The sequence below is a fragment of the Cydia fagiglandana genome, chromosome Z (genome assembly GCF_963556715.1).
Source record: "Cydia fagiglandana chromosome Z, ilCydFagi1.1, whole genome shotgun sequence".
In the NCBI taxonomy this organism is placed as follows: Eukaryota; Metazoa; Arthropoda; class Insecta; order Lepidoptera; family Tortricidae; genus Cydia; species Cydia fagiglandana.
In genome coordinates this window covers 39,503,144-39,750,129 of record NC_085959.1, presented here as the reverse complement: position 1 = coordinate 39,750,129, position 246,986 = coordinate 39,503,144, and the positions used below count along the sequence as shown (strand labels likewise).

The following is a 246,986-nucleotide window of genomic DNA, read 5'->3' as shown; positions in this document are numbered from 1 at the left end:
TTTGTTATGGAAATTGACAATAACAGCGACGCGTTCAGTACTAGGAGTGCAGCTGCGGTTAGAAATGGAATGTTATATTTATAAGGCCATAAGGCACCCGGTGTAGGTAATAAAACCATACATAATTTTAGAAGTTTATTTCCAAAATTCAAAAAAAATAATATAATCGAAGTAGGATGAAAATGTCTACATAAATATTAAACAATTAATAAATTCGAGTCGTCCATAACAGTAAATACATACAGAACAGTTAGTCGCCCGCTTTGCAGACTAATGTGTTAGTTGCGAAAAGTTTCCAAAAAGTTTAAGGAAATATCAGGAAATATTGATAAGAAAAAATAAAATATCTATTTTCAATGGTATATTTCGTTGCCCACACAAAATAATATATTATAGCGGAAGCAGTTATAAAGTTGATCCAAAAAATTTTTATTAAGCTATGAGCTTCATCACATATGTTCCTTGAGTAATTCTAAGCATTTCAAGCCTGGGAGGCAATAAGAAATGTGTGTCTACTCGGATTTGTAATGGATTCAAACTTTCAACCCCTTTTTAACCCTGTTAGGGGATGAATTTTACAAAACGCTGAAATTACTTTTCCTGTCTTTTAATAATATCCCCAAATAGAAAGATTCAAGTCTCGCGTTCGAAATTTTTTTTGATATCCATACAAACTTTCAACTCCTTTTTCACCACCTTAGGGGATGAATTTTCAAAAACGCTGAAATTAGTTTTCTTGTATTTTAATAATATATCGTTTTACGAAGTTTCAAATTCCTAGCTTAAAATAAAACTTGAACCCCATACAAACTTTCATCCCCTTTTTAACCCCCTTAGGGGTTGAATTTCTCAAAATCGCTTTTTATCTCTGGTACACTTTATAAATGTAATCTAGTGTGCAAATTTCAACTTTCTATCTTTTGTAGTTTCGGCTCCGCGTAGCAAAAATCTCCAACCAAATTTTTCACCTTTTTACGTTTTTCTTGTAAATTTACTATGAAATTTAAAAAAACAAATATCAGCAATGAATTCTACGTCTTTGGTTTATACGAAAATGATACCAAACTTGCCCTAGTACCCACCAGGATCAGAGTAGATTTTTTTAAAAGATGACGGGTGGCGGCCTTCTTTGTACCCCACCGTCCCCCCCACTTCAGGCTAGAAATGCTTAGAATTACTCAAATATCAGATGTGATGAAGCTCATAGCTTAATAAAAATTTTTTGGGTCATGTATGGCAGCGTTACATAACTGACTCCAGTATTATGGAAGTTTCTGAAATAAGGTCATGTAGAAATCATACAATTTTGTAAACTTTTCGATGCACAACAGTATTGTAGACAGAGCTATGATTCATCAAAATTTGACTACATAAGCTAATTATTCGATGGGCTAAAATGTGGAAAATTACAATTTTTTAATGTTATTTTAATGGATAAATGTGCCAAAATTGCAGCAAAGCTCGATTGGTAGTTTACAAATATTGTCTAAGTTGCAGAAAGTTTCAATAAATGTGGAAATTTTTTCAGAAATTCCAAGAATATTTCGTGATTTAAGGAAACTTTCATTTTAGAAATGAACAATACTATCCCTAACGAGGAGTTTCCGAAATTTACAATGTGGAAATTACGTAATTTTGAAAACTTTCTGACAGCAAGTCTAAGACTACTAGGGTACATTTTGTAATGTCTGACCGTACTCTGACTTTGAGAGGTATGTGCAGGTGCAGGCCATACTACTTAAACAACTTTAGGACTATCCCCGAAAATACGACAATTATTTATTTAGCTCTTTCATACAATATCAGTGAATCGTTTTTTAGCGTTTCGGAGTTGAACCCATTGTGACCTACATATTCACCCGTCAAGGGGTCATGCCCCTGTTTTGCCATGCTGTCTAATTGTCGCCTGACATTGACAATTCGTTGTACATTGCTGGTCCAACCAAAATTATGTCATACGAGTAGTATCGTTGTTACTGACCCAGAAAGGTACAGGAAGTTGTCAGTGTCAAGTGACAATTGTCAACTTTGTGAAATAGGCGCCATAGGAAATAAAACACCTGTACCTATAAGTACTGTCATTTTATTACTTGTTCCATATTTGGAACATGTTCAATTGAAAGGATCTATAAATTGATTTAAAGTACATATTTTGTATACATATATTGTAAGTAGTTTGAACACCACAAAGCGTGTAACGTTTTAGAGGCACTAGATGGCGCATGTGGTGGTTATTATTTTAAGTAATATTTTCTGGGTTAAAACCAATCAGTTTGCTTTACGTATAATTTATTAATTATTTTAAGAATTAAGTGAGTCAATTTTGTAATAGAAATTAATGAACTAATCGTTTACAAGCTTCATATTGAATTAATTATTGTGAAAATCAATCCAGTATTTACAAAGATTCAAAATATTAAATCATCATTCGCTTGTCCTTATTCCATTTAAAATGTTAAATTATACTTTATTTATTTATTTAGCCGCAGGGACGGGCTGCACACGAAACAACCATTTTTGAAATAAGGGAAAAATGCATGTAAAATAATGAAGGGCGGGATGGAACAAATCGTTGCAATCGAGTATGCAAGGTAACTTATACTCTGGGAAACCAACTTTGTCAATAGAAAAAGGGACATAAAAAAATCAAAACTTTGTATGAGAGACCGAGTCTTCGTGCCTGGTTCTCGCCTCCTTTTCCTACAGACTAAGTCGGTTTATCAGGTTTGCCCGTCGCGGTGCGGTTATATTTAACCGAATTCTATAGCCTTTTTTGCAGACAGATCAGGCGGTGAACACATCACCCGCGGCCGGCTAAAAATACATTAAGCTTACCTAAATGAGCTTCCTCCGATTTCAAAATGGGGTTTTTATTAGGACGGATGGCAGCTATAAATTTTATGTGCAGGTGAGCTTAAAGTGTTACTAATATGCTGCCAATATAATAATTAATAAGCCTAACTATTAATAACACAATGTTCCCAGTATGTATAGAAAGCGACCACTAATGCCATCTAGCGAGTTTCATCAAAAACAACAGTCAACAGCGAGTTGAAATACATTTATCTAAAACACAGACTTTGACACTGACAATTATGACAACATTCTATGAAAATATATTTCTATAGCGTTTGATAGACCGATTTAAAAGTAATCCGAAATTAAAAAAATAATCATTAAAATAAATTGAAATTGTGGAAATGTGGACAATAGTTATCCTTGCGGATCCAACAGGTCCCATATAACCATTCCAGTCGCAGAATCATCAAAGTGGTAACTAAATGTCAGATGTGTCGTAACAGAGTCCACACAATGTGTCTAGAATTGTTTCGAAACAAAGTGTCGTCGCCGTGTCTACACTTTTCCGTAACAAGGTGTCGACACATTTGTGTGCACTTTGCGTGCGGTTTGCGACTAAATCTGACAGCAAATTTGTGACAGCAAATGTCAATATAAAATACCTCTTGAAAACCAAGGTTTGTCAAACTACTATTAGTGTCTCGTGTGCTCGTAATTCTAGTAAGTCATCATGGGCGATGCGAATGATAAAAATCGACCAAAACCATATAAACACCCAACACCCGTCAACCTTTTACAGAAAAGTTTTTAAAGAAATGCAATACGCTACTAGGTCAGGCAACGAATGCTCAATAAAGTTGAAGAGGGAAATGCTCAGAACACAATTTTTGGCTCCTTAACTTGGTTTGGACAAGTTAGGAGGTGAACATATCAAAAATCCTCGGCCGTAGCCTTTGAGCGGGGGGGAGAGAGGGGGCTTTGAAGGTCCCATTTTCCGGTTTTTCGATTATATCTCGGAAACTATGCATCGTAGCGACATGGCCACTTATAGAAAATGAAAGTTAATTTAATTTGTTACAAGTTTATTTAGTCATTTTTTTCCATATATTGAATAGTTTTTGAGATATCCGCTCTTGAAACTTTATTTAGGGCTCTCAATTTTATCTTGATCTCTACATCAGTGAAGGTGCTAGGCCGTGTTCCTCAAAATTTAAAAACAATTTTTTTAGGGTTCCGTACCTCAAAAGGAAAAAATTGAACCCTTATAGGATCACTCGTGCGTCTGTATGTCTGTCCGTCTGTCACAGCCTATTTTCTCGGAAACTACTGGACCAATTAAGTTGAAATTTGGTACATATATGTAAATTAGAGACCCAAAGACGGACATATAACGTAAACAAATTGATGTTATACCCAAAAAATTACCATTGCCCCCCCCCCCTTTATCTCCGAAACTACTAGGTCATAAATTTTGAAAAAAATACACAAAATAGTCCTTTACCTATCACGATTATTAAGGAAAAGGAAAACCTATTAGAAATGTGCAGCCAAGCGCGAGGCGGACTTAATGTACGGAACCCTTAATACGCGAGTCCGGCTCGCACTTGGCCGGTATTTTTTAAACTCCTCTTGACGCTTAACCGCTGAACCGATTTCGTTGAAATTTGGTATAGAAATAGTTTGCGTCCCGGAACAGGACATAGGATAGATCTTATAACCAAAATCATCTTTTGAAGGTGTGAAAAGTGGCGTGAAAATTTGTACGGACAATCAATAACCGCTGAACCGATTTATATGAAATTTGGGATGGTCTACAATTCTACATCTTTGATTTAGTTGAAAATGATAAAAAACATGACTTCAAACCTAAACTTAAACAGTAAGTATTAACTTCAAGAATTCAATTCTGAATTCCGCCCTGCACCACATTTCACACCTTTAAAGGATGATTTTTGACATAACTTATCATGTCCTGTCTCGGGACTCAAAATATATGTGTACCTTTAAATTAAAACTGTTCAGCAGTTTAAGCGTGAAGAGGAGTTTAAAAGAAAGTATTTTAATAAGTTTATATGTTTATACTTCGGAATGGTGTCAATGTGATACCATAACTAAATTTGGTACTGTGAATTTATACGAAAACGATACCAAACATGGCCTCGTAGCTTTACTGATGTAGAAGTCAAGATAAAATTGAGAGCCCTAAATTCTTATTACTTGGCCTAACTTGTGTAGAAGGAAAAGGAAAAATAAAAGTCTTCGGCAGGAATATAAGACACAAATATAATTTTTAGAGTTACTATTTCAACCATCAAACATAAACATACCTTGATTATATTATTCTAGTGAGATACGCATATATAAACAAAAACATTAAAAAAATTACAAGGTCGAAATGTCACGGAGCTTGTGTGAGTTATATGTGAAAAATAAAAACTTTTATGACAAGAAAATCTGGACACAATTTAAGAATCATCCAATTGCGTCAAGGAATCATCAGTATTTTTGCTTGTTTCATTACCTCCTTGCTTCTTTTTTTGTCCTTTGTATTCTGTAGCAATTGGTTAGATCTGAAAATAAAGATAACTTGCGTCGTCACGGATGTCGATTTATAGGTTTTAGGGAGTGCAGAATTCGAAAATGATGACCATTTTATAATCCAAGATGGCGGCTACGCATGTTGTCATAAAAGTCGTCATGAATATTGTTTTATAGGTCCAACAATAGGGTATATTACTGCAATGTTCTGCCGCCAGAGTGCAGCACTACCGACTCAGTAAATTCATAGACTAACTTATACATACTGTGCCTTAAACTGTTTTTTGTCAAGTTTTCAAAGACAATAAAATATGACATTGATGCATCAAGGCGGTTTGTTAACAAGTGCCTACCGGTAAACGCGAAAGTCGAAATTTAGTTATCCACCTCTTTATCGCTCGAATATGCGAGAGTGATAGAGAGGCAGAAAGGTTTCACGATAGGCGATATGTGAGTGACGTAGTGACGCATGTTTGTTTACTGTATGTGTACTACTAGTGCCACCTACGCAGAGCTTTGCCTAATATTCCCTATTGTCTACATCACTGTAATTGAAGTCACAGGCCTCCATGGGCTACGGTAAACGCTTACCATCAGACGGGCGGTGTGGTTGTTTGACACCAACAAGTTAATTAAAAAAAAACTCCACCATATCGCCAGTTAATAAGTACTTATTTTGCGAAGCTAATGACATTTGTCACAAGAAATACGACAATTGTCACGAAATTCCGACACAGAACTCAAGAATTACCGAAAGTTCTTTGAAATCTTGTGACAATTTCCATCATTATCATCATAAACATCGCAAAAGAAATACATGTTTTTGCCGATATAATAAAGTTTTTAAAAATAATACAATGATGGTGACAAACAGGAATACGGCCCGCCCGATGGTAAGCGATAACCGTAGCCCATGGATGCCTGTGACGTCAGCAACAATGAGACTTGTCGAAATGTCGCACCTGTCACGTTACGTCACATTGTCACGCCAGGGACAATGTGACGTAACGTGAATGTGTTCCCATTTGTCCCCATACCGATAAGGTGGGAAAAAATGGGAAATATTTACATGCAAATCTTATTCCATCTGTTCCCTGCGAGGATAAATGATAAATGGGATTACATCCGAAAATTGTGTGTTCCCATTTGTCCCCACTCCGATAAGGGGGGGAAAAATGGGAAATATTTACATGCAAATACTATTCCATCTGTTCCCTGCGGGGATAAATGGGATTACATCTGAAAATTGTGTGTTCCCATTTGTCCCCACCCCGATAAGGTGGGAAAAAATGGGAAATATTTACATGCAAATACTATTCCATCTGTTCCCTGCGGGGATAAATGGGATTACATCTGAAAATTGTGTGTTCCCATTTGTCCCCACCCCGATAAGGTGGGAAAAAATGGGAAATATTTACATGCAAATACTATTCCATCTGTTCCCTGCGGGGATAAATGGGATTACATCTGAAAATTGTGTGTTCCCATTTGTCCCCACCCCGAAAAGGTGGGAAAATTGGGAAATATTTACATGCAAAGCCTATTCCATCTGTTCCCTGCGGGGATAAATGGGATTACATCTGAAAATTGTGTGTTCCCATTTGTCCCCACCCCAAAAAGGTGGGAAAATTGGGAAATATTTACATGCAAAGCCTATTCCATCTGTTCCCTACGGGGATAAATGGGAATACATCCGAAAATTGTGTGTTCCCATTTGTCCCCACCCCGATAAGGTGGAAAAAATGGGAAATATTTACATGCAAATCCTATTCCATCTGTTCCCTACGGAGATAAATGGGAATACATCCGAAAATTGTGTGTTCCCATTTGTCCCCACCCTGATAAGGTGGAAAAAATGGGAAATATTTACATGCAAATCCTATTCCATCTGTTCCCTGCGAGGATAAATGGGATTACGTCCGAAAATTGTGTGTTCCCATTTGTCCCCACCCCGATAAGGTGGGAAAAAATGGGAAATATTTACATGCAAATACTATTCCATTTGTTCCCTGTGTGGATAAATGGGATTACATCTGAAAATTGTATGTTCCCATTTGTCCCCACCCCGAAAAGGTGGGAAAATTGGGAAATATTTACATGCAAATCCTATCCCATCTGTTCCCTACGGGGATAAATGGGAATACATCTGAAAATTGTGTGTTCCCATTTGTCCCCACCCCGATAAGGTGGAATAAATGGGAAATATTTACATGCAAATCTTATTCCATCTGTTTCCTGCGAGGATAAATGATAAATGGGATTACATCCGAAAATTGTGTGTTCCCATTTGTCCCCAGCCCGATAAGGGGGGAAAAAATGGGAAATATTTACTTTCAAATCCTATTCCATCTGTTCCCTGCGGGAATAAATGGGAATACATCCAAAAATTGTGTGTTCCCATTTGTCCCCGCCCCGAAAAGGTGGGAAATATTTACATGCAAATTCTATTCCATTTACGTACAAATATGTCCCCCTGTCAACTTTCAATCGAGATTTAATCGATAATTTATTCGATTAATATTCAGATTAATGCAATTTCAATCTATGTTAGGTCGACTAAATTAATCGCGATTAAAATATGAGGATTAACTTTTTTTTATTCCACGGCATGGCTCTTACACTTTGAGAATATCTGAAAACGAATGAACACAAGGAGCCATTTTGCAAATCCAGTAACTTTGTTATTACTTTTGACAGCGCGTGTCATGTGTCAACACAGAGTCGACACAAAGTCGAAACATTTGCGACTACTTTGTGACTGCAATATTTCTCAGCCTTAAACCATATTTATACATCATAATTAACAAGTTTCGTAGTATGTAAAGCGTTATTTCTGTTATTTAAGTATAGTATACGCATCGAAGTACTAAAAATGCATCAAATAATATAGTTATGAACACAGGCACTGAGAAGTAAACAATTTCATTTCCGGCTAAACTAAAACAATGTGGTGGCGCGTTGATTATATTACACTTAGTTTATCAAATCACTCGAGCAGTTTAATTCCCCATAATAATTTAAGTCCTATTGTAATATAAATGCAAACAATATATAATTACGTCTTGTAATCCGTTTTAGAGATGGCGTATTAATGTCACTTATTTTTATTTAAGCATTTTTCCATCTGACAGTTTCCATTTGACAGGAACGAAATGAACGAATGAACGAATGATTTTGGCATAAAGTAGTCGCAAACCCGAAACAATGTGTGCACACGGCGACCACACTTTATGTCACTTTGTGTCATGTGTCGACCCTTCCCCATTTCTGGTAACTGTGTCGACACGGCGACGACTCTGCGACTGGAATTGTGACCGAAACAGACGGTGTCGACACAAGATGTGTCAACACCGCGTCGTAACGGCGACTAGAAATGGTTGTATGGGGTATACATGGACTCTACGTATCCTGTCGATACTTACTGAACCATGACAGGACATAGTCAGTGTCGGATGTCAATTGTCAAGTTGATGAAATATGTGCCTAGTGAAATTGGAGCATTTTGTCAACATGACAATTATTACGTGAAAATGACAATTGGTCATATTTTTGACGGTGCTCGCTAAGTACCTTAAACTATGAAATGTACACACACAACTGATGAAATTGTTAATATGTAGTGAAACGAGAATAAATATAACGCAGGGTACGCCACAGTTAAAGCTAGATCACAACCCAATTGTCAAATGGAGCTATAAGTTTCGGATTAGCAATAAATAGGTTTGTAGTAATATTCTGATAAAATACTAGATGCCACTTCTTTTGTCTGTCTGGAGAAATCCATTAAACCAGGACCGCTGCTCTATAACTTCAATTGAAAAGAAAATTTCCTGATAACTTGTCTATGTATCTACCGTAAAACCATCCATCCACAGTCCAGTACTACAGCTTTGGTTCACAAGTTTAATACGTAATCAAAATCAAGTATCAATGCCAATCTTCTCTTTGGTGTTGTCTGAGTTTATCTACTATTTATGAACATATATATTATTTTGTCTTACGATTGAGAAATTTAAATATTAGTCATAGCTGAACAAAGATATGGACTTAATTTTGGACTATGGGAGCTTTCATAATGTAGTTGGGTGGTTTTAAGGTACCGATTTGTATCTTTCATATTTGCCAGCAGACTGACCTTTAAGCACGGGAAATATCACATTCATATCACATTCAACAAGTACTGACTTTAGTTATCACATTTATCAGCAACCACGGCAGAAAAATATCTTTTCTACATTGGGAACAAAAACTGTGGCATCTAACTGTTACTGGTTTCAATACAACATTCAAATGACAATAACATTGATATATTGCGAGTTACATATATGCTTAAATTCAACCACGATGGTACTAAGACAATAAGTCACACTTTGCCTGAAGAAAAATCGCTGTAGGTGTATTGTATGCTTCGAATTAACACGATTCCAAATACATTTAACTTGTGTTACAAAGCTGGTTGTCTATGTAATTAAAATTTTACCTACCATATTTTTTCTATTAAACAATTACTTTCGAACCTGAGTTTAGTTTAAAATTAATAAGCAGAATGATAACGATTAAAATGGACGTATTAAAATACAACATAGTGTGCGATTCGCGGCTTATTTAAATATACTAGATGAACAAATATCACTGACAAATATACATTTAACATATACCTCCGGTAAAATTGGTGTATTATTGTGTTCTACTGTTTTTACAATAGGTACCACGAATTGCACACGACAACAATTGTGTTGGTGATAATGGTACAATAAAACGATTAAACAAGTATGTTATTAGGTAAACAATGGGTGATATATAGGTAACATTATGCTTAAAAATTGGTGTTTTAGCGACATTTTTAAGTACTTCTTCATACGAACTCCTTAAATAACTGAGGTATACATATTTAAAAGACAGAAAAGATGATGTGCATACTTGGTGCAGGTACTCAACATAGCTTTACGCAGTAAATATTCGTTTTCTATTCTTTTCAGATTTCAGACTGTTTAATGTTTATGTTTAGTAATGATTTAAACATGTTCAAGCTAAAACACCATTTCACAAAAACTTCTTAGTGATTAGGAAACAGCAAAGGTCAATACTTAGAGCGTAAATTTTAAAATAGATAAAACACTTAGATAATAGTAGGTACATCTATAATATCTATATCAAGCAATAATAAAAAATAGCGTTAAAATTCTAAATACATTTAACTATGTACAGTTGAGAAACATTAAACCGTACTTTTTGACATATTTACATCTACAAATAGCCCAAATAATCTATAAATTTATGTTACATAAGTCAGTGATCCTATTTTAACCACAATAACGAGGAAGTTACATATAATCACAACTACTTTTTTATTCGTAACTACATATGTACGTAGTCCACTATGGTTGTGGTTTTTGGTTTAGGTAAGTTGTTGCATATGACATATGTTATTCAAATAAAATACAGAAGAATAACTTCCTAATATAGTACAAACAGCTTATTTTCAAGTAATATTTTTACTTGTATTTCAACGAACATTTTAATAATATGTAATAATTTACACTTATCTACATAAACACAATAATCTTATTAAGTTATTAGTTATAAATATTTACAAACGATTAAGGTTCCTGTAGTTATAGCACGATTCTCCTGCAATGCCATTTGTTCCACATTCAGTACATACACAGCAACATATAATTTATACATACATACATATGTAACTTTATCTGTAACCGAATGTCTACTGCATTTTAGAACTTTAAGTAGATGAATTCTGATGACTAACAACACGCTGGGGGTGATTGATTTCAATAGTTAATCTCAATGTAGATAAAATAGAGGATCACTGACTAACATTAGATTCTATCTAAGATATGAGTTAGGTAGACGGGTCCCATGCGTCTCTATTTGGCATGTCATCTGGCAACAGTATCCTTAATACCTCTTAGCCTTTACAATCTCCGTAGAATTATTCTACTCACCATACAATTAAACAAGCTTGTGTTGAGCGGTATAATTGTTAATAGCCACATAATTGTTCTATATATGGAAACTTTACAGTTGTTACATGAAACTGATGTTTGTGTCTGAATATTATATTTCTTAAGGCCCTCAGCACACGAGGCGTAGGTGTGAGCGTTGCATCATCGTGGCCTTTTTAGAGAGGCGTAGTGTTTAGGGCACCAGCGTCACGTAAGCGTGATCGTTCTGTTTGCATTCAAACTCTTGTCGTCATGACGCTATACCACGACTACGCTTCGTGTGCGGACTTGTTTGATAGATGCTTCTTTAAGTTGAGTTAATTGATAGTTACCAATCAATTTACACTACACTTAAATTTAGACAATAAGGCAGAGAATCGGTAAATTAAACACGACCTCAACTTATGTATATAGCATGCTCGATTAATCGAAAAACTTGGATTTAACGATTTTTCACTGTACGCTTGTATTATACCAACATGACAATTGTTATATGACAATGACAACTTGTGCTACATTCATATGAATAATCATATTACCTAATAATTTAGTTATTTCTACCGGACTCACTTTAAAGGCATTTTTCCATGTTAATGACTAGTGAAGATGACAATGCAATGTGAGACAGCAAAAAATGTAACTATTTCTCGCTGATTTTCTCGCCTGTGTTAAATTCATGAAGTGATGATGTTTTATTTCACTCCCAGGTACAGCATAACCGCATTGAAAATCACTTTTGACATATAATGTTCAATGTCAACACTAAATCTATAACATGAACACTTTTTATAAACCATACTAGTAGTTTTGCATAATTACGTTCATATTTGGCTAACGGAGCCTAGGGACTGTCGTCTTCTAGTGACTTGTTTCCAAAACCTTTTCTCGAATTGCTTCTCCTGTAATAATATTACGTAAAAACTGTAAAATCAGTGATAGTCAAAGAGTATATTATCCATCAAAAGTAATTTGTAATTATGCATTTTATGGTATATAACTTACCATTATTTATATTCGTTCTTTTCTCGTATATGACTGTATAGCAATAATTTACTTAATTCGTATCTATAGGTATATAAAAAAATTAAGCTTTGAAATATTTTATTTTATTCTAAAGCAGAATTAAATTAGTTCCCACCATTTCTGGTTTGTTATAGGTATAATTTGTAATACCTAAGTAAATATCTGTAAAATTATTGCAATTTTTTTAAACATATGATTATTATACATCTTAAACTTCTACCCATCGACAGTATACAGTGATCATAAGCAACGTAGAAATCAAAAAGACGAAATATGCGGTCTATAATCTGTCTTGTCAAGGACTCAGTGCGAAAGTTGCGTGGCAGCAGCTGCGTTTGGACATTTGGACAAGGATCTCATTAAAAAACTAACCCATCCATAAAATACACTAAAGAGCATGACTGATGTTTCTAAACCACAGATATAGGTAGCCAACATTCGCCTGTGAATCTGAAAACTGACGACAAGTCATAAAATGGCTGTGCTCTAAAAATCATGTAAAAAGAAAGAAATATGCGGTATCACATATACGCGGATTTTGACCGGTCAAAAACATTCATAACAAACTTGAAGAGTGTTCTCCACTATTTTGTATTCGTCAGTTTAAAAAGATCCTTCTCCTTGCAAAAAGCGAAGTGCGATTGATTTTTTTAAGGCTATAGAGTTAGCCCAAGCTAAGTTGGCAGCAATTTTGATAACCCAGACCGTACAAGTGTTATTTTAAACGTTAAACTTCTATGAAAATATGACGTTTAAATAACATTTGCACTGTCTGGGGCTATCAAAATCGCTGCCAACTTAGCTTGGTCTAACTGACAAAACTGATGCCAGCACTGCGCCAAATTTTCAGCTTTTTTAACAACAATATCTGCCAACTCATGAAAATAAGCACGTCTAGCGATAAGCGACAATGAAAATACTCTGACAATAAGGCACTGAGTGCTTGATATATGAAATGTCTACTTAATATAAAATTATCGCACGTCGCGTTTGTTAAAAGGCTGGCGCCTATTATATCAACATGACAATAGTCAACTGACAATGCAGTATATTTGTGGGTACAATGAGCTAAAAATTTCGCCAATCATTGTCAGATGACAACTATCAAGTTAATGAAATACTGATACCGGTTGGTGGTTTCAAATTGTGTTCGTCTTAAACAAATTCAACTGTGTTGTGCAGTGATAGCGCCAAGGTGCTGTGTTATGCCGCTATAGAGCTTTTGCCAAGCTATTGCATATAAGTAGAAGTATGTATATATGTCGTGACAAATGGTCATGGCAATTTAATTAGAATTGCCAAAAACTAAATAATGTTTTTAAAACTTTTATACGTAAGTTAGGTCAGGTGGTGGTACTAGTGCTCGACATGCGACTATGCCCAATAGATGACACCCAACTGTCAATTCTATTGACAATGACTTAAGTTTCAAGATGACATGTACTGGGACCGCGTCGAGCACCAGTACCACCACCTCACTGTCTTGCTGAACTGAACTGAACGAACATTCTCTTCGCATCTAACAGAGCCACTGTCTTGCTAAATTTACATTACTATTTACTTTTTTAATTTATTATTATATTTAATATATTATATTATATATTATATTTTAATTTACTAGTAATGTAAATTTAGCAAGACAGTATTTTTTACATTCGTTTTAATGCCATAGTAAACGCAAAGAAGGAAGCAAGGTGTACTCAAAGAATGAAAAGCTTAATGATTTCAATATAAATATATTTTTCGATCCTTTGAAGTAAAATGGACAGATTTCAATAAACAACAAAATGAAGCTGGAATAAAATTTAGCTTAAGCAAGAACAATTGACATGAGCGTTCACGGACCCATAGACGAACAATTTTACAGCGCAATATCAAACATCTCACTATTTATCTGACAAAAAGTAGTAATTAGTTGTTACATGAAATATTTGATCCGTCTGTCGCGAAACGTCAAGTTTAACAATTGACTAATTAACCAATGCTTAAATTCGAGATTTTAATTTTTAATTATGATTTATACGCCAGTAGGATAACGGATTAAGACTAAAGTTTTAAAGCATGCTTTCAAAAACGTCTACATCATAATTCTAATGCCAATATTGACTTGTTTCAAACAAGAAACGTTTGACCACGTCGAGTATTGATAATGCTAATCCATTATTTATCGCTTGAATAATGTTTCTATTAAATATTTAAAAATCAGGCTACGGTGTATGATGACACATTGGTTTTATTGGCAGTTGTTTATTGAGCCAAATACAACTTGTGTTGTTATCCGATGAAAGCTTATTTGTATGGAATTTCTATTGATGAATTATTGGTACAATATTTAAATTGAGCTTCAATAACCGACGTAGTCAAGCGTCGTAGCAAATATCATTAGCTAACCAACAATTATTCCAAACATTTACTTACAGTAAATTTATTTAATGAAAACAACCCCATGGTTTAACAATTTAAAATTTATCTAAGATAATGTTCAGTTGGCCGAAACGGTTACCGACGATTCGCATTCGATTCCCGTTATTTCAAGGCAGTATGGCGTTAAAGAAGATGTAACGAAGACTAATGTATATATTAATTACAATAAAATTTATATTTTTACTTGACTAGTCAAATCCGGAAACCTTTACAGGCAAAATTTAAGCTAGAAACTTTATTTATTTTAAATCGTATCTAATCTTTTGGTGTGATGGGGCAAGCACCAAAACATTTACTTCAATTAACGTTAACGTTAAATACGATACGTAAAGTCCTATATTTTACCGGACAGTATATATTTTTAACAACCCATGTCACAATCAAGCAATTTTTAAATTCAGTTTATAGATTTAATTTAAATATTCATATAAGTATAACATTATGTTTTTTGTGTATTTAATATGAATAGTGAAAATGTATTGATTCTAATAACACGTTTAAGTCGATGTAAATGAAGGAAATATAGACAATAACCTTACTTAAATATTGATGAATATTTGAGCTTAATAAAGTGTAATAAATCACTCAAAATGTTATTACAAAACATCCTGACAAGCGTTTTCTGAAAAGCAAACCTAGTAAAAGTACCTAATGATAATTCACAAAAAGTGACAATGATAATTCTGACAATCTGTAATGGTCAACCCAATTAAACAGTCGAACTTTATAGTTTGAATTAAGGATATGCTTGTTTTGTACTTAATATATGAAATACGTGAGATTATTGTCTATTTCATAATAGGTACAGTTAACAAAAGGATAGCATAACGCCAATAAAAATAACTAGCTTATGATAGTTCTCAGAAAGGGACAAAGCTAAGCCAGCGCCTGGACAGGAGACCACACATCATGAAAACAATTATTGAATTTCATTCCCTTTCTTAGTAGAGTGCAAGAACATCGTGTCATCGTGAACAACAGACTTTTCAGTGACCATCTTGAGACCCAACGATATTAATAAGAGATTTGAAAATGGTCACTGTTTTCGTTTGTGCAACTAACGGTACGTGTAAATCACAAATGGTGTCAACTACTTGTACAGGGAAAATAAATATTAAAATCATATTAAGAATTCATAATCAACAATTTTCTTAATTTTTAATATAACAGAAAAAAATTGGTGTTAATTCAAACCCCAGTGTGTAGTCTCCAAACAGTCATGAACGGCAAACAGGCTGGTTTCTAATTATATTTTCCTTTTTCTGACAGTTATGGTAGATAGGCTATAGATAGGCGTAGAGTGGCCATGAATTTGTACCCGGTCTTAAAAGCTTAAATCCCAGTAATATTCAGAAAAAGGAACTTTTTTAGTTTTCCTGTCCGAATATGACTCGTAATGTCCTCCCATACAGGCACAAGCTTGAGGCGTGCAGGGAATCGCAAAGCTCTTAAAATATCGTCAGTTTCGCACGTCTATTATGCCAGCTATCTTTATTTTAATCAAAGCGTGATTGGTTTACCATTAAGAAACTCGAGGTCTTGGCTTTATATTTGTTATGGTACAAGCGCAACACCGAAGAGCTATTTAAGACGGTTGCTATTTGTCTACATACCTATACATAGACCAGGGACCGTTACCGGTATTCTGACTACAGGTTATTATTGAGGTATAACCGGTGTAATTTGAATTTGGGTATTTATATCACTTAAGCTCCGAATAGAGGTATTCGAATACCGGTATTCAATAGTGTTATCGGTTTAGCCAATTGACAACAAATACCACTATTTGATAGTTTACTCCTAAAGCTATTACCGGTAATAAGTAAGTGCCAATACCGGTTGTAGTAGTACCACGATTCGTTCCTTCGCTACTCGTCAAGGACGTTGTCCGGCCCGCTTGTAAAGTTGTAAATACTTATGATTCGGATCTTAGAATGCCCGTTTTCATGTTGCTGGTGAAATTAGCTGTTAGGTGATGATTTTGACGAATACATTTTTAATAGCGTTCATTTGATTCTTTTCATTGTTTTTTAATTGTTGATTTAATTGTATTTTATTATGTATGTAGTTTATAATCTCAAAGATATGAGCGCTGATTAGACGTGCGCGCCGCCGCCATAAGGAGTACGCGCGCCGCCGCCGCCGCCGGTAGTTTAAAATTCGCGCCGAATATTTTTTTATAAGACAGTATTATGCAGCGTTAAAATATGTAATAGGTTATAGTCCGATAAGAAATAGTTGAAAATTATTGCGGGCGCCACTTCCTACGTAACTCTCACATTTTTGACGTAAAATACTTACTTAAAAATGGCAATAATTACGTACTTACGGAATTTTTCTGGTTATATAATTGAATTTCTACTATTTTATGTCGCACCAACACCATACTAAGTCATTATTTGTCTTATTACAACGTAATGAACCAAATAGATAAAAAAATATTATTACGGATTTTTTTTCCTGTGCGTTCATCAAGACATCAAGAGACAGACCCGATTTCATTTAAGAAAGTTCTTACGAAAATATTGATAAAAGTACATGCATTATTGTATACCATTGTTCAGATGTTGCTGCATCCTACGATACCCCGCTAAGTTTGATTTAATGTTAATAAAATGACGCCAATGAATGGTAAAATTTTACCACCTACGAGCTATAAACTTTTTGGAAAAATATAAAAATAGTAGGTTTTACTTTAGTTCATAACATAAGTTGACATTATCAGTAAGTGTATTTGTAATTAAAAGCAATTATTCTATATTAATTTAAAAAAAAAAACATGATATTGACAAAAAAAAAACCTTATGCATATAAAGTACTGTATATTCGGCAACGTCCAAAATACTAGACGTCTTTTCATTATGCAGCGTATCTTTTTATTTACACCGAACCTGGCAACATCCAACATATTTGTCATACCTATGTTTTTTTCGAAACTATTATAAATAGATTTTTTTCATGATTTTTCTACAATAAACAACCACATACCTAATAAGATAATAACACCGAAAAACTGATACTAACACAGTTTTTTAAGATTTTTTTCCCTTGTCGATTTAAGGGTTAAGCATGACTTCATTATACGTCTTAATATTGAAAAGTTGAAAAATTCCACGCCGCCGCCGTGGATTTTTTGGTGGCGCGCCGTTGCCCAATTATTTTCGACCGGCGCGCACGTCTAGCGCCGCCCGATAGGCATTTAGCCGGCGACGGTTCGCCGGTCAAAATTGGTTGGCGGTGGCGGCGAATCGGCGGCGTAGCCTTGAAAACTTGGTTTATGCGAAGAGAATTCAAACCTTTTAATTTCAAGGATTATTTATTGAATTATGGTAGGAAAAAAGTTTTTCATGCCATGAACTGTAGATAAGCAGCACAATGATCATCTTTATATTGTGAGGTTACTGTTAATTGAATTTATCACTAATTCACTACACCTTATAAAACAAAGTCTCCCGCCGCGTCTGTCTGTAACTATATGAATGTATGTTCACGATGAACTCAAAACCTACTCAACTGATTTTCATGCGGATTTCAGCTATCAATAGAAAGATTTTTGAGGAAGCTTTAGTTTAGGTGTACAATTTGTTAAGGTTTTGTGTTATCCGTGCGAAGTCAGTGCGGGTAGCTATAGTCAAATATAATAGTTATTATATGTACGTATCGCCAGGAGAGGTGAATGATTACACACACTGCTCGCACAGAGTACCTACTAATCGCAAAAATAGTATGAATGAATCAATGAGTGAATGCGACTTAAACGTACGATATTAAAAGCCTATAAAAAAAACCTTCAAGAAACTTTTTTACAGTTGATATCAACTTGATATTGGTACGAAATACGGAAGCCTAAAAAGAATATTAATTTCAAAATCTCACTGTCATTACATGATTTTGTTGTTGTGTGCGTGACTTCAACTATCGTGCTCATACCTTTACATTCAATTGTTGAGGATATGTTCTGGAATAGACGTATTAGGTTAGACTCCATATCACCTATTTCTTATTCATTGACATTGCCTGGCCACCGAATCGCTAATTACTGCCACATGTTTAGCTTAAGCATAGACAAGAGAAAGCATGCAGTCTAATATATATTAGCCAAAAAAGTTATATATCCGAACTTAATATAAGGTGCTAACAAATTAGCTACCAATATTTTTACAGCTGATAATACTCGACTCCTGGAGTATATTTAAGTATGAAACATTTAGGTTTTATGATGTTCTTTGAGAAAATTGGAAAACAAATTTGCTACGTAAAAACACCCTGTTAATGAGATAATTAAATGAGACCTCTTTTTAACTGGCCACTTCACGTTGATAAATGAAATGACACGTTGATGATAATGACATTTAACACAAACAATTGTTGGCAAAACAGAAAGTGTTAAACATCTTGTCAGTTAAATCATAGACAAATATAGTAAGCATAGAGTGCTCACTCCATACATCAGTTTTGGTACCAAAAAGACTATTATTTTCGTAATTGACATTTAGCATCGAGTAGCGGAATTATCAGTACCGCTACTTGATACTAGATGTCTCAAATGTCGCGACTCACGAAAATTGTATTGAACAACTATTTACAACTAATATTAAAGAAAATAAGTTCCAGTTAATCCTTGTTTAATATTCGCTGAAAGTTGTTGAGCATTAGACTTTTCGGTCGGTGCAACATCTATTGTCAAGTAGCAGTACTGATAATTCCGTTACTCGATACTAATGTTGACTACGAAAAGAATAGTATTTTTGGTACCAAAACTGATGTATGGAGTGAGCATGAGCACTCTATGTATTTTTTCTTTATGTGGTTAAATGCACGTAATGATTATTTTTAATTAATTTTATTAATATAATTTTAATTTATTTTTTGTTCGGTAAATAAAACAAAAATATGATATGAAAAGTTTTCTTGATTTCTATTTAAAGTTAACTGTTTTTATATAAAGTACCATCTCTTAAAATATCGATACCTACAGCTTGGCAAAAAAGAGTAGAAATTAAAAAGTGGCAACATTGTAGTGTCGTCCCTTTCAAACCAATTTATATAAGAAAACGGGACGACACTACAGTGTTGCCACTTTTTAATTTCTACTCTTTTTTGCCAAGCTGTAATTTGTTAGCACCTTATATAAAAGCAATAAATTCGCGATCAAACTAATCTGCATAGCATTTGCAACGACAACGTGTGTAAATATCATCGTTAATGTCAAATTTCTATGAAAATATGACGTTTATATTATAATAACACTCCCTCACTTTGTTCTGTTCAAATCGGTGCAAAGTTAGCTTAGACAGACTCTAGTATCTAACAAGGTCACGCCGATGCCACGGCGATAGCGCAGTGTCGGCAGCGGCGACGCGAAAATTTTGGCGGCGGCGGCGGCGCGAAAATTTTGATGGCGGCGGCGGCGCGCCGGCGCGGCGCTCATATTTCATATGGAAATGTTTTTTGGGGTTAATTCTTTTCATTAATTCATTCATTAACCTCGTGCTTTGAAACGGTCGCAATTTCGAACCACTTGCTACGCTCGTGGTTAAATTATGAAATATTTCGCTTGTACTGCGATCAATATTAGCATGAGGACTTAACAACAACTTTAACCTCTTGTCGCAAAGTTTTTGGTTACTCTTTGATCAAGTGCAATGAATACCGGTATTAAATACGATAACCATTACCGGTATACTGAATACCTGTTATTATTGAGGTATTAATGAATACCGGTATTTCATTATGTCAATTAGTGTAGTTTAGCGATAAAGACAAAAACGGAATGACAGCAATACCTCTAATTCGAATATAGGTATAACATTTTAACCGGTATTCGTTTGACAGTTTATATACAGGTATTTAATAAAACCGGTTATACGGTCCCTGACATAGACCTGTAACTAAGTGTACTTTCGTAAATATCCCAAGGCGGATACACGTGGAACAATCAGACAAACTTTTTCTAATAGTGTCATGCCAACTACCCCAGCTTCCTATTTCATCAATCTGACAGGAATATTTTTAATTTAGACCCATTATTATACCATCTTGACAATTGTCGCCTGACACTGACGATTTGTCACACAATTTTGCCTCAGCCAGTCAAAATGGAACTTAATAATAGTGCCCAATATTGACAAACTGCGTAGATCTAGAAAACTAACATGTTAGTGTTAAGTGACAATTATCAGACGCCTATTATACCAACTTGACAATTGGCACCTGACACTGACATTTTTCCGCACATTTCTGGGTCGATATGTAACGAAGATACATAGCGTCAATGTTTACTTATTGGACCAGCAATGTACGGTGAATTGTCAATCAATCTCGGGTGAAAATTGTTAGCGTGGTGAAACAGGGGCCAGGTTGGTATTATTTGGGGTTAAACTAACCACCACAATTTTACTACAGGTGCCGAGAACTTTTCCCATAACTGCTCTAAAAGAAGTATTTGAACCAATAGAGACAATTGTAGAAATATTACGCACTTTATTCTCATACTAATAAGGATCAAAAAACTTGTGATTCTTAGTGACAACATTATTTAAAAGTAATCCCCCTGAATTAAAAAGTGGGAAAGGTGTTATGACCGTGAAACTGCTTCTCCTAAACACACAATGTGCCCTTCCACTGGGAGTAAAAAATAATACACAAATATCTCCCCCCTTATTTCTACTCTGAACACGTTTATACTGATTATGTTCTTACACGGGCTATTTATCTTACACTCTGTATGTATACTTCTTCTTCTGTAAGAAAAATGGCAAATTTACGACGACTTCGCCAATGTCAAAAGTGTGCTCGTAAAATTTAATCTTCTGTCGAAAGATGGCAGTAAATTTTCTGTGGCTACATAATTTACTTTGACAATCCGCCTCTATTTCTAATTCTCTTTGATTCTGAAGCTACGGTGGATTACCGGGTGTTAACTAAAGAACGGCTAAACGCGTTTTTAGATTAATTCGTACTCATCGTAGCCGGACGTGCGACACTGACGTATCGTCCTGTCCCATTCACACATTGCCGTTGACAAAGCAAATCTTATAATAGCCATCATGGTTGCTCACTGTAGATCGTCGGGGGGAGAAGGGGCGAGTACCGAGCAGCAGGGGCTCCCGACGAGGGCTATCGGAGGAGGCTCGGCGGCGGAGGAAACCCAATCTGGAATCAGATTTAAGATGTATAAACCAATGACATTTTTGTAAATTCTGTATTTTCTACCTAGGGTCAGAATCAGGGGCTAGGGTCAGTGTACACATCGATTTATATTTATATATACCGTGTAAATCCAACTTTGAACAGATAAAATGAGCGGATCTCGGGTGAAAATAAGTGACGCCGCGACGCGATAGATTTTTCTAAGGGCACATACGGAATGCGGAATGCCGCGCGTGCAAGCAAATTTGTTCGAGATTTTGAATTTCGAACGAGCATTCTCTACCGGTTTAAAATGCACTCAATATCATTGTATTTTCCATTATATGGCCGTTAAATTTACACTAATGCTACGTTTGTATAACACTAGTAACACTACAAACATTTTACTACGTCGATATATTTTTTGTGTTCTGTTACGTAAATACAATGCATGCACGTCTTTTAAATATATTATTCAACACTATAATATATTTTTCCTTACCTATAACAATGTGTCAAAATTAAACCCATATTTTAATTTATTACTTCTGACTGGCGTTATGTACCCAATCAATCTAATATCATGTTTAGAAACTTTTTTACTAACTGAAAATGGCTAATACGGTTTTTACTGGTTATTACCAAAATGTGAGGGGATTACGAACAAAAGCTAGTGAGTTTTTCTCTAAAGTGGCTCAGTCAGACTATGAATTTATTTGTTTGACGGAAACCTGGCTAACTCCAGATTTTTTTGATGGAGAATTTTTTGATTCGAGTTTTAACGTATTTCGATGCGACCGGTCAGCGGAGGAAAGTGGCGCGATGCGCGGCGGTGGCTCAGCGGTGGCGGTGCGCGCGCGCTGCCAGCCGGTGCACCGCGATTGGCCCGTGCCGCCGCGAGCCTATTGTGATTGTGTATGGGTGTCTGTCCCGCTCGACCCATGTAAACGAAGCGCTCACAATACACAACAACAATCCTTTTTTCATATAGCCTGTATTTATATCCCTCAAGGTACTGGACATAGGGACACACTAAAGTCATTTTTTGAAATAGCTAGTCACATTATTGTTGAAAGGCCGAATGATTTATTTTAGATTACCGGAGACTTTAATATACCGGAGGCCGAGTGGCTGGCTCATTCGTCCCCGGGAATGCTTTTAATGACGGGACACACTTACACAACAAGAATAATGCACGATTTTCTGTCATTCACTGAATTAAAACAATTTAATTGTGTACATAACGTTAACAATCGCATTCTCGACCTTATTTTTTGCAGTACAGATTGTACAGTCGCTGCTTGCGACCAGCCACTCACGCTTGAAGATAATCACCACAAAGCGTTAACTATAGATGTAATTTTAAGATTTGAACCCACTCTTAAGCCGATTCCTAGTTTTATTTATAATTTTAATTGTGGTGATTATAGCAAGATTAACTTGGAGTTATCTAAAATAAATTGGTACTCACTCTTTGAAAATAGTGATTTGACTGGCTGTGTTACTAAATTCTACGATATTTTAAATAAACTTATTAGTATTCACATCCCTAGGCGTAGGATTAATATGTCATCGTCTGTCCCGGTGTGGTACACCAAACCTTTAAGAAAGTTGCTTAGTGAAAAGCGTAAGTTTCATAGGTTATGGAAAAAATACCGTAATCCTTTGGACTACGAGACATTTAAAATATTACGTAAACGCGCAGAAAAAATGGAATTACAGTGCTACAACGGTTATATATCATACGCGGAAAACAAAATTAAATCACACCCGAATTATTTCTGGTCGTATATTAAGTCGATTAATACTAAAAATAAAATACCAAAGACTATGAAATATAAAGACTGCACGTCCTCAGACGGTGCAGAAATTTGTAACTTATTTAATGATCACTTCCACTCCGTTTTTGAAAAGTCAGATACTCATTTTCGAGTTGATACTCTGGTGCCACCAACTGAACCCTTAATTGACGCAAGTAACATATATATTAACCGTGCCATTGTCCATAGACTATTGAATAAAATCAATACCAACAAAGGTGCAGGCCCTGATGGTATTCATCCAATTTTTATAAAAAAAATGCTCAGCGAACTTATCATCCCCACTCACTATTCTTTTCCAAAAATCAATTAAAACTGGTTGTGTTCCTGAAATTTGGAAAAAAGCTTTCGTAACTCCTATCCCCAAGGGTCAAGTTAGCCAAAATATTGAACAGTATAGGCCGATTTCAAAATTATGCCAATTTAACAAAATTTTCGAAAAGATAGTCACAAATGAACTGTCCCAAGTAGTCAAAAATCATATTAGCCTTAATCAACACGGTTTCTACAAAGGTCGTTCGGTAGACACTAACCTATTGACTTTCACTAGTGATATCTTAGTAGCGATGGATGGAGGCGCAAGTGTAGAGGCCGTGTATACAGACTTTGCCAAGGCTTTTGACAAAATATGTCACAATACACTTTTACTCAAGCTTTGGCACCTTGGAATACACGGAGACCTATTCCGCTGGATTAAATCATATATAGAGAATCGGAGCCAATGTGTTGTTCTAGCAGGCTACGCCTCTCAATGGAAGTCCATTGGTTCCGGGGTACCACAGGGATCTCATTTAGGCCCTTTACTGTTTACGCTTTTTATTAATGACATAGATAAATATATTAAAAATTCGAAAGTGCTGCTCTACGCAGACGATACAAAAATTTATAAGATAATTCATTCTATTGAAGATTATTATTTGCTCCAAGATGACTTAAAAAATCTAGAGACATTTTGTACCCAAAATAAGTTATTTTTAAACTTGAATAAATGTTATGTTATAAGTTTTTCTAAGAAAAAAAATAATCTTAATTATAATTTCACATTAGGCAACAATCGTCTGAGTAGAGTAACACAAATTCGCGATCTTGGAGTTATTATGGACTCAAAACTATCTTTTATACCTCATCTAGACTCGGTTATAAAAAAGGCGTACAAACAACTAGGTTTCATTTTACGATTAGGAAAGCCATTTAAAAATAGTGTCACTTACAAAATCCTTTTTAACAGTTTTGTCCGCAGCCACCTCGAATTTGCCTGCGCAGTTTGGAAACCCTACCATAATGTTCATAGTGATAGAGTGGAGCGAGTACAAAAGAAGTTTGTTAGAACCCTCGATTTTAGAACTGGTCATACTCACCTTAACTATAATGAATCTCTGACACATCATAAACTCCAAACTCTTGCTAGTCGACGAGACTGTGTAGACTCTGTCCTACTTTTCAAAATATTGAATAATGTGTTAGATGTCCCCTCACTACTACATCAAATACATTTGAGAGTTCCTCATAGACGTCAGCGCCAATGCCAGAAGAAAAAAATGTTTTCCATTCCCTATAGTAGAACATGCTATGTAAAAAATGTATTTATGAGACGTGTTTGTAAACTTTTTAACGAAAATGAAAAACTTTATAGTTTAGATTTGTTTAACTGTTCCATAAATTCACTAAAACGTGCTTTTCGGTAATTAATTAAGTATGTAATTTTTCATTACTTATGTCTCTTTCCGGTAATTTAATCAATACCCATTAATTTCACTCCGACTCTCGTGAGTATACCTATATGTTCAAACTAATCTAGTACCTTATGTTTATGTTACTTTATTTTACAGACTGCAATTTTTATATATAATAAGGAAACTCCAGGTCTTAATTTAAGAAATATTTTTGTAAACCTATTTGTAAACGACTGTTTGTTTCTTCTTAAATAAATAAATAAAAATAAATAAATAGGGTACTATACTGTTTTTAAAATAAATTATTTTACACCATGCATGAAATAAAGCACCAGATAATTATTAGGAAAACACAGATGGGAGTTATTTTTAAAAACAAGTTATATTTAATAAATCGGATAGAAATATAAAAAGTAGGTGAGTTGACCGTGACGTCACGATGTAATGTTTCATATAAATTGCATATTAGCAAATCGTTTTGACAGCTCTAAAAAAGTAACTGATTTGACTAGTAGGAAAATACCCTATTGTTCCAAGTTGGACTATTACCTCATCTAAAAGACAAGTTCCTTAATACTGTGCTAGGGCTGTAATGTATATTTACGGAGAAGGGATAACTGTCAGTGATACGTGTCTGATATATTCAGTCATGTGGACCTTTTTTTAAAGTAATAAATGTACTTAAGAACTACGTTTATATACTTACATCTTCCCGTTCTGGCATAGAGAGCGCGTCCGCGAACGCATCGTCTGAGCTTCCACTCGCGCCAGTTGCTCCATCTCCGAAAGTTTCTCGCTTTCTGGAACTGTCACGTGAAACATTAAATTATCAGCAAATTAACTTAATGTATTGTTAGAAATATAAGATAATTTATATCATTATTATTGGCAAAACGCTTTTAGCCATCAAACTGTTTCTATTTTGATACCAGTTGTTAATGTTAAATAAAAATACGGTCATTGATTAGCCTTTTACCACAGTATTGCATTGCGGCATCCGGTGTAATATGTCCTGTATTGTTATAATACTAATTAACCTAATAAATAATTGAATGTAAGATAAACATATACCATAACTAATTAAATAATAAGAAAATAATTTACAAATGTTTAAAAGTGGTAATAAATGTAATCTTTGTTTAAATAGACGAATGTTGAGACAAATGATTGTCTTTGGCGGGCAATAATGGCGTCGTGAGTGTATGGGACTTTTAGACGCACGGCCGGTTTCCATCCTTACTTGGTAGATATTCCACCAATTCGCACGAAGCGCTTTGCTTCTACTTTCCTTATGCGCACTGCCAAGGAATGGAATTCCTTGCCGGCGTCTATATTTCCGTGTTCTTATAACCCGGCAACCTTCAAATCAAGAGTGAACAGGCACCTTCTGGGCGAGCTCGCTCCATCGTAGGCCACGTCTACGCCTCGGCTAGTCTGTGGCCATGAGTAAGCCCATTCATAATAAAAAAAAAAAAAAAAAATTACGGCTGTGTTGTTTTGGTTAAAAATATATTATTGTACTAAGCAGTGAATACTGGTTTAATTTTATTATCATACACAAAGAAAAACTACCTATAGATGGTCCTATCCAGTCCAGAGGCGTAGCGTTAGCTAATCAAGGCGTGGGCGAAGTCGCATCTGCACGGCCCTTTTCTTTCATTGTGTATTCCCATGGTGATAAAGAGGGTTGGCTTCCGCGAGGCCCTAATTAAGTGCGGAGTAGTGCCATACAAGGTCAATGCGGTAAGCGACATTCTCGTGGAATGCCTCACTAGTGAATGCGATGCGGTGCGGCGTTAATCGCACACCGTTAATGTTAGACCAGAGTCAGCACAACCAGCATGGTCATCCACCGCGATGTGGTGCAGCGAGATGTCTCGTACACCGTAAATGTTAGACAGAGACAGCACGATCATTAAACTCATTCACCTTTCCAGGCATATACAGAATTGCGCGAAGTAGTATGCGGCGCGGTGCGGCGGGTTTGAGCGCGGCAGAGCGTCACAGCGTCCGCGCTCGCCACCCGACGTAGCAGCGACCGCTGACATGCCGCGCGAAACGACCAGGGGTCTGACCCGCCAGCCTGTGGACAGGGGAACAGAGGATAACAACATCATTTATATCAACGTCTAAGAAATCTCCCTTCCTCTCTATTTAGTCCCGATCTATCATTTATGTTGGTCAGAAAAAGACAGAACAACCCATACAACCATTTCCAGTCGCCGTTACGACGCGGTGTAGACACATCTTGTGTCGACACCGTCTGTTTCGGTCACAATTCCAGTCGCAGAGTCGTCGCCGTGTCGACACAGTTACCAGAAATGGGGAAGGGTCGACACATGACACAAAGTGACATAAAGTGTGGTCGCCGTGTGCACACATTGTTTCGGGTTTGCGACTACTTTATGCCAAAATCATTCGTTCATTCGTTCATTTTGTTCCTGTCAAATGGAAACTGTCAGATGGAAAAATAGTTAAATAAAAATAAGTGACATTAATACGCCATCTCTAAAACGGATTACAAGACGTAATTATATATTGTTTGCATTTATATTACAATAGGACTTAAATTATTATGGGGAATTAAACTGCTCGAGTGATTTGATAAACTAAGTGTAATATAATCAACGCGCCACCACATTGTTTTAGTTTAGCCGGAAATGAAATTGTTTACTTCTCAGTGCTTGTGTTCATAAATATATTATTTGATGCATTTTTAGTACTTCGATGCGTATACTATACTTAAATAACAGAAATAACGCTTTACATACTACGAAATTTGTTAATTATGATGTATAAATATGGTTTAAGGCTGAGAAATATTGCAGTCACAAAGTAGTCGCAAATGTTTCGACTTTGTGTCGACTCTGTGTAGACACATGACACGCGCTGTCAAAAGTAATAACAAAGTTACTGGATTTGCAAAATGGCTCCTTGTGTTCATTTGTTTTCAGATATTCTCAAAGTGTAAAAATGACGTGGTCAGAGATGGGACTTAATAGATTAACTGTTTATTCGACTAATTAATGGAATAAAAAAAGTTAATCCTCAAATTTTAATCACGATTAGTTTAGTCGACCTAACATAGATTGAAATTGAATTAATCTGAACATTAATCGAATAAATTATCGATTAAATCTCGGTTGGCCATTTTTGTACGTAAAAATAATAGAAATGTCTTGCATGCAGATGGTAGCCAAACACTTTGTCATAAAAGTCGAGATGGGTGTCGATTTATAGCTTTTAGGGAGTGCCGATTTCGAAAATGATGACCATTTTGGAATCCAAAATGGCGGCCATGCACTGTGTCAAAAAAGTCGTCATGGATGTCGTTTTATACGTTTTAGGGGGCCCCAATTTTGAAAATGATGACCATTTTGGAATCCAAAATGGCGGCCATGCACTATGCCATAAAAGTCGTCAGGGGTGTCGTTTTATAGGTTTTAGGAGGCGCAGATTTCAAAAATGATGACCATTTTGGATTCCAAGATGGCGGCCATGCACTATGTCATAAAAGTCGTCATGGATGTCGTTTTATAGGTTTTAGGGGGCCCCGATTTAGAAAATGATGACCATTTTGAAATCCAAAATGGCGGCCATGCACTATGTAATAAAAGTCGTCATGGGTGTCGTTTTATAGGTTTTGGGGGGCGCAGATTTAGAAAATGATGACCATTTTGGATTCCAAAATGGTGGCCATGCACTATGTCATAAAAGTCGTCATGGGTGTCGTTTTATAGGTTTTAAGGGGCGCAGATTTCGAAAACGATGACCAATTTGGATTCCAAGATGGCGGCCATGCACTATGTCATAAAAGTCGTCATGGATGTCGTGTTATAGGTTTTAGGGGGCCCCGCTTTCGAAAATGATGATCATTTTGGAATCCAAAATGGCGGCCATGCACTATGTCATAAAAGTCGTCATGGGTGTCGTTTTATAGGTTTTGGGGGGCGCAGATTTCGAAAACGATAACCATTTTCGATTCCAAAATGGCGGCCATGCACTATGTCATAAAAGTCGTCATGGATGTCGTTTTATGGGTTTTATGGGGCCCCGATTTAGAAAATGATGACCATTTTGAAATCAAAAATGGCGGCCATGCACTATGTCATAAAAGTCGTCATGGGTGTCGTTTTATAGGTTTTGGGGGGCGCAGATTTCGAAAACGATAACCATTTTCGATTCCAAAATGGCGGCCATGCACTATGTCATAAAAGTCGTCATGGATGTCGTTTTATAGGTTTTGGGGGGCGCAGATTTAGAAAATGATGACCATTTTGGATTCCAAAATGGTGGCCATGCACTATGTCATAAAAGTCGTCATGGGTGTCGTTTTATAGGTTTTAGGGGGCGCAGATTTCGAAAACGATGACCATTTTGGATTCCAAAATGGCGGCCATGCACTATGTTATAAAAGTCGTCATGGATGTCGTTTTATAGGTTTTAGGGGGCCCCGCTTTCGAAAATGATGACCATTTTGGAATCCAGAATGGCGGCCATGCACTATGTCATGAAAGTTGTCATGGGTGCCGTTTTATAGGTTTTGGGGGAGATTTCGAAAACGATAACCATTTTCGATTGCAAAATGGCGGCCATGCACTATGTCATAAAAGTCGTCATGGATGTCGTTTTATAGGTTTTAGGGGGCCCCGATTTAGAAAATGATGACCATTTTGAAATCCAAAATGGCGGCCATGCACTGTCATAAAAGTTGTCATGGGTGTCGTTTTATAAGTTTTGGGGGGCGCAGATTTAGACAATGATGACCATTTTGGATTCCAAAATGGTGGCCATGCACTATGTCATAAAAGTCGTCATGGGTGTCGTTTTATAGGTTTTAGGGGGCACAGATTTCGAAAATGATGGCCATTTTGGAATCCAAAATGGCGGCCACGCACTATGTCATAAAAGTTGTCATGGGTGTCGTTTTATAGGTTTTAGGGGGCCCTGATTTCGAAAATGATGACCATTTTGGAATCCAAAATGGCGGTCATGCAGTATGTCATTAAAGTCGTCATGGCTGTCGTTTTATAGGTTTTAGGGAGCGCAGATTTCGAAAATAATAACTATTTTGGAATCGAAGATGGCGGCCATGCACTATGTTAAAAGTCGACATGGATGTCGTTTTGTTGGTCATGGTCATCATTTTCGAAATCTGCTCTTCCTAACACCTATAAATCAACATCTATGACGGCTTATATGACAAAGTGCACGGCAGACCTCTTGGAATCCAAAATGGTCATCATTTTCGAATTCTGCACTCCCTAAAACCTATAAAACGATATCCATGACGACTTTTATGACAAAATACGTAGCGGCCATCTTTTATAACATAGTGCATGGCCGCCATTTTGGAATCCAAAATGGTCATCGTTTTCGAATTCTGCACTCCCTAAAACCTATAAATCGACATCCGTGACGACGCAAGTTATCTTTATTTTCAGATCTAACAAATTGCTACAGAATACAAAGGACAAAAAAAGAAGCGAGGAGGTAATGAAACAAGCAAAAATGCAGATGATTCCTCGACGCAATTGGATGCTTCTTAAATTGTGTCCAGATTTTTTTGTCATAAAAGTTTTTATTTTTCACGTATTACTCTCACAAGTTCCGTGACATTTCGACCTTGTAATTTTTTAAGTAAATGTTTTTGTTTATCTGTGAGGATCTCACTAGAATAATATAATCAAGGTATGTTTATATTTGATAATTGAAATAGTAACGCAAAAAAAATTATATTTGTGTCTTATATTCCTGCCGAAGACTTTTATTTTTCCTTTTCCTTCTACACAAGTTTGGTCAAGTAATAAGAATTTAGGGCTCTCAATTTTATTTTGACTTCTACAACAGTAAAGCTACGAGGCCATGTTTGGTATCGTTTTCGTATAAATTCGCAGTACCAAATTTAGTTATGGTATCACATTGACACCATTCCAAAGTAAAAACATATAAACTTACTTTCTTTTAAACTCCTCTTCACGCTTAAACTGCTGAACAGTTTTAATTTAAATTTAGTACACATATATTTTGAGTCCCGAGACAGGACATAATAAGTTATCTCAAAAATCATCCTTCAAAGGTGTGAAATGAGGTGTAGGGGGGAATTCAGAATTGACTTCTTGAAGTTAATACTGTTTAAGTTTAGGTTTGAAGTCATGTTTTTTTTTTATCATTTTTAACTAAATCAAAGATGTAGACCATCCCAAATTTATATAAATCGGTTCAGCGGTTATTGATTTCCCGTACAAATTTCCACGCCACTTTTCACACCTTCAAAAGATGATTTTGGTTATAAGATCTATCCTATGTCCTGTTCCGGGACGCAAACTATTTCTATACCAAATTTCAACGAAATCGGTTCAGCGGTTAAGCGTCAAGAGGAGTTTAAAAAAAACCGACCAAGTGCGAGTTGGACTCGCGTATTAAGGGTTCCGTACATTAAGTCCGACTCGCGCTTGACTGCACATTTCTAATAGGTTTTCCTGTCATCTATAGGTAAAGAACTATTTGGTGTATTCAGACAGACAGACATACAGACGCACGAGTGATCCTATAAGGATTCCGTTTTTTGCTTTTGAGGTACGGAACCCTAAAAAGATTTTTTTAATTTTGTGGAATGGTTTCAATGTGATACCTTAAATGGATTCAGCAACCCAGATTTATACGAAAACGATACCATACACGGCCTAGCACCTTCACTGATGTAGATATATCAAGATAAAATTGAGAGCCCTAAATAAACTTTCAAGAGCGGATAACTCAAAAACTATTCAACATATCGAAAAAATTGACTAAATAAACTTGTAACAAATTAAATTAACTTTCATTTTGTATAAGTGGCCATGTCGCTAAGATGCATAGTTTCCGAGATATAATCGAAAAACCGGAAAATGGGACATTCAAAGCCCCCTCGCTTCCCCCCGCTCAAGGGCTACGGCCGGGGACTTTTGATATGTTCACCTCCTAACTTGTCCAAACCAAGTTACAGAGTCAAAAATTGTGTTCCGAGCATTTCCCTCTACAACTTTTTTGAGCATTCGTTGGCTGACCTAAGTAGCTTATTGCATTTCTTTAAAAACTTTTCTGTAAAAGGTTGACGGATGTTGGGTGTTTATATGGTTTTGGTCGATTATTATCATTTGCATCGCCCATGATGACTTACTAGAATTACTTACGAGCACACGAGACACTAATAGTAGTTTGACAAACCTTGGTTTTCAAGAGGTATTTTATATTGACATTTGCTGTCACAAATTTGCTGTCAGATTTAGTCGCAAACCGCACGCAAAGTGCACACAAATGTGTCGACACCTTGTTACGGAAAAGTGTACACACGGCGACGACACTTTGTTTCGAAACAATTCTAGACACATTGTGTGGACTCTGTTACGACACTTACGACACATCTGACATTTAGTTACCACTTTGATGATTCTGCGACTGGAATGGTTATATGGGAAACACATAGCGGTCAAACTTCTCACACACGTTTTTGCGTTGGGGGAAATAAGGTATTTGAATAAGAAAGCTTGCCTGTAGATAGTTTTTATGAAAGGTACACACTCGGAAATACTGCACATAGATCTGGAATCTAGACTTAGGTTCTGAATGACTGTATCTGAATAAAGAGCAAATGCGGGTAGCTCTTAAGCCAAAGTGATGTTTTGAAAGCTCTTGTTCTTGAGTAGATAAAAGGTTCCCGATGGGTCGAAATGTATCCGCTAGGGGCTCCGAATAATAAGATGTTTTTAAACATATCTCACCTGTTTTCTCGCCTCTTGCTGCGCCAGCACATCCGTCCCCTGGTCCAAAGCGAGCCGCATCTCTGCGCGGGGGCTGAGTCGCTCCTCCGGTTGAGGGTCCGGCGCACGCTCCGATACTGCGAAAAAGTTGTTTTATAAAATACTACTGCCGGCCTAGCGAAGGTTACAATCGCTATAGCTTCGACAACGAAAAGCATTGTCTCTCTATCACTCTTCCATATTAGTGTGACAGTGACAAATGCGTTTGGATCGCTACGAAGCGTAAGCGATTGGCATCTTGGCTACGCGGCTTGAGCTGTCGTTGAACACCACTCACATATGCTTCTGCCAACCATAGAGCTTGGTATACAATATGAATTGTAAGAAGAGCGTGATTGCTTAGATCGCGTCGAATACAACTCGCATACACTTGTATTACTGTTGGGATAACCTGTACTTTGGTGAGGAATATTGTGGATCTGCTGTTGTTTATGCCACTATTATTACCTCGAGATCGATTGAGGGTGGTGACCAGTGTCATAACAGTTCATGAACCACTTTACAAGCATAATTTTTATTCATGAGATACAGACAGACCCGAGAGGTTGCATGGAGACTTTAAGACACAGTCTCTCATGTGGTGCTGGAATGCAGCAGAGTGGCTCCGCTCCGTACAGGGCAAAACATCTCGGATCTATGCGGAACTCCCCAAGATCCTACTTAAATCACAGAGTGTGATAGGATTCCTTGAGGAATTGGGCTGGTTGAACTAATCTACCCCCCACCCCCTTCATGCAAAATAGGCGTCAGTTGTCGAGTTGCGAAAATCTGCGGTGATATACAGTCATATAATACAATTTACCTGGAGATTGGTGCGGTATATTGTGGATGGCGGTGCGCTCGAGAGTGGAGGGCGTGCTTGCTGAGCTGGCTGAGCCCCGGCGTCCAGCAGCGGCACGCTCCGCATACTCTCTTGAAGCTGGAACATTGAATCATTGATATGGGATCTTGGCACCCTTTCCACAGTCTCCAGGATTTTAAATATCTTTCTTACCAGATTGTAAGAGCGGTAAGGGCGCCTCGTTGGTGGGCGTCCGATCTGGGCTCAGATCGGCCGCGCCGGCACCTCGGCCCCCGCCAGCCCGCGCGCCACACCCGCCCCCTGCTTCTGTTGAAAAATCTACCTTAAGTGCTCTCACTTGGAGTAGGCATAGCTTTTGTCTTTTTCCTCCATACCTCTCGGTCGTTCGTCATTTCATCACTCACTCAATCACTCAAAATTTAATTAGGGGTTTGTGTAATTATCATGTATTAATGACTAGCATTCGAGTCTGCTAGCTTCGTAAGGCCCACCATACTTCTCCTACTCTTAACTCGAACCTTGTTGTAACATAAGTAAACTGAGATTAAATGCGTTTAAAAAGCAATGAAACATAAGAAATGCTACTTTATTTGATTCAGGTAAGGTTCTTATTAGTTTGCAACGAAAACGTACAATTACCACACGGGATTGTTATGTCATTTAGAGTTCTTGCTAAATTGGAAATTCTATAGGGTAAATATTGAACAACCAATTTAGCTAGGACCCTAAATGGAGCCACAATCGCGGAGCGTGATGGTACTTATGTATTTTTAAGTACATTGAGCCTTATGAAGCCAAAGCTTGAAGACTTGACTAATCCATATTATAAATATTATTTAAAAAAATATGATTTTTCAAATTCAAATTTCAAATTTTTCTGTTCCGAAAGTGTTTTTTCAAAGTGATAATCGCCCAGTGGGTTATCTATATAATTTTCTAACATATCAAGTCCGTTCTCTTTGTGTTTCTATTCGGTGTATCGTGTAGTGTTGTGCAACTATAGTCCATGCCTGTTTAATGACTACGGATAAGGTAGTGCGTTTTTACATTGTCTTGACCAATCACTTGCTCGATAGTATGTGAACTATATTGCTTGGGTAATAATTATAATAAAAGTGACATTTGGTAATAAAAGCAAGTGAGTGGCAGGTGAATTTTGGATAGGGAGTATTGCAGACCTTACTTTAAAAATCGCGAGGATTAACTGTGATGAAAATTTTTGAAAGGAAAAGGCCACACCAATCGATCATCGATTAAGTAATTATGTATTTTCGAGTAATTGGCTCGATAATTTATGTTGACACATCGAATTATGTGTTATTTATCCTCATTGATAATAAGTTATGCTTTGAATACATGTATATGAAACCCCTTTCAGGTACTTTAGTTGGTTTTCATAAGGCTCAAAAATATGTATGTACTTATAATAAAATTTGTATATTGTAGAATAAAAAAACAAATCAAAATAACATCTTAACTACCGAATTTACAGTACAGGGGTTCCCAACTTTTTTTTACTAACCCTGTCCCTCTGTGATGTAATTTATTTTTCGTAAGCCTTATTTTTTTAAAGATGAAAATGAATAAGTATTCTCTGGCCTTATTTTTGAGTTACGGGGCACGCCCCACAGCTTGGAAACTCCTGTAATATTTATATTTGACATATGACATGCACTGTGCTGTCGAAGTGTCTCACCTCTCTGTCAAGATGTCCATTTTGCTGCCAACATGTATGTCAATGTTAATATGTAGGTATGTGTTTACACCACCAAGTGTTTTCAATTATTAATAAAAATTTTGATGTAATAAATTTTAAGTCTACTTTATTTATGCAGTAGACTAAAATGACATTTTATAGTATGAACATAAAAGAACATTTCATACTATGAAATGTCATTTTAGTCTACCGAATAAAAAAATAGTGCTACCCATATTTATGGACAAAGAATTATTAAATTAAGACGCTTATAGGAAATGTAAAATAGTATAGCCATAGTTTTGACAGCTAAAGTAGATGGTATCAATTGGTGTCGCAGGAGAGTTGAAGTGAATCAATATCAGCTACTAATGTGCCGTCGGAAATTTTCTAAATTTGCGAAATTTTCACATGGTAAAAGTTCGGAAACTTTTTATATTTTTATGGGAATCCAAATTTTCCATTTTTGAAATGAAAGTTTCCTTTGTTTCCTATGAAAGATTCCTGAAACTTTCGGGAACTTTTTGGAAACTTTCTAGCACATCTTGTATACCTACTAATTGCAAGAAAGATAGTGAATTATCGAACGAGTGATGTGATTATGTGCACGATATTTATTTAATTACAATAATTACCTGGATGAAACTTTTTGGTTATACTCGTGTATGGCTCTTGGACTTGCTACGGGTACGAAAAATACTAATTTCAGTATCCCGCTGTCATCACATGACGTGTTATTGTTGTTGTTGTGATATGACTTTAGTGCCAATGGATATACTGCCCAACGATAAAACGACAAACGATAAAGTTTGACAAACCAGAAGGGCTAAGATGGCCGGCTCTTTATCATTTGTCACCATGTCAGTCACGTTCTAACAAGTATGTAAGTGCAAAAGTGACGCATGACATTACAGGTGAAAAAAACGCGACCATGATACCGCTGCAGAAGGGCTAAGATGGCCGACTCTTTATCATTTGTCACCATGTCTGTCACGCTCTAACCAGTATGTGAGTGCGAAAGTGACGCATTACATAATAAAAACGCGACCATGATATCTATGCGTTAATTATTAAAGTAAGAACGCTAAGCATGAAAAATTTCGTTCCTATGTACATTGATGCGCCTAGTTCATAATCTCTATCGCGCATAATTATACTGCTATCCCACCCATGATGCGCTGGGTCGATGACACTGTGCGGGCGAGACACCAATGTAATTATGCGCGTGCAATAGAGATAGGAACAGGTGGGTGAATGTACGGATTTCTTCGTGCATAGCGACCTTACTTTACAGTGAACGCATATATTTAGTATGGAAACCGCCTTTAGGAACATTACCGTTCAAATTCTCGGGCCAAATTAGCACACATACAAAATTACGCCTACATTTAAATAAGACGACGCGTTTACAGAGCCTGTAATCAAAGCTGGTAAACAAAATAATAGTCATCTTTATTACACTAATGGTACATAGCTAAGTGTAGATGAAATGCATATAATGTCAATAACTACCAATCAGCGACATTAATCCGCTAATAACCTTCTTGCTGTACGTACTGGCCGCTGAGAGTTTGCGGTTCATATTTGATTAGAATATGACTTGGACAGGGATTGGTTTATGCCATACATTGAAGAACCAGTCAAATAATTCACGTATAATAATTTAATGCAGATTAAAAGATAACTAGTTAAAATGTTGTTATGAAATGACAGACTAACTCAACATAAGTAAATATATCATTGTTGTATAAATGTATTCCGCTATAATAAGTATTTTGTATATTTTATTATAAATTTGTATGGCAGTGCGAAGTCACGTTCAGGTATAGTCTGTCCGTTTTTCTAAGATCAAGTACGCCATTGTAAATGTATGGTAAACTTGATCTTAGAAGTCGGACTGGCTATGCAGCCTGCAAAATTGGGTCAAAAATGGCTTGAGAGAGAACCGACATATATGTGATGGTAGAGGGTGGATTCGAATGATCAATATTTTCAGATAATGTGTGTATTTGTTAAATTAATTCAGTGGAAGTGTATCTACATATAGGAGACCGGGTATGATTATCTCACGAGTTATATCTCATGAATAGAACAATTCTAGATATCTTTCCAGGCATCCACTTAATTTCATGTCTCTCTAATTGGACAGCTTTTTTCCATAGTTCTCTGCGAATAGCATCTTGTGGGAGTTGTGGGAATCTGAATGGAAGGTAATTTAAAATGATAATATCAAATTTTATTATGAATTTGAAAGAATGAGGTAGTTTTTTTACAGCTCCGTCTCATGAAATAAAAAAGGAAAATACAAATCTGTAAGAAAGAATTCATTACCTACTACATTTATAATTATGTATATAGAAAATACCTAAACCAAGCACAAGTTAATAAAATAGTCTACTTCATTTGGCATAACACCATCCCTATTATCCTTGCAATTTAAAAAGTCGTATGTTGTTATGAAAGTCGTATGCAGTTGTTACGTTTTAGCTTAGCACGGTAGTATTGAAAACAAATCGTCATGTTTATTCCAAATTTTACTGAAGTTATCTGTTTACTACAAGTGAAAAGTGATTCCACTATCCTTGGTATGAACTAAAATAACTTCTGCACCACTTCACGACACATGAAGACATTTTTAATTACAAAAAAACGTTGTTTTATAAATCAATTTAGCCATCCGTCACTGACTGTCATCTCGGACGAACTGAAGTTGCGAATCGAATAGTTTGTAAGCACCGCCTACAATCGAATAGTTTACGTTGGGTCATAACTGAGCGGACAGAATACTTCCATGTATATCAGTTCGCTGTTACTTTACCATAAAACGTGTGGCGCCGTAGAGCGCTACCAAACAACTTTGGTACAACTATGGCTACAATATTGTGCACTTCTTCACGCGTCTTAATATATCTTTGGCGAAATACGATATATGTACTTACAGATGTAGTGCATAAGAGTTTTTTATCGTATTTTCTCGGAAACGTTCGTATTTGTCATGCTACTTTAATTAACCTCAGTACTTTTTGTACCGAGACTGACTGAAATAGGAAGACACGTTCGTAGGTTCACGAGTTCGTACGTTTCCGTGAAAATACGATGGAAAATAATTATGCATTACATCTGTTAGGTATATATTATCATAAGTGATTTAAACGTTTGTGGTGATGTAACTTGTGTATTGTGTTTAACATTATTTGTAATAAAAATATGGACTTGGAAATTAAAATATCAAATTGTATAAACATAATTTTTCAAAGGGTTCACAGGGTAAAATATAATGTTTTATTTAAATCTAAATGGAGCTCTTTTTTATTTTTTTGTTTTTATTTCCTTAATATTGAACACAATAAGTAGTATACTCGTATTAAGCAAAGTATGTATGTATATGTTATTTTTACCTAAATACTTTTAATTGGCTACATGAATTAGTGTTATATATACAGATATTGTATGATTATGAACTTATGTGTCAATGTAAAATACAAAAACTATATTCAATTACTGATTGTGCATATAAAATACACTTGAAACCATTGAAAACGATAACATTTATATACATCTTTGTAGGGTAGGGCGAGATTAAGGAAACGCAAGCAATAATGCCCTTAAAACTCTTAGGCTGCGTTTCCACCAGAGATGTGTGAGAATGCGTAGCGAAGGATGTGTTTATTAGGAAACAACAGAATATACCAACTAGAGCTGCGCTGAGCGAGGATAGGTAAATGTTTCTATTAGTTCTTAACAAACATCACTCGCTACGCATCTTCGCACATCTCTGGTGGAAACGCAGCCTTACTCCTAGGCCAAAAACCTGCCCTAACCTACTTAATACGACATCAAAAGTCTACTTTCTGTAATATATGTATACTGGGAATCTACATTACCATTTTAAAGGGATACTTAGGGTATGAACAATTGAACATAAACTAAAATCTATTATTTGTGTCCACATTTGCTGTTAATATACATATTTGTGACTTTCCAATAGAGAAGGGTCCTTATGCTCCATGTTTATAAGGACCCTTTTGTGATGGAGAGGCCCTAGTGCACGTGAAGAATAAGGTCCCTTCTTATGGAAAGACACATTGGACCGAAAGCAAAAGTCTTTGTTTCAAGAAATTATAGACCTTGGTTACCTAGTTTTAAAGCTTAAATGCCAGTACAACTAAACTCAAAATTAGTAGATAAGTTTCGGAATAAGAATAATGCTTTCGGAGAAGACTTTTTGTGAAAATTGTGTAGAGTAGGACCAAGCTAAATATGCATGGCTTATAATGACATTTCCTCACTTTGTTCTGTTCATGTTGGTGCAAAGTTAGCTTAGCCAGACTCTACGCGGTTATCACACTGATACAAATCCACACACCGCTTCACGTGTGAGCTAGACAGCACTATACATGTGTGACAGGGAGTCACTTCTGTACGGATCGAACGAAGACCCCACTTAATTCGCCCAGCTCAACGGTAGCTAATGGACCTCTGTCATTGGCTTTCGCAAACCCCGACACCGTATAGTGTCATTCTATGGAACTTGCTAACTATGTAAACAAAAGTCACTAGTAAATTCATCATTCAGAGACAATTTCAATATGGCGGTTTGTTTACGTAGTTAGCAAGTTCCATAGAAGGACACTATAGCGATATCCCGGTTGTGCTGAGCGGTGTGCGGTCGCCATGTGAAGACCGCCACAGTAATAAAGGAACAGTAAACTCACCTGACTCTAAAGCAGAGGGCGGCCGGCGCGCGTCGGAGCAGCCGTCAGCAGCGAGCCCACGCGCGCTGCCCTGCGGCAATGGCCGCGTCAGCGGAACATTCACAATGTGAGACATCGCCTAGCTACCCACTAGCCAATTAGATGGATTGGGACCCTTGCACGCTGATATACTGTGCTCATTAGGACCGGCGTTAGATGCGAGATTTTAGTTAGGGCTTGGTGCCTTAGATAATGTAGCGGAGCGGACCGGTGTTAGATGCTGGGGTTTTGGTCTCAAATTATCAGGGTGTGAATTAGATGCAAGATTTTTGGCCTCAAATTATATATTATAGCCTATTGAGCTCTTCAAATAAGGGGTAGTTGCTTGCATTAATAAGGATCGGCTGGTTTTTTGTACGAAAAAGTTTGTTACCTTGAGAGTCGTAGTGATAAACTTAATAAAGTATGAAATTTTCGGATCTTTTTTAGATATTGAGAATTTTTTCCTTATATATATTACTACGATACGGAATAAGAATTTTTCAAACCTTGTCAAGACACTACCCTAATTGTTGTTATCAGAAAGTTTATGGTCTAAAGTGGAAATATTATTTATTAATCTGGTATTCGGCTTACTTCTGTTTTTAAATATAATGTATTTAATTACATCTAACACCGGTTTTGCCGAAAAGAAATTACGAAATATAAAAGGTCGGTTAGATAAGAGAGACCAAATTTAATTAGTTTAAATACTCGTGATAATTAAAGGACTCGACACGGGACTTAAAAAGACCCGGAAGGTTTTCTTCACTCGCGAGTTGAGTTCTTGAAGTTTAGGCTCATAAGACTCGAGTTCCTACAAACACTAACTGTCCTTCTTATCCGACCTTACTAAACTGATAGTCCGGCACTCTGCCCCAATTTGATCAGTTGCTAGCTAACCCCTCAACTATACATGTATAAGGTAATCTAGTAATTTGAACAGCAATGGAACATGCACAACGCATGCACCATTCCAGTCATGCTATTTATGGGGCATGTAACAATACGTGTATGTACTAAATTACCATGTTTCAAAATGATTTACTCTCAAAGCAAGTACTTAATGCGTATATTGAGATGTGTGCGCTCGCGAGGGACAAAAAGTAAGCAATGCGACGAAATTAAAAAGACGATTATAATTCCTTCAATATACCAAAAAGAACGTTACGTAATTTAGTCGGGTTCACTCTTGCCCACCAAGCATTGGTGTACGTCTACCGTTTTGATGGCACTTTTTAGAAGTAGGCAGAAATGAGACTACGACATATATTAACAGCGTATTCTCTGCTACTCCTACTGCTTTCAGTAGTCCATAAGATCATCTCGTTTGGTCAAATCACCCCTCCCCCGTTTCACCTCCGTAATATTGTTTTTCTGAGATTTTAAATAGATAATATTAAATACAAGCCCGGATCGCACCGTTCAAAATTGACTTCTTGGCAGAGAATTCCATAAAATATACTGTGTTTAGACTAATTTGTTCTTCTACATGTAGTAGGCGACAGATATAAAACCAACCAAATTAATATAAAAAATGATTTTCGCTCTTAGCTACTGGGGGCCGATTTTTGAATTTCGACCACTCGATTTCGTGTATTTCGTTAAATAATATCTCCACTACTAGACATTTAAATTCTATTAATAGAATTGAAATCCAGTGGTCAATACCAATAGATTCCAAATTTCTATCGCTCGTATTTCAAAAATTAGCATATAGCCGTTTTCCACCGATATTCGAGTGATGAAATCGAGCGATAAAAATTCAAAAATCAGTCTCCTGATAAAACAACATTTTCGATGGATTTTTATTTCTGTACATAGAACATCATCATACCTACATCTTTACACATTACGCGCGTCCTTGACCCCTATTCGACAAGCGACGTTTGACGTATCGTGTTGATCTCCCGTTGATGTGGGAAAAATCATAAGTTCTCGAATACGTACAATGTCAAAATTTGACATTAACAATCCACAGTTAGGGTGACAAGCAAACCAAACCGAACCACCCTTAGTTTAGAGTTGGAGTTTTGGTTGTACCAAATGATATTATCCACCGTTGATGGAATCAACACTCAGTATGCATTAAAGTCAACTGTTGATTTGACGTGGATGCGAAATCTGACAGTTGTACATGTCGAATTTGGCCCCTTATCATCCGTCCATCCTTCAATTCTTTTCATTTTGAAACATGGTCTAGGTTCATCAATTAATATTATTAATAAATAGAGGTACTTAAGGTATACGGGGAATTTCTCGGGCTTGTTACGAGCTTAATATAGAGTTCAGCAGACGATTAGATTTTTAATCTTACTGTTTTAGTTTATTAATTCAGCGAGGCTCTAGGGAGTCTAGGGTACAAGTCCATAACAATTTTAGGTACTTATTTTCACCTGGGCTGCGATAGACTTGTACCCCTTTCCACTAGAGCCACACAACTTTTGTTTGAGAATCTTTGTATGACCCGATATTTAAGTGTTTAACTACTCGAAATTAAACTTTCGTGAGACATATTTTAAACGGTACTCACTTGTATTTTGAGTCGCTATTGGCGACATGTTTCGGGCCCGTCGAGAGTCCTTCCTCGGGCTCGAGTGAGTGCGGTCAGAGCGCAGCCGCCGCGAGCACGAGCGCCTGAGGAAGGACCCCCGACGGGCCCAAAACATATCGCCATTAGCGACTAAAAATACAAGTGTGTCTTAACTACTAAGATATTCACCTGGTCTTCCGAATTGGTGGGCGTCTGTTTGTTGTCTTCGCTGCCACTGTCCGAGCATTCCTCTTCCATCAGGGGTTCCAGTCTTCTCCTAAAAATATCCCTAAGTTACGTTTCAAGGTTAGTATCTTGTGTAAAATTTTGTTCATCTGCCAATCGGGAGTGAGTATTAAAGTAGGTACCTAAAGCAACATTAATGGGTCTTCCAGTACTACGAGTTGTTTAATACCCATAAATATACATTTTCTCTGTACTTTATATTTTTTAATACACCGCCTTTTTTTATAAAACGTTTTTAAAGCTGTCGCCGCTGTCGGTCTATCGCTTCCACACTATTGCATTGGATACCAGAAGGTGACAAAAGTTCCTTAAGTATAACTGATATAACTATTGTCACTTTCTGGTGTTCAATACTTAATTAGATTAACTTTTCAGGAAAAAAAAAAGGACAGTAGCAGTACTGTAAGACTTATCTCTTAATGGATATGCTAATTAAACACAAAAGTGGGCATGCAGCTATAGTGTTTCAAAAAGCGTGATTTAAGGTGGGGACAAGAATACGGACAAAGGTAAAAATTTATACAAGTTCACGCCTAGCGAATAATAGTTTTCATCGTCATCACCTTATTACATAAAATAACTATAACTAAATCTAACTAAAAAAATAAAAATCCCTAAAACATACTTTCTAAGCCTTGGCCTCTCTGACTCTTTGTCTATGTCATGGCAAATCAGATTGTGATAATTTAATGAAATGTCATTTTAGAATTTATCACTATGATATTGTTAGACTTTTTAATGACATGATCAAGCCACCTTTTTATTAAAATGATTTCCACATCATGAAATTATCATTTCTAATAGTTTCCAATAGCTAGCGCGGGTGCCATATTGTAGGTAAAATCCTTCACACGCGTCCGCGCCAGTTAACTCCCAGTTAACGTTGCTCATCACTTCATCACTATAGCTCACCCAATCCGTGCAACTGCGCTAGCTAGCGGACGCTCTCAGATCTGGTCAAGACATCTATACAGTATGTGTCTGACCATGGGGCTTTAATTCCAGGGCTTGATTTTACTCTCTAAACTGAGCTACTTTTATTATGGCACCAACCCTGAAATCCCGAATTTTTTTTTTACTTTTTCATACAATAATAAAAGTAGCTCAGTTTAGCGAGTAGAATCGAGCCCTGAATTTAAAGCCCCATGGTCAGTAACGCCCTGTATGTATTAAGAATGAAGAAAAGTTATATATTTACCTAGGTAACAGTGGCCTCAGCGTCGTGGGTCCAGTGATGGTGGGCGCCATGAGGAGCTCGTCCATCATCAGCTCCGTGTCGTCGTCACCGGCGTACGATGATGAGGACTTCGTGGGCGACTGTGAAAGTGAAGGGCTTTCTGTTCAAAAGGCTTATGTGCCACTGTTAGAGAAGTGGAAGGTTATTATACAGTCTACCGTCGTTTTTGTTTAGAAAAGTAGTAGAGTTAGACTAAGAAAAGTTTGCAACGATTTTGATAGCACGCGCAGTGCAAGTGTTATTTATACGTCATAATTTCATAGAAGTTTGACGTAAAAATAGCAGTTGCACTGCGTGTGCTATCAAAGTCGTTGGTCTAAATCTAAACTGTTGCACAAGTATAGGTAGGTAAATACACTAGGTACGTGGCAATCGAGGGCCAGGGCCCACTTACAGAGAGCGTGCCGTGCTCGGAGTCCGGCAGATTATCCGACAGGTTGCCCCGTGAGGGTGTCCCTCACGCCTCCTTCCCGTTCGCCCCACTGTCGTCCCTCACTTACAGAGAGCGTGCCGTGCTCGGAGTCCGGCAGATTATCCGACAGGTTGCCCGGTGAGGGTGTCCCTCACGCCTCCTCCCCGTTCGCCCCACTGTCGTCCCCCACTTACAGAGAGCGTGCCGTGCTCGGAGTCCGGCAGATTATCCGACAGGTTGCCCGGTGAGGGTGTCCTTCACGCCTCCTCCCCGTTCGCCCCACTGTCGTCCCCCACTTACAGAGAGCGTGCCGTGCTCGGAGTCCGGCAGATTATCCGACAGGTTGCCCGGTGAGGGTGTCCCCCACGCCTCCTCCCCGCTCGCCCCACAGTCGTCCTCCACTTACAGAGAGTGTGCCGTGCTCGGAGTCCGGCAGGTCGTCCGACAAGGGTGTCTCCCACGCCTCCTCCCTGCTCGCCCCCCTGTCGTCCCCCACTTACAGAGAGTGTGCCGTGCTCGGAGTCCGGCAGATTATCCGACAGGTCGCCCGACGAGGGTGTCCCCCACGCCTCCTCCCCGCTCGCCCCGCTGCCGTCACCCGTCTCCGCCGTGCCGTCCTCCACCGCTGTTTTCCACTCGCTGACGCCCAAGCATCTGCGGTTTGAGGTCTTTTAGTTCTTGATTTGACTGAAATGTTGATCTAGACTAGATGCAAGAAGAACTGTATTTATTATTATAGTTACGTTTTATATCCAAATGAAGAATTAGTGCAAACTTTGCAATATTTCTTCTGTTGCGGCATGATTGCGGCTAAGTATTAAAATCGTGTATTATAACGTGTATACATCGAAGAAAATATGCCGTTAAAGTAAAAATCATTTTAAAATTTGTAGATTTTATTAACAATTTTAATTACATATTTAATTATATATTCATAAAAAAATCACATGACTACTTGAAACAAATATCTACAAATTGTAATTTATTAAGTCTCAAATTTTTAAAACTATAAATTGATACTTGACAAAGACTAGCAAAATATATTTTCTACAATTATTCCTGGCTGGCCGTCATAAATATGTATATTCTCTACAAAATAGCTACATTAGAAAACGGTATCACTAAAAAACGTTTTGTTAAAATATTTTCTCTACAATTATTCCTGGCTGGTCGTCCTAAATATCTCGTCTACAAAATAGCTACATCGGAAAACGGTATGAATAAAAAAAAGTTTAGTTAAAATATAGTATTTTCTCTACATTTATTGCTGGCTGGCCGTCATAAATATCTTGTCTACAAAATAGCTACATTAGAAAACGGTTTCACTAAAAATAACGTTTAGTTAACATATTATAAAATATTTTCTCTACAATTGATCTTCATCATAAATATCTTCTCTACATAATAGCTACAAGAGAAAACGGTATCACTCAAAAAACGTTTAGTTTTACACATACTCATCGTTTCTGCTTCTCCGTCATTCCACCTAGTTGTTAAAGGAAAAAGAAGGTTAGTAAGGGAAGTATATGTATATATATATAAACGGGGAACATACAGCGCTGACATACAGAACATATAGGTACTTGTGATTGCTCCAAGATTTCGCTGTGAAAATATAATTTAGATGAAAGTATATAAAATATAAAAGTAATAGATTCAGGTCACGATTTGGCAGACCCTCCAACACGCACGGTCTCTTTAGGCGTGGCGTTAAACCTGTGTGTAAATCCTCATACTAACGAGCACTTTCTCAACGCGCGTTAATAAAGCGCTTGAATCTGTCCGCACGCTAAATTCGATTTAACGACCAACGCTTGAAATCGAAAATCCACGCTTGATAAAAAGCGCCACCTCCATTCAAACATTTTTACGCGCGTTGAAACAGCTCTCGTAAGAATGAGGCCTAAAGGATCGCTCATACCTTTCAAGGAAAGATGGCTGCTTGTGCGCAAGCGCTGTGCTGGGGACGCTCTCCGTGTAGCTGAAGATGTTCATCTTCTCCACCACGAAGGAGCCTGCTCTGGCCGTCCAGCCCATTATGCCTCCTGCCGCGCCTGACACTGAAACAGGATCTTCAGGCAGCTGCAGAATTAACTGACCCTCCCTGTCCACCTGACTCCAGAGGGGGTCAACTGTCTCAGCTGGAGGTCCAATTTGTTATGCTTTCTAACTTGAAATGAGCTATGTTCAAGGTCGTATCAAAATGATATCAAAACCGTAATAAATGGTTATGTCTGAATCGGGCTCCGCGAGTCCTGGTAGATCTTGATGGCATTTACTAATCGAAAATATAAATAAATAAATCGGTTCAACGGTTTAAGCGTGAAGACGTAATAGATAGACAGACAGTACTTTCTCGTTTATAATATTATCTTGCTAATGCAAATATAGGCATTATCAATAGTTGTTCTTTTTAGACTCCAACTACTTCCAATAGTCTACAGACACCCTCGCGAGTGCTGCCTCTGCGTGCATCCCCATGACACGGGCAAGGACACTCGATGTATCCCTTACATCTCATTAAACTTTCCAAAGCTTTACGTGTTAACGTGATGTGCAAAGACACCAATAATATATTGGTAAGGTTGTGGTACTAGTACTCGACATGCTAATGCCCAATAGATGACACCCTGCTGTCACCTCTATTGACATTGACGTAAGGTTCAAGATGACATGTACTGGGACCGCGTCGAGCTCTAGTACCACCACCTTAATAGGGTTAAGTATGACTTCCTACCCGTGTTATACGCCTTCGTCGGCTCCGGCTCCGTTCTCACGTTTCCGTCATCCGTTTCGTCGGACGGCAGCCGTTCCAGACTCGACATCGTGCCATACCTGAAATCAATGTTGCCGGATCTAAATCAAACGTAGGTTAGTTGTGTGGGGAAACAGTGGTCGCCATTACGCACGGTTTTAGCTATTTAGATGAGGTGCACTGAGGTTAAACACTATCATAGGTAGCAATACGTATGGCCGCGGACTGGCGATATTACAGATTAAAGAGACGTCTTCACAGATTGTGTTCTCTGTATAATTAGGATCACGCTAAAACGGTTCTGGTCCGGGCCGAGGCGTCCGACACTTCGATTTCTATGATGGCTGATCACGTGATGTTCTCTATAGAAAACGTAGTGACAGACCTCTCGGACTAGACAAGCGGACCTAGAGCAGCGTCCTAATCTGCGATGAACTCTGAATTTTTAACCTCATTTTGACAAACTGGTGTTATGGGTGGTGTGGAGTAGGCGATGTGGAGTGAATAGCAAGTGACATTAGGCTTGCAGATGGTAACGATTGTTTTATTCTGGATTAAGTAATGAGCAATTTCAATAGTCTGTTTTTTTATGACTAATTAGGACTCAATTATAGTTCGTAGTCAGAATAGGCCGTTTTAACGAGTTTTAATATGATTTATATTTAGGTTTATTCTTATTTATTTTTGTAAGCCGGGTTTTAGTTTATTACTCCAGAAATTTTCTTCATAAATGACGCTAGACCACCAAACTATAAGAAGAACAACTTACGGTCAATAACTTCAAAGTGCTTATTCTCGATGGTGTTTTTTTCTTCTATCTATGATAATAACTTGCCTTCAAAATACAACATTCAAGTAATCACACCTGAATGAAGATATTCCAGTTATTTATGAAACATACTTAAGCGTTTGGACTATAGCTGGTGGTTTTACTACAAGATTCTTTAACAACTTTGTTACAAGCAAGGTTCTACATGGTTCCTCATGACTAAGGATCGGGCAGTGCGTAATGGCTTCCAATATGGATACAACAGACCTCTTGAGTGACACGTACGGCAGGTCTTCCGGCGCGTCCGGCGATTCGGGAGATTCATCTATTAGGGTATCCTGGAAATTATTTAAATATCTATAGTAGGCACAGTGCTACGAGAAATTCTAGATATTAATTGAAATGAACTAAAGGCGAAAAATTGTGGAAACTCCAATTGACTTGTCACAACAATTCACGTTTTTGTGACCTTTTCGTAAACATGATTTATAATTTTAAAATGTTTCTGTCATAAACCATTTTTTAATTTTTTTTATAAAAACGTGTTTATTGACCGGCATCGAAATGAATAAAACAAAACGTAGTTAAGTAAGCTCGGAAAACAACATAAAACGTGTATTGAAGGCGGTGGGCCAAAATTTAAGTTAGAGGATTGTGTCTGACCCATTAATGCGTAAAGAATAAAAATAATCTTCTCAAAGTCTGCTTCTTGATCAACTTACAGTCTTATCAACAGTATTGTAGTCCGGCGTCGGCGGCACCACCGAAATATTGACCGGGGATTCACATTTTATGGACCCCAGACTTTCCGGTCTCGAGTTAGCGTTTAAGCTGGCCACAGACGCCTTTTTAAAAGGCTCAACTCGCATGAGATGCGCCGCTGGATTGATCGCAGACAGCCCCATCAACATGAGAGGGCCCAACTCCAAATCATCATCATCATCATTACACGTATTGGCGTTAACATCCTCAGTCTTTTTATTTATATCACCGTTCATTTTAGTAACCGCTGATATACCCATCCTAGGAGACCGCCTTAATCCCCTTTCAATTTTAAAATCATCATCTTCATGCACTGAATCGTCATCTAAAAACACCGATGACGTTTTAAGACATGTTCCAACGTTTTCTCTCTTAGTTATAATGTTCATACCTAATACTTTATTAAGCACATTTTCAGCCTTTTGTCTTGTTATTTGTTCTTTTCTTATACTTGCCGGGGATGGATAGTTTGCGTTGTTGTTTTTTGTCTTTGACAATGTTACACTTTCAACGCATTTTACTTCGTTAAGGTATCTCTCTTGAGCTATAACGCATTGGACTTGGTTAGAAATGTTAGAATTAGACATTCTTAAATCATTAGAGCTAGAATTGAACACCATCGAGCTACAAGTAGTATGGCTAGTGGATAAAGGGCTATTATTTCTAGAGCCAGAGGAAGGACTAGGGGATCTAATAGAAGTATTGTTCCTCAACTCTAGTTGGCTCTTGTTTGTTGAGTGAATACTTCTGCTAAGTAGGGGGGATTCAGTTTTTAGGTCATAGGACGTAGATTTGAGCATTCTTTGACTTTGCTCTATGGAGTCTATGACTCTCATGGCTGCTTTAGGAGCATCTTCTGGACGTATCTTGATAGCACCTTTACGCTCTAAGTGCATGGAGAAGGTTTTCGGCTTCCTGAAATCAGAATTTAAGGTAAATGTTAAGTTAAAACTATGAGAGAAAGAAAAGTCAGTATACAAAATATAAATGAGCAATTTGTCAAAAAAAGAATGTATTATTTACCTGTTACCACAGTTGGCACTGCACGTAGGGCTTTTACTCGACGAGTTTTGCGGGGAAGGTGCCTCCTTCGGCTTCGGAGGCTCCTTCTGCGATATGAGGGGGCTGTTCGGCTTCGAGAGGCACTTCTTGTGGCACTGACGGCAGACCGGAATCGTGTCTACGACCACTGGACTTGTGCGGACTGTAATCTGAAGTAGAATGGAAGGCGTCAGTTGAAAATACTTAGGGCGTCCAGTTTTTATGCCATAGCCCAGTATTTAGTCCATCGTTTTTACCTAATAACCTAGTTATAAGATTCTCTTTAGAGTGTCTACCCCATACATAGCCTCTACTTGTCCCATATATGTCTTAGGCCTTACGCTGGCCCAATGCGGGTTGGAGACTTTGCATACACCTTTGAATTTCTTCGCGGATATGTGCAGGTTTCCTCACAATGTTTTCCTTCACCGAAAGCCACAGCAGAAGCTTTAACAGCCAAGCAAGCATGGTTGAACTTTAATAAAATAATACTTACTTGACTCCCAGAGTTACTGCTCTTGGAGGGACTGTGGTCCGTCTCCTTCTTCTCGCTCGGCGAACTCTTATCTCCGTTCATCGTGATCACCTCGGCTACTTCTAGAAGGTTCAGTTCTTTTGACCGCTTCCTCAGTTCTTCTACACTCCACATCTGGATAATAGATTGATGTCTCATTGAACAGGAACAGGATCCAAAATTGTTTTGTTATTGTATTTGTAAACATTAATTATTTAATAGAGTCGGACGAAAAAAAGTATGCAGCGGATTTGATAGCCCACGCAGTGCAAGTGTCATTTATACGTCACAGTTTCATAGAAATTTGACGTTTAAAAAAACACTTGCACTGCGTGGGCTATCAAATCCGCTGCAGACTATTCTTGGTCTGACTTTAAAGCAACTAACGTATGCATCCAAATATTCGCCTGTTCAAATGGATAGCATTGTATGGTCAATCAGCCTCTGGTAGTTGTGTCGTCCACTACTGGAGGTGCAGCATCAAACTCTGATGGCGAGAGCTATCTGCATGTCTGAAGACTTTATTTACCTCCATGTCAGGCTCAGGTGGGTCCAAGTCTTCGGCCTCTGGTAGCTGCGTCATCTACTTCTGGAGGTGCAGCATCGAACTGATTGCGAGAGCCATCTGTATGACTGAAGACTTTTGCATAAGTGTCTCAATTTACCTCCATGTCAGGCTCAGGTGGGTCCAACTCTTCGGCCTCTGGTAGTTGCGTCATCCACTTCTGGAGATGCAGCATCGAACCCTGATTGCGACAGCCATCTGTATGACTGAAGACTTTTGCATAAGTGTCTTAATTTACCTCCATGTCAGGCTCAGGTGGGTCCAACTCTTCGGCCTCTGGTAGCTGCGTCATCCACTTCTGGAGGTGCACACTGAACCCCGATTGCGAGAGCCATCTGTATGACTGAAGACTTTTGCATAAATGTCTCAATTACCTCCATGTCAGGCTCAGGGGGGTCCAACTCTTCGGCCTCTGGTAGCTGCGTCATCCACTTCTGGAGGTGCAACGTGGAGCCCCGACTGCGGGAGCTGCGGGCGCCTTCGGTGGCGCTCGCGGCGCCGGTATGCGTCTCCGCTGAACTGCGGCGAGTCTATACAAGTAGCCAGACGGATTTAGTCAAGGCTCAAGCTTTTGCAGTCGTTTAAAAACGTTTATCAAAAGATGCAAGATATTTAATAGGACATATAATTCTTCGTAACAAATTGATTACCTATTTTCATACGTTACTTAGTCGAAGGTGGTCGAAGTCGGGCAACAACGGCGAAGTTATAGTTCGTTTTCTTTAGCATTAGAAAGAACTCCGCAGAAGCAAGCGTGCAGTTTTTATCAGGGTCGTTAATTGTTAATAATTATTGAATTATCTAATGTAGCATGGTCAATACATATAATTTACTTCAAATTGTTACCGCTAAAAGGGCCAGATTTAGAACCACAAGCGAACTTCTGCGAAGTTCTTTCTAATGCTAAAAAAAACGGACTATAGGTACCATAATTAGAGATAGAAAGTCTAGCCCACCATGATTTTCAATCGATTACAATATTGGTAACGGGGTTTAATAATTAATTAATTATACCTATAGCCTCCTGAATCCCCCTTGTCCCCTTGTCCCCTTGCACTGTCCTTGGTCCCTTGGCCCTATGGCTTTTGGAAGATCTAACCCTTTGGGAGTGACCTCCTATTTGGATGTACCACTTTTGGATGTTGCGTTGTTACCTCGGAGCACCTAGGGTGGTGTCGCACCATTCTAGTTGGGAAGCCGTCTTCTCCACTTAAGTTAAGGACTCGAGGTGAAGTGGTTATCCGATAAAACTGGGAGTTAATAATTTATATTTACATTAGTGACGGTGTTCCTTTGCTGGAAAGTATAAACAATTTTTAAGTCAGAACTTTTTTTTTAAAGTGAACGTTCTACATGGTAAATTCTATTATTAATAGGAAACCTGTAATTCCTATGTTGCATATTGTGTGTATTACAGGCCCGAGTTTGCCTGAGATGTACTTAGATTAAATTTAGTTAGTAATAGTTACGGTATGTAATTTAAATTTTGAAGTGTCGAGGCCGTAGCAGGTCCTATTGTGGTGCAAAGGGAATAAAAGTGTTTAGTAAATAAATTTGTATTTTCATTTGGATATGTCATACGTTTGATGAGGATAGTATCCTGGCGTCCTATTTTAAATATCTGGATATCTATTCTCGCTCCATAGTGGCAGGAACCACGACCCTATCTATGCTCGTAGTTAGCCGCAAGCATTTTTGAATTCTTAAGTAGATAGATTTTGGGGGTTCTGGACCACTCCATGGAAACGCGTTTCCGTTTTTTTTTTTATTATGAATGGACTTACTCATGGCCACAGACTAGCCGAGGCGTAGACGTGGCCTTTGCGGAAACAGTCTTAAAAATATAAAATATAATCTTCTCTATATCCAGAGCTCACCCTCACCTATTACAGGGACATTGCAGTTTTGAATTTAGAGCCTTCTTGTATTCCATTTTTATTCAAAATTCGATTTGGAATAAATTATTTGTAAGGGCCTCAGGGACCCAGGAGAATATTTACAAGACCATACTGGTCGTATGGCCGACCGTAATAATGTACACCCACACTCGCTGAGCGGTCATTGTGATCAACCGCGAAAATCGGAGACTCTAAGTTGCCTGTAATTGCCTGCCTTTTCCTGTTCCTCTGATTACCTTCGCCTTCACTGGAGTAAGAGAAAGATGCCGGCAATTTGCGAATTTTGGTTTTTGCGGTGGGCCCTCTGACCCGTGACCGCGTACAGTTGTTCTGAAGTAAGTATTTATAAACTAAGTATAGTTGAAATTTACTGAGATGATATTTTCGACTCTGGTACTAATCTGTTAAAAAAGCCTTTTCTTTTATGCAGAGCCGTTTGCGACACGTGCCAAAGCAACAATGTCGTTTAAAAAAACACATAGTATTAAGGTTCAATGTAACAGCTCTATCATAATAAACCCATCTAACTTGTGAAAAGGAAATTTGGTACCCCCAAATTATACCGATATCTTGACTGGCCCATGACTTCTCATTTCATGGTTCTCATTAGAAGAACAATAAGCCCGGGCATGCAGGTAATTATTTTGGAGATATAAAAACGTGTTATGCATACCATATAAATTGGATGGAAAATTGGTATTTAATTTAAACGGGCACTTATAACAAAGTCGTCGTAGTCAAAGCAGTAGCAGTCGTAACGTAACCACTGCATAAAAGTAACAATACCTTTTGTTCAACACATTCAGGGTTCACGGGACATAAATACGGTAGAAAAGTGTTTCACGAAGTTTGGTTCTGTTTAGAATTATGTAATTCCTTCTCATTGGTTACTATAGCTACTGTAAGTGTAAAACCATATAACGACTAAGCATGTTCCAAAAGTTCAATACCTACATTAAGTATAATGTAAGTACATAGTATGTAGTATGTTTTCTAAGATTTATCTTCCATGCGACATTGATAATAATCATACCTGAAACTTTAAAGTGTACTTTTGTTTGTACAAAAATTATTATGACGAAATACTTATGGAAAAGAAGCAGGAAATGTTAAATTATATTGATAAATTGTGTAACGAAATATCAAAACAAACCATTTTCACTGCCTATTTGACTGGTTTTACCTTTAAAAAGATTTCTAAATGGACTTCAATACCGGGTTTCCGGTATTGATGGCCAATATCGGCAATATCGTGTGAAAGGTGGGACAATCTTCCGTACGTCCGTTAAGGTCCCAGTTATAAGTGGGGTACGCCCGTCTTTTTACCCGCGATTAAGTGAAACGCACACGCGCCTAAATTATGACAATAATAATATGGCACCCTACACAGACCTGAGCCTGACACTTGGACCGCATTCAGAACCGCCAGTGCTACACAGAAAAATGGTAAGTCGGTACAAATAGTTCGTTAGCTTCGCAAAATGGGTGTCAAAGAAATAAAATTATCTCTCGCCATTGACAAACGTCTTTATTCATGACATCCGGTGTTAACACAAAGATACATCTGCGCAAACTACAGGGGACCCAGTCAAAAACTTTTTTTCTCAAAATTACTTGCATTTTTCTTTTATAATTATTAAAAATTTACACACAGCCGAAAACACCGAAATAATTCTAGCTAGGATTCTTTTTGTAAAAAATTCTCTTTAGCTTAAGACATAACAGGACCGGGGTAAAGGAGGTTATGTGAACATTTTGCTTTTGCGATGCCAGCGATATTTCGGGTATGGAGGAACTCAAAATACTTTTATTATAATACAATTAGCTACTAACAAAAAAACTATAACTATATTTGTACAATCGACTACCATTTTTCGTTGTAAACACATTTATTCTACGTATAAAGGCGCCAGTACTTTACATTAACATCTACAGTTTTATTTGGGTTTCGTTTTAATCGTAGTTCAAATTCAATCGTTACTGTACAAACTGTCAGTTCTGTTACAAGTTACAAGAAACGTCTCATCGAGTCGTTCGAAGCGACCGTTGAACATACAATCAGTTATATAACATTAGTTAAAAGTCCAAAAGGCAAAAGTCAAAATTTGAAGCTCATTTTATCTTATTCATAAGTCATAAGACATCAGAAAGCAACGATTACTTGAACTAAGAGTTAAAACGTTTACTAATCCAAATAAAACAGTTAAAACAAAAAGCTTTCGAAACAAAAATGCTAACGAAATATAAGGTTAGTGAAGTTAGTGTCGCGACGCAAATCGCTAAATATCCACATGACCTGTACAATGACTGTAAGGCTATGTACAGATAAGTTACACATTACAAATACCTATAATTTCTGCACAATATATCTTTCTAATATTAACAACACGATAAATTTGGGGCTATTACGTAAACATTCATTAAAACATCCCATAAGTCACAAAATCGAGGGACTGTCGAATCTAACAACGTCGAAATACGTCATAAGAAAAGGACGGAAGACTTACGAAGCCAAATGAAACTCCTGAAAACCCCTAGGTATGAGTTCGTATATAAATATTTGCTACTGTTGGTACCCTATTGTTACATCTTTGACACTTAGGCTACCCGGTAAAATATATTGGCATATCTAGACACCTTTCAACATCTCTTAAGCATTGTACAAGGGTTTATCAGTTCTGTAAAATTTTACTACCAGATTGTCACACCCTAGAAGATAGAGATCGGACACCGAACTAAAATAGGTCAGACTTATAGTATTGATGAAAATACTAAATCACTTCAATACTGCTAATCGAAAATATGTCTCTCAAAAATGTACCACAACCTTATTCTCAACTATAAGCAAATTTTATAACAATCCAACAAACGCTCGGGTCTACACGACGAAAGCCTTCTACACCATCCAACGCCATCTATCGGGACCGACGCCGAAACAAAGCTACCCCCAGTCGCTATCACACTTCCAAGGCAAGCAGCTGTCCAAGGCCTTCGCCTCCGTATCGGAGTCGGGGGATCAGAGCTCCAGGTACGCTGGGGGAGTAGGCCGCTCCGGCAGCATCATACACGGGAAAAGCGGGTCGTCGGGTAGGAATATACGCTCTTCAACAGCGTGCTTATAAGACGGGTCCACGTCCAAATCCGCCATGGCTAGATCGGCTTCGAAAGACTCCCATCTACAGGGTGACAAATCAGAATAATTTTCACCGGCATCCGGTGTCAATTGAGCGCTCGGAGAAGTGGCTTCGCCATTCTTCTCCATGGAAGAAGTAGACACGAAATGGGATGAGAAGGTTTGTGAATCAGCTGGGGAGAGATTGGCCGATGGGGTTTCTGGCGTGGGTGCCGTTCGCCAGACTGAGCTTAATGGTCCTCTAGCTGGTTGGGGAACAGGCGACATGGAATTGGTCCGGACATCGAAGCTAACCCTGACTTCTTTCTCGGGGCGCTCCTCGACAAGCATATTGAGGTGAGATCGGTAGCTGCTGGCGGGCAGGAGCGCTAGGCTGGAGACCCGCTGGAAGCTGGATGCGGATACCTGGCGCTGCTGTGAGTCCAGCGTGGCCAGGGAGAACGTGAGTTGTGGGTCCGGCGAGTCCAGCGGTGACCCGAGAGGAGTGCCGGACATCGTGTTTGCTCGGTATCTGAAAGGAATAAATCAATCTTGTTTTATAAGTGAGTGAGTCAGTATTCTAGGTTTTTACACATTTTTGAATAATGTTATGATACTAAAATTAATTTAAAGTATAATGAAATTCCCTGTCAGTGTAGTAGCTTAGGCATTAAAAGTTTTTAAGTATAGGTAAATTCCTACTGGATACATTCAAATATGGCTCTAATATGGCTTTCTTTTATAGTCCATCATAAACATCCTATACCACAACTATCGAAATCCTCGTGATCACTACACAGATAAGATAAAAGATAAGATAAAAAATAGTTTATTCAAGTAGGCATATTACAATGCGCTTATGAACGTCAAATAAACCTTTACCGGCTCCAACCGTACACCTCTGCCCCGAGAAGATTTAAATCCCCCCTCAATTGGAGGAGGGTATCCCAATATGGGACCGGCAACAAACTCGGCGGGACACATCTTTTCAAAACATTATTACATCTTATAATTAACATGCATTACGAGTAATTAATACAATTTAAATTACTATAGAATTCATGCAATTATACTCAGTGAGTACATAACTTTATAGAATTTGATATAAAAAATAAACATATATGCACATGAAATCACAAATACGTAGCTCTTTCAGAAAACAAATCAAATCTTACAAAAGGAAAAGAAAATAAAATCAATAAAAGAAATGAGAATACATATTATATGAATCTAACTGATTGTTATGAGATGTTTTCATACAATTTGATGTGCTTTCTTACCTGAGCTGAGTCACCTTTAACTCTACACATAATACAATGTCCATGTACAGATGTCTTAATTAGTTAACTTTGGTATCATTTGAAAAAAAAAATCTTTCGTTTTCTATTATATTTAAGGAGTTAAGTAGGTACTCACATCTGACGTTGAAGAAGACTCTGCCACACCGCCTTGAGGTCTATCGAAGGAGCCCGTAGCACCACTGTCCTGGTTCGGCCAGGAGTGCGAGGAGCGCAGGAGACGAGAGGGCTTTCTCCCCCTGTTCTTCCGAGGATCAGCCTGAATTCTGTCGCTGTAACAAAGATATAGGTCAGAAAATAAAAGTAATAGTAATTCGAGTGATGTATTTGCCCTAAGGCTCAGTAGGCCCGGCCTAAGGCGCCCAGATATTAAGGTTGGCAGTCTATATGATGGACGCCTAGAAGTTACTACAGGGCCTGGAGCCTAGGGTGACCAAAACTTCAAATCCGCCACGTATCGGGCAAACATTGAAGTGTAGTTTTTCGGTGGACTTTTAGTTAAGCATGTTCGACTCATTAGCTCGATACTTTAATTAAAAAAATGCATAAATCCAGCTTTCCAATTAGTAGTTTTAAATACGCAATATGTGTAGTTGCAGAAGTCTCCCAAACAGCTGATAAAGTTCTTGGAATGTTCAGTATTTTGGAAGGAATTTTGAGGTTTTTGCTACTTAGGAGACTTTCCGTTAGCCATCATTATCAATAAGGCTAAGCACTAATAGGTACATCTCGTCAATATCACGGCGCGTGATAGATAACCTTTAAATAATCTCTAATAACAGTTACAAAAAGACAATCGTCGCGCGTGAATTTATCGCGGTGCACTCGTGCAAAGTCGAAGAAGTTTGATAAGTTTCCAATACTACAGGTAAATACCTTTTTTCCTAAGATTGAACTGAGCATCAGACACAGTAGCCAGCAGCACCGGCTCCTCCGTGACGAAGAGCACCCGGTCCCTGGAGACAGTGGCGAAGAGTAGAAGGTCGCTGAACAGCAGGGCCCAGTACGGACGGACGGCGCGTCCTTCCACCCTGGACAACTCGCCGCCGAAGATCCATTGCCGGCCGGTTGTGCTTAGAATGAAGGGCTGGAAGGAAAACGACAAGTCAAGCTATTGTCTTCGGCCACTGGTCTCATACGGAAGGTGAAGACGTAGTAGAGAAGGTCGGAAAGTGAAACAACATTAAGAGAATCGATAGGTACCCTCATACAAAAATGATTAATGAAGAAGGTTTTTAAGATCGTAGCAAATAAACATACCCGCTATTTGTGAACTTCTGAGGAAAACAGATCTGATTACGTACGTGTGAATGTGATTTGTGCCATATAAGTAGCAGAGAGAAGAGTTTAAAACTGTGCATTGAGAAAGTCTCATAAAACATGTAAAATGAAAGCTTTGACTGACATGTCCGATTTATTAACGTGCAGGTTTTACTGCAAAATAAAAACCATCATTCACTAGATTTTCTCATATACTCTTAGCAGTCTTTATCTTACCTTACACCTAGTGAAGACAAGTCTACTCTCAAGGTCGGCAACGGAGAGCAGCGGCTTGCCGTCGCCAGCCAAACCCATGAGTCCCGAGCCCGCTGTTACGTCTTGGTATGCGCTCTGTGGAAATACAAGACAGAAGCATTTACAAAGACCGTGAGGTTAATACATGGGCGTTATGTTTCTAATAAAATAGAATCGCACACCATTTTATTAAACCACTACTTACAGCCCATAACTACCCCTAGCACTAAGTATAAATGGTTGTCGATATATTTATAATGTACTTAGTTTGGATTAAAGGATCATTCAGGTTAGACCGGGCCGTGTCCGGGCCGGAGCTTCCGGCGCTTCGTTTTCTATGGAAGCATCACGTGATCACAGTCATCTGTCATAGAAAATAAGCTCCGGATTCTTTGCCCCGGAAACGGCCCGGTTGAACCTGAGTCATTCTTAAGGTGACAGTCCATTTCCAACGACAGCTGCATTACTTTTCATTTTACAATGGAAATTGATAATGACAGCGACGCGTTCAGTACTAATAGTGCAGCTGCAGTCAGAAATGGAATGTTACCATTAAACTAAATATGGGAGAGCCGGTCTATAGTGACCGCGATTAGTCTTAAATACTCGTAGATGACCGCACATCAACATGCTCGTAATTATGATGCGCTTTGATTTGTATCGGATTCACAAGTACAAATAAAAGCCAAAAGATCACACCTGCAACTGGTCCACAATAACTTGCAGCTGTTTTTTCTCAAGCTGGTCATACGGCCCCGCTCCCGCCGAGGCCGCAGCGGCCCTCATCAGCCTCAGAAGCTCCCGGAACTGCTCTAGCGGCTTGTGGACCAGGGAGGTGATGTCGGGCCTCCGGCGTGGGATCGGAGGGCTGGTGCAGAAGCGCGAGAACGCGCCGCTGGGGTCTTTTGATTTTTTTACCTGAGGAAAACAAAATAATCGAATTTATCTTTACGGTTTTATTTACGTATTCTTGGTTCTATTACCTACGTGATACCAAGAGCCTAGTTCTCCATTGAGTCCACGGAAATGCTACCAACTCGAACCGGTGTCAGAATTTTTTCAGTGCTAAAAGGAAATCTACGCTCTGCGATGCTCAAGTTGTGGCAATTCTTTTATGGATGGATTGCGACATCCGATAGGCAAAGGATGATGTTCCGCTCCCATACAAGTTTGGCCCAACACTCGCTAAACATGGATGGTATATTGTTAGGCTCCAAATATGACATGAAAGTCCCGATAGTTATTCAAATCGTAGGCCAAATTCGGCATGATCCTTACTGTCCTTGCTTAATTTATGGGGTGAATAGAGCAGAAATTGGATAAAAACGGCATCGACTAAACGCTTAAGATAGAATGTAATCGTATTCGTTAACACCAAGAAAATATATAGAGAGAGCCATTTAAATGCTCGAAAACCATCCTGGCTATCCAGGATCAGACAAAGCCAATTTATGATTCCGGATATTTTAGTTTTAGGATGTTTTCTCTTAAAAGCCGAAATCACTTACTAGTACACAGTCCGCCCTCTTCAACCCGAGGCAGTACTTCTTGTACAGGCTGAGGAACACAGGCGCCTTCTGCAGGTAGACCGCCACCACCGTCGACGTTTGGATCTCCCCGTCATCCTGCACCACTTGGTCTAGGATGTCCTCGGATAGCCTTAGAATCTGGAAGAGAGGTAGGTAGTTTTATTTTATTAGCACCTTGACCGCCATTGCTTTTGCAGCGCTAATATCAGCCGATCCCAGCGTTTTCCCAATTTGTAGAGGAAATCAACCAAGGGAATCCGCCAAGCGGGTTTCCGGCACGCAATGTGTTATCCATTCTTGTTTCCATTCCATTCCATTCTTGAGGCAGCGTAATTTTTTTTCTCATTTTCTACTTCTTTTCGGTCTATTCTTGTCATTATTTTTTGAAAAGGGTACTTAACATACTATAAACTTCCACGTAAGTATGTACCTACACTTTGTACGAATTTCCAAGTTCTTTGCACGTTAATAGAAAGTGATACAACTAGACTTGCTGTCGGAATGTTGGTGAAATAATTCGGAAACTTCTCTTATAGTTTTGGGGTTGAAAATTTCATTAACAAAATGAAAGTTTTCTGAAATTCCCGAGAACTTTTGCAACTTTTTCAAAATTTCCCAGCTTGCACATCTGTAAGTAGATACTAAGAAGGTGTGCCACGAGTGTTCTAAGACAGAATAATAAATGTTGACTCACCCATGCATGGATGCTTTCGTTCATTACCTCTTCTAAGTTTTGAAATAACAGCTGATTGTCGTTTGGTGCTATGAGGTTGAGGTCCGCTCACTCAGCCAAGGGTAACACGAGCCGAATTGAAGATATGTGGCATAATGTTGTTCACGGTCAACTAAGTTTAAGTAAGACGAGTTCTAAGTAGGCAGGCACTTTCATCCATAGTTGGACAATGGGAATAAGATATGAAACTCCGCTGAGTCTAATTACCTCTTCTAAGTTCTGAAATAGCAGCTGATGGTCGTTAGGCGCGATGAGGTCCGCTCTCTCAGCCAATGGTGAGACGAAGCGGACCAAGCCGAATTGGAGACATGTGGCATAATGTTGTTCACGGGCCACCACGGCCAGGAGGGCGCGTTTTCTGCTGTCCGCTGTGGGGGCCTGGGGGTAGAGAGCCTGCTGTCATTATAGGCTGCCCTTAAAATCCCTCAATAAGATAAGAGACATAAATGAATAAAAATTATAGGACAATTTTACACAGATCAATCTAGTCCCACGGTAAGCTCAATAAGGTTTGGGTTGTAGGTACTAGACGACGATATTTATAATATGTAATTATATATAAAGAAACAGACTGTTTGGTATGTATGTATGGTTCGTTTGCCAAATTAAAATGGCAGTTTGGTGGCATTTGCTATCTTCTAATGCCTAGAAAAAAAATTGTCTACGATTTATTTTTTCACCTCTACGCATGTTTTTCGTAAATTAAATACAAGTTGTTACGAAGCAATTTTTTTTGGTCATGAAAAGATAGCATATGAGTGAATTGCAAAAAAAATGTACATAGTTGAGCACCTGTAATTAGTCTAAAGTTAATTGATTCTAATCTGTTACCACAGTTAAGCCATTTCTATTTAAGTTAGATGCATATAGACGTACATGTGTACGAATTAAGTAAGTACAATAAATACAATACATACGAATCATACAATACAATTTATATACATAGTTAATTTTCGTAACACAAATGAATCAATTAAGTTAAGACTAATCAGTCTAATCACAGCTTCTTAACTGCCGTTAATTACGTAAAACATTTTTGCAATTCACTCATATGACTCAAGCCATTTTAATTTTGCTAACGTTGGCGTTGTACCAAACACCCTGTTAAGATAAGTCCTGTTAGTACCATGGCCCACTGTTAACTGTACATCGGTGGACCTTATGCCTTTTGGAATAAAGTCTACCAATGTACAGTGCGATGTGCAGTGTGTGTGTGTGTGTAGCAGTGATGTGCAGTGCTTTTGTGTGATGTGTTGCTGTTTGTACAGCCGCATTATTGAATTTTCTTTGAGTAGTGTTGGTGTAAAAATGTCACTATTTTGACTGACATTGATATACCTACCTACCTAATTATATTTTAGTTACCTAACCCTATTTTTAGGTGATAAAAGATTTGGCTTTTGTGATTTTATTAACATAAGAAATGATGTTAGGTACTGTACAAGTAGTTTAGTTCTACTACTCGTCACCGGATGCCGCTTCATGAACCTATGTCTGTTTTATAAGTCGTTTTTCTATGCACCACTAGATGGCAGTAGTAGGTGTCTGAGCTGTATAATGATAATTGTTAAGTAATTTATAAACTTTAACCATAGATAAATAAGTAAGCATAGAGTGTCAACTCACATTTCTCTATTTTTCAACATAGTTTTTTTTTGTTGACCGTACTTTTCTTTAACATAGCGTCAAAGAGAAAAGATAGTATAGAGGGGTCATGTCATAGTTAATTTTGTAGTCACTGAAATTTACTGCCATCTATCGACACACGACTAAAACTCAAAATTAACAAGTATAAAATTATCAAAAAAAATTATATATATCGATAAATGATTTTATTATTTTTATATTGTTTTGTACGTTCAATCACTGATATATTTATATGAGTTAAAATTGTTAAATATGAAACGTTGTCGTCACGCCATCTAGCCGAGCATAGGCCAAAGGTGTGTGCGCCATTTATCCGAGAATGACTTTTTCTTGATTTCCGAGGCACTTTTTTTTTCTTAGACTTTATTCATCTTATGCGAAGTTACATGTCTTCGGCTGTATAATGATAATTGTTAGGTAATTTATAAACTTAAACCATAGAGAAATAAGTAAGCATAGAGTGTTCACTCACATTTCTCTATTTTTTTTGTTGACCGTACTTTTCTTTAACATAGCGTCAATCAGGAGCCCTATGGCTTCTGTTGACTGTACGCCGACGCTCGCGAGACGACGCTGGTGTGGGGTGGTTCTAATTTGTTCTACATACCTATAGCCTCGTAAGTCCCCGTGTACTTGTACAAGTACTGACTAAATTCGAGTTTTGGACTCATATAGATATAAAAGAAAGGTCCAAATTCAAGCGCCAAAAATGCCCTGGGTCTTACGAGGACAGGGACATAGGTATCTGTTTTTGTTTAGCTTAAAAATAGTAGATAGTCTTGACGCGTCTTAACTACTCTTAACTGTTATATAACTTATATGGGTGTAAAAATGGATGAGGTGTAAAAAATAAGAACTTAAATAAAAGCAATAAATTTATTTCCACTAACACAAAGAAACATAAATCAGAAACAAAATAAAATTAACAGGAACCAAATTCTTTAAATACACAAGTAAAATAAATTAAATTAAAAAATGTTCACTACGTAATGTACACAGGAGAAGATGATAAAAAAATGCTTTATTTATGCGAAGTTATTATAAGAGAATCTTCGAGAACCCAGAAAAAATATTAGGCAGGTTTTTAGATATTTTGGCCAGGTTATTATATTGCTGTCGAATTTTTTCCCTTACAATTGGATAAAATTTGGCCGATTGAATAGCTGCTTATTCTAGGCGGTATAAATACGAAATCAAAATTTCTTGAAAAAAAAAATACTTGTGTAATTTTCCTTTGAGTTACTAAAATACCATACTTTTCCGTTGCTCAGAGGATATTGTTTAATTTATACGGTGAAATAGTACATATATTATACAGAATAAGGAACTCTATCGATCCATCAAATATTATCGACCTCTGTCGAAAAAGTAAATTTCAATAACAAAATAAACCTACCTACTATGTAGGTACCTAATCGGCCCATTTCTGACAATGAACTTTCGTCTTAAACAACAGTGTTTAACCTGTATCATTTACGGGCAAAAGGCAACACGTTGTTAGTTGTTTCTAAAGTTGTTCAACTTGCAAATAATACACGTAGGTGTCTACCTAAGCAGATTCTCGAAAAATTCTCGGCAGTGCAACGCATAACGAAATGCCTGTACATAACCAAGACACAAGTAAAAATGTCCCGAGTATTTATTGTAACACACATAAAAGTATCTATAGTATTATCTATAGTTTCAATACAAAAATAACACACAAATCATAGAATGCAGAAAAAAAACAAATAAATAACAAAAAAGGTGCTTAAGGCGTAAACGTAACGATTCCCCATTTTAATAACTTAAAAACTAATAATAATTTAATCTATACTTTGTCATTATTTCATATAAACACACGTTTGCTACGAACAAAAATATACATCAAATATCCGTAATACTAGGATATTAAAAACAGAAGAAAAAAAACAACTAAAAAAGAATACACCGAAAGCTGTTTTGTTTGCAAGAAATAATGACAAGACATAAGCATACTAATCTAACTAAAATACCTATACAAAACACACCCTTAAAATCTACAAGATTACTATTGTATAATGGAATGTATGAAGTTTACATCTAATTTATACAAATAAATTATAGTTAGAAAACTACTGTACAAAAGTAACATAAAGAAATAAATTACAAAAAAAACACAATGCACACAAAATGAAACTACACTAGCACCTTCCATTAAAATTACAATATTAAAAAAAATATTTGTCATCATTATTAAAAAAAAATCATTCCAAAATTACGCCTATAAATTCGTTCAGAAATTTTACTAACATTTGACTAGTTTGCCACAAAATCAAATTAAATTTATCACGTTTTAGAATAATCTAGAGCGAAAACAACATCATGGAATGGAATGGTCGAATTTGTGAGTACAGAAGTAGTTAGTAGTGTCTCTATTAACTAACTAATTATATAAAAACTATGTACACCTTCAAACTAAGAATTAAATCGCGATTGAGAAATATTGTACTTATGTTAATTTTGAATAAGCACAGGATTCAATTATCTACTTAGAATTACTTTTATAACTGCTGTAGAGTGCGTAGTATTCATTATTAGTAAATAATACGAATACCGACGTGTATTTTCTATGAGAAACTAAAAAGGACATATTTTTTGCTGCGAGGCTATGTAGTTTAAGCCATGCTAAATTGTTTTAAAATCGCGCAGTACAGTGGTGCCACCTGCTGTCAAAAAGGTGCGACCAGAATGTTGTGCAATGACTCTTTTTTATACATAATATATGTCTACACTGCATATTATGTCAGTTCTATATTCAAACCTTTCAAACAATGATCCCACTACCAACCTCTTTCGAGAACGTCACTTGGGGCAGTTGCAGTTTGCGTCGGTCGAGACTCTGACTGGTAGACGAGCAGGCGGTCGGTGGTCGAGCGACGGGCGCGGGCGACGCGGGGGCGACGCGGGGGGAGCGCGGCGCGGGCGGGGGCGTGGACTCCGGGAACGGATTGGTCACTTGTGCTAAGCGAGGACGCGCCCCTACGCCGTTCTGAGGAACTCTTCGGAAGGTTTCCAGCTGGAGAGTTTGACCGGCGGATCTGGATGACAGAAACGTTAAATAATGAGAACAGTGGAAAAATCAACTGGCTAAAAGCCTACTTAAAGGGGCCCACTGATTAACAGTCCGCCGGATGGTATCGGCCTATCAATTAAGAACAAAATGTTGACAGTTCCGAACAACTGACAGGCCGATACCGTCCGGCGGACTGTTAATCATCGGGCCCCTTATGTTCGTTCAAATAACGGCGAAGCTGAGCATAATGATGAATTTTATTTCGTTTGGTGCACCTACATTAAATAGTTACTATTTTCGTTAGTTAGTTACTGGTACAGCGTAAAGCATGGCTGAAAGCAGACATTAATGATATCCATAACGTCTCCATTTCATTGATACCTATATACATATTTTTGGAGGCGCTGCAAGTCTATGATATCCAGAATTTTTGTCATTATGGAACTTCCCTCGTGTTTGCTATACTCACTTGACCAACCCTCGGACTTCATCCTCACTCGACGTGACAACGTTCTTGTTTCCGACGAACACGATGTAGTCCCCCGCTCGCAGACCGGCGCGTTCGGCCGAACCGCCAGCGGCGACGCGTTCGACGCGCGGCGGGCGCGTCCACACCACGGTGAAGCCGAAACCGCCGTTCGTGGCGCGGGTCAGTCTGAGGAAGGAGTTTCAAGTTAAACTGTTTTGAGACATACTAACATTGAATAATTTTACGGTTTGGACTCACTTGTTTTTAGTCACTCGCTCCCTAGACCTAGGCACTCCGAAACATGTCGTGCGATTGACTAAAAAACAAGTGAGTCTATGCCGTGAAATTATTCAAAGGAGTTTGATTATTTAAGACTGGATAAACTACGTTTACGATCTTGCTTTTGATAAGTAGGTAAGTAAGCAGTTAATCGTCGTTTAAAGCTCAACCAGAAATATATGATCATTGTCAAGAGGGCGCTGTTATTTTCATGTATGTGGTGACGGTTCAGTTAAGTATGAAAAGTTTAGTTCCAATGTAATTTCGCAATATGGCGCGTGAGAAAACGGCCATTATGAAGGAAAAATAAACAATTATACGAGAAGGACCATCATTATAAAGTTTTGACAAATGCTTGTTTGGTAGGTAGGTATGGTCAGGACCAAGACAGTCAGTCAATCAAGAGTAAGTACAGGTACTTACTTCCTCGAGGTGGTGAAAGGAGTCCTGCCGTTCCTCTGGGCCCTTCTCGGCGCGGCAGCATCCTCAGGAGGGTCCAGCTCCAAGTATCTGAGGAACAGGTGCTCGTCTGCCTCGCGCTGGAGGGCGGCCGCCACCGCCGTCTGCCCGGACGGGCCGTTAAGGGCTCCTGTACAAAATGAAGCTGTTCAAATAATTGGAAATATGACAGATGTCAGTCGCTGTGCGTTGTACGAAAGACACGCGAACATTTAGCGATCCTTTCGCGAATGGCGCACTAGCGTTCGCATTCGCTAGATCTGGACGCATCGCACCTTTAAAATTACCATCAGTAATGTTGGATGTTTGTGACTTTCCATCAGCGAAGGGTCCACCCTTAAGGCGTGGAACACCACATTTCAACAGTTTTGTTTTAAATATTTTACTTATTATATGCAGGTTCATGGACAGCACATTATTTTTTGTAATAAGGTGCCTCCATATCGCAGTTAACTAATGTGGGGCAATACTGTGCAAGAGTAAGAAACTAGATATAACTAGGTAAGTTACCTAATGCTATCGTATTGCACAGTGTCGCTTCACAAAAGTAAACTGCAGCGTCACTTCCAATTCTAGTAATCAAGAAATACAAAAACTGCAATGCACATCAGCTATAGAATATGAATAAATTCGCTGTAGCATGAGCCAGCCAAGCTCTAGCAGTAGGAATACAGTAAAAAATGCGAGGCATTTGAAAACACAGATTCGGAAAAATAATTGGCAAAATGCACATAAAACATTGTCGGGCATGTTGTCTTGCCAGATTGGTCAAAATATTGTACTATATGTATTGCTGATAAATACCTATATAAAATATTTAAGAGCAAACTTTTAAAAGTCGGCACTTTAATATATTATGACCAATCACAGCGCAAAAACGAGAAACCAAGTTTGATATGAGCATCACTTAATTCACACCGAAGCGTTACATTTTAGAAAACATTAAGGTGCGTCCAGATCTGGCAAACACACCGCTAGCAACACTATTCGCAAACCGCTCACGCACTTCACGCTCACTCTATTATTTATTTATTTATTAAAAACTTACACATAAGTTAACAGTACGTATAGAACCAAAGCACTTACGCGGTATATACATTTAAGATTCAAAATTGGAAGAACAAACATTGCAACATTAACATCTAATACTATAACTCTATAAAACTAGGGGTATCGTCTTGGGTCGTCCCATTCGTTTTTCGTCAAGTTCTTAAATTAGTCCTATTCTGCTTTCGTCACTCATGCTACATTCGTCACAATCGTCGGTGGCTTTCAATGTAGAATGAGTGACGAAAGCAGAATGGGACTAATTTAAGAACTTGACGAAAAACGAATGGGACGACCCAAGACGATACCAAACTAGGATATGCACGTTAGCGATCATTACTGTTTGGTTGCACCATGACATACTGATGGATACATCGTCCTCACCTTTATCATTGCAATTCTCCTTCTCTTCTGTGCTAGTATCAATGTTGTCGGTCGCCATTTTGCTCAGTTCTCTAGCGCATGGAGGCGCGGGCGCAGGCCGCTGCAGGTAGAAGGACCCGGACACGTCGGCCTTAACAGCATCTTTTAGCGGGAACGAGACACATCCTAGGAACTCGCTCCGGCTGGAACAAGACAGAAAATTTCAGGTTATAACGTGTTCAGGTCTCTTGTACCTAAGAATTCCAAGAGTGTTAAGGTCAGAGCAAGCCGGATGCGTGTCCATAGGATCGTGCACGCACACTTCACGCAAGCGATGTCCCGTCTCTCATGAGGATCTGTATTACAACGTTCACATGCACGTCTACACATTCGCATCCGGTGTGCACAGGCCTTCAATCTCCAGGTGTAGACATTTGAGGTTAGATCGTGAACAGATCTCAAGAATTTTACTGCAGATTTTGAGGTGTATATAGAATATTTGCCTGGTGTGGACACATCCAGGCCGATAAACGGTTCCCTATACTATTTACAAAGAGGACCAGTGAGGCAGTGGCTATCATATTTGTAGGAACGACGTACTCAGACGTAGTCAGAAGTAGGTATCATCGTCCACACTCTTAACTGTCCATCGTGGACCTTATGCCTTTTGTAATAAGGTCCACCGATGGACCGTTAAGGTTGCTGTTTGTACCGTAAAACCACCGAACTATAGTTCAAAAGCTCCCAATCATGGTCCAAAACTAACTCGAATGTTTTCGTTCAGGTATGGATTATTCGTCGTTATGTCTCATTTCCAAAGCACGTTATTGTCATGGAAGAAAATACTCAAACAACACCAAGATGAACATTGGTGAAGCTTTATTGAAAATGTAAGTTACCATATGCTTGATATTAGCTTTTTATTGAAATAAAATCGTTATTTGATCTATTCCTGCCATTTAATAAGACAGGAATAAGGAAGGAATCGATAGCCATCAATATACCTACAGTTAGTTACTTTGATAGTCTGTACTTTAATGTTCAAAGTTGGATTAATTTCTATTCAATCTGATATCGATCTCAATCTCAGAATATAATGTCTTAGAGACCGATTTGATTTTGAACTTTAACATAACTAGCTTAAAGTTTGATTTCGAATATTAATAGTTAATATTGTAAGGAAGAACATACTTCAAGGTGTAGATTCCTAGCTCTTACTTCAGTTCCATCCTGGTTCTAATACCTATAGCAGTAAGGTACAAATTACGTTGGTCAGTTTTATAGTAGGTGTAGTTCGGAAATGAGGGAGGGAAGTGAACTTTGGGTAGCATAAATAATAAAAAGGTACCCGATTGTGTACTGTTTCAATATGCTGGGTCTCTACCTGGTCCTTCGTAGTATTGTTGATTCTACCTTTAGCTTTAGTTTATTTTACAAGTTATACAATTTCACAAGTCCCTTTAAAGTAGCTTGAATATTTAACGTCGGTGTACAACCAAAATTCGGTATAAAATATAATCATTAGTTTTAGAAACCTAGTATATCATACTGATAAGCTACTGAGTTCCTCTGCTTGCAGTGGTAATTTTAAAATAATGTTTCTTTTAACGCACAAATGTTACGGTAATTGACACATGGGAGTGATTTGATCATTTTTTGGATTTCACAAAGTTGTACATGAATTCATTAGGGTGACAATTGATAAACTCTATTTACTTTAATATAAGTCATTTTATTTAACGGAGGGGATTACTTAATCTTACAACCTAAGTAGATTAAATTGAAAACCAAATCTCACTAGAAAATCTGTAAGTTTTCTTAGAAATCGAAGACACAAGCTTTATTTTAGGATGTTACTTGTTTTCACAGTGAGTTTTAGTTAACCTCTAGCCGCCCAGAGACCTATAAAAAGGTCTCCTGTTCCATTCTAATGTGAACTTTGTGTTGACAAAATCAAAATTTCATTTTGCTTGGCAAGGTTTGGCGTATGGGCGGCTAGAGGTTAAAAACTATGATTATCTCGTATCAATCATAAACATAAATACCTTATTTCATAATAACATATTAAAACATACAATAAAAGGCTCAAATAAAAGTAGGCAACGAAGAAATTACAATGGTGCTTTGGGTTGTCGTTTATACTATGCACTAGCTTATTATATATACATACAGGTTTATATCTATAAGTGTTCGGGTGTCACAACTAAACATCGAGATTTTTGTGATTTAAGCTTGGTTGATACATTGCGTTATTGGATATAGGTAAGTTATAATATAGACCTGAGTCTAAAAATCGGAGAAATAGGACACAAGCTGCCTAAATTCAGGCATTAAGAATAGAGATATCTGCATTAAGTATTCTTCTATTCTCACAGTCCACAGATAAAATTGCAGCAAAATAGGAATATTTCTTTCTTCTAGCTAGCTTATAAAGCCTAAAAGAAAACAACTAGTCAAGATGTTAGTTGATGATAGTTAAATGTAAGGAACTCAGTCACCGAAATGCATTGGACGCCATTCAATGTCAACGCCATGTCATTATGTCTGTAAGATTTTTAGAGCAAATTGTATTTAGGAGACCGAGTGTATTTTATTTGTTATTGCCTTTTTACAAGCGTTAGGTATAACAATGGTAGTTATCGGAGTAAGTAGTTTCAAAATCATAGTGAGTAAAGGGTTCTCATTTCTACGATCTTAAGACTCAACAGTCCATGACTTGAACCTTCATTAGAAGCACATGTACAAATACGTTAATTACCAAATTAATTACTTCTGGCCGGGTTTGGTCTTCCTTTGACGCCGTACACTGCGTAAAGCGTCCCGTGTCCTTTAGCGCCGAAATCAAAACTTGCCAAGACAAATTCAATCTTCATTTGTCAATATTAAGATTTAAAGTAGAATGGAATGAGAGGCCTTTTACAGGACTTTGGGCGGTTAAAGGATATATGTGACGATGTATGCAGCGTATCATGTGATGATGATGATGATGATGATGGTATCCTGTTATCCCTCATCAGGGACATAGGGCTCTCAGAAGGGTTCTCCAGCGTATCATATAGTAGGTCAACATGGAAATAGGTACCTACAGTGTCTACCACTGTTTTCTCTCTGTACTTTTCGAAGTACTTTTGAAATATCATGAATATCACATTAATATTATAAGTATTAGTTGACACTCCATGAAGGTTCACGTCCACATAACATTGGATTCTAAAGGCCAATCAGTGGTAAGCCAAAATAAGGCAATACACATTTTAAAAGGTATATCATAGGTACGTCATCATCATAATTGCGATGTTCCTCAAAAATCTTCATAATGGTGATAAGGCAATACACATTTTAAAAGGTATATCATAGGTACGTCATCATTATAATCGCGATGTTCCTCAATAATCTTCATAATGGTGATAAGGCAATACACATTTTAAAAGGTATATCATAGGTACGTCATCATTATAATCGCGATGTTCCTCAATAATCTTCATAATGGTGATAAGGCAATACACATTTTAAAAGGTATATCATAGGTACGTCATCATCATAATCGCGATGTTCCTCAAAAATCTTCATAATGGTGATAAGGCAATACACATTTTAAAAGGTATATCATAGGTACGTCATCATTATAATCGCGATGTTCCTCAAAAATCTTCATAATGGTGAGTCGTGTGATAATCCAGGTAATTAGTCCTTGTTTAACGTTTTTTCCATACTGTATCTTCAAGTACATATTCACCATTCTATCCTCCATATTTCTCAAGGAAACTGTAGTAGCAACAGTTATTTAATGGGTTCCGACTTTGCTTCTTTTGACTGATAAATAAGACGCATGGTCCAGTCAGCCATTATTCTCATTAATATTCTGCATGGAAAAGGTCCATATCCAAAAATCTCGTGTTTTCTTTTGTTACGTGTATCTTGCAAAAGTGCATAGTCACTTTATGAATAGATTCCTTTCATATTCTATCCGTGCAATTTTGTAGCTCGCTGTACTTACAGCTCGAGAGTATTATCAAGTCAAATCATGGGGTCAAGGTAGGTTTATTCAGTCACCTTCAGTTTATTTTAGTACTGATATGTCTAAGACAACCCTGCCGTGAGTTTTACCTGTATGCTAAGCGAAGTCACGCAAGCACATATGCGATTACCAAAGGCAGGGCCGTAATATCTTTAAGTGATGTTTATAAATAGAACAAGAAGTTTTCCACAACTTTATAATCCAGGACTTGATGTTTGTTTGTTTCCAATAGCCATGGAACTAAATATAACTATAGAAGTCTGATTAGTGCTCAGAGGGCCTACCGCGAACCATGTTCGACGTGTTGCTTCCCTGTCACTTACGTACGAATTTACAAGTGCGACAGGGAGTATTGTATATTGGGTAATGTTCAATGCTGCGGGCGGGGTATGTTTAAGAAGGGATAACTTTTATTGATATAAAAGTCTCAGTGATGTGGACCGTTTTTCGTTCGTCGCTACTAATCGCATATCCGATTGAGAAATATAAACTTCCCTTTAACGTTTATTTCTTGGATTTTAAAGAATTTTTATTTATTAGCAAATCGATGATCATTAAGAATAATTGTAGCAGCATTTAGAAAATGTCGATATGTCTGTGGGCAACTTTGCGGTGGCTTTCCTTATAAGAGTGGCCTACTGAGTGAGATCTAACGCAATCGACATAATTAAGATCATATACTTTTAGCACGCGTTCGTTTCTCGGACTTTATCTACTGGGGACTTTACTTGGATGTTTTTGGATTTTGGAGTATATATAAATAAGGCTTCATCTTTGTCCCAGGAGTGTCAGAGTGTGACGGTTTTTGACGTAAAGTACGTTAAATGAATTTAACGTTAATGTTAATGACAGTTGAGGTTCATAAAATTCGACGAAATGTACTTGCTTATTGGTTTTTCTAAATTTCTCGTTTTTTCATACACCTTCTTCAAACTTCACTCATTCTATTGTTTTGATTCTTCCCAATTCAATTTCCAAAGCATCATTTGGAGATATAGTTGCCTTTCTTTATGTTTGGAAATAATTAAAAATACCAGGGTTATGTCTCTTTTCGTATGACGTTGCTCTCAATTTCCATCTTCCATCTGTCCTTATCACATCCCTAATAACAATTATATACAAAACACAAAACTAGGAAACGTGCAGGTCTCCTAAGCTAACATGCAAGACCGTATCAAGATCTCTTCAAGTGCGGGGCCATGCCAGAGGGTACACCAACATCACTTACGGCGGCGACTGTCACTGGTCTTCAGCCACCGTATCCAGGATATTAGTGGGTAGGCTGTTCTTTCTGGCGCGGGTGGGGGGGGTCCCATTCGGGTAGGCTATTTTTCCTGGACAGCTGTAACTTGGCCTGGGGACAGTATTGGCGGGGGGGTGCGGGGGGCTCTTCCCGCCTTGGTTTACTTAGTCCGGCGACAGTTTGGGACACGAATGACATTCCTTTTGGATGGCTGAAAAAGATGCTTCGGGGTTTAATAGGATTGTGCTTTTACAACTATATTAACTCTTGCTAATAGGTTTTTAGTTTTTTTTCTTATTTCTACAATTGCCATTTGAATTTTGATGTCATCGTACTAGTCAGATAAAGCATAACTACAATTTTGCCTAATACCACAGAGCTATTAGTATCAAATATTTTATCTTATATTCCTAAAAAGCCCTTCCGGTCTCTTCCTCGCTCCTTTGCTCTTTTCTACTGACGGAAAGGGCTTGACAGACTTTATTTTATGCCTAAACTGAATATTATCACAAACTTCTGCTACCTCTAAATGAACATTTAACACGGAAACGTTGGTTTTGCGCTTACTGCATGTTTATCCTTTAGTCGCCCATACATCAAACCTTGCCAAGCAAAATGAAATTTTATTCTGTCAACACAAAGTTCAAATTAGAATGGAACAAGGAACCTTTTTATAGGTCTCTGGACGGCTAGAGGTTATATCAACAGCGGCAACAGAAAGGAGAATGTTCGTTGGCGCTTGTCAGTTCAACTTCATGACAGCTTAAAGCGCAGCAAACTTGTTCTGTGCCGAATTTTTTTTACCGAAATTTATAAAAGTACCATACGTTCTCAAAACGCAGAGCAAGATTTTTAAAGATTTTTATACATACGTATGTATGTATATACAGTAAATTGCGCTTATATTGTACAGACCTGACCTTATTTTTCTGTCTAGTCTAGCCACCAAGGTTAAATAAAAATAAATACTAAGAAAATTTAAATACGTATGTATGTATGATTGATTATTTGTTTAAACCATTAACAACCTACTTAAAAAGTAGGTGAAAATGTTAAAGTCGTTGCAGTGTTTTACCTAGATAATTGGTTCAGGCATTTAAAATATACCTACTTTCAAATGCTAAACCACACGCTAGAGCAAATGGGTTAAAATATTAAACTACACCACCGTTTTCAACTTGTTAAGCATGTTATAAGTTTTATAAATTGTCTTGACACATCATTAACTTTAGTCAATTTTCTCTAGATGTATGCACGACAAGCACGAGAAACGCAAATAGTTTCGCCATAAATTCAAAACTCATTTCAATTTACATAAACGAAAACAGTTAGACGACCCACAACGGTCTGCATTAGCGCGGGCAAACACGAGTATCAGAGAAAAACCAACTGACTTGTCATCGTGCCAACATTACGATTTGCAATTCAAATTTTGATCCCTGGCAACATCGACCCCGCAGCGTTTTGAAATACGAACGATATTCCTAATAGACCAGCGCTTTCTTCAAATGAACCTATTTTACAGTACAGATGTACTGCATAATTATTTTCCTTCGTATTTTCTCGGAAACCCTCGCATTTGTCATGCTACTTAAGTCAACGTCAGTACTTTTTGTACCGAGACTATGTACTGAAATAACAAGACCCGTTTGTACTTTCCCGTGAAAATACGAAGGAAAATCATTATGCAACTTCGAAACTAACACCGCCCTGAAGTCCATACAAGGAAGAAAAAAACCTCGACACCATGGACGCCTAATATCACATGTATTGTGATATTAGGCGTCCATGGTGTCGAGGTCTTTTTTTTCTTCCTTGTATGGACTTCAGGGCGGTGTTAGTTTCGAAGTTGGAAATCCGTCTAAGCTAACTCTGCACCGACATTGACAGAACAAATTGCAGTGTCATTATAAACATCGTTTTATAAAAAAATACTATTTCATAAACATTGACACTTCCATAAACTGAAATAAATGTGATATACGAAAAATTGTGACCAAGCTAGGCCTCTAGTGCCCAGGGTTGGAATCAAACCAGCGTCCTCTGCACTCGCGGCAGATGCCTTAACCATTCGGCCATCTGAATTATGGCGGTATAGGTCGAATTTTCTCGAGTATATGCAATCTCTTAAAGACTGAGGTACGGTTCCTTCGTACCTCCTATTCGAATCATCTGAGGTGATTATTGAGGGGATAGCGAGAGCGATGGCGTTTAAAATAATTTGATTTGTTTCCTATTCCATACTTAGATGTTGCAAAGCGCTAATACCTAGCTAGCTAGCAGAGTGTTTGGATTATTAAAATGGTTTGTTATACGAAAGCTCTCAAAGCTATATGAGCTGCCGGTCGAGAGTCGAGACTTACTGTTCCAATTTCAAAAAGCGAACGTACGCCGGCAGCCGATCGTCCGTACGACTTTTTCAAAATCGAAGCCAGATGGCGTTCGAAATTTAAATTGGAGGCGTTGGCTCGACGCGTTCGTTTTTGTTCCGCCTGATTGAAACAGTTTTGTTCGTTATTTTTATTTCTGTTGTTGTTGTTATTGTTGTTTTATTTCTAGTCAATTTTCTTCCACCCGCTAATTAACGTTTTTGCAGTAGTTTTAACAAACTTATAAAAATACCTCCTCTCAATTCGTCGTTTTATTGTTCATCTGAGACGCAAGCGAGGGCGATATTAAGGTCGAGGCTAGAATGTGTTTATGACCATGCGGCGTAGCACGGTCGCGTTTTTATCCCTTGTCACCATATCTGTCACGTTCTAACAAGTATGTAAGTGCGAAAGGGACGCGCATAGTGATAGTCGATAAAAATGGAACCGTGCTGCGCCCGCAAGTCACTAGATTAGTAGTCGAGTCGCCATCAGATATATTATATCGGAGCGACCAAGGTGCCCAAAAATAACTGAAAATGTAATTTAACAGCTTTATTCAGTTGTTTGTAAACACCTTGGCCGCTGCGATAGATCTGACGACTGTAACAATAATTTACGTAGTTCATAATATCTACCGCTTTTCACGAATCTATTTGAAACTTAATTGACATATAAAACTATGTTTTATAAATGAATTAATGAAATCTGTGGAAACCTGTTGTTTGCCAACTAATAATACCTAATCCTAATTAATATAACCCGTCCATATTTAATTGCATTCATTTTAAATTAAATCTAAATGTGTTCGATATTTGCATCGAAAATATACCGTTAGTTTTAGTGAACTAATGCAGATTTCATATTGATTATTGATACCGTTCCTACTAACTAGAACTATATTTAAAGTCAACAGACGAATGAGATAAAAATATGTGAAAGTTAAGGAAAGTTGGAAGAGTTCTCGGAATTTCAGGAAAATTTTACAGAAATCAAAGAAAACTTTCATTTTGGAAATGGACAATTTTGGTTTTCATAGAAAAATATGAGGAGACTCCGTATGTCCTAAAAAAGGTTATAGCAAGTTACGATAACCTCCCTAGAAGGTAAAGCAAAGTGCTCCACACACGTCTTCAAATCAAATGAAGAGTGATCGATAGTTATTTGAAGTCAGCGCTTGTTTCTCACGGGCCTGATATAATATTAAAGAATTAATCGACTAAGTGGCCTGCAATTTTAGATTACTGCGCATAGATACAGACAACGCACTTTCCCCCCGACCGTCTACGTGGAATTAGTAACACTGCCGTATTCGAACTTCTAGATATTCACAAGAGACGACACGTATTAGATCCATTCTAGATACGTTATAGTTGAGATATCAGCTAGTTCTCTTTTGCAGCGCAATTCGGGCAACCAATGTCACTTTTACGTTAGATAGAGTAAGATATCTATGAGATGGGAATTGGATCTCTAATTCATATCCTGTGGAAATCGTTCAAGAGTATCTCCAGAATCGCGCAAATGTCAAATTTGACAGGTTAGATATCGTTATCGTATCTTGGTGATGTCTAAAACATATCTAATAGATGTTTATGTCAAAATCCGAATCGGGCCCACAGCTATGAACAGCAGTAAGTACTAGGTAACTACGCGGTAAACGCAGTGGTAATAAGCGCATTGTCATTTTTCCTACATTCCGTTGACGCATGCGTTCAAGTTGCTTTTCGCGCTTGAGTATTATTAATAAATACTTATTTAATTTATAAGATATTGTGTATATTTCATTCCGAGCTGCTAGCGGGGTATGTATTTCATTCTGAGCTGCTAGCGGGGTATGTATTTCATTCTGAGCTGCTAGCGGGGTATGTATTTCATTCTGAGCTGCTAGCGGGGTATGTATTTCATTCTGAGCTGCTAGCGGGGTATGTATTTCATTCCGAGCTGCTAGCGGGGTATGTATTTCATTCCGAGCTGCTAGCGGGTATGTATTTCATTCTGAGCTGCTAGCGGGGTATGTATTTCATTCTGAGCTGCTAGCGGGGTATGTATTTCATTCTGAGCTGCTAGCGGGGTATGTATTTCATTCCGAGCTGCTAGCGGGTATGTATTTCATTCTGAGCTGCTAGCGGGGTATGTATTTCATTCTGATCTGCTAGCGGGGTATGTATTTCATTCTGAGCTGCTAGCGGGGTATGTATTTCATTCTGAGCTGCTAGCGGGGTATATTTAGGGATAACAGAACTGTCAGTGATACGTGTCAAATGCGACAGTTATATGTATAATTTTTTTTTAAGTTAAAATGTACTATATGAGGGTTTTGGCTATATTAGGTACCCGTATTTCGTGGCTCGTATCGAATTTTCCCTCTCTGTAGCTAACAGAGCCTATGAGCAGAGAACCCACCTAGCGGGTCGCTGGCAGCTGGCAGTGAATGCGTTATTCAGTAGAACAACGGACTTAGTTACGTGCTGAACTAAAATCTTGAATATGAATCAGATTTCGATCGAACTTCCTCCGTCTTGAATTCAAATTTAGAAAAGCTCTAAGAATAACCGTATCTAACTATGAAAAGCAAGTTAAGAGGAAAGTGGACGGTCGATTTTCCATACCAAGATATTTCCCATTTTCCTCTTTGATTACATTGAAACAAATTGCAGTAAGTATCTTTTTTAAATACATCTAAAACATAAAATAAGACATTTAACTTTGAACGCGCAGTGTTATTTCAGTGTGCCAAACTTAGGTACTCAAAATGTGCTCTTATGTTTACATTCAGTTCCAAATCGAGTTCCAGTTCCATATTTTCAACGCAACGGAACACGGGACCAATGAATACATACACACCGAAATGTGCCAATTAGCAGTCAATTAATTAACCTTTCACAGACGTCGCTCACTACTTAAATACGTTCACAGTGACCGAACAAAATAGGAATATACGGCGAAATCACAACTTGAGTCCCCCTTGTCATTATTGCACTTTTGAAATTGGAACCTTCTTGTATTCCATTTTAATTCAAAATTAGATTTGGATTAAAGCCTGTATAAAGGCCTCAGGGACTCAGGAGGTTAATATTTATCGCATGTCTCTTAAGATCCACGATGAAGATTTGAGAAATAGGAACAATGGAACAACATTTCAATGATTATCAATGAAATGGAAAACTGTATTATATGTCTCCGACGATAGAATCCGAAGATAAAAATGTGAACTAAGTAATTTTATTTCTGAAATTTACCAAGTATTTGATATCATTAAGTGAACTCTACACTCTACTCTATGGAACACTGACTAATTAATATGTACATGAATACCGAAACGTTTGGGCCAGTTAGCTATCAATTAAGCTTCGACAGACGCCACTCAGCACTTTCAACTATGTCACAGTGACCGATCACAGTATTCAATTAAGGGGAAAACAGGAATTATATAATTTATGATAATATAACATCCTCTTAGTATCCACGACGAACTGTTTTGAAGTATAATAGTGCAATGGAAAATTATTAAGATGATTAAATAAAAACTGTTTTATGGAACCTGCCTAGCCAAGGTTACAAGCGCTATCGCTTCGACAACGAAAAGCATTATGTCTCTTTATCACTCTTCCATATTAGTGTGACAGTGACAGTGGCATTTCAATCGCTACGGAGCGTAAGCGATTGGCATCTTGGCTACGCGGCCTGTGTCCCCAAAGAAAAGAAAATTGCATCTCTCGTTATTATCTTACATATTTTTTTTTTCTCTAAAATAATAGTGACCGAGAGGTTAATATCATTCAGTGAAGTGGTATAGATTCACGTTCCATGAATTCTATGCCATGGAACACGGGATGGTTACTAATTAGTACATTACAGGCGTGCATGTAACGTGTGGTAATCAGCAGTTAATTAACATTTGATGAACGCCGGATCAATACATCAAACAATGACACTGTATTTTAGTTTTAATTTCAATATCTTTTTACAGTAGGTATGTCCGTTTGATCCTGACAATGACAATGTCAAAAACTATTAAAATTAAAAATAATTTTCCAACAGCAAATCGAGAGATTTCGCAATAAAAACAAATATGTTACGGAACTGTATCTAATTATTGACATGTAAGTAATTAAAAATAATATTTATTGAGAAATTTTTGGCCCTAGTTACAGCGCGACATAAAAGTATAGAAATGAAATAAAATGGAACTAAACAAATTGTTGCCATACGTCAAATTTTACGACAGTTACGAAGAAAGTGGCGCCCTCATTTATTTTAAACAATTTTATGTCTCACTGCGGGTACATTGAATATGGATTTTATCTCAGTAAACCAAAAAATACAACTGCAATCTTACCAAAATACAGCTACATTTCAATGTTAGAAGTCTGACGTTTAACCTAATTTTGAGCGCTCAATTACCGTTCTAACATGCGCTTTAATGCCAAAGGACAAGGTTGACAATCGAATGACCGCGGCACAAACGGGTGCCCGTGTAGCCACTAGCCAGTGCTAGCTCAATTAACTCCGCAACTAACCAATTTCAAACTCTATTACCATAACATAAGGTCCACTTCAGGCCAGTATTGTACTTAGTGCAAACGTTTTCCACGGAGCAATTTTAGGCTTTGTCGCTTATTGAGAATTTGCTTCGATTATTAAAACGGGCTGGTGTACGTTGCCAAAATTGGGATGTTTAATGTGTTTATAATATATTATTTCACACCATGCACGAAATAAAGCGCTAGAAAATTATTAGAAAAACGTAGACAGCCTTTATTTTTTGACACAATTTCTATTTAATCGATCGTACCGAACTTAAATAGTTTTTGTACAACAAGAGATCAAAGTTCGATATTTCTTCGAGTGCTTATTTTGAGTCCCGTGCAAGCGAAAGATTCTATAATAGATTCACGAGCGTAGCGAGTGAATCTAATTTAGAATCTTGAGCGTAGTAAGGGATTCAAAAGCGCACGAGATGTAAATAACTTTGATCTCGTGTAGTACACAAAATTTTTCACCCTAAGCAGTGAGAACATACCTAGAGGGACAGAGATAATAGAACCCAAGTATATAGAACTTGTATTAGACCCCGCATGTTGAAATGTCACTTGAATGACATTTTGTCTCACTCAGTGATCAAAATGCGATTTTGCTCACTTATTTTGTCTCACTCAGTGAGCAAAATGCGACTTTGCTCACTGAGTGAGACAAAATGAATCAGTGAGCAAAATCGCATTTTGCTCACTGTTTTTAAGAAGCAAAGTACCCTTGTTCGAGCTGCTGAGGTGAAAAAGTATTTTACTTGACTTGACGGTGACAACACTTGTTCTCTTTATATAAATCCCATAGTGGCTACTTAATATTTTGTAACATCTCTAATCCCGATATATTTTCTTTTCGCCTGGGTGTTTGTCGAGGTATTGTCACCTTGGCTAGACCCCCTGATTTGCGTACCTACTACTATGTAAGCTAAGTTTGATGTAGTTATATAAGCATGTCGTTTTAATGAGAGAGTAACTTCAATTGTATGGGAGCGGCTTTTTGGCAGTGGGTTCTTGTGTAAGTGGCATATACCAGCATTGAATATTAACGTTTTTAATTTCGTTATATAATCTACTTCTACAAATGAAAAATGATCGCGTAACACGGCTTTCAAGCTAGAAGTTTCCAGAACTTTTCACGAGAACGAATCGATGTGCAAACAAAAAAACCATATAAAAAGAAACCTCAAAGCTGGGAGTTTATTAAATAACTAGAAAGCCACTCGGTATATAAAATGTTATAATAGACTAAAAATAGCTAAGTGGCATATACCAGGATTGAATATTAATGTATTTAATTTCGTTATGAAATATACCTACGTCTGAATGAAAAATGCTCGCGTAACACGGCTTTTGAACTAGAGCTTTCCAGAACTTTTCACGAGAACAAACGACGTGCAAACAAATAAGAGAAAAACCATATAAAGGGAAACCTCAAAGCTGGGAGTTTATTAAATAACTAGAAAATAACTCGGTACTTATATAAAATGTTATATAATAGACTAAAAATACCTACTTTGAGGGCAATTCTAATTGTACATGTTATGGTACCTTAGCCAATTATCCATTCTCCTCTTCGTAAAATGCAGATTTTAGAATTCTTGGCCATTATTTTCATTTTCCGTTTTGTGGTGGAGAAAGAGGTTTATAGGCTATCAATTCCAATAGTTTGTTAAAAAATAAATTATCACTGTAAATATTCTTAAATCACAGCAGGTAACTCAGTGGTCCTTGATTGTCTCCCGATTAGTATGAAAAAAGGCGCTTACCACTGCGTTACCCTATGTCTTTTCTCGGTTTTCAACCAAGTTCATCAATATCGGTATAGTGGCTTGCTTAAAGAGGTAATAACAGAGACAAATATCGTTAGTTTCTTTCTCATTTATCATATTACATAGGGATAGTAGGGATATTACGAGTATAATAAAAGCTTGTATAACAATAATACATTAGAAACACAACAACAGACAAGGAAATACAGTGTTTACGGACACAAAGTAGGTCAAATGTGTATGTACCACTATTTGTATAATTTAGGAGGTAGAAGGGAACGCCCTGTGTGGAACTTAGGCAATAACGGAGTGCGGGGGGTAGATGGCGTTGTTTTTAACCTAGTACACAGTACTCGGCAATATTTCACATAGGTCTTGGGAAAGCAATTGGCTGTTTCCGACGAAAACAACAGTGTTACAGCTGAGTTTTTTTTTATAAAGATAGAAAGATACATGAAAGCTTCCCCTAGTGTAAATTTCATTCGATAGCCTGACGAGCATTCGCGTTTGCGTTATGTTTATTATGTTGGTACAGGATTTTGGACAACGCGCCAAGCGAGACGTTTTGGAAACTCTAAATCCCATACAAAATGACACTTAACGAAAACGCGTACGTCACGTCACGTTATCAAATGAAATCTACACAAACTACTACATACATGATAATTTAGACATGTGTGTTAAATAATACTTATATACAATTTGCAATACTATCTTAACATCTATTTTAAGAGGATAAGCTGATAAGACTGTTTAAAGTCGAATGCATTTACTGAAAATATGCAATGATAATGATAAGACTTCATGACGTCAACCTAATCTCACTTATTACTACAATAAGTTCAGCGCAGAATAAACCTTACTACTAACAAGACAACGTTGAATTTTGATTGTCTTTTTACAATTAGTAGGTTAACGCCTGACAATAATAAATATAGTGTCGCGAGAAGATTTGCAGTAATTCGTTACCAGCACTCCGTTTAATATTAACGCAATGAGTTACACCGGCAAAGTGGCCATCGTGACTGGTGCCGCCTCCGGGATAGGAGCAGCCACAGCCAAAGCATTAGCCAGAGAAGGCGCCAAGTTGGTCCTGGTGGATAAAGACGAGGCAAGACTACAAGAAGTCGCCAAGCAATGCTCACAGCATCTCACGATCACTGCAGATATCACTAAAGACGAAGACGTTAGAACGATACTGAAAAATACTATCAAGAAATTTGGTCAGATAGACGTGCTGGTCAATAATGCAGGAACTATGAGGGCATCATCCATTTTAGAAGAAAATCTTATGGAACATTTCGATCTACTTATGAACACGAATCTACGCTCCATGGTTTATTTGACACACCTCGCTGCTCCATACCTGATCAAGACCAAAGGTAATATCGTGAATCTTGCGAGCATTTTTGGTCAACAACGCGTCTTATTAGAGAACTATATGGCGTATTCAGTTTCTAAGGCATGTGTTAGTCATTTCACACGCCGCGTTGCCTTGGATCTGGCTCCACATGGAGTGAGAGTGAACGCCGTTGCTCCTGGAGGTGTCAAGACGAATTTAGTAGAAAATGCAGGGATTCCAAACGGCGATGAGATATTTGAGACGTGGAGGAAAGACCATACTGCGTTGAAAAAGTTATCGCAGCCTGAAGAGATAGCAGATATAATACTGTTCCTTGCGAGTGATAAAGCTAAGAGCGTTACTGGATCGTTATACATTTGTGACAACGGGTCACTATTGATGTAATAACGTTCTGCAATTTTTACAAGCTTTTATTTAGTTTCATCTGACCGTTGTGCTGTCTGTCTGTAATCAAATCTTGCAAGTTAAATTTGATCCACGTCCCTGTTTCCGATTGAGCTGAAATTTTGCATACATACGTAAGTCGGGTGACAATGCAATATTATGGTGTCATCGAGCTGATCTGATGATGGAGACCGGAGGTGGCCATAGGAACTCTGTGATAAAACAACGAAACCTAATTGTGTTTGGGGTTTTTAGAATTGTCTCGATGAGTATTAGTTGCCTGTGGAAAAAAGTACAGTCGGCGATAAAAGCTTGTACCAAAAATTAAATTTTTGCCAAAAACTTATTTAATTTTCTTCTTGTTTTTTCCTTTTTTGCCTATTGAAACAAAAGTACAGTCAGTCAAACCAAATAGTACCCGTCAAACCGGGGATTGTACCTATAGTTTCAAGACTTTATTTACAGTTCCAAGGCTAAAAGCCCCCGTAGAAGTCAAATACCCACTAACATGAGTTTACTAGGTACTTACCTATGACAACAGTCTGATACGTTTACCTACAGTAGACGCAAACCAAACTCACGACCGGGGTCATACCACTATCTCTCTTACTCTAACTACGACCACGCGAGTAAGAATGAGAAGTTTTACGACCATGGTCGTCCGTTTGGTTTGCGTCTACTAATAGTGGTCACCAGCAAATAAGGGGGAGACGTGCTAAGCGATATTGTACCTTATCAATATACGTATAAGACCTAATTGTCCGTAACGAAATTCGGCAGTAACTTTTATGACAGAACAATAAACTACTAGTTGTAAAAGTAAGTGTTTGTCGGGTGAAGGCGGAAATTTTTGGATTGTGTGTTTTATTTGGTTTTAATTATTTTATTACGGTGCTCCCTCATTGACAATTGTGACCGAGATGACATGATAGTATTGACGGTGTTATATTATTTATCCCTGTCACACGCTGTTATATAACGTTATATAACTGCTAGTGTAGCGTATCGGAGCATGATTATAATAAGTGATAATATGTGATAAGCTACAAAGAATGTTTCGGCATAGAGATAAAACAATATTTATGTAGGTATATTGACGAAGGAAAAATTATCCAAATATGTACCTACTTTTTTTTTATGTAATAGTCAGCAAACGAGCAGACGAGCCGCCTGATGGGAAGCGGTCATCGTCGCCCATGGACATAAGCAACACCACAGGAGCCACTTAAGCGTTGTCGACCCTACTAAACCCATTTTAATTTTTTACAGAATTTCTGCTGTTTCTTAAAAAAGTCAATATATGTATGCACACACTCATACACATAAGTATGAGTGTGTGTGCATTGTTTGCCAATATTAACTATAGCATCTATCCAGAATAAATAATTTAATATGAATAAATACGTAGTTTCAAATATATTGTAGAGTCTAATGCGTTGAGTTAGAGATTTTTTAGCAGTTGGCATGAAATGAGGCACGAACATGGAGAAATGCCAATTTTTATCAGCTTTTCCATTAATTTACTGGAGGAAAATCCACAGTTTTTGATAGTAAAAAAACTTAAAGAGTCCTCGTTTAACGCATTCACTGCCAGGGGGCGTGGCCTAGGAACAAACTTGTATGACGGTGAACGCACATGTGCGTTGGGGGCAGTGAATGTGTTAAGAGATGAAACTTTCAAAACTGACGTCAATTTCAAAGAGGAACATTAAAAAAGTGTATAAAACACTACATAAACTAGGGCACTCCTTAAGTTTTTGGACTGTAATGTGTTAATAAAAAGCACAGCTGTAATAAAACGAAAAATCACATGAATCGGCGACAATTAAATTGTATGTGAAATTAAATTGTATGAAGTTAAAGGAAACATTATGCAGCAGCTATTCCGTGGAAAATAGAAAAGATAAAAGTCTTTAACAAATCGCATGGCAGCTAAAGTAAAATATTCGCGTAGCTTAAAATGGTAAATATAATTTATGATAACATCCAGCCATAAATACTAATGTATATAAGGTATGTATAAACGTATTAGTGCTCAATAGTGATAATGCGCAATACAGATGTAGTTCATAATTGTTTTCCCTCGTATTTTCTCGGAAACGTTCGTATTAGTCATGCTACTTCAGTCAACCTCAGTACTTTTTGTACTTAGACCGACTGAAATAGCAAGACACGTTCGTCCGTTTCCGTGAAAATACAATGAAAAATTACTATGCACTACAATGTAGATGGTACCCTGATGTCACCTTTATTGACAATAACTTAAGTTAAAGATAACATGTACTCGAAAGTCCAAATACTTTAGGTATGTTCCAATTTTATAATAGAGGCTTAATAATTAATTTAAAATTTAAGTTTAATTTATTTATTATTTATGGCTGAATGATAAAATCCTATGAAGCTGAACGGAAAGTTCATTATTTAACATCAAGAGAGATTTCTATCTCTTCGATACATGTGCCTAATACTTATGTGAGACTAAGCCGTACTAAGCAGTAAGAACAAGTTAGTTCTTAAACTTTGTTCGTCTATTGTTACAATACAACCTAAAGTTTTAACTAAAAGCAGACAGTAATCCGATCTGATCCGATCTGATCTGATCTGATCCGATCTCAAGGTGTGATTCTTAGAACTCATTATAATTAAGTGGGGGCTTACGCAAAAATATAGTTTTCATAATGATTTTTTAACGTTTTAATAAAGGGCTACTTGTACTCATAATATCCTAGCTTTAACCTCCTCTTATGCCTCGTTCTTTAGCATTAGAAATAGAGTAAGCAATGTTGACCAATCTTTTAATCGAAAACACTTAAATTTTTTCAACTATTACTGATAAAACTAAAAGAATATAAATATATCCTCCTTCTCCTTCCTCGCGTTATCCCGGCATTTCGCCACGGCTCATAAGAGCCTGGGGTCCGCTTGGCAACTAATCCCATGATTTGACGTAGGCACTAGTTTTTACGAAAGCGACTGCCATCTGACCTTCCAACCCAGAGGGTAAACTAGGCCTTATTGGGATTAGTCCGGTTTCCTCACGATGTTTTCCTTCACCGAAAAGCGACTGGTAAATATCAAATGATATTTCGTACATAAGTTCCGAAAAACTCTTTGGTACGAGCCGGGGTTTGAACCCGCGACCTCCAGATTGCAAGTCGCACGCTCTCACCGCTAGGCCACCAGCGCTTTTTCAAAAGAATATAAATATATATCCTTACTAAATTGTTACATATTTGCTGCGACTTATTTCTCAAGTATTTTTCAATAAATAGACAGGACAATAATATTTAATTGTTTATCCTGTATCTAATGCTAAAAAACGAGGCATAGGGTAACTATTTCCAGTGGTCCATTGATTCTCCATTCGTTCCTGCGTCTTTCTCCCATGATGTTAAACAATTTCAAGGATCAAATAAACATTTTGAGCATGAAGATATGATATTTCATTGTATTGGCAGTTCAACTACATACTTAGTCTGTATCGTATCAATAACTGTGGAGATGTAAATAATATAGTGGACGGCAGCCAAAAATACCAGTCAATCAATATACCCACTCCTTTAAAAGCGAACTGGTGTGTTATGAGGCTTCTTGTAGACGTCTACTCATAATGAAAAGAATATTATTTATTTTATGGATATTTTCTTACATAAAAAAGGTGAAAGGTGACTAAGTAAAGGGCATTCAGAATCACATCTGTAACTAACTTATTTTTTACAGGTTATTACAGGTTACACAAAAGCTTAACAAATAACGATATTCACCTTTCAAGTAAGGGATTCTCGAGGAAGGTTTAGGTGTAGGTATAATCTGTAAAGGTTTTGTGTAAAAGTTGAACTACCCGTGTGAAGTCAGGTCGCTACTCGCTAGTTCAATACTAAAGCCATGAAATGTCTAATATAAAAATCATGGCTTTAAACTTTAAGTTCGAGAAAGGACAAGTCACATTTTTCTTTTATTTTAAACCATCGCGATTTCCATGAAACTTTAATTGTTCTTTAATGGATCGTTAAGAATAGACCGAAGCTCGTCGCAGCGTTTCCAAGAAGATAATTCCTACGTTCATTTGTTCTTCTTTGTGGTATCATTTGCTCATTTTAAATAGAGTAATTAAAACAGTAGTTCAAAACTTCGAATACCTTCGTTCAGATGTAATACATTTTAATGACACATTTAATTACGCAACAAAACAAAACAAAATATAAACATTAGTATTATGAAAGTCAAAAACATTATATATACTTTGACTTTTAACAAGTATTTTACTTAGAACCGAATACTTGAATAGTAAACTGTGAGATAATTAAAAAAAAACTATAAATCCCGTGGGAGTAAAATGGACTTTAGCTCCCGCTGTACATGCGTGAAATAGCACGCTTTATTAAGTGTTATACAAAAATGTATTCACCTTATTTTATTGATTCTGTTGTTTTTAAAATAATCCAAAGCGCTTTTGAACTTAGTTTATCAATGTAGGTACAGTCAACGGTAAAAATATGGGTGTAGACAACTTACTCAAAAATATGTCCCATAGTTCTTAATTCACTGACATAAGAGTTATGGGACATATTTTTGAAATGATTTGTACACCCATATTTTTACCGTTGACTGAACCATCTCGCTCCGCGATTGTTGCACCATTTTGGGGGTCCTAGCTAAATTGGTTGTTCAATACTTTCGCTATAAAATTTCCAATTTAGGAAGAACCCTAAATGGCATAACAATTCCGTGTGGTGACTGTACTTAATTTGTTTTCATAGCCGCAGTGAAACAATTTAATTTGTATAGAAAACAACCCTCATTTTATACGTGAGAAGTATTGCACAACGCAATTTTGATACAAATTCAACCGATACGGCACGGCAGGTTTTTCTTAAGCATTCTAGAAAGCAGGACTGAAGAAACGAGAAGCGGAGGAAAGCCTTATATATAAATACGGCCTGATTCGAACTTTAAGATACGATACATGTCGGAATTCAGCGAAGTGAAAATGCGCTGTAAGAGCAGATCAGAAGACTGGCCCATGAAAGCAAGGATTGGCCACCAACAGAGCTCTTAAGTTATGATGAGATTGTTTATCTTATTTTACCCCATTAAAATAACGAAATGATCTCATGACGACGCAATGTGTTAATTACACTATACGCGATGTAATCGTGATGATACCGATGATATAAATTGAACGAACGACGAAGCCTGCGTTATGGATAATATGGATATCCTAACTAAAAATTTGATCATATTAGAAACTACTTAAACATATATCATAAAATAAAATGAATAATACACATCATTTTGTATCTTTTTACTGAGGTGTGCCAATAAAGAGTATTCTATCTATCTATCTATATATCTATAAATATGTAATAGGACAATTATATACACAAATCGACCTAGCCTCACAGTAAGCCCAATAAGGCTAGTTGTGAAGAATGATTGTCAGTGATTGCCCGTCCTGAGAAACTCTAAATTTCACAAAAAAAAGTATAAAGGTGGACTTAGTGCCAAGAGGCACTCTCTTACCGTTTAAGGCTAAGAAGAGACGGTAAAGAAAAGATAATTATTGTAGGTGGTGGTCGTATATCGGATTTGGTTAAAAGCTTAATATCGGAAAATAGAAAAAAATATGTATATCGGATTTGGTTAAAAGCTTCATATCGGAAAATAGAAAAAAATATGTATATCGGATTTGGTTAAAAGCTTAATATCGGAAAATAGAAAAAATATGGCGTCAATATCAATAAAAATTCGTCATAATTTAGTACTGCAAAATAACGTTAAGTAGCACTCACTTCCAGTTTTATTCTCATTTCTAGAATGAGCCCGCCTGGAGGGTTCTCTGAACCGTACAATTATTACACGATACGCCTATAAAGCTTTCAGATGCGGGACGGCATTTGAGTGTATACATGTTTATGCTCTTGGTGGCTAGGTTTGTAAATCTGGTTATTATTTTTTATGTAATTAAGAATTAACAGATACTTATAACTAACATACGAGCTACTACGAGGTATTAAGTTTTTTGTATAGGTAACTCAATATTATGTCATTTAGATTTGCTCTTATTTTAGATTACTCGAAGCTTCTTAACTTCGTCTTTAACTAAACCATTAACAGATTTTCATTACTTAGATTTTATAATAACAATTATAATTAATTATATTTAATTATAATTTATGTTATTTTCACAGAGGGAGTGTAGTGACCTACAATTTTTTTTTAATTATATACACAAACCAAAATATAATCCCAAGGATATAAGAAACGCACGTGAGTAGACCACATCATAAGCTCAATAAAAAGGTATATTTTGTCTATGATCACCAAAAAGTAGGTTACAACGTACATTGATCACTGGCCACATAAAAAAAATGTCTTCAGCAACGGAAAAAAAGAGAAAAATTCCTTCTGTAAGTAGTATACCTACTCAAAATCAGTTTAATGAAATTAACATTCCAATTTTAAATTGTCGAGAAACGCTCGCGGTGTTCCAAATACCGGACATGTGAGGTTATTTCATTTATTCCAATATTCAGTAAAATATTACTGAAAAGTGAAATTCATTTACACAACGGTTGTAGGACAAATTTTACTTTCCATTAAATAGGTCACAACGTTCAGGGCTAATAATTTAAAGTAGCAGTTTTACACTGCAATAAATAGTAGGTAATTAGTTTAAAAAATTCGTGAAACATTTAATTGACACAGAAAAAAATTTAAACACACAATGCTTAAAATATAACCTTACCGTTCGATTTGGTCTGACACTGGCACTAAAGAATCGAAATCAATGCGTATTTTTACTTTAAAATTTTTTTACGCACAGACGCTTGCCACGGGAGCAACGGTGCCACACTGCCTGGGCTTGCGGTGAATCGATCCGTTTGCGCATGTGCAATAGGCGCGTCGGTACCGATATCTTATGTATGAGCATGCTTAGCCAGCTTCTCTTTTTCCTAAAATCCCCAAGAGAACAAAAATTCAGCACAATAAACCCCATTTTTGACGGGCCGACGTTATAATCGCTCGGTTAAAATTTTCTGCGGGCTTTTTACTTTTTCTTTTTGAATTTGATGGGATGTTGAAAAATGGCGTTCTATTGTTTACTTGCATAATGCATCTGTATTGTTAGCCTGCTCGTCATCTACGATATTGTGCTCTCCGGCACCCACAATAGGTTTAATTACTTGGCCATTCTGAACCTGGAATGACACTTTGATATTTCTATTTCCCCGCATTTCCCAGATTTTCAATAGCTTATTAATTTATTACTCTTACTTATGATCATTACATAACCGCAGTATTATCCCTCAAAGTTATAAAGCAAGCTTTTTTGAAGTCTACACACACAATACATATACATACTGAATATTCTCGTAATGTTTTATTTCATGTTATTATACTTCTTAAGTACTTCAACATGTTATACCTCATCTCGTGTAACATGTCAAATTGTAAATTGAAATCGAATTTTCCGTTCTTAAACTCTCTCTCTCTTTCAGATGCATCCAAAGGATTTATTATGACAAATAAATGTACGATACCGAAACTGAAAAATTGTTATAAAAGCGACTTGCATATTTATTTCTAAGCATGTCAAAACATGTCCGTTAAACCTAAAAGTGTACGGGGACCGACAAGAAACAGGATGCCTAATTGTTAAAATAAGCAACTCATCGATATTTCTTGTCCCAATGCCACACGGAGACGTAGTATCTGCTGGTTGTCGTAGACAGAGGGAGGGGCAGTTTCAAGTGCTACTGGAATATCTGTGCATCCTAAAAGCGTACCCATAAGAATCAGGATGCCAGAGTGTTAAAAAAAACTCACCGATATTTCTTGTCTCTATGCCAGACGGAGACGTGTAGCATCTGGTTGTCGTAAACAGAGGAAGGAAGAGGCAGTTTCAAGTGCCTCTGGAATTCAGGCTCCCTTTTTCCATAGAGCACAGACGTTCGTTGGAAAATTGACCTCTGCGATGGGACGGATTGGCTCTCTGAGGCTCCCCCGATGACCACCTATACAAAAGTGAGAGTAATGTGTAGTTATCCTAAAAAAGTGAAGCTAAAAAGAAATAAGGGTAAGTAAATATTTAGCTGTAAATAACGAAATGTACGATCATAAACTAACTAACTTTATTTACAATAACGAACGCAAGTGCTGATGCTGCTTTAAACATCTGACACAGATGATAAAGGCCTATTATTGTTATAAACTAGAGGTCATCATGATTATGATGCGGTGCATTGGGGTAACTTTAGGGGTAAGTTTGAAAATTGCTAATATCTATTATAAAACCACAAGCACTTCGTACTTTAGCACCACTTACGCTATTGCAATGCTTACCAAGCTATCTTGCTACAGAATAAAGTGCTTCTAGTTCAGTATATATTGGCCATTTTCAACATTTTCCCCTGTTTTGAATGTTATTTCAATGCAGAGTGCAATAACACAGAAAACAGGGGAACACCTGATGGAAAATTTACACAGAAAACATTAGTGCGAAATTGTCTCAGCAAAATGGAATTCAACACCGAGTTATTTATAATTGAATTAAGATCCGTGAGGTACTTACATTCAAATGATTCGGGAATTACTGTATCTATGAAATTGCCGGTTACGAAATGATATTAGTGGTGTCGAAATGACCTGATGATATTAGTGGTGAATTATTGATATTGTTTGTGTATTAAGGCATTTATTTGTAAACTATTTAGCTTCGGACTTTGACTGCGTAGAATTAGTATTTCGATATGCCACGTACACAGTAAATTCCACCGAATGTGAAATTAGAAATATTAAAATCGTTGATTAACGTTATCACGTCTTTATAAAATACGAAACCGAGCCTAAAGGGGCCCACAGATTACCAGTTAGTTGGCCTGTTAGTTGTTCTTAGTGTTCTGACAGGCCGATATCGTCGGCGGCGGCGGACTGGTAATCAGTGGGCCTCTTAATAAATTAATAAATAAGCATCGATCATCCCAGTAATAAAAAATTGGAGCCTAATTTTAGTTTTAACAGCTTGGATTACAAAATCACAGTACTCTTCTGTTTTAATTAAAATGAAATGCTTACCTTTGCGTATGCATTTATGTTTTCCGTGCTCCCGCACGCTCTGCGGAGGTCTCGACAACGAATAACTGAAAATAAAGCATAATTATTAAAATCAAATCTGTATAGTTTTTCTCTTTTATAGCATCCAAATTCAAATTCTAAATAAAGAATTTTGCTTATTCCTGTCCAATGCTTTTTGCACAATACATTGTAACGGAGGTTCATTTTAGCGGTTTTATTTGAGTTCTCTTTTGTAATATTTTCTGTTTATTTAACGGGGCTCTAATTATTGAAAATATATAATCCCTCTGAACCCCTTGCCGTCCCCTTGCGTCATCGAAATGCACAAAGGCTCACGGCCAAAAGGTTAATGGTATTAATTAAAATTTTATTGTACATACATTTCTTGTAAAGTACTTAAATATAATTTTAAGAGAATATCCATCTGAATTGTTAAATAAAAAAAATTGAGTTTTGATAGTCACCACTCACCGTGGACGTCAATAACGTCATCTTTTGTAATGATTTCCAAATCAATCGTCCCTTTAGGCGCGTTCAGTCTCTGACTACTACTGTCCATAGGATTGCTGGCCACACTTCTTCTCTTCTCTTCACTGCTGTTTATACTGCCCTCTTCAGGAGAATACGTTAAACATCTCCTAGAAGACTTGTGTTCTATGACTGGAGTGAACGCGTCAAGAGGCTCTTCTAGTTTACTAGTTTTATGGGCTCTTTCTTCGCTTAAAACATTACTTGGCCGCTTTAAATTATGTACTGGAGTGATTGGACTTGGGATCCCGTTTTCAAGTGTAAGTCCGAACATCTCTTGTGATCTTCTAGGCTCAACTGTAGATTTTAGACTACTGTGCGATACGTTGGACCTTATTGATTTATTCGGTTCAAAGTCTAATCTAAAGGATTCAGTAGATACGCTGTGAAGATCTAACGCTGGACTAGGTATATCTAAATGCGTTAACACTGATCTAGAATCCTTTAGTTTCCATTGGCTGTCGTTGCTGACTGTTGATTTTTTTCTACGGATGCACCTTTGCCTTTTTAATCTCAGCTTCGAACTTTCTCTGGATATATCTGGCGTTGATTCAGAATTTGTTCGATGTAATTTTGCAGTATCTAGTGATGCTGCGTTCATGGACTGTGACCTGCATAGCGTTCTGCTAAAATTCTCACTTGTCCGTATTCTTGACTTAGATTCTATAGCATTATCTGGTGTACATACTTCTCTTTCATTATAACCATCACCGTCATCAAGAATGAAGCACCCAATAGGAAGGTTTTTGAGTAGTTTCTCGTTTACCCTATGTACGGGCATTATTTTCTTAGTGGGTGTACTTTTTGGTGACACTGAGTTTTCCCGTGACAGATTCACGTATCGCGCCTCTTTTATTAAATTTGCCTTGTTCTCAGCTTGAGGATTCACAAATAGGTCTTTAACACACTCTAATGGCGGAATCTCTTCTTCTATAGATACTTGTATATCTTTATTCAATACTCTTCTCTTAGATTTAATAATTTTAGTACTCTTTATAATATCTTCAATCATTCTTTCTAGAGTCACGTCTCCCATTTGTGTTGTAGATACAGTTGACTCTGTGTTATTTGTTATAGAATCTTTGCCTAATAAAAATTTGTATTCCATTTCAGTTGCGCTCTCTTCGTCTTTTAGCGCAATAGGGAATGGATTTTCCACTTTAGGAAAATACTCCGTATCGTCATTTGTAAAAGGAAGCCTTTTTGACTTGCTATGGGTACTTAAAGCGCTAAACTTTAAAGCGGCTAACTTCATTGACAAAGGAGTAACCGACACAGGTGAGCATGCATCCCTTACGAGTGTATGCGTGTCTCTTTTATCCACACATGGCGATTTGAAGGAGCTTTCGAATTCATTTGATTTCTTTCTCGTGCGTTTCAAAGGTATAATATTACTAAAGCCGTTATCGTTTTTGTTGAAATATAGAGGATTATCTGTGAATATGTGATGACCGAAAATAGGCAGCGTTGTTTTTTCTATAACCTTATTTTCGATAGGTTTTTCTACACAGTTGAGAACTAAATCTTCATCATATACTATTTCAACTATACCTTCACTCGCAGATTTTGTTGTGCTGATAGGTCCATTATTCTTCGGTAGCTTATTGGCCGCAAAGGAAAACCTACTGCTTGTCAAACTAAGTCTATCAGAAAGTTCGTTAAGAGAAGGCTCCGAGGAGCTCTGGGACAAACCTGAACTTAATATGCTTTTGTCAATAGGTCTGATCCTTCTTTCTGATTTGTACACGCTACTATCTCTTCTGAAGTTTTCTTGGGACATCTCTAGTTTCCTCTTTTTCGCTTCTCTTACTCTCCTACTATACGTAGGAGGAGTCGGAGGTAAATTAGGTGGGATGTCATCTTTAGAGCCGTTCACATAGTAACGTCTTCTTTCGAAATTTTTGACAGGTGTTCCATTGGTCGGGGTTATGTTGCTGACGTCTTTGAGAGCAAGTATTTCTGTTTTCTTGACGAAGCCTTCTTTAAAATAGTTGGGAGTGTTTCCTATGTAGTTTAGGTTTTCTTTGTCGACAGTTTTGATGTTTTTCCTAACTGCGGAAGGTCCCAGTGATCGCCTCTGGTAACGGCTGGGCTTTTTGCTTTTCTTGATGGCTTGGGCGTCGAGAGAACGTCTGGCTGTTGTGTTGTAAGGTCCATCGTAATCTTTTTCTTCTGATTCAGCGTCGCTTTTCACTTCTTGATTCTTTTTGTACACCGCCCATTTAAGCATTTTTGGTCTGCAACAAATAATTTAACTGTTAACAACATATATTGCAATTGCTCTGTGTTACGGAGTAAAACCAATATTGTGGACAGACAACCTTATTGAGAATCACATCAAATTACCATCACAAAATATCGCAGTAAATCAATATTTGTCATTTTAATTAATATCGTCAACAACATCCGTAGGCAAATTTCCATTGACAGATAGTAGAATAATAGGTTTATAGGTTAGTATTTTAACAATGCATTTAACATGCATGTAGCTAATTATCAGTTTACTCTTACCAATTCTATGTAAATAGCAGTACCCCTGTAAATTTCATTCGACGTGTCGTACGCATTTGCGTTAAGTGTCATTTTGTATGGGATTTTGAGTTTTCAAAACGTCCCGCTTGGAGCGCTCTTCAAAATCCCAGTCATAAATAGATTTAACGCAAACGCGAACTCTCGTCTTGCTACCGAAAGGGATTCAGTGTAACACTGTCACGATTTGAATTGTCATAACCAAGTACTCCTAACACAATAAGCCACCATCTCCAATGCCGTACATTATGACTGGCCATTTTATGGAAAATCGGGTATGTAGGCTGCCAACGGTAGATAGCTTGTAGCCAAACGGTCAAGTTTCACACAAGTTAAAATGGAACGCGTTTCTAATGATGACTGCGCTTTATGAGTTTGAGTATTCACATTAATATTTCACGGCCCGGTATTTTAGCTAGAGCTTGTGTTTGAAATAAAGGTTGACCGACTATCAGTTCATAGTGAATACTGTTAAGAGCGCTGCCTAGTGATAAGAACGAGGGACTTTCAATCCGGAGGTTGCAGGTTCAAAGCCGTGGAAATGAATGTGGATTGAACGGGAACTTTCAATAAGTTATACTTACATACCTCAATTTGTAAAACAATTAAGTAAATTGTGACACATACTTTTGGCTCGTTGTTCTATGCTACACTATTGATGCTGACCGTACCAATGTAACGCTGCGCATATTTGACCCACTAATTCCTAACCAAGTAGGCTATTCTTTTCACAAATCCATCTCAAATGGTCGATAGCCACTTGCAATCCACTTGTAACGGTAGCTGAGTAGAGAAACGTGTCGATTTGATTCTTGACACGCCTGTCGAAAGCCTATGACACGGTGCTATATATGCCGTTACCATCCACAATGTTACTTGACCAGTCTTGAACCTTATACCAACGATATAAGATACACAAATGGTTAGGTACCAATGTTGCTGCATTAAGGTGAAATTTGGAGTACCGCAAGGAGCTGAAATGGGGCACGATTTCTACATCATTGAACGAAATTAACAAAAAATGAGATTGTTGATTTTGTAATATGCATTGTTCAGTAAATCTTAAGGGAAATTTGAAGAGTCCCACAAAATTTAAGTAAAATTGTCCCATTTAAACTCCAAAAAATAACATCTTCTCTCTCTTCAGGTATCACAAGTGTACTGTTTACATTTATTATTTATTTAGGTTTAATAAAGTTGAAAACTTCGTGAAATTTCGTCAAAAGTTTGAAGCGAGATATTGTGGTGTAGCCCCAAAGGGGCGGTTACGGTAAGAAGGTGAAATTATCCGACTGCCACAGAAAAGAGGGTAGTTTTCCATTGTTTGTATTTTCTCTTGGAATTTTCAAACTCTAGATAAGATCTGAGGCCTTTATTAGATCAGAATCTGATTATGGAGTCCTTTAGGAATCGAAGGAAGTAAGTCTTTGGCTACTAGTATTACAGGCACACCATTATATCCTCTAGCAGCCCAGAGACCTATAAAAAGGTCTCCTGTTCCATTCTAATTTTGAACCTTATTTTTGAGAAATCAAAATTGCATTTTCTTTGACAAGTTTTGACGTCTGGACAGCTAGAGGCTATAGGAGCCTGTTTTGTTAACACTTCTGACGCTAAGCTACAGACCCGATGTTTTGGCATGATTATGTTTGATATCCTATCCATCTAAAATTAGCTTTTACCGGTCATAAATATGGCCAAGTGTGTTAAATGTCAATAAAGGCTCATAATTATGGCCAAGCCGTGGTAACAGGCGCCAAACAAACAGCTAAAAGAAACTAAATAATTCATGAAGCCACCTGCCTTATTACGAATTCGATTGTACATTTCCCTATTTCTAGCCCTGTTTTGGGGAAATGGGTGATGGGTGTGGTATAAGGGTCATACACACACTCGTTCGCATCTTTCGTGTAGACATCGCAAAGTTATGGGAATCTTCAGCAAAATTTTGCGCTGCTCAGATCGGAATATTTTTTTTAGTAAATCAATTAAGAAAAACACGATATAGGTACTTTTATATGTGACAGAGTCGTTATCTTTTATTGTATTATCCACATAAGTGATATTTTCCTAAAATGTATTTGACTATACTCTGTACCTTTAGGTATTTAAAAGTAAACAAAATCTACCCTCAAATGGCTCCCTAAGGCAGTTTACTTTTATTTAAATACCTAAAGATACAGACTAAATATAATAAGACGGAAAGCGAAAGTTACTAACTAGACGTAGTCAATACTATAACATACTAATTGCATAATTAGTGCGTTTAAAATACGCAGCTGCGTAAAACGACATATCGACTCCATTTACATTTCCACGTTTGAAAAACGACTTTATCACTATAATGTTAAGGTTGGAATTAAGTTACGTTTTGAGCAAAGGTGGTGAGGGTAGGTGTGTTGTGTTTATATGCGTTTTATTATCATTTAACACTTTGTTAGTGTTTTATTGGTGGAATAACAGTTTTGAATGATTCACGGTTAGTTTCCCTAGATTTATATCGACCGGGACATGAACCGTGATTACCTTTTGTATTGTTTGGGAGCTCGAGTACAATACAAAAGTTAATCATTATTCATATCCCGGTCGATATGAAGTCTATGGTAGAATATTTAGTACCTTAGTTAAACTGTTTTAAGCTGCACGTTTTGTCCTATTAGGATCTATATAGGAAAAATAACATTAAAATAAAAAAAAAGTGGTAGAGCTATCGCATTTGTCTACTTATTTCACTCAGACACTGTTAGCATGGAAGATATTCGCTTTGTCTGGCCCTACCGACCTCGCACACGGGCATTTTCACTTAAAAGTAAACCATTTACTTTTTTTCAAAATCCTACAACTTTTTCAAATATCAACTTAAATGTACGTAACAAGGTAACAGTCTTTATTAATTTTGAGCCTGTAAAAAATAAAAATTCATTGTAATTTGTACCTTATCAGCTAAATAGTAAGATTGATATCAGAATATATTATCCCCTGAAAAAATCTTCGTCAACTTGAGTATGCAAAAAACAAAAACGGTCGTCACAATTTGAATCCTCCACCCTCATAAATAAGGTTGTTTTTTGATTAAACCAAATTCCCTAACACGGTGCGACGATGCTTTATCGCGTGCTACACCACAGTCATTCGAATCCATTTAGTACACATAATCTTTATGGCAATTTCTAAAGAGCAAAGCACTAACAATAAGAACTGGAACTCAGGTCCCCTAGACCAGTTCACGACAATAAAAAAACGTTGATGTCTGAGATTTGCTCGCAATGAAATTGTGGAGCTTTTAAAGGACCCTCGGAAGAGGTTAGTTTTTGGGGTTCCGTGTTTGAACTTTCAGCGCCTCAGGTCTTTAACCTTTTAACCCATAGTCTGATATATAAGACATACAATATCTAGCTCATTTTGCCGGAGATATAAATAAGACAAAACTTCGTCTAACTTCGTACCGGCGGCGGTCTTCGTCATACAATTAAACCACGATTAAACAAATGAATATTAATATGGATTGTAAAACTTACGTCACGACAGAATAACGCCAATGACAAACGCCACATTGCTGGTTAGCATGCACTGGGCCCAGGACTATAGGGAGTGCACCCGGTACTGGTTTTCTATAGAAATACAGTATCGGAACCGGGATGTCCCGGTTCTCGCCATACATACTCAGTACCGGGAGCATTCCCTACCAAGGACAGAGCGGCTTCGAGATAACAGGTGAAGAGAGCCCCCAATCGTAACGTTCCTCAGCCATGAGGTTACATAAGGAAGCAGAGTAAATTATAAAAATGTGTACGGTACCTTCGTAGCGAGCCCTACTCGCACTTGACCGTATTATTAAGAAGCCTGCACCCCATCTCAAATTGAATAGAAAATGGCGACGTATACGCGATTTCTGCATATTGTATTAAACATTGGTTAAGCACAGCATGCGTCTTTCAATGCGCTCATACGTATAATCATACAGTCAATTTGGCTCGGCGAAATTTCGTGTTAAACCGAGCAACCAGAGTGAAATCGGGCATTATGTTTATTATAATAATATGAGATTGGCGTATAATGAGTTTTAGAAATTTTGGTCTATGGATGATTGGTTCGCAATTTGTTATGCTAATTGATTTGTTTGGAAATTGGAGTGTTTGTGAATTTAATTGGGATTAAAAGGGTGTAATTATGATTTTAAAGCTTACATGACATTAAAGCTCTCCAAGGGGCCTCTACGTGTTGGATCTATATCCCCACGCAAGCCTATCAAAAGACCGGGATTTGTAGGCCCGTGCATTCCAAAATGGAGAAACAAATTTTAATATTTATCAGAATAATGTTCGTTCTTATATCTCGACATAATTTTATTTGGCCTTATTGGAATTTCACTTTTCCAGTGGCTCTACTAGCTCATTTATGTTACTAGCCTCTTGACATGAGACATTGAAAAGTCAACGAATGACTAATAGTACCAAAAAAGATTGTCAAATATGCAAGATTATTTTTATACAATAAACCATTTACATCAATGAGGTAAAGGATTAGGTATGTAGCTTTCCAATAAACAATGTTTTCATGCTGGCGCAGCATGGTTCTATTTTTATCGCCTATGCCCGTCACTTTCACATTTACATACTTGTTAGAACGTGACAGGCATGGTGACAAGCGATAAAAATGCGACCGTGCTAACGCCGCTGTATTGACATTTTATTTCATTATACATGACATACAGATGTAGTGCATAATTGTTTTCCATCGTATTTCCTCGGAAACGTTCGTGCCACTTCAGTCAACCTTAGTAGGTTTTAGATTCACTCGCTACGCTCGTGGTTCAATTTTGGAATCTTTCGCTTGCTCGCGATCAATATTAGCACGAGCGGTTAAACAACAACTTTGCCCCCTTGTAAAACAAATAACTATTATACAACGTCACGTTTTAAAACTTGCTTATTTAGTCGTAAAAGGTTCAGATGTTATTACCAATTTGTTAGTTGGGAAGGAAACACATCTGTACGCACATTATTGCCATATTATGTAAGCTAATCGTAGCGACACTATTCAGGGTGAAATAGATTCCTGAGAAGCTTTACAAATACTTTCGTACTTTGATAAAATATTCTTCATTATCATGAAAAGACCCGAAATCCGTCCCTTTAGCTCAAAGCTGTTAGATATTTCTATAGCCCTCATCGAAGCGGTATCATTCGTCATTCCGATCGCTTGGCTCTTGGGGGGGGGGGGGGGGGTGTTGATGCTTCGCTGTCCAGTTCAATCATTCCATTCATTCATCACTACGCCAACGCTACGTTTCGCCACTAACTCATAGTACCTACGCCAAGAAATCAGGGCTATAGCCGCGAAAATCGAATTTCGCAAATTGCGGGGACTTTTCTTTTCTCAGTCACTCTAATTACGCCTTCATTGGAGTAAAAGAGAAAGATCCCCGCAATTTGCGAATTTCGGTTTTCGCGGTAGCCGCTCAGGGACCCCCAGTGTGAATTTCATTCGATAGCGTGACGTAATGTACCCGTTTGCGTTAAGTCTCATTTTGTTTTGTTTGTTTGTAACTTATTATTGTTAATAATAATTTTATTTGTATGAATTAAATATCACGTAAAATGTATTTATTTTAACAATAAAAATCTGAATAGCTGTACCTATACTATTTAACCCTTTACCAGGCTAGGGGATATATATTTCCCACATACTTACGGCCTTCAAACATGTGTTCTATTTTTGTGGAGTCAGTCGACTGACTCGATTGTCACTTTTGAAATGTCAGCCTGTACAGCTACCACCAGTTTTGACACTGTCCTATTCACACACGTCTAAGTAACATACTTTCTATGCATCTCGCTCGTACTGGCATATTAGTGCAAGCGAGATGTAGTGGTGGCAGCGGTACTGGTAAAGAGTTACTAATTGGGTGTTTACTTTGAAGTTAAGCCACATTTCATGTTTCACCTAAAACGGATGTTCGCCAAGCGATAGCAACACAGTTGTTAGAGACACTAGTTATAACTAGTTTGAACCGCTTTTCCACGTTTACCCCCCACTTCGAATTAACCCCCCCAATGGCTAACTTTTAAGTGGCAAGTCCTTGCAAACTGTAAACAGGGTGCAGGTTTGCATATTGCAATTTCCTGTGCAAATACACTTGAGATAAATGAAAACGGGACACTTTATGAGGATATTTCGATACAGTCAGGTCAAAAGTAGTGCAAACAAATGGTACCGAAATTAAATCCTATGACTGTACAAACGTCTCAATGTAGAAAACCGAAGGTTGAACTACAAAATACCCTACTGGGAGTTTTTGAGCCGACCCACACTAGCGTCTTGAGCGTCGGCGTCCAGTCAGCGCTATGGAAAATGGCGTCGCTGCGCAGTTGCTTTTTGCAGCGGCCGTAGGGTTGACGCCTGGGCACAGAATGAATAATAGTACTAGGTATAGAAGAATAGGTATAGAAGACTCACTCTCTAACAAAACGCGTCTGTTACGAACAGGACAGATATGGCCGCTAGGTGGCGCAAATGTCACATGCGGCTTATGGATAGCAACAGCAAAGCGACGAAATCGCGGAGTGAGCCACGCCTGGCCCGGGAGACCCTAGTGCGGGGTTTAACCCCATTGTTTACAAAGGTGGGCCCAGTAAGCTCACGGCGGCTGGCCGCGCGGCATTCGGCTAATTAGGACATGTAGCATAAAATTAATGAGCGATACACGCTAATGAACGTGGGAAACGTTGTTTGACATTATTGTTTTTTTAGCAAACGTGCGGTTAGTCTAGGTTTCCCCTTATAGACCAAACAAATTAAGTAGATGTTTTCGAAGAATTCATTCACGCGAGGTTCGATAGGGGGAGGCTGTTTCACGAAAATATCACGACAGATCACGTTGGGGGAGGGGGGGTTGTATAAGGAGACCTCACGTAAATGTGGGTAAAGACAGACAGACAGAGTTAGGTACTATCGCATTTATAATATTAAATGTAGTAGGGATTGAATCGAAAATACGAAATTCAACGGGCAGAACGAATTAGAAAAAAAAGGTTTGTGACTTGCTTGTGCTTATTTACTTACTATATTTTTAGTAAACATGCATTTACATACCTCTCCCAGACAGTTTGTGTTATTTTCACATGGTTTCACAACTAAATTACTTTTCATAGAAATCTTTATTTTAAACGATATTATATGTACCTACATCATATCCATAGGTGAACCTTGTGTGTCGAATTATTCGAAATAAGATTAACGTAAGTATTTTCATTTCAAACAGCCAGTGCCAGTATTAGGTCCCTGGTTATTTAAGAATTATGCACAGAAATTCAGTGAAGTAAAGCCGTTTTTTTTTATAGTAAAACTGAGTTAAGGTCGCCGGAAGACGCTGGATGCGGGTCGCTTCCAAGCGGCACGTATGGAGATCCAACGGGGGAGGCCTATGTTCAGTGGATGTCTTATGGCTGAGATAATGATGATGATGATGAAAACTGAGTTAATTTTATTTAAGGTCTTATTCCAAGCGTTTAACTAATTTGCTATGTAGGTGTATGTGTGTTTGTACGATTCAAATCTTGCAAGTTAAATTCGACCAACTTCCCGGTTTCCGATGAAGCTGAATATTTGCATACATATGTTAATGGGATGACAATGCAATATTATTATGACTTGGAGCTGATCTAACGATGGAGCTGGAAAGTGGCCATAGCAACTGTATGCTAAAATATTCTGATTGTGTACCTCATTTTGTTAGAATTGATGTTTATTAGAATTGTCTCGATGAGTATTAGTTGACTGTTGAAAGAAAAGTAATACAGTCGGCGATTACCTAGAGCTAGTACCAAAAACGGAATATTTGATAAAAATAATTTTTAAGAAAAAAAAACCGACTTCCATGGGGGCCGGTGAAAGATTATTGTAGATGGTACACTACGTAGAAAAGGAGGTAAAATCACCCACTTTTCTACTAGCATTTCGCTTCTGTAATGGCTCCTCTACAGGATGGGCCAACGCCGGCCACTCCAAGGGACGCAGCCATGCGGTAGAATGAGATAGCAATATCACTTGCTCCCTCTAACGCATAAATGCGTCCCTTGGAGTGGCCGGCGTTGGCCCATCGTGTAGTGGAGCCATAAGGGTCGTAGTTCTAGCCTAACCTAACCCACTTCTCAGATAGCAGTTCGGTTCTGTGAGGATCGCAGTTCAAACCTAACCTAACCCACTTAATGGCGCATGCGGTGCGGTGTACGGGGGTTGAAGCGGGAAGGGCTAGTATGATTGGCATCATCATACTTTATACCTACATTTTAAGATAGGTAATCATAGTGATTTATTTAGTTAAGGTATCATAGTGGTTTTCCGGGTCAAGGTCCGGGTGCGAGTCCGGGTCCGAGTCCGGGTCCGAGTCCGGGTCTGAGTCCGGGTCCGAGTCCGGGTCCGTGTCCGGGTCCGAGACCGGGTCCGAGTCCGGATCCGAGTCCGGGTCAGAGTCCGGGTTCAAATCCGGATCCGACTCTAGGTCCGGGTCCGGGTCCGAACCGGATCCGGGTATGAGCCCGAGTCCAGGTCCCAGTCCAAGTCAAAACCGAAATTCGTAATCACCAAACGTGTACCATGCGTCGTTGAAGAGTTCTGTTCTGGTCATCATCAGCAGTTCCACTTCATCAAATGCGACAGTTTTTAATGTAAATGCTTGTTTTTATGATGAAAATACAAAAAAATCTATACGTATGCCATTAATATTTGAGGAGTTCCCTCGATTCCTTATGGATCCCATCATCAGAACTCGAGCTTGACAAAAATGTGGTTAAAAACTTAACTTGCTTAACGAACACAACGAAGAGGAAAAATCGCCAAACGTAAACCATGCGTCGTTGAAGAGTTCTGTTCTGATCATCATCAGCAGTTCCACTTCATCAAATGCGACAGTTTTCAATGAAAATGCTTGATTTTCTGATGTAAATACAAAAATCTTTATACGCATGCCTTTAATATATGAGGAGTTCCCTCGATTCCTTATGGATCCCATCATCAGAACTCGAGCTTGACAAAAATGTGGCTTAAAAACTTAACTTGTTTAACAAACATAACGAAAAGGAAAAATCGACAAACGTGAACTATGCGTCGTTGAAGAGTTCTGTTCTGAAGTTCTGATCATCATCAGCAGTTCCACTTCATCAAATGCAACAGTTTTTAATGAAAATGCTTGATTTTCTGATGTAAATGCAAAAATCTCTATACGCATGCCTTTAAGATTTGAGGAGTTCCCTTGATTCCTCATGGATCCCATCATCAGAACTCGAGCTTGACAAAAATGTGGCTTAAAAACTTAACTTGCTTAACAAACGTAACGAAGAGGACAAATCGCCAACCGTGAACTATGCGTCGTTGAAGAGTTCCGTTCTGATCATCATCAGCAGTTCCACTTCATCAAATGTCACTTTTTTGGATGTATATGCTTGATTTGTTGATAAAAACCCAAAAATCACTATATGTATGCCTTTAAGATTTGAGGAGTTCCCTCGATTCCTCATGGATCCCATCATCAGAACTGGGTTTTGATAAAAACGGGACCAATCTGTATGCATATACATTCAATCAAAAAAAGAATTTTCAAAATCGGTCTAGTAATGACGGAGATATGGAGTAACAAACATAAAAAAAAATAAAAATAAAAAAAATAAAAAAAAACATACAACCGAATTGATAACCTCCTTCTTTGAGATTTGGAAGTCGGTTAAAAATTAGAAGGTACTTTATAGTTCCCTACTTTCCAATAGGGGGAGCGTCTCTCTTTATCTACGGTATAATCTATGACATATGGTCGCGGTAACCATGTATCGTCGTTGGCAGCTTGCCACCGTGTTGTGTTTTCGGTTTTTAAACTAAAAAAGGTCAATAAACTATGTTTTAATAGAATTTATCGAAAATCGAAACTTTAAGCATAAAGGTCCAAGAAGTGAGCCAATGACAAAGTAAGGCAATGTAAAAATTTGACGTTTAATAATAATAATGACACTCTCTCATTCGAGTTGCTGCAAAGTTAGATAAGTTGACCCTAATAGGTTTTTTAATGTAGACCAGGTATGGATGATTCGCGCTGGGCAAGACGACAGTTCTCGAAGTTTTAGCGATGCCATATTGAAAACTGGGGGTTTGAACATTCCCAAATTTATTTCCCTAATAATAATATCGGTTAATAATAATGGAAGCTGATTTATTTTTAAATTCTCCAGCAAAAACCGGCAGATGTCAAAGATACAGCACCCTCTTTAAATTAAGCCATTGTTGAGACGATCGCGCTAGCATCAGAATTGGAGTAGGCCGAACAATTGTTGTACAAGTCGAAGACGGTTTATTGTTAACCTAACCTTATAATTCACGATAAGGAAGTGTGCGAAATTGTCCCTTAGTAAAACTACAAGCTAAAATATACCCTGCCACAAACGCGCAGAGTTGGATTTTGAACGAGCGCGCGCGAATATTCCTGATCTATTTTTTTTAATGCCTTGTATGACTTGATTTATATTTACGTGGGAAACTGAGACTAAGGGGTGGCTGATTACTTATTGATATTTATAAGTTCGGCCCGATGGGGCTCGGGTGTCTTGGCTGTTTGAGCGATTTCCGATCGTGGTCTTGCAATAATTTAAAAAGCTAAGCGGCTTTTTTACAGTCCACTGGTCGTGGGCGCGCTGACCTTTCGGCCAGGTATGTTGAAGACTGGACTTTGTAGAATATAAATTATAACATTTGTAGTTCAGTTTGCTGTGTACTGCACTTACATATAACTTATATAACGACATAGTCATTTTATGGTAAATAAAAAAAATTATTTATATAATGTAAAAATGGCGCCGCATAAAGTTGTCGTAAATTTACCGCAACGATGGTTATTGGGCAAACCCTTGTTTGATGTGAAAGAGTAATAAGCTCATTAAACGAAACGTTCACATTTTGTGAAAGAATATTTGGTAATAGGTACTCGTAACGATAATATCTAAGTACTTACCTATAGAAAATGGTGCTCATAGCAAAACCAACTTACCGCACATTTTACAAAAAAAAACCGGGTAAGTGCGAGTCGGACTCGCACACGAAGGGTTCCGTACCATAATGCAAAAAAAAACCGAAAAAAAAAGAAAAAAAAAACGGTCACCCATCCAAGTAATGACCACGCACGACGTTGCTTAACTTTGCCCCATTTAAATCTTTATTTTATTCTGTTTTTAGTACAGTGAAACCTGGTTAATTGGCACCTGGATAAATGGAAAACCTCAATAATTGCAACCAAAAGTCCGGTCCCGGTCCCTTGAGACCAAAAGGCCTCTATAATTGAAATTTTGGAACCTCTATAATTGCAATTTAGATTTTTAGTGCTTTTCGTAATTTTGCCTCTGTAATTGACCACATCGCAACTTAAGACCTCTATAATTGACACTGTGCTAAAAAAATCCGTTATTTTTGCTCTTGTTTTTACCTCTATTATTGAAACGAGTCTTACTTATTACCTCTGTAATTGAAATAATGTAGTTGTAGACAGCAGAAACAATATTTTAATAGCAATGATCATTTTATTTATATCTCCATCCAGAATTCAATTTATTTATTGGGTATCTATCAAAGCCTGTAGTAGGTGAAATAGTTTTGATCAATAAAAAACAAAGTATGCTTTTTACGTTCTAATAAAACTTTCTTCTACAATTCAAGGGATTTTTTTAAATCCAAATGATAAGAAAATAAAGTGGTAATTAATGTAAGTAGTGTAAAAGTGCAAGTATAGACAGAAGCAATATACATATATACCAGAAACCCAGAACGTAAGCGTGTAATTCTACTTTAAAGGGTTATTTGCACTGCACCTCCATAAAAGAAATTTGTCAGAACGCAACCTCTATTAATGAAAATCTATAATTGACACAACGATTTTTCAGACCTCGTTAATTGACACGACCTGCTTAAATGAAAAACCTGGTTAATTGACAAAAACTGGCCGGTCCCTTGAGATTGCAATTATCCAGGTTCCACTGTATTTGTTATTATAGCGGCAACAGAAATACATCTGTGAAAATTTCAACTGTCTAGCTATCACGGTTCGTAAGATACAGCCTGGTGACAGACGGACGGACGGACGGACGGACAGCGAAGTCTTAGTAATAGGGTCCCGTTTTACCCTTTGGGTACGGAACCCTAATTACCCTTTGGGTACGGAACCCTAAAAACGGTGATTAAAATGGTGGAAAATCTTTAGGTACCTAAGCCACGCGTAGGTAATAAAATAAAAATACTTAAATGTAATAAAAGTCATTAAACCTCAACATTTAGAGATATTTAAAGATGTTATAATTTTATTATTGTTATAACGCCATAAAATTTTATGACTTCATGTTGCCAAAAGCGAACTGAGTTACAGTAACTCAATAATATAACAGTAAAATATTTTAACAACCGTCTTTTAGTTCACAACCGCGATCGAAACGCAATGTTTTTTTTCCGAAACTCCCCTTAATTGTTGGCTGTATGCCCCTGTTCCTTAAGTCATTTATTACGCAAAAGAAAAAGTTTGTCTATTGTCGTTTTTGAAATAAGAACTTGTTCCGGCGTGGTGCGATTTTTCAACTTTTTTTTCTGAAAAAGGGTTGACCGGTATTTGTTATTGTGTTGAAAATAGGAATTGTTATTTCACAAATATTGACTGCGCGAATGGGAGAGCGTGAACTGGTTCAAAACAATCCGGATTGGTGTGTTAGTGCTTTTCCAGGTTTTGTTTGCGCGTTTGCGGGGCAAAGGCAAAGGTAATTCATGTAGGCTGTTTGAATTTCGAATGTCCTGGAAACCTTTTTATGGCTACTAGGAAGGGAAAGAATAAGCAATCAGACATTTCTTGAGCTTGTTTGGCAAGGAAAATTGTATTATCGAGTCATGGAAGAACATTGATACATATATGTATAATAAGTATACTTACTTGGGTCATGGCCGTCATGGGTGATATTGGTTATTACTCTTATAACTTATATTGGCTACATGATGTACATAGTTTATGAAATATGGGAGCTACATTCCTATATTGCATATATCTACAAAGTTGATGTAAATTGATCATAATTTTCCCTTGAGGTACTTAACGTATTTTGATATTTTCTAGGAATCGTAAGCACATTCGTGCTCTTTTGTATTTCGCTTCAAGTTTACCTAAATCAATTATACACGATTATCACTGAACTGTAAGAAATTATATCACATTTCCAACCGTAAGTCCCCCGGAGACTTAATCCAAAACAAATAACTCTGGGAACCAGGGCCCCACGAGCTTACGGTCAGAGGTTAAGGGGACCGTATACCTAATACAGTCCCCATCAGATATATCTGCTCGGCCAAGGTGCTTACAAATATCTAAACACGCCTCTATTATCAAGACACTAAAGGGCAGGTTTAGATATTTTGAGCACCTCGGCCGCTTCGATATATCTGATGGCGACTGTACAAATAGCTGACCAAACATGAGTCTTGTTACAACGACTTAAGGTCGAGCGATGGGTAGTTAAAGTGGCGATACAATGACCATGGTACTGACACCTGGGCTTGTTATATAGCTTGTATGGCTGGACTGAGGTATGGGCGAAAAGTGACAGTAGAAGAAATATGGTGAAATTTATTCAAATTACACTTTACTTTTACCGCTATACTAAGTCTAATGAAAAATGGTAACGGAATGGAAATAAAAATCTTGGAACACTTTTTTATCCTAAAAGGAGTAAAACCGCTCGTGATTCTGAGTAGAAAATGTAGAAATAACACAAAATCCAAATGTAAAGAAAAGTGTGTACCTAATACAATGTAATTAATTTCGTAGTGCATTTGGGCGAATTCTTTAAAAATATATGTCTATGTATTTTAAATAGGATTAAAAATTTGCATTTAAAAAGTTCTAACTTTAGCTCTTTCCATCCTGACTTCATATATGAAAGATCGCGTTTATTTTAACGTTTGTTCCGAAGACAATTTAGTTTTTTGCGCGCCAACCCCCAAGTAAATCTTCTAATCAAAAGCGCGTTCCTTTTTTGAATATTAAACAAATAAATTACAAGTCTACAACATTATCTGTGCGTGTGGCGAAATATGCAACTAGCTTCATTCCATAACAATTTTAAAGATTTTGGAAGATGCAGCGCCTTTCTAGCCGCATTTGTTAATTTGTCTTGACTATTTAAACTTTTATTCTTGACAAATTGACGTTTGCGGTTCGAAAAGGCGCTTTATCTGCGACCACGTTGAAATTGTTATGGGATAGAGTTCGTTCCATATTCTGCCACTGGCATGAATAACTTTGTAGTATTAAGTATTAAAAGAAATAAAATTTCAATGACAATGAGATTTTACGATTTGCTTGACGCAAGGAAGTGTCGTGAAGTGATGTTCTTGTTTTGGATGCGGAACGATTTGTTTTTATTTTTTTATGGAGTGACAGTTTATTTGTAGGGAGTGTATGTGCCTGAGTTTCTTTCAATTTTAATTTGCGGTTTCGTGTGCTCATTTTGTCTGTTGAAATCTTGAAATTATAAATTTATTAACACTATGTCAAATTAAATAAAATGAATAAAAGTAAATAAAAAACGATATACTTATAGTTTTTTGCTGATTTTGTGCTAATGCTATCCCTAAAAATATAATGCTAAAATACACAAGTGAAAAAAATATTTGACAGTTAGTCATATGTTATATTACGATCCTATATCGATATTAAATTATTATTTTGGACCTTATGCGGACCATATAAAGCTAGCATCCGCATAGAAAACATCCTATGCGAAATTGCTAAACGCGACTATAAAAAACCTAATGAGTCTCAGACCCACTAGACTGTAAAGCAGAATTCTCACAATAAAAAACCTACTTTCAAAACTGTGCAAAAAATCAACACGGTTCGTTGACTGCAAAGGGTGCCTTATTAAAATCCATCGCGGTCCTTTTCCCGCTCGCGGGTTTTGCGCATTTCCCGTCTCTTTCCCACTAATTAAGGGCCCCAGTGACCCGTGAAGGTAAGAACTCGTGAGAAGGCATGATCCTTTGTTTTACTTTTTAAGTGCTTTATAGGGCTCTTATAATGGTTGCGGTTGATAGCTTGACTTTAGCGATGTGTTTTGTATGATCGGTTTAACAATGACCCTTGTGCGTCTTTTGTTTTGCGGATCTATAACTGCAATATTTGATTTAAAAAAAAACAACCCTTGTAATGTACACTATCACATACATATATGCGCATGTGTGTGTACCTACTTATTTTATTGGTTATAAACTATAGGCTGCTCTGACATTGGATCAATATTTCTTCAGTGCAATTTTTGGTTTTCAAGTTTTAAGGGGCCCACTGATTAACAGCCCGCCGGACGGTATCGGCCTGTCAGTTGTTCGGAACTGTCAAATTTTTTTTCCAACTGACAGGACAATACCGTCCGGTGGACTGAATCATTGGCCTCTTTAGATTTTTTGATAAATGTAGGTGTAGGTGTCGTTTTTAGATTGTATTTTTGGTATTTATTGTACCATTAATAAAATTGTGTGTCGCGAGCAATAAAGTACAGCCAAAGAATTTAATTTTAATACAGTATTCGTATTGAAATCAACTACCTTGACCGTGCTTATTAATTTTTTTCATCATAATATGACAAAAAAAAATAACAATAATTACGTAGCTCCAAAGTTACGAACTTTCATTTAAAATCTATCATTAAAAAAAAAACAAAATCATGCAAAAAATAATCGCTGAGCAAAATCGCTATGCTGCTGTTGGTAAAAAAATCGCTTTGCTTGTCAAAGGTTGACTTTTTATATTTACTTATTTAAATAAAACAGTCGAAAGGTATAAAGGCATAATTAATTATAGTTAAATATATTGACATTTACAAATTATGTTGCCATTCTAGGTTTGCCAGTATGACAAGTAAGACAACTGTCATTTTCCTACTTCAATACGGTGTATCAATTCTTCCATTTGTATTTTTTTACATCTTGCTATGAAATTAAAATAAATAAATATATTTTGACAACACCTAAGTTTGGATTTGCCTGACCGCCTGACCGCTGTCACAGGAACAAAATTATAATAAAACCATAAATAATTATAAAAAATATAGTAAAAGTCTGAGTTGGTAAAATAGATGGCGCTGTACTTAAAATTCCATACTTCGTTAATTTTGGACACTTGCGTCTAAATGTCAACGGTTTGTTAGATTTATGCGAATTTCCGGTTGAACTTTAAAATGGCGAAGGCGTCTCCAGAGTATTAATTTTTGGTGTTTTGCTCATTAATGTTGTATAAAGTACTTATAATGTTGATAGCTTAAGTTATTGTACAGTAACCTTTTTCTTCCTCGCGTTATCCCGGCATTTTGCCAAGGCTCATAGGAGCCTGGAGTCCGCTTGACAACTAATCCCATGATTTGACGTAGTTTTTAAGAAAGCGACTGTCAGCTGACCTTCCAACCCAGAGGGGAAACTAGGCCTTATTGGGATTAGTCCGGTTTCCTCACGATGTGTTCCTTCACCGAAAAGCAACTGGTAAATATCAAATGATATTTCGTACATAAGTACAGTAAACTATTTAATAACTATATTAATATAAGTATAACTAATGTATTTTCGATAATCCATTCCATCGCGGCTATTTGTAAAGCCCCGCTGTCACTTTACTAAAAGCACAGAAAAAACATCCTCCAGACTGAGCATAGTCGCGCATACCCCCTCTGCCACGCGTACGGTAAATTTACTCCATGTTCGAGTCGAAAGTGTCTTTGTGTGACGTCTGTGTCTTTGAACGGACCAATCACGGCACGGGACTTCGCTCACCTCGTCCCGCGCACTCTCGCATTTTTGGCATCATCGGTTTCATGAAATAATTGCTCTAAACTCGGTCTAGAGGTTTCCTAGTCTATGACTAAAAGTAACCACTGTACAACGTTGTACAACCTAATGCTTTAGTTGCTTTACGAAAGTGATACAACTTACGACTAGTACAATTTCACCAATACGAGTGGACACTGCTGATATTAGCGTAATTATTGTGTAGGTAGGTATACATTTTATCTCCCAATGTTGACACTGGCGAAATTGGCTCGCTGGACAGATATATACCATAATTAAAAAAAAACGAAACCTTTTTGAATAAAACGTCATCATAACTGGAGATTAATAGAACGCACCTTACCCTACAAGGGGCCTTAAAGAGCCTTACTTTACCTTAGGTTATATTTTTGTTACAAGCGGTTAGAAAAAAACTCTATTTGATTATATATTTAATATTATATAATAATGTGTAGCAAGTTTGGCCTGGCCAGTCACACACGAGCTCACGCGAGAGGGAAAACCCTTAATTGCTGAGGTCGCCATTTTCGAATTCGATGTGAAGGACTAATACATATATATTATATACAAGTCTGCCCGATGTATTTGCTAGAAATATATCGCTACACCGTCTACGCCTTATAAAAAAAGTCCCCCGCCGCGTCTGTCTGTGTGTGTGTTTATAGTAACAGCACCAGTCATGGGACATTTAAGAGGAAATTTGGAGCATTTATGATATTTCCCTTATACATGTAAATAGTCTACCGCTTAGCGTGTTAAAAGATGAAAGTCCTATCCGTCTTTCATATTTTAGGCGGGTTGTATCAAAGATACTGCAATTAGTTTCCACATATTTAACAAATTAAAACTATGCTTTTTTTCTCCAGTCATGGACACCAAAGTTCCAGTAATGGGCCCCCTATAATGGACATTGCTCTATCAGTATAAAATATTGAAATGGGGAATAAATTACGGCAAAATAAAACAATTTTTGGTATAAGCTTTTATCGCTGAATGTATTTTTCTTTCCACAGCCAATTATTATTGTATTAGATCCATCGAGACAATTCTAACACAATTAGTTAGGGTTTAATGCGATAAAGTTCCCATGGCCACCTCCTGTCTCCATCATCAGATCAGGTCCATGTTATCATAATATTGCATTATCATCCGATTTGCATACTTAATTATGTACTTACACAAAATTTCAACTGAATCGGAAATCGAAAAGTGGCTCAAATTCAGCTACCAAGATTGGACCCACACTAACTAACAGGGCAAGTTAAATAAAAGTTTGGAAAAACGATATTAATTTATCCGAAGTCCGAGAATACCTCCTGATTGACATATATCTTAACTACATTTTATTTCTGTATTGTTTAAACATGAAGTTATGGCATAGCAAGCATCATTCTGTCATTTGTCCCATCATAGGAGGTACGCAGTTTTACAGCTCCTATAATGGGATTGGGCCAAATACCACTATTTTTTTACATCTGTGGAGTCACAACATAGTGTGTTGTGTACCTTATCTCATGGTAAATGCAATTAACAAAACACATTCTAGTTTTCATCAAGTATTAATTAAATAAATTTAAATAAATTAACTCACCTCTCTTAGCGAAATTGTTAAGAATTCGTAGTGGTATTTTTTTTCAGTGACACGACAACTTTTAGGTTGACGCCAATTTCTTAAAAAACAACCAAATTTAATAAAACTTCAAACTGAAACAGCTCTAGGACTCTTATTTATGATAATATACAGCCAGTGTTTATAAACTACTTTTAGATACTTATTTTAGAGGAATTATGTTTTTTTGTCCCATTACTGGTTCCACGTCCATTATAGGGTCCACTACTATATATGTTCGCGATAAGTAACCTCAAAAACTCGAATGGATTTTCATGCAGTTTTCACCTATCAGAGTGATTCTTGAGCACCATTGCACCATTCTTGGCACTAAAATTTTCCATTTAGCATCTGGCATATTTTTTAGCATAATTTAGTCTAAGCCAATTTTGCACCAACTTGGCAGCAACAATATACGCCATCGCTTTATGTGGTTCATATTTTCATATGAATTTTGACTTTTGTGGACGGATGGACGTCGACGGTCTATATAAAGTTGGTCAAGCAGATCTTGTCAGTAGAAAAAGGCGGCAAATTTGAAAAATGTATGTGTTTGAAGTGTCTATAATTTCAAGTGACATTTTAACATAAATATTTCAAAAATCTTTGGATTAATTTTGGAATAATCTAGACATTAGTCTAGCATTTTTTTATAATCTGAGTTGGCAACACTGTTCTTGAGAAAGATTTAGGTGTATAATTTGTTAAGGTTTTGTGGAACCAGTGCGAAGCCGGGGCGCGTCGCTAGTTACAATATTATTATGGTCTTATCTTATACCAATATTCAATGAATATTATGAACATTTAAAGGCAAAGTCTGGACTCCGATGGTCCGATAAGGAAACATATGCTTATGACAAACATTTTTTTTAATAGCGCACGCGCACAAGTGATATGTATACCTACTTATACCGACTTTTTTTAAGTTGACTTATAATTTATCCTTAAAAAATACTTGTGACATCTGCCATAAAAATTTAAGTAGGTAAGTAGGACGACTAGTACAGTCACCTGCAATAAGATGTTACTCTTCAAAGGCCGGAAAAAGGTGTGACATGCTCTTATAGCTCAACAAACTAAGATCGTGTCAGATATTTTTGCGACCTTCGTTGTGTAAGATATAATTGTATGTGACTGTACAGAATATGTTGCTATAATCATCTCTTTCAGATTTTTGCCGTCGTAGGATAAATTGTGTAAAATTATAGGAGTTATATTCATAATAATCTGTTTATTATAAGTACCTATTAATTCGAAATGAGCCAACGGTCCTCAAACTTTTCGGAGTTTTCGGTGATTAGGCGACAAATATTCTTTCGCGTTAATCGGTTGAAGCAATTTAAAAATGTGTAGGTATATCTCTACTTGATGCACCTAGGATTTTTTAAATAATAATATTATTATTGATTACCCTCCACACATTACAATATAAAAAGAACACGAGAAATGCTGATCCTTTGTAGGTTATGCCAAATAAAAAAATGCCAACAGTATTACTTAATTATTGAATCCCAAATGTTGGAATACCGTCAATATGAACTGAACACGTGGTAAACTTAGTATAATCTTATAAAGCCATACACGAAATCCCCCTCTAGTACAATTCAAAAAATTAATTTATAACATTATTATGCGTCAATTTTACATTAGAATGCTTTAAGATGATTTAAGATTCAATTTAATGTCATGCGACGATTAAAGCAATGGCTTCCTATTATAAACACAAATTTTAATTGTAATTTAAATCAAGTGACTTACTTACCTACACTTTTACTTTTTTATGTGTACCTACGAGAATAAATAACCTAATAAGTGTAAGTAATAAGAAAATTTTCTACGCTAAATAAAACATTAAACTTAACGACAACGTCTGTCTTTTTATAATCACTTCACACATAAAGGTTTTTCGGCCCGCCAAAGTGCAAGACAACCGCCGACTATTCAAAAGCCGCTTTATAAAAAAACACAGTATTCACTAAAATGAAACTTACCAAAAACTCGCACTTTCCACAATAACAATCCTTATATAAACACACACGCAACATTCGATATTCGAAAATTCGAAACTGGCCGCACGTTGAAATTAAAAAAGTATCAATTAAAAAGTTATCCGCGCATGCGTACCGTGCTTACGCGCGCAATGCCCGCGCTCGAATAATTCAAATACAGAACAGAACTTACCTGGCCGCGTGTTGATATTGCTTATTATACGCAAGTGAGTCGAACGCTATAAAGACCAGTGATCGAGTGGACTTTAGATGCTTGACAAGTCTTCGAGGTAATAGCACGTATTTTTGTACTGGTTACTTTGTATTCGACTCAGTATACGATTGGAACCATAACTGGGGATGTGACATGCCACATGTTCTCTTATCCCACTTATGCTTTTGTATCTTGTATAGGTGTGAGGGAGAATGAAATAGGTATTGTGAAGGTGGAACGGTCACGATGTTTTTTTTTTGTCTCTTGTGCGGATTTTTGATATGAGATAGGTACTATTGAAACGATAAGTAAGGGTAGATCGTAAAAGTCTAGAGACACATGCTTAGGAACTTCTATGTCTATAAAATATGTTTAAAGTAAGTAATGTAATATTATTTATTGACATTAAAAAGTGGAAATGTCAAAAACTTGTCACAAGATTACTATACTGGGTCAAGCAGATCTTGTCAGTAGAAAAAGGAGGCAAGTTTGAAAAATATAGGCGCGAAAGGATATCGTCCCATAGAAAAATTGAATTTCGCGCCTTTTTCTACTGACAAGATTTGCTTGACCATCCTAATGAATAGCAAAAAAAATATCTTGGACGGTCCTCTTTATTGCGTATATCACCCCATTACACAAATAATGGTTTTTTTTCAAAATTCGCGTAAATCAGAATTAATTGAATTGAACGAATGGTACACACAAACCATGACGAACGAATGAACAGTAAATTAAAAATATACAGTAGTTTATTTTATTTATTTTGGTGTGCATTTCTGAGGTTCTTTGTTAAAAAGCTTAACATTGGTTACGGTCAGAATTCTTAGTTTTGTTCACGTATAAGAAAAAAATATTTTTTTGGGATTTTTCTTATTCAATCTTGCCTAGAACAATATGTACCTATAGCCCCTTATTTATGAATTATTTTTTAGTTTTCATAGGCACTACATAGAATGTATGATGATTCGAATAAAGGAATTGATTTGACAGGTCAGTCAAACGTCCTATTGCGAAAGTTGGTACTTATCTCATGACTGGCGATTTGACAGAATAATCATGCTATAGTCTGTAAAACAACTTAGTCATTAGGAAAAGGCGCGACATTTAAATTTTCTATGGGAAGATAACCCATCGCGCCTTTATTTATAAATTGGCCGCCTTTTTCTACTGAAGGAAATGGCTTGATAGACTATAATGACCTTTACTGAAGTCATCGATACAGTGCAATTTGAGATACATTGCGGCACTTGATCGATCGATTGACTTCGTTACTCTTGCTTGCCCGGCAATTATACAGAGTGGCCAAAAATAAGTGCATTCCCGTTGCCAGGGGGGTTTTGGGATTGTACTTACTGAACAACATTTACTATGGCACCAACACCGAAATCGCGAAAAAGAAAATTGGCCACTTCATACATTTTGGCTGGTCCATTTTCTATGAGAGGGTAATTTTATTCGGGATTTTAGGGTTGGTCCCAAAGTTGCTCAGTATAATCCCAAAACCTCCCTGGCAAAACGGGAATGCACTTATTCTTTAGCCACCGTGTATAAAATCGCATGCCCTTTGTTGCAACGTCTGTAGAAGCCTTAAGCTGACAGTAGCGTTAGGTAAGGGACACACTATTACTTTTTTATTTTGTTTAATTTAAATATAAACACGTTGTTTTCACATGTTTTTAATCGGCCACATGTCTTGGAAGGCGTGCCCGGGCCGATGTTAGTCGAAAAAGGAAAACACTCGAAATGGTCCGGATATCGGCGTGTGCGCACGTTACGCACCTGCCTTTAATAACATTACGGTTCTCAAACTTGACGCGCCTTATCTAACTTACTTAAGGTGCGAGTCCTGCCTAGCCAAAGACTACTGCCTGATTCGAACTTTGAGATACGTCAATTAATAGATCTAGAAACGATATGGATCAGATATTATTATGTCAGTGCCACTGTGACGTTTCTTCAAACAAAAACGTCACTTTAGACACTGGCACATCTAATCCACAATAATATCGTTTTTAGATCTATCGATTGACGTATCTTAAAGTTCGAATTGGGCCGTCATTAATTGCACTACTAGATGAGTAAAATCTAAGACAATTTCGTGTTTTGAATTTGATTGCCACACACCAGATGGCGCTGTACGGCTGAGCACATATTAAAAAAAATACTTAGAAATTGATAAATCGAAATAACGTTGCGTTCTCCATTGCAAAGGCAGAATACATGCAAATTATGTTTTGTGAGGAGATGTTATGCGTGAAGCTTTCTGTCTTGTACCTATTAGTTTTTCTTTCTTACATTTTCTTCTGTTTGTCCTTTTTAGACTGTATCATGTACATATCTAGTTTGTATAAATACTGTCTATTATTAATTTCCCAATGTATTAGTTCGCTGTAATGCTGTGTAATTAAATTTTAACCATTAAAAAAAACTTTGAGAACCGATGTCGCCGGTAACTAATGTACGTCAGCTCAATCCTAATTATACAGGGCCGACAGGTGAAATGGTTCTGTCATACAAGTTTTTTGCACTTTTAATTGTTCTCAGAAAAAAACTTTTTTTAGTTCCTTGTTCTGACAATCTGATTAAAACACAGACTACACAGATACCGCATTATGATGCGTTTACTAGATTTAGACTAAGAAAAGTCTGCAGCGATTTTGATAGCATACGCAGTGCAAGTCATAATTTCATAGAAGTTCGACGATTAAAATAACACTTGCACTAGCTGCGTGTGCAGACTTTTCTTGGTCTAACTCTAAGAGCTGCAATCTTCACACTGCTTCTCTAGGTACGTGATACTGCCGTATTCGAACTTCAAGATATTCACAAGAGACGACACGTAAGTACTAAATACTAGATCCATTCTAGATACGTTATAGTTTAGATATCAACTAGTTCTCTTTTGCAACGCAATTCGGGCAACCAATGTCACTTTTACGTTAGATAGAGTAAGATATCTATTAGATGTGAATTGGATCTCTTAGTCATATCCTGTGGAAATCGTTCCAGAGTATCTCCAGAATCGAGCAAATGTCAAATTTGACAGGTTAGATCTTAAATATATCGTTATCGTATCTTGGTGATGTCTAAAAGATATCTAATAGATGTCTATTTCAAAATCCAAATCGGGCCCATAAGCGCTGTCTCGCTCACACACAGTAATGGGTGCCGGATCCGCATCAGCGTATCCGGGTTAAACAATTTGACCGTTTCGTTTCGGTGGTAGATCAACCCTTCACCAAGATCGAGATAAGGCATACATATTATACGCACCTGTTGGACTATATGGCGGTTAATATAATTAATATGATAATTAATGAATATAATAATTTCCCAGATAAATATAATACCTACTTGCTTAACAAATATGTATCATAGAATGTTTGCGTGCAGTAAGTAAAAAAAAAATACTTTCAATGTGTCTGGGTAAGCGTTGTTCATAAACTATTCCAAATTTCAAATCGATAGCTTAAGTGGTTCTCGAGATATTTAGCGATGTGACAGACAGACAGACGGACAGAGCGTTATGGTGACAGTCCATTTCCAACGACAGCTGCACTACCTACTGTTCATTTTACTATGGAAATTGACTATAACGCCGACGCGTTCAGTACCAGGGCTATAACCGCGAAAAACGAAGTTCGCAAATTGCGGGCATTTTTCTCTGTCACTTTTTCAAAGATCCCCGCAATTTGCGAAAAGCGGTTTTCGCGGTGCAGCTGCAGTCAGATATGGAATGTTACCATTACTGATAATTCCTCTACTCAATGCTAGATGTTGACTAAGTACGAAAATAAAAGACGTGTTGGTTCTAAAACTGATGTATGGGTTGAGCACTCTATTTTCTTTCTCTATGCCTTTAGACACATCGATCGCTTTGTGAGTGTATTTCTGTCACTATTAAGGTGGCCACTGACGAGCCTTCCAACAGTCCAAATAGCGTGGCTGCAGTCCAAAATCGGTCCGTGAATGTCAAAAACGTACAATATTTAATATTAGGATGCCGTCCATTTGGATGAATCCATTGTAATGGCATCCATTTGGAAGGCTCGTCACTGGCCTGCTTAAAACTGATGTATGGAGTGAGCACTCTATTTTCTTTCTCTATGCCTTTAGACACACCGATCGCTTTGTGTCTCTCTATCACTCTTCCATATTAGTGTGACAGTGACAGTTGCGTTTCGTTCGCTACAGAGCGTTAGCGACTGGCGTGTTGTCTACGGGGGCCAGGGCTATAACCGCGAAAATCGAAATTCGCAAATTGCGGGATCTTTCTCTTTTACTCCAATGACGGCGTAATTAGAGTGACAGAGAAAAATCCCCGCAATTTGCGAATTTCGATTTTCGAGGTTATAGCCCAGCACGGATTGATTGACTCATCAGTAAAAACAACACTTATTTGACAGTAAATATACCTTAGCCCTTGGTAATAAGGCTTAAGAAAGATTTAACTATTTTTTTTTTATGAAACAACAGTTGGTGGAGTTACACATCTGTTGCTAATCCAATTTGAAGAAACGGCTTTAAGCCTATAAAAATAAATAATATTACGCCCATTATACATACCTATTTGTCTGTTATAGAATTGAGAGTTAATGTTATTGGGGTCCCATGATGGGCAGTCTAAAATTTCGTGTTAAGGTAACGTGCTACTATTTTCCAAAATCATCACAACTATCACTAGTCTATTTGTATACAGTCAGTAGCAGAAACTCAATTATTAACAGATGCTTAGCTTTAACAGATAGGTTTACAAAACAGATATATAATTTGACTAACTGGAGGCACTTTTTTCTTACGTCAAGTTAATAATTCTTAAAAGTAAATGAGTGGCGACCTAGCGCTATTCATAAACCATTTTCATAATGTTTACAGACACTTTACAGACTCTACGTATATAGTGTGGAAAGATAAGTCGGGCCCTGGAGGAAAACTACCTTAAATCCTTAAGCTGGCTCATTTTACTTAAATGAGACATTCCTTTATTTTTAAAAAGAAACAAATCTGCATTTAAAGACTTTTCTTCTTTTTTCTTCAATTTCGCTCGTCTAAAAAGGTACTGTACTGTAAAAAGTAAGTACCTGAGTACTAAATATTCGATTTTATGGATATTTTGTACGACAGACGAGTGTAAGACCTAATGTTTCTTGGAGAAATGTTAACATTAATATTGACTGTATCAACTAGTAGAAAAAAAATTGCGAGTGCTTATTTTTTGGAAGCTTTACTCGGTTCGATTCCCAGTTGAGACAAGCGAATTTTTAAAAATCTTTAAATGAAGTTTTGTTTCTTTTTAAAAATAAAGGAATGTCTCCTTTAAGTAAAATGAGCCAGATTAAGGATTTAAGGTAGTTTCCCTCCAGGGCCCGACTTATCTTTCCACACGGTAAGTAGGTATATATTTGAAATGTTGGTATAGCTGTGTACTCTGTGAGGAGTAGCTCCAAACAAAAAACAAAATAAAATGTATAAATCCTATACCGAATGTCACCGTCACGCTACGTGCGCGCACGCAGGTGAATAATTCGATTAATTACCGGCCACGTGAGAAATCGTCCAATTTACAGTTTTAACACGACATCTGTTGTTCTAATGTGATCGTTATAGGGCCAAATACCTTTTAGTAACACCGTAGTACGGAAATCGTTTTATACAATTACATATCATATTGATGCGGATCCAGACAGTGTCACAGAATAAATAATAGTACTAGGTACAGAAGACTCACTCCCTAACAAAACGCGTCTGTTACGATCAGCACAGATATGGCCGCTAGGTGGCGACAGCGCCACGCGCGGCTTATGACAAACCTCAAAATTGGGGCCGATATACTTTTAGCTACCTGTAGCAAAGCGACGAAATCGCGGAGTGAGCCACGCCTGACATTTTTTAAGTGTGAATGGAACATGGCTATAAATATGCAGTCATCACACGGGATTGTTTTGCCATTTTGGGTTCTATTCTTGTTTATTGTAAATTCTATAGCGTAAGTATTGGACAACCAACTTAGTTGGGACCGCGGATCGTGATGGTACTGTAAAGGGGACGGCCTATGGGAGGACGCTGTGGGCATGGAAATGCTGAATATCACTTTATATATTTATTTTCAGCTAGTTTACAAATAAATATCTGCACTCGATGGCTGCCTCTAATCGAATGCCAATGCCGCACCGCGTTCTATTTGACAGCGGGCTGATATTCTAAATTTAAATATCATGACTAACCAGTCACAGATTAGAAAAGGCTGTAAAGGTTGCAAACCTTTACAGTACCTAGGGGCGCGGCGTTGTAACATGACGAACCTGAGGACTTACCACGAACCACGTTTGACGTGTTGCCTCCCTGTCACACTTTATGCACGAATTTACAGGTGCGTACTGCATAGTGCAGCCACCGCGCGCACTGGCCGCTAAAAAAAATCTACAGCTTTCCGCTCGTCTTTTGTTTTTTCTCATAATTTTTCTCTCGGAGTGACTGCAAAAATGAGGTCGTTATAATCAACTTTTATCACCTCATTAATTTTTGCAGATTTCAATACAAATACAGGGTGCTTCCTGTAACAGGAGCAATAAATTAAACTAAAGGCTGTACTCCTCAAACTTACCAACATTTGTTCAGCAACTTTTAAAATTATGAATCCTTTAGACTTCCTCTTTTTCATACAAAATAAACATTGCCTTCAATGTACGTTGACATCAGTGTGTTTGACGTTGCTTGTCACGTTGTAAACATGACAAAATTTGCAATACATTGCGTCTTAGAATAAACTTTAAAGTGTAATAAAAATCCAACCATGAGTTATTTTCAAAAGTTGCTGAACAAATGTTGGTCTGTTTGAGGCGTACAGCCTACAGATTAATTTATTGCTCCTGTTACAGAAAACACACTGTGTACTAATATGTAGTAGGTACCTAACGCTCTTAACTGCGGGCCTACCGCAAATACCAAAGTTCGCAAACAGCGGTCATCTTTTTCTGTCAGTCTAATTATAAAACAATGTCGCTACAATCATGCTATCCCTGTCATACAATGTTATACCTAAGTATGTGTAACATTTTATACTTAACAGCCATGTAGGAGCAAAGAAAAAGAGTCGACTATTTTTTTTAAACTACGACCTAGTCTTTCAGTTTCAACGCTTGATTATTCGTTCCACAAAATGAAGTTTCCTCTTCATTGTCCCAATGAATTCCTTTTTAAAATTCAACCATGTTTAATTTTAATTCATTTCAGGAACTGCGAGCCGTGTGTGTACGGTCAACAAAACATATTTTCCGTGACCTAACCAGCTTTAAATGATATTGGGCCTGTTGGTTACTGCGCTTGCTTGCGGGTCGAATATACTTGGCTGTGTTGCATACGTTTAGCGGAAATACAGAAAGTTTGTTTCATATATACAGATTATATATATATAAACATCGCATAATCCATTATATGGATTATACATGTAGAGAAATGAGCTGGAATAAAATTATTGGGAACGCTACGGCAAAAAATATGTGCCGAATTTTCGGCACTTTAAGCGAATGCGGACATTGGAGAATCGAATACCGAATATTCCGCCTCATCTCCAGAAGTAATATTTGAGTACTTACTAACTCCATACAGGCATACATCGCTACCTTTTAAGTAATACTAGGTACCTACATATGGTAAAACATATTAATTTTTCAAAAAGCGATTGTCCACTATACTCTTAAGCTGTCAACACACTATCCTCATTATCCTCAACCATTAAGGCTACGTGACAATTAACAAAATGACGTTTTCATCAAAAATCCCCACAATAGCGGGCATATGTTACCAACACAATAGTTTCATTTCCATTCAATCAGAAATCATTAAATGATTAACACTGCCCCTTAATGAACATGCGCACAATCCTCTTTTATGTACCATACAAATTTCAACTTTAAATCAAGCCTAGTACAGTTGAAAATAGAAAAAAAACTTTTTTTAGTTGCAACACATGAAGTATCAAAATTTCGACCTTAATGTAGTTTTGAAATAGGTGAAAATTGTATGGATTTTTTTTGTGTATTTATTTGCATTAACCCTTTTGTCCGGTCGGGGGTGGAATGCCCACTGTGCGCAGCGGGGGTTTGCACAGTGGTGCGCGTGGGCATGAAGTGAAACGTAATGAGGATGGGGGTTTGGTAGATCTATACTGATACCTACTCGATAAGTAGTTTTCAACAAATTATGATTTATATTCAAACAAACTAAAAGACGTTTTTATAAGATTTATTTTGCTAGTAAGATTTTTAAACACCTTTACCTAAGATAGCAAGTTCTATTTACTAAGTAAATAAGGTAATGTGGGGAAAGACTATCTCCGGGATAAGACTGGCACTTGTATGGAATTCTCATACTGTTTGTCTTGCCCCGAGTAAAATAAACTATGTTAGACTTACCCCACCTACCTTAATAAAATTAATTTATTAATTATTTTGTTGCTTACTTGGGAATAATTATGTTTAGTAAGTAAAATTTGTTATTTTTCGTTGCACAGCTTGTTATAGGTATTATACCACGAAGAGGGGCCACACACACACACACACAATTGTTCGTCATCCATTCTATTCCATGCCGCTATGCGATAACATACCGTTTTCTAACATACAGACAGGCAGAAACATGAGTGATCCTATAAGGGTTCCGTTTTTTCCTTTTGAGGTATGGAACGGAACCCTAAAAACATAAATATAGCAAATCATATGTATAAAAAACGCATGTCTAAAAAAAAGACTTTTTATAAATATGTATTTAGTCCTAAAAACAACGCCTCTACCTTTGCGACTGGTCGCTAGTCTCAATTTTGACCACGTATACGCGTGCATCAGCCAGCGACGGCGACGGGACGCCACGTTTGATGCTTTAGGCTATTTTCCCTACACCAAACATTAAGTCATTTTATACTGATATTAGTGTTTACATCTGTAGGGCTCGTTGTTTTGTCGCTGCAGGCTTTTTTTAGTTATTTATGCTTTTGGATATTCAAATCGCATGCCATATTGACTGCGTTTAAAGGCTGTCTCACGTTAGACAGGGCCGTGTCCGGGCCGGAGCTTCCGGGGCTTACTTTTCTATGACATGACAGGCGGGCCGGTCTAACGTGAGTCATTCTTAAGGCCCCGTGGGTTAGTTCTTTTCTTACTTTTACTGAGCGTAAGCGTGAGCGAGACTGCGGTGCGTGCTCGGGATCTAGTAACTTTCGTAAGTTTTAACAAAAAAGAAAAATAATTACCTAGTGTACCTACCTAATCGATGAATTAGATCAGGGGTCTCCATACTTTTTTTCCTGAGGGCCATATTGCGCCTCAGAATTTTCGCGCGGGCCACCGTCGGCGCCCAAGGGGGATGGGGTGTATCTGGTTGCTGCTGTTAGGGCTGAACACCTGGAGCCTGGTTCCCGCGGGCCGGATTGGAACGCTTAGCGGGCCAGATTTGGCCCGCGGGCCGGGGTTTGGAGAGCCCTGAATTAGATCAAAAATAAAACTGCGCATTTTTGAAGCAATTTTCATAATATTAGCTTAATTGTGCAAAAAAGTTACAAATTTTACTTACGCTTTGACCTACATTCGTGTTTTCTTTTCCTATCAAGCTAAAGTAACGAAATAGATGAAGTTACTAGAGATAATATATTATACTCTCCTTTTTGAAAGTCGGTTAAAAATTAATACATAATACCTTCATCAGCTATTAACCTTTTCTAATTATGAATCTTCATAGACCTAATTAAAGGTCTTGCAGTAGAACTAATCTAAACTGAACCTTAACGTCATAATAATAAGAGCTATCAATTGATAATAGAAAAAACCTGCGCTCGCGCAAAAGGTCAGAATCGTTACATTCGATTGGTGACAAAAAGGCAGTAAACGACATTAGACCTGGTAAGGCCCACAGTACCACCCGTAGTACTAATACTTCAATGAGATTTGAATCATTTTACATTGGAACAGAGTTCAAATTCCAATGCCACCTTTTTTGAATTCTGGGAGGATGCCTGAGGAATACCACTATATCGTGAACTCTTATTACACACATCTATAACGAATTTAGAGATTTTTACATTGGTTTTACAATGTAAAGGTGTTTTGAACGTTGAAATGTTTAGCGCATTCCATAGGTACATGTTTTTGTATAACCTTATGATGGTAGTGTCGTTTGTCACGCATGTGGAATATCTAACGGGCGCGATCCAGCAACTTTTCTTGGACGCCAATCTAGCAATGTAAGTACATATTAAGTTATTTTTAATATCCGAACATTAATACCGTAAAGTCGGGTTACTTTAGCCCTGGAGGGAGTGGAGGGTAACTTTGGCCATTGAGATTTACTCGGTTCAGGTTATATTATTGCACTATAATTATGAAAATATGCCATGAGGTTGGTTTTAGCTAACCTTTGACGTTTTTTTTTATCAGACCCTTTTAAATGAGGGTTTCATGCGGATTAAAGTTACCCTCTATTGCGTCAAAGTAAACAGAGTTTACGGTACTTTGCGAAAGACTACCTTATTCATAAACCCGTTACAAACCTCAATTAGCTAATAATCGTTTGTCTTTATCTGTCATTTTGACTTATTTTATTAGTAATAAATTATTAGGGATAAATAAATAATGGTTACAATTTGTTAGCAATATTTCTTCAACAATATTCGTACACGATACACTTACAAAGCTTACAAAGCCCTACAATAAAATAAAAAACCGGACAAGTGCGAGTCGGACTCGCCCACCGAGGATGCCGTACTTCTTAGTGTTTGTTATCGTAAAATACGTCACCTGTGAAAATTTCAACTGTAGCTTTCACGGTTCATGAGAAACAGCTTGGTGACAGACAGACGGACAGTAGAGTTTAAGTAATAGGGTCCCGTTTTTACCCTTTAGGTACGGAACCCTAAAAAACAAAATAAATCACAAACTCGTTTTCAAACTATAAACAAGAAATTCTGCGAAGCGAATTCTTTTTTCATCTGCGCGTCTTCGTCTTACCCACGTTTTTTTTATTAAAAAAAATAAAGTAGGGGTGAGTTTTTTAAATGAATTAATATGACAGTTGGATGTATTAGGAGCAGAGATCTTTTGTTAAGTTTTAAATCTGGGAGAACGCCCTGACGATAAAATTTGAATCGATAACAACATTAAAAAAAAGTTTTCTAACAATCTCCCATACAAAATTCATCCTTATTGCAATGCAATAACTTTTACTACTCTAAAATATAACTTATTGACGTTTTCTACTAAGGCTCATTGATATGGTAAGTTGAACTACATACATTATGTGCATAATTATGTAGTAATTAGTTTGCTAGTCGTAAATTTTATTGTACTGATTTCGTAAATTTTGTTGTATACTGATTTTACTTGTGCAGGTACTTACTTAATAAACCGCCGTGTAATCGAAGTCATTGCGATAATTTATTTAAATCTGTACATAAATTTGGAGTGACTGGTAAAATATTTATTTTGTATAGAGACGGCCGCTATATGTCGGCACCGCTATCCTATTAAAACACGAGCAGAATGTGAGACACAAATACAAATTGGACAGGTGGAATACCACTCTAATAAACTAGATTTTGTTATAAAATTCAACATGTGTCATCATATATTTGCCGTTAGTCTACGAGTAATTGCAAATTGCGACTATTTCTAAAATGCCAACCACAAGGTGCTATACATCCGTTGCTTGGCAGATGCGAGCTATATTTGCGGAGACGCGTGCCGCCTCTGACCTTTCAGTTAAAAAAATAGCTATTAATTAAAGTATTAAACGTACAGGCAAAGTTCAACGGTTGATAAATACCTGTTCGATGGTGGTTACTATACAGATGTAGTGCATAATTGTTTTCCATCGTTCTTTCTCGGATACGTTCGTACTCGTATTTGTCGTGCTACTTCAGTCAGCCTCAGTACTTTTTGTATCGAGACTGACTGAAATAGCAAGACACGTTCGTACGCTTCCGTGAAAATACGATGGAAAATGATTAACGCCATTCGACACCACTACCCTCTCTACGCTGCGCTGGCCCATCTTACGAAGAAAGCCTACCAATTACAGTTGGGTACTTTTCCTTTTTAGTGGGCCAGTATGATGGCCCATCGTCTAGAGTAGCCATAATAAAGGCGTGAGTGACAAAGCCTACAATTTCAGCCGAATTGAGTAAATGATTAATCACATAATCCTAGTACTATTATTATCTAAAGTTTTTCTTGTGGATATAAATACTTCCGCAGTAATTCAGAAGGTATACATAGTTCATAATAATGAACAAGGTAGATCTCAGGCGACAATAGGTAGGTATGTCTTGTCTAGTTACTCGTAAAAGATTCAAGCAAACACACACCACACATCTTATGCTTTTTGTCCTGTTGAAATATTTAAGGCATAATTTCAACTGGCCTGTGAAATGTGGTGATTTCTTTTTCAGAATTGTCTTTTTATTAGTCTTGAAATATAAAAGTCTACTTATGTCGTCATAATCAAATTAAAAATATGTATTGGGTTAACTTCAGAACGGAGGTATTTCGATAATCGATTGAGCTGTTTCGAGAAAAAAAAGTGTCCCAGAATTTCCATTAATTCCGTTACAGTCAAACAAATTCTATGAAAAATGGTAACGGGATGGAAGCAAAAATCTAGGGGCCTTATTTTCTCCTATTAGGATAGAAATTGCTCGTGATTATGAATCGAAAAATAAATTGAATCCCAAATCGACGAAAAAAAGTTAACTTTAAATAAATTAGTAAATAAAAAGTGATATATTTTGCTTCTGGCAATATACTGAATCTTTTTCTACGTGTCCAGTTATTAGGGATAGGCTCATCATCAGTCGTTCCCTCAATGCTGAGGATCATGACATCATGTCCTAATGTTGCTGACCAGTCTCTTCCATAGGCTTCTGTCACCCGCCATATGTACGGCTTCCTGCAGATGTAGATGCAGCGGTGTAGTGACTTGTGCGCTCCATCTAGCGGGTGGTCTGCCGCGAGTCCTCTGGCCCTCAACTTTGCCCGTCATAGTCGTCATTTCTAGGCTATCAGGAGAACGTCGTGAGAGGTGGCCAAAATATGCAAGGATGCGGTCTTGACATATGGTCGACAGCCGGCGGTTTATGCGTAGCTCTTCTAGAATGGACTGGTTCGTACGCTTTGCAGTCCAAGGTATTCGCAGAAGTCGACGCCAACACCACATTTCGAAGGCATCGATGCGACTTTTCATTTTGGCTCGGATAGTCCAGGTCTCTGAGCTATACATAAAGATCGAGAATACTAGGGATCGCACTAGTCTGATCTTTGTGCTCCTCTGGATGGCACGATCCCTCCAAATCTTGTCTAACCGGCTCATCGCTCCCTTAGCCATCTGGATCCTCCGGACGATATCCTTGTCGCAGCTCCCATCACTCGTTATGAGTGAGCCCAGGTAGGTGAAACTATCGACGCACTCTAGGTCCTGAAGTTCGAGAGTACGGAGGGGTGAGTTATCCCTGTGGACAAACATCAGCTTTGTTTTGGCCAGGTTGACGTGCAGTCCCAGCTTTCTGCTCTCTGCTTCTATTCGTCGGAACAACAGGTTCATCTCACTCTCGTCAGAAGCCAAAAGTGTAGTGTCGTCGGCATATCGTAGGTTGGAGATCTTCCTACCGCCAATCGAAATGCCTCCGGTCCAGTTATCTGTGGCCTTGCGCAGGATATATTCACCGTAGATGTTAAAGAGCTTTGGTGACAATATGCAGCCCTGTCTCACACCTCTCTCCGGTTTAAACTGACTCGATGTAGCACTCTCGATGCGAACCCTTGCAGTACTCTCTGCGTATAGGTTTAGGGATAGGCTAGTAGTCGCCAATTATTATTTTATTTATTTCAACCAGCTTGCAATAATTTTTATTATTCCTAGCAATGCGTGACGTCAAACTAAATCGTGGTTTTGACACGCATACAAAATCAAGATCCCGTTACCGGTACAAACTAGTTTCCATTATCAAAAGCGGTTTCATGGACTAAAACCAACCTTACTTTAACCTATGACCTCCTACGGTTGGGGTATCTTCCCCATATTTAACATTTACAACGTTATCTTTACAGTTGATTGGGGCACCACTGTAGTTCTATATTTAACTTTTAATGCGCAAATGGCCTTAGTTCGTCATTTCTCCGCCTGCATTTTTAAATTTGTCATCGAATTAAATACAAACTTATAAATGTTACCACACAATCACACGTTACACTTTGCTGTGGTAGTTTACAAATTTTACCATGAGCAAATAAAAATTTGTATTATTGTAACGACTTGGGTATGACTAGGTAGTTTTATTAATTCATATAAATCTATTTTAAATGCATTATCAAGTGTGTTTAGTTGTAGTTAATGATTTATAGAGACTAGCCGTAGTGTGTAATGAAATTGGGCAGGTTTTACGATTTGAAATGTCTGTAACAGGTAATAATTTGGGGCCCGGCCCGGCCAGTACTTTCTCTATAATTTCTTGTAATTTATTAGGATTTTTTGTAAGGTACCTATTTGTAGAGAACGATTGGGTCTCTATTTAAGCAACGGTAAATTTATCAATACCTATTCGTTATAAAAAAAAAATATGTTTAATAAATCAGTAAAGTCAGTTTTAACATGTCATGTACTTATGGAAATTGCATACTTATACTTGGAAAATTCAACCCATGCCGCTGTGACTGGAGTGACCGAGGGGCTTAGGTACCTGCCGCGATAGCAGAGGACGCTGGTTCAATTCCAGCTCTAAACACTTTAGGCTTTGGTCACTTTTTCGGTTCAAATATATTTTTATAATATGTATGCTAGTTTTAAGGTATTTATGTATGGGCCACTAGTTGCCTGAAATAAAGATTTTCATTCATTCATTCAAACATATGTACAGGGGCTAACGCGTATAAAAGGAATACCGCATATAATATATATATTGTTTAAATCTGTTTTTGACTTTCGAGACCTTTATTCGTGACACAAAATCAATCTTTCAAAAAGCTGCCTAAAATACTCCAACGCAAATAGGTGCTCATCTATGTAAATTAATACCACAAACGCATGCAATAAATCTAAAATGCCAAACCAGATTTCAGTTTCCTACGACTTTTCACGTAAAACCGTCCAAAATCCATTCAATATATCATGAAACTGATTTTTCATTTATTTTTATCATTCCTGGGAAAACGAGGCCGAAATGTTTTTCAATGAATAGTAATAAATATGAAAGCCGTAGTACTGGCAAATAGTACAAAAAGATAAAGATAAAGATAAAATTTATTTCATTGAAAAATATCCAAAAATAAAACAATCATAATTACGCTTAAATAGTTACTTAAATATTATAAATGTACAATCACAGTGTTTAGAAAAGTAAACATAAAATAAAAGATGTAGAAAAGTCAAAACATTATTGCAAAATTCATTTATGCAACGAGAATTCCCGAGTTGGGAGAACAAAATAGGACATACTATACTTATAACTTATAAGAGCAGAGCATTGTGCGGCAGCAGCTGATCTGAGCTTCGCGTGGAACCTTGCCTGTGGATTTTGCCTCTTTTCAAAAATCTCGAAGAAAATTCCACAAATGCATGCAATAAATCTAAAATGCCAAACCAGATTTCAGTTTCCTACGACTTTTCACGTAAAACCGTCCAAAATCCATTCAATATATCATGAAACTGATTTTTCATTTATTTTTATCATTCCTGGGAAAACGAGGCCGAAATGTTTTTCAATGAATAGTAATAAATATGAAAGCCGTAGGTAGGCAAATAGTACACAAGTCAAAACATTATTGCAAAATTCATTTGTGCAACGAGAATTCCCGAGTTGGAAGAACAGAATAGGACGTACTATACTTATATTTTTTTCTACAGAATATTATTATAGGTACAGTTATCAGATCAGAAGTTGCTAAGCGAGTGAGGTGTTCAAAATTACCTTGACGCGCTCTTAATCTCTTAACGATAAAGTCGCGTCAAGATCATTTTGCACGCCTCCCCCGCTTAGCAAAGTATTGCTGTTGACCGTACATACCCCTAACCCCTACCCCTATATACCCCCTACTATATATATACCCCACTACTATGTATAACTATGTATACATAGTTATACATAGTTAGTGTAAGTGTAGTGTATGTATGTGTGTGTGTGTATGTAGTACTATGTGTACTATGTATGTGTGTGTACTACTATGTATATTAACCCCCTACTGCATATAATAAAAAATGTTTGTTGAAACTTGAACTTTAATAGCTGTCAATAGAGTTAAATATCATACCGCCATATATGGCTTCGTATGCGGTAAGGGGTAAGGGGTTATGTAGGTAGGTACCTCCATTTCACAGAAGAATGCAGTGAGGTCTAAAACTGTTCTAATATGACTCTTAACTATGCGTATTTCAAGGGGACATCATTTAAAACCTAATTTTCTTACTGCACCCCTATACTTGTAGCCATTTTCACATTGTCGGAACCATTAAGAGCGGATCCTACCACAAAGAAGTAAAAATTAAAAAAAAAAACGCCTTATTGTTTAAATATTTATTGCTCCCATAAACCGCTCATTATCATCTGACCTCCGATATCGGATCGGACAATATGAAAACGCTGAGATGGTCAATGCATTTTCGACATCGTTGGAGTTAGTTTGAACACTGAGAGAAAAATCATTACTAAACTAAACCAGGAATTAAAAAAACAGTTCTGTATCTGTACTGGAGGCAAAAATGAAGTGTAGTAATAATTATAGACGTTTCACTTTTTCTGTAAAGTTTATTTATTTATACAAACAGCTCAGTAATCCTAAATCTAATTTCAACAAACAGATAATAGAAATTGCAAGAACTAATAGAAATTGCAAAAGTCAATTTGTTCCTATTAGTTAACTCTCCTTGTCCACGGATTAAGTTTATTTTTGTAATTCTAAGTGTATTTTTGTTATCCTTTTCTCTCAGTGCATGTTCAACCATTGGCTGTACGCTTGTCGTCAAAGTCAACATTATTATTCTGTTTGTACAATTAAAAAAACTTAGTCTTATTCTAATTTAAATAGTATTTCTAAAGCTAACAGAGATTAGTATTTCAAAAGCCATACAAACAATTCCTGTTCCTGGCCAATTCTAATTTCCACTTCATTTGAGAGCATTGTAGTCCAAGCTGTAAGAACCTGGTTTTAAAACACCAAAATTTCACATCAAGCTAAAATCATCTTTAATTTATAGCCACGAAGGTTTAAGGTTTATAATACGCAAAATAAAAGATCAGATTCAAAATGGCGCATTGCAGTGTCCACAGACTGCTGTTCTCCAAGACGCTCAAGTGTTCAAGTTCTCATGGCTATTGTTGACGAAAATAAATCGAGATTTACATAAAAAAAACTGGTTTGCTAGCAAAGGGAAGCATTGTCTGTTTCGCATACGGAAGTGCAAGTTTTTGTAACAATTGGGTATGACAATGGGTAAGGTATGGGTAAGGTATATGACAATGGAGTTCGAACGAGAGCAGAGCATTGTGCGGCAGCAGCTGATCTGAGCTTCGCGTGGAACCTTGCCTGTGGATTTTGCCTCTTTTCAAAAATCTCGAAGAAAACTTTTTTTTTATTTTAAAATCTGTTTTTGGTGTCAATGTTTACTTCACTAGTGTGAAATCTTGAAAAATCATATAGCTTGTCTTTGGAAAAGTCTGTCTACCAAAAAACGCGTCGATTTTTAGTGTAAGTACTGCACAAAACTTTGTTCGCGGTACACTTCGGTCTTGAAAATAAGTAAAATTTGTTTTAAGCTTAGACCGATACCTAAATAATGCTCAAGAGTCGCGAGTTCGAGTCTAGCCCGAGACAATGAATTTTTCCACTTTTCATTTATGTATTTCTATTATTTCTAAGCTTTGTGGTATCGTTTGCACTGTTGCAGACGGTTCTGCTTAATACAAAATTAGTTACCTACCAATTTTTTTTAATCGATTTTTACTTGTCACGGTAGCTAATAGAATATAGATTATTATCCTTTTTGAATTCGTTTTTTACTTTTTGTTAAGTATTTTTTAGTTTTTAACCTATGGAAATAAATAACTTAAGTATGTAGGTACATCGTATCGTTCATCCTCGATCAGCCTCACCTTAAGTTCGTGCAATGCTCATTTATACAAATATATTAACAGTGCTAATGTAATATTTTGTATGCACATATTGCACATGCGAGGAATCACATTGGACCCCTGACCTCCAGCCCTATCATTTAAATCAACTCAAAATTAGTTACTAAATGAATATAATTTGATTTCACCCCAATTTTGGGGTCAACAGATTTCATCATTCCCATTTTAAAGTGTTAGTGAACTAAAAACCCCTGACGCACCTATGTCAAATGTAACCGTTTCGTGGGCGTTCTTTACAAATTTAATCTTGCGGTTACTAAAAGCGCTAGTGTCGCGAGCTTTTAAATAGCTAGTATGACGAAACATTACTTCTAATTTTTTCCACTTCCTGAATAATATGGCGTGCTATTCAAATTTACAAACTTATCTTTACCGTTGCAAGAGGCATTTTTCCGCGCCTCAGTGAACGATTTGTTTGAAAGTTCGTAAGTAAGTTTGTTTTTTAACGGCGTGTTAAGTTTGTCGGTGCATTATGCGACTCTGACACTTTGATTGACTCGAATTAGCATAAGGCCGTTGGGCAGCCGTGCGTATACACATGTCACGCGAGCTATGCGATAATCTATTGTTATGATTTTGATTTGAACTGATTTGAACAATTTCCAAAACGTTTTTCAATAAACTTTTTTTAAGGCCAACAATGGGCATAGGTTTTCCAAGATTCTTGAGCGTTGTGAACGTTTCACGAGAATATCTTTTATATATTTAATTTGCTTCAAAAGCCGGTTTCTATTCTGTTGTCGAATTTTTGGCAGGTTTTGATATTTAGATGATAGATAGAGTTCCCTACTGTGTACAATATAAACGCAATTTGACAGTATAATGTTCTATAAAATCTTCTTGAGTTACGAAAACGTGTGTTATTTTCGTACCTAATTCATTAAAAAATTGCATAAGTACATTTTTCGCCGCAAAATGAGATTTCGTATTTATCCCGCCCAGAATGAAAAGCTTTTCAAACCAACCAAATTTTCCGTTATGTAAAACAAATAATACTCTGGGTACAAAAAATTAAAAAAATTAAAAATAAACTTGCACACGCCATTTTGTTTCCCATTTGACAGGTACACCGTAAGGGTGGGACTGTCATCGCACGTCACCGGCTTCAAAAAGTCCAAAATCGTACATAATGGGTATAATGACGTTGTCATGTCATTCAACTCCGCATGACCGCGCAGAAATCTATGGCTGTTTATCGCATTACGTTTGCTTTGAGAGTGCGACAGATTAAAAAAATTAAATGCAAATTCTTGATTATTGTATCTTTGAAATGATTATTTCACTACAGTCCACAGCAGCTTGCATTGGCTCGTTATATTTTTCAAAAACTGATGCGTAAGTTGCATTTAAACCACAAGAGTGGCAGCTCAGTGGAAGATTTTTTACGACTAGGACATACGGGGAAATTGCCCTTACTATGTACAGAATAGGACCAAAAAGTAAGTAAGTAGTCCACCAAATTTTTTCGATATCTGACGAAAAAAAATCGGCAGCTAAATAAAAATTGGCTTGGCAGCTAAATAAAAAACTCGATGCAAGTATAGAAGACAATGTTCAATTATTTATAGGTACCTACTTACTTACTATATAATTTGGGTACTTTAATATATACCTTGATTGATTTGTAGGTAATATCTACAAATCATTCTTCTCAAATTTCTTCTTTCTACAGATTTCTTCTCAAATACGATACTTACATATTATATTTTAAATGTTTTTTCTTGCTACGGCCGCTGTTTAATATTTAGGTATTAAGTGGCTGTTTTTATTTTTAATTACAGTATTGTATAGCCATATTATTGAAAAATGCGCAACTCATTCACAAAATTGGACAGTGGTTCAACACAAAGGCTATTCGGACAAAAACGTTTTCTAAACCTAGTTCAAACTCCCGTTTTTGACACCACTAATTAAATAACGGAATTAGCTGTCAAATACTAGTAAACTTTGAACCTTTCATTAAGTTTTTTCACTCGCCTAAGACATTTACACTATTTTTAATTTTACAAAAGGTACTTACCCCTGTAATAAGACTCCTTGAGGAAGTAAAGTCAAGTAATTTGAGTACTAAGTGAGTTTGAATGAATTTAAAACACGCGTATAGATTAGCTAAGTTATTATTGTCACTAAACTAAAAATAATCGACTTTAATGGTAAAGAAATAAGGTACACAATAAAATTAAAAACTATTTCACCGGCGTAGCACTATAACAAACCATTCATTACAGTAGCGAAAGCAAACTATGATCTTTATATTTATAGTAATAGCGTTCAAAATAGAACTACCAGTGTTATTTTAGATGCAAATGATAGATTGGTATATTGTACAAAAAATCAGCTGCCTTCTTAGTCTTATTGTTTGAAATGAAATAAAATATTTCTTGTATATACGTTTTGAAGGAATTCGCGAGAAGAAATGCGGTTGAATACATTAAAATAGTGAGGATCTGCTGCGTCGATACTCGATAACCGTAAAATTATCGATGATTATAAATAGGTACCTATTTAGTTCTTGTGTTAAGGTGGTTCGCTTTTCATACAAAATTCAATCAAAGCTCATTAAGTAACTACACACTATTAGTACACAAATATTTCCGCATTTATCTTCTTTCGAATATTCGTTTGCGCGAAATTAACAGGAAAACAATGTTTCATACAGAAATCATGCAAAAATCATAGTTAACTTTTCATCAATTTTACGTATGTGTGTGTCACAAATGTCGTGTACAGATACATCTGCGACGTTGCCATACCATTTCCGACGTTGCCGGGCTGACCACGGCTCGAATTTGGAGTGCCGTCATGTTTAGTACAATTTTGTTGACACTGATATTTGACAGGTAGTTAATTGACCTAAGCGAGAAGTTCGTCAGCTTAGCTAAGAACTATCATGGCGTGTTATGCAAACAGTCGCTTTTTTGCTTGCAAACGGAAGATTCCCGGTTCGATCCCCAGTCATTGTATGCTGGAACATAGTGTTTTGTATTTTTGTTACACCTAAATTTCGTATTGTTTTTTTATTTTTATTTAATTTTTCTTATTATCATAAATCGATTATTAAGTATGGGCTACACGTATTCTTTTATTTTTACAAAGATAATTAGAAATGTTACTCTACCTAATCTCTCTGATTTTTACAATCAGGACATCCTCACTGCAATAAAAACCGGGCAAGTGCGGTTCGGACTCGCGCACGAAGGGTTCCGTGCCATAATGCAAAAAAAAAAACATAAAAAAGCAAAAAAAAACGGTCACCCATCCAAGTACTGACCACTCCCGACGTTGCTTAACTTTGGTCAAAAATCACGTTTGTTGTATGGGAGCCCCATTCAAATCTTTATTTTATTCTGTTTTTAGTATTTGTAGTTATAGCGGCAACAGAAATACATCATCTGTGAAAATTTCAACTGTCTAGCTATTACGGTTCGTGAGATACAGCCTGTGGCCCATTTTACAAAGCTACAAGTTACAATTTACAAGCGGAAGTCTCTTTCCAACCCTATCTTTTAGAACGAGACTTCTGCTTGTAAATTGTAACTTGTAGCTTTATAAAATAGGCCACTGGTGACAGACGGACGGACGGACGGACGGACGGACGGACAGCGAAGTCTTAGTAATAGGGTCCCGTTTTACCCTTTGGGTACGGAACCCTAAAAAAAAGTGTATAAAATTTCCTGTGGTTAAAAATAATGGATTTTGTCTATGAATGAAAAACACAATTATTACTATAGTTTGTTTTTTTTAGCATTAGAAATAAGGTAAACAATCTTGACGTGTCTTTTAATTGAAAAACACATTTTAAAAATAAGTTAGGGCAAATATATAACAATTATGAATCTAATACGATCATTTATATTCTTCTGCTTTCATAAGCAATCGTTTTTGATTTTTAAAAAACCTGATAACACTGAGTATGTGGGGGAAGCGCTGCTGGCCTAGCGGAAAGCAATTCGGAGGTCGCGGGTTCTAACCCCGGCTCGTACCAATGATTTTTCGAACTTTTGTACGAAATAGCATTTGATACCTACCTATTTATACACCGATACCTATTTTTCGGTGAAAGAAAACAATGTGAGGAAACCGGACTAATCCAAATAAGTTTACTGTCTGGGTTGGAAGGTCAGGGCAGTCGCTTTCATAAAAACTAGTGCGCATGCCAATTCTGGGATTAGTTGCCAAGCGGAGATTGAATATCTGGGAGACCGACCAAAGCTTACAAAACATAAAAACTCAAAAATGCGCGTTTTCTCATAGACCTAGCTAAGAGATCAAACCCCTTATAGCAAATTTCACCGAAATCGTTAGAGCCGTTTCTGATACCATCCAAATATATAAATAAATAATTATATATCTAATAATTGCTCGTTTAAAGGTAAGATAACACAAAGGAGAAACAAAAAGAAATTACCTACTCGCACCAGTCTTGAACCCCAATCCTCTTGCACGTATTTCCACGAACATACCGTTACGCTATTGCAACATACTTACGTTGTGTGAAATTGTCTACTACAAGGATCACGAAAACACTGTTTGCATGTGTGAGTAATATGTAGTAGGAAAAAGCGTGACAGCAACACTCCGTCGAATTAAAAAGGTGGTTTTTGCACAATGAAGTATTCAATGTTTATTTTAATAGTTCAATATTTACTTAAAGAGTGCGCGAAACATACTTTTAAGTATACAAATACCAAGACCATTTCACAAAAAAATAAAATCTGAAATTTTGCAAAAGTGGTGCCATCTAGCGAGAGTTAAGTTTTGAGTAACCTAGGCGAACCACCATTTTGTATTTATAGTATGTCTGATGTTTTATATTTGATGTCGATTGTATGGTCTTCCCTACACGTTCTATATTACTTTGTCAGACTGAATTCTACCGGTACAAAATTATAAATACGATAGAAACTCCATACCGTGATTACAGCTTACAAATGACCCATTTTTCGGCTGCAGGCTGCACTCCTCATACTGATCAACATTTATTCAGCGGCTTTTCCAATTTTGTTATGTTTAAGGCGTGACAAGCAACGTCAATCACAATGATAGGGCGTGGCGATGGCGTCCATTGAAGATAATATTTATTTTGTATGAAAAATAGGGAGTCTAAATACTTCATAATTTTTAAAAGTTGTTGAACAAAAGTGTCACCGTTTGAGGAGTACAATCCATGTTTTAATTATTTGCTCGTGTTAAAGGAAACACCCGGTATACAAATCTTGTTCTTTATATACAATATCATATATCATTCTGTACTTAGAATCCAACGTCGACCGAAGACCAAGGCCTGAATGTTTTGGCCATAGTTTACCGATATCGATAAAGTGGCAACGGTAACGTCACTAGCCTCCAGCTGCAGCGCGTGCGGCAGTCGGACATCGCCTTTGTCGTCGCCGACAGATGAAAAAAAAACAGACTATAAAAAACTTCCTTTTTAATATCGCGAATGCTGGTGTATGTTCCTTATTGTGATAGCTGAAATAAATTGCATTATATGTATATGCGTTTTGCCGAGTGGATTAGGCATAGGTACTTACGACTTTCTAACTATGAGGTCGCGGGTTCGACTCCTTGGTTACATATATAAAAAGTCTGTTCGTCAGTTCTTCATTGCGATTTTTGGAATTTGACTTATTAATACGAACATCAGCGTTAGCGTAGGTGCTTTTCTTAACCTTATGTACCTACTTACAATAAAGATAATAATAAACTAATTCACTTATCATCTTAACTGTGTATTTTTTTTACTTTATGGTGCACAATAACGAATATTTACTTACTTTTCGGGCCACACTGTATTTAACGGTACAGTGGTACGTATCAATACCTAATTTTTCAGAGCAAAATCATTTTGCGACGGGTCCACTACTTTGTCAAAAGTTACAGAATATTCGGCAAGATGCCAATTTCACGCAATTTGTCCACATTTCTCGAACGGTATTCGACCAGTTGGACGATTTATCATTTTTTTCATATTCCTTGCATTCACTACGCTGTCAACATGTAGGTCTAAGCATGTATCACTCTTTAAAAAATCTTTAGTCGTGTCATTGTAAGTTTAACTCTATTATCTTCCGCGTAAAGTTCACAGTAAGTTTGTTACTGACAACGGTTCTTCATTTTTACATTCGATTCTTAAACTTTGCAATACAATTTCGAATGCCATCTTGAGTTAATACAAAAACAATACAATTAAATTGAATTTAAACCTTATGGAAGATAAATTAAAGGTCAAAATAGCTTGTCTTTTAAGTAGTATTAAGAAAAAAAGGTGCGGGTGTTATTTCTTAGACAGAATTAAGTTTACAATGGAAATTGGAGCATTTATATGGCACGTGGCGCAGCTGCAATTTTTTTTTTAGTTTTTAGAAAATAATGGTAAAAAAAATTACTTACCTAACGGTTTGCATTGCTCAAGAAGTTATGATATGACGATGGCGAAAAAATATTTTGTCTGGATTATTGCTAGTGAATGTACCACTTTGTACTGCCCTCATGTTAGTGTTATTATTTATTATTTCAGACGGTCTGATAGAAAATTGCAGTATTTATTTAAGCTATGTTATGGATTACGGCATGGCTTAGGTATATGCACAGTCACCTGCAGTAATATTTATTGACACACTCTTAATGATCTACAAATAAGATCGTGTTAGATATTTGCGGCCTTCGAAGAGTATTTAACATATTATTGCAGGTGACTGTACAATATAGTAGGTATCAATACCAGAATGAGGGTCACTCTTACAACATGTTCCGTCCAAACCCAATGCGTCATAATTGCAAATCAATGTTACAATTCATTGAAAATCAGGGTTGGCATTAAAACTGCGTATGCGTGCCCTAAGTTCGCCTTATGTAACAAAAATCATAATTCCATAATAATTAGGATTTGGAATGAGTCTTATCATCATAAAAAAATTTAAAGGCGAACTTGGGTCCTAATTTTTAGGCACCTCTTTTTATTCGTCTTGGTAAAATTAATATTTTACTTGGGCGAAATTGGGCACAAACGGTGAAGTTATGGTTCTTTTCGGTAGATACTTTTACTGTTCCTCGTGTAGGCACCTAGGCACTTATAGGGTCGGCAACACACGCGTGTCCTCATCAAACTTCCTCATAAAGCTAACAGTGTTATTTTACCAAACAGGTGGGCCGTATGCTTCTTTACCACTATTGCTGTGTTAGGTACTTACTTAAAAAAATATTTCCTCATTCCCGTAAAGGAAAACACTATCGTTATTTCAACGAAACAAGGATAAGCGTATCCCATTAAATTATAAAGACATGTGGAACGAAAAAAAACTTCGAAACCCATACAAATTGCTGAATTAAACAAAAATGCCGACCGTTTAAAGTTTAACTTATAAAATACCTTTTTCGATATGCACTTGTTACTGTTAACACTTGTTTACAAAGTTATAATACTGCTGTTTTAAATCAATTTCAACCTTAATTGTATTACGTTAAGGGTTACAATGAATGCAAATTGTTACTTTTTTTTCTATTGGAACATCTGCTGAAGTGGAAACCGTCCATTGGGATTATTTAAATTAGGAAAATATAAATTCCAACCTTAACTTGTAGGTAATAAGGTTGTTATTTACGTGTATGGTTGAAAGGTTTTATTCAGCCATTAAAATAAAAGTGTGAATTATAGTGTGTTCCTAATTAATGTAATGATAAAAATCTGTTACAGTGTGTATTAGTTTTAGTTTTATTGTATTGTAAAGTTAACGGGGCAAGTCACAAGTGTATTTTATCAAGATTATTATCAAAAGTATAACGATTAAAGATATTTAAAAAAAAGTCAATCATACACAGTGTCAAGCTAAGTTAGGTAGGTGCAGTAAGCTGAGTTAAGTGACCCCCCCTGCATAGAGATTTGTATGCACCCCCCCCCCCCCCCGGTCACCTTACTTTAGTTTATGAAAAGTTTTACTATCTATATGGTCCTAGGATCCCGATGGCATTTATTTGTGTGATGAGTACGTACATCGTACAGGTATTTGTACTCAAGTCGCGAGTGTTTTCTATTTAAGTATTAAAGTATGTATTTGTACATATATTATACCGGGTAACATGAGCAAAAAATTAAACTGTAGACTGTACTCCTCATACTGACCAACATTTGTTCAGCGACTTTTAAAAATAACTTGTGGATTGATTTTTAATACACTTTAAAGTTTATTCGAAGACGCAATGTAAGTATTGTGAATTTTGTTATGTTTAAGGCGTGACAAGCAACGTCAATCATAATGATATGGCCTGGCGATGGCGTCCATTGCAGGTAATATTTATTTTGTATGATAAATAGGGAATCTAAATACTTCATAATTTTTAAAAGTTGTTGAACAAAAGTGTCACTGTTTGAGGAGTACAATCTATGTTTTAATTCTTTGCTCGTGTTACAGGCCACACCCGGTATATATCATAGTCTGAGTACTAACAACACAAGCCTTCTTGAGGTTCGGTACTGTAAGGCTTAGTATTTTTTTCTATGAATGTCCTATGTCATTTATTTATTTACAGCACATCTGGCGCTGATGCATTACGACACCCTGTGCTATATAAACACATTACGTAACTACGTCGAATATTTAAAGGGCCATATGTACTGTAAAACGTTGTACGATACACTTTGCGATGTAATTCGCAACTCGTGTCGAATTAAAACACTCCCTTCAATTGTTTTTCAAAATTCTCCTCTCGTTGCGAGTTTCGCATTTTTGGCACTTGTATCGTAAATTGTAGCGGTCACGAGGTCGGTCACCTACGCGCTGGACAGACCTGATAAAATCTACGACACAAACCACCATAGTCCAATGTTCCCGTAACGCCGAAGACCGTGGCAAATGGAGGCGCATTGCGAGGGCTGCGTTATCCACGATAGATACCTACGTCTCATCATACAACCACGACCACTCTGTCAAGAGTGAACGACTGAGGAGGAGGATCGTAAATTACTATTACTTAATATTAGACTCATATTATGTGCTTTTAGGAGCTAACACTAAAATAATGAACCAAACAGCACAATAAAAACAGATAACTATATTAACACTATAAAATGATCTGCGGGCTAACTAAAATGACCATTAAAAAAAGGTGAAAACAACCCCTATACGATGAAATGACACAACATCTATTATTATTTATTGACTGTAACTCATCAACACTTTACTGACTATACTTGAACCTTATACACATAAGCATAAGGTCCACATATGGGTTTTAAGAGTGTAATTATAGGGGCGGCAGATGTTCTAAGCGATGAGTAAAAATGGTGTAAGTGACGTTAGAATAGAACAGTAGAGAGTAATGTTTATTATTTACTAGCGACCCGCCCCGGCTTCGCACGGGTTACACAAAACCACACCTAAAAACCTTCCTCAAGAATCACTTTATTGATAGGTGAAAACTGTATGAAAATCGGTTCAGTAGTTTTCGAGTTTATCTCAAACAAACCTACAAACACACAAACAGACCTTGTTTTATAAGGTGTTGTGAAAAGTACCTATGTGTGTAAAAATTATAGGGACACAATGACATCTCAGTGCTCAGTACTATTTTGCGATATTTTGCGTTTTCAGTTTATAAATGAAGTCCTGAGCGGAGATGACATGTACGTGTTTTCGTAGGTACCCCATGCTATTTGAAAATAACTAGAATACAAGATCTTTACTTTGTCAATATTATCATATTGGCTAAGCTGGCTGAAAAAATGTCGCTCTTCAAGGCTAAATATGAATATTTTTAAATAGAAATAGAATCAATTAAATCAACTACGCATTTCTCTAATCCTAAAATAATTTGTGACGGATATTTAGAAATCTATTATTAAATAAAGTTCTTCCGTTGTAAAGCCATAACATAATTTATTTATTATTTTATTTATTTATTAGGATGGAGGGGTACCATCGCGAAAGGTCGCGAAATCCACGACAGCGCATGGTTCCAAGACCTTGTCCGAAAACGCGCAAAGAGGCGCAATCCACCTGATGATGCCGACATGACTCCCTGCTTCCTGGTCCCGCATTGGCTTATACAGCCACGAGAGACGTTGTTCCTCGCTTACAGACGCTGCATAAATCATCTATCAAGATGCTAAAGGCCTGAATGATTTATTATAATATCACAAGAACGGTTACAGACGTTACAGTATACCAATTACACTTGCTACTACTTATGCAATTATATCAAAAGAATTTAAAAAATTTAAGCACATCATAACATCATTAAAAATTATATAATCATAACAATAAAATCTCACATTACAAGTATTCCATTCATCGTCTAGATTCTATTTTATCACGTGTCCATTCACTCTCACAATAAGCGAGGCATCTGGACATTAGTTCCACTTATCCATAAAAAATGTTATTTAATATAAAAAGGTTTATTTTCTAAACGATTGTACAGTCGCGTTCAGATATATCGGAGCGGCCGAGTTGCGCAAAATTGTCTCATCACGCACTCTAACGCCTTGACAATAGAGGCGTGTTCAGATATTTGCGAGCACCTTGGCCGCTTCGATATATCTGATGGCGACTGTACAGTGGAAATAAAGTATTATGTTTTCATTTTATACCTTATCACAACGGAGTAAAGTGCAAAATTGTAAACATGTATTACGTCGACTGTACGAGTATCCTTTATTCAATGCCCTATTAATTTGAATTGAATGTTAGGGTGGTCGAACACTTGCGATTATGCCATTCGAGCGATCATCGCGTCAAGCAGCGCGATTCGGGAAATGAATACCATTTACCGGCGTTAATAATAGCGTAAGCGCCAGCCGTCACGAGGTACCTTTTGCCGTGGAACGTATCGTTACTATTTCATATCTAGTGTGTCTCTAATTCATTCCCCGAATCGCGCCGAAGGAAACCAGATACAGATGTAGTGCATAATTATTTTCAATCCTATTTTCACGGAAACGTACGGACGTGTCTTGCTATTTCCGTCAGTGTCAGTACAAAAAGTACCGAGGTTGACTGAAATAGCATGACAAATACGATGGAAAACAATTATGCACTACAGATTTTTACAGATGTAAATGTTACGTCCCACGAGTAAAGGTGCCTTATGGCGGTTGGCGCTTACGCTATTATCAACGTTGCTCCAATATTATTGCGGCGCTATGCGACGTAAGCGCCAGCCACCATAAGGTACCTACTTTTTGTCGTGGAACGTCACAAATAGTCTTTTTAAACAGAATGGGCACGGTGGCGGATGTCATTTTAGTACTATTTTTCGAGATTTTGGTTTTTGAGGTTATAAATTGTACGGAGATGACATATGTCACCGTACCCAATACCCATGTTGTTTAAAATATACTTCAACATAAGTGAAAGAGTATAATATATTTTCGTAATACTATACTACGTATTGTGTGGTATTATAAAGCCAATTTATTATATAAGTACTTATTTATACTCACCAGTCAATACTGTCAATTTAATTGATTCAATTTCCATTACCAGAAATACGATTCTATTTTAGCAATTTTTTCTGGTTTTGAAATGGTTTTGATACTAGTTTCACGTCCGTCTCGGTGATTGGCGTGCATCCCACTCGCGACAGTCACGACTTTCACTTTATTTCGCGTGCACCAGTAAGCCTGAGCGATTTTCAAAGTTTTATCAAAATATGATCAGAACCATAACAGATTTTAAGCCAGAACCGGGCAACAATTCATAATAGTATTACGTTAAAACTCTGAAATCAGGACATTTGTAATGGCATTATTATAAGTAACTGAAATCCTATTAACTTTTACCATTTGACGCCGAAAGGCAGCTACAGATGTAGCACATAATTATTTTGCTCCGTATTTTCTCGGAAACGTTCGTCTTTGTCATGATACGTCAGTCAAACTTAGTACTTTTTGTATCGGGACTGACTGAAATAGCACGACACGTTCGTACGTTTCAGTGAAAATACGATGGAAAATAATTATGCACTACATCTGTACAATGTCGTAATCCTCGTATCGTCGTCGTATGATAAATAATTGAATAATTCCATTTACAAATGTATTCAGAAATATATAAAAAAATGTCATGGAAATGTATATTTGTAACGGATAGTATCAATTTCCAAGGCCAATATTTGACAAGATTCCGAGACCTTCATTTGTTTAAATTTCGCAATTTCGGAAACTTTCTAACGTCACATCCGTACCGAACACAGTATACATGGCTGCCTCGACATGATGTCGTAGTCGCTCGCCCTCGGCCGCCCTAAGCCCGCACCTGCCCTCCACGCATCATTAGTCATGTCATTTGTTTAGGCTTCCACGGGTGTGGGCATAAATAATTTAATTATTCCACCTACACACATACACACAACATAACACAGTACAAACAATAAGTTTAGAAATGACCGATATCAGAAACTCGCATGTATGCTTTGATGTATTTATGCAAATACGTTTCCATGTCTTTTTTATATAAAGCATATGGAAACTAGAGATGCCCCGAATAGTAGTTTGGCTGAATAGGTCCCGAATATTCGGCCCCTCTCTCGGCCGAAGCGCCGAATATTCAACAACCGAATATGCGAGAGTTTCTTATAGAAGCGTTTTTTCAGGTTCGAGTATGAAATACGGGCGACCTTTTAAAAGTCACTTTCTTAAAAGTTAAACAATGGAATTTATGAATGACCATAAACACCTAATTTTTGAGATTTTTTTTTAAATTGTTTTGATTATTAATTAATTTTAATTTTTTACAAGCTGAAACGTATGCGTACGATGCTATTAAGCTTAGAATAAATTTAAAAGTGGAAAAATTACTGTGTTGGGTGAGACTTGAACGCCAGAGGCCGGGTAGGCAGTAATTTTTCCACTCTTAAATTTATTACTTTATATGTCACTTATGTACTTAATTAAACAATCTTTACCTACCTTACTTCATAGTGGAAGAAATATTGGTTTCCTCCTTAGGAAACCAATATTTGACGCAATACACGACATAAGTTAATATGGACGTCACAGAAGTATCTGGAATTCCTTTCCACGCCCAAGAATTCAGGATATAAATGGGTCACGCAATAGAGAGGAATCACGAAATATCTAAAATACTCGTATTCGGGTGAATAACATATTTAGTAAGTATTATGATGAAAGTTACCTTCAGATGGCGATGGATGGCGATAAGAACTTTTGTAAGTATGTAAAACTTCCACTTGTGTTTTTTTGTATGATCATTTCTACCAAAGAAAACTAGTACCAGACATAGATATGTATAGCTTAGCTTCGCATCTTAGAAGATGACTACATATGTTAATCAAAATAAAATGTTCGTGTTATATCAGAATTTCATTATAAAATAAGTGCCATACTTTGATTGCGCAAAGAAAACGTAGTTCTAAGTATATGTAAAACTTACTCTCGCTCTAATTTCTTTGTATAAAAGCCTAATTATCTTACTGGATACATCATTACACTGATTGACCAGCGGGATGCTCGGAGCAAGCCGAGTGTAACCGAGCGCGTCCAAACGTTCGAGTGACACCCTCGAGCGCATCAAGTGTGACAAACACAATCTTTAACCCTTAAGAAAACAAACCCCTTATACGTATTAGCTTCATTTTCCATGCTTGGACAACTACCCTCGCTTTTATATTAATACTATCCCTATAAAGGCACGATTTTACCTTAATGACCTTCAACACGCATTAAAAAAATGACCGGTTACTATTCCAGAGGCATTCCAGTCCAGAGGGCCTACCGCGAACCACATTCGACGTGTTGCCTCCCTGTCACACTTGCGTACGAATTCACAAGTGCGACAGAGAGGCAACACGTCGAACATGGTTCGCGGTAAGCCCTCAGTGACCGAATGCGGGTGGCGCAAGACCGGTCATTGTGGCACTCTTCGGGGGAGGCCTATGTCCAGCAGAGGACGTCCTCTGGCTGATATGATGATGATCGAATCCAGCACTGAACTAGATCGAATCGTTTACATTAAGACATTCGACAACGAAATTCCCATAACCTATCGCCGCCTATAAAATGCCTATAAAATGGTCTCCTATTTCTATGAATTCTTCGACGCTAACGGCGTTTTGGTCACGTGATACAGGTTGCTATTGCGACAATTTCATTGTTTGGTAAAGCTTTTCTAGAGTAATAATAACTATATATGGCTACTACTGTGGTACAGTAGATGACATATTGTGATGACATATGTACATTTAATTTTGTGTACCAATAATGGGATGCAGCAGCACTCATCTCGAACATTGCTGCTTGGATATGGGACGGCGCCAGGGTATGCAGGTACTGATGTATTGCATAATTGTTTTTCATCGTATTTTCTCGGAAACGTTCGTATTTATCATGCTACTTCAGTTAACGTCAGTACTTTAAGTAGCGAGACTGACTGAAATAGCAAGACACGATCGTACATTTCCGTGAAAATACGATGGAAAATAATTATGCACCACCTCTGTAGCTTTATTTATTACGTTAGCCCTTAATTACCTATTCATTTTTAATTGGCACCCATTAAATAGCACATTGTTTATTTATTATTGTCAATGACAGAGTGCGAAAATCAATCGACACCTAGCAGCATTCATGGTCTAGTGCTTGACAAAATTATTTAATTATAGACATCGACACCAAATGGCTATAATATAATTATAATATACACTGGTAAGATTTTATGTGCCCTTCGCTATGTTGCGGATTTTCTGTTTATGCATTTTGAATTTACATATATTTTCATTAAGCCCTCGTATGCCGGAGCGCGTACGAGGAAAATTTTAGAGAAAAATAATCACGGCACACGAGAGCTTAATATATTTTTTAATACAGTTGCTCAAAAAGTGCTACTTTACGTAGCTGTTTAGCGTGCGGAAAGTTGGTTATCTCGAACTAGTGCTTTTTACTTTTCCAATTTTTTTAAATTTATACTTGTTCCAATTCACGACTACTTATTGATGAGTGTTAATATTAGTTTCCTTTAAACGTCGTAATCAGCATAAAAACCTACCGTTAATGTAAGAATACGAAAAATATTACATATTTCATATTTAATTACTTACCTCTTCATTATTATAACACGTTTATTTTTTAATATTCAATAACTCGTCCCGAGTCTTGCCACTCGCCTGCGGCTCGTGGCAAGATATCTCGGTACTCGTGAAGTAATGACATACCTTCCGCACTAGCATCGAAATGTACTATTTCACCTCAGCAGCTCGAACAAGGGTACTTTGCTTCTTAAAAACAGTGAGCAAAATGCGATTTTGCTCACTGAGTCATTTTGCTCACTGAGTGAGACAAAATGACATTCAAGTGACCTTTATAGTCAAATGTCATTTCAACATGCGGGGTCTAATACAAGTTCGATATACTTGGGTTCTATTATCTCTGTCCCTCTAGGTATGTTCTCACTGCTGGGGGTGAAAAATTTTGTGTACCACACGAGATCAAATTTATTTACATCTCGTGCGCTTTTGAATCCCTTACTACGCTCAAGATTCTAAATTATAGAATCTTTCGCTTGCACGGGACTCAAAATAAGCACTCGAATAAATATCAAACTTTGATCTCTTGTTGTACAAATAAATATATCTAATGATAAAGAGTTCCACTAATAAATGTTTTTTTTAATAACACCTAAGATGGTGAAACCGGGTTTTAAAATTTCAACAACATCCACACGTTATACTATAACGACATTATTAGGGTGTTACCACACCAATCGATCGATAATCGATCGATGGTAGAATGGAAGCGACTCAATCGATAGTATAACATAGAGCAATCGATCGACGTCGACTGTTGCATTCTAGTTAGGACATTTAAAGAAAATAATATGTTTTATAAGAAAATAATGGTGTAGGCTGCCTTCTCACTAAGGCGAAGATAGGCAGAAATCTCTTGACGTGGGATACAATCAAATCTCCGCTCATTTGTCATCCAGTATCCACATACATAATATGAAGGTAACTAGGTAATAGAAATGCTTAAAGATTAGATTATATATACTATTTTTCTAACTGTAACGGTACGCTGATAGATGTAATTTTTTAGGTTATAAATTGTATGGAGATGACACGTGTCACCGTACTCTTGCAGTGTTAGTGCTGCTCATGTCTCATGAATCAACCTGTATATAATAGTCACTTTTCGACTATCGATACTCTAAGTTGCTCGATGTTAAAATATATCGTCAAGCACTATCTTGTGTTTAAAAAAATTCTTGCATCGGTAATTAATAATTTTCTTTCAAACAATTAGTCAAGTGAACAGACATGTGAAAGAATAAATTCAGTTCTGCGACGGAAATTGCAAAAATCGATGTCACTTTCATTTAATTTAAACAAAACAACAAATAGGTGTTCCCATAGAAATAAGGAAGTGGTGCGAAATAATTATGTGGTATTTTGGCTATTTGATGCACACTTTGATAAAATAAAATTTAAATATATTTATTGGAAAGTAACGGTAGAAACAGCAACACATTTAACTGCCCATTGGTGGACCTTATGCCTTTTGTAATAAGGTTTACCCTCGGACAGTTAACAGTGTGGGCGATGGTATGAACAACTAGAATTTAAACTCGTTCAAAAATAACAGAAATGGCTCCACCGCGAGTGTTTCGCTCTTTGAAGAGATGGTTTGACGACAGGTCAGATATTTGTGTTTCTTATATTTCAAAATGTATTTCCGTCTACTTTAAAGGTCATGGCTCACAGATTACCAGTTCGCCGGACGATATCAGCCTGTCAGTTAGTCGCAAAAGGTGACAGTTCCGAATTGACAGGCATATCGTCCGGCGGACTGGTAATCTGTGAGCCTTTAAGCTCGAGACACACTTATCCCACGTACGCAACGTAGGTATGCAATGCAGTATGACATCTGAACCCTGAAATTTGTACGCTTAGGGCCACTTGCACCATCCCAGTAACCCGGGGTTAACCGGTTACACCTTTAGCCCAGTATCAAATTGTACTGGTAACCATGGTAACTCCACGTTTTGCCGGTTAACCCCGGGTTAGTGGGATGATGCAAGTGGCCCTTAGAAACATACTTGTCATACCCAACGCATGAGCATACAAATTTCAGGGTTCAGATGTGATAATGCATTGCATAACGTTGCGTACGTGGGATAAGTGTGTCCCTGCCTTTAATATATGTATAGATAGAGCCTCTATCAATCTTCTCTTCTTCCCTTCTGCCACTTCAAAGCAGCCATGTTTATATAATTTTGTTTTCAGCGACGCCAAATATCCGCTGGAGTTCAACTATGTCCGCCAACTGATCTTCTTGCTAAGCTCCGTAGGGTCCTGGCCTCACAATCAATTTGGACGAGACCGACTACACTTCGTCATGTCAATATACAACTTGATTCTGATCGGGGTGGCCATAACCATATCCAGTGCGGCTTCGGCATATATCTGGATTAATAGGGAGACTATATCTTTCTCTTTTATGGGACATGTCATTTTGTGCATTTTGCTGGAGACTTTGTATTTGGTAAGTGATGACGTTGGATTACTTCTTACTTGCTTACTTGGCTGGCGCGATGACCCAAAAGTCAGGCCTCCGACACAAGAGCACGCAACTTTGCTCTGTCCACTGTCCAGAGCGGTATCACGCCAGCTTTCGCCGACGCCGAGCTCACGGGGATCTGCTTCCACTCTATCCACTCTGACGCAATGCTTCTAAAAAAGACAAAAGATTAAGACGCTACTAAGATTTTTTATCCTGAATTCGTATTGATATTTCTATCTATCTACTTCCACTAGCTTTTGAAACGTCCGTATTCGTACATAGACCACATTTCCATTTTCGGCGCTTGTCGATCTATCTTAGGACAAGAGACACAATATGAGGACTCCCTTCAAGTTTTTCTCTTGGCCCAATGTTTCTCTTACTCCAATCTAAACTTACCATCTGCATCAGTTTTCTCCAGCTTGGTAACTGACTTGGTAATTTTTAAGTAGACAGATGTGAGCAAACTAAAACTAAAATGAGACTAAATAAATTGGCATTTTTGATAATATCCAAATCATTTATCATATTTTCATAACAAACCTTACGAATCTATTGCTTAAAGAATTAAGAATGTTACTGAATTTTTAATTTCAGCAAAGAATAATAACGAGTCGAACGAAACAGTATGGTGAGATAGTAAAGGATCTGCTGGACGAATTTCACCTCTTTTATTTCCAGAATCGGTCGCAATACGCTGCCAAGGTTTGTTTCCACAAGATTGCTTTAATAATAAATTGATTTTATCTTCGAGTTTTTGGAGTCCTCATTTTGGAACTTTAACTCCTGAAATGCTAAGTGAAATCCTAAAATTAGCTTCAAGCAATACCTTGTCATACGCTCGCCTAGCGACGGTTTATTATGTAGTTTTTACTAATTTTATTACTTGTTTTAACACTTTAAGTACTTAAAGCTTAGTTTTAATACTTTAAGTACATTAAAGCTCTTAAAAATTTTCCAGATGTACAAACAGATCCAGGTCATCTCAAAGATATTCACGATCTATGTTAGTTGTCACATATTGTGTGGAATCAGCTTGTTCGCATTCATGCCCTGGTACAACAACTATAAAAGCGGAATGTTCAGCGCTGACCCCCCGGCGAACAAAACCTTTGAACACGCTTTATATTTCTACTGCTTCACTGACAAGTTCTATACAAACGTTAACTTCTATTGGATACTGTTCTTCTTCAACATCCCCACCTCCTTCCACACCAGCAGCGGCATCCTCACCTTCGATCTTCTACTCAGCCTCACGGTGTTCCAAATTTTGGGACATCTTAAGATTATGAAACACGATTTGTCATGTATACCTTCGACTGCTGATATTTACTCGCCAGAGGAGAACGTGCGAATCAGAGAGACTTTGAAAGGGATCATCGATCACCACAACATAATTATAAAGTAAGTTGTTACATACATATATGTGCCACATATCCGTTTACATATAACTCAGTATAATAATTACCAATACTGTTTGTTTTATATTGGGTTATTTCTTCTATTTATACAAATATTTTGACATACAACTTCGATTTACAAATAATAGAACCTGAACGAAGTAATACGAAATAATTTTAGACCAAGTTTCGGAGCTATTTAGACTATAGGTAGTTATCCTGGTTTTACCATTCTTCTAAGTTACAAACGCCTGGAGAGCGTTGGTGAAAAGTGTCCACATTCGTCACGTCCCTCAGCCATGAGGATACGACAAGGAAGAAGAAGTTACAAACTAAGTAATGTCTAGTAATCTTCTTTTCATCACGTCTATACTTTATTTATATTTCGATTGGCATTTTCATTTCGATTGTCACAGGTTTGTAGACAAGTGCTCGGAAGCGTTCAGCACGTATCTCTTCATGTTCTACATGCTGATGCAACTCCTCACCATCGTGGTGACGTTGGAGGTGACTGCTTTCACTGCGGACGCTTTGGCCAAATACGGGCCGCTGACGGTCGCTATATACCAACCGTTGATTCAGATATCGATACTTTTTGAGATGATAAGCACGCAAGTAAGTGTCACTTTAAGAGTGACATTCCATTTCCAACTGCAGCTGCAATACTGTTCATTTTACTATGGAAATTGACAATGACAGCGACGCGTTTCCATAGTAAATTGAACAGTATTGCAGCTGCAGTTGGAAATGGAATGTCACTTTAAGTGTCGTTTAAATCGGTTACCTCGTCATTCCTAAATTAAAGGAATTAGTAAAATGTTGTTGTATTGATTGTTGTCAGAGCGAGAAACTTATTGACGCCATATACGACATTCCGTGGGAGTGCATGGACACGAGTAACCGCAGGTAAGGTCTCATTACAACATGACGAAAACCTGATGAATCCATGTTGAGATATTTATGAGTACCTGTTTACCTAGACCGCTCCGATATTACATATATTATATGTGACCTGACCTGCTAGGACGAGTTGCATTTCGCGCGCAACAAGTATGGATTCGCGCGCGAGATCTCATCTCAAGCCAGACCGCCTGTATTCTCGCAAGCGAGTGAATACCTAATGTCATATATGGAGTGGCGCGTGAGTACGCAACTCATGCTAGCAGGTCTCTCATACTCATCAGTACCTAACGGCACCAGTACATGTATCTACTTGACAATCGATAGGTATTACCTATTGTATTTCCTTCTTGTGAATGCTTGTGCTCTCAGTGCTTGTCTTCTCAGGACGGTGATGTTCTTTCTGCTCCGTGCGCAAGAGCCGGTCACGCTGAAGGCCGCCAAGATGGTGCCCGTCGGCGTGATGACTATGACCGCGGTAAGATTTATCCACAGATTGCTATAGTAGACCCAAACCAAACTGGTTCTATTTTGGATCTACTATAGTCATTGCCAAGCCTCAAAAGCGCGACCAAAGATAATTCAGTGAAGAGGCGGATTGTCAAAGTAATATTTGTGGCCACAGTACACTTATCTTTCGTCCTTGTTCTTCTTACCTTTCCTTTCTTTAACATGTGGACTTATTTTTCAGGTCCTGAAGACGACATTCTCCTATTACATGTTATTGAACGCCATAGCTGAATCTGCTGAACAGTAGTCAATAGTTGAGTCTACGGTTAAACCCTACTAGATAGTCATAGACTAGGAATCCTCTAGACCGAGTTTAGAGCAATTATTTCATGCAACCGATGATGCCAGAAATGCGGGGGTACGCGGGATGAGGTGAGCGAAGTTCCGTGCCGTGATTGGTCCGTTCAAAGACACGGACGTCACACAAAGACACTTTCGACTCGAACATGGAGTAAAATTACCAGAGTGGCAGAGGGGGTAGCGCGACTATGCTAAGTGTGGAGGATGTTTTGTCTGTGCTAGATAGTGCATGTAAAAGTAGTCACAAGACGATCAAGCTCTCTTATCTAACAGATCTATCTATCGTATCATTTATCAAAAATCAGTCTTCTGAGAGGTAAAAAACATGAAAATCCTTTCAGTAATTTTTGAGTTTATCGCGAACATACCTTCATACATACAAACAGACAGACGCGGAGGATGACTTTGTTTTTGAATGTTAATTCCGTAGACACCTATTCCCATGCACCAAACAATGTATGTAACAGCAATTATAATTTTCTTTTTATATTTTTCTGTGTAATAAATTAATTTCTATATTTATGTTATCTGTATTATTTACATACAATATATATGTATGATGTTTAATCGTGTCTACGTGCCTATATGTATTAATTACCATACCAAGATAAATATTTTTCAACCACATCAGCTTGTAAAGGTTAATAAATAAAGGTTGTCTTTATTCGCCAAAAACTTGCATTTTATGATTCTGAATGATCAATATTTAATATTACCTATTGATTTGGATAAGATTTGTCTTACTACCCTATTCGAACTTTAAGATACGTCAATTAATAGATTTAAATAGGAACGTTTCTAGATATATGTATATTAATTGACGTATTATCTTAAAGTTCGGGCCGTTAATCTTGAAATCCGTAGGTATATCCGAAAATCCAAACACCTTCCTCTGATACGATTCTTGCATTGCCCCCTAACATTTTGTAATGAATTTAAACGCCCCCCTTAATGACGGCAATTTGTCCACTATTATCTGAGCTCCTCAAGCCAGTAATGTCTTTAAGGGGACACGTTTTGTTTAATTTCTTACAGATCCGTATAGGTACCTCACACATCGATGTAGGTCCCAAACGGACGGACCGATTTTAGTGCGGTTGATCTCGTATTTTGGTCGGGTTTTAAAATGAGTACATACATATTACATTTATTTCTAAAATGATAAAAAAGGGTTCATAAGCGAGACTATTGGAATGTGCTTCCTACCGTTACAATAAATATTCAATAAACTCCATATTAACTGTAACATGCTGTCACATGTCCGTACTCAATCGAGCGGTGCACTGACAAACCACGAAACCAATATGGCATTCGAACGACAATTTCATATGCAAATTTATCGTATCTTAAGTGCTATCGCGTATGCGTTACCGTTTCGCGGTTGACAGTCGGCAACACAAGTGTTTGGTGGACTGTGAGTCCGTCTACGCTTAAGGGGCCCACAGATTACCAGTTCGCCGGACGATATCAGCCTGTCAGTTGTTAAGAGCTGTCAAATTTTGCGTTTAACTGACAGGCTGATAATATCTCATCACTTTAGGGCCATCCCACACTAGCGCCTCTCAAGCGTCGGTGTCTAGTCAATTCTATGGCAACTGGCCAGCAACGCCATTTTCCATAGCGCCGACTAGACGCCGACGCTTGAAAGACGCTAGATTGGGGTGTCTGAGAACATTAGGGTCGGTGTGAGATATTCTTTCTATAGTTCGTTTTTGACACTGACAGATCATGTATCATATCCAAAACAGATCGAATAACTCAAACTCGTATTGGCCTACTCGTACGACTCTGAGAGCAGTCTTTTGTCGCACCATCCTTATGTGCTAGTCATATCTTCGTCATTTTGTGGACTGTCAAGCCGTCTGTCACCTAAAGCGTCCGCATTTGCATAGGAAGTAGGAAGATTACCCAAAAGCATAATCTAAAATTAACTAAATTAATAGTTAACAGTAAAATTTAGAATACATTGTCTAATTCTATCATCCATCTAACCACTACTGTGTCCACCAGTACCCCGAACATATGCCATTCCAAATTTGAATAAAAGGGGTCCGGCCATGTGCGCGAGAGTTGCGCTCCAGCGCACGCCCGAATTTACAGCGCAGATAATAGTACTACGTAATCTACATAGAGGGCTTTCCGCGAAACTCGAAATTTTAATTTCTGACTCGTTCCAATATTCAAGAGCGATACCTATATATAGTCTACATTGTGATTTCCAACATTTCTGAGATCATGATTTCTATGTATGAGCATGATCTTATTTTAGCAGAGTTCAGTAAGTTGGGTAATGCGACGTATTTTTCCAGTAAAGAGTAGTCACGCACACAGCAATACTTTGTATGTACCAAGACATAAAACTGTTCGAAACAAATCGTTGATCATTCGCTCCATTCGCATTTTCTTAACTCGTACTTACTTAAGTATAGTCAGACCAAGAAAAATCTGCAACGATTTTAGTAGCACACGCGCGGTGCAAGTGTTATTTTAAAAGTCAAAGTATTAAATTATGACGAATAAATAACTTACCCTGCGTGTGCTTGACTTATCTTAGTATAACTCTATAAACTTTGAATTTATGGAAAAACCATTATGGAATAGTCGACGTCAATAATATTGATATGTTTCATATGTTCACATTTTTCGCTGTATTACATACAAAGGGCTGGAGCAAAAGTGTATAGATATCTTTGACGTCGACTGAACAAAGGGGTATTTTCCAAGTCTTCGAATATAATAACCGCTATAAGTGTTTTACCGGCCTATTATCCCTATCGCTGGATCTAAATCTAATTAATCATAACCATATGCCATGCGCAGGCGACGCCGCTTGACCGCCTTCAAAGTGCGTTACTTATGACATGACTCTTATAAGGATTGTGACTGACTCGAGACGATTTTATGACAAAAGAAGTAAGAAATAGTACCAAGCTAATTTTTTATTACATATAAGGTTAGACAGGCAAGGGGGAGGCCTATGTTCAGCAGTGGACGTCTTATGGCTGAGATGATGATGATGAAGGTCAAAGACAAATCTGCAACGATACTTATCAGTATTTGCTATCGCATACGTAGTTAATTTACAGGGTTATTTTAATGTTTAAAATAACCCTTGCACTGTGTTTGCTATGGAAATCGTTGCAGACTTGTCTTGGTCTAACTTTAAGTACCTATTTACTTTGTAAAGAAAACAAAATACAGGCTTAAATGTCATTAAGTCTTCGCGAATCCCGAGGCTTTAAGGGCTGGTGCAGACAGACTGCAACCCGACTGCAACTTGTATGGGAACTGCACATCGAAGTTGCAATTTGCGTGCAGTTCCCATACAAATTGCAGTTGTGTTGCAGTCCGTCTGTATCGGCCCTAAGACTCGAACTTAAGCTCTAACTCACAACACTAATTTTAAAGGAATCATACTTTGATATTGCGAGACTCGGACGATTTGACTTAGGTTTAATTATACAGGGTGCTTCCTGTAACAGGAGCAATAAATTAAACTAAAGGCTCTCCTCAAACTGACCAACATTTGCTCAGCAACTTTTAAAAATTATGAATCCTCTAGACTTCCTCTTTTTCATACAAAATAGATATTGCATTCAATGCACGCTGACATCAGTGTGTTTGACGTTACTTGTCACGCTTTTAATATTTAACAAAATTTGCAATACATTGCGTCTTAGAATAAACTTTAAAGTGTGATAAAAATCAAAACATGACTTATTTTCAAAAGTTGCTGAACAAATCTTGGTCAGTTTGAGGAGTACAGTTTCATTTATTGCTCCTGTTACAGACAACACACTGTATTAATATATAACATACGATATTATTTATCGTTTATTTTCAAATTAATACAAGCTATCCAAATATTAGATCATTTATTAGCCACATTTTGTAGTTTACTTCAACCGAAACGCTACCTAATAATCGTCACTCTGCCCATGCGGGTTGGATACCTGCAGGCACGCGAACAATTACCCGTAATACATCAAAACAATATTTATTTTAACACAAACTGGCCATTATTCAATGACAATCGGACTACCCTATACTTTTATGCATCAATTACCAATTTTGACAAATATATTCGTGCGGTTAAAAAGCACGTGCGTTACGAAAATTCTGATCGTGCTGTCCGAAACAGGACCTTAACCGTACGCAACAAGGTCGTTTATTCAAACGTATAGTTTTTAAACCGAATGATACATATGGACCATCGGTAATATTATGTTTGTTATATTGATTAAGGGTGTTATATTGATATGGATTACTTACCCAATATATGCGAGCCGAACGCTCATGAAACCATTATAAGTTGCATTTTTACGTAGTTTCACCTGAGTTACCTCCTGTTTTACGTGAGTTTCTCGACCTAATATCAGTAGTCTTACCACGAGTTTGACACTGACTTACCTATTGGCTAACGTCTGCGTAACTTACTTTCTATACATCTCGTTCACACTGTATAGGTATGCCAGTACCAGCGAGATGCATAGAAAGAAAGTTTAGAGTTTTAACTTTGACGGATTCTACTTAATTCTGTGGTTACAATGAATTCGACTCCACTGCACAATTTATAAAACTAGATAGCCAGATGTTTGAATCAATATGCCCACATATCTAGTGAAGTGTGGATATGTGCCGTAACACATTGTGGGGGAAAGGTGGTTTGACAATTGTAAAATCGTTTGAGTATATCGAGTAAGTGCTTGTGAAATTGTGTTGGTGCGAACAATTGATATAAACACACTCCACTTCATAATTCTCAGTTAAATAGGGTCTCTTCTTTGCTATTACTAACTTTTGGGTGCTAGTACAGTACTAGTACAGTACTAGGCTAGTAACTAGCGTACATATGTAATGCATAATTGTTTTCCTTCGTATTTTCTCAGAAACGTTCGTATTTATTAGTCAATGTCAGTACTTTTTGTACCTAGACTGACTGAAATAGGAAGACACGTTAGTACGTTTCCGTGAAAATACGATGGACAATAATTATGCACTACATCTGTGATTAGTGTAATACTTTTGGTTGCTGGTGTAATTATTGGTTTGCTAGTTAAGTGTGGGTCAAATCTTGGAAGCTAAAGACCAACTTCCCGATTTCCGATAGAGCTGAAAAATTGCACTCATATGTAATTCGATTGACAATGTAATACTATGGTACCAATGGTACCATCGAGCTGATCTGATGATGGAGACAGGAGCTAGGCACTATGATGTAACAATGCAACCTAATTGTGTTTGGTGTTTTTAGAATTGTCTCGATTAGTATTAGTTACCTGTGGTAAGAAAAATACAGTCAGCGAGAAGAATTTGTACCAAAAAAAAATTTTTAAACGTTATTTTTAATAGCGTAAATAAAGAGGGTCACTACCAACACGTAAACATCGGAAGTGTATCGTGGGATTTGTAACTGCTCTGAGGTCTCGTAATTGCTGGGGCCCGATTTCTGGCAAGGACATCCTTGAGACGTTTCGGCTCAGGGTTGTCACCGATAAAAAAGTACATTATGCATTAAGGGCAGTATGCAAGAAAGTCAAGAACTTACGAACGAGTGTGAATTGAAGCCCGAATCCTAAGGCGAGGGCTTTATTAACACGAGTTCGTAACTCCTGTACCACACATTTAATTAGCATCTACAATGTTTTTAATCATTTTAGTGAGAAAAAAAAAACTTAATTTTCTGCCTAATTGAAGTAATTACATACGTAGGTAGATTACAGCCCTATAGGTCTACATTTGGAATTGACCGCATCGCCTACGTATAGAACTAGGTATACGACATTCGTATCACCACCAGCCACCAGGTACCAGTACCAGTAAGTACCAGGTTTCAGTTTATTTTTAAATCGATTTTGAAAACTAAATTTAAACCAAACTAGTTTAAAACGAAGGCTCAATTTAGTTTTCGTTAGCTATTGCTTTAATAGCATCACTTACAATTTCATAATGATTTTATAAATATATATAAGCTTACCTAGCTATTTCCATTTTCATTTTGAGCAAAATAAAGACCCCAGTCAATTGAAGTACCTATAGACAATATTGCATTGTGCTTTAAATATTAAAATACTCACGTCTAAAATTACTCATTTTGTATTCCTATCTTTGTCTGCATTTTGCTACAGCCCACTTGGATAGCTTGAGGTCCGCTGGGCAACCTAATATCAAGAATTGGCAAAACCATCTCACCTTCCTACAAAATGGGGAAAGTATCACGTGGTTCAAAAAAAAGTTACTGAAATCGTCAAGCATTCATATATGGCTCAATAGAGATGCATGAATATGACTTATTTAATACCTTTAAAAGAGCCATTCTTATTTATTTATATGTACATATATTTATTTATTTCGGGGATCTCGGAAACTGCTCTAACGATTTCGATGAAATTTGCGATAAGGGGGTTTTCGGAGGCGATAAATCAATCTAGCTAGGTCTTATCTATAATGTTTTCCGAGCAAAGCTCGGTGTCCCAGATATTTCTGTGTTATTAGTTAACAAACTAATAAGTTTGTTACGAGAGTTGAGTGTCAACCCTAGCATGAGCGCGATCATAGACCCGTGACAGGGCCAACTATCATTCGACTAGCCACTAGCCAGCAATTAACTTATGGACCGAATTTACCTTCTAAATTGGTATCTACTATCTATTAGTAACTTTTTCCCGCGGATGTGAACTTTGTATTTTAAAACATAAGTGACCTACAATTTAACCCCCTTTTAGAGGTAGTTAATGTATGGTTTTTCCATTTCTTTTAAGTACATAAGTTAAAATGACAGATTAAGACAAATATAGCTAATTGAAGCTTGTGGCGTGGTTATGAATAACACTATTAAAATGTATAAGTTAATAAAGTTTAATTTTTATTTCATTTTCATAATTCGTAAGGGTTAAGCTTTTCTTTGGGATTCCAAGATTTTTACCATAAATAATATTATAGCAGAGAAATTTCACTTCAATATGCAACTTGCAGTTTGCCGATGACATGTCCATTTGCAAAGGAGACCACGGCAATGCCTACGGTCAACAAGCCAAGTCAAATCGAGCCCTTACAAAACAAGCCACACGAGTGTTTTAATGACTCCCATTTTAACAATTTAACCAACAATGCGAGAAAGCAAATGGCAGATGCACGTGAGTCGATAATTTATGGACGCCAACAATCGCCATTGTTGGTTAAACGCGTGCGCATAAATTGCTGGCTAATTATGTTTTAAGCAAGCCGGCTGCCCACAGAAATTTGGACGTAATAAGCACCAAGGTTTGGGTGTGAAAATGTTTTACACTAGCCAAAATATAGGTGAAAACTGTAAAAACTACACCATCACTATTTTAACATGTCTAAGCACGTCTGGACCTTACTAGTTACGTATCATTAAATCATTCATAGCTATACAATAAACAAACTTAAGTTATAAATACAATAAAAAAATATTTCTTTTTATCAACCTACCTGTAGATGGAGCATTCCACGGGCTGTCCCGTACAAACGCATTTTATTTCCTGTGTTGCGACTTTTTCTCGGCATTTAATACAGGCGATTATTTTTCTGTGCATATTTTTGACCAATTGTCATAGAAAAGGACCTCTTATACCTGTAAATCTTCAGAAAATTCGCGTTTGTATGGGACAAACGGTAGACAATTTCATGGAATGCTCCAGATAAAACAAATTGCCTTACAAATAAAACAACTTTTAATGATCTAAACTAGAATGCGAATGCTGTTCAGTACTTTACCTGGCGAATTAACCCCTCGTCTGTGTTCTGTGTGTGATAAGACTTATAAGGAACCTAACAGAATTTTAGACATATATTGTTGCATGTCGTGAACGATTTTTTCTGCTCTATGAAGCCTGAGCAAAGTTTAAGCTCACGTTTTTTGACCACCAATAGGTACATACGAAAACTTAAACAAATTGAAACAAATAATGACTTGTATGGCGGCCGTATTTGAAACTAGCGTCCAATCGGCGCACGCGCCGCCATTGTCAATGCTGACCAGAAATATGAAATACTATTGTTGTGCGCCAGAAGGGTTAACTTTTGACGGGCTGTTGCTAATTTATTTAATTACAGACGCCATAATGGGATAACGATCATGTTAAGGGAACTGAGAGAAAGGTCCTGCGTAGGATACCAAGACAATATGTGGACGAACTATCATTGAGTTTATATTACTATAGAGAAGCCATACCAAACAATGAAATTGTCGGAATCGCAACCAATCAATCAAAGCATTTATTTTCAGGCTACTAAGGCCCATAGATACATACCTTACAAACTAACATATACCTATATATACAATAATAAAAATCTTAAATACTAAAAAAACATTTTCGCGACGCAGTTTTCTATTGCGGCGTCACTTGCTCTGGTGTAGGATTCGGTAGATTCCCACGGAACCGCCGAAATATCACACCCTTCGGCCAGAAGTCCGTGTTCGCGATGGCTTCCAGCAGCGGCCGCGGCACGCGCACCACAAAAAAGCTGAAACGCAACGTACCACGGCGACCAAAATATTGTAAACGCCTTCATAAAATCATAGCGCTTACGCGTGTAGAGTGCAAGATTCATGCTCCGCTTCTATGGTTTGTTGCCAAAACAAAAACTCATGGCGCAAAATACTGGTAGTCTGTGCCGGTTCTATATGTATATTTACGTTTAACGCGGACAAAATAGGCAAAAATCAAACAAAAATAGATGCATTTCTCAATAATAATTTTGAGAACTAACCCTCTTACTTATTCATCTCACACGTACCGTCACTAATTTTGTATCAATAATTGCCATAATTATACTTTACTATTTTAACTATTCTAATAAAAAATAATGGCCGACCAAGCATCTTTTAAAAGGGCCTAAGGGCCTAGCAAAGACTGACAAGTTAAGCCCTATTGTGTAAGTTTAGTATCAAAGGATTGAAAGAGAAATAATTATAGGGGCTGTTTGTGGTTTGACCAGTGTTAGATAAAGAGAGTTATGCTTTATGCTAATTGGACATGAGACTTGAGTGGCCGGTGATGGTATAGTCAAACAAATGGTTCAATAAACAAGCAAAATAGCTTTGTTTAGAACGGTAATGACGTCTAAGTCTAGTCGGTAGTGACCCTGCTTACGAAGCAGGTGGTCCTGGGTTCAAAACCTAGTGAGGGCGTTTATCACAAGTATTTGTTTCTGTGTTATGGATGTTTTCTATATAGGTATACCTATACTTACATAGAAAACATCCATATGTATTTTTGGTATAAAATGAACTTATTTTTGGCATAATGCGTGGGTTTTTGTTTTTTTTAAGTAAGTAATCGTTATTATACCTACTCCCTTATTAGGGCACTATTGGTATGTTTTAACATTGGTTAAAAATTAAAAGTCAATGTTCTTGAACAGCCATAATTTTATACACAAAACAAAGAAGTAATAGAAGTGAAACGTACGTCTATAGCGTGTGGCAAGATTAAGGTTAGCTGCATTCACTTTCAGCACCGACTATTGACAGTTCAGTATGGCGCTTTTGACATGTCAGATGTGAAAACGATTCCAGTAAAAATTATAAATAATTACGAATATGCCGTGCTGCTCCATTTTGGAGTGTAAAAATAATAGCCGAATAAAAAATATTAGATATGGAGGCATTTCATATCATCGGTAAGTATTATTTCAAGTAATATTTCAATATTTTTTGAATTTTCGGTTTCCGCAAGGATTTTTAGATTGTTTAGTACAAAAATCAAATTTATGTAAATGAGATAAGGTTGATATTTACTTAGCGTAAAAGTCATGTACGGGTGCGCTATTCGGCCAAGTGCGAGGACCGTATCAAAAAAGTTATCGATGTCGATGTTCGTATAATATAAACACACAGCTCGGTTTGTTTATGTTCATACAATAATGTCCTTAATAATTTGTTTTTGTTTTGCCTCTGGATGATTATATTAAAAAAGTCGTCGCTTATGCACATTTTATATTAGGTAGGTACAAAATATGTTCTTACTTATTTATTCCTATTCAATGGATTATTTGATTTAAAGTTTTTCTTATAGTATTGTATCCATATTTGTCAATTTTCTCTATTAAATACGAGTAGGTAAGGTGTCAGTTTTGCCGGGTATTTGCTGGCCAGTCTAAAGCTCGCTCCACACTCTTGCACAAATCTTAAAGCGTTCTTCAAATTGGATGCGAGTATATATTATACGCACCAATGGTCCGGTAAAAACGTGCATAGTGCTATCTCGTTCATTAGAGCGGCATTTCTATCCGCATTATATTATTGTGATATTTGTGATAACCGTCTAAGTGCATTGTTTTTAATTAGAGTTTTTTAAAATTTTTGCATAAGAGCTTATATCGGAGATTCATATTGATGGATGACACAAGATTATTGCTTTGTTATGCCTTCACATAATAACGTGCTAGTTAATAAGTATTGTGAACACTTATTAACTACACTTACACTTACTTGCGTATTTTTACGCACGCATCTATAAGAATATTAATTGCAGGTAAAAAATACGCAACTTGCGTATTTTTCACGCACGCATACACGCATCGCGGTGGGAGGATAAGAAATTTGATTTAATAAAAAATCTATAAGTATATATATTATAGTACTTATTATATATTAACTATAAATATATTAGTATAGTTTATATAATATATATATTATCGTTGTCTGAGTGCCCACAACACAAGCCTTCTTGAGCTTACTGTGGGGCTTGGTTAATCTGTGTAAGAATGTCCCATAATATTTATTTATTTATAAGTACACAAGGGGTTAGCACTAATTGGCTAGCAGGTTATTATTTCGCGCCATTACAAAGCAATATTGTTGTGGGGTGTGCTAAAGAGTAACAGTTTTTATTATATACCTACTCGCTTTAAATACGAGATTTTATTATTAAAAAGTAAGTACCTAGGTACCTAATCGTCGAAAATATAGTAATACATATGTATAAATAAACTGAATAGTTTACGTGTACATTGATCATTAATAAGCGTTTATCGATATCACACCGAATCATGCACATCCCTATCGCATGTGTCAACCTCATAGTCGAATATTTTATCCTATCGCATTCACTCTTGGAAAAGCCATGCAAGTGTAAAAGGGATAGAGCATAAATGACAATTTGTCAATGATTTGTATATTTTTACAAAAAATAAATATCGTAGTGCAATTTCGACATAATTTTCTTGACTCTAAAGTTCAAATTACTGTGATGGGCAAGGGCTCATAATCCCTTTCGAAATAAGAAAATATGGCCAATTTTAGTGACAGCGTTTTGGCGACATAGGTTCTCATACTAATCCAGGCACATGCCGTTTCCCGTCAGAGCGCGGCGCGCTCATTCTTTCTTCCGTGATTTTATATCACCATAATGAAGGTTAAAAGTGTAGGTATATTCATCAAATATTTGTTTTTACTTTTTGGTTGTAGATACGTTGTCAATATCTTAAGTACCTAACTGAATTAAACTCATAAAATCCCTCCTCGGTAAAAAATGACCAGAACCACAATTTTTAACGAAAACACCGTTTTTTCGTTAAAAAAATACCTCGCATCTGCCCCGCATCCCTCGTTGACAACCGTGTACAATGTCCGTACTGTACAATAACTACAATACAAATACAATGTAATGAACTCGGGGGCTCTGGCTAATACAGTGTACAGAATTAGATACTTGACAGCGGCAAAAATAATGATTTAGGTATAATATTAAGTCTATGTCTATTCAGAGTCCTGCCAGCGTATTATGGATCGCTTTATCCACATTTATCCACGTGATAAAACAACTATCACTTTGTAACTCTGCGGGATAGAAAGAGACGGACACCGTTTTATCACGCTGTCACGTAGACAAGAATGACCATCATATCCGTACTGATCATATCACCAAATATTAAATTTGTTTAAATATATGTCCTTTTAGACTATCTCCAATTGGCGAGATAAAGCTTTCATTATCATCTTATCAGCCTTTTATCGCCCACTGCTAAGCATACGCCTCTCTTCGAGTACGCCACTTATCCCGATCCTGAGCCAATCTCACCCAGAAGTGAACCGTCCGTACTGCACGGCATTTCCAATGACAAGGTGGCTATTTCATCATTAATGTCAAATTTCAATGAAAATATTACTTTAATAAAGACACTCCTCACTTTCTTATGTTCAAATTGGGACAAAATTAGCTTAGACTGACTGTAGCAAAATCACAAAATTTTACATTTTAGAACAAAAGAAATGGGTCACTGGCAAATCAAGTTATAAAAACTATTGTCAAATGTAACAATCAATTTAACTAAAGGGTTTTAAAACAGCGCTTTGACAAGTTAACCGACGCCTAGTGTCCCATTTCTATTGTAATACGAGACAAAATGATCAAAAATGCGAAAAACCGGTTGTAACGATTGAACTTGACAAACTATTTTATTGGTTAACAATAAATTATGATCGCAATGCTTAGTATGCTTGCATTTTTGCAATCACAGAGAAATTGTACTAAATATATAATTATTAGGATTTCCAAATTTCGCTGGTGACCCTATAAAATATATCAGTAGGTATAATATAAATTAGTGCCGGAATTACGTCTGTAGTGTAGCGTAAAGCGCCAATTTGTGCGATACCGTCGCACGCGCCGTCATATGGACTCTAATAATGACTATAGTGAACGTGGGACAAGTTACAAGCAGTGGCGGATTTGGCCTAAGGCCCAGTAGGCCCGGGTCTAGGGCAGCAAGATATTTAGGGGCGGCAAATTGTGAAAAAAAATTCGCTGATGATAACAAGAAATAACTCAAAATATAGTCAATATGATGGGTGCTGAGAAAGTAGCGGCTACGAGTCTGGGGCCTAGGGCGGCAAAGACTGAAAATCTGCCACTGGTTGCAAGCTTATATGTAAATAAATAATAAACATAGTAACCTAATTTTGCCGTATTCCAGTGTAAACTGTTAATCTACAAAAGCTAACTGGATGAAAAAAAATGTATTACTTATTCTTTTTTTGCATTCACAGAATGGCCCGAGAATACTTGTATTTTTTTCTTCAGGAGTGTTATTCTTTTATATGTATAATGCCGTTAAAATTAAAAATATAATCATTTAATTTAAAAAAAAAATAATCTTAAAAATATTCTCCTTTTAGTTGATACACAGATGTAAACAGTTATAATTTAAAATTATCAGCAATATACCACAGTAAAATAATTTAACAAAGGGAATTTTAATTCGCATAGCTAATTATAACTTTTTATTGGCCTTTTGATGATTACTTTTTTAGACATTTTTTGTCCATTGCTCACAGAAACAGAAACTCCTATAAATAGGAAAATGCAAATCTTCGGAAAATTCATGTTTGTACTGGACAACGGTAAGCAACTTCAAAATGGCTCCGCTCATGCCACCCGCTCGTCTCTCATGTCTCACACCCACATACAACACAGTACTGATGCGTTTATAAACGTATACACATGTAATGTCAATTATTTCATTAGTTACAATTCGGCAGATGGCGCTGTGACAGTTTCATCTGTAAACCAATTGCCGGCACGTGATGGTTGTACAATTATAAATAATTATAAAGGGGGATGTTGGACGTTAAAAATGTAAACAAACAAATTGATCTTATGCGGACAGTGTCAGAAATAATGTTAATATATGATAATGCCTTAATGCCATATCAATTTATATACTATCTCACATTTATAGACGGGTCTATCGCGAATTTATTTTATTACCGAACTTTCCGACGTTGTAATGTGAGTTAATAATTATGTGATCAAAACGCGAAAGTTTTATAAATACATATTATAATTTTAATATTAATCAATTCCCTTCCAGTCACTTAAATTTTTCAGTAAAGGTTAAAATCTTTGCCAAAAACCCTTTCAAGTAAGTAGGTAAAAAGTATTAGTGCAGTCAGCAGTAGAAGTTGCTAATCGGGTGTTCCACAAACGTTATATTATCGCTTTAAAATCTTATCAGCATGACAAACATAACGATATCAATTTCTCCACAAATTATTTTGTACAAAAAAAATGTCAACAACACCTTTCTCCACATACTTTGGAAATAAAACATCTAAACTGCTCTTCTAAATAAATGGACTTACGCCCAAATGTTTCTGATATTTATTTATTGGTTTTGCGAAAACACGACAAAAAATGGCAATTACGCGCGTGTGTAAAACTCGTGGGAGATTAGATAGATAAGAGCGGCTACCGACATGCTAACATAATGGTTCCGTACCGATACTTTAGTAGTCATATTACCGATATTAAAGTAAAATGAAAAAATATAATACGTTAGTCACGTAAAATTGTAATAAAATTTCAAGTAAGTACCGTCAAGTATTTAATCTTCCAATAAAAAATAATTGGCCAGTCAAGACTCTGGTGTTAAGTGCTCCGTGCGATCGTTAAGCGGTATTCACATTGGATGTTTATCCGCACTCCGCTCCGGTGTGCGAGCAGGACATCGCTATATATGTGTATAGTGAATGTAATAATAGAATAGAATAGATATAATTTATTTTTAAACACAAACACAGAAGTGAAAATTATTTAATACAGAAAAACATAGGAAGGAGAAAGTGCCCTAAAATTTTAACTTATTTCGGAACTCTTCTGAACCTATTTAACCACCTACTTCACCCCAAACTATTGTACTTACATACCAACCTGCTAAAATTATTAATATACTAAGGACCCCTACAAAATAATGAACAAAATCAGAAATTGTTAGCTTATTGCAAACCGATCTACGTACATCCGCCGATATAATAGAGTGTAACTACATATTTCTTTTTGGAAATAATGTGAAATTGCACGGGAAAAGCTACCTTATGGCGACTGGCGCTTACGTCGCGTAGCACCGTATTAGTATTGGAGCGTCGTTAATAATAGCGTAAGTGACAACCGCCATCCATAAGGTACCTTTACCGGTGAAACGTCGCATATTTCGCGTAATTACCTTGTAAGTGCAAACGGAATATTCTATGATTGGAGTTGACCTGTGTTAATAATGTAGGTATCTGTAGTAATAACAAGCAAATAGGTTTCGTCTAAACTAACTTTGCACTGATTTGAACAGAACCAAGTGAGAGAGTGTCATTACAAAGTCGTATTTTCACTGCAAATGTCATAAAGAGGTAGCTTGGCCCAACTCGATAATATAGTAAAACTGAATATTTTTGATCCATTAGGTAATTTTCCCGATATTAACAAAAAAAAGATTAAGTAGTTAGGGCAGCTATATTCGATTCGACCTATATTATACCTAGACATTTTATTGCAATTAACTATTTACGTATTGATTGAGATATATGCAAAGTCATTTGGTTTTAGGGAGTCACGTTTCATAAATGTGTGCCTACAAATTTGGCATGTCATTAGTCATTATACCACTTGATATTGATTTTACGGTTTAAACCCACCCTTAGACAACATTCATAACTTAATGCACTAAAATTTAAAATCAGGAAGTTTAAATATGTGTCATTATTAAGTATAAAAAGATACCTTAGGTGCATTGGCATTTACGCTCATTTTTAACGCGCTTCAATATTAACTCGATGTAACGTAAGGGCCATTTTGGCGTAAGCGACAATCGCCCTAAGTTACCCGTTTTTAAAAGGTCGCATTTTAATACCTTTTGTGATAATATATCATTGGCTTAGCCTCTGGCAAAACGGTCTCATTGTCAAGTGATTATCTCTATAAATATTGTATTTAAAGGGTTAGCATTATGGGTGATATTATAATAGAAATGCACCCGCGAATTTAAAATCATGAGGTTGGTATTAACCAAAGTATTTTTGAAAATGAAAATTCTTTTTTTTAACTTGTGGTAACAATTTGTATTTTTGTATTATAATATAACAATATAAACAAGAACAGGAATATAAAACTAAAATTAACTACAATAAAAATAAATAAAACTAAAAATTAAAAATACCCATCAAAACCTATAAGTAAGTATCTATTTTATTATTGTATTTATATACGACCACATAGTGGTCCAGACCCAGATTAAAAATCTGGGTATGAATTTTAATAAGCATAAATGGGATAGATTAGAAAATAGACATATTATTATTCATACAAATAACGCGTACCTAATGACTATTTTTTTACGTACCTACCTACTTTACTCACCTTTGAAATTCTCATAACAAAACGTAGGTACTAGAAATAATTTCAGCCGCTTAAGTGTGAAATAAGAACAAAATTGATAGACTTTTGCGTGAATAATACCAGTATGGATTATTCATACCCTCTTAAATCCTTTAAACAAAAAGCCGTATGATAGTCAATTTGACGAGCTAACTAAACAATTCGATGCTACTTATCTCCCATATTTGCCGTAGCATGACTCCAAATAGCTGGCTTAACATAATCCAAAATATTTCAATACAACGCACTAACTATTACAAAACGAAACAAACGGTATTATTATAATTATACAAATATAAACCTTACTGTGAATGAATTTACGGGTTATTATTTTAGTGTACATATATAAGAGCATTTTTAAATGCCCTTACATCATAATAGAAAGGGCTAACATAATAGGAAGGAAATCTTTGTTTACTGACCATGGTGGAAACAATAACTTTACTAAGGACGTAATAAGCTACGGATACAATAATTTGTTGTTTTTTGACATAAATAGGGCTATTGGCGCTTACGTCAACGATCGTCACATTTCTAGTGTTGAAAGTTCCTACGTAAAAATATCCACTCAAAATGCAACTCTGTTCATAAACGAAGTGGATACAAAACCCAGTTACGTGCATATTTACGGTTAACTTAAAAATGTCGTAAACGCCAGCATAAGTAACGACTATTTTCGCCGAAATTATATGGACTTACGCCGTTTTAGAATGAGGGTCGTGCGAGGTAATAGACAATGTATTTTTAATCGTGACTACGCATGAAGGGGGATCTAATGGTGTTTATCTTTACACAAAGTGACGTCACTGGGGTTCCATATTATATTAGAAAGTTATTTTTAGTAAAAAATACATTTTTGATACATACAAGCTTTTTTCGTCGTATTTTTTTATTTATCAGTCCTTTACTCGACTACAAACGATTGTTACAAACCTAAGCTCAAGCAATGAGGTTTTTTATCATCTGTTTCTATGGCTATCTTCGGTCTCCATCATCAGGTCGATGTCATCATTATCCGAATATTGCAGTATCACGGGTCTTTTATAAGTGTGGGTCCAATTTTAATTCCAATATAGTAAAAACCCCTATGATGGACCTGGCACCAGTAATGCGATGGTATACCTAGATAAATTCTGTAAAATAAGTATTTATCATCAGTTTTTAAACACTGGCAACATTTAACATTACCAATGAACCATTAAAGACATTTTAATGGTTCATTTGTTTTTGTTTGTTTTAAAATTAATGACTGTTAATAATATCAAACCAATTGCAGTAAGTATCATAATATAATATACTCAAAAACTATTCACTGAATGGATTTTCAACCGGTTTTCACCTAGCAATAGAGTGATTCTTGAGGAAGGTTTACGTGTATAATTTGTTAAGATTTTGTGTAACCCGTGCGAAGCCGGGGCGGGTCGCTAGTTTTAATTATGACAACCCTTTTTTTCTCATTTATATACAACGAAACGAGGGCTATTTATGGTCACCGTAAATGGTTTTTAAGCTGCTTACAATGACTTTACAGAACGAAAAAATATAAATAAACTGTTATCATATCGGTGATAAATCGCAATCGTATGACTTGCATTCCTTTTGTACGGAAGTATGTAGCGTTCAACGCCATTGGACTATTATTACATTTATTACTACGTATAGAATCGGCACAGAGAACCAGTATTTTGCGCCATGAGTTGTTTTAACAACAAACTATAGAAGCGGAGCGTGTGAGTCTCGCGACCTAACCGCGTAAGCGCCATGAATTTTTACATGAATGTTAAAATCCTGGCAACTCTCTCATTCTTTTAACATGGAACTGTTGAATCTGTTTAGTAACGTCGCACATGACCACAAGCGTAGCGAGTGGTTAAAAAAGTGGAATCTTGAGTGTTGCAAGGGTTTCAAGGCACTTTTCTGCCCAGGGGACCGATTTTTGAAATTCGACCACTCGATTTCGTGTATTTCGTTAAATGATATCTCCACTACTAGGCGTTTAAATTCTACTAATAGAATTGAAATCGAGTGGTCAATACCACTAGATTCCAAATTTCGATCGCACGTATTTCAAAAATTAGCATTTCGCCCTTTTCCGCTGATTTTCGAGTGACGAAATCGGCCGATCGAAATTCAAAAATCGGGCCCCTGGTGAAACAGAAACGAGACGTTTTCATCACACTAACGAGAGGCATTATACTACATAGCTGTAAAACATTACAAATTAATGCTTTAAAAGTTGGCTGTTAAAAACCATCATCCATGCCTACATCCTACCGGTTAATATGAGCAGACAACTAGAAATCTGCACTATAGATAGAGGATTGATTTCAAAGAATAGAGAGAGTCTTTTCAGCTCGGAAATTCCGAGTAATACTTTTTAATTCAGACTAGGTATTCACTACTCAGAGTACCTTTTATCACAAAGTATTTGTAAAATACAAATACTTTGTGATATTTTGAAAATACCTATTTCGTATTTTGTATTTAAACACAAATTCAAAAACTATTTTGTATTTTGCATTTAAAATAGTATTATCAAGGAAGTATTTAAATACTTTTTATAAAGTATTTTTTACATCTCTGTAGGTAATAAGCTAGAAGAGAGAAAACACGGGCATATACTTGTTCCAACTGTTACTAGTAGTGCCACCTGTTAGCGAGTAAGCTGTACTAAAGTTACGCCATCTTGTAGCGAGTAGCATCACTAAGTTACGCCATTGTTTGAGAAGCTTACAATTAAACGGGTCCTCAGGAAAAAAACTCGAAATTTCATTGTAGGTTGTATATTTTCTCAAAGCCAATCAAATTAGTGCAGTGTGTTACTTTCTCCCGACTTTGTTTTACGCCTCTATCAAATTAGAAAAAAAATAGGGTTTTGAGGAATTAATTCCCAGCATAGAGTAATATAAGTAAAGAAAGAGTGGTAACTCCATACATCAGTTTTTTTACCAAGACGCGCGTTATTTCGTAGTCGACATCTAGCGCCGTGTAGCGGAACTATCAGTACCACTATTCGACACCAGATGTCACACGTGTAGCTACTGACGAAAAATGTACTATTAAAACAGTTTACAACTAATATTATAAGCAGAAGGGGTTGAAAATAGACTGCCAGTTAATCCGGTTATAATATTAGCTGAAAATTATTGAGCATTAGAGTTTTCGATCGCCGAGACATCTATTGTCAACTAGAAGTACTGATAAATTCGCCACATGACGCTAGATGTCGACTACGAAATAACGCGCGTTTTGGTAAGAAAACTGATGTATGGAGTTACCACTCTTTCTTTACTTATTATACTCTATGATTCCCAGCAAGCTGGTTTTAATTGGTACCAAAACGACTATTATTTTCGTAGTCGACATCTAGCATCGAGTGGCGTAATTATCAGTACCGCTACTCGATACTAGATGTCTCTCGTGTGGCGACTCACGAAAATTGCATTGATTAACAATTTACAACTAATATAATAGTAAGTTTTTTTTAGCATTAGAAAGAACTCCACAGAAGCAAGCGTGCAGTTTTTATCAGGCTCGTTAATTGTTAATAATTATTGAATTATCTAATGTAGCATGGTCAATATAGGTACATATAATTTACTTCAAATTATTACCGCTAAAAGTGCCGGATTTGGAACCACAAGCTTGCTAATGCTAAAAAAACGGACTATAGAAGCAGAAAAGTTGAAAATAGAGTTCCGGTTAATCCGGTTATAGGTAGTCTTAGCTGAACATTGTTGAGCTAGACTTGTGTGTTGTTGTGTTGTATATAGACTTTCAATCCGGACGACGCGGGTTCAATCAAATCCTGGCTCGTATCAATGAGTTTTTCGGAACTTATGTACGAAATATTATTTGATATTTACCACTAACTTTTCGGTGAAGGAAAATATCGCGAGGAAACCTGCTAACATCTGCGAAGAAATTCAAAGGTGTATGTGAAGTCCCCAATCCGCATTGGGCTAGCGTGAGGACTAGAGGTATAGCCCAAGCCCTCTCACGCATGAGAGGAGGTCTGTGCTCAGCAGTGGGACGTAGATAGGCTGAAATTATTATTATTCTCTTTATTCATCATCCTTCTTAGGCTAGGGTTTTTAAAATATGAATATAAAAGTAAAATATAAAAACACATTGAAAACAATAATAAAATACATATAAAAAGGCCACAAGAACTATAATAGAACAGAGTAGAACAGAATAGAATAGAATACAACAGCATATAAATATTTTTATCCGTGTGTTCTAGCGTTGGTCCATCTGTCGTTCCTTAGCTACGGCGTTCAACGCCATGTAATAGGATGCTGAAGTCTTCAGGACCTGTAAGATAAGTAGATATAGTCAGACCGTAAAAAGTCTGCAGCGATTTTGATAGCCGCACGCAGTGCAAGTGTCATTTTAAACGTCAAACTTGTATGAAAATATGACGTATACATAACACTTACACTGCGTGGGCTATCAAATAGGCTGCAGACTTTTATTGGTGCGACTATAACCTACAGATTCACATGTTTATTCAGAATTTCGGCCTATGCCTATACTCTGCATCTTTAGGTATTTAAATAAAACTAACTAAACAAATAATTTGTACATTTGCGGGTAGTTATAATTATAACATTTATAGATTAACCAACCAAATACAAAACCACCTGGATCTGTCACTGAATGACCTGACTTTAACCTACATTATTTGATCATGTAATGTTTTCAACTATTACCCTCAACGGGCTTAAAAAGTCATTTGAGGGTAGATTTTGTTTACCCTTTTTTAAATAGGTACCTAAAGATACAGACTATAATGATGTACCTAAATTGTATTGAACAACAATTTACAACTGATATTAAAAGCAGAAGGAGTTGAAAATAGAGTTTCGATTAGTTAATCCGGTTTAGCTGATAATTGTTGAGCATTAAACTTTTCGGTCGTTGCAACATCTCTTGTCAAGTAGGAGTACTGATAATTCCGCTATTCGACTATACAATATTAGTTTTTTTGGTATCAAAACTGAAAAGTAAGGACAAATCGCTTAGCGTGGTACGGGGTACGGGTATGTGATGCGGAGGGATGAAAGTCATGTGACGAGAAAGGTATTACGAATGAATGTGGAGGGAAGAACGAGGAAAGGAAAACCGAGGAAAAGGTGGATGGACTGTGTGAGAGATGATATGAAACGAGCGCATGTGAATGATGAAATGACGGGCGACAGAGAGGTGTGGAAGAGAAAGACATGCTGCGCCGACCCCAAGTGAATGGGTCAAGGGCAAGGGAATGATGGTATCAAAACTGATGTATGGAGTGAGCACTCTATGTATTTTTTCTCTATGTTGCTATAGCAATAGTTATTTATACAATGGAGCTTACCGCTGACATAGTTGTGACTCCGACGGGCACCATCTTAGCAGCCTTCAGTGTGACCGGCGTCTGCGCACGCATCAGTAACACCATCGCCGTCCTGCGATAACGAAAATATTTTTTCATCACACTCGCTCAGTAAATGTGGAATTGCACGCAGGTTTAGCGGGAGTTATAGAAAAAGCGTTCTCCCTAGGGAGTCATGAAGTTTCCAGTGCCATAATTAACAGTTTTTTGTCTTTATACTTAATTTTTGTATCGCAAGTATGATGAAAAACATTGTGTGTAACTCGGGGCATGTTAATATTACAGACTCGAGTCTATAAATCGCTCCGGCAAGCCGTCGCGATTTAACTTACTATCGTTTGCAATATTCAACTTACGCCCCATGTTGCACAATGTACTATTAAAGGACTACAGAATTGAGAGAGCACTCTATGTTTACTTATGTCTCTATGGTATGGTGGTAAAATCTATCAGGGTATGTGTCATTTTGTATAAACTTGTAGAATATGGGGCATTATCTACAAAAAGGGACCTTATTGTCGATGGCGCTTACGCCGCTCAGCGTCGCGCGGCACTGTATTTACATCGGAGCATCGTTAATAATGGCGTAAGCGCCATCGACAATAAGGTCCCTTTTCATAGATACACGTTACATATAAGTAAAAATCAAAAAGGAACTTTACCTGCGGTTTCTTGTGTCCATACATTCCCACGGTATATCGTATATGGCGTCGATCAATTCCGTGCTCTGACGACAATTATAATCAGAATATTGTGTAAGTATGGAGTTAACGTTAACGTTAAAAGAAAGTGTTGTAACTCCATACAACACTGATGTATGGAGTTACAACTCTGCCTTTACATATGTATATTTCTCTATGGTCGATGTATGTACGATTGTCATCTTGGCTAGGCCCTTAGGTCTACCGCTTATCTCATGCGGTTTGTAAAGAAGTTGGGTGGTGATTTTCTATTAAAAGGGAAGTAGGTACTAGTTGACTTTATCCAAAAGATGTCCAAATCCAAAACTAACTCTAATATCTACACAGGTGTGAATATTATTATCACCACAGCAGCTTACACAAGGATACTTTGCTACTTAAAAACAGTGAGCAAAATCGCATTTTGCTCACTTAGTGAGACAAAAGGATATTCAAGTGACCTTCATATACATATGTCATTTCAACAAGCGGGGCCTAATACGAGTTCGATATACTTGGAGTCTCTCTGTTTCACGTCGTTAGCAAAAAGAAAGAGACAAAGAGCTCTAACGACATTCAACGGTGTATTGCCGGTTCACAATAGACCCCCGAAAAACGTCAGAACGCATCGTTCCAAATCGCGTACGAGTATGAATTCTTAATAACTAAATTAGACATAAAGCAGGCCACTGACGAGCCTTCCAAATGGATGCTGTTACAACGGATTCATCCAAATGGACGGCATCCTAATATTAAACATTGTACGTTTTTGACATTCACGGACCGATTTTGGATTGCAGCCACGCTATTTGGGCTGTTGGAAGGCTCGTCAGTGGCCACCTTAAAAATTTTCTGTTTTTTGACGTAACTTTTTATAGTCCCAACAAAAATTTAGTAAGGATCTAAGGAGTCTGTTCCTCCGGGCTATCCTTCCCAATATTTTACTTAATATTCTTTTTCAACGCCATAAAAAGTTATTATCAAAAAAAAACACAGAAAACTCATGTCCAATTAAAGGTGGCCACTGACGAGCCTTCCAACAGTCCAAATAGCGTGGCTGTAATCCAAAATCAGTCCGTTAATGTCAAAAACGTACAATCTTTAATATTAGGATGCCGTCCATTTGGATGAATCCATTGTAACGGCATCCATTTGATTTGGAAGGCTCGTCAGTGGCCTGCTTTAGTATGGCGTTCCACAGTTGCATCGTTTTGACAGCAAACTTACCCTGGAACTAATCATTTCGAAAAGTATCGAGACTAGGATCAGCTGTTGATGTAACGCGTAAGTTAACGGCCCGTATTTTGCCAGGGCCTCTGGGGTGAATGCGGCCACCTCCAACAATGATATAATGCTAAGGATCTGCATGAGCGAGTAGAATGCGAACAGATATTCGCTGTATGTGTCTGAGCATTTATTCACGAACCTGTAACAATATTATTCGTCATGGCTCCTCTACACGATGGGCCAACGCCGACCACCCCATGGGACGCAGCCATGAGATAGCAATATCACTTGCTCCCTCTAACGCATAAATGCGTCCCTTGGAATAGCCGGCGTTGGCCCATCGTGTAGAGGAGCCGTCAGACGCTAAAATCTTCCTATTTTTAGGTTTTTCCTGACTTGGCAGTAAAGAATTTTACTTATGTCACAAAATAAGTAATAGTACTACCGTACAGAAGGGAAACTTCCTACAAAACCGAAGTTATACAGCTGTTCAGGGTCGAATCATGCTGTCCCTTTCTAATATATGGCACTATCTCTTTCGGTTATTTAGGGTTGTCAAAATTCAAGCCATTATCTTATGTGTGGTCGTGCACGCAAAGTGACTTCAAGTTGTGTCAATAATAGCTCCTCCCTCCCTTATAATTGCTCGGAGCAATGCTGAGGTGATCGGAGCCGAGTTTGGCTGAAGGGAGGAGTTTCCTACTCCTGGCGAAGTCAGGCGTGGCAGTAAAGAATCTTACTTATGTGGTATTTGCGTTAATCAACGAGTAGAAGACCGGCATATAACATTTTTTGTTTAGGGCCCCCCCACATCTGGCGTCTTTCGAGCGTCGGCGTCTACAATTCTATGGCCGACGTCGACGCAACGTCGACGCAGCGTCGACGCAACTGTGCAGCGACGTCATTTTCTATAGCGCTGGACCGACGCCGACAGACGCCGACGCTCGAAAGACGCCAGATGTGGGGGGGCCCTTAGGGAGGCCGTAATGGGGCAAGAAGTTTCGTATTTGTATACGTGCTGCGGACTCGCGTTTTATGTGCAATCGATGTGGTAAGAATTGCCGCCCTTCTATAGGACTATATAGCCATCAACGGCGATGGGGACCCCATAAACCCTAAACCCACAAGCGCCAATGATGATGGCAAAACCGATGTTTCTCTATTATTGTTACCTCTCCTTCAGAATCTGCCTTTTCGGCAGTTGCCCAATATCATGTTAAATGCTTTCTTGGTACTTACTTAATAATTATGTTGTGGTGTACGACGATATCTTTCAAACTTTCTCGCACTCGCATGTTCTCCTCTGCCGAGTACATGTCAGCTTTTCGAGTGATATTTGACAAACTATGCTTCATAATTTTAAGATGCCCCATAATTTGGAGGACAATCAGACAAAGAAGAAGGTCAAAGGCCAACAAACCACAGGTGGTATGGATAGAGATGGGGATGTTGAATATGAAGAGTATCCAGTAGGCGTTCAAGGTTGTATAGACGTCTTCAGTGAAGCAATGGAAGTACACAGCGTGTTGAAAAGTTGTGTTAGGCGGGCGGTCGGGGCCGAACATTCCGCTCCTGTAGTTGGCGTACCATGGCGTGAAATTGAAAAGGGTGACGCCGGATAATATGATACATGGAACGATGATGGTGAATATCCTTGATACAATCTGCATTTGCTTGTAAATCTAAAAAATAAAGGGAAAAATATGAGGCTGGTCCTCAGAGGGCTGGTCAATAAAACTTAATGAATATTAAACCTCTTGCGTCGAATGATGGTTCCTATGAAGTTACTTTCAATCTCTTTTACTTGGGCTTTTTAAAAAAAAAAATTGTAGTAATATGTATTGACGTGAGACGTAACCTAACCTAAGACCTAAGGTCCTTAAAGCCCACTTGTACCATCCCCTAACCCGGGGTTAACCGGTTAAACCGTTAAGCTAGTGTCAAATTGTACTGGTAACCATGGTGACACTCCAGGTTTTACCTGTTAACCCCGGGTTAGTGAATGGTGCAAGTGGCCCAAAGAACTTTAAAAACCCGTAGAGAGGGTTTGATCAAAAACCAGATGTACTCGTAACGAAAAGTGTTATGTCGCGGTCTCAGCTCAGTATTACGAGATTACGAGCTTTCAAAACTTTAATGTTTATTTGACCGTTATTCGTTAGTAGTCGTCTTGAAATATTGCTCAAAAGAACTTAAATCCTGTTTCATGTAGGTATATTACGAGCTACCAGTACCTAAAGTTAGATGTAGCAATATTACCTATTATCATGATGCCAAAATTGTACAGTGAATTTTAAGGTCACACGTCTTGAATGTGGTTGGAAATAATTTTAGTTCTTCTCTGAGACTCTACAGAAGAGTCAAGTTTCACACAATAACTAGTCCTAAGTATGTGCGAAGGTGTTGAAGCGATCTCGTGGAAACTTACCTTAGTAGCGTATGGCGATCGATTCTTGAAGTAAAATAGGTGAAATTCGAGTAAGTAAGATTTTATTATCTGCTGATATTTGTCCGTCCGAGCAGTGAATAATCTTTGCTGAAATTAAGAATTATGATACGAAAATTTTATCTTGTAAGGATGGTAGGTACCATAGAGAAGTATAAGTACTTAAAGAAAGAGTGGTAGCTCCATACATCAGATTTCTTACTAAATGCGAGTTATTTCATAGGTGACATCTAGCGACAAGCTGCCTTTTATAACATTCAACTTCTATTTCAAATTTATTTCGTAACTGGTGGTTATTTTCTCTAAACAAATAAAAAAAACCGGACAAGTGCGAGTCGGACTCGCCCATCGAGGGTTCCGTACTTGTTAGTATAGCGGTAACAGAAATACATCATCTGTGAAAATTTTAATTGTCTAGCTATCACGGTTCATGAGATACAGCCTGGTGACAGACAGACGGACAGTGAAATCTTAGTAATAGGGTTTTTGCCCTGCAAAATTTCGGATAAAAAGCCATTTGAATTGTTCTCACCAAAAATAAAAATTCCAAGAACATACATAAAAGCACGAGTCCCATTTCGAAAAAGGAGATGGTCTCTCTTTTTAACCGACTTCCAAATCCCAAAGGAGAAGGTTATCAATTCGGTTGTATGTTTTTTTTTATTTTTTTTTTATTTTTTTTATTTTTTATGTTTGTTACTCCATATCTCCGTCATTACTGGACCGATTTTGAAAATTCTTTTTTTGATTGAATGTATATGCATACAGATTGGTCCCGTTTCTGTCAAAACCTAGTTCTGATGATGGGTTCCATGAGGAATCGAGGGAACTCCTCAAATCTTAAAGGCATACATATAGTGATTTTTGGGTTTTTATCATCAAATCAAGCATATACATCCAAAAAAGTGACATTTGATGAAGTGGAACTGCTGATGATGATCAGAACGGAACTCCTCAACAACGCATAGTTCACGGTTGGCGATTTGTCCTCTTCGTTATGTTTGTTAAGCAAGTTCAGTTTTTAAGCTACATTTTTGTCAAGCTCGAGTTCTGATCATGGGATCCATGAGGAATCGAGAGAACTCCTCAAATCTTAAAGGCATGCGTATAGAGATTTTTGTAATTACATCAAAAAATCAAGCATTTTCATTAAAAACTGTCGCATTTGATGAAGTGGAACTGCTGATGATGATCAGAACAGAACTCTTCAACGACGCATAGTTCACGTTTCGCGATTTTTCCTCTTCGTTATGTTTGTTAAGCAAGTTAAGTTTTTAATGCACATTTTTGTCAAGCTCGAGTTCTGATGATGGGATCCATAAGGAATCGAGGGAACTCCTCAAATATTAAAGGCATGCGTATAGAGATTTGTGTATTTACATCAGAAAATTAAGCATTTTCATTAAAAACTGTCACATTTGATGAAGTGGAACTGCTGATGATGATCAGAACAGAACTCTTCAACGACGCATAGTTCACGTTTGGCGATTTTTCCTCTTCGTTATGTTTGTTAAGCAAGTTAAGTTTTTAAGCCACATTTTTGTCAAGCTCGAGTTCTGATGATGGGATCCATAAGGAATCGAGGGAACTCCTCAAATATTAAAGGCATACGCATAGATTTTTTTGTATTTTCGTCATAAAATCAAGCATTTACATTAAAAACTGTCGCATTTGATGAAATGGAACTGCTGATGATGACCAGAATAGAACTCTTCAACAACGCATAGTACACATTTGGTGATTATGAATTTCGATTTTGGCTTGGACTGGGACCCGGACTCGGACCCAGAACCGGACTCATACCCGGATCCGGTTCGGACCCGGACCCGGACCTGGACTCGGACCCGGGCTCGGACCCGGACTCGGACCCGGACTCAGACCCGGACTCGGCCCCGGACCTTGACCCGGAAAACCACTACGATACCTTAACTAAATAAACCACTATGATTATACCTACCATAAAATGTGTAAGTATATAAGTATGATAATGCCAATCTTACTAGCCCCTCCCGCTTAAACCCCCGTACACCGCACCGCATGCGCCGTTAAGTGGGTTAAGTTAGGTTTGAACTGCGATCCTCACAGAACCGAACTGCTATCAGAGAAGTGGGTTAGGTTAGGCTAGAACTACGACCCTTACAGAAGCGAAATGCCAGTAGAAAAGTGGGTGGTTTTACCTCCTTTTCTACATAGTATACCATCTACAATAATCTTTCACCGGCCCCCATAGAAGTCGGTTTTTTTTCTTAAAAATTATGTACCATATGTAGGCCCCGCCCAAACTGGGTAGAGATACAGCGACGACTATCAGGAGAAGATTGTACACGGACAGGATGAGGCCCAAACGAGGCCGCCCGAATTGCTTGTGAGGCCAGGAGCCTACGAAGCTTAGCAAGAAACGCGTGTTTTGAACATAGATGAAATCGAGCGGCGATTCTGCATCACTGTAAACAAAATCAAACCACATTGCAAAATCTTGACTTGAGTTTTTCGACCGCCTTAGCAGTGTCAAAACATATTCAGTACCGTCTGCGTAACGTAGGTACTTTCTATGGGGTGCCTTTGATTCACAAAAAGTTTTAAGTTATAATGTATGGTTTTTTTGAGAGTTAAGAGTTATTTACGAAAAACTAAAAAAAGGGACCTTTAATGTCAAATATCTCACTTCCGGTCATGATTTCGATCGAGCAACCGGCAAATTCGGATTCAGCGGGGTCTAATTAGGTTAAAAAACCCGGTTGCCAAAAAGTAATATGATTTGCCAGTCGAATCAAGAAGGAGAGCGATTTTGAATTTTTATGTCTAGTCTATATTACCATTAGTCCTATAACTGAAACCGTTAACTTTTCAGGATTTTCGTAAGGTTATCCTATAGATAGGTTGGGTTATGTTAGGTTTGTTTTAGGACAATCCTGTAAAGTTACGCGTTTCTGAACCAAATAAATTATGAGTACCTTACGAAAATGTGGACTAACAATACATTATGACTTAAAACTTTTTTGGAAATACGCCCATTTTCTAGACATCTCGCTCGCACTAATATGCGAGTATATATGAGCGAAATGCATAGAAAGTAAGTTACGCACACGCTAGCGAATATGTCAGTGACAAACTGGTGGTAGAGACAACAGTTGAGTAGTTTTACGGTGTTACAACGTTAGAAGTCAGACCGTAAAAAGTCTGCAGCGGTTTTGATAGTCCACGCAGTGCAAGTGTCATTTTAAACGTCAAACTTCTATGAAATTATGACGTATAAATAACACTTACGCTGCGTGGGCTATCAAATCCGCTGCAGACTTTTATTGGTGCGACTATAAGTACAAGTATTTTATTTTGTAATTATAAGCACAAGATAAGTAGGTAACTTACCCGTCATCAAACCGACTCTTCAGAGAACGAAACACTTGTGTCTCGAGCACGGCCCTAAAAATGTGATTCTTGGTCATAGAGAAATCAGTAGGTACTTAAGCATAGAGTGCTCACCCCATACATCGGTTTCCTTACCAAAACGCTGATCATTTTCGTAGGTAGTCGACGATTGCGTCAAATAGCGGATTTAACAGTACTGCTACGTGACACTAGATATCACGAGTGTGGACACTGACGAAAAGTGAATTGTTCAACAATTTACAAATAATATTACAAGCAGAAGGAGTTGAAAATAGAGTTCCGGTTATATTATTAGCTGAAAATTGTTAAACATTAAACTTTTCGTTCGTTAGCATTATTGATAAATCCACAATTTGACGCTAGATGTCGTCTACGAAAATTATAAGCGTTTTGGTTAGAAAAGCGACAGTATTTTGATTTGCAATATATTTTAAGCCTAATTCCATATTTTTAAAAATATAGGCGAAGTTGGAGAAGGGTGAAGTCAGGTTTATAGGTTAGGTTTAGGGTTAGGTTTGGGCTGTAGTAACCGATACCGCAATTTTTTTTAATATTCTTAGTAAATCCGTATTATTTTCATTTTTATCTGTTAGGAATACCCTGTTATTGGCTTCATGATTGTATCCTAATTATTTGTAAACTATAGGTAACTAACTACCCTAACTGTTTATTAAAGCTGTTGGTCTTGTAATAAAATAAAATATAAGTAAATAAATAAATATTTAGCTTTCCCGAGTACCCCTGATTATCAGATTGAACCCAATATTTTATAATTATTCAGACATTTTTTGAATCGGATCCCTTTGTTTGACATAATTATTGAAAGTCATAATGTAATGATTGTCAGATTATCATTAGTCATAACTCTGAAACCGTTAACTTTCAGGATTTACGCAAGATTATCGTATGGATAGGTTAGGTTAGGTTTGTTTTATGGCGATCCTGAAAAGCTAGGCGTTTCTGAGAAAAACCAAATTATGACTAAGGAAAATTCGGACAAACAATACATTATGACTTAAAACTTTAGGAGAAACTATAGAGACCCTTTGTGAATACATATTCGAAACTTACCGACATAATTTAAGAAATAAATTCATTGATCCCTCTCTGTGCGTGCGTAGATCTAATGTCTTATTTTGATACTTAAGTAGTGTTATTGTTTGAAGTAACTGAAAGGTAATGTGAACAAATTGTTCGATATTCATGAAAACGTACACATTGTTTCCTTCGCATGATTATTGTACGGTAAATTCATGAAATAACATAATTATGTATTAGCGAAGCATCGCGAGTAGTGCTTTATAGAATTATATTTATAACATCGATAAAGCTTCAGGCCGATTTATTTTTTCGACTAATTTCTATTAGTTTTGGTGGATACGTAGAGTTACCTATTCTGTGCAATATAAGCGTAATTTCACTGTGTGCCCTACAAAATCTTAAATTATTCATATTAAATTACTGTATTAAAGGTCTGAACTAAGGATAAGGTGCGCACCAATTGCACCCCATGGTCCGCACCAATGCCGAGCGCCTTCGGCACTCTCATACTTAAGAGTCCGCAGCAAGTTCGGCCGAATTTCACTTTCCCATACAAACGAAGTTTCGTTCTCATTTTAAAACTACGTGTTGGATTGTAATGAAACTTTGCACTTCTCTCCATTCTTCTCCACAACCACATCTCAAAAGCCTCTAATTACAGGAATAGATATACCTTATCCTATTGTAAGGTAAATGTACTAGTGCTCGACTTGCTAATGCCCAATAGACTGTCTTGCTGTCACCTCTATCAATTGACAATGACTTAAGTTTGAAGATTACATGTAGTGGGACTGCGTCGAGCACTACGTTTACCTTACAAGGTTTCTGAGCAATCTAGCTAGTCGTTTTAACACGTTGATTGCCAAGCCAAAAATGGCGAACATACCGAGATGGCCAACGAATGTCGAATAGGTAAATCCCTTCTCCAGTAGCCAAAATTAATGCCATAAGCCATTACGCTACGGCCACTATTTTGCAGCGCGAACTAAATTGTGGCTTTATCACGCGACATCGCGTCATCGGCCACGGGGTAATGGACTGCATCACGCGACGTCGCGTGATGTGGCAATCAACGTGTTAAAATCAGAGCGCTACTACGTTTGTATGGAGAACCGAGCTTGCTTGCTAAATAGGTAGTGTCTTATTTCTTAAAAAGAAAGGATTTTTAATACAGTCTTGGGAAATCTTCTTATTGTATATATCGATGAAAAAATAATATTGGTAACCACTACTCCATGCACTACACTACTATAGGTATGCCTAGTGATTATACTTGCTCTGTCATTGTTCCACATCAAAGAAATACCTATTAGTACCTAAGCTATAATAGGCACATAAGCGTCTGCGTCAAAATTATCTGCCAATTATAATTAAACAGAAATAATTATGTGTTCATATGTTGACGACGCCGTTTGTAAACGGCGGAAGGCGAATTGTAAAAAGTTCGCATTTTGTAAAATACATTTACAGTACATAAATGTTGCTACTTTACCACCCTAGGGCGGGATTAAGGAAAATTTTAATGGTCCATATGTACTGTAAAACGTTGTACCTACAATACACTTTTATCATAATGTAATACTTGGTAATACTATATGACATTAGCAGCGCTCTTTGGAACTTGGAACAAGGCGTTACTAACATTTTTTTAATTAAATAAATTACAGGCAATTTAAATCTCCTAAGTTGGCAATCCTGTACGTTTATGTTTACGGGGAATCCTTAGAGTTTATTGGTACAACTCTCTATGGCGTAGTTCACCCTATCTACTAGCGCCATCTGTGGACGAGTAGCAAGACTAATGTACTTACGCCATCTATTGGGATATTAGAGAAGTTTCTAAAGGATCATAGCACATTGTCGAGTTTTGTTTAATAGGTAATTATACTAATTATGTTTTATTCTGGAATTGGTTGAAGAGTATCAGCACGATCACCACTATCAGCTCTTTTCCAAAATGTTTTTTTAATATAGTGGATACATAGGTACTTACCATCTGTTTCACGTTTCACCATTGATACCTACCTACAACCAACGTAGGTGGCGCCTAGAACAAATAAACCATAACTCACAAAATTCCTCACTGAACATTATAAAATACTTCGAAATTTCACTGAGACAAAGTCCCATCTTCCTGTAACTTGTATTGAGATGCACCCGTGTCCAATTAAGGCGGAGATCAAACGCCGACATTACGCGGGGTAATTTAGGTAATGATCGTAGATCATAATTTGTTCCGTGTGAGGTTGCTCTAGTGAATATAGCATTTGATGCTACCACAGAAATCGTTTGTTAAAGTTTTTGAAATAAGCTTGTATCGCCGACTGCACTTTTCTCTCAAACCATTAGCGAACGTAAGGAAACTTGCTACTCTTGGTTGCTACTCTTGTAGATAAAATACACCTGTCACATCAGTTTTTTCGACTTTTTTGTATCGGCGTAACTTTAACCGTAGTTGGTTTAAAAAAATATATACAAAAAAAATGAAAAAAAAAATGAATAGAAATATAAAAAATAAAAATGATTTAATTAAGACTAAAATCCATATCTTTTTAGTACTTAGTACTTAACCTAGGAGAACTATAAACTAAATGGTAGTTTAATTGCAACAGTCCTTCTATTATGAATTTACCTACAATAAAATTAAAACTAAAATTAAAAGCTTCGTGTTTTGCGAAAAGTTTTAAGAGAGTTAACTTTGCGAACATGTAAGATTTTAGAAAACAAGATTTAATAAGTATTAAACGAGTTTAAACTTATTAATAATACGTTTTAACATACCTTCCATACATTAAGTAAGGAAACTTGATGTATGGAGCGAGCAGGCCACCCCACATTAGCGTCTTTTGAGCGTCGGCGTTTAGTCAACTCTATGGCTGGTGCTCGACGCAGCGTTGACGCAACTGCGTTGCTTTTTCCGTAGCGCTGACTAGATGCCGACGCTCAAGAGACGCTAGTGTGGAGTGGCCCTTATATCTCTATGATTATGACGTTTTCACAAGCCGATTGTGGATTTAAGGCGTGAAAAAATTACTTAAACGCATTTCAAATTCATTTAATGTGCCTTTTTATGGACTAAACTATTAATGCCATTTCCACAAGTACCGTAAAATGTACATTTTATGGTTAATTCTCACTATCATTTCCTGTAAAAAAGGCGGTCCATGTTATTTAGTTATTTATTCTTTAGGTCTTTATTTTTTTGTGGATGTTCCCTTATGTCTTCTAAGTTAGAAGCCATAAGGGAAAGGACACAAGGGGAAGGAGTTAGTTAGAAGTTCTAACTAAGGTCAAACCAATTTGTCAGTCAATAAGAACCAGGAAAACTATACTCATTGTTTTCTTTTGGGTGCTAGTACTAGTGTAAGACAAAGATAGTATCTATGATTCTCTCCTTTGATTAAAATGAGACAGTTCTTTGACAAACAATATTTGCATTACCACAGAATAAATAATAGTACTAGGTACACAAGACTCACTCTCTAACAAAACGCGTCTGTCACGATAAGCACAGATATGGCCGCTAGACGGCAACAGCGCCATGCGCGGCATATGGCAAAAATTGGGGTGGAATGGATGTACTTTTAGCTACCTGTAGCAAATCGACGAAATCGCGGAGTGAGCCTCGCCTGTCATTACGATATCATAGGTATACTCAATAGCGCAAGACGGGCAGTTTAGAAGTTAACAAACTGAAGAAAGTTTATTAGAAGTTTCAAGAAAACAAGCTTTAGTCTGGTCCACATCATTTCTTGTGGGTTCTGTCCTCCCTCTATCCTCTTAACGCTCAGTCATACAACGAAAAATCTAGAATTTGTCACTGAAATTTGAACCTTAGTGTAGGGCTGCAGGGAATAGAGTTGATTTTGGTGTTGTTTGAAATTTTAACGAAACAAAACAAATGCGACTCTGTACCAATTGAATATGATTTAAATTTCATCGAACTGAATAAGTACTATAAGTAGGACGTTGGGCCTTAGGAGGCTATTGCAGTGGCCAGCTCCTGGCCGAGCCCACACGCCTCCAGCCGGATCAACACGGGGCTCGGCATCGCCCCCGAGCCCTCCTACACAACAACACAGAAGAGGAAGAAGAAGACACGCACACACCACACCGGAAATCGCCTACATAGGCACGACGGACACGCCAACCTAAGCTACCGGTCGCCTTTTCTGCGTCCCCGATGCCTGGCCCCGCTCAAACGGTATCACCAGGCTAGGGGTCGCGGGGTTGGATAAACTGCCGGTGGCGAAAAAGCTGGCCCACAATAGACACACAGCCGTCCACAAAACAACGTGCCCCACAAGGTGCAAACAGCCTCCGCAGCCGGTAGGCGGAAGAGGCCTCTCACACCCCCTCAAAAGGGTGTCGAAGGATAACTCAGTCACTCAGTCACACGCCTCCGCAGAGCATCTTTCCTGGGAATAATATCATGTACAGTCACCACACGGGATTGTTATGACATTAAGGGTTCCAGCTAAATTGGAAATTCTATAGCGTAAGAATTGACAACCAATTTAGCTAGGACCCTAAATGGCGCAACAATCGCAGAGCGTGATGGTACAAGACGACGATTGATCAATCATCATCATCATTCAATGCAAAACGAAATACTTACAAAATCGTAAAAATAAATATTTCGAGATATTTGAGTATTGTAAACTATACTATTATAATGACGAAAATTAGGCAAGTAATAGGCGGAAAACGAAATTGCATCGACACAACAAAATTAAATTTCCCATCTTTAAAACGTCAATATAAGTAAAGCTCGGTACTAAAGCCTGTTTCATAACCGCAAAAAATAACTTTGTAAAGCCCTAGATTGATGTTTAAATGCACTTCTAAAGCATAATACATATCTGCTATCACATCTCTACCGTGGGAATGGATACAAAGAAAATAAATATTATCAACATCAAAAGTACTTGTAACTTAAAGGCTTTTTACGACCTTTCGTTTCTGTGTCCAGCCAACCAACAATTAATTTTAAGCTCTATATAAATTGTAATAAAGTCCACTTTTAATGTGGAAATTCAAGCGGTTCGCTTAAAAAGGTTTCAACTCCCTAACGGACTTACGTTACATTTTCGTTTAAAGCGGCATTGTGTTGCTATAGCCATCTCGTTTTCACCTAAGAGTTGGTACAACATGCCATCCTCGTCTCTCCAAATTCGTGACTGCGATCCTGAGAGCGTTCGTAATTTAAAATTTGTTGTTTTTGACAGACAAATGAAGGTTCAGTTTCGTAATCGGCCATTACGTGCGTTATCATCTAAATAACAAAATGTGGCATTTTTGAACCGCATGTACAGTCGGACCAAGCTAACCCTGCTTGGAATTTGCAATGACAAACTGTGGAAATGTCATACCTAATTAATGTCAAATTTCCATGGAAATACAATGACGTTTATTTTATTTTAATGTGGAACCATAAGTAATTCGTTTCTATATGACCATTTAAAGGTATTAGATTAGATAGATATAAAACCGCCTCTTGGCCTATACGGTACACCGTACACCACAAAGAACCCTTTATTTGACAGGGTCAAAATTCAACATTGGGAAATCCCACTTTTATAGAGACCTTCAAATATAACAAAACAAATAATTTATGTGAATTAGATCATTCATAACTCTATGAGTTTGTATTACTAATGACACGGCCTTAAGTGTTTATGGAATTTAGACCTTCACCCTATATAAATACAGTCGCTTTTTCAATAACTTAGCGTAGTCGGAGAAGTGCGTTCGAATACCAGGCTCACGATTCAAGGTTTACTTCGAGGTTAAATTTAATAACGTGTAACTCGCCGTCAGATACATCGGAGCGGCCGAGGTGCTCAAAAAAATCTGAACACGAATTCTAAATCCTTGACAATAGAGGCGTGTTCAGATATTCGTGTGCACCATGGCCGCTCCGAATGTATCTGATGGCGACTGTACTATTTTGGACTTGCTTGCGAGCATAATGTTTATAGCAGCCGTAACAAAAACAGCGTATAGCGCCTTAGAGTAGGTATGTACCTAACTATCTAAACTAAACAAATAACGGTCCGATTCGAACTTTAAGGGTATCATTCCATTTCTAACCGCAGCTGTATTACTAGTTCTGAACTAGTGATGTACCGACTATTGATTTGGCCGGCTAGCCGACTAATCGGCGCTCGAATGGCCGATTAGTCGGCCGACTAGTCGGCTAGTCGGCCAGATCATTAGTTTCGTATAAGTTCAGGTGAAAAACAATAGTTTTGCTCTTTTGGTTGCGCTATTCATATATTAGCTTGGCTAAAAGGTGTTTTCTATTGGTTCAAAGACCTATCACAAGAATCCTCGTTCAATTTCTGTCTTTCTTTTATTTTGCGATCCTGATGAGCAGAAAAAGTTTTCACACCCTGAATAGGTATTTTGGTAAAATAGACATAACACATATGGTAAATATTAACTGTTGGTTTCTTTTTTTCTGTTTTTCTTTCACTAATAAAGTGCCGACTAATCGGCCATTTTTGCCGACTAGTCGCCGACTAATCGCCGACTACAAATGTGGCCGGATAGTCGGCTTTCCCGACTAGTCGGTACATCCCTATTCTGAACGCGTCGCTGTTATTGTCAATTTCCATAGTAAAATGAACAGTAAGTAGTGCAGCTGTCGTTGGAAATGGACTGTCACCTTTAGACAGCACAAATATTACTGTCAAAAGTGACGTTTCTTCAGCAACGTTTTTATTTGAAGAAACGTCACTTTTGACACTGACATGTCTAATCCATATCGTATCTAAACGTAATATTTGGCGTTTCTAAAAGTTCGAATCGGGGCCGCAGGTCTGTTGTTTGTAGGTTGTATTGTGTTCCGTGTTTTTCTATGACGCAACTGAGTTTTATAGTATGTATGTCATATAGAGCACGGCATTGTATAGCTTTACAAATATAATTATGACCTTGCATGAGTTCTGATACAAAAAAGCCACAGTTTTATGTTATGTGCGCTTAGGATGACTCACGCTAGACCGAGCCGGGGCCGGGCCTAAGCTTCCGGCGCTTCGTTTTCTATGGAATGTACCACGTGATCACCGATCAGCCGTCATAGAAAGTGACATGTCGGACGCCTCGGCCCGGGCACGGCCCGGTCTAGCGTGAGTCATCCTAAATCTCGGTACGGTGACAGGTTTCGTCTCGATACATTTGTATAACCTTTAAACGCCAAATCTCCCAAAATTGTAGAGAGATGACGAGATGACACCTTGTCACCGTATCCTACGTTGAAAAATACTCGTCTTCCTCAGTAATTTGCAACGGCTCATGGGAGCCTGGCGTCCGCTTGGCAACTATATAATCCCAAGAATTGGCGTAGGCACTGGTGGTTTTTACGAAAGCGACTGCCATCTGACCCTCCAACCCAGAGGGTAAACTAGGTCTTATTGGGATTAGTCCGGTTTCCTCACGATGTTTTCCTTCACCGAAAAGCGATTGGTAAATATCAAATGGTATTTTCATCAAACATCAACATTTATTCAGCAAAATTTCGTACATAAGTCCCGTTGGTATTTGGTACGACCCGGGGGAGTGCTCCTGGTACTGGTTTTCTATACAAATACAGTACCGGAACCGGGAATTCCCGGTTCTCGCCATACAAACTCAGTACCGGGAAAATTCCTCCGGATTATACGAGTAAGTCGCACGCTCTTACCGCTAGGCTACCAGTGTTTGATGAAAAATTCTAGAAATTGTAAAATGAACTGCCGCCCGCGTAACAATTGTTACAAACTGTATACCTATTAGGTACAGTCGCCATCAGATACAGTGAAACCTGGATAAGTGGAATCTCAAGGGACGAGCAAATTTGTCTCACTTAAAGAGGTTTTTCACTTACCCAGGCTCTCAGTTAGCCAGGTACAAATAAATTTCTGTCTCATTTACAGAGGGTTCCATTAATAGAGGTGAGAATAGAGTATATTTCAGTTATAGAGGTGGTTAATAAGGTATTTAGTAATTATCTTTAAAAATAAATAAGGTAAAATAATCCTTGTCCCTAAATATTGTTAAGTCTGTTTAAATATTTATTTGAATTTATTTTGAATGATTCTCCAAAGGATAGATATTTCAGAATTAAATTAAATTTGATACGGACTTCATTGCGTATTAGAAATTTAATAAATGAAAATTTATTTTTTCGTGTTACATATCAAAATTTCAGCTTTCGTTTCGATAGTTTTAACTACTTACATAAATTAACTAAATCAATCTTGAAGTTGTTTAGACACAATAAGGCAAATGCGGAATTTGTGGATAAACTAAGAGTTAGTAAGAATACGGAAATTGAGTCAAAGTTAGAGAGGTAATAGATTGACGTTATCTCAGATACAGAGGTCAATTCCCTATAAAATACTAAAAAACAATTAGGAAAATGTAATCTTATAAATATAGTCTCAGTAAAAGAGGTAAAATACACTCTCTGTCTCAATTATAGAGGTAAATGTGACTATAAAATCACAACAACGCATCCCAGTTATAGAGGTTCGTTTTTTCTCAGTAACAGAGGTAATTCAGTGCTAAAGTGTCGGGACCGCACCATGCGTCCCAGCTATAGAGGTTTCTCACTTATCCAGGTCCCATTTAACCAGGTTTCACTGTATATCGGAGCGGCCAAGGCGCTCACAAATATCTGAACACGCCTCTATAGTCAAAGCGTTAGAGTGCGTGTTCAGATTTTGTGAACACCTTGGCCGCTCCGATATATCTGATGGCGACTGTACTCACCTATCAATATGATACAGTTTGGTTCAGGTGTTTCGTCATTTAGATTCTCGTTTTGTATCGTTCTCTATTACATCTGATCTTATCTTTATATCTGATCTGTTGCTATTCGAAATGCTTAGCACGCGCGAGCGAGTTCGCTCAGAGGGCCTACCGCGAACCACGTTTGACGTGTTGCCTCTCTGTTGCACTTGTTAATTCGTATGTAAGTGTGACAGGGAGGTAACAGGTCGAACGTGGTTCGCGGTAGGCCCTCAGATCTAGAAGGCAGTGGAGGTCTACAGTGGAGGGCAAATATTCTTCATGGGGGACCAGAAAGCTTAAGAAATTTCAGAGGGCCAAAATTGCAGCAATATTTTGATTTGAAACCGCGATGTCCTTCGTGTCCGTGATGGATAAAATCCTTTTGCGGGCCGGAACTGGCCCGCGGGCCGTACTTTGCCCGCCACTGATCTAGAATCGCTTACGGTGCGATCAGCCAGAGGGTTTTTAAAAAATCGTAGCGCTTTTTTAGATCATAATATGGTTGCCAAAAAATATGAGAAGCAATCTTGAGGCCTTTCTCTAGTAACTTTTAAAGATATCGTGCATAATTATTTTCCATCGTATTTTCACGGAAACGTACGAACGTTATTTCAGTCAGTCTTGGTACAAAAAGTACTGAGGTTGATTGAAGTAGCATGACAAATAGTGTACGGTCGGCCAAGAAAGTGGTTTACCACTTTTCGACTCTATTGTCTGATTGATAGAGTCGAAAAGTGGTAAACCACTTTCTTGACTGACTGTACAACTGTCGAGGTCACACTACATTGGTCCGTTCATACTCCGAACTCTGCTCACACGCAATGGATACGTTCTATTTAATATCGATAGGGAATAGGGATACACAGCGGGATCCTTTTGTTGATTATACTTTCTTTCTTTTTGTAATGTCTTTCTCTTTCTAACTCTACAAGTGTTACAAAGTTAGTACATTAGGCGGCTGAAAGGCGGAAAGAGGAGTATTAACTGACGAAGCTTGTCGAGGCCTAACAAAAGATTCAAGTCATAAAATAGAAAATACCCCTCTTTCCGTCCCTTGGTCCGTTTAAACACTGGACTATCCGCGGGCGCAAATAATTTTTGTTACAGGAATCTACTAAAATACTATTTTTTTATTGCGATTATACCTACCATACGGTACATTATTAAATGAAAGCACTGTGTTAGTAGATTACGAATACATGTACATACTTATCTACTTATTTATTATTTAAAATTTAAGTCAGGCAACTAGGCTCATATTACAAATACCTTACAGACTAACATACTTATGTATTTTATAAACTTAAAAACATACTATAACATTCTATCGACTGCCTATTACAAATGTACAACATATAACATACATAGCGACTGCCACATGACGGTAGTCTCTTTCCCGAGTCAAATAGACCCCAAGTCTGGCTTGTGTGAAACAGGACCAGAACTGGTGTCCCCACGTTAGTTGGCATTCGATGTTCAGTCCCGTATGTGTTTACAAACATTCCCTGCTAGGGTGACCATGGTAAGGAGAGTCCGTTTGATTTTTCATTTTTATAGTTATAGATCACCAGACTACGTTAGAAAATCACTACTATTTTCCATCCCCAGTAAAAGAGGCAGAGGTAAACCGAAAACGAGATGTAAGGACGTAGGTAGTGCTAAAAGATATGATTGAGTGTAAAGTATCCGAAAACAACGTCAAGGATAGGGCGAAGTGGTAGCGAATGTTCTTTCGGGTGCTAATTAGCATAACAAACTAGCGTAAGACAAATACAGTATGATTCTCTCTGTCTATGTTTGAAATGAGACAGTCCCTAAACAAACTATATTTTGCCTCAGAACTATATTTTTCACATCTAAGACTAAGCCAAGATATTCGAGTTAACCAGATTTGGAAGTTTTTATACTAGGTGGCGGTACTAGTGCCCGACATGCTAATGCGCAATAGATACCCTGCTTTCACCTCTATTGACAGCGACTTAAGTTTCAAGATGACATGTACTGGACCGCATCGAGCACAGTACCACCACCTTATGGCTCCTCTATACGATGGGCCAACGCCAGCCACTCCAAGGGACGCAGCCATGCGGTAGAATGAGATAGCAATATCACTTGCTCCCTCTAACGCATAAATGCGTCCCTTGGAGTGGCCGGCGTTGGCCCATCGTGTAGAGGAGCCCTTATAGTTTGGTCCTGAGTGGTTTTACAATATTTCCCAAAGCATGGTCACCCTAACACACACCTACTGTTGGTCCATAATCAGATCCGGTTCGTCCCCGATTCCTTTTGATTTTAAGGGTCAATGATTGTCACTATACGAGTACGTGTTCCATTGAGTAAATACTTGGGATTATCGTAGGCTTAAGAGGACTTGAGACGTATTCTTTCAGCGTTCAATATTCAATTTTTGACTATATTTTATTAAGCAGGAGGTCCCGGGTTCGAAACCTGAGTCATATGTATATTCTATAAGAATTTTCTATACTATTAGCATAGTATAAAAATAGGTTACTTACCTGTAGGTATGCTATTTGCATTTCCATAAAAAAATGATACCTGTTTATTGTAGATGACACAGAAACAGGAGCAGTAACAATTACTTACATTAAAACTTTTATCGAAGTCAAAAATATTTTAAATACTTAGTTTTTTTTAGCTTGCCCAGAAAAAAAAGTTATCCATGAAGTGAAAATATAAAATTTACTTTAAGATAAGTACGTACCTAACAGCAAAGGTAAGTAATTGTGGGGATGGTACTTCCCATTAGGACCTCACAAAAGTTTTAGAGCACCATTTCGTAACTAAAACTAAAAAAAACACTTTGATATCATTAAAATACCACAGAATCTCAATGGTCGAATAGTTTTTTACCCATTGAGAGCGAAGCGCGCCAACGCGCCAATGTCAGTCTGGCTTGAGCCGCCGCGCGCATGCGTCGTCAGCCATCTTGCCGTTTCCATGGTTACCGCGCTTCCAAACCAGAGATACGAAAGTCGAAAATAAACAGTGAAGTGTTTTTAATGGGATTTCCTATGAACTATGGTAAGGCTTTTATACTTTTTTTATGCCATAGCGAAATTGCTGTGCGATTTTTTTTATTGCGTACAATCACGTATAGTTTCATTTGACGTAGACATTACGTGTCGGAAAACTCTATCACGTACGCTACTTATGTGCTGTTTTTAAATTTCAACTATTATTGCGCTTGCGTTTTTTTTTGTATGCTATAATGTGTATATAATAATCTGGTTATTTTGTTTAGGTATGTGATTTTTGATAAAAATCTAAACACCTATCAATAAAATATGAGTAGGTAGAGTTAAACCACGAAAAGTCTGCAACGATTTTGATAACATACGCAGTGCAAGTGTTATTTATATATAGTATATAGTTCACGTTTAATAAAAGAACACTTGCACTGCGTGTGCATCAAACTCGTTGCAGACTTGTCTGGGTCTAACTTTACACATTTTATTTTCAATTTACGTGATGTGTGAGTTTTTTACATGACAGTCGGAACTATTTTGACTTTTATTTTAGACAGTACATTTACAAATGTTTTGCTTAATGACTAGGTACTGTTTAAAAGGGAAAAATTAGTTTAATTAAGCAATTAGTGTTTTATTGGATTTTTATTACTATTTTAATTACAATTTAAGTTATTTAGACGCATTTGCATGGCAACCTGCTAGCTAGGGTACTTACTAATATTTTTTATATTTTTGTTATAATTTTATAAAAAAGGAAGGGTAAATTATACGTATAGACCAATTCGTAGCGAATATATACCTATATTAGGGCCGGTACAGACGGACTGCAACTTGACAACGAATTGCAGTAGAGTCGCAATCCGTCTGTGTCGGCCCTTAAAGTCGTGTGTAAGCTCAAATTGAAAACTACAAGTTTTTTAAACAGTTCATTAACAAAGTCCATTGTCACAATATATCTATATAATACCTATGTCTAGTTCTAATATTATAAAGTTACGTAATATTTCTCAAGCGAGAAAACACGCACTACGATTTTAATTTTGTGACACGTTTTAGAATCGCGGATAATACATATTTTTTGTCGTGTATGCGCGCACTTATATATAAACACATACGTTGCATTTCCGCGACAAAATTATCGCACGACAAAAAATTGTAGTGCGCGCTTGGGCTTAGTGGAAGCCATTGAATTGAAGTTAATTAAATTATTTCTTTGATGTTACTGTAGTTGTGTGCAATATAATAGCAGTCAATAAGAAAATGAAAATTGCCTATTTGCAAACTATAATCATAGATCAGTTATACCTATTTGATAATTTTATTTATAATTCTTCTATATTACTTGACATTGTTTCAAAATTAACTGTGACACGTTTTAGAATCGCGGATAATACATATTTTTTGTCGTGTATGCGCGCACTGATATATAAACACATACGTTGCATTTCCGCGACAAAATTATCGCACGACAAAAAATTGTACTGCGCGCTTGGGCTTAGTGGAAGCCATTGAATTGAAGTTAATTAAATTATTTCTTTGATGTTACTGTAGTTGTGTGCAATATAAGTAATAGCAGTCAATAAGAAAATGAAAATTACCTATTTGCAAACTATAATCATAGATCAGTTATACCTATTTGATCATTTTTATTTATAATTCTTCTATATTACTTGACATTGTTTCAAAATTAACTGTAACCATTACTTAAATAATATTGGAAGTTAAAAAAAAGTAACCGTCTTTGTTACGATTCGCGAAAATTCTTATAAAAATGTAGAATCCTATGAAAGAAATACAATTGTGTACAATAATTGTATACTTTAGTATCTTGCCTTAAGTACATCAAAGCTTTAAGTACATTTAAAGCCTAGTCACCCAGAAAAAAAGAAACATTTCTATATGACGATTTTCGTCTCAGAGTGTACTAGGTACTAGTAGACCATCATTCGGACTTTGTTGTTGATTTTAGGCCATATACCTACTTACATTCAACACACAAAGTTCAGAATGTCGGATACTTAATTCCAAACACGGACTCTAATATGATGTAATTATGGGTGATTTTCGAAATCAGCCGTCAATTAAAATAGGTACAATGTACATAGTAGGGAGAACCTGCATACTCCTTTATAGTTATTATATACCTAGTTTTTGTTCACAATGTTAGTGTCATCGTCATAAGTATACCCTAGGCTACGAACGATTGTGCTGAAATTAATAAGGGAACATACCCATTCTACGTGATCCATTGGCTTACCTATTGTATCAAGTAATTATTGCTTAAGACTCATTTTTAACGTGGTCCCTTTAGAATCTTAGCCGGTTTACTTTATTTTTAATATCGACCAGCAATAACTACTTTCCTGACACACAACACTTTCCCGTCACAGTAACAGGATATATGGCCAAGTCACAGCATAAAGGTCCCAATTGGTACTGGAATCCCGTTAGATAGAACCTTGTGGAAATTAAGTGGTATGACGGTCAGGCTGTTCGGTTTGAGCGCGTTGGTGAGTCGAACTTTGTACAGAACCCCTAGTGTAGATTGTGTCTATTGCTGTATGAGATTTTGAACGCTAGCGTTGATGGTGAATCAACTTTTGGAACACTGATTTCGTGTCCCTTAAGGTAGCCACTGACGAGCCTTCAAACAGTCCAAATAGCGTGGCTGCAATCAGGATGCAGTCCATTTGGATGAATCCATTTAAACGGCATCCGTTTGGAAGGCTCGTCAGTGGCCTGCTTTAGACTCCCTAGCAAGTACCAATCGATTTTTTTTTGTTAAGAAATTAAAAAAATCAAAATGGTTTTTGAAAAATTGGTTTTTCTTAATTGGCTATTAGGGAGTCTAGAGACACGAAATCAAGTGTTCTAAAAGTTGATTAATCCTGATGTCAGTGGGTTCTAGCTAGACTTCTATAATTGTTACGGAATTTAGTTCGTTAACTTACCTATATGTAAAGTGGCTTACTTTAGCGTTCGACTCGAGCGCTGGAATTTGGAATATCCCAGGAATCTGGTGCGGTTAAAAAATGTGAGTAATAAGTAATTCCCATTGCTTACACTATTATACACTACAAATGACCTCATTGTCATACAAAACGAAAACTAAACTTCCATCCAAGCCATTAATTAAGTAAATCACACAACATATCGATTATCGATTTTAGGCCATCAAAATACCGGTAGGTCAGCGGCTAAGGCGTACGGCTTCTGAACCGGAGGTTGTGGGTTCGGACCTTGGGTCCTTCCTTCATCTCGGAACATTATTACATTACTGTGAATCGTAATCCCAATTAGTAAGGCTAAGCGTATGCTGAGACGCAGGCGACGCAGCGCAGCGCAGAGCAGATTGTTGTAAAGTAAGGAACGTCCTTTACCAACGCACACTGTCGTTGGTTATGAATTAAGTTCATTTTAATTGTACTACTTAATGTAACATTATATTGTATAGCTGTCTGTTATCCCTAAAATGAATAAAATGAAATCATTTTCAATTTGCATATAAATTTGTGTTTCTTTTACTGAAAGGAAACTTCATTTTATACAATCTAATATAGGGTATGTGGTCCTCCATATTAATTGGCCTCTCCTAACAAATCAGAAAGAAACAAGGCAATAGAAGTACCTATTATTGCTAAGAGGGCCAATTACCTACGATTGAGTACCTGCTATAACTATAGCAGTCACCCTATATAATTTACTTATCATTAGTTCCATTTGCTTTTCCCTAAAATACGAGTGATATATCGGTGGATTCGTGGGTATAGCAACATATACAGAAATCAGTGCAAACATTTCACATAAATAATTAGCGCACAGGTAATTCACCTAATGTAACTGTTCTTTTTCGCAAAAAACATATATACACATCACCACCTTATTTCAAAGACATAAAGCTCATAACTGTTCACTTATTTACGGCCGCGACTGATAATGAAGTTAGTTTTCAACGGTACGATTTGGCAATAGTGTTTGTGAAACGATTTAGTACTTTGTTTGGTTAGTGTTACAGTTTAATTTTGAATGGCATGTGTGTTGCATCATAGCGTTTCACCTCATATGGACGCAACGTACAATAGGTGTATTCAGAGTGTGATACCAATATAGGTACGGCTAGGGTGTGCTCCCGGTACCGGTATTCTATACAAACGCAGTACCGGAACCGGGAATTCCCGGTTCTCGCTATACAAACTCAGTATCGGGAGCATTCCCTAGGTACGGCCAAGGAATTTAATTTCTGTACAGTCAACTGTAAAAATAAGGGTGTAGCCAACTTATTCAAAAATATGTCCCATAATTCTTAATTCGCAGACATAAGAGCTATGGGACATATTTTTGAGATGATTTGTGCACCCATATTTTTACAGTTGAGGGTACCATTTTGTACCTTGTCTCAGTGACAATATAGTATGAGTTCCCTAGCGACTTTCAAATTGATTGTGACATACGTTGAGTAAAAATTTTAATGTCACACTGTTTTTGTATGCAGTATCACTTACTCGTATATGCAGACATAGGCACAGAATAAATAATATTACTATAAGCTAGATGTCGACTACGAAATAACGCGCGTTTTGGTAAGACAACTGATGTATGGAGTTACCATGCACTCTTTCTTTACTTATATTACTCTATGTTTAATTTAAACATTTTCAATTTTATTTCCATTTATTTAACGATCAGGATATTTTTGTACAGATATACATATACTAAATTATAAACACAACATATAAATTTAATAAACATTAATTTCACTTAAAAACTACTAAATCTAAAACTATAAATTACATCTAAACCTAAACTTAAACTAACCTAAAAAACTATTCAAACAACCCACCCCGCATCGCCCCCGGCGCAAAGGTGCCCATCACACTTGCCGCGTTACCGCGTTGAACCGCGATGGACAACCTCTGCGCCAGGAACAACCCGGAGCGGGGGTCGAGACCCCTCTGCCGCAGGCGACGCCCCAGCTCCCCGAGAAAGGTTTTCGCCTCCGCGCACCAACACCCCGATGTCTCCACAGCCAAGGGAACGAACAAGTAGTTCGTTAACCCCGAGTACTTGTCCCTCTTATGGGACGCCGCCTACTCAGCGGCTGCACCTGCCGACCTCACAGTGCGGCCAAGGTGCGTGGCGGCAAATGTGCTGACGCAGGTGGCGTCCCACAAAAGGCACTTTCCTTTCTCCCACGGCACCAGAGTCAAACCGTCCGGCCTTTTGCCATCTGACCGACTGAGGCCCGGCGGCTCCAGCACACACGGGACATTGGCTGAAACCAGCGCCCTTCGAACAATGTCGTTCAACGCGTGGTGGCGTGGGAACCTCCCCGCGCATCGGCAACAGCTCAAAGCGTGGTGCCCGTTACTCTCCACCATGGACCCGCAGATGCATAGATGTGGTTGACAAACATCGCAGCCCAGACGAAGAGCAACGGCCACCCGCAACGAGTCGTCGTCGAGCAGGGTGCCTAAGTTCGGGGAGGGAAGGGCGTGCAGCCAAGCCCCAGATTCTGGCGCCGAAGCCGCGTTCAGTCTGGCTCTTTCCGCACCAGAAGCTTTGCCTAAAAGGCAGTCAGTCGAACAAACGCTTAATCCCGACCTCGTCCCACAAGCGCTGACGGAACGGTTGTTCAGGCACTGACGCACCCGGGTTGAGAGCCTCCCAGGCCGACAACGCATCGGAAGCGAAAGGTATTTCTGCCTTGCCACCATCTAACGATAAAATCTTAGTGACAAGGTCCACGGCCCCCGCCGCCGACGCCAGGAAAGCCGGAAGACACACATCCCGCACGCGCCGTATGCCAATTCCGCCACTCCGTATAGGCAACGAAGCCAAGTCCCACTGGTCTGTATTTAGAGAGACATTCAGCACACCCTCAGCACACTCCTTCACCACCAGGTCGAACGAGTCCATATGGCCGGGGTGCAGCCAGGTAGGTACAGTACGCAGAAAGTACATCACCTTGGGAACGGCAAAGCAGGACCTTAGCAAAGTAAGTGCCACATGAGCCGAGAGCTTTTTCAGCCTCTCACCAGCGGACTTAAGAAGCTGCTCTCTCACCTTGAAGGCTTCAGGTATAGCTGCGGGGAACATCGGGGAACCCAAAAGGTTAAAATTCTGGGTAGATAACTCCTTGAGGCCAGGGAGTAGGGCAGAAAACAAAGAGAAAGAAGGCTGTGAGTTGGCACTGCAAGGAAAAAACTCACATTTACCGGAGTTCACTTCGAGCCCCAGCTCTCGAAAAAGTGGAAGAAGCACAAGCAGGTCCTGTTCGACCTCCTCCGGCCTACCCCCCAGAGTCCCGTCGTCGAGGTACACGAGGGAGGTTACTCTATGTAGGTACAGAAGACTCTTTTTCTTCTTCCTGGCGTTATCCCGGCATTTTGCCACGGCTCATGGGAGCCTGGGGTCCGCTTGACAACTAATCCCATGATTTGACGTAGGCACTAGTTTTTACGAAAGCTACTGCCATCTGACCTTCCAACCCAGAGGGGAAACTAGGCCTTATTGGGATTCGGCCGGTTTCCTCACGATGTTTTCCTTCACCGAAAAGCGACTGGCAAATATCAAATGATATTTCGTACATAAGTTCCGAAAAACTCATTGGTACGAGCCGGGGTTTGAACCCGCGACCTCCGGATTGAAAGTCGCACGCTCTTACCGCTAGGCCACCAGCGCTTCGTAGGTACAGAAGACTCATTCTCTAAAAAAAAAGGAGTCTGTTGCGATCAGGACAGATATGGCCGCTAGGTGGCGACATCGACAGTGCCACGCGCGGCTTATGGCTAGCCAAGTAGCCACCAAAATTGGTGTGGAACGGATGTACTTTTAGCTACCTGTAGCAAAGCGACGAAATCGCGGAGTGAGCCACGGCTGACATAGAATAGTTTTTATCAAACATCATCATCCTATGCAACCAAGTCGCGGGCACGAGTTAGTTTAATAATAAAATGATACCTTTAGGCATTAAGTCCGCCATTTGTACATTTTATTTGTTTTTTTTTTATTCATGATAATCAGTAATCAGTAATCAGTGTATTTATTGCTTTCATAGGTTATACAGGTTGGTACATTGTATTGGTTCAGCTATGAAACCCTGTAGGGCACTGCAATATAACTTAAATCTAACTTAATAACTATTGCTTAAGGCTATCTCTAATACATGCATCATATCATATACATCTTTTAAACAGTTACAATTTTTTTTAAGTTGCGGTATCTAAACTAAACTACTATATTAAATACTATTACTATAATTAACTATCTAAGAACTCTTGCACTGAGTAAAAACAGCTGTCTAATAAATATTTAGTTATTTTTCTGTTAAATAGAGTATCTTTTTCTTCGTCTCTAATTGTTTTTGGGAGTTTATTGTACACTTTTATACACATTGCATGTGGGCTAGAGGCGTGCATTTTTAGTTTAGATGGCGGCATAGGAATTCTATCTCTAGGGCGTAAGTTAATATTGGTAGGGTTTTTTGCTGCAGGGAAAAACTGATTGTACTTTCTTAAAAATTTACATAGTTCGAATATGTACAAGGATGTCAGAGTCATAATGTTGAGCTTAGGAAAATGTGGCCTGCAACTATCTGGTTGGTTTATATTAACTAAGATCCTTATACATTTCTTTTGTAATAAAAAGAGATCGTTAACATTTGTACTGTTGCCCCATATTATAATACCATACCTTAGCCACGACTGGGCGAATGCGTGATAGGCACAAAGAGCTGTGTTCAGATCGGTATGCTTTTTTATTTCCATTAGTGCATACGTAAAGCTGGATAGTTTTGAAGCTATTTTTTGTATGTGGAGTTTCCAATTCATATTTGTGTCAATTTCAAGTCCAAGAAGGTTTGATGAGTCGATACATTCCAATGTCTGGTCCTGGTAAGTGAAATTTATATTTAAATTACTTTTTTGATGTGGCTTATAATGCATAATTTTCGTTTTGTCTAAGTTCAATTCAAGGTTGTGAAGATGGAGCCAGTCAACAACTTTGGAAAGAGTGTTGTGTAAAATGGAGTTTACGTTGTTATTATTAGTAGAATAAGGGAACACTATAGAAATATCATCAGCGAAAAGGACACAAGTATGATCTAGTATTTTGGGGAGATGGTTTATGTAAATTAAAAATAAGAGGCACCCTAGATTACTACCCTGTGGTATAGAGCCTGACAAGATTTTCTTTTCTGATTGTACATTTTCTATAACTCTAGTGTGAGGATTGTGGTACTCTACTTGGACTAACTGTGATCGATTTGACAGGTAAGATTGGAACCATTTGTGAGTAATACCTCTCACGCCTATGTTATAGAGCTTGTCCAGTAATATTTTATAAGACACTTTGTCATAGGCTTTGCTCATGTCCAGTAAAATACCAACGGCATATTCCCTGTCACACCTGATACACTTAAATACATTTTATAAATTACATAAAACTCGCCAAACTTATTTTGTGCAATAAAGTTGTATTCATAAACGTCTAGTAAAGTTAACAAGCCGATAATAATCGTTTGTCCCTTTCCATCATACCAATACGTCGGAAAGGGACAAATGATTATTATCGGCTTGTCAACTTTAGTAAACGTTTATGAATAAGGGGGTAAATAAATAATACCTTCCTATTTGTCTCCGCTGGACATTCATATGAATCATTCCTATCTGTCGCAGCTTAATGTATCGCATTCACGTGGGGCGGGAACAAATGGGAATACACCAATATGTCTAATGACAAAGCGCATCCTAAAGCCCTTTTCATTAGTACTTACCGTCTTTTTTTAATTCAAAAACTGTCTCAAATACCAAGGTCTTTACAACATGGCGCCTCACGTTTTGTCCAGCTGACTGAGCACCAAGGATTTCTTATTTTAAAATCGTGCGATAAAAATCGGAGAAAAACTTATTCTGTCACGAGCGATGCTGTTGTCATCGTTTACCGAGGTTTCACTGTTAAAACCAGTATAAGTGTAACCGCGTCACAATAAATAATAGTACTAAGTACAGAAGACTCACTCCCTAACAAAACGCGTCTGTTACGATCAGCACAGATATGGCCGCTAGGTGACAGCGCCACGCGCGGCTTATGGCAAACCCCAAAATTGGGGCCGACGAATGTACTTTTAGCTACCTGTAGCAAAGCGACGAAATCGCGTAGTGAGACACACAGCCATAAGTGTGACCAAGATGGCATAGGTACGCGATACGATCCCGCCATATTTTCTCCGAATTCTTCCGAACCCCTGCGAAACCTATTCGCATCGTGTCTCTCGCTCACTCGCTCCTCTCCTCACGCTCGGCCGGCTCATTCGAATCATGGGTGGGAAAGAGCGTTTAAGGAACACTGAGATAGAGATGAGTTACTGAGCGAAATGAGCGAGTTAAAACTGTACTGAGTTGAACAGTGAGTGAGTTCAGTCAAATGATACAGGGCGCGATTCGCGAAATGAATTAGAGATTTACTAGATACGATATAGTAAAGATATGTGACGTCCCGCGGAAAAAGGTACCTTATGGCGTTTGGCGCTTACGCTATTATTAACGCCGCTTCAATATTATTGCGGCGCTATGCGATGTAAACGCCGGCCGCCATAAGGTGCCTTTTTTCGTGGGACGTCACTTATCTTCACTATTTCGTATCTAGTCAATCTCTAATTCATTTCCCGAATCGCAGCGCCAGCCGCCATAAGGTACCTTTTGCAGTGGAACGTCTCATATCTTTACTATTTCATATCTAGTGAGTCTCTAATTCATTTCCCAAATTGACCCGACAGTTAAATCATTCACTCGTGTACGACACATACATATATGTCTATAATTAGGTACCTTGCACGACTTTGTAGAATACGTGTAACACCGCCTTTACCTACCAGCAATTTTGATGCTGATAAAAAGCAATATTATGTACTTATAGGTAATACTATGATCAGTCTCTCGACATTCTATTTATCCAGGTAGGTATATATACACTACCAAAATAAATAGCGACATAATAGTTAACTTCGCACTATGATGTCAAGTCAACAGGGGCCAAATTCGACATGTACTACCTACTGTCAGATTTCGCATCCACGTCAAATCAACAGTTGATTTTATTGCATACTGAGTGTTGATTCCATCAACGGTGGATAATATAATTTGGTACAACCAAAACTCAACTCTAAACTAAGCGTGCTTCGGTTCGGTTTGCTTGTCACCCTAACTGTGGATTATTAATGTCAAATTTTGACATTGTACGTATTCGAGAACTTATGATTTTTCCCACATCACCGGGAGATCAACACGATACGTCAAACGTCGCTTGTCGAATAGGGATCCAGGCCACTGAAAAATCAACCTTAACTCACCCACGCCACCACGCACCTTAACACCCACCCCTTAACTTAGCAAAAACGTTAAAACTCCCACACCAGCTATTCTAAAGAACCTTTATCAACAAGTAAGGTGAACGTACTAGTGCTCAACATGCTAATGCCCAATAGATGACACCTTGCTATCACCTCTATTGACAATGACTTAAGTCTCAAGGTGACATGTACTGGGACCGCGCCGAGCACCAGTACGTTTACCTTATAGGGAACAAAATTTTATATGCAGATCAGTAACAAAATATTAAGTTTGTCATGTATCGGATACGTAATAGTTACAGCCGCATTTTATAATTTGGTGTTAAGTAACCTTGTGATTCAAAGTAAGCAGTTAGGTGTTATGCCTTATTGCGTAAGACGCGTACTTAAGTTTTTTATCATTTATTTGAATTGTAAATACTAAACTGTGTTGTGATCGTCAAGAATCGGTAAGCTTTTTGTACATCTTGTGATATAATTTAAAAAACATGTACAATCAGAGTCAAACACCATTAAATATATCGGAGCGGCTAAGATGCTCGCAAATATTTGAACATGCCTCTATCGATTTTTTTTTTAAAGCACAGACAAATGTATTACATTAAAACAATCATAAGTACATAGGCAAAGGGTTAGGTTCAACATATGTGGGTAGGGTAGAAAAGTGGTTTCAATCGATGTGTGGAAGGGCGGCACCGTCGTCGAACCCAAGCCACCTGCCTCTATCTATTGTCTAGACTGCTCTAGACGGTAGAGTCTTTGAGCACCTCGGCCCTTCCGATATATCTGATAGCGACTGTACGATAGAGTCTTTTTTTAAATTCTTAATTTTTATAGAGGCTTTCATACACTCGTGGTGACGATGCCAGCCTCATAGGAGAGTTCACGTGTGTAACTCTCAGACCTTAATTCAAGATATTTTTTATAATACGTACCTAAACATTTTCTCAGCCCATTCTGATAGCGGTTGAGAAAGCAAAATATTCAAGGATAATGCACTGTCCAAAATATTTCCTAAAATGTTTTTCCGCTCGACTTGGCCTCTAGTGCATTCTATAAATATGTGGACTCTGTTAAATGATCACATAGGTTTATATCTCTTTTTTTCATGAGGTGATAAAATTTATTACACGGAATATGTCCCGAACGCAGACGTAGTACACACGTTACCGTCTCCCTAGTCCTCCCTAGTAAGCAAGGAATCTAAAAAGTGATATTTTCCTTTGAAGGTAACTCTTCACACTGTGCGAGCTACCTACCATGCGAGTGGAACTTCCAATGAACTTGTGCGGTGTTAACAAGCGATGTAAGTACATACTTGCGATTTTATAGCAGCGTTTTATTGGCTCCTTGGTCCAATCAAATTGATTTCACAGGTATATTTACAACTACTATGGGCCCGATTCGGATTTTGAAATAGATATCTATTAGATATCTTTTAGACATCACCAAGATACGATAACGATATGTTTAAGATCTAACCTGTCAAATTTGACATTTGCGCGATTCTGGAGATACTCTTGAACGATTTCCACAGGATATGACTGATACATAGAAACGAAATACCAAAGGAAATTGGCTTTAATTAACTAGAAGTATGCATAAGATAAATTAGACACATAGGATAGACATTAGGTTTCTAAAACGCGTATGTCAATATCATAAACAATATCTAGAAGACAAAGGAGATTATATGTCAATGACTTAGAGATCCAATTCACATCTATCTATCTTACTCTATCTAACGTAAAAGTGACATTGGTTGCCCGAATTTCGCTGCAAAAGAGAAATTGATATCTAAACTATAACGTATCTAGAATGGATCTAGTACGTGTCGTCTCTTGTGAATATCTTGAAGTTCGAATACAGCAGTATGAACTCTGCTACTTACTACTACTATGTAAGTATGTAAGTAAGTAAATACTTTATTGTACGGAAGAGAGGAATAAAGGTACATCAGATAGAACATAAATATAGTAAGGGTGAACTTATCCCTAAGAGGGATCTCTTCCAGTTAACCTATGAACCTGAGTAGCTGCCTAAGTAGACGCTGAACAACAAAAAGAGCATCAAAATCAACTGAGCCCATTTTTTTTTTTATTAAGTACTGTCGTTATAATTAAGTTAAAAAGGTTTACTTGTAATAAAAAATATAAATATGTACAACAGTAATTACTATATAGAATAAACGTTTCAAGATTATATTTAAAAAAAGTCATGTTTTGTATTGCCTCAAAAATCTATTACTAGGAAAATCGATAAGATTATAACATAAACATTTCTTCTTCACCTGTCGGCGTTCTATCTCTGAAAATGCACCGCCGCCTACCGCCCACCGTCGCGTTCCTAACCAATCTAGACCTTAACCCAAGTAGTTAAAATTGTATTTCGATTGCAGCTGTGCTTACTTATAATATCTAGGAAAGATAGTGTGTCATATCGAGGTAAACTCGGCACTGCTATCATGCCAGTATCGTCCTAGCCCTAGAACGATACGCTCGCTATTTCCACAAGTGTCATTTACTTAAAAAAAATCTCCGACTTTAAACTTTTGAAATTCGAATCTCCGCATCTGGATTTCAGTGCGCCGCGTTGTATATCGAAATTCGCGAATCTCGAAAGTTCATTTTCGCGTTTCCGTCGCGAAGTTTTCAAACTTTGTCGTTTTGAAGTTCTTTTGAGTTTGGAACTTCGCGCTTCGGTCTTCGCGCGTTTCATCTACGGTAAGTATTTTGGGTGATATTTTTGATCAAAATATTTGTATGTATTGGATTTTACTCTTTTGGGCTGTATTGCATTTGTATTATACTATTTCGATTCTGGTATTACATTTGACTATGGAAAAATACGTAACCGCTGGGTTACGCAGATAATTATCTCTCTTCATTACCTTAATACCTCAGAGACACCTTAGAGAATACCTCATGGGGCTTATGGCATTAAGTCCGACTATTGTATTGTACCTAACGTTTTTCTTTAGCCTACATAGAAACCCTAAAAAGTGCATACCAACTTAAATATGCTAATCCGAAACCGTTCAGAATAAATCTTATATCAGTACTTACCTACTTAAAAGATACTAAGTCAGAAAATCCCAAAAAAGTAACTTCTGAAACGTTGTAAGTACTTACAAAAATTCTCCAGTCTTTCTTTTGATACTTGTAGGGGACACTGGGGAGACTTGGTCCTAGAGGAGACTTGGTAACCTGTATTGGTTACTAAAAGTAACCAATTTAGGCCATTTTTTTATTTATGAGAATTAACTATGTTTTTATAATTTTATTTACGTGACTATGCCTCCCTAGTATCCCGAATCGATGAAGTCTACGAAGTATGCCCTGAAATATTTTTTAAATATCTATATAGTTGTAGGACTATTTTTGTAAGTCTGGCTGCTCAGCGATTTATCGTATTTAGTAATCGTGTCACTTGTTATTTTTAATATTATATTACAACTAGCTCAGCGAATTAAAAAAAAATTATTGCTAACATGCATGTTATGTAAAAATATGCGACCGTGTAAGAAAATGTTATAGTACGGACACATTATGTACCTATTAAAAAATTAATTCATTAAAATTAGCAGGTTAAATTAAAATTCCGAAAGAATACGTTTACTTGTAGGCTATCTAGTTTTTTCAACAATTTCGTTTAAATATGATCATCACCACCAATGTGACTTAAAATTTTTAAGACTTCAATATAACACAAAACTCTATTCTTTTCCTCATTTTTTTAAAATACGGTAATATTTTAACTAGAATTTTTTTATAATAAAAAAGCATAAATGAGTATCCATTCCGTTATTAATTTACCTCTTAGGTACATTCTCATCAATATATTTTCGGTTGTAAGAATTTCGAACCATTAGAACCATGTACAAAAGAATTCACATACTCTTTGAATGTAAGACTGTTCTAAAACTATGAATGCTAATTTATTCGCATGACGTTATGCTTGTCTACAAGTATTTTCCATAACAAATTTAAGATTAATATACTTATTTGTACTTAGCACGATGAAGCGGAAGAATAAAACCATTTCAAAATTATACTCATTATATAAGACATTCAAAATAACAGGCGCCCCTGTTTCACCAACGTGACAGGTGCGACAATTGTAAAACATCACTGTTGCTGACGTCACAGGCATCCATGGGCTATGGTTACCGCTTACCATCGAGCGGGCCGTATTCCTGTTTGCCACCATCATTGTATTATTAAAAAACTTTATTATATCGGAAAAAAACATATATTTCTCTTGCTAAGTTTATGACAATTGTCACAAGAAACACTACAATTGTCACGAAATTCCGACATATAACTCAGTACCTGTCAAGAATTAAGTATGTACCTACAATTCTTCTAAATCTTGGACAATTGTCATAAACTTAGCAAGAGAAATATATGTTTTTTTCCGATATAATTAAGTTTTTTTTAATAATACAATGATAGTGGCAAACAGGAATACGGCCCGCCCGATGGTAAGTGGTAATCGTAGCCCATAGATGCCTGTGACGTCAGCAACAGTGATTTTACAATTGTCGCACCTGTCACCGATGTGATATTGGGGCCTGCTTACCACGACTGCCTTAGCAGTGTCAAACTGACATATTCGCTCGCTTTACGAATACGGCGAATACCCCACTAGTAAATAAACTTTGAAATTTTACCAAAATGCGTTAAAGCTCTTTTAGACGGTGCGAGAACTCGCATGCGGTATTTAATAATAGTCCTCAATGTAACTAAAATCGCATACGAGTTCATGCGCCATCTAAATCAGACCTTATAAAATCAAAAAATACGGCAAATATTCGATAACGGATGTGGAATTTTATTGTTTTAAATTAAAATAGACCTTATAATGGCGACCCATACAAAATGAATGTATGTAGACTATCTAAAGCAGGCCACTGACGAGCCTTCCAAATAGATGCCGACAATGGATTCATCCAAATTGACGCCTTTTGAATTAATATTAAACATTGTACGTTTTTGTCATTCACGGACCGATTTTGGATTGCAGCCACGCTATTTAGACTGTTGGAAGGCTCGTCAGTGGCCACCTTAATATTAGTGTAATATCGTTCCAGAAGTTAAACAACCAACGGACCTCAACTAATAACGCACTAACGATACGGAATTTCGACATATTCGTTTTATGACATATTCACATACTTATTGTATATTTAGCCCGAGAGAGGATTTTTGTAGATACTCAAGACAGTCAGATTAAGATATGAGTGATATTTTACAAGCTTTTATTTAGTTTCACCTGACCGTTGTCTGTCTGTTGTTAAATTTGATCCACTTCCCGGTTTCCGATTGAGCTGAAATTTTGCTTGCTTGTATAAATCGGATGACAATGCAGTATTATGGTACGATCGAGCTGATCTGGTGATGGAGACAGGACGTGGCCATAGGAACTCTGTGATGAAACAACGCAATCTAATTGTGTTAGGGGTTTTTAGAATTGTCTCGATGAGTATTAGTTGTCTGTCGTAAGAAAAGTACAGTCAGCGATAAAGGCTTGTACCAAATATGAAAGTTTTGCCAAAAACATAATTATTTCTACCCGAGTCTGCCTTCACCATTTTTAGCCGTCTATACGTTGATCCGTTGGTTGGTATAAGTATGGGATTGGCGGGGGTCAAAAAATCATTATGGTCTCTAATCTGACAATTATTTGTATGTATTATCTTTATCTGACGGTTATAATGCGATAATCGGGTTGCGAAAGTGTTCAATTAGTATAACTAGAAATATAATACCTATATATATCCATTTATGTATGTACTTGATGCTAAAGCTATTTAACTTTTATCACTCCAAAGCTATTAGCTTCTGTATTTTTTTATTAGTTTACTTCGAGTAAATTCGATATTGAAATATTTTATAACTTCATTACAATGAATTATACAATACAATTGCCGTTTTCAAATAATTTAAACAAATGGAATTGTCATAAAAAATTTGCTCGTAATCCATTACATTTCCTATTTTAAGTTTTTTTATTACTTATGTTACAACAAAGGACAAAGAAAACATTAAAAAATTCAAATGACCGTAAAAAACAATTTGATATATGTTATAAACAAATTGAATTGTATGGTGAAATAAAATAATTTGATTTGCTAGTTGAACTAAATTGTCATAAATAAAGTAAAATGGCATTACAAATGTGGTGTATGGAAGTGTAAAGGTATCGCGAGTCACGGTCCGTGCTTGCGGATAATAGGCTGTGGACAGTGCCCTAACATACATACATACATTGGTATACGAATATGTGGAGGAGAGTGGGGCAAAGGGTGACGCTAGACAACAACAATACTGTACCAGGCGTGGCTCACTCCGCGATTTCGTTGCTTTACTACAGGTAAGTAGCTAAAACTCCATCCGATCGACCCCAATTTTGGGGTTTGCCATAAGCCGTGCGTGGCGCTGTCGCCATCTAGCGGCCATATCTGTGCTGATCGTGACAGACGCGTTTTTTAGAGAGTGAGTCTTCTGTACCTAGTACTATTATTTATTCTGTGACTGTACTAAAGTATAGGTTGACCCAAAATAACGTTGAAATTTTTTTTGTTGCCGTATATTGTTGATAGAATTAACAAACTGCGTTTGTGTTTTAAAGCCAAAGAAGAATATTATAAAGATAATACTTTATGTTTTAGTTAAATGATTGTAGTTTTAATTTTAAAAACATTTCATTCTTATTTTAATTACATAATAAATCTTCTCGATACCAAAAATTCTTAAAATATCTTGCTACTACATAATATGGTGGCAGCATTTCTCCTCTAAATTGCAAGACAGATAACCAGACACCATTAAAACAGATAATGATCAATGCCACCGTTTTAAAATGTACATTCTAAAGAAAACCGAAGCGTTTCAGCATACCCCAGCCTCCCCTTTTCGTAGGCTCGTATCGTACGCATGTGGAACAGGTCATCACAGTGGTTACGCAAAGTGGTTACCACCAGAGTGGGGGGAACGTAAATCGAGAACAAAACAAAAACACATCGTGGCTTGCAAATTTCGTCTCGAAGCTCATTGGGTCTAATCTTGGTTCTTCTAGCGCCATCTACATCAGCAATCAAATTCGAAACTCGAGTGTCTGAAGAGGTCCGCCGGACGGTATCGGCCTGTCAGTTAGAACAAAATTTTGACAGTTCCGAACAACTGACAGGGCGATATAGTCCGGCGGACTGTTAATCAGTTGGCCCCCTTTAGACTTGACACATCTTACATTATTTATAATCTATTAATAGACCGGGGTTTAGGCAGACCGAAAAGAAGATAGCGGGACGATTTGGACGCATTCTACCCCGGAAGGGAAAGTGCCGATGACAGGGGTCGATTTAGGTCTGTTTGTCTGTATGTATGTTCGCGATAAAGTAAAAAACTACTGAACGGTTTTCATCTATCAATAGAGTGGTTCTTGAGAAAGGTTTAGGCCCACTAGCACCATCCCACAAACCCGGGGTTAACAGGTTAAACCTGGAGTTATCATGGTTACCAGTACAATTTGACACTGGTTTAACCGCTTAACCCTGGGTTAGTGGGCTGGTGCAAATGGGCTTTAGGTGTAAAATTTGATAAGGATCTACCCGTGCAAAGCCGGGGCGGGTCACTAGTCTTCAAATATGTATAAATAAATAAGAGAGAGGGTTTTAAAAATGTTGAATTTTCCATGCATTTTATTGAACCGTCTAAACGTAGCTTTTATAAAATTAGGTAATTGAATTCGACTGTTCGAATGGCGACGTTAAAAATAACCTTTCACGTGGATATGCATAAATGTTTTTTTGCATTTTAAAGTTTTATTCCGAAACCGTGTATAGTCGCACCAATAGAAATCTGCAGCGGATTTGATAGCCTACGCAGTGTAAGTGTTTATACATCATAATTTCATAGAAGTTTGACGTTTAAAATGACACTTGCACTGCGTGGGCTATCAAAATCACTGCAGACTTTTTACGGTCTGACTATACATATACAATATAAAACTATTCATGAGTCCGCTGAAAATAAAGTCATTAAATATGAGTAATAATGATTATGCAAATTTCGCTTTATTAGTTCTGACAGTTTGAAAAAAAAACACATTTTACTGGTAGGAAAGTACGTCCATAATTAAATAAATGTGGCTTTCCATCACAGAAGGGTCCTTATGCTTCAAGTGCAATAAGGACCTATTTAACTAAAATTCCAAAAGGAATTCTGATAGACTGGTCCTTATTTTACACATGAAGCATAATATAAGGACCCTTATCTGATGGAAAGCCACAAATTAACTACTTAAGCCTTGTACCTAGTGTGTTTATGAACAAGAAGGTTAGACATAAACATTACAACCATCTAGTGTAATAGCCTTAAACTAGCTAAGAAGCAATAATTTCAAGTATTTAGAGCCATCCGCTACGCTCAGGTGCGCGCCGTGTGAAGCGGGCCTAAGGCGGTGGGGCGGAACATTTCGACTTACCATTACGTTTGTGGGCGCCCTAATTTCTGGTAGATCTTATCTAAATTGTCTACAATTACATGTATTGACGGAGTAATGATGTTTACTTGTATTCAAGCACTCTGACTTCACGAATAAAAGCGTAATGAAATTAAGCCTAAGCGCGACTTGCCCCATCCCAATAACCCGGAGTTAAGCGGTTAAACCGTTAACTCAGCGTCAAATTGTACTGGTAACCCCGGGTTAGTGGGATGGTGCAAGTGGACCTAAGTAATTTTACAAGCTTTTATATAGTTTCACCTGACCGTTGTCTGTAATCAAATCTTGCAAGTTAAATTTGATCCACTTCCCGATTTCCGATTGAGCTGAAATTTAGCATACATACGTAAGTCGGGTGATAATGCAATATTATGGTGTCATCGAGCTGATCTGATGATGGAGATCGGAACTGGCCATAGGAACTCTGTGATAAAACAATAAACCTAATTATGTTTGGGGTTTTTAGAATTGACTCGATGAGTATTAGTTGCCTGTGGAAAGAAAAGTACAGTCAGCGATAAAAGCTTGTACCAAAAATGTAATTTTTGCCAATAACTTATTTGGTTAGTATATTTTATGTCTTGTTAATGCTACTTATACTGATTTATTTATAAAGAAATCAACTGGTTTATTAACACAATGTCCCTAATTGGAGCGCCACTGGATGGACGATGGCCACTTAATCAATTTTGATTCGACACACTAAAATCACTATGATACACTACCCATTTTATTAATCTCGATATTTTTGTATCTCCCACACAAGATGTTCATACTTCCTAATCTCAAAACGGCCTTGCCAAAAGCTAACAATTAAAGGGTACCTACATACAGGGCTTATCTGTCCCGTGACTGTTTTTTTCCAACGTAATAATTAATCATCTTATCTTACCTTAGTAAAACAATCACCATTTTAACTCGCCAGTATCACTTGACCTCCGAATCTATGGTAATTCTTCGCGATCAGAGTTCGTAGTATTCTGGGTGCGTTATGAATATGCCTAGATAAGAATTTGCTCTAAGTTTGCTTTATAATAAGTGTACATTAGAAAAGCCCGTGACATACTAAGGCATGGTTTATATAATAGTTAAAACAGTGCAACTATATACTAGAGTTTTGATAGCACGCTGAGTGCAAGTGTTATTTTTAACGCCAAACTTCTATAAAATTATGACGTATAAATAACCCTTGCACTGCATATCAAAATCGTTGCCGAATTTTCTTGGTTTATGTAATGTATGTGGGTAGACTAATGTTTCCACAATTGAGGGTTGATTGCGCACCATGTCTGTCGATCGATTAAATTTAATGCAATACCGAACGTACATGTTTTAGTGCTCTCCTCATATCCTGGATTCCCTGGGCCCTAGGCAGATATTTCTCAGTCTAACTTTTTAGTAGCGCTTAATATTCGAGCACGCAAACTAGTTCATATGTCAAAGCCTTTATAACGTTAAATACTACCTTACTACAGATGTAGACATAATTTTCCATCGTATTTTCTCATAAATGATCATGCTACTTATTAAGCCAACCTCAGTACTTTTTGTATCGAGACTGACTGAAATAGCAAGATAATAAGTTCGTAAGTTTCCGTAAAAATATGATGGAAAATAATTACCTATAGGTATGCATTAATACAACTGTACTACCTAATATACATTCCGCCCGCAATATCAACGCCATTTTGCGCTTCCTTATTCATGTCTTCAATATCAAAGACAGCATTTGCGGTGTAAACTGTCGCCTGTAAATGTCTAAGTTTCTTTGTTTGTAGGCATATATGTAACTTTCTTCTTCTTTCTTTCTCTTATTCATAGTGGCATGTCGAGACCGGCGTGCGTTTGCCAGGTCTGGACGCGCCACTATCAAGACGTCAACCTGCGTCCACGCATTAATTACGCTATGTTTTTCAGTCGCATCCCGCCCCTCGGCCATAATGCACGCGCAGGCGGTGCTCGCGCTGGCCCTGTATGTGGCCGCCAACGTCCAGCGGGCGAGCGCGCAGGCGCCGGAGAAACGTGAGTACTTCTCATATGGACCTGCGTTTGTTTAGTCACATCCCGCCCCCGGCCATAATTCACGCGCAGGCGGTGCTTGCGCTGGCCCTGTATGTGGCCGCCAACGTCCAGCGGGCGAGCGCGCAGGCGCCGGAGAAACGTGAGTACTTCTCATGTGGACCTGCATTTGTTTAGTCACATCCCGCCCCCGGCCATAATGCACGCGCAGGCGGTGCTTGCGCTGGCCCTGTATGTGGCCGCCAACGTCCAGCGGGCGAGCGCGCAGGCGCCGGAGAAACGTGAGTACTTCTCATTTGGACCTGCATTTGTACAGTCACATCCCGCCCCCGGCCATAATGCACGCAGGCGGTGCTCGCGCTGGCCCTGTATGTGGCCGCCAACGTTCAGCCGGCGAGTGCCCAGGTTAGCACTATACAGGCTGGCCCAAAAATATGTTGACAAAGATATTTAGGAATATTTGTTATTTTAGTCGTCTTTTACAAAATATCGTTTAAACTACAATAATTTAACTAAAACAAAACGTATTTATTACTTACCTACCTTTAAAATATTCTCCAATAGTTTTAATACACTAACTCAAATTGTTCGTGCTTCAATGTAATATGCATACATGCAATAAAGTTCCCGTAACTATAAAAAGGAATAGTCTTGATGTTTTCCCAAACTATCCTTCGCACTTCCTGTTTGAATGACGACAATCTGACTAATATAATAACATTTTACACGATTAATTCCTATAAAAATTGTTTCAAATCAGTCGTAATGTCATATGGGAAAACAATTACGAGTATAAATAAGATTCAACATTCATTTGCGCTTTTAATTATTTCATAATCAACGGAGAGGAATGAAGCCGCATTGTGACGTCACAGAATGCATTCTCTTGCTTTTGTGCTAAGAAATTGCTTTGATCTTCCATAAACTGTGGCCTGATGTGACTGTGGTATTAAGTATAGGTATAAGCGTATAAGTACGGCTGCCATCAGTTTGATACTGGCATATTCGCTAGCGTGTGCGTAATTTACTTTCTAATAGGTATGCATCTCGCTCGTTTTCGCATATTAGTTCAAGCGAGATGTATAGAATATATGTTAAAAGAGTTAAAAGCGTCTAACGGTCTAGTAGATGGTCCTCCCTTATAGACGGCATTTTCCACATTGTCAAAGTGTGCGTCAATTTGTAACCGCTAGTCGTCTTTACGCATCATCTAGCCGAGTGATCTATGGATTTACTACACCAATAATCAATTTAATTTGCACGTCTCAAAAAACCGTTAACGAATTAGCAACAGTCGTTCGGATTTCAATCTGTTCTCGATTATTGTACAGTTGGCATCAATAGTACCTTCGAGAAACACCGGGAACAGAGTCAGCATTCGCACTATTTCCCCTCTGTCGAAGCACATGCCCCACTGGCCATGCACACAACTAGCGCGGTACGTGTGAATGTGACACATCCGTACACAAAAAGAGATCGAGTTGTGCAAGATTTGTCTTTGATTTTGACTTCATTACAGATTGGGTTTTATAGACATGTAGTGAGAAAGTGCGCTGTATGAATGTTTCCGCCGCAAATAATAGCAGAACGATTTGTACGGTAAGATATCGCTTGGGCTCCTCCCTTCCGGCGTGTCGGAAGCCGGTGTTGCTCGAAGATAATAGCGGATGGATCAACGCGCTAAAATTATTTGCCACCCTGGAATAGTATTTTTCACATAAGTTGAGTCGAACGTTGGTCCCTATGACAGTTACTTCAAGTCTCTTAATGCGTGCTTAATTTAAAAATAATTGAACTAATATGTTTTTTTCGTATATTTTTACTCAAATGTTACATTTTTGGATAAATTATAGTTGTAGGTACTTCCCAAAAAGGCATACAAACATTTCACGTGACAGCTACTTCATCATTTGACGCGATAGGTATAGTTTGGCTAGCCATTTCCGCTAGTAGAAAAAGGCGCCAAATTAAAAAAAAATGGCGTAAAGGGTTGTCCTCGCATACAATTTCGCCACTATTTTTACTGACATAATGGGTTTGCTAGAATATACAGTATGTAACTGAACGAAAAGCAATGACTCAAACCCTTTAATGTATAGGTCATACTGAGCAACATTTACTATGGGACCAACCCCGAAAATGCGGAAAAATAATTTAATGTTTCATACATTTTGCTGATCTGATGTTGAAACCTAAAGGCTCCTCTTCACGTTGGGGCCAACGCCAATACCAACGAGGGACGCAGCCATGCGGCAGAATGAGATAGCAATATCACTTGCTCCCTCTAACGCATAAATGCGTCCCTCGTTGGCGTTGGCGTTGGCCCAACGTGAAGAGGAGCCTTTTGGGAGAGTCGATGTTTTTTCGCGATTTCAGGGTTGGTCCCATACTAAAAATTGCTTTGTATGACCTAAACATTAACGGGTTTGAGTAATTGTTTTTCATTCAGTTACATACTGTATCGATGCTGACTGTACCGGAAAAAATGGATTTGCCGCCGTCTTGCCGAAACACATTACTCCGCTTTCTCCGATCGGTTGTGGCTTTTGCGGTAGTTACGTGTTCTTAAAAATGGAAAAGTTATAGTTGGTCAAGCAGATCTTGTCAGTAGAAAAAGGCAATAAAGTGCCCAATATATATACATATATAATTATATATAATATTTTATATACCTAAATAAACTGCATAATAATACATTCATAAAAACGAATGAAACGAAGTAATAATAGTTATAGGTCGCCCGTATTGAAAGCGAGGACCTACAGCTATAATAGGTAATAGTTACAAAAAAAAAGTAGAAAAAGGCAGCAAATTTGAAAAATGTAGGCGCCAAGGTATATCGTCTCATAGGAAATTTGACTGACTTTTTATACTGACAAGATTTGCTTGACCACCTGTAAGTTAAAACTGCAACGGATTTTATTGTATAGGACTTTCTGAAGCTTCCACAATTAGATCCACGAATTAACAATGTAGACAATGATGGGTCTCTTAGCGTTAGAAACAATGCGCCAAAAATATAAATAAAAGTTTTTGAAAAAAAAAATTTTTTTGGTACAAGCTTTTATCGCTGACTGTACTTTTCTTACGACAGACAACTAATACTCATCGAGACAATTCTAACAACCCCTAACACAATTAGGTTGCGTTGTTACATCACAGAGCTCCTATGGCCACCTCCTGTCTGCATCATCAGATCAGCTCGATGGTACCATAATATTGCATTGTCATCAGATTTATAGGGTAAAGGCACCAGTGCTCAGCCATGCTCCAGTAGTCAGCCTTTCTTGCCTATTTTTGGCTGTAAATAATAATGTTTTTCTAATTTTCATGTGAAAACTAGGTAATATTATAGATTGATAACCTATTCATTGAAAAATACCTTAATTTTCAACCGAATACTCTACGATGATCCACAAAAAAAATTCAAAGTGGCGGTGTCTTCTGACACGAAAGGTTAAGAGATATGCGCCATTTTTTTTGGAATGTCACATGGTATTTTGATAAGACGATAGCAGCCGAATTGTGATTTATTTTTAAAAGAATATGGACTGCTTCACCTAATTAATACCTAAACTATCTGAAAAACGTAAAATATTAATATTAATCCATGTGGAAGTAACATTTTTATGGCGGCTGACTATTGGAAACTACTTTTTTGTACAAAATCCAATAGTCAGCCTCCCCGGGCTGACTACTGGGTTTGAAGCAGTAATTTTTAAAAGGTCGTAAACCCAGAAGTCAGCCGGGGGAGGCTGACCATAGGATTTAGGATTTGTTATTATTTTAAAATGAAAGGTAAGTCGTTAAATCAAGCCCCTTTAAAAATTACGTTATTATGAATTTATTTGATTGAAATACGTTAAATACCCAGTAGTCAGCCTGTGGCTGACCACTGGACAATAAGCTCACTTTATTCGAACCCACTAATCAGCCATTAGAATGGGATGGCTGGGCACTGGGTACCTAAAGGCTGTGTATTGGTATACAGGGGGCTGATTACTGGCAAAAATGCCCTTTTATTATATTTAACTAAATATTTCCAAAAGTTGAATTTAATTAAGTTTTATTATTTACAAAAATTGAACTTTATTAAATTCTTGAACAGAAAAAACATTGGTAATACCTATTGGTCCATAAGTGTGCAAATTATACGATCTTCAACATAGAAATTTCGTTATAAGGCTGACTACTGGTGCTTTTACCCTACATGCATGCAAAATTTCAGCTCAATCGGAAACAGGGAAGTGGATCAAATTTAACTTGCAAGATTTGATTACACCCAGACAGACAGACAGACAGCGGTCAGGTGAAACCATAGATTTACTATATATAGAGATCCCGTCTCAGCGAGCTGTCACTGTTGCCACTTTTGTTTAGCGTACGATTAACAATTTAACACCACCTTGATGTAGCCATGTCGATAAAGTCATATCGATAAACTATCGACATTTCTTGCAATTTGTCGTCCTTGTCAACAGTATGGTTGTCCTTTTTTGACAAATGGCATTTTTAAAACAGCGAGGAGAGAGAAATGATACTAGTTGCTGCGCCGTCAAAGAGAACAGAAAACGTAGGGGCCTTGGGTGAAACTAAATAAAATCTTGTAACAACAACGAATTACTTCAACTGCCATAAACCACTATCTTGACCATTACTGACAATGAGTCTCTAGATCACACGTTACATCATATCCGTCTCTATCATTCTTTCAAAAATGACAGAGACAGATATACATAACCTTCTAATTTCAAAGCGTGAGGCAGCTCGCTTCCACTCAATAGGTAATGAAAACAACAAAGCGATTAAAAAAGTTCATGCGTCTTCGAAATTCAAACTGAACGTTCCATTTCAATAAAACTATCCATTATAGCGACAAACAAAACTGTACTCTAATTAATAGATGATAAAGTTCAATTCAGCTTAATTGGTTATCAATTGATCTTAAAGAAAGGCTCTAATGCGAATTAACGCACGGACGTTGCAAATTGAATTGTATTGTGTTGGAATTAAGGTGCGTTTTTGTTTAGAGTAAAGCAGCTGCTCTAGTTTCGAATCGAGCGAATAGAATCGATTGCGGTGATCAATGATCTCTATACCGGTAATTTGGTATCGGTTTCGGTTTAACGACAAATTTGAATTCGTGCGAATGACTTTGTTAAAAAGTATGTTATTGTAAATTCGTTCTTAATAGAGGAAAGCGGTCGTAATTTTTCACAGCAAAAATATCCTTAGTTCTACTATTCCCTTTAATATATCATTACTATGACCATTTAACCTTCAAATTGTAGTTATTTATCGTAATTAAAACATTAAAACTTAAGTCCTAGACCCAGCCCAGCTTTTGACCTGTAAGGCCCAGTTGCACCATCCTACTAACCCGGTGTTAAGCGGTTTAACCGTCAACTAAAGTAACCATGGTAACTCCAGGTTTAACCAGTTAACGCCGGGTTAGTTGAATGGTGCAAGTGGGCCTTAAGTCAACAAACGGTTAAATTACCGCGAACGTAGACATTTGCGTCCTTGTCACTCTAATCAACAGCGATAGAGACAGCCATAGACTATTCTAATTTTTAATACAGCTTTAGACGTACTTACTCAATTATTAGCGTTCTAGTCGCTCAATGTATCGAACCACTAATGGAAAATCGATAAGCCTACAACTACGAAAATCGGTATCGGCCGAAACCGAAAGCGAAGCTTCGGCTATATCGCCCAGCACTTTTTATTGAGGTCAAAAGATGATCGAACAATGACCTTTAATTAGAAAAAATACTGCAATCAAATTTAAACCTTACCTCCATACAAATTAAGCTTAATTTACTTCAGTAACTCAAACTTTGATTATGTTATATTCAAACAAAAGAGCATAATTTTGTAATAGTTTAGTATTACTTAGGTCTTTTCGGTGTTGAGAAGGATACAATAGGACCGTGGGATCTTGACCAGTGAAAAAGATGGATTATGAGTTGGTTGCATCATTCTTTTTTTTTTTTATAGTAAAAGTAATTGGCCGCTTTAATTTTTAACCTACGAAGCTGGTGGTCCCGGGTTCAAATCCCGGTATTTTAGTTTCTTTACGGCTGCATACCACATGTATTTTTAGGGTTCCGTACCCAAAGGGTAAAAACGGGACCCTATTAATAAAGGGGCCCACTGATTAACAGTCCGCCGGGCGGTATCGGCGGTCGGCCTGTCAGTTGTTCGGAACTGTTAAAATTTTGTTCTAACTGACAGGCCGATACCGTCCGGCGGACTGTTAATTAGTGGGCCCCTTAAGACTCCACAGTCCGTCTGTCTGTCTGTCTCTCCGTTTGTCTGTCACCAGGCTGTATCTCATAAACAGTGATGAACAGTTGAAATACATCACAGATGATGTATTACTGTTGCTGCTATAACAACAAATACTAAAAACAAAATAAAATAATAATTTTAGTGGGGCTCCCATACAACAACAAACGTGATTTTTTTGACGTTTTTTGCGTAATGGAGAGACCATTAGAGCCTCGGGTATATGTGGTGCCCATTCGGTCGCTATTTTGGCCCGTTTTGAGGTAAAAAATACAAAAAAAAACTTATTTTTTTAGCATGGCAACAAATTTATCTAATCTCACGCCACGAGATGAAGTGTTTCCATTACAACCTTCGCTCCTTATCTTTATTAGTTTATTACACTAATTAATATACTAGTTTACATTATACGTTACAAGTGTCATAAAATATGTAAACATAATAGTATGACGCACATTTTCAAGGGATTTTCCTTGAAGTTTATTTTTATTTATTCAGTTTCTTTTGTTTTAAGTCATTTTAGTGATTCTTGAGGGACCTATTCCACCGGTAGATGTCTAACTAGATTAGAACTAGATTTTCACCGGCTTTCCTAATAGTCATACTTTTCCTACAAACCCAAAACATTTCCGGTTTGCCAGCGAAGGAATTCAAATTGTTGACTCAACACTGCAGATATACATATAAACATATGTTTTTTTACTTTTACGTTTGTACCTAAAAGTTATACCTACCCCAAATAAATAATATTTGATTTTTGAAAAAACCCTGTCTTCACACCAGTACCTACACAAATCTTGTGAAATGTGTATAATTGTCAACCAACAATCTTATCAGCCGATTACGTTATCAGTAAAATATGACTGTTTGCAAACTAGCACAAAGAAAACAACACGACAAACACACATTAAACAATAACCAGGTTATTTCCAACATCATCATCATCATCTCAGCCTATATACGTCCCACTACAGGGCACAGGCCTCCTCTCGAGCGCGAGAGGGCTTGGGCTATAGTCCCCACGCTAGCCCAATGCGGATTGGGGACTTCACATACACCTTTGAATTTCTTCGCAGATGTATGCAGGTTTCCTCACGATGTTTTCCTTCACCGAAAAGCGACTGGTAAATATCAAATGATATTTCGTACATAAGTTCCGAAAAACTCATTGGTACGAGCCGGGGTTTGAACCCGCGACCTCCGGATTGCAAGTCGCACGCTCTTACCGCTAGGCCACCAGCGCGCTATTTCCAACAATATTCCAATAAAAAAAAATGTTACTGATTTAATACCAGAGGGCCTAGAGTTAGACCGAGAAAAGTCTGCAGCGACTTCGATAGCCTACGGCGTGTCATTTTAAACGTCAAACTTCTATGAAATTATGACGTATAAATGACACTGTCCCTGCGTGGGCTATCAAAATCGCCGCAGACTTTTCTTCATGTAACTCTACCGCGGACCACGAAAATGACACACGCATGGCTTCTCTACACGATGGACCAGCGCCGGCCACTCCAAGGGACGCAGTCATGCGGTAGAATGAGATAGCAATGTCACTTGCTCGCTCTAACGCATAAATGCGTCCCTCGGAGTGGCCGGCGCTGGGCCATCGTGTAGAGGAGCCATCAAAGAGAAAATTATGCACACGTCGATATCGTTTTGTGTGCGGATGAGTCACAACACGCACCGCGCTAGTTGTGTGCATGCCCAGTTGCATGTGCTTGGGCAGAGGGGAAATAGTGCAAATGCCGACTCCCTTCTCGGTGTTATTCGGAGAACATACAACATACCACTTACACATATAAGTACATAGACCCCAAATTAACTGACTCTTTGTCAAATTGACAGACAGCGCAATTCGGGAAATGAATTAGAGATTAAAATAAAAATAAAAAATAAAATAAAAATTGTTAATTTGAGTTTTTTTTTAACAATCCATATTTGTGTTAGTCTACTTATATCTAAACTTAAAAAACTACATGTTAGTAAATATGTGTGAATACATAATTAAATTAGAATTCTATGCCCTACCCGTCACAATACTGACCCAATATTTTAATATTGGACAGTCGAGGAGAGTCGAGGAGGTTAACTAGATACGAATAGCAAAGATATGTGTCGTCTCGCGGGTAAAGGTACCGTATGGCGATTAGCGCTTATGCTATTATTAACGCCGCTCCAATGTTACTGTGGCGCTATACGACGAAAGCGCCAGCCGCCATAAGGTACTTTTTTCTGTGGAACGTCACATATCTTCACTATTTCATATCTAGTGAGTCTCTAATTCATTTCCCGAATCGCTGCGCCAGCCGCCATAAGGTACTTTTTTCTGTGGAACGTCACATATCTTCACTATTTCATATCTAGTGTCTCTAATTCATTTCCCGAATCGCTGCGCCAGCCGCCGTAAGGTACCTTTTGCAGTGGAAGGTCACATATCTTTACTATTTCATATCGAGTGAGTCTCTAATTCATTTCCCGAATCGAGCCGAGAGTATTTTTAGACAGGCAAATTTTGAAACCCGGTCGTAAAGACGCTGTAAGGTATCTCTTGAATACTCTATAGCAGCGGTCGGCAACCAGCGGCCCGCGGGCCGCATGCGGCCCGCCAACCTCTCCCTTGCGGCCCGCGAGCCTCTCTGGATATTTTGTATGTAATATTGACGAACGACAATGTCTGTAAAAGTCACAAATATTACTAAAGTGCGGCCCGCGTCATCTTCGTTAACTACTATGTGGCCCTTGGCTGCAAAAAGGTTGCCGACCGCTGCTCTATAGGGGATGTGCAGTAGTAACGCAGTAACCCACAAAGAATTTGTTACCCTGTAGAATATCCTACCTATGTATTTAAACTCCCAATGTAAACGTTTATAATATTACATTTAATTAAGTACCTATAGTATAGTACATGGGAGAGAACAATCTCACACCCGAGGATGCCGAAGACCGGGCGAAGTGGAGAAGACTGAGCAGGAAAGCGGACCCTGGCGCTAGGCCGGGAAAACGCTAGGTCGAAGAAGAAGAGTATAGTACGAGTAGTACCTAGACTCCACAGTCAAACAAAATGTAGTTTTGTTTTTGTGTAATAAATAACTAAATAAATAAATATAAAATATTATTCTAACTATTTTTATTTAGTTATTTAACACAGTATTATAAATTCCAGGGCGAACCGGCAACGTGTGTTCCACGGATCCCGAGTGTCCTGACAACGCGTTCTGCAAGTCGGGGACCTACTGCGTCTGCAAGGACGGGTTTATCTACGCCGCGACCGAAAACGCGGAGAAGGCGTGCTTGAAGGGTAACATATATATCTATACCTACTACCTACCTAATACCTGTAGGTATAGTTTGTCAAAGGACTGTCTCATTTCAAGCATAGACAGAGAGAATCATAATATCTTTGTCTTACACAAGTACTACTAGCACCCAAAAGAAATGGATGAGTATAGTTTTCCTGGTTCTTACTGACTGACAAATTGGTTTGACCAAATATACATTCTGACTAGCTGCCCGATGCGAACTTCAAGATACGTAGATCTAGAAACAATATGGATTAAATGTGCCAGTGTCAAAAGTGACGTTTTTGTTTGAAGAGACGTCACATTTTATAAATGTAGCCAGTACCGACATTTTTCCGGTCACGCTCACACACTGTAATTAAGAGGAAAGGGGGGTTATTGGCGGAAGTAACATTTTGCCTATATCGCTCCTAGTCTACATTCGGCCGCTTTTCCATACAAACGTAGTGTCTCTAGATATTGACATTATGTAAAATATTTATGCATAACTTGATGTATATTAACCATAGCTATGCCCTTACGTTTGACTTTTTTTGGATAATTGTAAAAATTATTTCATACAGATTTTTGAATGCTCCTAACTTTTATAATAATTAAGAATTCGAAAAATACCCAACGTAGGGGCGTAGCTCTGGTTAGTATACAATAAGTAACGTCAAAATATGTTCTATCACGTTAATATCAATAGTGGAAAATGAGGACTACGTTTGTATGAAAAGGCGATTTCCACTTTTTCACTTACGTCTTAAAGACTAGGCTCATCTAAAGCCTTATGGCTCCTCTACACGATGGGCCAGCGCCGGCCACTCCAAGGGACGCAGCCATGTGGTTGAATGTGATAGCAATATCACTTGCTCCCTCTAACGCATAAATGCGTCTCTTGGAATGGCCGGCGTTGGCCCATCGTGTAGAAGAGCCATTATCTTCTGCCTTTTATCTAAAGGCTCATTTAGACGGTGCGAGAACTCGCATGCGAGTTTCATTACATTGCAGTTTTGATCGGTCGGTTGAATAGTACGTAACCACAGAATAACTAATAGTACACATAACCAACAGTCCGCAATGCAACTAAAATCACATACAAGTTCGCGCGCGACCTAAATCAGCCTTAACGCGTTGTCCACAGTTGCATCATTCGGCGACCACTGCCAGCAGCACATCCAGTGCCACACCAGCCTGGGTGTCCACTCCGAGTGTCTGCTGAACACCTGCTCCTGTAAGCCGGGCACGCAGTTCGTCAACAACAGATGCTATAAGATAGCACGTGAGTAGTTTCGTTGTCCACAGTTGCATCATTCGGCGACCACTGCCAGCAGCACATCCAGTGCCACACCAGCCTGGGTGTCCACTCCGAGTGTCTGCTGAACACCTGCTCCTGCAAGCCGGGCACGCAGTTCGTCAACAACAGATGCTATAAGATAGCACGTGAGTAGTTTCGTTGTCCACAGTTGCATCATTCGGCGACCACTGCCAGCAGCACATCCAGTGCCACACCAGCCTGGGTGTCCACTCCGAGTGTCTGCTGAACACCTGCTCCTGCAAGCCGGGCACGCAGTTCGTCAACAACAGATGCTATAAGATAGCACGTGAGTAGTTTTGCGCTAAGGTACTTTTTCGTGCTTCCACATAAATATCGTCACTAGAAAGCAATAATAATGTAACCCGCAATGCAAATGAAGTGCGGGTTACAACATTATTGCTTCCCAGAGACGAATGTTTATTAAAATGGTAAATATGAGTCTTGACTAAAAGAAGAAACTGTAACAATATTTTATGTATGACCGATTGTCTCATATTTAAAGTGTATAAGAAAAAAATATGCCCTCTAGTTTCAGTCAAAGTCAAACTTCAAATCATCGCACAACGTCTTCATATACAATTATACATCGAGCTGTAAGCGTACATACTGCATTGCCACTTTTAGTCTTTAGGTATATAAATATTTTATGCAATGAATGAATCTTTGTCAAGTAAGGTTTGTAAGTAGGTTTGAAGAATTATGGGAATTAATATTGTTTGGGTAATGATACACGATTTGCAATTAAAGTTTTGATAATAACGCTATAAGTACTACCACGTGCCGTAGCCAAGGTCATTACATAATTTACCTATCGACAAACGCCATTCGAAAAGTAAGAATGAAATGCAACGAAAAGTCGCGTCGTAATGAAAGGCTTACTTTGAAGAACGAAGAATTTTAACCAAAGTTTGTGTTTTGCAGACATTGGCGAACTATGCGTATCCGACGAAAACTGCTACATACAGCAGGCATTGCCCGAAGAGCAGGCGTTCTGTATTCGAGGCTACTGCCAATGTCAACTGCACTACAACCAACGTGACAATGGGACAAGGTAAATAATTTTATTTATCCGCCCTCCGACCGGAAAACGCTCGCTAAACGAAGTGGCCGCTTTCCGGCTCCGTTGAAGTTGAACAGAAAAAATAAAAAAATAGTATACACACCTCTGCCCAGTAGATAAGAAAGCCTCAGACATGTCTTACTTTACTGCCCTAGATATGTAACATATTTAATCAGTTCATAATTGTCCCTATGGGTCACTTTCTGATTACAAACTCCTTCCTTACTGCAAAATTTACGCAATAAGTCCATAGATGGCGCTGCACCGAGCGGGGCAGCGCTCCTAAATGAACGAACTAAACGAGCTCCTAAATGGCGCTGGCGATATTCAACTTGGCACGTTTAACCTCATTATTTATTACTAAAAATTTATCTCACAGATGCGTACGCGACGCCAACCTAGGCGAGGCTTGTGAGGACGACGGGCAGTGCGCGGGAGTAGGCATGGTGTGCAAAGGCACCTGCCGCTGCAAGGAGGGATTTGCGGCGCAGAACGACACTAATGTCTGCCTGCAATGTAAGTATCTAACTATCTTACACCTACCATGTAACGCGTTAGATTCAGGACGACAATTGAGATGAAACATGAAGCTACTAGGCGATGAGAACGACGGGCATGGTGTGCAAAGGTACCTGCCGCTGCAAGGAGGGATTTGCGGCGCAGAACGACACTAACGTCTGTCTGCAGTGTAAGTATCTAACTATCTTACCTCTGCCATGTAACGCGTTAGATTCAGGACGACAATTTTATTAAGCATGGAGGGATTTGCGGCGCAGAACGACACTATTAATAATGTCTGCCTGCAGTGTATCCCAGGTCCTCCACCATGTACCTCGTAGCAGTGCCAATACAAATTCGCCCATAGTTGAAGATGAGGATCGCTCCGCCTCAGTGGACAGACAGCACCTACTCTGCTGAATGTGTTTTTAGTATCAGTACCGGATTCTGAGAATACTTCTGTTGGCGATGGCGTGGCGAGTATATGAAATATATTTCAGTTTATAATGAAATCCCTCAAAATACTATCACTAACTTTAATTTTCTTCCACAGCCGTAGAGAACATCGGCGACAGCTGCGAATACGACATCCAATGCGAGAACCTCTCAGGCTCCCGAGCCGTCGGCGCCACGATGTGCCTGAACGGCGCCTGCTCGTGCGCGTACCACGCGAGGGCTGCCGGCACCCCGCCGCGGTGCTACGTCACGAGGCGCCCGGGACAACAGTGCCACGCTGATGAGGTGAGCTCTCTTCACTTCTCATGAGGACCATCTCGCACACCAGCTCTAATACATCCAGTGTGAGAACCTCTCAGGCTCCCGAGCCGTCGGCGCCACAATGTGCTTCAGTGGCGCCTGCACTTCTAAATTTAGCAAACCTGAGTTTTGTGACAATATTCACTTACCTACTTAAGTATATCTAATAGCGTTGATTGCCTAGCTGAAAGAGCATGCGACTCTCAATCCGAAGGTCTCGGGTTCAAACTCCGGCTCCGGTACCAACGGTGCTTTTACGGTGATACTTTTTTCGGTGAAGAAAAACATCGGGAGGAAACCGGACTATCCCAACAAGGCCTAGTTTTCCCTCTAGCTTGGAACATCAGATGGCAGTCGTTCTCGTAAAAACTAATGCCTATGCCGGTTCTTGGAATTAGTTACCAAAGTGGACCCCAGGATGAGCCGTGGCAAAAATTCGAGACAACGCTAGGAGGACATTTACTTAATCATATATCTCATTCTGCTATTTACATTCCCATTCTGACGTGAATCCTTTATCCTTCCCCAGGAATGCCTCAGCGAGGACGACGAGCCAGGTTTCTGCCACCAGGGGCGCTGCACCTGCGCGGGCTGCGTACCCGACGCCCGCGACTTTGCCGACCACGCGTCCTCCCTCGCGCCCCTCCCCCTCTGCGCCGCCATCTTGGCCACGGCCGCCATCTTGGCTTGAACTTGAAGGCCGAGCCACACCGGCTTGCGTGTGCGTGACGTGCGCGTGCGCTAAAATATTGGAGCCGCACACGCACACGTCACGCAAGCGGTGTGCCATCTCTCATAAAAATCTGTATACTACAACGCCGCACGCGCACGTGCACGTCACGCACACGCAGCCGGTGTGCACAGGCCATGAATCTACGATCGCTGTGCGGACTTTAACAAGGCTCTGTGGTTAGCTAAAGTTAATAGTTATTTGATTTACAAGGGAGCAATGTTGTTGTTTTACTCATCGTGCTTATCTGTGCAAGCGAAAGACATCAAATTGAACTTCGAGCGTAGAGCGTAGATGTTTGATAAATTAAATCTTGAGCGTTGCGAGGGTACAAGGCATAAGGGTTAAACAAACTTTACTACCGAGTGAAACAATTTTTTTCACCATACCAACCTAAGGAAAATACTAACTGTAAAACATAAAATCAAATTCAAATTAACGAATATTTATCAGTCAATATCATCTCTTAAAAGTAAATTTCAGCAGCCAAATGGAAATAAGTTAACTTTGCTAATTACTTTGCCACTCTTGTGGATAAAATACAACTTTCTCGTTCGTTTCTGAAAAATTAAGAGCCTTAACGGTGTGGTGAAAAGTTACTTTTCATCGTTGAATATTTTCCTATTGTAAATGTGTAAATTGTTAACTTATAATGTACATATTACGTGGTAAGAGTAAATTAATATATTATATTATTGTTGTTAATTTAATGATTTACTTAAATTTTATTGTTTTAGATGTTTGTGTAGACCAAAGAATAGTTAGTTTTAATTAAACGTTTACTTGATAGTGTAATTGTCTTTATTTACCCATTTTACCCGACAGTAATGTGACAAGTGATAAACTGACAAAGATAAAAACCAAAGAGAATTTCAAATAGAGGAATAATGTCATAGTAAATGTAGTCAGTACATTTACTGCCATCTATCGACACAGATAATTAACACTTTTAAAACGCCATTTTACTTTGATTCTTATTCTTCATTCATTTTCACTGGATATGTGTTACCGTGCGCGTTTGGAGGGTCTGCCTTCTTATGGCCTCAATCGGAAACATATGTGCACATGAACATACATTGCCAAAGCAAGTGCTACCATCTACCGTTCTCGTACGTACGTTTCCTTGTGCATGGTAGATTCTGCCATCTAGTGGGCATAGGAATCATAAACGAAACGACACATATATACGCCTCGCGCCAAAAATCTGACGGGCCCTATGCTGCCCCCTAAAGTTCATGGATAGGGCGTATAAACGCACGAAAGACAGCTAACTGATATGATTATAATATTCTTCAAATATTAGTTGATGTAAGGTGCACGTTAAAATTGGCCTATTCATCGTCCCCACTCAATATTGAGCCCTGTCCCAAAGTTCCTAAGGTACATTTCATTGTGCCTTTGCTTATAGTTTCCATTTAAGCAAGCGAGGGTACTTCATTAATGCTTGAAGTATGCAGTATTATTATAAAATTTGCTTAAAATGTACCAAAATTTGCCAAGATATTAGTAAACGGTCTTTAAACTTATTACATTTCCTTTGAAATGTGTTAATTCGCCAGGACTTAGGTTTAGCATAATATAAACATCATAATATTAAGCATAACCTGTGAAATTTTCTACGATTTAGTGCGATTGAATATAGTATGGATTCAGTTGGAATGTGATAAAACTGACAGTTTTTATGTGTTAAAGATATTAAGTAGAAAATTAAGTGTTTACGCGCTTCCTTCAGGATTTGGTCAAAAAAGTGAGTACCTAAGTACCTAATCTGTGTTTTAGTCAAAATAAAAAGAATAAAACCTGTGTGGTTTTTGTAAAAAAAAAAATTAACTTTTTGGAGTTCATTCATAGTCAAAATGGCAGAGTGCGTACCTACTTTTACACTTAATTAAATTAATAGTATTGGTTTTCGTTGCATCTTTAGATTATATTATCATGTAGAAGTTCTCGGGCGGAGCGATTAAAATAACTCTAGAAAAAAAAATTACCACCTAAGTAATTACTATTGGTGACCGGTCTGCTATTACGTGACGAAACCGAGTGGATAAGACTGATATTTTAATCTTATATTTTTTCTTATTCAATTCCATATGTTAAATTTGAATTTCATTATCGTCTATTAGTAAATTGACTGTTTTACATATTCTCAGGTATTACCTACAATCAATATCATCATTGGCCTTTACGTCTATTGCAGACGATTTATGGTGTAACATACGCTACACCGCCTGGGACGGAATTAAGGAAACGCAGGGATGCCCAGCACCTGCATTACCCTCTCGGCTTCACTGTCTTATGCCACAAAAAAGGCGAGCCAATACGTGTGGAGACAGGTCAGCTGCAGGAATCTGCCGCATATTTCAGGTTGGACCCTACTCGCGCCTTACGGAAACTCCATTCCGGGTTTTATTTTGGAGTATCCTTCTCCTAGATGGATTGCAAACCAATGCTAAGAGGACCATCTCCCCTGTGACGAAATAGCTTCTTGCTTCGTTTGTGGACTTAGTCGCCTCGTACGACACCCTATCCTATGTGAAGGTTGGCGCTATTCTAAAGCCGGCCACCACACGGCAACCTACAATCAATAGCCATCAGCCTAAATGCTGTAAAATATATTCATCAAATGAATCATAATATCCACTTTCTATCGTCACCTAATTGTATACCAACGCCATTTTCTAATTACCTACTAATCAATTGCATTTTTTTTAGAGTTCCGCACATCTAACGCAATATTAAGCCATTTATTTTCTTTATTGATTAATTTAAACTATATTGCACATAAAAAAGAATAAGTACAACGGACGGACTACATTCAGGTCATTCGTACTTATCAATAAATAGGGCCTTTAAATACTTGTAAAGCTTTTTCGTCGAATGCAGTGGTTCCTAACCCTTTCACTATGGTTACTTCTGTGATATATTAAGGCAGAGGTTGGCACACGGCGGTTGTCAGCAAACAGGCAAGAGAGCTGGTTGTATAGTTATTGTTTCGCTTGTACGGAACACTACGAGCGACACCTGATTCGTACTTGACCGTTGTTTTCAATCAATGTGTTATATTTAACATTGCACGTCCTACTGCGACTTTGGAATATGTTCTGGACCGTGACAGCCGAGTCAACTATACAATTGTATTTGGAACCGTAAAATACATATATGTTCTGCACATAATATACAGCAAAAAATGGATACCGGGTAGGTATATCTTGAAAAGATTACCTTTAATTTTTATGTACCATATTATCATAATGTCCTTCCACAGAACTTAAATTTGAAGCCAAATTGTATCTACATCGGTTCAGCGGTTACAGGATGACTCCACCCGGGCCACTTCAGTTTTCTATAGAAAGCATTACGAGATCATGCATAGTCACCGCAGAAATACAAGTGTCGGCTGCCCCGGCCTGAGCCCAGACCGTTGTAGCACGAGTTAACTTTAAAGCGTAAAGAGGACAGTTACTTTCGCTATAATATAAAGCATGGAATCCATTACTGTATTTTATGTAATTATTTCAGTAATACAGACGTGTTCGACGTTCCCTACATGAGAATGATACGATTCTCTCTCAACACCATAGCTCAGTGGCCCTACAACACCTTCGGGCCCAAAACCATGCGCACGCGCATACTATCCTTATACCATTACGTAATGATCTCGGTCAGCACATATCTCGAGATATCTTGCGTGTTTTATGTGAGGTATAATCAGGATAAGGAGTTCATTGTTCTGGGTCACGATTACTTTAATATTTTGATGGGTATTGTCATAATTGTAAGTATATTTATCTGTAAGTAACTACTGGACATACTGAAAATTCCTGGACTGGCCACTTAGAAAAAATAAGTCGTCTCATATATCAGAATCCTGAAACTTTCAGTATGGTCGACGTATAAGATAATAATATTTTTTTTTTGCGTTCATAACCCACGACTGCGTGGAACTGGCGTGGAATCATGATGATGATGATTATATTATTTTACATATTTATAAGAAGTACTAAATCAAAAAACCGGTCAAGTGCGAGTCGAACTCGCGTCCCAAGGGTTCCGTACTGCACACATTTTCGAACGAGCGAGCGAAGCGAAGTTTATAAACTTACGAGTACATTCGACTGTTCACTCAATTTTTCCACACACGGTTGGCTATCTTTAATTTTGTTCGAAGTTCGCAAATTGCTAGCATCTCACTCTGTCACTCTAATTACGGTTTCATTGGAGTAAAAGAGAAATCCCCGCAATTTGCGAACTTCGGTGTTCGTGGTAGACCCTCTGATATACCGCAATTCAGCCTTCTAATTTAGCTACTCGTACTTAAACCAATTATTTGTTCTGTTTGAGCACCTTCCTAATGCTCATCCTTCGACCTTGCGTGGACGCGCACCTCTCTTGGATGCTTCAGGCCTTCGGCCCAACGCAGAGCTCAGCCTTCGACCTTCGCACTAGCTGTTCATACCACGTTTCACGTAAATCAATTGCGGTTGTGGCCCTGATAGAGCTTATCCGCAATTATTATTCTTAAGTCCGGCTCGCGCTTAATTGCAGACTTCTTATACGTTTTTCCAGTAATCTATAGGTATCGGGGACAATAATCTATTGGTATCGCTTAACAAAAGAACAAAATCGACGATCTCCTTTGCAGGAAGCATGCACGTACATGTCGGAGGTGCCGGGTCCTCGACCTTCGCATTCAGACACTATTGTACTATAATTGTTCTGTGTTTGAACACTAACCTCCCGCAACTCGGCCTTCGGCTGTGCGTTTCAAAATGCTACTGGGGGTTGCTTCGGGCCTTCGGACCTACGCGTAGCTCGGCCTTCGGCCTTCGCAAAAGCTGTCCACACCGAGTTTCACGTAAACCATTACGGCTGTGTCCCTAAAACAGCCCAACCGCGTTTTTTTTCTTAAGTCCGACTCACGCTTGACTCTAGATTTCTAATAGGTTTTCCTGTCATCAAGAGGTAAAGAACTATCATTTGTACTTATTTCAAAATTGTAGACCCAGTAGTATCGGAGGGAGGGGGGGGGGGGTGGTCATTTTTTTGCCTATTTTCTTAAATAACTTCTAAACTATTTCGTATAAAATTATGAAAAAAATATATTTGAGATCCACATAATAAGCCCTTTCATTTTATATGTAACACGATATGGTTTGCTAAAATTTGTTTTTTTATTTTTCTCATATTCCCCCTTAAAGAGCCCCCTATGCTTAAAATTCATTTGCTTTTATTACATGTCCGTCTTTGAGTAGCAGACTTCCATACGTGTAGCAAATTTCAACTTATTAGTCCAGTAGTTGTGTAGCAAATAGGCTGTGACAGACGGACAGACAGACGCATGAGTGATCCTATAAGGGTTCCGTTTTTTCCTTTTGAGTTACGGAATCCTAAAAACTCAAATACATCAAAAATTCAAAACAAGATCCTTCAAAAACTAATATTAATGGTTTCAACATAATATCATTATTTTTATCTTTGGATTTATAGTAATCTAAGTCTCGACACCGAATAGTAATTGGTTTTGATTTTGAAAGGCTATAAAAAGAAATCAAATAAAACTGCTATATCGTTCTATTTTTTATTACTGCCTTTTGGGATCCCGTTCAGAATATATACAATCGTATTTACTTTATAATCGTCGATATAAAAATGCAACTAAATTTTCATTACTTAAAAATGCACTGCTTATTTATTCTGGCTATACTAGCAAAGTTAAGTGCAAATAAGGCTCCTGGCCGTGGGGATTTGAGGGTGTATAAAGGACGGGACGACACCCATAACGAGTTCCCGTTCATTGTGCTTCTGGAAAAGAAGAACTCTGGGATCAGAGCTTGTACCGGCAGCCTTATAGCGGAAGACTGGGTCCTCACAGTAGCCCACTGCATTGAACGTGATGAGTTACTTGTCATCAGATATGGTGATTTTACTAAGCCAGCAAAAGAAACCACGTTGTACTCAAGCGTGATCAAAAAATACCTTCATCCTTCCTACCGGCCCTACCGTTACTTCGAGCGACGATTTCCCTTAAATGATATAGGGCTAATTTTCACTGAAGAAATACCCAATAAAAACCTTGCAAGACTGCTGGCGCTCGATTATAAAGCTTTCCTTGGGCTTCCTGTTAAAAACGCGGGTTTTGGATTAGTAACAAAGCATTACGACAAAATTGAAGTGACTTCGAAAGAAGTCAGAGAATGGCATCTCATTCCTTTTCAAATTGGCGAGGGTATTGTGGTCGATTGTGAACCTGACTTCTATTCCTGTTTTATATGTGTAGCGCCGAAGTGTTCGAACAGGAAGCAACAGATTCGCCCGGGGGACTCCGGAGGCCCGCTGGTGTATGACGGACGAGTCATTGGAGTAACTTGCAAGTTTTCACATAACACCTCTATTTCACATTTCATATATCCCTGTAAGCCCATATTTAGAATGGATTCAAAAAACCATGCGCTTGAATGACGTTTAAATAAATTGTGATTATAAAGTTTCTCCAATAACGTAATTCCAGTGTTTTATATATCACATTAGCGATATTATACCTTTATTTAAAAAATATTATTTAAATAGTATTTTTAGGTAGAGACGCATTTCCTCTAGTTTTCGATTGTCCTCAGTAGATATATCATTGCTTCTATCGAATCAAAACAAACTCCATTATTAACCTTGACGGCCCAATAGTTTTACCTATAGTATTTTTATATTAAGTTTTAGAACTAAACAAAATAATTTATAAGAAAAAAAAAACCGACTTCTATGGGGGCCGGTGAAAGATTATTTTAGATGGTGCACTATGTAGAAAAGGAGGTAAATTTCGCTTCTGTAAGTGTCGTAGTTCTAGCCTAACCCAATCCACTCCTCTGATAGCAGTTCAGTTCTGTCAGGATCGCAGTTCGAACCTAATCAAACCCACTTTTCAAGTAGCATTTCGTTTCTGTAAGGCTCGCAGTTCAAACCTAACCATGCGGTGCGGTGTACGGGGGTTTGAGCGGGAGGGGCTAGTAAGATTGGCATCATCATACTTTATACCTACATTTTATGGTAGGTAAATATAGTGGTTTATTTAGTTAAGGTATCATAGTGGTTTTCCGGGTCAAGGTCTGGGTCCGAGTCCGAGTCCGGGTCCGAATCCGGGTACGGGTCCGAGTCCGTGTCCGAGTCTGGGTCCGAGTAGGCGTCCGGGTCCGAGTCCGGGTCCGAGTCCGGGTCCGAGTCCGGGTCCGAGTCCGGGTCCGAGATCGGATCCGAGTCCGGGTCCAAGTCCGGGTCCGAGTCCTGGTCCGGATCCGAGTCCGGGTCCGAGTCCGTGTCCGAATACGGGTCCGAGTCCAGGTCCGGGTCCGGGTCCAAACCGGATCCGGGTATGAGTCCGGTTCGTAGTCCAAGTCAAAATCAAAATTCGAAATCACCAAACGTGTACTATGCGTCGTTGAAGAGTTCTGTTCTGGTAATCATCAGCAGTTCCACTTCATCAAATGCGACAGTTTTTAATGAAAATGCTTGATTTTCTGATGTAAATACAAAAATCTCTACACGCATGCCTTTGATATTTGAGGAGTTCCCTCGATTCCTTATGGATCCCATCATCAGAACTCGAGCTTGACAAAAATGTGGCTTAAAAACTTAACTTGCTTAACAAACATAATGAAAAGGAAAAATTGCCAAACGTGAACTATGCGTCGTTGAAGAGTTCCGTTCTGATCATCATCATCAGTTCCACTTCATCAAATGTCACTTTTTTGGATGTATATGCTTAATTTGTTGATATAAACCCAAAAATCACTATACTTATGTATGCCTTTAAGATTTGAGGAGTTCCCTCGATTCCTTATGGATCCCATCATCAGAACTAGGTTTTGACAAAAACGGGACCAATCTGCATACAATCAAAAAAAGAATTTTCAAATTCGGTCCAGTAATGACGGAGATGTGGAGTAATAAACATTAAAAAAAAAACATACAACCGAATTGATAACCTCCTTCTTTGAGATTTGGAAGTCGGTTAAAAAATAATCAAAATCTTAAATTTTGTATGACGGAAACTGATCTAGACACGCGGCAGCGTGTCAAGCCAAGTTCAAGCAAATGAACTTTTTTTTTTTTTTTTTATTATGCATGGGTTTACTCATGGCCACAGACTAGCCGAGGCGTAGACGTGGCCTACGATGGAGCGAGCTCGCCCAGAAGGTGCCTGTTCACTCTTGATTTGAAGGTTGCCGGGTTATAAGAGCACGGAAATATAGACGCCGGCAAGGAATTCCACTCCTTGGCAGTGCGCATAAGGAAAGTAGAAGCAAAGCGCTTCGTGCGAATTGGCGGAATATCTACCAAGTAAGGATGGAAACCGGCCGTGCGTCTAAAAGTCCGATGGTAAAATGGGGACGGTGGAATGAGCTCGTGTAGCTCTTGGGCACACTCCCCGAAGTGCAACCTGTAGAATACCGACAGGCTGGCGACTTTCCGCCGATGGGCCAAAGTCTGAAGCTTAGCCGTTAGCTTCTTGTCGCCAATCATCCTCCTGGCTCTGCGCTCCACTGAGTCCAAAGCGGCGAGTTGGTATTTAGCTGAGCCATCCCACAGGTGGCTGCAATACTCCATACACGACCGGACTTGAGCTTTGTAAAGTGTTAGAAGCTGTCCAGGTGTGAAGTATCGCTTCACCTTATTTAGGATGCCCAGCTTTCTGGCCGCAGTTTGTGCTTTAGACTCAATGAAGCTGCCGAAGCCGAGAACTTGAATAATATTTTCAGCAAAGAATGACGCTGTCATTCCAGAAGAGGTACTGTCTACTCGTGAAAAACTTCGTTTCTAAATTTCATTTGATGAATCATCAATATAAATCCGAATTTGCTGCTATGGTAAGTAAAACTGCATTTTATTTAAGGTGAGGTGAGGTGGGCCATAGAGTATAGTAAGTGTATTTGGTATTATTATAATTTTTAAGATATCCGAACGTTTCTTTACGAGTAAAGCCCCACATTCACACTCCTACCGTGTAGACCGCCTCGTAGTCCGCCTCGTTGGGTAGGATTGTGTATGGGGGTTGCGGATTACGAGCCGTCCTACCGTTTAGCCGTTTGTAGGACGGCTCGTAGTCCGCAACCCCCATACACAATCCTATTAATCCTATAAAATATTATTAAAAACCGGACAAGTGCGAGTCGGACACGCCCACCGAGGGTTCCGCACTTTTTAGTAGGTATTTGTTGTTATAGCGGGAATCTGTGAAAATTTCAACTGTCTAGCTATCACGGTTCGTGAGATACAGCCTGGTGACAGACGAACGGACGGACGGACGGACAGCGGAGTCTTAGTAATAGGGTCCCGTTTTACCCTTTGGGTACGGAACCCTAAAAAAGGCAAACCAAAACCATGTACGTACTAAATGCATATGGTGAATAAACAAAATTGCAATTGAAAATTTATCTTTGAATTTTCATATCGTCATTATTTCTTTCAGGAGCTACGCCGCATCACTAAAATCTGCAACATAGCAGCCGTGATAATCCACATACAAATTATCTTCTCAATGATGTTTTTCAACATGGTACCTCTCTGGAAAAACATCCATGCTGGCATGTTTTCTGACCATAGACCAGAGAACGGGACCTTTGTCCATTCAGGCAACTACTTATCCTTTGTAGACCAGTACACTGATACTAGAGGTTACTTTTTAGTTTTCTTTTTGAACTTCTATCCATCTTATAACGCAGCGGTGACCTTTCTTTGCATGGACCTTTTGATTTTCATAATGGTGTTTCACATTGCGGGACATTTGAATATTTTGGTGCACGATTTGAGATATTTCCCGCGGCCGAATGAAATGGAACAGTGTTTGGGAACGGGAACGAGGAAATATAATGAAGAAGTATTTGTACGGTTGAAGGATTTAATTGATCGAGACCAAGCGATTAAAGAGTAAGTGAATAACTTTGTTTATGATTAAAGTTCTAGTCATTGACACAGTACTTCTAGAATTTTCTTAGAGTTAGGCCAAGAAAAGTTGCTACGATTTGGTATCATACGCAGTGCAAGAGTTATTTATACGTCACAATTTCATAGAAAATAGACGTTTAATATAATGTGTGCTATCAACATCGTTGCAGACTTGTCTTGACGTTTCTCGTATTTAGTCTGGTATTTTTGCTATTCTTAGATAATTGAGATGTGTTTTCATAAATAAAACCAATAGATTAGTGTAGTTTCCAATAGTTTCGGCTATAGATAAAGGGTCACTTTAGGCGCTTACTTTTCTATGACATGATAGGTGATCACGTGATGCTTTGATTCCATAGAAAACGATGCGCCGGACGCTCCGGCCCGGACACGGGCCGGTCTAACGTGAGTCATCCTTAATTATGTTCTCTTGGCTGATTTTCAGGTTCATGATCAACATCTCCGAAACGTTTGGCATTAGTTTGTGCATTTACCTCGCCTTCCATCAGGTCACTGGATGCGTGTTGCTACTAGAATGTTCTCAAATGGTAAATAATACTATATTAGAAACAAAAAAGAAAGAAAATATAATATTAAATAACACCACAACATATTAAACATAGTAAAGAAGACATAACGTAAACGTACTGATGCTCGACGCGGTCCCACTACATGTCATCTTGAAACTTAAGTCATTGTCAATAAATGTGACAGCAAGGTGTCATCGATTGGGCATTAGCATGTCGAGTACTAGTACGTCTACCTTATAGACATAAAAAAGAATTGGATGCTATAATAGGGGGCCAAATTCGACACGTACAACTGTCAGATTTCGCATCCACGTCAAATCAACAGTTGATTTTATTGCATACTGAGCTTCGAGCAACACGGAAGGGAGGCGGCATTCGCACTATTTCCCCTCTGCCGAGGTACAAGATTAGCGCGTCAATCTAATCTAGCGCGGGTAATAAAACTAGTTGCACTTGGATTTTTCACTAGACCGAGTCCAGACGCGTGCGTGAACACTGCTGCACAAAAATGCCTGTTTGCTCGGTTTTTTGTTATAAAAAGAGGTCGGGGACATCAAATTTACAAAAAGAAAGTGTTACATTTCACACGTAATTTTTTTTTTACATATCATACGTTAAATTACATTTAAATACAATTATTATATTTTAGTCTCAAGTAATTGTTGGATTTATCGATTTTGCTCGCTCAGTACAAATTGCGGATCGGTCGAGCGACAAATCCGACTTCTCATCTCTCAGAATACAGTGACATACTTCAACGGAAATGTGTTAGTGTGCGTGTTGTGACACTAGTCACTCGTCCGTACACAAAAAGAGATCGAGGTTTGCAAGATTTGTCTTTGACGTGTGTCATTTTCTATGTATTTGTGTCGTCATTACAGATTGGATTTTGTATGTAAGTGTGTGAGAAATGCGACTGTGTGCACCTTTCCCCCCGCGAAAAATGGCAGAAAGATTTGTACGGCGAGATATCGCTTGGGCCCCTCCCTTCCGACGTGTCAGAAGCCGGTGTTGCTCGAAGATACTGAGTGTTGATTCCATCAACGGTGGATAATATCATTTGGTACAACCAAAACTCAACTCTAAACTAAAGGTGGTTCGGTTTGGTTTGCTTGTCACCCTAACTGTGGATTGTTAATGTCAAATTTTGACATTGTACGTATTCGAGAACTTATAATTTTTCCCACATCAACGGGAGATTAACACGATACGTCAAACGTCGCTTGTCGAATAGGGGTCAGGGTCCCCACTCAGCATGCCGCGGCAATCCGTGGCACTGGTTTTCAGTGACGACACACAAAAAACAGACATAAAAAGAGTGACACCAAAGATATACATAATACTGAACAACAACAAAAGAATAAAAAAACAAATGAAGGTATTAAGGATATTTCCAGCTTGCTGGGAATTAATATCTGGAAAAAATCTAATTTGCATGGCCTCTAGGGGTACCAATTCAAAACTAAAACTATAAGCACACAGATTTCTAGAATCCCAAATAAGTGGAATAAATAGGTGATTTTGTTTTCTTGCAGACACCTGAAGCTCTGGGGAATTATGGATTTCTGACCATGATGATGTTTCAACAGCTCATTCAAACATCGGTGATATTTGAATTCATTAGTACCAAGGTCCGTAAAGAGACCGATTTAGCTTAACAATATTTGCTTCACCAAAATTACAAATCAATGAATAGCTTTATCTATTGTAAGCTTACACTGCCTACATCAGTGTTTATCATCCTATGACGCAACCAACCTCCATAGCATTCTTAAATTTGTATCCCTAAGAACAGCTGATGAAGCTACTCTACTTCCCCAGAGTGACACCCTCGCGGACGAGGTATACTGTCTCCCTTGGGAGCTGATGGACGCCAGGAACAGGAAGGCTGTCCTGCTATACCTGAAGAATGTGCAGCCTCCGAGGGCCCTCAAGGCCGGCGGTGTGGTCTCCGTGGGCGTGCTCACTATGTCTACGGTAAAGCATAAGTTTTTTTGTAGTAACTACCATGAAAGATGGCGGGATAGAAGGATCAAGTACTGCACCGGAATCTCGACTTTCGAAGAGCCCTTAGAATCTTCGTAATTTTCTTTAATCTTGTAATAAATTTAAACCGATTCAGGATGACTCACGTTAGACCGGGCCGTAGCTTCCGGCGCATCGTTTTCTATGGAAAGCATCACGTGATCGCTTGTCATGTCATAGAAAAATAAACGCCGGAAGCTCCGGCCCGGACACGGCCCGGTCTAACGTCAGTCATCCTTTATATCGCATATATTCCGACGATTCGAACCCATAACAGCGTTTGTGGTTAACGGTTGACTGGATAAAAATATTCAGCTCTGTCAAAATTATAACGTACAAAACGACCGGCATACAGAAATGATCCTTTCATCTTGTATACATGCCTACCTAATTAATTCCTTGAACCTAACTGACCTAACCTAATGTTATCTTTAATTGTTTATTATTTGTTTACAGATAATCAAAACGTCGTGTTCTTATTTCCTCATGTTGAAAACATTAACAGTAGAAGAGTAATGGAATTGTTAAATAAATACACTTTTCACACAAAATGTAATTTACTATTGCTATTATGTTTGAGTTTTCACCATATTTTATCCTAGCCACTTTTGCTGCATTAGGTATATATGCACCAAAAATATCTTGAAAATCACTAAAATTAAATACGAGTACCTACGCATAGTTATACGATGTATCTAGTTGTTTAAGTTTATACATACATTTATGATACTGTATCTAGAAAAATAAATAGTTCTTGCACAACGAAAACTGTTTTTTTTGTTTCTTGGAACTATGTAGGTATTCTTAAGACAATTTTCTACATGTGGGTAATTATATGTTATTTCTGCTCAGAATCTTATTACTTTAATATTGTTGGGAAAAAGTGCGGAAGCTCCAACCCGGACATGGCCCGGTCTAACGTGAGCAGGCGTGGCTCACTCCGCTATTCCGTCGCTTTGCTACAGGTAGCTTAAAGCACATCCGTTCGACCCCAATTTTGGGGTTTGCCGCGCGTGGCGCTGTCGCCACCTAGCGGCCATATCTGTACTGATCGTGACAGACGCGTTTTGTTAGAGAGTGAGTCTTCTTTACCTAATACTATTATTTATTCTGTGACGTGAGCCATCCCTTAATCTTTTGTTATGCCAGCGTTTGTGTGTACTGTAACCTAATATTATTAGAAACTTAGTGTGTCATAATTTAAAATTTTGCTGATCGTGGACTAATAATATTAGTCTAATAAGTGCCACTCATGTACCACAACAACACTTAATGATGCCCTTCGTGCCCTTGCTAGTGCATCATTATGCGTTGAGGTGTAAAACGATATTTACTAATAATTATACTTTACGTGGGATACACCATGTGGGAGCTACAGCAATGTTATTATGGTCTTCTTTAACCTGTAGGTTACGTATGTGACTTGCAATTACACAGTATTAGGACTAGACACAATAAAGGATGACCCACGCTAGACCGGGCCGGGGCCTCCAGGCGCTTCGTTTTATGGAATGCACCACGTGATCACCGCTCAGACTGTGTCGGTAGGTCTATGGGATATAGTTTGATATGTATTTTCAAATAAATAGGAGCTATATTAAATATATTAAAAAGAACAAGTTTTGTTATTAAAATTAAATAGGAGTTTTTGATAAAGTGAATATTTTCGTAAATAATCTCTTTACAAGAAACAAAGTGTGTGACGTT

General features: G+C 37.8%; 6 protein-coding genes across 11 annotated transcripts; 4 read left to right on the top strand and 2 right to left on the bottom strand.

The window, feature by feature from the left end:
• Positions 1–7,489: 7,489 nt before the first annotated feature.
• Positions 7,490–117,020, bottom strand: LOC134678432 (uncharacterized). The gene is made up of 33 exons (XM_063537008.1): positions 116,880–117,020; positions 93,849–96,142; positions 93,378–93,442; positions 92,130–92,317; positions 68,643–68,824; positions 67,176–67,341; positions 66,474–66,659; positions 65,780–66,029; positions 61,531–61,716; positions 60,570–60,728; positions 59,761–59,979; positions 59,044–59,157; positions 58,423–58,633; positions 57,665–57,818; positions 56,675–56,780; positions 51,613–51,768; positions 50,656–50,808; positions 50,142–50,329; positions 49,079–50,033; positions 48,624–48,694; positions 47,570–47,667; positions 46,754–46,892; positions 45,333–45,486; positions 44,382–44,500; positions 43,127–43,226; positions 40,387–40,456; positions 34,168–34,281; positions 33,976–34,092; positions 33,135–33,250; positions 27,301–27,454; positions 26,078–26,177; positions 21,809–21,902; positions 7,490–12,199 (listed from the first exon to the last, which is right to left on the bottom strand). Exons 2-33 carry the CDS (start codon positions 96,133–96,135, stop codon positions 12,122–12,124), a joined length of 7,449 nt encoding a protein of 2,482 aa, XP_063393078.1. The 5' UTR covers positions 96,136–96,142; positions 116,880–117,020; the 3' UTR covers positions 7,490–12,121.
• A 34,517-nt stretch (positions 117,021–151,537) lies between these two features.
• On the top strand, positions 151,538–156,182 carry LOC134678402 (odorant receptor 49b-like). Of its 3 annotated transcripts, none has more exons than XM_063536969.1 (9): positions 151,538–151,902; positions 152,492–152,750; positions 153,366–153,473; positions 153,730–154,172; positions 154,585–154,783; positions 155,010–155,074; positions 155,456–155,546; positions 155,760–155,843; positions 156,082–156,182. In XM_063536969.1, exons 1-8 carry the CDS (start codon positions 151,853–151,855, stop codon positions 155,823–155,825), a joined length of 1,281 nt encoding a protein of 426 aa, XP_063393039.1. In that variant the 5' UTR covers positions 151,538–151,852; the 3' UTR covers positions 155,826–155,843; positions 156,082–156,182. The 3 variants fall into 3 exon arrangements, with proteins under 3 accessions (XP_063393039.1, XP_063393038.1, XP_063393041.1); XM_063536971.1 differs by lacking the exon at positions 156,082–156,182 and having other exon boundaries at positions 151,544–151,652; positions 151,851–151,902; positions 155,760–155,880; XM_063536968.1 differs by lacking the exon at positions 156,082–156,182 and having other exon boundaries at positions 155,760–155,880.
• Positions 156,183–176,102: 19,920 nt separating this feature from the next.
• On the bottom strand, positions 176,103–186,378 carry LOC134678412 (odorant receptor 67a-like). 2 transcript variants are annotated; one of them, XM_063536984.1, is made up of 10 exons: positions 186,245–186,378; positions 185,153–185,206; positions 184,041–184,227; positions 182,316–182,387; positions 181,766–181,873; positions 180,577–181,019; positions 179,338–179,536; positions 178,093–178,157; positions 177,413–177,503; positions 176,103–176,370 (listed from the first exon to the last, which is right to left on the bottom strand). In XM_063536984.1, the coding sequence occupies exons 1-10, from the start codon at positions 186,376–186,378 to the stop codon at positions 176,296–176,298; spliced, it is 1,428 nt and encodes a 475-aa protein (XP_063393054.1). In that variant the 3' UTR covers positions 176,103–176,295. The 2 variants fall into 2 exon arrangements, with proteins under 2 accessions (XP_063393054.1, XP_063393053.1); XM_063536983.1 differs by lacking the exons at positions 182,316–182,387; positions 184,041–184,227; positions 185,153–185,206 and having other exon boundaries at positions 186,245–186,373.
• An 11,511-nt stretch (positions 186,379–197,889) lies between these two features.
• LOC134678441 (prion-like-(Q/N-rich) domain-bearing protein 25) lies at positions 197,890–232,753 on the top strand. Its single transcript, XM_063537018.1, has 8 exons — positions 197,890–198,034; positions 218,753–218,857; positions 228,312–228,446; positions 229,574–229,711; positions 230,669–230,798; positions 231,187–231,323; positions 231,859–232,046; positions 232,591–232,753. Exons 1-8 carry the CDS (start codon positions 197,923–197,925, stop codon positions 232,750–232,752), a joined length of 1,107 nt encoding a protein of 368 aa, XP_063393088.1. The 5' UTR covers positions 197,890–197,922; the 3' UTR covers position 232,753.
• A 3,119-nt stretch (positions 232,754–235,872) lies between these two features.
• On the top strand, positions 235,873–246,023 carry LOC134678404 (uncharacterized). 3 transcript variants are annotated; one of them, XM_063536974.1, is made up of 8 exons: positions 235,873–235,989; positions 236,311–236,566; positions 241,539–241,646; positions 242,249–242,706; positions 243,170–243,272; positions 244,790–244,858; positions 245,076–245,231; positions 245,736–246,023. In XM_063536974.1, the coding sequence occupies exons 1-8, from the start codon at positions 235,979–235,981 to the stop codon at positions 245,793–245,795; spliced, it is 1,221 nt and encodes a 406-aa protein (XP_063393044.1). In that variant the 5' UTR covers positions 235,873–235,978; the 3' UTR covers positions 245,796–246,023. The 3 variants fall into 3 exon arrangements, with proteins under 3 accessions (XP_063393044.1, XP_063393043.1, XP_063393045.1); XM_063536973.1 differs by having other exon boundaries at positions 244,790–244,885; positions 245,736–246,022; XM_063536975.1 differs by lacking the exon at positions 241,539–241,646 and having other exon boundaries at positions 244,790–244,885.
• LOC134678421 (mast cell protease 2-like) lies at positions 238,170–239,589 on the top strand. The gene has a single exon (XM_063536996.1). The coding sequence runs from the start codon at positions 238,441–238,443 to the stop codon at positions 239,248–239,250; it is 810 nt and encodes a 269-aa protein (XP_063393066.1). The 5' UTR covers positions 238,170–238,440; the 3' UTR covers positions 239,251–239,589.
• Positions 246,024–246,986: the final 963 nt, after the last annotated feature.

Bases quoted from the DNA above. Each gene is read 5' to 3' on its own strand.
- LOC134678421 (XM_063536996.1), top strand. From the start codon at position 238,441: ATGCAACTAAATTTTCATTACTTAAAAATGCACTGCTTATTTATTCTG.
- LOC134678404 (XM_063536973.1), top strand. The intron at 236,567-241,538 runs GTAAGTATATTT...TAATATTTTCAG, and splicing joins TGATGGGTATTGTCATAATT to CAAAGAATGACGCTGTCATT. The intron at 245,232-245,735 runs GTAAAGCATAAG...ATTTGTTTACAG, and splicing joins GCGTGCTCACTATGTCTACG to ATAATCAAAACGTCGTGTTC.
- LOC134678432 (XM_063537008.1), bottom strand. From the start codon at position 96,135: ATGCTTAAATGGGCGGTGTACAAAAAGAATCAAGAAGTGAAAAGCGAC. The intron at 61,717-65,779 runs GTTGGTAGTGGG...TAATGACAGCAG, and splicing joins AAGTGACGTTCTCGAAAGAG to GCTCTCTACCCCCAGGCCCC. The intron at 21,903-26,077 runs GTAAGTATATAA...ATCTGATTCCAG, and splicing joins CTATGCCAGAACGGGAAGAT to ATTGGGTTTCCTCCGCCGCC.
- LOC134678441 (XM_063537018.1), top strand. From the start codon at position 197,923: ATGCGTCGTCAGCCATCTTGCCGTTTCCATGGTTACCGCGCTTCCAAA. The intron at 198,035-218,752 runs GTAAGGCTTTTA...TATGTTTTTCAG, and splicing joins GGGATTTCCTATGAACTATG to TCGCATCCCGCCCCTCGGCC. The intron at 231,324-231,858 runs GTAAGTATCTAA...TTTCTTCCACAG, and splicing joins CACTAATGTCTGCCTGCAAT to CCGTAGAGAACATCGGCGAC.
- LOC134678412 (XM_063536984.1), bottom strand. From the start codon at position 186,378: ATGAATATCGAACAATTTGTTCACATTACCTTTCAGTTACTTCAAACA. The intron at 184,228-185,152 runs GTAAGTTACCTA...TTTTGTTTACAG, and splicing joins AAGAGTCGGTTTGATGACGG to TGATGCAGAATCGCCGCTCG. The intron at 181,874-182,315 runs GTGAGAACAATT...TCTTAATTTCAG, and splicing joins TCTTGGAATTTTTATTTTTG to CAAAGATTATTCACTGCTCG.
- LOC134678402 (XM_063536969.1), top strand. From the start codon at position 151,853: ATGGCTCCACCGCGAGTGTTTCGCTCTTTGAAGAGATGGTTTGACGAC. The intron at 151,903-152,491 runs GTCAGATATTTG...TTTTGTTTTCAG, and splicing joins AAGAGATGGTTTGACGACAG to CGACGCCAAATATCCGCTGG. The intron at 155,547-155,759 runs GTAAGATTTATC...CTTATTTTTCAG, and splicing joins GCGTGATGACTATGACCGCG to GTCCTGAAGACGACATTCTC.